The sequence below is a fragment of the Lacerta agilis genome, chromosome 2, assembly GCF_009819535.1.
Source record: "Lacerta agilis isolate rLacAgi1 chromosome 2, rLacAgi1.pri, whole genome shotgun sequence".
NCBI lineage: Eukaryota > Metazoa > Chordata > Lepidosauria > Squamata > Lacertidae > Lacerta > Lacerta agilis.
In genome coordinates this window covers 38,866,911-39,124,350 of record NC_046313.1, presented here as the reverse complement: position 1 = coordinate 39,124,350, position 257,440 = coordinate 38,866,911, and the positions used below count along the sequence as shown (strand labels likewise).

Sequence of the window (257,440 nt, the reverse complement as noted above, 5' to 3'; positions counted from 1 at the left end):
GATGCGGCGCTATGACACATAGAATATATCAGCCTTTCAGACAAAAGCAAGCCCTTGGTTTACCACCAGTTCCGAAAAAGATGCTAAATACACAATGGAAAAGGCGACGGGGACCAGTTTCTTCTCTACAAAACCTCCAGTGGAAACCTCACCCGCAGAATAAGCTAGGCCCTTTCTTTTCCCAGCTCGGTCAGTATTCTTTCAGCAGACCGGAAAGGAAGATTATAGAAGAGGGAGCCTTTGTTCACCTACTGGAGCAGAGGAATTGGATCGTAAACTCTCATCTCCGATTCACAGCGCCTATGGCCACATGGGCAAGCTGCCTTTAAGGTGGAAGCACATCGGAAAGAACCCTATCTATTTTATACTTGGTATTTCTCATGTATATATATGATATATATGGGTGGGGGAAGAGAAGGCTCGACTTTTAAGCAGGTCAATCGTTTAGCACTCCTTTTCTTCCACATATTCTGAAACAGGGGGTCAATGTTACCTACAAAAACACGGGCACACCTAAGCATAGCCTTAGTTAAATGTAAAGGTAAGGTAAAGGACCCCTGGATGGTTAAGTCCAGTCAAAGGCGATTATGGGCTGTGATGCTCACCTCGCTTTCAGGCCGAGAGAGCTGGCGTTTGTCCACAGACAGCTTTCTGGGTCATGTGGCTAGCATGACTAAACCACTTCTGGTGTGATAGGACACCATAACTGAGTGCCAGAGTGCATTGAAATGCCATTTACCTTCCCACTGCAGCGGTAACTACTTGTACTGGTATGCTTTCAAATTGCTGGGTTGGCAGAAGCTGCGACGGATCAATGGGAGCTTACCCCATCGCACGGATTCAAGTACCCTCAGACAACACAGCTCATCTTACAGAAGTGGCCATTTAGTAGCAGGAGAAGATCACAAGGTTGCCTATGAACTGTGTTAAAAGTATTGCTAGCTTTAGAAGAGAAATGGGATGACCTTCTGCGTAATTCAAGAAAGGTGGCATCTGGGCTGCTTTCCAAACTACAGCTACAGCAGTCAGCAGCTATTTCTTATGCAAAGGAAAGTGGCAGCTTACAACAAAACCCACAAGTTACTTCGGCATTTAGAACATTTGGGCTGCTTTCCTACATCCAGTTACTTGAGAGTAAGCTGGAGTAGTGGTTAGTGTGTTAACAGTGCTATTTTTCTATATGTAAAAAAGAGGTGCTTGAACTCACAACAAACGCCTCCCTTGTTTCTCTTATAATAGCAATAGCGCCCACCTGAGAGTTACTGGAACTGAGTTATGGCTGGGGGGAAAAGCCCCGAGTGTCAGTCAAATTAGGACCAGGTTCCAAGTCCCAACCTGGCCAAAAAAATGTGTGCAGCAGTAGCAGTCACACCAAACTGAATGACATTTGACCAGTCACTGTCTTGACCCAACTATCTCACAGGGCTGTTGGAAAGATGAAATGGGGAAGAAAAAAACATTGAGCTCCTTGGAGGAAAGGAGGGATCTAAATGCAATAAATAAGGCCCATTAATTTATTTGTACCCGAGCGTACAAATAAAAGAGGACTGTCATGTGTACTCAGAAACAGTGGTGGTGGTGGATTAGAGATAGGAATTCATGTTAATGAGGTAGGTTACCTGTAATACTGGAATAGAACACTAATGCACCTATCATAGGAACTTTGGGAGCTGCCATATACTGAAGCAGATCATTAGTCCATCTAATTCAGTAATGTTTATGTTCACTGTGTGCTCTCCCACTTACAAATGCCGCTATATAATGGGGAAAACGTTACCTAATCAAAGTTAGGCAGATAAGTTATGTAGGCTTTTTGTGTGTGATTTACAGTAGTTGTAACTTCCCTCACATATACAAAAGTTAACTTCTAGTGAAGTCCATAAATTGAAGCTTAGCATATACAGTACATGTCATAGGACCACAAAGAGATACAGTAATCACCTTTATAACTAAACAGTCTGCAGGAAATGAGAGAACCTGGTCTGGAGCTGTGAGACAGCTTTATCCACAAGATTCTACAATAAATTAACAGATAAATGCTAATCATAGCCTATGTTCAGACAAATTTTCAAATATGTAAAGAACACGATTGAACAATTATTCTGCTCCCCTCTCTCCAGCCAGCACCTAGCTCTAATCAAACAGGTTTGTCATGCTCCGTTACTTTGTGGTGACAAAAGCAGACCCTAGGAAAGCCAAGTATGATTTGCAATATACTGTACTATACAAAAAACATGCCGATGAGTGGTCCATCACAAAGGAGTAAAAGGAGTGTTCTGCTCTCAAGGAAAGAGAGGGGAACAAGTAATGGTTCATCCCAGGCATGCCAATCATGTATATGCACAGGCAAGCTTAGTCTCAGTAGAGTATCAGCTGTTTTGGCAGGGACCTGTTTTAACCTATATAACTTGCTAAATTTGAATCCCCGTGACAGGGTAAGCTCCCGTTGCTCGGTCCCAGTTCCTGCCCACCTAGCAGTTCAAAATTACATCAAAGTGCAAGTAGATAAATAGGTACCGCTCCAGCGGGAAGGTAAACAGCGTTTCCGTGCGCTGCTCTGGTTCGCCAGAAGCGGCTTAGTCATGCTGGCCACATGACCCGGAAGCTGTACGCTGGCTCCCTTAGCCAGTAACACAAGAGATGAGTGCCGCAACCCCAGAGTCGGACACGATTGGACCTAATGGTCAGGGGTCCCTTTACCTTTAACCTGCTAACTATGAGAATGTCCACTGTTCAATTGCAAAGATGATTTTGGTATAAATGCAAAAGCTGCCCTCATGGAGGTAGAATATGGGGTGGGAATTACTACTCCTTAATGTGAATTGGGAATTAACCGATTACTACTGCTCTGAACTATGGCTGCAGCTACTTAAGGGAGGATCGCTCACTCTATCTCAGCCTGATTGTCATGTATTAATTGGTAATTCCTTCATGCAACTTTCTATTGTTACCATTTTATTCAGTGATAAACCATTAAAGTGCTTATTGGGGAAAAAACAATTTGTGGTGAAATATAAGAATGGGAAGTTGCATGAATTAAAAATAATGGTATCAATATTCATATAGGAAGCTTCCTTATACCAGGTCAAACTATTTGTCCATGTAGTACTGTGCTGCCTCCTCCGATTTGCAGCAGCCCTCCAGAGCCTTGACTGAGACAGAACCATTTAACTGGAAATACCAGGGATTGAATCTGGGCTGTTGTGTGTGCAAAAACATGTGCTCTGCCACCAAGTGTCAATGCAAAGATAACTTCTAAGTAGTATCAAGTCAAAATAGTGAGATATTCAGTTGAATGTGTCATATTCTCTTTTAAAGCCATCCATGGTGATGATCACCACTCCATCTTGTGGGAGCAAGTTCCATAGTTATTTGTGCTGTGTGAAGCAGTACTTTTATTTTTGTCTGTACTGAATCTTCCACTATTATAACTTCATAAGGATGACCTTCTCCACACCATGCATAATCTTATACACCTAAATTATACCCCAGCTTTTCTCTAAACTAAAAAGCCCTGAATGCTGTAACCTTTCCTTTTAAGGACTTGGTTAATTTTGGTTGTCCTTTTCTGAACTTTTCCCAGCTCTATAATATCTTGAAATGAGGAAACCAGAACTGTATGCAGTACTCAAAGTGTGGTTGCAGTTTTATTTCCAACTCATTTCCTAACGATCCCTGGTATGGAACCTTTGGTATCGGCCACAAGCCCGACTACGTCACTGCTCATCCTGGCTCTAGATTATCAATGAATGCTTTTGATATAGAAACTAGAATTAATATTTATTCCTCTCTTTCAACCACACAGCAGAGATAATTTATTTCCCTTGTATAGCAGCTCTGGCATTAGCGAGTGTGGGATGTGTGTGTCCTAGACAGCAGTCAGTCGACTGTTCTTCTAACATGAGCAATAATGTGACCACATTGTTAGACAGCACATGTTTTGGAGCCAACTAAATGTAAGATACTAGTTTTCAGTTTCAGAAGTTTATTTAACTGCTAAGACAAAAGACGGGGGTTGTTGTTTTCTTTAAAAATAGTGCTCCATTCCACTCTTAAAGCTTTATACTATGAGCACCAATCCTAACACTCACAAATCTGCTTTTATTTTGCTGGTCTTGGTACTGCTTCAATACTCGCATGGCAGTATTTGGCAATTCACTCCATGAATGATACATTTGTGATTTTTATTATGAGGATAAGAGATTCAGTGGTGGTATAACTTTTCTCCTTTAGGCTATGCCTCTGTACCAGCATAATGAACAAGCTGCAGCTTGCTAGCCAGAAAATCTGAAATACTGCTCAGTAGAAATGACAACCCCAGTGTGACACACAATCATCTTGGTGCTTAAAAACAAGTTACAGATGCCTATTTTCATGCAATATTGCAAACTGGATAAAGGAAGTAACAGTTTTCAAGGCAGCAAGTCATTTCTTTATGAACTCAAATGAGCAAACATTTTCACAAGCAAGAACACACACACACACACACTTAACTAATCTACTCCTTCATAAAGAAGAGAGGGCAAATTTCATTTCCAAATTAAGCTATATTCCTTCAATACTGAAAAATTAACAGCTGGGAGGAGCTGAACGATTAACAACTTTGTTTTTTTCAAATAGTGTTGTTCATTCTACAATGAATATGTCACCAAATCTTTCTTGGGGAATATACAGCCTTCTGCACGCCCTCCAACCTAAAAGTGAATTAGACTTCCCATTCTCCATACAAAATGAAGCACAAGACTGCTTCCATAACAGAATAGATGAATTCCTTTCTTCAAATCAGTAACAAAATTGGCAGCACTCTAGAAATGCATACAGGTACTGCACTGACATAAGACCCCCCCCCCCCCCCGGGTGTATTGGGGGGGGGATTATACAGCTAAGCCAGACAAAATCATCTTCATACAATCAATTTATACAATCATTTATATGGTCATTCCTATGGCAGCTCTGCATTTGCTACAATAACTGGTTCTTCCTTGGTGTCACTATTTTCAGCTGTTGCCATTTCAGTGGAGTTCTCTTCTCCCATCTCCAAATGCTTTTGTTCCTCCACTTGGCTTTCTGCTGCTCTCACTTCAAACCTTCTTTCAGGATGGCCAGACAGTCCTTCTGTTGTTCCTACTGGCTTGATTCTCTCTTTTTCCTGCTCCTCCTCCTCTGCAGATTTATCTTCAGAAAAGATTATAGTAGAGCAAGCTCTCTCATCCCCTTCTGGTTTAGCAGTTTCACTGACTTCAGTGGTTGTGATCTCATCTGTAGCACTCTCTTTTCTCTCTACTTCAGCACTTTCTGTAGCCTTTTCACCTTCTGTCCCCTCTAAGGCTCCAGAGTCATCAACATCTTGGACAATGTTTTCATCTGTAAATGGGTCATCACCCTGACAAAGGGAAGAAGCATATTATTATTGACTCACAAAATTGTCTGAACTTCCCTTAGACAGCCTCATACCTAGAATGCAGAAGTTTTCAACTGAGTGATTGAAATTTGAGCACCCTCACTTCAAAGCACAATAGCCTTTCTTGCCTCAAACTACTTAACAGACTACATTTTTGCTAAATTCTTTCACATGTGCCTGCCAGCACCCTAAAGCCTGTGGTACTATTTGGAAAGCTGACAATGTGTCTGCCTCACAGGAGTAAGATTGGAATGCACGTTGCTGCAGTATATTTACTGTAGCACCAAGAGATGTAATTCTATAACAGAAAAATCCAGTGGAATATTAAATAATTTTCAACACACCTTTTGAGCCTTCTGCTTAGAGGTAGAAACTGTTTTTAGGAATCACACATCACAGCTATGAAGTGCTCAGCTCTCTCACCACACTGTTCAACACTAGCAAGTCTAGATGCTGACATATGGCTATAAACCAATGATGGGTACTCATACTTTTTGTGATCTCATTAAGCAGAACACTCTGTTTGTCCAAGAAACCTAAGGGATGACTGTACTGGGAACCACTCATACAGCAGTCACACCAAACTCATTCAGACGGAGGTCATGGCTTGTCACTGACCATATCAGGGTCAGTCCTCTCTTTTGCTCTTGCTAGGATTTCTGTTCTTTATTAAAGGAAACACCATATGGAAACAGCAGACAAACTAGTGGTGTTCTGCTGATTCTCAAAACCAATGTCTGTCATGTACGGGGGTTAAAACCATTTGCTCCCTCACCCCACCCTGGTTTTGTGGATCACTCGTGGCTGACCTACAACTGATGTACAATGGAAAGGCAGCATGCCAGTGCAGAAATCTAGCCCTTAACCTGATCAAATGCAAGTGACAATTTCTGAACCCCAATACTCATGAGGCACATGAGTTCCAAGTTCTCTTCTAGATTCCTGCTTTTCCATCTATATCCATGCAGTCCCAACCCACAAAAATTGGGCCAGATACAGTACTGCCAAGGATATCTGCAACTAACAACTAAACATTTATATTTTATGACCCAGTTGGAGACTAACTGCCTCCATGAAAGAAGATCCATGCAGGTGAGAGACAAGTAGCGCCATCTTCTTTGACTGAAAATCAGCCAACCAGCTTTATTCACTGATGTTCTGTAGTTTCAGAGCTCTAGGCTCTACCCCACGATTTGGATGTGTCCATTAATCACCAGTTAAAGGGGTGGGGATTCAAAGCCAAAAGCTTCCTCAGGAAGGGCAAGGTGCCAGCATCCTTTAAGGGAGGAAGGAATATGCCAATGTTCAAGAATAATTTCTTGATGCCAACTGCATCACCCTGCCTCCAGCCTTCCTTTCTTGGGGAAGGTGCTGAGAAGATTTTTGATGGGGCAGCTCTGGCATTACCTGGAATCCTCAGATTTCCTTCACCCCTCTCAGCCTGGTTTTGCACCTGGGTATGGTACGGAGACTGTGCTGGGTGGGTCGAAGATCTCCTCCTGCTGATGGACAAAGTTCAGGTGTCCATGCTGATTCTGTTAGACCTGTCGGCAGCCTTTGATACTGTTGATCATGAGGTGTTGCTGAGGCACCTGCGGACCCTAGCAGGGGTAGACGGAGTTGCGCTTGAGTGGTTCCATTTTTTCCTCCGAGAGATCCCAGAGGGTGGCACTGGGCAACTGCTCATCTGCCCCAAGGGCTCTCTCATGCGAGCTACGCAGGGTTTATTCTGTCACCCCTCTTGTTCAACGTGTATGAGAGGCCGCTGGGGGAACACAGCCTCAGTAAATAGGCCATCAGTGTCAACTACAAGCTGATGCGCTCAGCTTAATTTTTTTCACTGGACCCAGAGAACAGAGTCTCAGTTTTTCTAGTGTCTGTCTAGCAGAGACTAGTTAATTGGCAGAAACTCAGTCTGGTTAAGACCAAAGTGTTGCCATAGGGGCAGAGCGGACGTGTAGAGGAAATGAAAACACCTGCTCCCTCATTAGTTATGCTTGCCATGAGAGGGTCCTGTTGAATCTTGAGATACTCCTGGATTCCCAGGTATAGGAGCAGCCAAACTTGTTTCTTTTCATCTTCACCTGGTCAGATGGCTGCAGGTTTTCCTATCAAAAGTGGAACTCCCCAATTACATATGGCCATGTATGCTACATCAGCAAACCCTCAATGGTCACACAGGAGTCTCCACATGACCTGCAAATACTCATCTTCCCATTATTGGCTCATCACACCCCTGCTTTGGAGATAAGTGGCGTCTTTTCCATTCTCAGCAGGGTAAAGGGCTAGTTTGATTTACAGAGCCATAGCAAAATATTTTGGAGAGGCCCTGTCTCACTCATGTCATGCACTGTCCAACAGTTGAGATCAGATCACCTGATGTCAACTTTCTCCCACAAGTGATATTTGGAATAACATTGGGACTAACAAAATTTGCTTTGACTTTGGATGCTGTTCCCAAGTTAATTTTCTTTAACATGAAAACCGAAAACTCATTAGGGAAATCAGCATTATCTTTCTACTCAACAAAGTCCACTGCATGCTGTGAGCAAGAAAAAAATGCTTTTTCTTAACCAACCAGGTAAATTTTCAAGCAGTGCTTAGGTTGGGCACAATGCTCCCCCTCAACACAGCTATATTTTATATTATTGTTAGCATAGGGTAGCCTGAGGATAGCATATATTTTGCTAATTAATCTAGTTGTAAGCAGCTAGAAATTTCTTATATACTGGCCATGTTAACACATCACAGTAAGACATAGTAAATGGTTTGCCATAAAAATGCAGGTCCCTAGTTTAGCATTATGCCTGAACCTGGGATTGTGGTTTGTTTCACTTCAAGCAAATCAATGTGAATCCAAGGTTTGTTCTTGGTTTCCTAAGCATGATTTGTTTGCAGTGAAATAAACCATGATCCTAGGTTTGGACATGATGCTAAACCAGGGACTGCCATTTCTCGCTTCTGCTTGCACTGCTTGGGGAGGAGTGAATGAAACCTGTATATGTATTCATTGTAAGCCTTTAACTACAGTTTAGAGTAATGTGTGAATACAGCCCGTGTCTGCTAGTATGAGTATCCAACACATCTGGGAGGAGTGGGAGTGAATGCTACAGAGGAAGACACTACTCAAGGCTCAGATTATGCATAAGAAAGCAAAGAAATAACTTTGCTTCCCTCCATCTTATGTGAAAAGACACATGCAGCACACTCAGCAATATTACTGTAATGCTCTGTTGAGGCCAAGCTGAAGCTCCTGCGCTCTTGCTCTGTGAAAATGCAGGACTACACAGCAAACATCCGGCTTACTTACCTTGAGGTACTTTTCTAGCATTTTCACAATGTGCTTGCTATTCAGAACACTCTTAGCTACATGGAAACTAGCCTTCTTGAAATGTTCAGCTGCCATCTAGGAAGTGTAGAAACACAAGTGAGTATGATGCCTAAGTACAAAATAAGCATGCTGCAATTCTGGTTATCTTTCTTATTTTACAGCCATCACTTTTGTGCCACTATGCACTCAAGACTTAGTAAAAAAAAAATGCTTAAGAGTAAATATGGTCAGTGAAAAGCTCTTGCCATAGACTTCCTGGTGATGCTTCTGCCTAAGCATTTTCAACCTGCATTATGCTGGAGCTAGGGTTTTGTTCTATATTTGGAGTCTTTCCATAAAATGACAAAAAACCCAGTTCTTCCTCCAGCAGAACTTCTGCTGGATTGCAGTCCCTTCAACAAATGGAATAGCTTCCATGAACAGAGGGGCAACTCTGGATCCAACACACGGTAATCAAAATGATGGAAGTTTATAAAAAAAATGAGCATAGGACAGGAAACTAAAATATGCTTTATATGAACCAGTAGATATATTTGGGTATCTTTACTGCCAAAGGGGGCTTATTTCACTAACAGAAGTGTAACCAAAACTGATATGAGGTTTCTATAGTGCTTTTATCAAACTGTTTATATTTAATAGAGCTTAATTTACTGTACAGTGGTACCGTGCTAGACGAATGCCTTGCTAGACAAAAAACTCGCTAGACGAAAGGCATTCGCTAACGAAAGGGTGACTCGCAAGATGAATTTCCCTATGGCCGCGACTCGCAAAACGAAAACGTTTTGCGGTTGTTGTTTTTTCGTAAAGCTGCGCTTCCTACAACCGTGCTTCGCAAGACGAAATTTCCGCTATACGACAGCACTCGTGGAACGAATTAATTTCATCTTACAAGGCACCACTGTACTGATATTTCATAAGGGAAACTTCAATACATACTGCAAAAGAACAGAAACAGTTTGCACCTTCTCTTTCTACACAATGAAGATACATTGGCTAAATTTTCATTCAGGCTGAAGTAGAAGCCGTTATATCCAAGTTTCAGTTATAACATGGCAAGTTACACATGTGTCTTCAAACTATTCAAGGATTTATCAATTGTAGGTATAATCTATGTAGCCTATGTATTCCTCTATTCTGCCTATCACTGTTCCTAGCCCTATCACAGACTTAAGTCTTTCAGGGACTTTACTCATACTCCATAAAGTTTTCCTCTTTTGTAGCTACAGGTGTCATATTATGGTCTCTTAAACTGGAATAATCATGCATATTATTGGCACTTTTTAAAAGTAGTGTGCACATAAACGAATACTGTACTTTGCTGAAACCTCACAAAAGTGGTCTGGTAGTTTCCATTTTCGGAAAAAGAGATACAGAGACACTCATGCCCTTGAGCTAAGAGCCATGACTCACCCAGAAGGCATACAAATCACCTGCACTTGCTTTTCCTATATAGTGAAATAACTCTTAGGTTGAGTCCCAGACATAGGAGAAAAAAGGGAAAGAGACTTTATGGTGACAATCAGGCAATGCCTTGCCCCACCCTCCAGCCATAAGAGCCTTCAGAATGGAGTTGCTCCCACAGGCATTACGTTTATGTGTCCTTTAGTGAACTGAATAGAGTGGAAGATTATGAGTCATGGAGGTGGTGAGGGTGTGTATGAATTAATCAGTCCTAAGATTATTTTTAATTGCTATTTTGCTAATGTTGCTAATATTGTTTTATAGATTATGAATGTTGTGAATCCTATAATATGCTTTTTGTTGTAATTGTGCTGTTTAGCTTATTTTTTGAGTTGTTTTGTTAAGTGTTTTATGGATTTTAAATGTTTTATTGATGCTTTGTAATTGTTTTACTGATGATTTGTTCATTATTCTATATGCTTTATGTTGCTATTGTGATTTTCCATTATGTTATTGTTATTTACTGTTCGTAAGCTGCTTTGCAATTTTTGTGAATGAAAAGCTGCACAGAAATATATTCTAATCTATACTATACTATCATTTATTAGCAACCAAAAAGCAGGTTAGTAATGCCTTCATAAATAAGTTTTCAATTGTAATTGAGAAGCAAATCCCAGATTTGAAAAAAGTCTCAGGTATGGAATAGCAATCAATCTAAGAATTTCTAAGTCTGCATTACTAAACACACTAGCGAGTAAGCCCCATGCAATTTGTGGGACTTCCTGCTAAGCAAGCACACATGGACAGCTTTCTAAATCATTGCACTTCATTAATCAATCATATAGAAAATACGAATACTGCTTACTCTGCGATTCCTGTTGTGATCAACAGACCTCAGGTGTCTCTGGAGAAGATGATGTTGTGCAGGAATTAGCATATCACAAGCCATACAATGAGCTGCATCTATCTTTTTGAAAAAGTGCTCCTGGCCAATTCCTGAAATGGTACAAACACAAATTAGATAAACACAACTGAACATAAACTATTAAAATGGTGTAGCATGTTATTTCTCAAGCAGTTGTTTTGACACCATTCCCACCAATTGGCTACATTAATCATTTTAAGCATACAAACGAAGAAACAGTTGGTCACAGAAACTAGAAGAGAATTCAAAGGCCAATGCAGGAAACTCACTACAGCAATAATGGTCATGCCATTAAAAAAAAACCCAGCAAAACTCCTCACAAGCATTAGTTCATCTGTCCCTATAACATCCTAGGGCAAAATGATCCAAACATAGGGGTAATTATTACAACAATAGATATAACCTTGTTTTTTTGTCAAAACATCTCTGCTCTTAATAACTGGGTACTCTTTTTCCTCACAGAAACAGTTAACGGCCTGCCTACTCCATCAGAAGGTGGTAGACTCGCCTTCATTGGAGATTTTTAAGCAGAGTTTGTATGGCCATTTGTCATGGATGCTTTAGTTGAGATTTTTGCACTGTACTTTCTAGGTGGTGGGTTGAGAATTCTTAATAGTGTTCCACTTACCTTTGAAAGGATCTGGTTTTTGTTTTGTACCATCCTTCTCTGTTAGCTCTTGCCGGCGCTTCCCAATTTTCTTATTTCTGTTCACTATATATTTCTGGGGATTGTAAGGGAGAAAATATGTGTAATCCGATAAGTCACCGTCTCCAAAACTGAGTAAAAAGTCCAGCTAGAGATGACATTGCAAGTATACACTAATCACTCATATTAGTGATCTCTGATCACTATGTAGTTCGCTGGATTAATGCTTCTTAACATTTCTGTTTCAATCTTTCCTTCACACTTTCAGGTGGGACTCATAAACTGAAAGCCCTAATGACCAACCAGTTAGACACTGCTATCTAGAAACATGCTGCATGTAACAAATTACTTGACAGTAACTTGACAAAAAACCTAGTTTAAGAAAAACTTACAAGAATAAGCGCTAGCAATCCTTTGGGCATTAATCCCCATTACTGGATAGCAGAAGCAGTTCAGTTACCCAATAGTTGTTTTAATTCACAACTTAAAATCCCAAATAAGCATACCTGCAGGAATTCTACAGTCTTGTCAGGCAGTTTGGTCCCAATGTATTGCAGGACCTCCTTGTGAAATTTGCTCTGTAGATGCTTCTCCATTTCTTCATCATCAAAGCTTCGGAATTTACATACAGAGCAAGCAAACTGGATTCTAAAGGAAAGTATTGAATTTGATTTTTAGTACACATTATTTATGAAATTCAATACATGAAAAATAAACACCATAAACTCAACTATTGTCCTAACACAACCTAAAAATATTTCTGTTTACCAGATTTCTTTGCTGTGTCAATCTAGGGTTGCAGTGTTTGTTTATTATAGCAAACTATGCACAACTTTGCTACAATCTATTTTCGTCTGGAGTTTACTAATATTTTGAAATTATCTTATAATAGCAATATCACAACATTAACAATGTAAGTTTTCATGACACAACACAAGAATCCTGTAATTCTTAGGTTCTATCAACAGGAGTTTCCATACACTAAGAAAGCATCTCTCCTGAAGAGCAGTCCATTTAAACCATGTTTTATAAAACAGGCATAAGACACGAAACCTTCTGGACCTCCTTCACACCCCTGCTTGACTCATGTAATCCACCCACCATTCTTCTCCCTCTACCCATGCCTCCAGGCCACACACACATGGAAAAGAGAAAAATGGGGGAAATTTGCCTTGACAAAACTACTCTAGGCAATAAGGTTTTAAAGTTTCTCAAACTGAAGCGCCATCCTTAGAAACCACACACACACACAAACACAATTATGGAAATACTGAAATGCAATATTAGTTGATATAACCAATTAACCTTCCAGAAGAGTATTTGCCTGTATTACAGAATTACATACTTTTGTGTATATTATTAGAAAGTAGGATTGGCCAGGCAGTACACAAGGCAGTGTATATTTGCATTTCTTAGTGCAGAAAGTACTGATCTGATGTGTAGAGATCTTTCCTATTCTACTTAATTCAAGAGGGTCTCTGTGTGAAAGAAACAAGCAGAAGGTTCAGGTTGTTTGGGTTATTCCTTCAGAGAAGCTGAGTACAGCTGGCTTAAACTGGTTCTGTTATCTCTTTCAGTCAAGGTCATACTCTAGACAGTTGGGTTGATCTACCAAACATTGTGGGCTGTGCCCAAAATGGCAGTGAGAAGGGGGGAAATCACCAAAAAATTGAGAGAATATTCTGCTGGAAGAGTTCAAAATTCCTCCTCCCAAAATAAAGTAATTTCCCTGCCCCTATGCTGTGAGGGAGAACTTGTTGTCTGAGCACTCTGGGACTTCCATATACTGTACACTGCCTGGGAGTTTTTTTCCCCTTGAGACAGATGGATACTAGCAGCAGCAGCAGCAGCAGCCTCAAAGGAAATAAGTTATTCTATGGACAATAGGTTTTTTTTTGGAAGGGAGGCAGAAGGAAAAAATGTGTTGAGCAAGCCTACTTAATCTGGAAACAACCAAAAGATATTATCAGCCTTGTAGACACGTATGGGATGCAAGATGAAGTATTTACATTTTGATAAGTACAGAATTTTGGAAGTGGGTAAAGGAGGACAGAGGAGTCACATAAAACACTGGCATGGGCAAGTCCTATAGAAACTCAGCTGGCTACCATTAAGCAATCATTATTTTAATTAAATTATTAATTTCTACACTACCTTTTCAACTAGTTAGCCCAAAACAGTTCACAATGATTATTTTCAAATTTTTACTATTTGTACATTTTATTAGCAATTTAAAAGACAATGTGTGGAACTAAATTTTACATAGCAAGAGCCATTTGTTTTCCTTGAGCTGGGAAGCAAACTTGCAGGGTTGCAGCAAAACAAAACAAAAAACTTTTGTAGATTGGTAGTAGAAATAAAATAAAGAGACAGCCCAAGAAACTTTAGTGACTATTCCTGAAGAAACATCAGAATGTTCTCAATTACTGCAGCCATATTTCGAAAGGCTAAATATAATGTGGGTTTGATTTTATGTATGAAGCAGGAATTTAAGTTAAAATGAATTTTAAGCCAAAGACGTTTAAAGATGTAAGAGTTCTAATCTGTTCAGTTACCTGTCCATAGCACGATCACGCATTCGATCCCTCTGCCTCTGCTTATCTTTTCTTTGTTTTGACTCTTCATCATCATCATCATCAATGCCATCACCAGATGCTACAGAAAGTTAAATTTAAGGCAGTTCTTTAAGAACGTTCATCTGCATTACAATGTCATGGGATGAAAATATTGTACCTTCTAATCCCTTCTTTCCTTGACTTGCTTTTCTAAGGGTCAATTAAGGATCTACCATGTGAAGGCAATAAAAAAGCACTTACCTCTATCAGTGTTACATATGGCAAGTGTAATTCACAAATATTATTTTCATTATTCATTAAATTGCACTTTTTCAACACAGCGATAGCCTCCCCCATGATATACAACATAGGCATGAGGGGCTATTCTCATAAGAAATACTGCCACAGTGTAACTGCTTTCTATTAGTCTTCACGCTTATGTCAGTCCTCTGAATGGTTCTTAGCTAGTGCAGTGGAAGAAGGTGGAGTGGGGAGCAGTCAAGCTCATATCCCTAGTCAACTCTGAAGTTCACTGGGTCGCCTTGGGCAAGTAAATCTCAATCACAGGTTAAATGGACGCTAACATTTCTCTCTGAGCTTCTTAGGAAGACAAGAGATACATAATAAATATGTTGTAATAAACAAACAGTAATAGAAGCTGAAAATTGAAACAATGTAGTCTCAAAAATAGTAATGTATGTTTCAACAACACAACACACACTACAACTATAAGAAATACATTGAGATGTGCTGAAACATCTGGGTATACCTATACATTTTACTAATATCTTTCTTTATGTTTCTATCAAGCTGAACAAATGGCCCAGGGAATGGAAACTGGTTACTGGACAATGAACAAACAGCAAAATGGCATGTGAAATTCAGTGTTAAGTGCAAAGTGATGCACAGTGAATTTTAAAAAGGGTATCTTCACAAGAGGAAGTCAAAATTGTCTGTGACTATCCAAGACAGATCCTGGAGTTCTTGTGGAAAGTTCCTGGAAGAATCAACTCAATGAGCTGCAGCAATGCAAAGCGTAAACTATATCAAATTATTATGGAAGTACTGAATATAGTAAGAATCAAGAGTATTATTCAAGTGTGCAACAAGGCCATATTTAAAGGAATGTTTTGACTCATCTCAAAAACGGTATCAAAACTGCAGAAGGCAAAGAAATGAGCATCTGTGATCACAGAGTTGAATCCCCTACGAGGTTGGTGGAAGCTAAAGAGTTAAAGGTTTTTAGCAAATAAAAGGAATTAAAGTTCAGACGGCTGGCAGTTTGTGAATGTGCTGTCTACAGAGTCCCTGTCTCTGTCATGGATGTATTAGCTGAGATTCCTGCATTGTAGCGGGTTGGACAAGATGACCCTTGGGGGTCCCTTTCAACTCTAAGATTATATGAGAGGTGGTTTCAGCCACTTTGCTGCTGCTGCATTGCACAGGGCTAAGCCATGGTCCAGCTTAGAATGTTGTCCACACACGGCCTTGTGGTTTGTCTTGCTCCATATGAAACACAAACTGTAATCAATATTTGTTCTTAGGTTTATACCTTGCAAACCACAAGCCCAGGTTCAGATGATACACTAGGGCAAACTATAGCTTAGCTCAAGGCAGCACAACAGAAGACCAAGTGAGGAGTCCAGCAGCCATGCTCTCTTCTTCTGGAGCCCTCACTCATCCATACTAAGTGACAAAAACAAGCTCATAATATGTAGGTAATTCTAGAGCTTGGGGTTGAATTGTAGATTTTAGAGTATAGTATTTATTTAGCCAATTAATATATTATGGAATTCACTGTCACATGATGCAGTGATAACTATCAGCTTTTGTTGTTGTTCAGTCGTGTCCGACTCTTCGTGACCCCATGGACCAGAGCACACCAGGCACCCCTATCCTCCACTGCCTCCCGCAGTTTGGCCAACCTCATGCCAGTCGCTTCGAGAACACTGTCCAACCATCTCATCCTCTGTCGTCCCTTTCTCCTAGTGCCCCCCCCCCATCTTTCCTAACATCAGTGTCTTTTCCAGGGAGTCTTCTCTTCTCATGAGGTGGCCAAAGTACTATCAGATTTAGATGGCTTTAAAACAGGAATTATCACTAATTTGTTGAATATTGTCAAGAAAACTAAAAGAAAAAAAATAAAGCTGAGGATCTCAGATATATTTTCAGTTTTCAGAGACACCTGGCCAGTCACTGCTTCTAAGGAAAATACATGAATGCTACAATACTATCTCCCCTAAGGCGTTAATATTGATGTTACAAGTTTTTGAGTTCAAATTAATTTTAGCCGGTTGCATCTACAGTGGCACCTTGGGTCACGAACTTAATTCGTTCCGGAAGTCTGTTCTTAACCCGAAGCATTCTTAACCCGAGGTGCACATTCCCTACATAGGCATCCCGCAGCCCCAGAAGAGGAACTGCATTCGTATTCCGGGGCAAAGTTTTCAACCCAGGACACCTACTTCCGGGTTTGTGAAGTTCAGAACCCGAAGCATTCGTAAGCAGGAATGTTTGTAACCTGAGGTACCACTGTAATGGCCTCCATAGAAGATTAGAATGGAATTCCTACCCACTCCACAATCCCTCATGTGCCCCCATAATCTGTTCTAGAGCATGAGTTTCCACTCAGATTAAACCAAGTGGAAAGTGAATATAGATCTGCCAAATGAATTAAACCCTACCTTTCCTTTTTAGATCTTCATTGCTTCTCTCATGCTCCTTTAAAAAAGGGGAGAGAGGGATTACACAAAGTAATTCATTCTACATTGTTGCACTGGCAAAGAAATGACTTGACGAAGGACCAAATAAGAAAACATATAACCCAATGGTGGTACATCCACACCATGCTCCTACACAGGGTACCCCGGCAACACCCCAAAACTTCCCCACATGACATCTCCATTGCGTACGTGCTCATCCTCCATTCTAAAATCAACAAAGACGCTTTCTTTTTTGCATGTGCTGGTACTTCCTGCACAACGGTCGCTGTTGGCATCCTAACCGTAGAAATTATGACTAATGACAACGGCGTAATGTCCTGGCACCTGTCCACCCATACTAATTTCAAAGCCTCATTAACCCTTTGAAATACTGCTTTCTGCTCTGTGGTTAAAGTAATTGGCTCTGCTGGCTCCCTTTTGGATTTTAAAGCCTCAAACAGGGAGTGATCATCCTTGTGGGCAGCCCCACATATGGGTGGAGCCAACTGATAGAGCCTAAAACTTGCTGTAGTTGCACATAAGACATGTTATCTTCTACCCTAATTTGCTGTATCTGTGGATGAGAATATGTTTGCAACAATTTATGGCCCAAATATAGAAATGGCTCTCACAATTGAACCTTCTCGGGAGCAATTTGTAAACCAAATCTAACCAAATCATTGGAAAGTTCTTCCAGCCATTCAGGTGCAATTCTTGGCGTGGCCACCAGGATGTCATCCATATAATGCGCTAAATAAACCTCTGGATGACGTTTTTCTGAATGGTTTTAAAGCCTGCGCCATAAAATGTTGGCATATCGTGCGACTGTTAGCCATGCCTTGTGGCAAAACCGTCCATTCATAGCGTTCTGTGGGCTCAATATTGTTCATAACTGGGATAGTAAAGGCAAAAAAGTGCCTGTCCTTTTTGCACACCGGAATGGTGAAGAAACAATCCTTTAAATCTATTATCATTACCTGAAAATCACGAGGAATCATATTTGGATTAGGGAGACCACATTGCAGCACACCCATTGGATGCAATATTGCATTAATTGCCCTAAGATCGTGTAAAAGCCTCCATTTGCCTGACCGCTTCCGGATCACAAAAACTGGCGTATTGAATGGACTAGTGGAAGGCTGAATATGACCAGCAGCTAACTGCTCTTTCACCAACTCTTTGAGAATTGTTTTTCCTGGGTAAGTGGCCATTATTCCACCTAGATTGGATCAGTGGAACGCCACACCAATGATAAAGCAGTGGGTTTAGAATGGCCCATGACTTTTCTCTAACCATCAGTAATCAATTTTGCCCGAAACTGCCTCATCAAGTCCCTCCCCCATAAATTAACATGAATGGGAAGGATCACTGGCTTTAACTGTGCGGTGCGGCTCCCGTCAGGAGCTGTTACCGTAAGCCATCTGGTACTGCGGCGAGCTGCTTGAGCTCCTCCAACACCCCACACTGAAGATGATTCTGTGGTGGGCCAATCTGAAGGCCAATGGTCAGCAGAAATCACCGAAGCATCCGCTCCGGAGTCGAGCACTCCCTCAAAGGATCTGCCATTTAATAAATATGTGCGTTTTGGTTTTGTTTCTCTAATTATCTCTATCACTGCCAAAATGCTAGGGTGCAAGGAGCGGGAAGAGTCAGTAGACCCAAAGCTTCCTTTCCCCCGCACCACTGTTTCTCCCCCCGCCGGGAGCACATAGGGAATAATAATGAGCTGCGCAAATGACTCTCCTTGCTTTAAAGTCATTGGCATATTTGTTTCAAATTGGATCATGATGATCCCTTCATAGTCTGCATCAACCACCCCTGGGATCACAAAGATCCCTTTTGCCCCAGCAGAGGATCGAGGGAGAACCAACCCTACAGTGTTTTCCGGCAGGGGTCCTTTTAACTAAGATGGCATGAGGACAACAACCCCCGGAAAAGAAATGAACTTGTCTTCCTGATTAATTAAATCTATTCCTGCGCTACCTCGGGTGGCTGCTTTTGCCTGGGCAATGTCAGTGGCAGCAATCGTTCCTGGGCTTGCTGCTTGCCCGCTATTTAGTTTCCCCGAAAAGTTCCTGAACTGCGACATTGATTTGCCCAATGGAAACCTTTTCTACATCTGGGGCAGACCGTTCTCAGCTTGAATGCCTGTCCTCCCCCTGCTCCACTATTTCTATAAGCTCCCCCTCCCAGGAGCCCACACTCAGATCGAAAATGTCCTCCACGGCCACAATTGTAGCAATTGCCTGGTTTGCTAAGACCACCCTTGCGCAAAGCCGCTGCCAATGTTTCCATTTGAAAAACATTTGTGCCGATATCCGAGCACGCTCTCAACATGTCTGCTAGCTGATAATCTCCGCACGCTACCACAGACTGCAGCGCACGGCGACAATCGGCATTGGCTTGCTCAAAGGCTAATTTTCTCATCAACTCCCCACTAGCCTCAAGATTGTCTACCTGGCGGTAAATGGCTTCCTGCAACCTATCCACAAAATCTGCAAATGATTCTGATGAACTCTGTTTAATAGAGGCGAAAGACTTAGAAGGTTTGCCTGACGCAGGGACTCTCCAAAGGGCTTTAAGCACACATCGGGAAATGACTGGATATGCGACATCTGGAATGTTAGCAGCTTGCTGTGCCATGGTGGCAAAATTTCCTGAGCCATAAAGCTGATCTGGGACATAAAGCCCTCCTGAATTATTGTCTGCTTGTATGGCCTCTCTCTGGTACTCAGAATCCCATATTACATATTGAGCTGGAGTGAGAAGCATCCTGAATAGATCCTTCCAATCTTGCGGCACCAAATTATAAGAGGTGCTCACGCTTTTGAGCAACCCCTGGGTGAATGAAGAGCGCAAGCCTGTTTCCACTATACTTTTTCTCATTTCTCTTAAAACCTGGTAGGGCAACAGCGCCCACTGATATTGTGCTTGGCCCTGGGCATCTATGACCTGCACAGCTGGGAAAGCCTGCAGCCCTGCCTCCAACTCCTCACTGGTCAATGTTCCTTTTAACTGTTCCTTTCTGAATCCCATTCTTACAGCTCCCATCGCCCCCTTTAAGGATAATGAAGCAGCAGATGAATTGGCTTCCTTGGGTTCTGGCAATGCCATTACCTTCTGAGCTGGTGGCAGGGAGGGGTGGAAGCCCCCTCATCCGGGAGCGGAGAATTGGATGGAGATGATGCCTTGATTCCTGAAATCTCCATCTTCTCTATTGTGTCCCTGCACTTCTTCCATAACGAAAGGCACGTTATGGGAACCCTCGGCAGGGACAATTGTTTCCCAATTTTTTCCCAATCCTGCAATTCTAGAGAACCTGTCTCTGTATACCAAGGGCATTGGATCCTGATTTCCTCAATTAACTGTTCTAGCTCATCTATGCTAGCTCCTGCCTGACCAAAAATCTCAAGGACTTCCTTCAGTTCTTCTGCATGAACTTTCTGCTGAGCCGTTACTTCTGACCCCATACTCATGAGAGCGCATACGCTGTGGATCCTAGGCTATTCCAGCCTCGTGTGGGTATGAGTGAATCATGTCGGGGTCACCAGATGTTGCACCGGCGAAGAAATGACATGACGACAGGATGGTATCAACAGGAAGGCAACCCCGAGCCACACCCGAGGGCTCCCTTTTATTAGCAATCTCACACACTGGTTAATGATTAGTCCCACAGGAACAACTTCAAGGACCAAATAAGAAAACATATAACCCAATGGTGGTACATCCACACCATATAAGGACATACTCCTACACAGGGTACCCCGGCAACACCCCAAAACTTCCCCACATGACATCTCCATTGCGTACGTGCTCATCCTCCATGCCTCTCTCTCATGCACCCCTCCCGTGCTCATCTTGTGACTTTCCAGTACTTTCCCACCACTCCTTTGTTTTGCTGTCCCTCTGACCTGTGTCTCCCATCCTGACGTTCCAGGGTCAGCGTGGTTTGCCAACGCTGTAATTCTAACCTTGGCGGAATCAACGTGGTTTGGCAGCGCCAATCCGGCCATATTCCCTACACTACATCTCTTAAAAGTTCAATGTAAAATATGCTGCATTACAATGTCAGTAATCCAAAACATTCATCACTTTAAACGATCACTTTTGAAAATCCAGGTACTTTTGAAAGTTACTTACACCTTTATCTCTTTCATCTCCTGATTTGTCCTCTCCTTCACCATTATCTGTCAATATACAAGACACCATTCAACTACTGTGAAAAGTTCATTTCATTTTACAGTCTAAACATAGCACTCTTCTGGGATCATTTAAAGTGGAAGTCTGGTTCCCATAAGCTGAGAAATTTACTTGCTAGCATATATTTCCCAAGGGACTCAGGTGGCGCTGTGGGTTAAACCACAGAGTCTAGGGCTTGCTGATCAGAAGGTTGGCGGTTCGAATCCCTGCGACAGGGTGAGTTCCTGTTGCTCGGTCCCAGCTCCTGCCAACCTAGCAGTTCGAAAGCATGTCAAAGTGCAAGTAGATAAATAGGGACTAGTCCGGCGGGAAGGTAAACCGCGTTTCCGTGCGCTGCTCTGGTTTGCCAGAAGCGGCTTAGTCATGCTGGCCACATGACCCGGAACCTGGCTGTGGACAAACGCCGGCTCCCTCAGCCTATAAAGCGAGATGAGCGCCGCAATCCCAGAGTCGGACATGACTGGACCTGACGGTCAGGGGTCCCTTTACCTTTATATATTTCCCAATTCTTCTCCATCTTACTACTCAGATGCAGGTCATTTATTTATTTGGTGAACTGTAACGGTGCTGTAAAGTTCTGTATTTTATAGTAGCACATCAAAGAAGTAGGATTTATAATGACATATTTAATAAATGATTAGAAGACAAATAGGTTGGTACCAAAGCAAAGGATGAGAAAATAGGATACTAGTCCCTAGTGTAACAAAATCAAAACATTACCATTGTCAGAGTCAACTCTTTCACTTTCTGTCTTTGTCTGTTTGCTGCTTGGTTCATCTCCACTTTGGGGATGTTTCCGTTTGCGTAATCCACTTTCAAAATCCGAATGCCCACCGAAACGACCACGGAATGGTCTCCTCTTTGGCTAGAAAGAAAAAAAGAGCAATACATGCTTGGCCAGTTTGTGAGCACTTGCCAGGAACCCCAGAATGCATTAGTTTCCTGCTATAAATGTCCTCTTTCACAAAAATACATTTCATGCATTCTCCTCAGTAAAGAATATAGCCCAACCCATGCAGCCAAGGAACACCCTTATTTTGCTACCTCACAAGCAGACATTTTTTCAAACAGTTCATTTCAGTTCCAATAAAACAAAAACATCACTATGAAAAATAAAAATAAATGGTGTTATTATTAAACATCCTACATAAAAATAAGACCATCTTCTCTTGTTGTTAATCACTGAACCAATCTGATGATTTACAACTACTGAAACAGCTATAAATGTAAGAGTTACTAAGGTTAGTGTGCTGAACTTACTCTGCCACGTGATCTGTTGAAGCCATAGGGCATGTTCCCAGGGAACCTTCCCATTCCCATTCCTTGCATTCCCATCATGCCGTAATCATAATCCCCATAGTTGTCATAGTCTCCGTAGTCTCCATAATCACCATAATCTGGGACGAGTGCTTGGGAAAATAGTGATGGAAGCCGGTTGGGTCCAGGCCCTTCCATATTCCTTCCACCCATGTAATTCATCTCATTCCATTGTGCAGACATCCGTTCTGTACTTGATGGCATGAAGTGGTCACGATTGAAAGTGTTTGGGTGCCCTCGATTCTGGGCCCTCCCTCTGGCAAAGCCATAGTTGTTTCCTCTGTTGCGGGGCTGATCTCTGCGGTCACCAACATCACCATAGCGGCTTCCAAAAGAATCATTCCGATCTGATCTGACTTCATTATAGTCATAGCTGGTTTTGTACAGGTCACGATCAGGCACTGATGCTCTAGGGTCATAGGACTCATAAGACTCAAATCTGAAAGAGCTGTATTACAAGGAAAGAATTCAGTGAGTAGATAGAGGACTTGACAGGTAGTCCAAACAGACTTGGCACAGATAAAAATTTTCATGCTGGAGGCCCTCTGAAAGTTTATTTGCTTCTCTACCAAGAAGGGGCAATAGATTAGTGGTGGACTACATGCTTTGCATGCAGAAGTTCCAAAGTTTGGCATCTCCAGGTAAAAAAAAAGCAAGTAATAGGACTGAGAATGACTTTTACCAAAGAGCCAGGAGAGCTGCTCCTGTTCAGAAAAGACAACACTGAACTAGATAGATCAATGATCTGACTCTGCATAAAACAGCTTTATATGTTCACTGTATTGGAATAAGGAGCAATTCATTCTACAACAAAAGCAGAAGGAAACAACCTATATTTGTTAGACAGCCAGGCACCCTTAAAAATTATGAAAGTCATATAACATGCATTTTCTACGTGGTTTCAAGGCACTATTATGAAAAGCCTGTTTGAAAATCTCTTGTGGCACAAATCTGATAGCTGATGCCTCAACAAGAGAAGGCAGCAGACCTTCGCTTCAACAGGTTGCCTTCTCTTGCATGAAAGCTTTGTCATCAGAAACTACAGCATTTAACTGTACCAATGTTAAGCTTCCATATACATATCAAGTAATGAATATTGTTCTACCAGTTCTTGTTTTTAACGAATTAAAGTTCAATTAAGAACTAGAAATATGTTTTTCAGAGATGAAGAGAATCTTTAGTTTACCTTCCCTGATCTTCCATGCCTTCCCCAGGACCACCACTGCCTTCCTTTGACAGCGTATCCAGACGCTGGTTTATTTTTGCTACAATGGAGTCAGAGTTTTCTGTGCCCACTGCCCCAGTACGGTAATTTAAAACTGGCATACGAGAGCCCATCTCAGCACTCATTGTCATGTCGGTAGTTTTAGAAGTGTCCCAGGTAGTTGCAGCAACACTGGCAGCATCATAGTTGTATGGATCAGATGTAGTAGAGCTGCTGGTTTGGGCACTGTAATAATCATAGCCTTCATAGCCTGGAAAAAAGGAAAGACAATAGTACAGTAAAAAGGGGGGCTCTGAGTTTCAAGTGTCAACTATCACCAAAGCCAACACTCATACACACTTGAAAAACAGCTGCCAGATACAAACATTAATAGGCCACCACTGTCCACTGCCACAAGACCAATGAAGAGTTATTGCTTTAGTTATGTGCCCACTCTGGTTAGATCAATTCAAGAGGTGGAGATTTTAGGTGTGTTGTTTTTATCATTTTTCTTTTATAAAAGCAAATTTAATCCACCCCATGTTCCTTGAAAGAAGAGCAGTATAAAAATTAAAAACACTACATGGCCTATATCACACATTGTTTTGTATACTACAAGTTGAATCCTGCAGCAAAATTCTGCAGATTATTTCTGTGTGTATGTATTTCACCTGAGTTTGTGGCTGATGAAGCTGTTTGTTCAGGACTGAAGGGGTTAATTCTCATCAGGACAGAAACCATGCCCATGACTGCCTAAAGTTCTGATTTCCTCAGAAGAGGTCAAGGCCCCCTCACTGTCACCCTTCTGTAGCTCCCCGCCACTGCCCCACCATGGACTCTCACTTTCTCCTCTTGTAACTTTCTGCCTCCTGTTCTCCCTTCAGCTTTGCTTCATTTGTCAATTAGCAGCTATATTTAAATCTTGGATTTCTCCAATGATTTCTATGAGAGGCTCTCATTTCCAACCCTGGGTCTAATTAAGAATAATTTTCCAATGTGTGGATAGGTTATTCCCCGGTTTACAATGAAATGGTTCTTTGTGTTGTTTTTGTATCTATATATCTATTCCTCCACCTCTCTCTCTCCATCCACTGGATGTAGAAGGGAAAGAAGGGGACTGGGAAAAAGTATAAATATAATGCTCAGCTTCCACTCTCCCCAATTCCTATTAAACTTCCCTTCTCTCTCGATCAGCCTCTCTTGCATTCCTGCCAGTTTTGAAGCCTCCCTTCATCAGCCACTTCCATTCCCTCTTCCTCCAATCCCCACCACCAACTTTTAAGATTCTGTAACTACTAAGCATGCTCAGCCTTCACTGGGCCTTTTCAGGGATCCACCCAGAGAGTTTTGATTTTTTAAACATGTCTGTGCTTTTGCAAACCTCTGGGTTCCCCTAAGCATGCTGATACTCAATGGCCCTTTTTTGGCTACAAAGTTTTTGGAACTCTGGAGCCAAGTTTGGCTTTAGGAGTGATGCAAATTCAAATACTAACTTATATAATGCCTCTAAATGTTCCAGTTATTCTTGTTTATTTTGAGAAAATTGGCAAAATACCTAAGAGAGTACTGCAAATAAAACACATACCTTGCCAACTTGCTGGATTTGTTGAATAGCCACCTTTTAAAGAGACAAAAGTTTACTTTTACATTAAACACATCAATCAAAGCAATGTTAACACAACACAGATTAAGTTCTTTCAGCTGATGTTCACAAGGCAAGCAATTTAAAACAATTTTCAATGAATTAGTTCTTTGCCAGCAAGACAATAAAACACAAGTGATGTGCTAAAGAGTTAAGTACAGATATATAGGCAATATCCACCATCATTCCAGAGGACTTCCCCTTCCTCTCCTCTACCCACAGCTACTCACACACCTCAATCTACTCTAGAACCACCCAACCCTCTGGAGCAGATTTCAGAAGTGCATGGGGGCTGCAGAGGGGGAGGAAAGGGGAAATTAGTGGCACAAATAGCTAAAACCATTGGACATCTATATATATATAAATGTTCCCATTGTGTGCGCGCCAGAGACTTCCTTGCTCCGTAAGCGCTGGACCAAATCGCATGAAATTAGGACACAGCGTACCATGACCATCAAGGAAGGATCTGGCATAATAATTCTTTTTTAAAAAACAACCACACCTGATATACCTAAAATAAAGAATAAACGCCAAAAAATTGTCACACACATTAGACATCACCAGCAAAACATCGCCCTCTAGTGACGGCTATACTGGTACTGCAGCTACAAAAGCTAAACATTGGCACCACTATTAGATGTCACAAGCGAAACATCGCCCTCTAGTGACGGCTATACTGGTACTGTAGCTAATACAGCTTCCCCCAGCAGAGCTCTGTCGGCCATTTGCAAGATCGCAAACCAGTAACTGAAAAGGGGGGGGCGGAGCGAAAAGAGGGAAACTGAAAAGGGGGCCCCCGAAAAGAGGGTAATTGAAAACGGGGAGGGCCCCCGAAAATAGCATAATTGAAAACGGGGGTGCCGCCGCAAAGAGGGTAATTGAAAAGGGAGGGCCAAAAAGAGGGTGATTGAAAATGGGGGGGGGGCAGAGAAGGGGCAGGCGGAAGTTGAACAGAGGAACTTCTTCAATTTCACAAAATCATTGAAGGGGGGGATAGAAAAGGGGGTAATTGAAAACGGGGGCGAAGAGGGTAATTGAAAAGGGGGGAGGGGGGCAGACGGAAGTTGAACAGGGGAACTTCTTCAGTTTCACTAAATCAGCCGCAGCAATGTGTGGCTGGGCCAGCTAGTCACCTATACAAAATAAAACGGCCTCAGCCCAGTATACCTGAAGGATCGTCTCCACCCCCATTGTTCTGCCTGGACACTGAGGTCTAGTGCCGAAGGCCTTCTGGCGGTTCCCTCACTGTGAGAAGCAAAGCTACAGGGAACCAGGCAGAGGGCCTTCTTGGTAGTGGCGCCCGGCCTGTGGAACGCCCTTCCATCAGATGTCAAAGAGATAAACTGTTAGAGATTGTAAATTGCCTACGTGCAGAAATGCAGCTGTTATCTCCAAGCAATTAAGCAATTAGCTAGTTGGCAGAAAGCCCAGATCTGCTCTCTCTCAGACCCTTAGCAACGACCTGTGATTGGTCAGTGAGTTCCTGATAAGGTGAGCTCAGTGTGAGTGCTTAGTGCGTTAGTGTGTGGTCAGTATAGAGAGAGAGAGAGAGAGAGACAGAGAGGAAAAGATTTTATGTTTCGTTTCTTTTATTTTGTAAAGTCTGTAAATAGTAACTTTATGGATACTAGTTGCTTCAACCAATAAATACTGTATATAGTTATCCAGTGAGTTGCTGAGTTCCTGCGTTGAGCTGTCTAGTCAATTACACAACCGCCAGAAGCTTCCAGAAAAGTCTGCGTCTAACTCTGCGGTGTCCAGGAATACGTTATACTCCTGACACTAAATCTTAAGATAAACAACTACCTGACATTTAGGAAACATCTGAAGCCAGCCCTGTTTAGGGGAGTTTTTAATGTGTGACATTTTAATGTATTTTAATCTTTTTTGGAAGCCGCCCAGAGTGGCTGGGGAAACCCAGCCGGATGGGCAGGGTACAAATAAATAATAATAATAATAATAATAATAATAATAATAATAATCCTCTCAATATATTGTCCCTAAAGTAGAAGTTCAAGGCTGCTCAGGACCTTTAAAAAAATATTATTTGTGACCCATGCTTAAGATAAGCATATTTATTTATAAACAAACTTATGCTCAACATTCTTAAGGTTATATTCTATTTCTTTTCTAAACTTTTTATTTTAGGAGATCATGACTTACCTTGAGTACTGGTGGCCTCAGTAGCCCAGGAACTATAACCTGAAAGAAAAATATTGACTCATTGACTCACAGAAACACACATTAACTTCTCCCCTCCCAGACTCTCTTAACTACTTTCACATACAGCAGCTGTAATTTGAGTGAAAATGTGACTACTCAAACATGCCAATTTACAGTAATTAGTGGTTTGCTGTAAAAGCACCAATCTCATCCATTTTGCCTGCCTTCTCCAGCACACAAGGGAAACAAACTATGATCAGTAAACCATAGACAAACTGTGGGTGAAGACAGTGGCTTGTTTGGAGAAAAACAAACCACAGCTCCCAGTTCAGACATACCGCTAAGCTAGGGGTTTTGTTTCACATTTAAAGATGACAAAATTATCATATTCACAGTAAATCACCCGTAATCTTCAGACCCTGCCCGTTCCACATTCTGCAGATGATACCAGACTGTATGCACACCCTGTTGAATCCAACAAAATTAGGAAAGGAACTAAAATTAAAACTACCACCCCACAATGCTGTTTTATACAAATCTATGGTATGACTGCCTTTGGAATAGTGTACAGTTCTGGTTGCCTCATCTCAAAAACGATATTGTAGATTTGGAAAAGGTTCAGAAAAGGCAACCAAAATGATTAAAGGGATGAAGTGAAAGTTTGCAACGTTAGGAACATTTGGGAAATTTTAGTTTAGGGAAACAATGATTAAGAGTTGACATGATACAAGCTTATAAAATTACATATGGCATGAAGAAAGGGGATAGAGAAAAGTTTTTCTTCCTCTTTCGTAACTTTAGAACTCATGGGCATCCAATGAAGCTGAATGTTGCAAGATATTATCAGATTAATGAATTGTATAAGTGGGATAAGAAGTATGGCTTTCAGTCAGAGAAATCCAAGTTGGAAACGGAATTGATAGATCCAAAGACTAAAAATCTATCCAGAATGTATAATTTATTGCTTGAGTGGCATACAAAAGATGAAATGGTAAAAACTGTAATGATTGATTGGGCAAAGGATGTAGGGCACAACATCATGTTAGAGGATTGGGAAAATTAGGGAAAACAGGTATAAAATTTTCAGCATGTATAGTTTGAGAAATGATGTATAGGTGGTATTTAACACCGGTTAAGTTGGCAAAAATGTATCATGGACAATGTAACAAATGCTGGAAGTGTAAGTAAGTAGAAGGGACATTTTTTTATATGTGGTGGATGTGCCTGAAAGTAAAAGACTTCTGGGAGAAGATATATAATGAATTGAAAAAGGTGTTGAAAAACACATTTAGTAAAAAACCAAAAGCCTTTTTACTGGGTATTTTAAACCACGAAATCCCAAGAGAAGATAGAATAGTCTTTATGTATGCCACAACAGCAGAAAGAATCTTATTAGCAAAAAACTGGAAGACAGAAGAAATACCAACGGTAGAAGAATGGCAGGTGAAATTGATGGACTATATGGAGCTTGCTGAACTGACCGGGAAATTCCGAGACCAGAGGGACGACGCAGTGGAGAAAGATTGGAACAAATTTAAAGTTTATTTAAAGAATTATGCTAATATTAGTATTTAAAATAAGCAGGAAGATTAAATAGGCAGCAGATATAGAAGTTAGAGAAGATGAAGTAATAGATGAAGTAATGTTAAGGTTATTAAATAGAGAAGATGATTTGTGTATTAATATGAGAATATAAAAAGGTAAAAAAAGGTGATTCTTAAGGAACGCAGATGGGGAGGACGTGAGGAAGTCAATATACAATGTCATAAAAGGTTAGATAGATTTAAATAAGTGTTTTTATTAATTTTTTCTTGTGTATTTTGTTGTAATGTTTTCATTGTTTATGTATTGTTAAAAAACTAATACATTTTTGGAAAAAGAAGAAGAAGCTGGATGTTGCAAGATTCAGGACAGACAAAAAGAAGTACTTCTTCACATAGTTAAAACGATGGAAGGCACTTCCACGGGAAAGAAGACATGGCTGCGAACTTGGATGGCTTAAAAACAACGAGATAAACTCATGGAAGATAAGCCTATTGACAGTGAGTGACTAGCTACAGTTGCACAGGCCTTTTAACAGGCGGACGCTTCCCCTGGCAACGAATGCACAGCAGGAAAAGGATTCACTTGCTACCTACAGGGGTGGCAGAGCCGTTAAAGACACAGGAGCCCTGCCAGGGAGGGGGAAGAGGTTGGCAACTCTTAATAGAGATGTGGAAACGACTTCTCCTCTATATGGACCAAGCGCTAAGCCCAGGAAGCTGCGGGTGTCTGGAGGAGGGGGCAGGCCGCCTACAAAAACAAAACCCCCACCCCGGGGGGAGGAGGGGAAGAGGCGGCACCCCGCGCAGAAGAACGGGGTGCAGGAACCGCGAGCTGGAGCAGAGGAAAGGGGCCGCCTCGACGCCATTTTGTGTCGTCTTCGGAAATAGGGCCTAGTCCCGCCTTCCTCGCAGACCATGGAGATTAGAAAGAGGCGCTCCATTCGCCAGGCCAATCTCAGAGAGGGGCAGCGCCGATGGCCAATCAACGCCGCTCGTGTATCGCGGAGGTGGTTGAGAGCCACCAGGCCTAGTCAGTGCGAAAAGCCACCACGGTGAGGTAAACAGCCCTATCCCGAGCGAAGCCTAACCCGCGCTTGCCGGGTTTCCCGGTTCCTTCCCCCGCCCCTGCAGCGCCAGCTCTCACCATAGCCCTGATCCATGGCTTCCCTCTCCGTCAACCTGCGACTACGCAGAGTAACCCTCACTGCGCGGGCGTTGGCGCCCACCGCGGATTGGCTCCTCTTCCGGACTTCTGAGTTTTTATTGGTTGCGAGCTCAAAGTCCTGCCCATTCGTTTTTCCCGTCAGCGGCTCCTACTCCCGCCTCCCTGCGTGAAATCCCTTCCCATTGGCCTGGCCTCTTATGGCTCATTCAAGAGAATTTTCCGGTTCCTGCTTAAATTGATGTGAGGCGACGGCGGTAGGAAACGACGTGGTGTATTATGAGCCTATATGAAGTGGCCGCGGGGAGATGATCTCATTTCTTGCGGTGCTGTGAAATGAACTCTTCGCTCACACACAAATAAGAAAGCAGCTGCAAGAGGGTGACTTATTTCCCCACCACCTAGCAGACACCTGTGCTTTTAAATGCATATTGCAGATGAAAAATGACATAGATGCGAGTTACACTCCTGTCCCTTTAGCAGGCAATGATTTTTTTGTTGCAAAATCCGTTTGGTATCGTGCTTTGAAAATGCTCTCTAAATTAGGACAACACTCCTTAAAAGACTGGTTGGTAATTTTAACTCCTACAGCCTTTCGCTGTCGTGGAATTAGGTAGGCACCTGCTGAATTTCTCGAAGTTATTTTCCAGATGGGTAGGCATGTTTTTCTGTTGTGGTGAAACAGTCTTATGGCACCTTAAATACGAATTAATGTAATACAGCATAAGCTTCTATAGGTCACCATCCATATAGGAATAGGAATACAGTGGTACCTCGACTTATGAAGATAATCCGTTCTGAAGGCGCCCTTGTAAGTCGAAATCTTCCTAAGTCGAAGGCGCTATCTCAGAAAGGCAAAAAAAATTGCAAGTCGAAAAAACCGCATTGAAAACCTCGTAAGTCAAGGTATCATGTTACCGCTTTCCCTTCATAACTCAAAAATTTCGGAAGCAGCAGCCATTTTTTTTTGCTTCCGGGACTGATTCGGAAGTCAAAAAATACGTAAGTCGAGTCGCTCGTAAGTTGAGGTACCACTGTAATTTATTATTGGCCAAGTATATTTTCCAACATACTTGGAATTTGTTTCGGCTACATTGCAATGTAAACATACAGACACTGTTCCTCTCACAATACAAAGAAGCAAAGAAACCCCACCCATAATTTACCTCCCCATCAGCTATACAACTACTAATTTAACAATTTAATGGCACAAGGAAAAAAAATATTCTTGTGCCTGGCCGATTTTGTATATGAAGTCCTGTAGTGACGTCCAGATGGAAGTAAATCAAGCAGATGATGACCGGGATGTAAAGGATCTGCTACAATTCTCTTTGCTCTCTTCCTAACTCAGGTAGTATAAATTGTCTCTATTGAAGGCAAGCTAACACCAATTACCCTTTCTGCAATTCTTACAGCTCGTTGGAGCCTTTTCTTGACTCTCTTGGAGGCTGTACCGTACCAAGCTGTTATAGAATTACAGAGAACAGTTTCAATGATGCCTCTGTAGAATTGGATCAACACTTCCTGGGGCAATTTAAATTTCCTTAGTTGACACAGGAAATACAGCCTCTAGTGCAGTGTTTTTCAACCTTTTTTGGGCAAAGGCACACTTGTTTCATGAAAAAAATCACGAGGCACACCACCATTAGAAAATGTTAAAAAAATTAACTCTGTGCCTATATTGACTATATATAAAGTAATTTTCCCACGGCACACCAGGCAACATCTCGCGGCACACTAGTGTGCCGCGGAACAGTGGTTGAAAAACACTGCTCTAGTGGACCTTTTAAATAATACTATTGATGTTGCTTGATCAATTTAAGTTATAAGAAATTATAGAGCCCAGGAACTTAAAGGACTACTACTACTACAACCATGTTACCAGAATGGAAAGTGGTGGCAGAACGGAAGAGTGCCTTCTGAAATCAATTTCCATTTCTATATGGAAGTATAAATACATGTTTTATAGTATTTTAATAATGGTAGATTCTCTATTTCCCCTGACAAGTTACTGTGGGTAAAGGGCATAACTATTTCAAAGCACTGCAATGGAAAGGAGCCTTGGATCTAACCTTTTATTTGGAATTATATTAATTTATATGGCAGTTCCTCTACCCCTGGCCTACCCATTTCTGACAGAATGGGAAAAGAGGTCTGCATGGAACTTTATTTTTTAAATAGCTGTACTTTGCTGAAGTGTTTTACAAGGATGCAGAGACCCTCTCTCAATCTTCTTTCCTGTTTTGGAAACAGAGGAAGATAGGTTATATGTCATGTCCTGCCCAGTATCATCTAGTGACAGCAAATTTTCAGGATTTCGGACAGGAATCTTTCCTCAGTACCACTTGAAAAAGGCAGGTGTTTATACTGGGGTCTTCTGCATGCAAAACATGTGCTCTAGCACAGCCATTCTTTCATTTCCAACAGAGAAACTATCCATAATGCAGCTGTTACAGGCACAAAGATTGTAAACCTGCTGTTGCTCTATTTCGTAACCTTGAGACACACTGAACAGTACGGGCCTTGACTGCTAAACCTTTCCATCACCACTTAATAATGACCTGATGGTGAGCTTGTGCTGGAGTATTTGTGTTCTATCCAAGTTCTACACAGAGTAGATCCCCAGTAATTTATGTCCCTAAATTAATCTTGCCCATTAATTTTAGTGGGACTGCACAGAACATCACTAACATGGGATGCAATCCTAACAGTTTAACTCATTTGTGACGTAACAGCATCAGTACTTACAGAATTTGGTACAATGCAGATCTGATAGCACAGCATAGCTAGAGTGAAAACCTACTGGTTGAAGAAACACAATTCCCCCAACTATACAGAGAAAAAGCATCATACGTTTGTGATATCCTTGATAATCATAGTGGTTCAACATTTAATCCTGGGTTTTTCCACCCACACTCGAGTGTACTTTGTGAAAATCAGTACATTCATCCTCAGTGATGAGCATGATAAGGGAACAAATGAACAACCATTTATTTGTTATTTGTAACAGCAGAAATAAAGAAGAGATAAGTACATTGTTCAGTTATGATGTCCAGTTTTGGAGCTCCCCACTTCTCCCTGTAAAGCAGGCATGGTGAGCCTTTTTCAGACAGTGGACCACATTCTAGGAGCAGGTGGGGCCATAGGCAAAAGTGACTGAAGCGAGGAATATGACTCTTAACCTTTGTCCCCATGTTTGTACAATCCATGATGGCTAGGTATGCTCTTTTGTACAAAACATATTTTGTGATTTGTTCCCTATAGCAAATAAAATTGATAGAAGCTACACTCGGCAGTACTGGAGGCTGTATATGGAAGTAGGTTAGACAGCTGCTATGGACCTTGCTCATCTCCTTTGGAACAGTAGCTGAAGAAATTTCAGTTAAAATGAATGAGGACCTAGAAATTTAGCTGTGAGCATGCACAAGCCAATTGCTCCAAAATGAACATGGCACTTCAGACACAAGTTGATCTCTAGATGAGAACTAAATTCTATGAAAATAAATAGCAAAATCTATGATACAGGGAAACACTAAATGGAGTCTAGCTTTTCCCGCAGTTTACCAAGTACACATGTTCAGTGAAAGCGATCACTGCTTTCAAGATTCAGCAGCAGCTTTACAAAATTCAACACACATGGCAAAGCTGCAATTATAACAAATGTTCTGGCTATTTTTTTTAATCACTGTCGGGCAACCACAACTTGATTTAGTTTAGTTTTATATAGACAGAACATTATAATTCATGACAAAGGATAACGAATTCTAAAACCGAAGTACAAAATTGACATTTGGTACAGCAACACAGTCAATAACATTCAAGCAGGAGGCTACTTTGTACATATTTGAAGAGAAAGAAACAGACATGTACATATATCATGAACAATACTAAAGAGAAATGGGTGCCAGGCCCAGACTAAAAGGCTTTTAAGAATTGCATAGATGGGGTAATTTCACCAGGTAATTTTCCACCTCTGTTGCAGTGGAAGAAGCTGTACATGGTGGAATTTTCCCTGCTGTGAAATTCTTAAATGTCAGAAATATTTTTCCATTTTTTCTGAGAAGAATCAGGAGTATGGTATAGGTGAGGAAATGGTATTCATCCCCTAATGAGAATTAATGTTATGGCATCTTCCTTAATTCACTGTCTAGTCGCACCTAGAATTTATGGTAAAATCTGATAGTGGAGCTAACTTTTGAGTAGATAGCAAAGTTCAATAGGACTTACTTGGACAAGTGTGTATAGGATTGGAGCTTTAGCTGCCCCCTTACATTTCCAAGGACCAATCTATCCTCCTTTTCACTAGTAAATAGCAGTAATGGAGTGCAATGAATGAATGAAGTTTAATAAGGGATTCAGATAACCTTTAATAATTTTACAATCTAAGGGTCTTCCTCAGATCTTCAATCGCAACAAAGCCTCCTCTAGATGAAGCACTTAGCACCAGAATTGCTGCTGCCAGCACTTCCTCTACTACCCTTCTAGGATAGCACTTGATAGCCCAGCTATTCCCACAAAATCTTAATAACAGTGGAACCTCTAGAGATGCCCCTCAGACTCCAGCTTAACAGGCTTTGAATTAAGTTAAACCATAAAAGCCTCCAATTAAGGGTCAAATATGGCAGAGACATTTTAGGATCCAGATCCCCTTCTATTCTTGTTTTTACTGATTAACTGCTAAATTTGAGATTTGCTGTTTAACCTTTCCTTCTGTGTCGTTTCACCTAAAGCTGCAACTTGTTTTGCAGCGAGTGGGTGTGTGAAGAATAGACATGTTCAATATCATACCTAATTTGACCCTATGCCATCCACACCTCACGCCTGTCAGTTTTCTCCCGATATGTCCCCACCCCTGCTTTAGAGTTGTGAGACAAACATGGGAACCCCATATCAACCTCACAGTGGGTAGCTCCATGCTGAGACTGCAACTATAAACATCTACCCCAAAATAGGTCCCATTGCACTTACAGAGACTTATGGCAGGTTTCCACTAAGTTGTTGCATGCACAGATGAGGTCTACTGGTGCAACAGGACATTCTCCTGCCACATCCCCCGCAAATCTGCTCTGGAAGGTTGGGAGGAACCAAAGAACAGGTTTAGGGGGAGGTGTGTGTAGGGAAGATACTTTTTGTGTGAGCAGACCTTGTTCTGTGCATGCATATCCCACTTAGCACTACACTGAATTCCAACCCTTTCCATGTTTATGTGTGGGCTGTTAGTGCAATAATGAAGATGGAATGCATACGGGGCTACTGAGGTTTTTAGAAGTATATATAAGCTTTAAAATGAATACCACTCCTATTGGGTTTAACCGATAAAAAGATCGCTACAAAGTAAATTGGTACCACAGTTTGGCGCAGCCCACCCATGAGTATCCTTTGCTAACAGCTGTTGCAGAAATTTCCTTAACTTACACAGCAGACACTTCATTTCAAGATGCCAGCTCAGATATGTAGAAAAGAGTTTAGTTCTATAATTTCAGTACACCCAATGTTAATTTAATTCATTATCAGGAACATCTAAGACTTGATAAGGTACAAAACATGGCATTCTGTTCTAAACACTTGAGTCGTTACACATTCCTAAAGAAAAGCTGTACTCTGAAGCTGCCTTCAACATTTCTATTTCTGTTGATTAAATGTAATGACGTTTGCAATTTACTCGCAATATTTATTTCCATATAGCTCCAGATGCTAGGTGTTTCAAAGGCTTAAGGTAGCAGGAGTGGTGTACAGCAGCAAGGCCTGCATCCTGTGGTGCGACAATTACTTCACTCACCCTTTTCCTTTGATGTAGCAGGAAAGCAGAAACAAAGGATCATAAAACCTTGTCCAGTCCACTACTTGATTTTCACTGTAGGAAGTACACATGTACTTGAAGAGAAACACATGATAATAATTGAACAAGAGCAGTAGTAGTTGTAGGAGCAGAACTATTGCTTCATGGGGCAGAGTGTAACCAAAATAAACCTTGGGTTGTAGTAAAAAAGCACATACGTATCCACACACACACACACACACACACACACATAATGAAGCAGTAGTGCATTGCTGAGATTGTAGGATGATTTAGAATGAGACAACTGCCAAGAACTGCATTGAAGGGAATATTTAATGTTTCTGTAACACTCTTCATCTTTCATATGGGCTACCATAGCCTTCATTTACAGAATAGCAATCTAAGGCAAGCAGCATAAATGATGTCCCCTAAACAACATCAGGACAAAACTCAAAAGGAGCAATGCTGAATTGCCTTTTATGAATGTGCTGGGATGCATTTATCCCTTTTTGAGGCTTCCTCCACATGCTTCATGTGGCTGCTTCTTCCAAAAACCCACATGTACAGGTAATCCTAATATTATCTCAATCCACCAGAAGAATACATCCTTAAATAAAAGCACTGGAAAAACTATTGTGCTGACCCCCAAGTATTACTTCTGCATATTAAAAGTAAAAAGGTAGAGTAGAAGAATGCTACAGTTGCATGGAAGTTACTCCAATCGTGCAGAATTTAAAACCCAGAATTCTGCTACTGACATATCCAGACACGGCTGGCTAGGGAACAAAAACATCTTCAACTATATACAAAGTTAAAGGGGGGGGGGAGAGAAAATTAGAGGACAATTAACTCCCCCCAAAGTTGTAAGCCAATTAACACAATTTGGTTTTGAGTTATTTACTCAAAAGGGGGGTATTTTCCTAGTATAAAGCCACCTAAAAATTGTACTGCACAAAACCTAGCTAATACAATGAAGATTTGGTTAAAAAAAGCTATTTCCAAAAACACTTTACAGATAAAGGCTTTCAAGTGCTGTAACTAGGTGAAAATGTAGTCAATGAGAAACAAAGCTGCGTGCCATGTAGTGTCACAAATACAGTTATGGTTTAAAAAGTTTTAATGCAGAGTCTCAAAATGCTTCAACCTTCTGTGCAACTTCACTCATCAGGTGGTTCCATATCCTCTGAAGGTATGAATCCTTTTCTTTCTTCTTTTTCTTTGTCTTCTTCTTCATTATATTTTTGCTCCTGCTCAGCAGCAAATGATTCCTGGGATGTGTTCAAATTCTGCTCTTCCATTTGTCCTGATGGTGGTTCTTGATCATCATTTCCTTTTTTTTCTGCAGTACCTTCTTCAACTACGTCTTCCTCAGCCAGATTGTCTCCACCTTTGGTTTCTTCTTCAACCTTGTTTTCTTCACCTTCAGCTGCTCCCTCCTCCATATTTCCACTTGTTCCTGCCTCACCTTCCTCATGTTCCTCTTTCTCTTCAGGATCATCTGTGAAGGGATTCTCCCCCTGCAAAACAAATCAGAACCACCTGACACCCAGCATTAAACATCACACACTTTAAGGAACTGAGCAGTCTACAATATATAGCTGGGTAAGCAAGTTTCTGTTGTTGAGTGGGGACATCACATAAAAATAATTTTAAGGCCTTGACTATTGCACTAATTTATTTTTGGTATGCTTTAAACTACAGAACCTGAAGAAAATCAAATACAAAAGTAACAAGAAAGCAGGACACTTTCATTCCTTTTCTTTCACTAGTAGATATAATCAAGTCTGATACAAGTGAAAGATCCCTGATCAGTTTTGGGTGGACTATGGCATTTCAACCAACAAGTGTCTCAATGTTTCTGAAAACAAGAATTGTTCTCCATTATACAAGCAAACTCATTTATTTTAACCTCCAGGATGTGACAGAAATTTAAAAAGTCATCTCACTCCGATGGGTGCGTGCATATCAATTTATAAAGAGTTAAACAGTATCTTGCAATTTACACAGCAATTATTGTTCATTTTGCAAAAGTTGTTAAAATTCTCCAGAGAGTAGTCTAGATGTGCCCAGTGTACGGTTCACAGACTGACTGTGGTCTCCTCCCTTTTATTTGCAGCTACTTGGGGAAATTCCACATCCCACCATTTGTGGCCCTTTCCCACATCTTTACATATAACGCCTACTGAAACCCTTCCAAATTGGACTGGAAATGAGAGAATGCCTATATAACACTTCCTCTTCCTGGATTCAGAGATGTCTTTCAAGCCTGCTGCAGAGTACTAAGCATGCTGCATGTTCCACCTGCATCTGTGGACCCTACACTAGGGTGGATTTCCTGGGGCTATTGCTGCCACTCTCAATAAAGTATTTTGAGGGGGTACACAATAGGAAAGAAAGCAAAACCGGAGAGAGATAATTTTTAAAGTGTATACAAAAACTGGGTGCAAACAGAATAAAACATTGTAAAATGCAGAGAACTGCATAGTAAGAAAACATAGGGAAGTTAAGAAGTTGGAGGTGCAGACATGTACAGATGGGGAAATGGAAAAGGAATAGGAATGGGTACAGTCGTCTGCAGAAAAAAGTTAAGACTTAGAAATTGAGAGTGACCTTATAGTAAGGCACAGAGAAGAGAGGGTGCACTATGAAGCACACAGAGAAAATGGAGGTTAGTGGAAAACACATTAAAACTCAGTTAATATTAGAAAATAAAAGCTTTCCCATTGTTAACATAGTAAAATGGTTCTTTTTAAGTTAGAAAAAAAGTTGTATCCAACGTGTGTGAGTGGAACAGACTTCACCTTATACACTTCTTCCCTGAAGCCCTCTATGCACTCTCAAAATTTACCCTGGAGGGATAGGGTACCCCTCTGGAGCAGATTTCAGGAATGCATGGTGGCTGCAGGTAGAAGAAAATAAGTTATATCGTGCAAGCATCAAGTTCACTCATGCCACTTTGGATTCTGCCCATAACCCCTCTGTGGGCCATTCTTATGTGTATATGTTTTACCTTCAAATATCGCTCCAATTTCTTGCTGATAAGTTTATTGTTAAGAATACTTCTTGCAACTACTAATGATGATTTTTTTGACTGTTCCATCATAGCCTAGAATACAAAATACATAAATAAATGGTCTGCACAAAATGTATCTACATTTCATTATTATTTATAACAAGACAGAACTTCCAAAATACAGTAACTTTTCACACATTCTCATCAGGAACTATTTAATGTGGGAAGGAGACTCACAAACCTCTTCCTACTTCCCAAGCAAAATTGATTTTGAGAGGTCAAATTTGGTGTGCAAGGCAGATCCTGAGAAGGATCAGGCCTGTGGAGCCAAAAAGGTTCCCCACTCTAGACTTAGACTGTGGAAGCAGAGAATGAAAAAAACCCCTGCTTTCTCACCTGTCAATCCACTGGACCCCACCCCCCTGTTAATTCTGAACCTTAATATCCAACCAAACATCTAAGGGCAAATTTATATTTGGCAGTGTAAGTCTGTTTGTGGCATGTGCACCCCACCTCTCCCAGTAAACACTGGGTAACACAAAAGAAAGAGACATGTACTGATCTGCAGCGATTGATTCCCCAACCTATGTCCATTGTATGAAGCAAGATATACACACCTCTTTCATAAGTTAATGTTTAACAAAGCAGATCAAAAATCTACATAATTTTTTTTATTGGCCAATGCACTTTAAAAGTTCTTTAGCTTAAGGGTACTGAATTTCAGTGAACAAATTATCGGTTTGCAACTCAAAGACTTCTTAACAAATTTAATGGGAGCAGGTTTTTGGTGTGTGTGTGTGTGTGTGTTTTTAACAAAACCAAGCAGGAGCTACATTTGCAGCCAAAGAACTGCTTGGAAATAATGGGATGCCATTAGTGGCTATATTACTGCTAGGAGACTAGCTATACTAAGTTGATATATATATTTAAAATAGATACTAGTCTCTTAAGCATGCTCTTTGAAGTATTTTTACGTTCAAATAAGCATTAAAGCCCCTAAATTATTCAACTGCTTTAGTATTCATCTGCTTTTGCCATTATAAAGTTGAATGATGTAGGGATTGTTCAAGCTTCTCCAATGCATTTTTGTGGTGAACAGTTAATTCAACAAATCCACTTACTCTGCGGTTGTGGTTATGATCAAGGGACTTCAGATGTTTCTGGATTATTCCATACTGCATCGGAATGAAGAGGTCACAAGCAACACAGTGAGCAGCCTCCACCTTTTTTACAAAATGTTCCATACCAATGTCTGAGAAAAGTTAAAGAAGTCATAATATTACAGACTGTAGTATGTGTATGGAAGACCTATGGCCATCTGCTGTGGGAACACAAACTCCCATCAGCCCCAGCCACCATGTCAACTGTGAAGGATGATGAGCACTGTAGTTCAGCAACCAGTGTTAGAAACCGAGATATGAAAGCTAGGAGTTAAATGGCACCTTAAACCCAGGTTATGGGTGCTGCAACTGAGTGTCTAAGGTGTGCTTCTTAATAAGAAAACAAAGCTGGAAATGAATAAATTGCAGCTAAAATCTTATGTTCATTTTTCACATGGTCTAGTCCTCTTCTGAAGACTGGAAAAAACAAAGCCATACTTCCCCTGCCCACCCCCCTAATATTCTTATGAGGGTCCCTTCTCCAGTCTTCAGAGAGTGGTTGGAAGTGGAGAGGCAGAAAAAGGTTCTCCTTTCCTTCCAGCAGTGGCAGTTTTAATCTGAAATCTTAGGCGCAAGTACTGTACCCAGAGCTCAAAAACTGCTCGCTTTTACGAAATTCTCTGTCGCAAAATGTGCCTGAACAATGGGAGTTGCGAACACTGTCAGCAACGTCTGGAGGGCCATAGGATTCCTATAGGAAACCTTTGATAGCAGGAAAAAAATATAGGAGGGTGAAATAACAGACTTCCATTCCTCAGGGGCAGTGGGGGAAATTCTCTCTAAAAAAAGTACCTATCCTCCCATACTGTACACACAATGACTGTTTTGCACACATAAACACACACACCCCGAATGTACCAAAGCGGGGGGGGGGGGGCATTCAATATCCCAATATCCATCTCAGCTAATAGCAAAGTTAATTTAGGGACATCTTTCTCTCACACAGAACATTACGGAATTGCTTCCTATCCTCTATCCAAATTTTCTGAATGAAAACTGGGTATTTTTACCCAAGAAAACAACAATATGTATTGCTTTTTATCTGAATTTTAAGACACCTACCCTGGGTAAGATCTTGGTCTTTGTAGATCTGTTGTATAACTGCATTAATATCTTCAATTGCTTTACGACGTTCTTCTGTCTTCTTTGTTTTATTAGCAACATACTCCTGCATTGCAGAAAAGCTTATGAATACTCAATAGTGCATAATACCATACTGGCCTGGCCCAATGCACAACATGCTAGGATTACTATACAATCAAAGCTATGCCTTCCTTTCCTTTCCCCCATCTCTCTCAAAAGCAAGAACTGAGGTAATGGTGTGGATGTGTTGTGTACTGAAAAATGCAAGAGCAGCACAGATGAACTGAGAGATATAGATGTTGGCTGGTGTTTTCTACTCTGATAGTCATCCAAAAGTACATTTTTTGCCCCACTTGAAATAATTAAAAGTCAAACGACAAGGAGGGATTGGGGAAAATGAAACCAAGTGCCACATCTAGCTTTGCATGTTAATATTTGAAGGAAAATGGAAGGCTCAAAGAAAAAAAAAGGCCTACCTGGAGGAAGTCAGCTGTTTGCTGTGGCAGCTTGGTTCCAACAAATGCAAAATGTTCCTTGTGGAATTTGCTCTCCAAATGGTTGGTCATCTCATCCTCATAGAAAGTGCGATACTTGCACAACGAACATACAAACTGAATCCTGTTAAGACATATCAAATAAAGAAAAATCTTTTTATCTGCACAGCAGTAATTTGAAAACTTTCAGTTTCCTTTATGTAGGCAATCTGATATAGTTTACTATAGCAAAGAACTACAATACACTAGGTGCGCTTGAATAGGCAACACTGCTGTCTTATTCCCAACTGAACTTTTTATAGACCATGTATCCTGAAACTGTTTTTGGTGAATATGTGGGACCATCAGCCCCCCAACTTCTTGTTCTAACCCTACCAGCAATCCCCAAGACTGCACAGAACTTCAGTACAGCTGTGATGTAGAGCACTGGAAGGGCATTGGCTTATTATTATTATTATTATTATTATTATTATTATTATTATTATTATTATTATTATTATCTAAACAGAGAATTGCTTGTTTTTAAATAATACCTTTGATAAACTTTTGAAAGTACAACATGAAACATCAACCTCCAACAACTTGTTGGACATTAGAATAGCCTGCTGGATCAGGTCAGTGGCCCATCTGGTGCAGCATCCTGTTCTCACAGTGGCCAACCAGATGCCTGTGAGAAACCAGCAAGTAGGATTCAAGCACAAGAGCAATCTCCCCTCCTGTGGTTTCCAGCAACTGGTATTTGGAAGCTTTACTGCCTCCCAACTGTGGCTAGGAGTTATCACTCGCCCTCTCCTCCATGAAAGTGCCCAGTCCTCTTTTAAAGCCATCCATGTTGGTGGCCATCACTGCCTCCCAGGGGAGCAAGTTGAAGTTATTTTACATATGTTACTATAGGGAAGGAACTAATATATAGTGAAGGAATTTCCTTGACACACAAGAACACATAGCATTAGCCCAAAGTCACTCAAGCTCCAAGCACACCCCAAAGTCTTCTGGAGGAGGCTTACCTTTCCACCATCCGATCACGATACCTCTTTTTTTGCCTCTCCTGAGTTTTCTTACCAGCTTGCAATTTGCGCTTGATTTGACTGATCTCTTCTTGAATGGTCATAGCTCCTACATGAATAAGATCAGTTTATTTTAAAAGGATACCTACTCATGGACCCTACTGAACGCCTGGTAAGATTGGGCTCCAGGTTCCTAGTCTACCTTCCATGAAGAGGCCATACTATAACTTATATGTACACAGCTTGAATAGTTTAAAAAAAAAATTAAATTGCCTGTAAATTTTCTAAATGAATACATAAAATAATTCACAGACAAAGTGCTAGTTTCCTGGAGTTTAATCAGAGTTGGAAGCACAATTACAACTTAAAATGTTAAGACAATAATTGTTGGGAGACATAACTGTGGGATACACAAAACCAACTGTTCAGTGATGATTTGTATAAGAAGAAAAACATTTAGTTTGTCTCACAGGTTAATTGTAAAGTACTACATATTAAATAGGAATCTGCCTGGTCGTTGGATAAAGGATAAAGTGTGAGTTATAGTGATGAACTCTGAGCTTGATGCCACACAGTATAATTCTCTTCAGGTTATTCCAGGTATGTGTTACTGTTTATATTTTTTATTTATTTATTACATTTGTATACTGCCCTATACCCATAGATCTCAGTGCTGCCCACAAAACAGAATTACAGTATCAACAACACAAAATATATAATAAAAAATAAGAACAGAAACAAACCAGCAACCCCTCCTCCTATATTGTTATGAGTTTGTGGGGTTCCTGGACCCCCCCCCCTTCTAACTCCTGGGTGCCAAACACTGGATTTAGCAAAGAGCTGTAGTACAGGCCAAACCAGTTTCAAGTTCAGGAAAACACCTCAGAGAAGAGCCATCAAGGAAAACAAAAGGAAGGTAATGGACGATTAACAAAGCAAATACTCTGTGCTGGAAGACTAATGGGTGTAAGCCTCTCCTTCAAGTCACAGCTAGCTTGCAGGACAAAGGCCAGGGTTGGAAGGAGAGTAGTGGTATAGGATTGCAGCTGTGAATGATGTGAGGGAAAAGGTGGCAGTCTGTTAAGGGCAGCAAGCTGGAGCAGGGCGACAGAGGGCCATGGCTGATTTCTGCTGGCATCTAAGACTGTGGGATAAAGCAAGTACATCTTGGAGTGTAATGCTATGAGCCTACATCATAGGCTCAGGTTGTATACATATGTAAATAAACCATACATCAAAGAAACCACAGTCTTTGCTGTGCCTCATTTCCAAGGGAAACACAAATGCTGTGTTTGCACCACTCAGAGATTGGGATGATGTGTAACAATATGCAGCATAGCCAACGGCCAGATTTTTATTGCTTCTGGAAGCAATTATTTTTGAATAATTTCACTGTCTGGAAGTGATCTGCTGTGCATGCTGAAGGCATAGCCACATTGGTACTGGAAACTAGTTCAAAACAGTTATAGCCTACCTCCACAAATAGTCTAGGGAATTGCTAGAATTAACATTATCACAATGTAGAACTCTTCTACCTGAATACTTTGATCATTGTAAATTTAACTAATTGTGTAGTACTCAAGATACATGTATTATTAGGGAATACTTGCTAGGTTAGTTCTGAACCAACATGTAAAAACTGAAACTTGGAATTTATCAATGGTTTATAAAATGGCTCTAATACAATAATGCGTATCTCCTGCAATATTCCACACATCTTTTTAAAAAAATCTTTATTGCATTTTTAAAAATTACGAAGAAAGCATATATTAACATTACATCCAAATCATCAAAACTAAAAAGAAAAAATACAAAACAAGGAAAATAAAAGGAAAATAAGAAATAAAAAGGGAAAAAAGAAATTAATCAGTACACCAAATTATTCAAACGATACAAACAGTGATTTGATTGTTCTATACACCAAGTTCCCAGAAAGAAATTGCACAATATTCCACACATCTTGTCACAAAAATAACAATCACCAGAAGTACCCTAATGCATGTACATTTGAACTTACCTTTCTCAGAGTCTCCTTTTCTTTCCTCATCTTCACCTCCTTCTCCCTCTCCCTCCTAAAATGTAATTAAAGACACTGAAGCATAGAGCTGCACTTGCTTACAGGCAAGGTCACAACACATGTAGAAATAACCTTTACATCAAGTAATCAGGAGTGCTGCTAGCAACAAGATTATTTGGGGCTTAGACAAAAACAGCCACTGTTCATAACCACAGTACAAAACTACCATTTACCGTATTTTTCAGTCCATAAGACGCTCAGGACCATAAGACACACCTATTTTTGAAATGGGGGAAACCAGAAAAAAATATTTTTTTCTGGTTTTCCTCCTCTAAAAGGCTGGGAGGGAAAGTGGAGGAGGCAGCAGCGGCAGAGGGACTGGGAGAGGCACATGCTATGGGCCTCCCCCGCCTCGCTGACACCAGCGAAAGTGGGGCGGAGAAAGGGGAAGCCCGGTAGCGATGCTGTAAGGCTTCCTGTCCCCCCCCCCCACTTTCGCTGGTGTCGGGGAAGGTTTAAAGATTTAAAGATAGCTGGGGAGAAGGAGTGAACACTCCGGTTCACCCCTCGTCCCCAGCTCCCTTCAGAGCGGCTCATCCCCACTTGTTTTAAAGGGAGCCAGGGAGAAGGGGTGAGCATTCAACCTAACCCTAACCCTTTTGGGATCGGCGTGCGGGCGCGGAGTGGTGGAGGAAGCAGCTGGGATACTGCCGCTTCCTCCACCACCCCAGGGTCGGCGCGGAGGAGGAACTTCTGGATCCTCCCTGCAGCCTCCGTTCGCAGAAACAACCCTGTTTCTGCGAACGGAGGTGCAGGGAGGATCCAGCAACATCTCCGCTGCTTTCCACCACCTCCCGCCGAATGCGACGAGGGGTGGGGGGAGGCAGCGGATGGGGAGGATCCAGCGACATCTCCGCTGCCTTCCCTCACCTCTCGCCGAATGTGGCGAGGGGTGGGGGGAGGCAGCGGGGAGCGAAGCGGATGTTGCTGGATCCACCCTGCAGCCTCCGTTCGCAAAAACAGGCTTTGTTTTTGCGAACGGAGGTGTGGGGAGGATCCAGCAACATCTCCGCTGCCTCCCGCCGAATGCGGCGGGGGGAGGCAGCAGGAGCAAAGCCTTCGCTCCATAAGATGCACCAGCATTTCCCTTCCTTTTTAGGAGGGGGAAAGTGTGTCTTATGGAGCGAAAAATACAGTACTAGAAACACCAATATAGTAGGCTGTGATTTTAAGTATCCTTTAAATTCTCTTCAACAATGAGCAATGAAAAAACCCTTAGCTGCATCAGAATTTATTTGTTTAACAATTTCATGTTCTAAGAAACCTCTCAAAATCATAAGATCTGCAATTACAATTTGAAAATTGACACTAACTCTACATTTGAATAGTTTGGACTGAAATAGGATTCTGCTCAGTTCTGCACTGATCAAACTAGAACTCTATGCTCAAACTCTAAGCTAGAGGTAAGGAACCTTTGGCTCTTCTACCATTGTTGCACTTTAAATCCCATCAGCCCCAGGGCACATGGCTAATGGTCAGAGATTATATAAATTGTAGTCCACCAATATCTGGAGGGCCACTGCTGTTCTATGCCTTCTTAAGTTCTTAGCCATACACAAACATAGCTAAAAGGTGGGGAATTGTGTCAGCTGGCCTAAACCCCTTTTGCTGCATCCATCCTATCACTACATCTGCCTGACACCAGTGCAAGGAATGCCATATTACAATAGGGGGCCTTATGCATGTAGGCCAGATCTGATCTCTCACATTTGGGTAACACAATTTACACAAATCAGACCTACATATACAGTGGTACCTCAGGTTACTTACGCTTCAGGTTACATACTCCGCTAACCCAGAAATAACGCTTCAGGTTAAGAACTTTGCTTCAGGATAAGAACAGAAATTCTGCTCTGGCGGCGCAGCGGCAGCATGAGGTCCCATTAGCTAAAGTGGTGCTTCAGGTTAAGAACAGTTTCAGGTTAAGAACGGACCTCCAGAACGAATTAAGTTCTTAACCTGAGGTACCAATGTATTGAGCTGCATGCACATAAAACCCAACTTTAACATGGTATCCAATGCACTAACATCAGATGGGAGCAGAGTCGGCTGGCACAATCCCAATCACCTACAATGAATAGCCAGCAATGCAATCCGAGGGCTCACACCCTATTTGCACACTAACACTTTCTGTCCATCCTATATCCTATATGTGAGCACAACATAATAGATTATGTTAGTAATTATTTGGAAGCAGATGTATTTTGTAATAGATCTATACGTTAAATCTTCAATAAATAACTGAAAAAACACAATTATGTCTTCTCAGTGTCAGACCTGACACAAAGCAAAGTGAATGAGTTACCCCAGTCTGCGTATCATGAGAATCATTAAAGGAGAGCCAATTATCAACAATTTAAATTATTATACTACTTATTGTAATGAGGCTGGGGAATGAGCTTGTGTTCACCTCAGGCACCAGTGCCTTGAGTCAGCTTTGTTCTTTAAACATTCATTCATCACCTAGTCACACTAGCCTCTGGTCTCTGTTCTCTGAACAGAAAAAAAGAACTGTACATGGTCTCTCCCTAAACAGAAAGGCAAGCATGGCAGGACATCATTTGTAACTCTTGTTCCTATCATATATGTATAAAACACTGGGATTATAAGTCTTTGTAGCAAGACTAAATTCAGACTCACATTTTTAGAACCCTTCTCAGCAGCTTCTCCTTCAGGGCCCTCTTCTGAAAAGAACCAACGTATCAAGTAACTATGCAGACTATAAAATGACTGTTAACAGTGCAACCCTATATATGACTTCTCAAAAGCAATTTCTACTGAGTTCAATTATATTTGCTCCCAGGTAAGTGGGTATAGGGTTGTAAGCCTGAAAAATTTCACAAAAGGTTTTAATGAACATTAATAAAAAACAGTATACATGGCATCGGACACTAATACAGATTTCTAGAATATCTGGACTCTTGCCAGATCGCTTGTGTGGGGGCAGAGGTACCTTTTTCCAACTCTGGTGGGAATGCCCACTGGTTTCAAAATTTTGGACTGACATTTATAGGGAGATTCCAATATATGTAAAAGTGTTATTGTAATGGCCCCACCAGGTTTCTCAGTTAAATCTGTAGGATGGCTGCTTCTGTAATTCATGCTCAAAAGACCTGTTAACATGGACGCTGGGGCTACAATCAGAATCTTAACACAAAGGTGAAAAACTCCTTTTGATAGAAATGTATGAGGACAAACAGCAATTTCAGAGATTACCCACTATTTAAAGGTCTCTAATGACCCAGGTGGTGCTGTGGGTTAAACCACAGAGTCTAGGGCTTGCTGATCAGGAGGTCGGCGGTTCGAATCCCTGCAACGGGTGAGCTCCCGTTGCTCAGTCCCAGCTCCTGCCAACCTAGCAGTTCGAAAGCACGTCAAAGTGCAAGTAGATAAATAGGGACCACTCCGGCGGGAAGGTAAACGGCGTTTCCGTGCGCTGCTCTGGTTCGCCAGAAGCGGCTTAGTCATGCTGGCCACATGACCCGGAAGCTGTCTGCGGACAAACGCCAGCTCCCTCGGCCTATAGAGCGAGATGAGCGCTGCAACCCCCGAGTCGGACACGACTGGACCTTTACCTAATGGCTCAGAAGACCCTGAAAATTATATGCTATATGGAAGGACTTTATTTCTTATACTCTTAGTACTGGTGCACAAAGTTGTCTGCCTGCACTGTTGAGGGAAATCTGGTTGTCTTGATGCACCCTTTTCCTGAACAACCAAAGTATGATGTGAAGCTTACTTTTATATTATATTCCTGTAATCATGGGTTTCTTACAGTTTAAATAAAGTTTGTAATTTTTTTATGTTTCAATATTGGCAAACTAAGGTGCAATGAAAAGAAGGCAAGGCAGGAGGCTTCAGTGACTTGCTCTTACCATTATCAGAGTCAGAGTTGTCAGAGCCATCAGTTTTTGCTGCCTTACTGTCAGGCTCATCAGAACTGTTAGCCTGTTTTCGTTTATTAGCAGTAGGCTCATTCTTTATTCTTTTTTTCTATGAATTGAAAGAAAAGACTGTTTTTACTCACATGCAAAGTCTAAGAGTTCTCTTATCACCAACGAAGAAATGTTCATTCATTCACATTTTAAGTTCTCTACTCAAGAAAACTCATTTCAATAGGTACAGACATGCACACCTAAGATCTGACGAAATGGAGAAATGAATCCCAGGTCACACTTCCTAGATATGACTAAAATGGTGCTAAGGCAGCATACTGAGGACAATGAGATTCCTAAAGAACAGCTTAAAATAAAGATTTGCCAAGCAGATGTAAGAGACAGAGAAGAAAAATGTTTCCTAAAATAAAACAGTTTAAATTACAAAACAGACTCCTTTGCACTCAGTTCTAGGCAGTTCTCTTGCTGGGCAATGTCCCTTAAAATGGGGCAGAAAACAGGTGGGAGAAGATGACATAGGTACTTACTTTAAAATCTGCATCCCACATTTTCCAGTTTCTCCTCATTCGTTGTTTCATGCCGCCTCCTCCAAAGCGCATGTTGCCAGAGAAACTTCGCATTCCCTGGAACATGTTGTATTCAGGGAATAGTTTGTGGGAGAAAAGGGATGGGGGCCTATTGGGGCCATGGCCCCGTCCTCCCATTGGCACTGGCGGTTCATTCCACTGTCCGCCCATGCGCCCAGAATATGCAGAAGCCATGGGTCTGTTATTTCGCCTGTCTCTGGCCCAGTTCTGACCCCGGTGGCCAAAGTTGTCACGTGCTCTGTTGTGGTACTGCTCCCTGCGGTTCCCATAGGAGTTGTCATAGTGGCCTTCATAGGCATTGTCGGTGTCATGTTCAGCTTCACTGTAATCATAGCCGGATCTGTACAGATCACGGTCGTTTAGTGAAGGCCTTGAGTCGTAGGACTCATATGTATCATACCTGCAAGAATTGCACAGCAAGCAAGGAATCTAATCAGTAGCATATAGAGCACCACGTTAAAGTGTCTGCCAAAAATGGCAGTAAAACAGGTCACATTAAAGGAAACAACCTCTCATAATTGTTCTAGAGTCAAGGTAATAACAAAGCTCAACTGAGGTTTTAACTCAGTATGAGAGTTATTCCCTTGGACATTATAGCAGTGGGGAAGGACATAGAGAGGGTAATCAACATAAGGCTACATAGAATTCTTGTTCTGTTTAGCCTCAGTCAATCATAGAAAGAGCATAGCACTCTGATCAGATTGACAAACATATCTTCAATTTGGGGGAGTCATACAAATTCTTCATTTTTTCCTTCTACTGGTTTTACACTCCAATCACTTCAGGTGTTCGGCTGTGCAAAACAAATGAAGTCACTGGATGCAAGGTCAGTTCCCACAAATTATTAGCATTTTGGAAAATAAAGTGGTTTTAGTAAGAAGAAAAGAAAGCAGAAATCATCTATATACTAAGAGATGCTTATACATGACATTTTGCCTGCAGGAAAGCTCAGTGCAGACAAAATATGTGAGTACACCTTACAATTCTATGCTCACTATAATGAGTGGCTGAGACAAACAAGTTGACTTGTTTATATAAAGCAGAGCTTTGAACCAGCACAATTTCACAAGAATGTTCCATAAGCTGCAGAAGAACTTTAAATTTAAGCTACATACTATGCATGTAAAACAGTACAGAGGCTCTGAGACAAAGATGCAGTTGAATGCCAAAATCCACATTATTCCTGACAGCATGTTGTTTCGATTGCTATGGCAGACCAAAACAAAGTCATGTTGCACTTAATAAACCAGTACTGGACACAAGTGCAAAAATCAACAGTCAAGCTTTGTATCAAGGATCTGAAAGCAAGGACATGGAAAGGAAACAATGGCTGAGGAGGAGACTTTAAAAACTAACTCTGAACAGAAAGTGTCACTCTAAAAGCTATCAGGGTAAGCTAAAATATTCCATCTATCAACCCAAAGCTCTTGTGCCAATTTATAACATAGTACTACTCACTGTTGTAGCTGAGCCTTCTATGAAATTGTTTTCCAAAATATAAATCTTAAATCTATTTCAGTTTCCTGCTATTTAGTCTCTGATGCTCACCTGGGCTCTCAAGTAAGAATTAACAGTGCTGGGTTAATATTCACCTAGTATGATAGAACTGAAAATAGGGAGATGCATCACACTGGCTTCCAAATGTGCACAGGGTTGCAACTTCAGCAGAGCCTGACAACCTAAGTCAGTATCTGCAAAGGGGAGGTTAAACTTTTATACTTAAAACTCTTCCAGCACATGAAACCTGTAGTTTAAACACATAAATACTATTTGGCAAAACTATCTACAACAATTACCTTTCTTAGGCAAGAGACAGGGTGGATTTGATTTAAATCATGATTTAAATCAGTTTGATTTAAATCAAATCCACCCTGGCAAGAGATGCTGTTTTAATGAGTGCAAATAGAGAGCATACACTACCAAAACCACATTTGATACTATGTAATCCCTTAAGGATTTCTGTAAATCTCCTGCATCTTCTATTTTTATGAAAATGTCATAAATTAAAAACTGACACAACATCAGTAAGATAAATATTAAGGAGCAGTGAAGGTATTTTAAAATAAAAAAACATTAACATGCTCTATGATACTGTAAGCTACTTTTAGAACCTGGTAAACAAACAGTGAGAGATTTTACTTTCTTGGGCTCCATGATCACTGCAGATGGTGACAGCAGTCACGAAATTAAAAGACGCCTGCTTCTTGGGAGGAAAGCAATGACAAACCTAGACAGCATCTTAAAAAGCAGAGACATCACCTTGCCAACAAAGGTCCGTATAGTTAAAGCTATGGTTTCCCCAGTAGTAATGTATGGAAGTGAGAGCTGGACCATAAAGAAGACTGATCGCCGAAGAATTGATGCTTTTGAATTATGGTGCTGGAGGAGACTCTTGAGAGTCCCATGGACTGCAAAAAGATCAAACTTATCCATTCTTAAAGAAATCAGCCCTGAGTGCTCCCTGGAAGGACAGATCCTGAAGTTGAGGCTCCAGTATTTTGGCCACCTCATGAGAAGAGAAGACTCCCTAGAAAAGACCCTGATGTTGGGAAAGATGGAGGGCACAAAGAGAAGGGGACAACAGAGGCATGAGTTTGGCCAAACTGCGGGAGGCAGTGGAGGATAGGGGTGCCTGGCGTGCTCTGGTCCATGGGGTCACGAAGAGTCGGACACGACTGAACGACTTAACAACAACAACAAACAAACGGTGACATCACACAGAAAAGCAATACAGAATGCTATGCATAATTTACCCATTACAGTTAAAGTACTATGCTTTGATTCCACTAAGCTGCATGAATGTACACAAAACAGGTTATAATACAGTGGCCCCTTGACACCTTATCCAGAGGGAATGACACATACAATTTATTTAGACATAGTTCATTCACCTGACCTCTAGAAATGCACCCATGAAACAGGACTTTCAACCAATAAAACCCTAAATATAGCCACTCTAGTGAAGTGCACTAACTGTCTGGGAATCAATGTCTCTAAAACTGTGAAAATCTAAGGTATAAATGTGAAGCAAATACTTCTGACATCTTTTTATACCATATATCCAGCTTAACAGCAATAAGCACTAGTTACTTCAACAATCCAAAGTGAACTTCCTTATGTATGAACAATAACCTAAGCAATTTATTAATGACTTCTAGGGATGAGAAATGTACTGAGAAAAGATTCTACAGAATTTTCTATTTACCCAGTACTTATTTTCTGTTTCAGTTGGCTGGAGCAAAATCTTAAGAGAAACTTAAGTTATGGTAACCAGCTAAACACATATCCCATTAATGTTGATGGTACCTGACATACACTCTGTGAAAATAGTGACCTATCCAAAACCATATGAGGTTGCTAAAGCCTGCCATTCTTTCAGAATATTTCATAAAAATTAATTTATCAACTGTTACAGTATTAACAAACTTTCCTCACTAAAAGATGTGTGCAAGCACCTTACTTTCAAAGCTAAAGCAGAGGAAGTACAACTTGGCTAATTCTGTCTCCTCCCCACTCCCAGCTCTGTAAGCAACAGCAAAGATATGAAGCAAAGAGCAATACTACCAGTCAGAGAACAGCTCTTAGGCAACAGCACATTAGATCAACATGTCTTTCAGAAACTGCCCTGATCTATAACTATTACTGAACCTTTTCACCTTTGTCTCTACACTCACCTGTCTCCACCTGAGCCATAATGTCCTCCTTGCATCGTGTCAGTTTCTAGATGAGACACATCTAAGCGCTTGTTAAATTTTGTTATTACATCAGCACTGGTGCCAGTGGGTGCGTTATAGTTCATGTCTGTATCTGAATTAGGCATTTCCCAAGAGTTTGAAGTGGCCATACCATACCCATAATTGCCAGAGTTATCCTGACTGTATCCATATCCATAATTATAGTCCTCGTAACCTGAAATGAGAAGCAGTCACTGAATTTTTTTGGTAAGCATAGATTGCCATACATAAACATCTAATGCAAGATTATCACCATCAAGAATGCTCCTCTTCAGGATACAGCTGTGTCTAAAATGTCTGGACAAACGTTTTCTGTAACTCCTACCAAATATTAAACTTCTTACCTATGGAAAAAGTATATAGCAAATTTCCTGCTAGTCAATCTTCATTTTTATCTCATCTGCAAAAGGGCTCAGCTGCTACATCATTGGTATTACCTCCAACTATAGCACCATTAACAATACCTTCAGGTGTATCCTGATTGCTAGAGGGGCCCAAGGTGGCAGCCTCCATGTACAGCACATCTTACCTTGGACAATGATCCACCTCTCTTTAGGACTGGGGTGGGGGGCAGTTTTCAGGAGAGACACTCAGCACCTACCCCAGGATCTACAATTATCCATTTACATAAGAAATCAGCTGAATTTGTGGATAGCCAATAAAATATTCTCAAATCACTTAAAAAATTCTAGCAAGTGGCACAACAGTGTCAATACAAAGAGAACCTAATTGCAAGACACCATATTTCATCTTCACACAATACTGTAAAAGACACAAATTTAGAACTAAAACTCATTAAGGGTGGAAATGAAAATTCATCACATCCAGTAAAATAAAGTTATTCAAGCTAACAGTAGTGACCACTTATAATTTATTTCATTTATGAATTGCTTCCCATCAGTCATCCCAAAGCCATTTACAATAGTAATTGGACTGCAGAATACAATGAAGAACTGGACCCCCAGCATGCCTTCCATGATTTATATGCTCCATTGTTACTGTCTGGATATCCAAACTTCATAATCTGAAACTAACACTGCATCCTATACACCAGGGATATCCAACAGGTCAATCACAATCTAGTAGATCCCCCGGAATATTTGGTAGATTGCGGTTGATCGCTGGGTCCCTTTCCTTAGCATTGGTAAAACAGAATCTGGCCCGCCCCCTTGCGCCGCCCCCCATTGTTGCAGAATGGAAGACAGAGTTTACTCAGTGAGGCTGTTTGCTTCCCCAGTGATTCCTTAAAAATGGGCAACAACTTTGCCCTGAACCCCCTAAAAAAAGAGAGTTCCTAAAAAAGCTAAGCAACTTAAAAAAGGGGCTTCTTTAAAAAAAAAAAAAGCTCAAGAACTTTGACGTGAACCAAAAAAAAGGGGGGAGGGGGTAGATCACTGCCAGTTTTTAATTCTGTGAGTAGATCACAGTCTCTTGGGAGTTGGCCACCCCTGCTATACACGTTTACTGGAAATCATCCCATTCTGTTCCAAGGGGTTGAATTCCTGCTGTTTATACAATTATAGCTTAACAGTGTGATCCTAAATATGGTTATTTGGAAGTAATCCCATTTAATTTAATGGGGCATACTCCCCTCAAACTGTATATAGCATTGCAGCTGAAGTGTCTAAATTTCCATGAAAGTTCATGATGCTTTGTTATTCTTTGAACATTTGGAAAAGAGCTAGCAAGCAAGCGGAATTTGGCTATAATGCTATGCACATTTCTTTTGATAAAGTCTCAATGATGTAACTGGGCTATTTCTGAGTTAACATGAATATGATTGTTAGCACGTGGGAGGTGGAAGGAGATAAATTAATGCCCAAATTAAACATACAGATGATCAAATATCAGCCATAAGTAAGAATCTGCAGTAGTCTCACTGACAGGGCCAGCAAGTGTAACATAAACTCTGACTTAAGGATATTGATGGATAAAAGGAGCATGAGTGCCAGAAAATATTAAAAGGAGGAAATACACCAAAACTGTGAAAACCGTTACATTTCAACATTAGTTCTGAATTTACATTTTGATTTAACTGTTATGCGTATTGGCAGTCAATTAAGATTTTATGGTACTTGCCTCTATTTGTGCCAGAGTTCCAGTTTCCATAACCTAGAAAGAAGATACCCCAGAGGTAAAAAATCATGTTAGTTATAAGGTTATTGTCAATCTATCCAAAGTACTATTTAAAATACTAAGCAGACCTGGCATGAATATTCATTGAATGACAGTTAAATCACAATAATTTTTTTAAACAAAAATTGACCTAACTTAATTTCATTTGACAGTTTGTAATTGACATTTTTTGATCTGTGGACAGATGGAATGTGCTATCTCAACTGCCCATGGTCTAACCTGCAGTCTACAATATTATTTTGTAGAACCCTCTCATCTGGTGTGTATTCTTGTTGCTAATAACGATAGTCTAACCTTGAGTTACACAGACTTGAACAACTATGGCAAGCACTGCCACTGAAAGGAAATCCCAGGCTATGTTTATAGACAGCAGTTGAGGGGGGGAGGTAGGAAAGGGTGGTATGGTATGTTGAGATAGCAGAATCCTAAGAATCCAGCACTTCTCAAGGTTCAAGAAGCATCCAAACAAAGTATGTATACCTTAGCAATATAGAGCAAAAACACTACAAAGCTATTGAGACCTATCAGCCTGCAACATATTGTGAATGTATCCCACCAGTAATGTATGGCATCTAATTTTTCAATTTAAAGTCTATTAAATTAAAAAACTATCAATTAATAAAAGGTTGTTTAAGCCATTTCAAATGCACATTTTTCATCACTCAGCCTCCTGTCAACATTGCCCTCAGTATTCCAACTTTATCTAAAAGTTTCTCTTTCATTTCTGTCATGAATCTCTTACACATTCTACAGCACACATATACTCATGTGCATGAAAATTCTCAAACTGGCACACAACACAAGGATAATTGTTTTTAATTACTTTATTGTAGTCTGATAAAATTAAGGCTCAGACAGAACTAGAGATGTGAAGGCCCAGAAAAAACCTGGAAAAAATCGGAAAAACCCGGTTTCCCCCCATTTTTTTCCTGAAGTCTTTTTTGTTTTTTTTCTGAAAAATTGAAAAAAATTGAAAAAATAAAAAATAGATCATAGAATGTTTTATTTAAACATGATGCATAAAATATTTTAAGATAAGGGGTTCAATTATTTTATAAATCATTTCTAAAAAATATGTATGGTATCAGATTATTCTAATTTCTGTGAGGACAAGCAAGTCCTAGGTTACAAACTGAACTCTCCAATGCAAGAACAAGATACATTTCTTCCTTTAGGAGGTACTGTTGTCACCAGAAAAGAAAAAGGTTTCAGTTTTGTTTTTGCATGCATGTGGTATGCATTGGTTCTGTTCCTCTTCACTAGGCCTCAAAGCACTGGAAGAAAATATAGAGCAACAAAAAGGGCCTGAAAGTATATACAGAAGCAGAGACTGAAACTGATACTGATCATTACAGCTCAGAAAATGATTCGGATTAAATTTCATACCCATTCACTGAAACTTAGTCCCACTTCCTTCTTCAGTTCTTTTTATGAGAATGTTTTTTTAAATACTGTGGAGAGTATAAACTAGTAAACAGTTCAGGAGATTGTTGCTCCATTTGTTACAAATACAAATAAATATTATTTTAAAAGTAAATTCTGTTTGTAATAATTGTTTGGATACACTATATTTTTAATAGACAAGTTGTGATAATTTTATGCCCATTAAAATTGTCCATAGTTATACGTTTCTAAAGTAACAGAATGACTTTCAATCTGGAAAAGAAAAAAGTGCTAATGTAGCATTTTTTTCAATTTTTCCAAAAATTTCTGTCCCCCCCCCCGAAAAAAACTGGGGAAAAACAGTTTTTTTCCAAGCTTCAAAATTTCCAGAAATTTTACATCTCTAGACAGAACTACTTACTTAGCATTCATAAGGACATTGCTGAAAAGATATATCAATACCCCCTTCAGACCTTCTTCACCTGCCCAAATGGTGGGGACTACTACACAGACAAAAATAGGCTCAATGATACAGGCATGAATCAATCCTGTTTAAATCAATACAATAAGGATTACAAGTTCAACTGCATCCAGTGAAATCTCCATTTCAAAGCACTCTGACCAGAAGTAAATAAGAAAAGGATTATTGCTAATTTACATTATTACTAATTTACATTAGCCTGGAATATTAGGGAGTGAGTAATCATTTTCAGGCCAGTATATATGTAATGCACTGCACAACTATAGTTTAGAGATCTAGAGTAGGCCACAGGATCACATGCTCCTTGTCTCTCCCATCTCACACATCATCCCTTCTCTACCCTAATTTATTTTGTGTAACTGTTACTAAGGGAGCGCCTAAGCATTATTTCCTTGGAACATCCATTAGCATAATCACTAACAATCACATAACAGTGAACCATGGTAAAAGCGGATAATAGGGAATTCCCACAGAAGGTGTGAAGGAGCACATAAACAGACACCCTCTTCTCCATAAACCAAGACTATAAATGACAATGCATTGACCTTAAAGCAGCAATAACTACTACTTAGGTACTAATTCAGAACTCTGCCTCTTAACTCCAACGCCACCCTTCTAAAATGAATCAAAGTCCACAAGGAGCAAAGAGCTACAACGGCTAGCTGTAAAGCATGTATCACTGCTACAGTCTCCTATAAAGAGGCTGAACTAGTACCAGAACAGTAGCACACAGTCCATTTACTAAAGATGAAAAATACACCAATTCTGAACAACTGGATTTGTATAATCAATCAAAAATATATTTACTGAAAGATGAATTAGACCTTAAGGGACCTGCACTTCTCCAGAAGACATAGCAATATTGTGAGGTACAAGAACTTTTGTAACCGTTTAGCTGACACAGAATACAACTTCTATAGTACATCAGAATCAGTACAAGTAACTTGTACAGCCACTACAAACTGCCACTAACAGTGCAATTATGCATATCTCAGAAGTAAACCTATTGAGTTCAATGGACTTTACTTGATGTATGTATGTGACTGTGGCTCAGCATTTTAGCCCACAATCTTAATTTTTTCATGTAAGGGGATGACTGCTTTTACTCAGGAGCACTCTGTTCACAGTGAGAAGCACACTACATATGCTTTCACCCATTTGGATTCCTGGTGTTCAATTCCTGGTTCAAAGTACCGTAAGCCCTGCACCTTGCTCACTAATAAAAATTTCCATTTAACTATCATAACCCATTTGTAATCAAAACAGGAGTGATTAACTCCTCAGATAATCATCAAATTAGGCATATCATTAAAATCTAAAGTATCTTTATTTCAGAACCAAGATAATGTGCCAAAACTTCACAGAAATATAGTATTACAGTATTTCCAGTACTGCTGCTTCACTAGCACAGTAGACTTCTGCTTGCACACCAGAACTTTGCCCTCCTCTCCCCTGCAATACCCCCACCCTCAAAATCTCCTCCAGAGGATACTCAGTAGATTTTGAAGATGTGGAGGGAGAGGAAGTCACATTGTGCAAGTAGAACTCCAGATATGCAGCTGAACAGAACCCATCCTTCTCACATTCCAGTATCAAGTCCCTACTCTAACATTTGAAGCCAAAAATATGACTAATTGAGGTTAGTTAGAAAAATATTGACCAGGGAAATGTTGGTCTCCCAGATTGAGAGGCTGGGAGGAGAAAGGAAAGATCTCAGGTGAGAACTGGGAGAAGCTACTTTAAGAGAGAACTCCATACTCTATTTTTTCCTTTACCTTTAATAAAAGTATTAACGACTGAGAAAAATATTGACCATGGTACATGCTGAGGGAATGAATACCACATGCATGACTGTCACATATGGGACTTAGCAAGTGATCCATGGAAGATTTTGTATCACTTCAAAGTGCACCAAATCTGTCCAAAAGTCAGCAAACTAAAAAATTCCTTCCAGTAGCACCTTAGAGACCAACTAAGTTTGTTCTTGGTATGAGCTTTCGTGTGCATGCACACTTCTTCCTACCTACCTGTAGTCAGCAAACTGTTTGGGTTTGCTTTTTTAAGTTTTCAGACAAAAATCAGTCAGGTTTGTCTTCAGTATGCACTAACATGCACTGGGGCACACAAGTGCCAGACTATTTTAATTGCGTATAATTCCATATGTAGCTGGGCAACCATACTGATAATGAAGAGACTACCTTATATTTTATGAAATAGATTTGGTTCCACACTTACATAACCAAAGGGCTAGAAAGGCAAATGTTGACACCGCAAATTCAGATAACCGTATAACATCGCGCATGCATAAAACTAAACGAATAGCGGGGAGCTAGGATTCAAGGGGACATGCCACGATCGCGTTTTTATTTTATTTTATTTAGAAAGCAACTCCTCTTTGGCAAATAGCCTTTCTAAATCCCAAACAGTGTTAGTTGGTGGTTCAGCAAGGGGGAAACAATGGCAGTTATTCCAAGGGAAGCCATAACCGATCGGACACGGGGGAAGGTCCCCCCCCCTTTTTTTTCTTCCTGCGCCACCTTCTCACACCCACTCCTATTATAACCGCTCACAGATACCAAGCAGTGGGGTGCGCGTGTGCAGAGACGCAAAGATTCATCCCTCCTTCCTTCCCTCCCACCCCGATTCTGAGGCGGCGGGCGCAGAGGAGCAATGCTGACATTCACCTTTCCCCGATACCCTCCGCACATTCGCACAACGAGGGGCGGGCAGCTGAGGAGGGAGGCGCACCCTGCGCGCACAGCCTGAAACCGTCCAAGAACCTCCCCGCCCCCCACGCGCCATTTCTTTATTTGGCGGGAGCAACGGAAAACGACCCCTGACAAACACCTCAGCAACCCCCCGCAGGGAACGGGGGTCACCACAGCGTTGCCAGAAGAGAAGGGAAAGGCAGCGCTGCTGACCCCACCCCCCCGAGATGTTGACATAGGGCCGGGCCCTGCGCTCCCTTTGGCCCACTCGCGGTGGGTGGGAGGAACCCGTCCCCCGACCCTCACGCCCGACAGGCGGCCGCCCTCTCTCCCCCCTCCCCCGAAGCTCACCTGAATAGCTCATGATGGCGGTGGCGGCTGTACAACAAAACCACACTCCTCACACCCGTTACCTCCTGCGCCAGACGGCAACGGCAGCTTACTGGCCCCGCCTCCCGACACTGTTGGCCGCGCTCGCTCACCTAGCTGGTCAGCCATTGGCGGTTACGGCAGTTAGTCCCGCCCCCCTCGCACGCTATTGGGAACAGAGGCCTGGAGCCCTTGTATTTCATTAGAGGCGGGAGGCATCGATCAGAACCACTTCGGTTAACCTATAAGGCAATTGTGGATGCCAATCATGTTCTGTCAGCGAATAACAGCACCGGCTAGAGATTTCCAAGAGGTCATTGGGTCTAAGCGGTTATCACTCATGAGGAGCGGTGCAACGGCGGGCACTAATTTGTACTCATTGTCCCCAAATATGCAGCGCGTCCGCTTTCTCTTGTTGCGCACCTTTCAGGAGGCGGGACCAACCAGCTTTTCCTATTGGTCAGAAAGAGAGAAGCTTAGTTCGTCTCTATCTCGCGGGGGAGTGGGGTAGACTGAAGGCGGCGGAATAATCAACGAGATAAACTGGAAGGAATTCAACTTCTTCCGAATCTGACGGGCTACGGAAGCTCAGGAGGCACAACGACTACCATTTTACAGCGCCTTGTTATGAACAGAGTCTCCCCTCCCCACGTCTTCAAGCTGCGGCATCAGAATTTAAATACCGAGGGGGAAGGACAGCTCGAGTGTCAGTTGCCTGAACTGCTATGGCGATGTGTCCCTTATGAGGGGGACAGAGCAAAGGGGGGCACAACACCATGGTGTAGCCTGCTTCCCCAAATTTAAAGTTTGATGTAGCAATTGAGCGCCTCTCGGTGAAAAACATCAGTGTACAGTCGAGCACACAAACTGTTTCTTCTAAATAGAAAGAAAGATCAGGTCAGATTTCTCTCTCACCCACACACAAACTTAATAATAATGATTTGACAGCCCGCCAATGCAACTGGTGAAGCCAGTGCAACCACCTGCTTCGTATCAAACTGGACCTGACATACACTAACAGGGGATGTGAAGGCAGGGCTAAAGTTGCTGAAAAGGTGGTAAAAACACAGAGCTATGCAAACCAATGCCCCGCAGCGTGGAAGCTGGTACTTCTTCATTGAAGAGGTTCAGAATACCAAACACCTTGAATATAGACAATGCTTAGGCAGTTTCTTCCATGAAGGATGGTATCAGAGGTTAGGTAAAAGTCCTCTTGCCACCATCCCATTACACTTTTAAGTTATGGTTGCTGCAATGCAGTATTCTTTTCTAGAAGAGAAACAATTTGAAAAGAGATTCTGGTTTGAACAGGATTCAAACGGAAAGTGAGTTGCCTGATGTGGTGAGCAGCAAGCTGCCAGATCACAGTTGTTTCTCACCTCAGCCATGAATTCACTCCTTGGCTCTTGCTTCACCTCAGAGCTACTGTTGTAATATATGAATATCAGCCTATGTTGCAAGATTACCACATTACTGAAACCAAGCATTTTGAACACTTAACACCTTTGTTAATGTATAGCTATATATATTACACCATGTCTGATTATTCTTAATTAGAACCAACACGTAGTCAATCAGTACTGTACTTTATCTTGAACATAAGCCCTTGGCAAAGTGTCTACCTTTTAATTTTCAGAGAAATATGAAGAACAGAGAGATGGACTCCTCTATGATTCTAACCCATAAATATTTGATAATTAAAATATTTGCATAAAAGCTGGATTTCCAATTGCTAATAAACATCTAAAGCTAAAATGCTATGGACTTAGCTACACCAGAGAGGGTTCCTTTTTGCCACCGTATTTGAAAATGGTGATTTTGAAAATGTTTGGTGCTTCATAGCTAGTACTGGAACCATCTCAGCTTCTTGGATTAGACATTCAAAATATAGTTACTAGGTTTGCTTCATAAACTCAAAAATTGGACACCAGAAGGTCAGAATAGAGGAACTGACAAAAATTTAAACTAAAAAGTGGATAACTATTTGACGGCGCAATTTGATTTATGAATGTTGCCACAGGCAAAAATATATTGTTATTCTGCTTACAGTCACTTGTTATTAAAAAAGGACAAATTGAATAGATGATAGATTTTTACCAATGTCTGTCATTCACACCAGCTTGCACATACAGAATAACACTGAGAGCAAGAATCAAACATCTACCACATGATGCTAATACTCATAGCAAAGACACTTTTGTAGGCACTATTAAGCAGCCCTGGATAAGTAACAGACTCTAGATCATGACTTTCCAAGAATCCATTAGTTGGCATGGCATGATTTGAGCTGTTGGATGACCTGCTTATTATCCTAAACTTCTGAGTATGCTCTAGGCTTGAGCCATAGTATGAAGCAATCTCTCAGATACTGGTATTTTGTTTCTAAATGAAATCCTGCTTTACTTACATTATCAGTCTACTGGTGGCTTCCTCTAAGGGCAGATTTCCTGACTTTAATCCTTTCGGCCTAGACTCGTGATAATTTTTTCACATTACTAGATTGGCACCACTGCTGGAACACAATTCTAATCATGCATGCTAGCACCTATACCTTGTATCTTAGTAGGCTCTGCCAATTGCAACTCTTTTCTACAAAACCCAACTTCATCATCTTCTGTACAGCCAAGTATCAATAGTGAACTAACAAATTCATGCATAGCCTTAAATTTTTTGAAACTATTTCATTCACTGAACCTTTATATTGTCCTTGGTGTGCTGAATAAATAGTAATTCCTAAAGCTTAAAAACAAATTGGCCCATTTTTAAGCTGTTGCAAGATCTCCTGCCTCCTGGCTCCATTAGTATGAACATATGTTTTTGTTTCGTCTTTCTCCTGCAAGGTCTCAGAGCTGCTGCAAATGCCATAATGGCCTGACTCCAGTGGAGTAGACCAAGCAAGTCATTCCTTGTCCCTTGGTTTATGTTCATCTTTTATTCCATTAATGTAGATTATGGCAGAAATTTGTACAGTATTGTGTCTATGAGCCTCTAGGAATTCAGCCTACAAGGAATTTTTCTCCCAGGTGAAGTACTCTACTGTTCAAGGAGTCTGGCATCCTTGATGAAATTTCCTGCACCCAAAGAAGAACAGAGCCTCTTGAGTATGTGGGTCCCTTTAGTGTTGAAGAGGGCTTAAACTAAGGGCTCACTGAAGATCTTTATCTCCATCAGGACATTTGGGAAGGGATATTCTCAGATTTCTAATAAAGTACAAGCCTTCTCTGCCCCCACACCTGTAAGTAGTGCAGACTCAGCCTTTTCAGAAAAAAATGTGGTCCTGAACTGTCTCACAGAAAATTCCATATTTCCCTGTGATCTCCCTTCTCAACTATTTAAATCTGCATAATTCATGGGCTTTGCCCCTTTAAGATAAGGCATTCAAGAGATTTATTCCCATCTACAGATAATTTGATAAAAGTTTGAATGCAATGCCTCTTGGAACAAACATAATAAAGGGCAGCTTGTATAATAATTACAAAAAAACCACCCTCTAACAGGAATAAGATCTTTTCCTACTGGAACATCAAACTTTATTAGTGAGGCAGGCCCTTTCAAAGGAACACGTAGTTTGCTCAACTCCAAAAAAAGAATACCAAGAGTACTGGCAAAAGGGAGGAATCAACTGGAAAGATTCCAAAGTTGCAAATGCAACCCAATTAAATAAATGTAAACTAATTGGCTATACAAGTTTTACTTGATTAAATCAATTAATGAAAATTTGCATATTTGTAAAAACAATATTCCTGAAGCAAAAGGCATGCTTTGTTTTAAAGATGATGCACACATGCATGATATCAAGCATCTTAAAAGAAGCATTCTTTCTGGTCATAAGGGAGAATGCTTCTTATAAAATGGTGCTTGCTGCCTGCAGCGCTAAGCAAATTATTAAAAGTATCACTTTTCCCCTCATAGTCTGCTAACCAACTGTTTAAACTGATTATATTGTGCTTTGGGCAGTGAAATCTCTGGCATTAATTGGTTGGGTTAATGTGGTAGCATACAATTCCAGTTGTTCAAGGAACCAAACAGCTTGCATTGCTACTTCTGTGAGAAAGAGGATTATTGTCAGTCTGGAGGAGAGTAGAACCTCTCTTGGGGATGGTGGTAGCAGAAGTCCCAAGATACAAGGAATCTGAGGAACAGGGAGGCCTGAGGCTACAATGCTGAAGGTAAGGCTCAGAGTTGGGAAGCGAATGACAATGAAGAACTTGAAGGAAGGCTAAGTGACTTGAGATGAGACATGAACTTAACACACAAAGGGTCCAATCACAGAGGGAACTCTGAATAAATTTCACAATGTTTAAGATCAGGAGTTGTATGCAGGAAGGACGGTATCTCAGATCAGGAGGGGGTGGAGGAAACAGGTGTACTATGCAGCCTGGTCAGGAGACAAGATGGCTAATGGAAGCAGTCACTAGACTACCTTAGAGGCGAATCTGTCTGTTGGGGTGACTAAGGTCACTGCAGCACTCTGTCCTGACGATCCTAAGGGGTTAAGGGAGAGCTGGATTATACATATTGATTTGAACCAAGCAGCCAATTATTTAAGCTAGAGGCTTTCAGTTGCCTTTAATGCACTTAGAAGTAAAAGCCACTGTACAAAGAAAAGCACAGGTGTAATGCTTCCCTGGTAGTTAATAGACTGGGGGAACATGGATAGTATCTGGCAGATGGAAGCTGCCAAGCAGCATTTCCCTGCTACCACTATAATGGAATACTTTTCAATCAGATATGATGCTAAGGAAGAACACATATTGGATGGGAGAGAGAATAGAAACAAGGCAGAATCAACCATGCATGCATCCTTCATGGCCTTTGATTAAAAGAAAGCAATAGGGATGGTTGCATGCCAGACACACTTCTCCTTCCACTTTTCAGGACAGTCAGAATGAAGCTGGCTGGAAAGCTATGGTGCTATTGCTACCCCTTAATTTAAAGTAGTGACAGGTGTAATAACAGCCTCCACACACAGTTTTGGGAAGGCAGCTCTTAGCACAGGGAGTTATGTAATGTTTGGAACTATATTGTCATACTAGTCCCTGCTCTGGAAACTGGCCCAGTTATATATGGTGAGGAATTGCTCACCAATGCATCATTCTGTGCTGCAAGATTTCCACATACCTTTATACTGAATACCTGGACTGAAATCAAGGTTTAAACCCCTGCTTTGGTCTAAGAGGAACCCAGTGCAACATATGGTGTGCTGGGACATTCTTCTGTATTATAGGTCCTGAATAAAAAAAGCTTAGAGTTGTGACTTTGGTTTCATAACATGACTGCTGCACAGCCTGCTATGGGAGACCAAAGCATATAAAAAGAAATTGTTTTAAAAACCAGAAACAAAGGAAGAAGTTGCACATGGCAGAATAGGTGCCTGCAACAGTGATGACACACTTTGATACAAGGATTTCAGTATATGTTCTACGTAAGTCCTGTATGGGTTGGGGCTCAGACTGTATTGCCAGAGATGAGGTGAGATGTGGTAAATACATTCAACATAGGGAAAATTGCTTATCTTTCACCAATACACTTTTAAAGTACACCTTACCAAGACAGTGAATCTGCTAGTTTGTTTATCCTGGGGTGATAGAGCCTAAGGTTTCTCCAGGAAACAGCTTCCACATCCACTGGCAGCTCTTGGGACACCTCTCAATAGAAACCACAACACATTCTCCACCTTCCACGTAAGTATATAACCAGAAAAGCACAACACTCAGGATTCTCCTTTTGTTTCCAGAACAGGTTTAATCTAATATACATATTCCTAGGTACAGTAATAACCAGAATATGCCCATTGAAAAAGTTAAAAGGTAATTTGCCTCCAGACTCTGCTCAGCCTGGGATCCAAATAAAAATGAATGCTTGTTATTTCTACACAAAACTAGAGTTTAAAAAGTTGAGGTTCTATGAAGAGAGACGAGGACAGCAACAGTGAGAAATAACAGGAAAGCAGAAATTCCAGTAGGACCTACTGTTGCTGGTTTGGGAACTGCACCAAGTGCTTGCTAAAAAGGAGAAACAGAGGCCCTCCACCCGCAAGAAGTCCAAACTCTTCAGGTACCCTTGGAAAGGACTTGCTTGTCCAGAAGGACATGTCATCCCTGATTTCAGGCAGAGGTTATCTATGTGACATCATTACCCATTCTTCAGTCCAAGGCTAAAGATAGGAAAAATCAATATTCCTTTGCCAAAATCTCATTGCCATAACGTGGCAGAGCTGAATTCCCTACAGGGTCCCACATAAAACAGATGGGGATAACCAAGTGACATTGGGAAGTTATGGAACGGGGAAATGTATATGGGTCAAAGAGTCCATGATCTTCCCTTCAATGCAGGTGGGACTGAGACCCTCCATTACACAGTTAGGGAACGTGAACATGCACAACAGGATCCAACGTCTACAGAAACTAAAGACTTGTCACCTAAGGAGTCAAACATACATTAACTCTAGAGTCACATACAGAATCAACAGCTTTCCCCACAGAACAAAGTGCTCTGTGTCTACCCTCCCATCTTGCTTGTGTCTGACCTCAAACAAACCCTCATGTTCACAACTTTCACTAGAACCTCATATTCACAATTCTCACCATCACATCTCTCACAGCCTGAACTGCAACAGAGCAAGTCCATGTTTCCTCCCTGTAACAAGTGTGTGTCTTTGGAGAAACCTGCATTCACTGGAAGGACAAGGAAATTTCCGTTTTACTTTTGTGCAGATAAAAGTGAGCTCCAGTTTGGAATACCACTTCCATCAATAAGGAGCATCTCCATTAAAAACAGCATCGTTAATTTAGTGCTCAAACTCGGGGACTGTTCCCGTGAACTCTCCACCCCACCCAAAATCCAAGTTAAGTCTACAGGCAGGCAAAGCTGTGGAGCACGGGGTGTGTGTGTGTCAAATACTGCTTTCACCCCCATTCTGATAACCATTAATCTTGTTCATTTGGAAAGGTAAGAGAGAAACCCTGGAATGCTGGTGCTTCCTAAGAGCTTTGCTACTGGGCCTCGGCTACAGGTGGTGCCGCAGGCACATCGGTCCCACTTCGCAAAGCATCGGCCTTGGAGAAGTTAGTCTCCAAGATGTGGCGCTGGAGGTGCCGCACCCACTCCTCTTGGATGGAGAGGGGGCCCTGGAACTCCACTTCGCAGAACCTGCACAAAGAGAACACAAAAGTCTATTTGAACCAAGCTGAAGATTTGCTCATCTCAAAGCGTATAGGGAAACCCTCTAAAAGTAGAATGTGGGAAAGGGGTGTGTGGGAACTGAGGTTGCCTGCCCATCTCATGCCCTGCCTCCAAGAGGCCTGGTACAAGAAGATTGTTGCCTATAATAGGTTTAAGAGCAAACTGCCCACACTATAAAGCCATTCAAATTTCACTGCAGAAAAGAGGATTAGCAAAATGGAACAATGGCACAAACCTGCACTTCAGCGTGTAGATGTTGCCCACAAACTTCACCAAAGAGGTCTGTGGTGGCCTAGGAACCAAGGAGGGCACAGGTCTCACTCTGGGAGGTGGCTGGCGGACCTCTTCAACCTTCTGCTGCAGATCAGCAATCTCCTCTTCTCGAGGTGGAGGAGCCTCAACAGGCTTGGCCTGCCTCCGTTCAAACTCTAGTGAACAGGGGGGGAATTTGTTTCGGAAAGGATGCTGGGATATAGCAAACAGCACTGGCTGTGATGTATTTGGAATGAAAAAGGAACTTTGTGAAAACATTTTTTATGAAGAAAAGAAAGGTGGGGCAGGAGAAAGTCTAGAAGTCATGCGGGAGAGTGGGGAAGCTACAGGAATAGCATGTCATGCTGAGCATCTCGCCATGACTAAGATCTTTACAGTGGTACCTCGCAAGACGAATGCCTTGCGCAACGAAAAACTCACTAGACGAAAGGGTTTTTCGATTTTTTAGGTGATTCGCATGACAAATTTTTCTATGGCCGTGACTCGCAAAATGAAAACATTCGTCTTGCACAGTACCACTGTAAGAAGAAGCGCAGTGGCGGCGGGAACCTGAAATGGAGTGGTTCCTCCTCCTTGTCTTCGCCGCGGCTCTCGGAGAAGCAGGGCACAGCTCCGCTGCCCTTCCCTCCCTCCCTCCGGCTCCCCCTTCCCGGTCAGGACGCGACGGTCAGGACGTGGCAGCCCCTTTCCCGCCCTGCCGCCTGAAGGGAGGAGCAGGGCAAAGCTGGGAGTCGCTGCTGCTGCTGCTGCTGCCGGCAACAGGCAGCATCCCCGACTTAATGCCCATAGGAACGCATTAATTAAATTTCAATGCATTCCTATGGGAAACCCTGCTTCGCAAGACAAAATTTTCACAAAACGAAACGACTCATGGAACGAATTAATTTCGTCTTGCGAGGCACCACTGTACATGCCTGTCTGCTGAGGAATTTCTCCGAAGCCCTTAGCTGAAGCTACCCAAAGCATTGGGGCCAATGAATAATTTGGGAACACTGAGAAATTTGATTGGTGCCTTAACATTCACTGCCACCACTCCTACCCCCCAGGAAGATACAGCCGCCTCCTCAAGGCCTCCCAACTGCCCAGAAAGCCTTGTACCCAGATGGGTCCTGTGTTGAAAATCTGGGAGAAATGACTCACTGTTTATGTTATGCTGCTGATGCTCCTCCATCTTTACCAGCGACAGAGGTGACGTGACTGCAGGTCGATCACCACCATTACCGCCACTGCCACTGCCACTGCCACTGCCACTGCCACCATCCACAGCTTTGCTAGGCTCACTGGGCACTATCTCCCCACCGAGGCTTCTGTTCGCCAGTGGAGGGCTGCCTGCCTGCAGGCTCAGGGGAGCCCTCTTCCCGGAAGCATTGTTGTCGCGCATGTGAGATGCATTGCGGAACTTTTTGGTGAAGGGCCGCCCACCTTGGATGTAGCTGCGATAGGCTCCAGCTTTCTGGGGACGGTGCTTGATCCACTCACTCAAAGTCTCGATTGGGGAGCCGTTCACACACCATTCAGTCACTCCAAACTGCCTGAGGTGCGCACGAGCATGGCTGGCCAGTGCCTTGCGGTTCTCAAAGTAGAGGCCACACAGTTCACAGCAGGCTTCGGTGGCTGGGAGCAGAAATGGCAGGGAGCTAGACTGAGCAAAACCTTCAGTAAAGGACTTAAGCAGTAACAGTTCATGAATGGAGCTCCAGGACTTATTTGCTCCATGGCACTACTCTTATTTCCCGACAAAGGATCCTCATGGATCTATACCAACAGCCCAAAAAGCCCACTTTGAAACTCCTAAGCACTGCCATCACCTGTAGCCCATAAGTCAAGTAAACCAAACCCCAGAATCCTTTGCCCATAAATAGGCAAGTTGCATACCTTTGCTCACTTTGGCCCTATGGCTGAAGACATGAAAGTTTACACCATTTACTGATTTGCCCAATGTTTGAATCCCCAAAGATAATGAAATAACTCTCTACCAGCCAGAGGATGCATAAAGGCTAGCTGATACCAGGGAAGGAGAAGAGGCAACGTACTATACCAGGGTTGTTGGCTAACTCTAAGCCCACTACATGTTTAAAAAACCCTACCTATGAGGTAGGTATTTGCATCAAAAGGTATTTCTAAAGGCTGTAGTGGAATACCTTTTATATGAGGTCCATATGTACACTGTTGCATCTACCCTCTCACCCCCAACAAGCCTGAAAGCAACTCAATTTCACAAGGGAAGGCCCTGAAATAGAATACGAAGGTTTATAAGGATCCCAACCTTATCCCCTCCCCCATTCTGGGGTTGCACTTACATGTATGAGTGGGCTTGTCATGCACATGCTTGGCTTTGAATGGCAATTCCGTCTGGATGTAGGTTTTCTGCTTCACTTCACTGTGGCCGCTCAGCCGCTCATCTGGCAGTGGGCGCTTAGTGGAGAGTGGTGCCAAGAAGCCCTCTGGTGACTTGAGTGGTGATAGACTAACCTCCCGACCAAGGTGTGGTTTCCCAGTCCTCCCGCCCAGCGGGGACAAGGCCATGGGCTGCAGCATTTTCCCAGGGGATTTAGGATCAGCTCCATCCTCCCCCATGGGCTGTGGAAGCTCAATGCTCATTGTGTTTGGCTCTTTCTTTATCAAGCACGGCTTGTTCTTTTTCTTTATGATTTCTCGTAGGGTGTCGATGGGGGAGCCATTGACTGACCATTCAGTTACTCCCATCTGGCGCAAGTGAGATCTGGCATGGCTGGAGAGCCCCTTCCGGTTCTCAAAAAACTCACCACAAAACTCACACCGAATATCCCGTACGGGGTCAGCACGAGAGGCTGCAAAAGACAAATCAAAATGCACAGAGAATGCTTTACACTCAAAGGCAAGTAATTAGCAACCAGTCATGCACCTCTCACAACCTTCTTATTTATTTCTGCAGTGCTTTTCAGAACACAAACACACACACACAAAATGAACTACTTATCTCACTTATATCTGATAAGCCATCCATTTAATTTAAAGGCTGAACAGGTTCCAGGTCTGGGTCCTCTGCGCCTGAAGCTAGCATGCTTCTCAACACTCTGTTAGGTCTAGAGTGTCTGCATATTTGGAGACAGGAGTACCTGAATATTTGCATTTATTTTGCCAATCAGGAAACACAGAAAGTTTCTCACTGTACTAAGGCACCAATCACTAATAACAACCTTACAAGGAATCTATACAACATGGTCACAAGCTCTCAGAATCTCCAGCATAAAGCTGATGCTACCCGAGATCTTGATTACTAGGCAGCAGCACCTTGTTTACAGAGAAAAAAATATCATGTACAGTAGCCCTAATTCCCAATTCTTCACTTTCACACCCATTCCAACATGCATTTTTGCCTATCACCAAAAGCTTATGCATACAGCCCCTGTTGCTAACACTTACAGAGATTGAGTGGGGACATCTCCTCTCGTGGTGACCAAGCTCTATCAGATAGATGTGAATCATTATGAAGTCCCCCAGACATCATTTCCCGCTTGATTTCCATACGCAGCTGATCTTGTTTCAGTTTCTTGTGCAAAGAGGGAGAAGAAAGCCCAGGGAAGATTTTTCTAGCAGTTGGGGGAGAAGAGGTAGGAGAGTGCCCCAAAGGGCTCCCTGGCTGTTGTGCCTTCTTAGGCATGGGAGGCACATGGCTCTCCCCTGGACCGCGTGACTCCAGGGAGCCTCCAAGAACAGACGGAGCAAGTGATTTCTGACCCTGTGCTGGGGAGTTGGAGGTACTGGTCCGAGGCTGAGCTCGCCTTTTTAGGATTTCTCGGAGGGTGTCGATGGGAGAGCCATTCACATACCACTCAGTTACCCCCATCTGACGGAGGTGCGACCTGGCATGGCTGGAGAGCCCTTTCCGGTTCTCAAAATATTCACCGCAGAACTCACACCTGATATCCCGCACAGGTTCTGCTCCAGAGGCTGGGGAGAAAGAGAGGAGAGGAGAGACAGGCCATTACAGAGGCTGAAAAAAGGATTGGGCAGGGAGCAGGATGTGACGTGGACACCAACTAGGTTATTCCCTTACAAGGCAGTATGAAGCAGGCACATAGCACAAGGATTTCACACAAGACAAAGCTGATACCTTAACAAGATTGGCCAAATAAAAAAAATAAAAAATAAACCACCAACAATTCCTGTGAAGCATGAAAGCTGGGGTAGGATGTGGTCGGAGCAGGGGACACTGGATACATGACAGGAGACAGTGAAGAGCAGGTGCTGCCAAATTATAAAAAAATGCTGAGAATGGCTGGTCCTGTGTCATGAGATTAGCGAGGAGGTATACCAGAAGCTGTGTGCTTTCCTTCGCACCCTGATCAAGCTTTCAAAGGAAGATGATCATGTGTGTGCAAGGAATCGGGCATGAAAGCCAGTTTCTTCTCCATGATCCCACTGTCTCCTTTAAAACGAAGGGCCACCCGTCTGGATGAAAGTACATTTGCTGTACAGCTGAATAGGAAATCCCACAATGAGAAATGCGGAATTCCTTTTCCTGTCCCATGTTTCCAATGCCTTAATTCTCCCTGTCAGGAAGTTCAGAGAAGACTCTTTTCCCAATGTGTGTCTGGGGAAGAACCACCAAGTGCTCTGTATTTGCCACTGTAAGCTTGAGCCATGCAGTCTCCTTTAGGTAATGCAAGACAGCTAGTGCAAAGGGGTGAAACACACCATCCAATATGGGGTGCCCATGGCTATTTAACAGCTTTAAAGCCAGCAGTATGCAGATCACACTTTGACTGGTCTCATCTACTCTCCCTGCACTGAGGGAGGGAAATAGCTGGAATCCCACCACCTTGAGGCAGTTGTCACCTCCATCTCTGAAATGGGTCGAAGTGCCACTTTAAAGCCTTGGTAAAATTGTAAATGGCAGAAGCAATCTTCTTCCTTGCTCTGTAACTGCTAAGACATTAAATGCCATGGAGAAGCACTTTGCTGACACTAAACAAAGCCAATGAGTGCTGTAAAAACTGCAGCAGTCAATTTCAAACCAATGGCCATAAAAGGGCTCAGGCTATGTAAGATTGCATACTCTTCCCTTCAAACTGTTTAATTATTTCCCCTTCCATCTGCAGCAGATCAGATTGAATCCACACTTTTCTTGTGATACTCTTAATTGAAGAGCAACCATATAGCCTTCTCCTATCTGGGACAGAGAGATGCCATCCATTTGGAGCAAGATATAACCGTGGAGAAAATACCCGGACAGGGAAGAGTTAACTTCAGCACACGCACAGGCCAGCTGGGAAAGCTGCATCATACATTTCAGAAAAAGCTTTGCAAGAAAAGCATGTGGGCCAAAATGCTTGCTTCCCCAACCCTTCGCTGCTTATTGGACATGGTGGCAGGAAATGGCAAGGGGCCTGGATTTCTAAGCGTACAGCTCCATGTCACATAAACAAGACTAGGAAGGGGGAGAGGAAGAGGAGGGGACAGGAGCCAGTGCTGATAGAACCTACAGAGATTGAGTGGAGCCATCTCAGCATCTGCTGCCCAGTACGCACTGGAAGAAAGACCCTGTTTCCTTTGCAGGCTGGCCGCAGCTGACAGCCTGTGACCATGTGGCTTCAACTTCTTGGATGGTGGAGGGGAGTGAGGTGAGAGTACAGATGGCTGTTTGCCCAAAGGCCTTGGTGCGTGTGCTTGTTTCATGCCTGTGGCAGGCGCTGCTGTAGCTGTGCTCTTTGGGCTGGGTCCATCAGAGCTCCCAGTCTCCCCTAATGTTTCTCTCTCGCTATGGAGGAGAGAGGGAGGGCGGCCTTTGAAGTCTTCGCTTTTGATGAGATCATTTAAAACATCAATAGGAGATCCTTTAGCATCTGGATCGCTCACTCCCAGGTGTCTCAGGTGGGCTCTAGCGTGACTCGACAGCCCTTTTCTGGTTTCAAACCAGGCACCACATAACTGGCAGTCAATTTCTCTGCCCGAGTCACTATCTACAGCTGCGGAAAAAAGAACACATTGATCACAATAGATACGGTACGATCACACAACTGATGTGTCTCAAGTACCCGTTACAACCTGAAAAGGACCTTGTTCCTTTTTTTTGTTCTAAAGGCCCCATTCTTACTCCAGAAATGGTAAAGTGGTTTCCTAGTAGGATTTAGCAAGCAGCCCTAAAGGAAACCAAGTTATTCACCTGTACCCACTGATGCTGGCTTGACAGTTAAGCAGAAATTCTCTCAGAAGACTTGCATTTAACCAGATTTCCTTTTAGTGGCCCAGGTCAAGTTTTCAAACTCTTTCCTGAAAACAAGATGCTCAAGTCTTTTCCATCTCAGCTTAAACCATCAGGCATTTCAGACACCAGTAACTTTTGAAAACGGCAATGTCAAAAACTGCAGAGTGTCAGACAGCCCTAGTCCCAGACTGAGCAAAGCTTCAGCCTGCCAGCTGGGTTCATACTGGAAAAGCAAATGTGGCAAACAGAAAGAGTGACTTAAAAAAATTAAACCGTCAATTTAAGAGGTCCAAAGCATCTGGATTTTTGCCTAGCATTTCAATCCTTCAGACTGAAGCATCTTAATGCAAATGGTCATCCCCAACAATGGCACAATGTTAAATACAACACTTTCCAAACTATAATTGTTTCTCATGCCTGTAAGGTCCATGAGGCTTCTTTGATCTGCTATTAAGCTTTGGGTTTGATTTCAAAATAAAGATGGACAACAGTGACGTTTTCAGTGCTATGACTCTTACATAGTCCAGCAGCATGTGGTATAAGCCATTAGGAAGAAATGGGTTGAACCCAGAATTGACAGCTGTTATTACTCAATGAGGGCAGAACTGCCACTTTAAGAGTTTATTTTAGTTCATGCAGATTTATGCCAATTCCCATCACAAGCAAATTCCAATTCCCAGGAATGTTCAAAGAAGTCATGTAAGCTATCTAGAAAATTGCAAAGTTTGTTGGTTATAAACTTCCTCTTTCATATACAACTGAACAGATGAAACAGCCAAGGCAGAGCCTAAAAGCAAAGGTTCTCACAGCAATTTCTAAAATATGAAGTGCAGGTAAAATATCAATGCCCGGGGCAAAGAGTTATGTTTAAGAATGGATTACACCTCAAAATGGGAATGGGAAGCAGCTATATAAATGGTTTTGACTTTCTCAGCAACTGTTTTTCAATTGTATGCTTGAGGAAGAATCGCAACGTATCTAAGGAATCCAGTGCTCAACTGACACCACAATATTATGTTAAGAATCTGCGGCCCATGACAATGCAGTTAGAGAAGAAGGCAAACTGGACTTGGAAAAGGGACTTTTAAATTGAAGGTTCCCAGATGAAAGAAGCAGGAACTCAGTTGTGAGGTGGACAGGTCAGGATGTCATCCAACACTTCCTTACAACTGATGCTGCAGACTTTTGTTGCTGCTGGGTCAATAGAAGATACCACAATACACACCTTGTGCACTGTTAGCTTTCCCCATCCCCAGATAGGATTGGCCTTGGTACCTTGAGCCAAGCCCACCAGAAAATTCCCCTCTTTATGATTCTCCTTACCTCTGCCTCAACACACCAAGTGAGAACTCACTACTCCCTCACCAGCAACAGCTGCAAAACAGCTTTTAAAAAGGACTGAAATGGCAGAAGCAGTGCTGATTTTCTGATTTCCCTCCAATGCAAGAGAACACTGTACAAGACTGAAGCAGGGATACTGGGTGGCTTGTGCCATTTCTGCCAGCTTTAATAGAAAACACTGTTGAAGAGACCTAGCCTTGAATATTATAGCCCAAAAGAAGCACAGATTATGTTAGTCTCCAAGCTCCAACATCAGCTGCAAGTCCACAAGCCTTACTATAGGCCCTGAGAAGAAGGGCAAACAGATAGTGTACAACAGGGGAAGCAATGGCTCAGATGCAGCAGAAATTGCTTTTAATTACGTACTGAGAGCACTAAATTTCTCACTCTTTATTCTGAAAGATTGCTAAGAATTTTGGTTTTAAATGAACAGCTATGCACAAGATCTCGGAGGGTGTCTCAGTCTTTTCTTCTGATAAGAAGAGTTTCACTCAGGGCTTTGGAAAGAAACATAGTCTCTATAGTTGCTCTCCCTTCAAGAGATAAACACCCCTACTTTCACCAGTGACTTTAAAAATCTCCAGGCACAAATCAAAAGGACACATGGGAAGGCTTTGTGGCCCATCCAATGAATAAAATAAATATGACTGACCCTCTTGGAGATGGGTTTCGGAGAAGAGCCAGTTGAGTAAACTTCCACTTTTGGGAAAAGAGATTTACTGAAAAGGTGCCTAGGAATAATAATTTTTTAAAAAAAACTCCTGCTCACACAGCTCAGAGAAGGGAAGAAACCCTTCTGGACAACACCAAAGGATCACAGTGAAAGTTCATCAATTGTTCTAGAAATAGGAAGGGACCCTTTTGCAGGAGATCAAACTTATGCAATAAGTCCTTTATGCCCTTATTTATTGTGGTGTATGCAAGATGCCGTATGTGTGAATGCAGCAAGCAGCCTGTGAAGAGCCAATAGATGTAAAATGTGCCTTGGGGTGGGTAGCCCTACACTGGTTCACGCTCAAGGTAATGTGAAACACAAGAGCTCCCTGCAGCAGCAAACTGCAAGCCAGCTCTCCTGTTCACAAGCAGCATCAGCATCAAACAGACTCACTTAGATTTAAGGGGCCTTCTTCCTCCGGTTGTGACCACTGTGCTTTAGGAGAACTCTGCAGAGGGCTCAGCGGTAGCTTGGGGCTTTTGTCTTCGGGGGTCTTTGGCAGAGGAGAACCAGGCAGAGCAGGTGTCACTTTCTTGAGTATGGGAGATCCTGGCTGGGCAACATTCTTGGGGGTGAAACCTGGAGGGCATTTGATTGCTTTGTTTATAGGTGCCTCTTGCGGCCGTTCCGTAGCTTTGTTGAGAGGCAGCAGTGTTGGCTGTGAGGACCCTGCAGTCCCTTCTTTGGGAGAAGCAGATTTTTTGCTAAGACTTGGAGAGATGGGGCCACTGTCCACTTTGCCCTTCTGCTTCATCAGTTCATAGAGTAAGTCGATGGGGGCTCCACTGCTCTCAGACTCAGCCACACCGAGCTGACGTAAGTGAGAACGGGCATGGCTGGACAGGCCCTTGCGGGTCTCGAAGCAGACGCCACAGACCTCACATGTTGTGAGGTTTGGTGCTGGAAAGAGGAGAGTGACTTATTGAGACAAGGTTAAGCTTAACCCCACACTGCCTTTGCTACCAGTCAGTAGAGCACAAGCGCACACATTATCTTGATTTGGACCCTGCTCCATAAACAAGCCAGATATCATCAGTTTAGCATTGGACTGGCTAAATAGACTGGCTCTTTCAGTCTATTTTGCAACAGATGACTTCACTAAGCTTTAGTAAAAAATGGTGCTTGATGGTCAAATTCCTTCTGCGAAAATCAGCATCACAAACTACTAGTCCGCCCTGCAACCATCACTTTGACCTGTGTTCTCACACAAAATTGGTGATATGCGCCTTATGCTAAGTTGATGAAAGCCACACTATAAATACCCCCTTTAGTTTCCTTGTTCACAAAAATTATAATTCTTACTTTCAGTAACATTTCAAGTATCATGGCCTGATTCTCCTACCCAAATATAGTAAAAAACAATGAAGTCTATTCCATCAGACTGCAGCAGAGGTAAATATAGGAGGGACATTTGATTGTCTGCTGAGAGACCAGCTTTATCAGACCCGTCTTCTCCCTGAATTGTTTCCATCCCAGCTGGTCATTATAAGAACTACAATGTAACCTTAAGAACTGATGCCTGAATTTCCTCATTTTCTTCTTCCTTCCTCATTCATTTTTCCTTTGGTATTGTGTCTTTTATAGTGTAAGCTGTGAGCCTTTTCAGCCACAGAGTGGGGTAAAAATGCTTTAAATAATATTTATACCAAGTGGCTACTTGTGATCATTTTAAAGCTGAAATCAGAAATATTTATTTCTTCATGGTTTCAAGCACATTACAATATTAACTCAGAAAGTTAGAATCCCTCACAGCATATATTCTACATTTCCTTTAAAATGAAGAAAAACCTCAAAATGGCTATTTGGCTATACACTGTAACAAGCAATAGGAAAAATACCCCAACCCTCAAATCAATAATGGTACATAATGTTGGTAGATCATATTTGCACATGGGTTCATTAATTAGCTATTTGGTAAGCTATTTGGGTGGCGCTGTGGGTTAAACCACAGAGCCTAGGGCTTGCCAATCAGAAGGTCGGTGGTTCGAATCCCCGCGACGGGGTTTGCTCCCATTGTTCGGTCCTTGCTCCTGCCAACTTAGCAGTTTGAAAGCACGTCAAAGTGCAAGTAGATAAATAGGTACCACTTGGCGGGAAGGTAAATGGCGTTTCCGTGCGCTGCTCTGGTTCACCAGAAGCGGCTTAGTCATGCTGGCCACATGACCTGGAAGCCAGTGGCATAGGAAGGGCAGGGCGTAGGGGGCGCTCCGCCCCGGGTTCCAGCGGAGGGGGGTGACACTTGGCGGCCCCTCCCACCACTCCCCGCCACCCCATCCGTGCTGCTCCACGAGCCGCCGGTCACCGCAGGAGCAGCAGCGCTGGGCAGGATGCACTGCGCATGACTGGAAATTCTGGGCATGCACAGTGCATCCGAGTTGGCGCCGCTGCTCCCACAGCGACCGAGCGAACTGCCAAGTAAGCAGCGGCTCGTGGGGCTGCCCTGTCTGTAAAGCAGCACAGACGGGGCAGCCCACAAGCCACCACCCGTCGGCCCGCCTGGTCATTGTGGAAGCAGCAGCGCAGGGCTGGACTGCGCATGCGCATTTTTGCACATGCGCAGCCCATCCCAATGTGCAACGTGACGTTGCGCCGCCCTGCCCCCCAGGGGGTGCCTCCGCACACCGCCCCGGGCGGCATGGAGACTTCCTCCGCCACTGCTGGAAGCTATACACCGGCTCCCTCCTCCAATAAAGTGAGATGAGCACCGCAACCCCAGAGTTGTCCACGACTGGACCTAATGGTCAGGGGTCCCTTTACCTTTACATTTTTAAGCTGATTGCTCCTCTTCACAATATACTTTTACATAAAGCCAAAAATTGGAAAATACTGTATACTGTATTAACCACATATTGAAAAAGAAACATTTTATTAAGCCCTCAGTATTTAACACAAATATTGCAATCTTTTGAAATACACTGAATTCTTTTTGCTATATTTTCATGTGAACAATACATTTGTTAGTCATGAAACCTTTCAAATTATTTCACCAAGAGACAGTGTAAATTATAAGCAGTGACACCACTCTATAAAACAAGTGATAAGCAAAGGGTTCAGATCTGCATTAAAGCCAGCTAATGAGACTGTCACCATCACATACACCATAGACAAGGATCAGCAGCAACCTCAACAGAAGACAGACTCACTTTTGGAATCCTGGGAATCTGCCTTATTGCTAGAAGGTTCAGGAGACAGTGAGCTTCCTATTCTGTTAGGAATATGGTCTAATGACCCAGCCAGAGAACTTTTCTTCTGGAGGGGTGGTGACCCCATCTCTGCAGTGGCCATCTCTTCTTCTTCCTCAGAAGCCATAACTACCAAAATATAAAAGAGAATATGGGGTTTGAGCTGGTAAATTAATAATGCAAAGAGATTAAGCACCATACAAGCTACATTTGCCTCATAGTGCCAGTTAAGAAAAGCAAAATACGATTAATTCCTGCAAATGATTAAGTCTTGCAGAGTTCAATGAGACTTTTTTTCCAGATTAAGTGTGTCTAGGATTACAATTTAACTAATTCACTAAAAAACGAACTAACACAAATAGCCTTTAATGGTTTTACCATTTTAAGGCATGATTATAATAAACAAGTCTGTCTTGCTAGATAAGAAGACAGAAAACATTGGTTACTCGCTGTCTGTTGGATGAGCTAAGCAAATTCCTTAGATTAATATAATAACAATAGTCACACCAGCTAAACCACCAATTAGTTATTTTCTAGTTACAGGGTTTTTCAGTTGCAGGAAAAAGCACTACACTGAGTGGCATTTACAGTAGTTATACACACAAGAACCCAGCACAGATGCAAGGGGAAATTGTAATGATGAAGAAACCAGTAATTACAAACAAAAGAGAATGGGTATAAATATTTTAAATACAGGGGGGAAATTTTTTGCCAGAGCAAGACAGTGACATAACATTATTTAAAACTGTTTCTGACAAGGAGTCAAGTGTAAACTATTTCTTATGATCCAACAACAGATAAAGTACTGTGAAAAGAACTACAGTAGCATTTCAAAAAGTAATTTAGCCCAAAACAGACAATGAGAATTTCTAAAAGTTCAATCCTAAACACCCTTACCCTGGGAATAGCTATTTTTACAGAGAATCAGCATGGGATTGTGGTGTCCAAATAAAACTGCAGAGGCTCTGATTCAAATTCCCACTCAGCCATGAAGCTTATTCAGTGATCTTGGGCCAGTCACTCAGCCTGGCCTACCTAAACTACCCTTATAAAGTGGGGAGAGAAAGAACCATGTATGCCATCCTGAGCTCCTTGGAAGAATGGCAGAATATAATTGTAATACTACATGTAAATATAAATAAATAACTTACTTCTGAATAGACACACATAGGTTCATACTGCAAAAAAAGATAGGGATGGGGAAGATGAGCAGAATAGGGAATCTTCTCTTAAGTAAGACTGATCCCAACTGTTGTTTTCTGGACAAATTCACTATAATTCATACAATTTTTTTTGATTCTTCAAAATTATTTTAATATACAAGAAAGTAGGCAATCGAAAACGCAGTTAAAGCAGAATTACTGTATTCTATTGTTTATATTACTAGACTAGAAGTCAGCAATTCCAACCTTCAAAGTACTGGATAGTCAAAACAGACATGGAATAACTTACTGCATTAAAAAATAAATAATTTCCAACCTATGTTTTAGGTATGTGTATTTCTCATAGTGCAATACTGTACAACCAATTCTTGGTGTCTCGCTTTGGGCTTTAGACAAGAGTCAGTAACATTTTTTCCAGGATTTTCAAAACTCACTTTAATCATATGTATCCACAAGGGAGGTTAGAAAGTCAAAAGAAACGAGAGCCGTGCCTCATGTGGATTATTCCCGTTCTTGCAGCGGACAAAATATGCTTTATTTTTTATTTTTTTAAAAAAGTCTCACTTTCGATTGCCAGCTGCTGTCAGAGGGCGCGGAACAGACGTGACAGGCGCTGGCCAGTGGCTTCGGGTGCTGCAGAGGCTAAACGGGAGGCGGCCGGAAGGATGCTGACCAGCGGGGAAGGCACGGCCGAGATACCCGGGCGCCCCGTTGGCGGGGAAGGAGGAGAGCCGCGGGCTACCAGGCCTTGACAGGAAAGCTACCACGGACTCGGCTCGGAGAAACAAGGCGCTGCCTCCTGCCAGCCACCCAACCCGACCTCACGCCACCCCCAGAAAAGGACATACGCCGCGATCACTGAAGGCGCAGACCGGGCTGTCCCGGAGGTGGCGGGTGAGGGGGGGGGCGAAGAAGGAAAAGCGGGTCTCCAGCCTGACACCCCCTAATCGGCCTTCCTGCCTGACGGGCATGTCTTCCTCCTCGCCTTCCGGGGACTTACCGGCCTCAGGCGGAGGACCCGCGCTCGCTTCATCTTCTCGGGGTCGCGGCGCCGCCACCGCTTTTGTCGCTTTGGGCTGCGAGGGGGTGGAGGCCGCCATCTTGGGTCCGGCACATGCGGGGCGGCAGCCAGGCGGGGCTGCGGAGCGCCGAGACTCCAACTGAGAGCGATCAGGTGGAGTAGTCGAGCGCCGAGTCAACCCAAGAGAAGCCGGCCCAGCCGAACCAAGAGGAATCCACAGGCCCAGAGAGATGCAGCAAAAAGCACGAAGAGATCAGGGTACGGGTCCAGGCAAAACTACTCCACCATCGAACGACAGATTAAGGGAAAGGGAGCAAGGATGGAAGCCGCGCGCTTAAGGCTCCAGCAGACGAGAGCAGTAGAGCACCTAACTAACTCTCCTGGCCACAGCTAGGACGCAGAAGGCAGAAAGGGAAAGGCGGCCAGTTCGCTAGCGGGCAGGTGGGAAGAACAGAAAATCACTCTGTGGCCAGAACGCCTTCAGAATAATACTGCTGAAAGAGAGATAAAGAGCTTCACAGCAGACAAGCAACGTGAGGTGTATAAAAACACTCTGCATATTTAAGGAACAGTTTTAAAAACATTTTTTCTATTTCATCATCTGCAAAACCACTTACTTGAATGGCCACAGTTTTCTAGCCCAAAACTACAAAATGTCTCAAGTGCACTGAAGTGGTGGAGGATATAGCTGTCACAGTTGCAACCTCAATCTATATACTAGTTAAACAGCAATTGCTCCTGTGTAGGTAGCAAAGCAAGATAATGGATGAATCGAGATACAACATATTTTAAAAACTACAACAGATACATAAATAAATGGTAATTTATTAAAAGCCCCCCTTTATCTCAAGGCTGAGAAAACAGGGTTTCCTTCAGATCCACTTATAAGGATCAACTGCCTAAAGAAGACTGTCTTCCCTTAAACCCCAATCAGATTTGGCACTTTGGACACTTCCTTGCATTGCAGTTAGGCTTTTTTCAGCTCCAAACCCATTTGTAATGGAGGGGCCAGCCGGTCATAGATACAAGGAAAGGTGACAGTTTAATAGAAGACAGTAAATTCCATCATGGTTTTTTATTCCTTGCTTCAGTTGCACCTCTTCTAATAAACATATCTTCCTTTCTGTTATGAAGATGAAGAAAGATGAACCATCTCAAAAAGAATAAATATGCACTAAAGTGTGCTTAAAATCCAACATCCTCTCCATCAGTTCAGGATGAGCAAAGCTGTTTTTGAGCCATAAGAGAAGGGAGAGAAACATTTCAATCAGAATACAGATTGAGGTTGAATCCTGACAAGACAGAAGTACTGTTCTTGGGGGACAGGAGGAGGGCAGGTGTGGAGGATTCCCTGGTCCTGAATGGGGTAGCTGTGCCCCTGAAGGACCAGGTGCGCAGCCTGGGAGTCATTTTGGACTCACAGCTGTCCATGGAAGCGCAGGTTAATTCTGTATCCAGGGCAGCTGTCTACCAGCTCCACCTGGTACGCAGGCTGAGACCCTACCTGCCCGCGGACTGTCTCACCAAAGTGGTGCATGCTCTGGTTATCTCCCGCTTGGACTACTGCAATGCGCTCTATGTGGGGCTGCCTTTGAAGGTGACCCGGAAACTGCAATTAATCCAAAATGCGGCAGCTAGACTGGTGACTGGGAGTGGCCGCCGAGACCACATAACACCGGTCCTGAGAGATCTGCATTGGCTCCCAGTACGTTTCCGAGCACAATTCAAAGTGTTGGTGCTGACCTTTAAAGCCCTAAACGGCCTCGGTCCTGTATACCTGAAGGAGCGTCTCCACCCCCATCATTCAGCCCGGACACTGAGATCCAGCGCCGAGGGCCTTCTGTCTGTTCCCTCACTGCGAGAAGCAAAACTACAGGGAACCAGGCAGAGGGCCTTCTCGGTAGTGGCGCCCGCCCTGTGGAACGCCCTCCCATCACAGGTCAGGGAAATAAACAACTACCTGACATTCAGAAAAAACCTGAAGGCAGCCCTTTTTAGGGAAGTTTTTAATGTTTGATATTGTTGTATTTGGTTTCTGTTGGAAGCCGCCCAGAGTGGCTGGGGAAATCCATCCAGATGGGCGGGGTACAAATAATAAATATTATTATTATTATTATTATTATTCTGAAAGTGAAATGCAATGCAAATATCTCTTTTGTTGCAATCATAATATCACTTATCTGGGTGTAAGCCCTATTTCACACTTCTCTAAATTTCCTATTCCTGTATTTAAATTTTCATTTCTCCATAACTGTATTCATATATTTTTCATCTCCACCAAATATATGCCCACTAATGTGAGTTGGGGGTTGAACTCAGCACTCAGCAAATGCCTTGGGACTGAAAAAAGGAACTACCTTTCAGCAGGCAAATAATGCATTTTCTTCACCAGCACTAGGTGAATAAAAAAGTGGCAACTGATTTTAATAAAACTGTTAGGAAGGGGTCCTATTTCCTTCTATAATGGCATTCGCTTTAATCAGCTGTAGAATGGACAGAAAATCCTTCATGGGCCAGGCTGGGCTCATATACCATATATGTTTTAACAGTACTGGTCCAACATTGTATTCTGTAGTTTTCTCAGCACTGTTACAACATTTTTACTGAAGTATGAGAATTGTTGATTCACTTCCTGTTTCCAAAGAAAGGGATTTTATCCACTGTTCAGTAGTAACAACTCAAGAGTTCCAGTAAATATATTATCTCATTGTGAGAATTGACCCCCCCCCCAAAAAAGGGGGGGGTAAATTTTAATTGGCTTTGGTTAGGTCTATCTGTGCTTCATACATTAGATGAAATTATCTAAGACCAGAATGCTACAGTTTAGGGTCAGCATTAAGAATAGGAAGTCCAGATGATAAAATAAAAAATGACCAAGATGCCACTCAAAACAAGGTCCATGCCTCTTTGGAATCTACAGACTTTGCATGAGTTAAGAGACCCAGCCATCTACCAGTATGTATGCAGATTTAAGGGATATCTGAAATACATGCCTCAAAATATATCCATGAAGGGTTTAGGCCACCGGGGGCTAGGGAGTAAGAAAACATGGCAGTTAAGTTTCATTCACCTTCCAATGGTCGGTAAAAAAATGCAGAGATAGAGAAAAAGTGACACAATGCTGGTCTGTGTTTTTTGCCACACACAGAGGAGGGAAAGAATGGTTAAAATCACAAATTCCTTTTCTTTGCTAAAGTTACAAAATGAATTTGAACCTATGAACAATTAGCTTCCAAAAAGAAGTGTCTTAATGTTGAACCTTCACAGTGTCTATATTTGAAAACCTTCGCTATCTACAAACAAACAAACAAAAACCACAACAAGAAACCACTTCTTAAGAAGAGGAACATTGTTCCCCATGTTTCTAGGGGTTATACACTCTGGGCATGTATTAGGAATCAAATTCAAATTCAAATTCAAATTTATTGCGGCTATAAGCCCATAAAATTAGGAATCCAATGAACACTTTATCCCAAGATTTATAATGAATTGGTTAATCCAAATGGGAGATTTCCCCAGACCTCCAAATTACATAAAAGCCTGCCAGTAATCTAATCAACCAACGCTACTTGCTTAAATAATAATAAAAATTATCTTGTTCTTTGTGATGTTGCTTGGCTTAGTACGGCCTTGAAAATACAGAGATGTCTGTATTTTATGAATACAGATAAATTAGAGCATAAAGTTCAGTGAAGTCCTACTCATAACATTTTAAATCAAAAGGCATTTGCATTAAGATAAAGAATTATTTGTAAAGGATGAGCTATAATTTTCTAATTGCAGACTAGCACTGGTTGCAAACTAGATTTCCATTTTGCCTACATAAAACCCAACTGTTCAACATATTACTGAAAACTGAGCTGAACAAGAGAACAAATTCCTAGTATTTTTCATGAGAAGCAAAACATTCTAGAGTTGCTTTCTTCACTAACATCAGACTCCATCTTCCTAGTCACTTTAGTCTCATTGTATTTCCACATTTTACATAATAAAGTAATCATGTAACTGCTATCTGAAAATGCTGCCATTTTTCTCTGTAGTCAGGTTAGGCTAAACTACTTTCTATATTGGCTGTCAGTATGCAGCAGAGTTGCTTGGTGTCTCATAATTCTATGTTACATCATTCTTGTTCTTAGAGGATCATCTTCCACAACTGCCTATAGTAGTCAAAGCAGAAGCACCAGAAGGTTTTATAAAGATACCGGTATGTCCTCAGATGACCATGTTCCTGACTGGCAGCTTTTATTTCTGATTACAGCTTCACTCTGAGGGAGGAACCAGCTATTACAGGAGACAGAGCTGCAGCCACTTCTCATTTGGCCTTCCCTCCTAATGCTATGCATTCCAATTTACATCATCCTCGATTAGCATAGCCTAGAGTCAGGGATTAGGGGAGTTATAGTCCAGCAATATCTGAAGGGCCACACATCTTTGACCTACACAGATCTGAGAACCCCCTGGCCTTTGTTAGGCACCCAATACCTGTTCCTTCCATGATGTACAAATGCAACCACTTTTTGAGATGAAGACTTGCAAGTGCTTCCATCAAGGGACAATAGTAGAAGTTGTTGGAGGTTTTACTTTTTCTTTTTATATCATGGTGATCTTGGCACCAATGAATTCTGCAATCCTTCTTCCACAAATCAGGAAAAGGTTATGAAGCCATCTAGTAATTTTTTGGTCCATATTCCCTACCTTGTTTTCAGTACCCTTTTCTCTTACTAGAATTTAAAGCTGAATAATGCCAATTTAGCTGTTTTATTTCATTTCTGAATGCATCCAGAACAACAAGGCATCAAAGATTTTGTTCATGTCACTGCTAACCTTAATGCATTTGACTAGCAACAGAAATCCATGAATGTTTGGTTTCCCATAACACGTCATGATACTTTTCTACAGTCAGCTTTCCATTACAGTCTCCACCATAATTTCCTATAGGCTGTATTGCTGTCCTCAGTACTGCAAGAATGTTAAGTAAATTGATAGGTAAATTAATAGGTATGTGCATGCTGATGACACCATATGCAGTTTCTGAAAGTTGTTTGTGTGTTTAGGCTGATTTTCCAGCTACATGATGTCTCCACTTTGCAAAGCCAACTGCTGATTTTTCACAGTTCTTAGTATAGATTAACTCATAAGAATTAGAAATGCACATCAGCCCTGAGTGCTCACTAGAAGGACAGATCCTGAAGTTGAGGCTCCAGTACTTTGGCCACCTCATAAGAGAAGACTCCCTAGAAAAGACCCTGATGTTGGGAAAAATGGAGGGCACAAGGAGAAGGGGACGACAGAGGATGAGATGGTTGGACAGTGTTCTCGAATTGACTAACATGAGTTTGGCCAAACTGCGAGAGGCAGTGAAGGATAGGCGTGCCTGGCGTGCTCTGGTCCATGGGGTCACGAAGAGTCGGACATGAGTGAACGACTGAACAACAACAACAACAACAACATTCCCATCCGTTGCTTTTTATCAGTAGATAAAAACATTTATTTGCAGAAACGTCCATCTGGCAGCTTATATATAATGAATGATATATTGAGGGCTAGTAAACATGTTAATTGATTATTTATTGCATTTATACCCTGTCCCTTTTCTAAAGGGTGACTTACTTATGGCTTCCAAGCAGTCTCTCATCCAGGCAGCTCACAGGGCAAAAACTGCTTGACTGTGGATAGGCATTATGTGCCTGCAGACTATTCCTGGAGCCAAACATATAACTTTTCTTCATCTAACAGTGTAGCAATGCCTGCAAAATTCCTTTTGAATCTGCCATTTAGCATTCCTTGCATTTGCTAAATGCCATTCCACAGACAGGAGGACTTGTATAACACCAAGGCCACTGTGTGGCAATGCACACTCACACCTTTTTCTTTAGGCTTCAGTAAACAGCATTGACAAGATGGGATTTGGGATCAGAAATACATTCCAAGTCCTATAGAAGAAACTATGCAGAAATCTATTTTCTACCTTAGTTAGTATTACAGATCACAAATATGTCACTTGCTAAATACCATGCATCTACAGTGTAACAGTATCCATCAGTTCTTCAAACCAATGAACAAAGTTCAGACTACTGGCCGAGAATGGTTTAATGCTGCTGGTAATATAATGGTTAAAGAATACAAAATAATAGGAATGGGATAGAGATTGAAAGTAATTATGCCCTTGTAGAACTGTGTATGTGAAGCAGTTTATCGTTTAAGTAACATCCGTGACAACTTTGCTATAGTCTCTTTCTGCCCCGTGAAAGTTTTTCCAGTGAGAAAACCTCAGAACCATGCCCAGAGTAGACAAGCTGTACAGACAAAAATCTAATAGTAAAAACCTAAGTTTTCACAGTTAGAAATGGGGGTAGCCCAAGTCAGAATAGGCTGGCCTGAAATGTAGCCGAATGGCAAGGATAACATGATGTATTTTTTCTATTTGTTTTAGATTTAGATCAGATTTTGAGGCAAACTTCATATTATGACTGCAGAAAATAACTGAACACTTCTACTACAGATGGGACTTTTGATCTACTTTTGATCTGCAGTCTACTTTTTCATCAGGGGTGCAAAACCTGAGCACCCAGTTATCATTGGCTGCTTAAAAAAAATTGGTCTGGTGATTTGCTTAGGAGGTCAGGAAGAAAAATGTTACCCAACTCATATGCATTCCTATGTGGTCCTGGTTAACACATCCACTTCCCATAGAATCAATCCTCTCTCTTAACAAACTATAATTATTTGTTCTCTCTTCTATTCCCCCCCCTTTTATACAGTCTTCTTTGACTCAATCTTTTTCTGCTCTGTTCCTCTTTCATCTTCACTTCCACTCAATATTTTTCTCATTCCCACCCACACACCAGTTTTAGGCTTTGGCACTTTTGTTTCCTTCTCTTTGCTCCCACACTTTGTCTTTTATTGAGATATGTGTGTACATTCCTTTATCTCAAAAAGCCTTCCCTGAAGTAGGACTTAGACCAGCTTATGACTTCTGGGAAGACTTCCACTGCATGACATCTCAATTAGACACTCAACACATTAATGGAAGGAAAGATGGACATCAGAATCTATCCTCCCCCTGGAACTTCCAGATGTCTTCCTCTCCATGGGCTCCTAGGAAATGTCTGAATCCTGTGTTTTGCCTCTGCTTATCACTATAGTTCATAATAATCACCATCACTTCCTTCAGGTTGTTCTGTAAAGGTTATCACCAGGCAGGGTAAAGGAGGTAGCATGCTTACTAATATTAGTACTGTTTCTAGGATGCATGTAAAATTCTGAAACTGCTTACCATCTCTGAAGGGCTGCATGGGCTCATCTCCCCAGGAAGGAGGGAACGGGGAGAAAGGTGATTGTGAAATGCTGCATTCAGATATGGGGGTCGTGCTTTTGCAGGGCCCAAACCCAAGCATCTCTCTCTCCTGATTTGGCGATGAAGGATCGGCCCCTAGTGCAGACTGAAGCATAGGGTATTCTGATGAATTGGCTAGTAGCTCCTTCAAAATGTTAATTGGTGAGATGGTGAGCTCCCAGTTAGTGATTCCAAAATCCCTCAGGTGAGCTCTGGCATGGCTGGATAATCCTGCACGTGTGTCAAAGCCAGCCCCACAGAATTCACATCTCATTAAACTGAAAGTACTTGGATCAAAGTTTGCAACTGTGAAAGAAGGGATAATAATCAATGTCATATTAAAACATAAAGAACAGGCAATCAATGCTTTCAAAGAACCCCCATTAGATCACATGATTAAAAACAAACAAACCCAAACTATGAAAACTAGACATTGCAAAGATGCTATAACATCTATTGTTGAGAGGGAAAATATGGGAACATACATACCCATCTTCAAGGAATGAAAAATATTAGAAAAATTGAAAAAATTATAAATTGAATACATACTACCTTTTTTCTTCTTCTTTTGGAAGGAAAATTTTTGCTCAATAGCTTTCACTTCTTCTGCAGAGATGAAGTGACGGACATTGTAGCTCACACCCACCCTGTTCAGGTGGCCCCGCACGTGATTGGCTAGGCCAATCCCATTGTGGAACCTGTCAGGACAGTACGGGCATTTCCTCTCCTCATTCTTCAGCATCAATGAATCTGCATCCAGAAGATCATCCAGTTCTAAAGAGCTTTCTAAAGAGGAATCTAATAGGAAGACACCTAAGGGAAGGGATTCATCCATTCCAAACTCTTGGGAAGGAGGCAACATCTTTTTCTTGAGAATCTTCATCTTGGGCCGCTTCATCTTTCTGGGATAAATATTAATCTCATCAACAAGAACAATGGGGACCATGTGACGTAACTGATGCTGCTGCCCCGCTGATGCTATTGAATAATCTGTTGCCTTCAAAGTGCCCCTGAAATTCCTTTTGAGGTCCAAAGCAGATTGAGGAATAGCAACAGGCCTAAAATATCTATTCTCTGCTAACTCTATTTCTGTTGCTAAAGGGAATTCTTCTTCCATACTCCTAATATCGCTTATGGGTAACCATTTGTGCTGGAGTTCCTCCAGCCCACCTGGGTGGCTTTTGGCATTCTCTCTCTCAGTCTCAAGTGGCGGTGCTGTGCTTTTATTCCTTATTTGTTTCAGGGCATGCGGAGAATAAGCTTTCGCTGAGGTAAGAGTAGACATCCCCAAGATCTTATGTGAAGAGCTATAGGGAGCTCGTTTCCTAGCCCGAAACCCAGGCATTGGGATTTCTTTTTTATTAGTGCCATTGCTTTTATTAAGTCTCTGGTGGCCCACTGTGAAGCCATGAAGGGATTCATAGTGGGGCGTGGTTTCACAGTGGGACTGGGGAAAATGTCTGCCTGCTTTGCTCAAATAATCAGTTTCTGAAAATCGGCCTGACCTGCTAGGGCTGTAGGCATCCCTACTAGTTCCAGGCTGGTTTACATCTGCTTCAAAAGACTCCGTGTTCCAGGACAAGTGGGAATGAGCATATTTCATGTGTTCTTTTAAAATGTTTTCATTTGGGGCTGGAAAGCTGCAAAGCATGCAAGTGCTAAGACCTTTGTTGCTACTGTGTGCATGCGCCACCTGAGGTACATGATCATTTGGCCTGAAATGTCTACTATATATGTTGTGCATGGAGCTGTCCCGTGGATCACTACCACTGGAACTGCCAAACAAGTTCACATTCTTCAAACTTTGATCTTTCCTCTCCTTGACATGCATCTTTGCATGTTGGACAAACACCTTAGAGGAGTTGGTTCCAAACACACACTTTGGGCACTGTAGCCTGGCATCACGGCCTTCATCTGGGAATTCATTGAGCTTTTGAATTTCCTCAATGATTTTTTCTCTGGACTCCTGATGGAGTCTCCTGTGCTGCTCTAGGGAACCAATGTCCCCAAAAGCCCATCCACATTCACTACAGGTCAACTGACACTGACCTCCAATGCCCTCTCTGCCTTGATCCAGCCCTAGTCCCCTGTTATGCTGAAGCATATGGTCCATCAAATGTTCCTTCATCTTAAAATAGATGCTGCATTCAATGCATGTGTACACAGCTGGGTCCTCTTCCTGCGATGCGCCATCTTTCCCCTGCTCCTCCACCAGGGTGTTGCACATATAGGGTCTTGTGTCATCATAGGTGCTGCAGGAAGGAGATTCCACAGACCTCAGAGGAACACGTTCCGAAGCATCTCCAGCATTAGCAGTCCAAGTATGTTTGCGGACAGAAAGGTCTGTGGCTGTCTGATGCCCCGACACCTGTAATTCCCACTCAGCAGTGTTCGCAGAACTTACTTCGGCTAAATCAGAGTCCATTGCCTGCCCCTTCCTGGGGGAGAGTGCACTCTCAACGGTCCTTGCTTTACTTGCGTGAGGATTTTGCATTTTTCTAAATACTGGCAGAGCTAACAAAGAAGCTTCTCGTGCAGACTGTCCCCTAACGGCCAGGTTTGTTGCTACATCTGTTGGCATATTTACATTTCTGTAGGGAGGCCTTAGCCCCTCATTGTGCTCAGAAAGCCAGTCAAGCCTCCGAAGGGCCTTCTTTCCTAACCCTTGCCTTTTGTCTAAGTGCTCTTTGCTGAAGGCTTCTAGCTGCTTTGGTTCATTGCTATGGTGTCTTTCATCCCCACTAACAGTCTGTGCTCCAGGAGGGGGTGGTGAAGTTTCCACTGCTGCTTTGCCAGGGTCTAACGACTCAAGCTCCCCTTCTAGATCATCCATATTCCTTTGCACAGTTTTTATAATGTTAGCTTCCATTGCAGAAGTGGGTTCCTTTGGATAAGAATTATTTTTCCGTGCTGCTTCCTTGGAGCTTGCTGAATCCTTCAAACCAGGGAGTCTTTCTAAAGTGCTTTCTTCTTTGGAGACACTACCCATTGTCTCCCGTGTAGAGCAATCCCACAAGGCAGTCGTGCTTCTTTGATCTGCTGAGCCCCTAGATTTTGCTCTGTAACAGCCTTTCCTGGATTTTAAACGGTCTTCTGCCTTGGTGCTGAAAAGAACAGTCAACAAAAATCAGCTAAAGGATATGTATTGAATTGTTGCTCTAAAAAGATATATGCATTTATAATCATGAACTATTTATTGACTCTTAAGTCACAGCTGAGATCATGCATTCTACACAGCCCTCCCTTTGCTGCTGCATGGAAAACTGGTGTGCATGCAACATTTCAAATGCCTGTATACATACATCTCTCTGTGCACTTCCATCACTCAAACAACAACATTCTCAGATGAATCATTCCTCTTCGCAAAAGGCAGCACAACACCTCAAAGCCCTACTCCATCAGCTCAACCTGCTGGGGGCTACTGCCATTTGGATCCCCTTCTCTTAGCACTTTCACCTCAGTAGCTATTCTATCTGGCTGCTATGTAACCAGAAAGTTTTTGTATTAAAATTGGCTTTATCTGAATTCTCTCCTTTTTCCCTCATACTACAGTATGTCTTTCTCTTTTCATAGTATGGCCTTTAGATTTTAAACCGGAAGGCAGAGACTGTGACAATTTTAATTTTTTGTACCTCTCAGAGCCAATTTTAGTCACTTTATCAGCATAAAGAGACGGGACTTCGTATATCTTTCTAACTAGATAATGCTATCTAAAGTTTACATTGTCCCTTCATAACCAGCCCATTTTCTACTATTGTTCAATTGTCCAAAAGAAACCTTTCGTTTTCAGCACTGGCAACAGCCTTAATTCTGCTAAGCGACTCTGTAGTACTTGCCATCGAGTTATGAGCCATATTCATTAGCAGTGTTTTTTGTTGCTGTTGTTTTTTACCATTTACCTCATTAAAGAGATCTAAAACTTGCCATGATTGTTCTGGAGCAAAGTCACAGGGCCAAACTACAAGTTATGTTAAACATGCTTGTCACTTCCCGGTTTCTTTCTTTCTTTTTTTAGAAAAAGCAGCTGTACAGCAGGTTTGTTTTCTAACTCTCTTTTCTCCATGCCTTTTCTGACAAAAAACAAAAACAAAAAACCTTTTCTCCCCATCTGCTATTGGCTGCCCAAAAGCACTATTTGCAGTAAACACTACTTTTGAGGTGCTTCACAGTCCAGATCCAGATTAAAGCCTCACACTTCTACATTTTCGGGGGGGGGGAGAGAAAATGCCCAGCGCTAACCATTATTTTAAAAATGTTTGTTAATGTAACATGCCGCTTGGATCTGAAGCTGTCCCACCTCCTAGCCATTGTTCCATCATCATTTTACTTTTTGTACTTTCAATTTACACCACTGAATCTCTGTACTCATTAATTTTAGACTCCTTGCGCCTTTTGGGTGCTAACTTCTTTCAGTAGAAGCTATGTTTGGATTGTTTTCTCTCTGGGCTAAAGTAAAAACAGACTTGTCTGAAATGAACTATACACTTCATCGGAATTCCATAATGCAAGTACTTTCAACATCTTCCTTGGCCAAGGTCATCCCAGATGGCAGGGAAAGAAAACAAGAGCACTTAATGGAGCCAACATATCCTCTGCCAAGCCCATAGAACAATGAAGAGTAGAGAAATCTGATAATGAATGGTTGAAGCTTCATGCAACATAAAGGCCTAGGGACTGAGCTCACACTGCAATCTTATGTGCCTTTGCTAGGCAACAAGTCTCACTGATTTATCGGATTTTATTTTCAAGTTTGTTTGTTTCTTATGTTTATAACCAACTGCTCATTGCTCAGCGTTGAATAGTCCTGGGATCAATAATCAAGTGGCAGGTATATGTTCTGTCAATTGATCCAATGACCTGAACAGCAAGCTTCTCTGACTTGACTATGACCCACTTCAAAACGAGAACCCAGGGAAATTTTCCAGGAAGGATTACATGAGTGAAGGCACACATGTTATATTGAATGGTATTATACTAAGCTTGATGTTGCAATACAAATGAAAGACCTTGGGAACTGGCCCACAGAGATTAAAAATGCCAAACCCTGTAATTCTTCCTCTAGCAATTTCAACACTTACCAGGCTTCCTTCTTGCGAGTTGTGTTTGAGACAACAGCAGAAGGATTGGGCTCATCTGCAAGAGAGAAAAGGTAGCATCATATGCCTGACTTGTGCAGCATACCGGGGCTTCAAGTGTACTTTACCAAACATGTAATGTTATAGCTATAAAGCTTTCCAAGCAGCTAAACCCACCCAGTTTGTGTCCCTTCCTCAGGGCGGGTTTGGATTAGTATGGGATTTCTAACCCACACTGTTTAATCCCAAGCACCAACAATTTGATATATAATCATTCTAGCAGTTAAGCAGTTTAAAATGAAACAAGATAGATGTAAAATAAAGCATGTCCAAGAATCCATCTTATAACTAGTAAAACAAACAAACAAACAAACAAACACCCATTCTAGTGCCTTAGTATCAAAATACAAATTTGCTTCCTCTGCAAAGTGATATAATTTCAATTGAAGCAAAAGGGAGTCTCTTCCCACCCCCACCTCACACAAACTGCTGGTGCAGATGGCCAGATCCGAATCAATATCATAGCTGGGGACAAACAATTAAAGTCACCCTACCCACCAACCAACCAACCACCTCTACTACCTCTTGAGCCAGACTGGACCACCACACTGAAAATTTGTGTTTCCACATTGGAAAGTTGGCTTTCTTTTGTGCAGAAAACAGGAGTGGGTGTGCGAGACACACAGCCCTGCTTACACCTGGTAACACATGGAGGGTGTGCTAAAGCACACATTATGATCGTATATCTTGACCTGCTAGGTCTGCAATGAATGCTTCAAACTTTGCCCCCACTCAGGCACTTCCAGTTCTGTGTGGAATGCAGGCTCGATCCATCCCAATATTCTGTTACGTTGGCAAAAGGAAGCAGCCACCAATATCTGTCCAAAGCTTCCACTGAACCCTTTCTTTTGTTAGAATCCATGAACAGCTCTAGGACCCAATTCTATACCAAAGTGCACTGTAGTCTGGCTTGATTCTACAAAATTCCCAACAAGATGGTCTGCAGTGGGAAACTGTGTGTTCCTGAAGCCACAGTGCATAGGATAGCGCTTTATACCAAGTCAGATCATTGGTCTGTTTAGCCTATTATTGTCTACACTAACTGGCAGCAGCTCTCTTGGATTTCAGGCAGGAGTCTCTTCCAGCCTTACTTGGAAGGTGCCAGGGACTGAACCTGGAAACTTCACTGTGTAAATCAGATGCTCTACTGTCCTTTCCTTGCCAGAACCTGACTGCTTGTAAAATGGCTTAAGGAGAGGAACTACAGAAGTCATATACTAACTAAAGGTGGTTTAAACACGATTCAAGAACCTAACTTGGCATGTATATTTCATACCCATTTTGTCCCCAAATGGTGGATCACCAGGGTTTTCACTAACTTTCAACTGATGATAAGAATTTAACAATACCTGGATGTTATTCAAATAAAATGGAGATGATACTGCAAACAGAACCAATTTCATAAATGCAGAACTCAGGAGCACTAGGGTTATAACACTAAGGCCCAAACTGCACATTATGTTGAATATGTGTTTCACATTTAATGGGCAGGGGTTTGTTTTGTTTTTCAACAAATAGCATCAGCTGGGGGGCATTGCTGTACTGGGATCACAGATGGGGAGTTTAACCCTTTCTACCCCTACTGTAATTCTAAAAAAAGTTGCTCTCTGACGCTGTTATTTATTTTGACAGGGAAAAAGTGCTGGGGAGAATAAGAGTTGGAGTTTGGCCATACCTCAGCAGAGGATTTGCTGAGGCAATTTCTACAGTTTTGTGTGTACTGGCAGGTGGAAGGAATGGTGGCATCTTGCTGACATACATTGCTGCAAATAAAAATATTGTTAATATGTGGCTCTAAAGGGAAGAGGGGCATATGGCAAAATGCCAGAGCTGACAGGGTCAACTAAGTGCTACTGGAGAGCACAGGACAGGACAGGAGTATCAGGTTGAAACTGAAAAAGCCTGAATCTGCACCGTCCATTTTTGTGACTGAGTCTTTGTACATTCCTTTCCGCCCCTGAATGTCTTCATGGATTGGAAATGCAATGGCACCCCAGTTATATTAGGCATTGTTTATATTTGTAGTGCAATGAACATGAAACAGGGTGTTATGTATTGAAGTTCTCACCCTAGGCCACTAGGGTGTGTGTATATAGTTCATTCTGCTGCAGTTTTCACTCAGGTCCGCACATGCAAATGAAGGATTGAAAAGGGACGTTCAGGGATTGGGTAACTACAGAAAGTTGTTACTGTTGCATTGTAGCTGAGTTCTATTTAAGCAGGCTGCTGAGCCCTTCAGCTCACTTCTGTTCCAGCCCGAGAATAAACAAGAGCTGCTTGGAAATCACTGTGTCGTCTGCTGTGTCCACCTACTACCTAACACAGAAGAAAATAAAACAGCAGGTTTTGTAGGCAAGCTTCACAATTCAATGTGATTTTCACTTGCAATGATCCTAGGAAGGAAAAGTTGCCCCTGCCAATCCAGGCTGAAGACAGATATAGCATTTTATCAGTGTGAGCTTGCCTTCAGGCCAGCTTCTCAGCTTCCCTGGTATACACACATAACACATAACAGCAAGTCAAACAGAAAGTTCAACCTTGCCAGTTATGCTTCATGTGGGCTATTCACTTAAAAAAAAAAGCTGCACATACAGATCTCTATGTTTAACCTTCTCATAAAACAGAGAGCAAATATAATATAATAATAATAATAATAATAATAATAATAATAATAATAATAATAGCAAAACTATTCTGAGAATTGGGAAGGAGGTGTGTACAAGGCAATCAGTGGCATCCAGAGATGAATCTTCCACACTTAAACGGAAATACTTTGAAAAACTGCAGAATGGAACACTTTTCCAAAACCTGTCCCAGGAGAAACGGTTATGTTTGGACTGAACAGACCGAGTGCTCTCCCACTAGTCTGAGGACATACAAAGAGCTCTTTTGGACCAGATTAAAAGCCTATCTAGTTCAGCATTCTCTTCTCACTGTGGCCAACCAGATATCCATGGGAAACCCACAAGCAGGACATGCGTGCAACAAATGAGCATATAATACATTTATCTTCACTATCAGGCTTTGATTCAAGATGTACAGCCATGCCGTAACTTGGATGGAAGTGTATATTTTCCAAACAGCCTTTGCTTCAATACATCCATGAAAGAGAATGAAAGACTCTATTATACACCATCTTCAAGCCAAGACGTGGAGTATCTCCAGATTTCTGTTACAAAGCTGATGGAAATCCAGGCCAAGAGAGATAACACCTCTGGAGTTTTAGAGCACTGCCTGTCTTCACATTTTTAGAGTGTTTTGCAAGACAGCAAAAAATAATAATAATGAAATTATTATGTTGGTGGACAAACAGCAGGGTCCTGTTTGTTCAGGGGAAAAAGATACCAAGTAGGCTAGTTTTACTTGCAAGGGAGGAAAGAAGCTGGAGAGAATTGCAATCTTTATAAAGGGACAAAGAAAGGTAAATTTTGAAGTATTAAAAATATGGAGCTGTTCAGGAAAAAGCAGTAGAAGTACAGATAAAGAAAGAAGGACAATGACAGAGGTGGATCTTAGGAATTCTTTTGTGCACGAGAGCTCTAGCATTTCTATTTTTAGAAACCATCTCCTTTAGAGGAAAAACAGAACGATTTATCTTCTTACTGATGAGCACAAAACTGTACTCGGTGCTGCAAGACCTCATTTCTTGGAAACAGCAAGAGATGAGGGAATTTAATGTCTTGATCTTAGGAGGCGAACATTTTAACCTCTCTGGTAATCCAAAATAAACTTTGCTTCTGAATATTCAAGAATGGGAGTCGTGGGTTTTTAGAGAAATCACACACACACACACACACACACACACACAGCAGGCAAAGCATCCCCATAATCTAAACAATACAATCTGATGTCTTTTTTCAATGAAAGAATATATATAGCAATCTAGTTTTTAAAATGATGCAGAAGTGCTACTTATCTGCCATATTATCTGCCATTATATTGGAGTATGCTTTACTGTTTTTTTGTGAACCGAGTTACAGCTACAGTCCTCCAACTGACCTCTCCTCTAGTCTGCTCTGATGCTTAGCACAAGCCACCCTGCCAGGCCCACATCAGGTTCATAGTCTTGAGCTTCATAAGATCCAGAGCTGTGCTGCTTAAGAAAATAATGGTAATCCTCTTATTATTTCCAAAAGACACTAAAGCATCAAACAATTCCAAGTTTGCCTTCCTCTAACCAAGAAAAAGAGCCTGCACTGCTTTGGACTTTGTCTGATCAGCTCACACTATATCGACCTATATTCATTTCATGTGCTTCCTAGCACCCAGGGAAAAAAAACTGGTTCACATTCTCCATTTTCACAAAGGAGCTGGAAATTACCACAATCTTACAAACCTGATAATGCAACATTTTCATCAAAACCTTATTCTCGATGGCCAGTAGTTGCTTTGACTCCCATCAAATTGTACACTTATTTCATAACCATAAAATCTGATGTGGTTTAAGAGTACACGAATGTTGCTGTGATGCACTTTTCAAGCCTATCATTTTCTTTAAACGTGTATTATGATTGATCCTATTAGAAATATATATTGTTTAAACCCTTTACTCCTTTTAAGTATACGTAGCTGATTTAATATCTTCCTTCAGATTTCTCACATACATTTTGCAAACACAAGAAGCACATTTCCTCACTTTAGACACACAGCTCTATCTCCATTATAGCTACTCTGACTAGTGGGGTGGGGGGTAGGGGTGAGGGTATTTCTCTGATTTACACTTCATTCATCCTCCTAGTAAGGGTGGCACTGTGGTCTAAACCACAGAGCCTAGGGCTTGCCGATCGGAAGGTCGGCGGTTTGAATCCCCGCAACAGGTTGAGCTCCCGTTGTTCAGTCCCAGCTCCTGCTAACCTAGCCGTTCGAAAGCACCTCAAAGTGCAAGTAGATAAATAGGTACCGCTCTGGTGGGAAGGTAAATGGCGTTTCTGTGAGCTGCTCTGGTTCACCAGAAGCGGCTTAGTCATGCTGGCCACATGACCCAGAAGCTGTCTACGGACAAACATTGGCTCTCTCAGCCAGTAAAGCGAGGTGAGTGCCACAACCCCAGAGTCGTCTGCTACTGGACCTAACAGTCAGGGGTCCCTTTACCTTTACATCCTCCTAGTGGTGCAGCAATAAAACTGCTAGCACATTTATAAAGCTAAGCAGGATCCAGTAAGGTTTCAAACTGGCGGGCAACCATGTGTTGAGATTTCTGCATTTCAGGGGGTTGGACTAAATGACCCTAGAGTCCCTTTCCAACTCCACAATTCTACAATTTTATGATTCTTAGGCATATTACTTGAAAATAAAATTACTAAAGCCAACTTTAATACTGATACATGAAGGATCGGGATTGAGGTCTATGGAAAACACATTGGACATGAATTACCATTATTATTACATGAAGATACATGAGTGCCTTGATCATAAAAAAATAAAAAAAATATTTGGATAACATATGCTAAGTGCATAAAATGTAAAACACTGGCTAAATGCTCAAAAGAATTGGCATATTACCTTACTGTCCTTCTTCCATAATATATATTTTATTATTTTAAAAGGTTTAGAAACTGTTCACATTATAAAATATCAGAACGGATAGCAACAGAGAGATCTCATCCAAGCCTAACAGGGACTTTGGGAAATTACTTCAGAAGATCAAAATAGATGACATCAACAATTTTGTGTGTTTGAATACAGGACAGGCCCAATGGCATGGAAAGAGGGGGGTGGGTGGGAGAATCTGGTTTTAAAAGCAATGAAGTGGGGGGAATGAATGAACACTGCTGAATCCTCACCCCACCAAAACACAGAGCTCACCACCCTGCACTGCCCTTTGGGAACTTTTCTCCCAGCAGAATTTCCAGTATTAGAAGTTGCCCTCGCTAAGAGAAAAGCGTTTGAGGAGAGAAGCCACAGCTCCTTCAGACATTTGCTGCTGCTCATTTTAAGACTGGACCCCCTGTTTCTATGTTCCAGGTTTAAACATACAGAACGGCTGCTGTCACATCTAGTTCAGCCTAATCTATCATTTGCTGGGCATATCAGCAAGATCTTCTTTAAGGGAATCAGCTGCTGCACCATATCATTTGTTGCTGTTAGTAATAACAAAATGCCTCTATAGCGGCTGCATTCTTTCTTTTCCTTTTTACGTATAAAAATAGAGGAGACGATAGATTAAGGACTCAGTGTGGTCATTTGGCATCTGCTCTTTCCCCCCAAGGTTTTATAAATTCTGCAGGACATTTTTTTCCTGCAATGGCTTTCCTCAAGTGCAATCTGACAATATGCCATTCATTCCAAGAGATTTAGCCTTAATAAAAAAAAAACCTTTCCCGTAAATCACAAGGAAAAGTCAAGTATTACACTGCAAGTAAAACAATTTTATTAGTTATCAGGCAAAAAAGGTGTCATGACTTCAAATGTGATAAATACTATATTTATATAGCCAGCAACAGCACAAGCAATTATAGATAACCTAGAAAACTAGTCTCAAAAATGGGGTCATAGAAATGGGGTACACTTCAAATGTGTAATACTGGACATGTCTCCAGCACAAACACATTTTTAACAAATGTTGCAGAAAGAAAGAAAGAAAGGGCAGTTCACAAACCCATGTATGTAATTTGACATTCACTAACTCAGTTTATTTGTGTAAAAGAAAAAAAGAGCCACGTTTAGGCAACAGAAAAGCTCTGTAATGGATTCAGTGAAATATTTCTGGTCTGTGGGGCCCTGTGTACAGCCCCTTTGGGGAACTCTATTCACCTAAATACATGTGACTGTGTCCAAAAATACGATAGAGCTAAATGCAAAAAAAGAGAGTTAATTAGTAACATGGGTTATCTTTTCCTGCGTCCAGATCGTCTGGTGCGCTGTTTTTTAAAACTAAACAAAACAAGAAGATCTGGTGTAAAGGTATAAAGACAAGGCTCTTGGCAATTGGCTTACTAAAAAGGAATATGAGCAGTTAATGTTCTATCCAATCAAAGCATGGCACATTGGACCAGGGAGACTTAATTCAGAATTATGAGCCTCAGAAATAAATAGCACGAGCAGGCACAGAATGTATCTGTCTCCCCAATGGGGAATCTCTGCTTGTATTTAACAGGATGATTCCACAACAGTAACTTCAGCCTGGAATATAAACTCATTGGGTTTTATCCAATGCTAGTACTATTCAGAGTAGACACCATGAAATTAATGAACATGACTAACTTAGGTCCATTAATTCCAACGAGCCTACTCTGAGTAGGATCCGTCATTGGATGGGGGGGGGGGTCACACTACTTGATGATGTTTCACTCAGCAGTGAATATGAGCACTAACCATCCCTAACTTAAGGGGCAAGCAGTTGACATCACTTCTGATTTATCCAGACGACCAATCAAAGCATGCTTCCAGCTACATTTCAGTTGGGCGGTTGCACTATTCCTAATTCAAAGGTAATTTCTAACCCACTACTTTAAGGGGCTTACAATTATAAACAGTAAACAACTAAATGGAAAACAAAAAACAAAAAACCGAAACACAATAAAATACAACAAGGGTTTCAGCCTTACAGGCAGGGACAAGACTATGGATGTTATACCAAAGCTTAAGACAAGGGAAGTATGATATTTCTACAATTATTAAAATGTATGTTTATGTCTGTGGTTACTTCCTGTAAACTGCTGTAAACACAAGCCTTTTATCTAAATGTAAATGAACCTTAGAGAGGTAATTAGGGTGCAATGGACAGATAAACTGTGCAGAGCTGTGACTCCCCTTCCATGCCACTGCAAGGGGCAAAAGTCCTTGCAAACCCCAGATATACACAACTGCCATGCAACCAACTGATGCTGTAGTGCTCTGAACAGCTCCTGGCTAGGCAATAAGATGGCATGGGCTTATGGCCATCTGACTGGAAGCCATAGCTATTGATTCCACCAGTCACTGCAATTTTGCCAGCGGTTACAACAGGTATCTGTGCTTCACAGTGTCCCGACCTCAAGTAAACTCAGGATTTGACAGAACGGAGGAAATTAAACACAAGCATATCAATGGCACACTACAGCTCAGAGTGGCTGAGTTGCAGATCTGGTCCCTGGGTACTTTGAATGCCAAAATAACTTTGATATGAAACTCAAGAACTTCCTCAAGGCCCTTCCTAAAGCCTTTGTGCAATATGTTTACAAGCCTTCTTGCAAATACATAATAAAACAAAAATAATGCAGACATGGAGAAAGAAGAGTTAGTATCTGTCATTCTAAACATCACAAATACTACGACCCAACAGAGGCCTGCAGCATTTGCACAGCGACAGTGCAATCATGCTAGGAATTAATGTTCTATCTGAAGGGAGGCTTTGCAAAATATTGTGTTTCAAGCGCTGGGATAATATGACATTCCATGATGGAAAAACACAGGCTTAAGGGAAGAGATGTGGACCTGTGTGCAATCAATAAACAACAACAATGTGCATTTATTATGGAATAAGTTGCTTGTGAATAAAAGTTCTGACTTTGGTGTTTGGCTGGAGCCGCACCAATTACTTTTTTGCTGAAAGAAACCAGCTTGATGTGGCACTGCTGTGGTGTTCTTTGGAGAACATCAGATCACATAACTGGAAATCTAATGAAGCAATCTAACTTCCATTTAATTAAGGGCTTATTTAATCCACTAACAAGTGAATGTATCATTTGTTTGTTTGTTTTTCAATGTTTTCTAACATTTCTTACCCATCCTTCACCATAGGTTCACGGGAGGTGGGGTAGAGGTAGAACAATATTTGTTACAATTACAAAAACAAGTAAACCCATTCCAGCCAGAACAGAACAATATAAATTCAGCAAAAGTGGTGTGTCCCACAAAACAAAATATTTTAAATGTCAAAGCCCAGGGTAAAGAGGTGCAGTGAAAGCCACATATAATTCTGTGGGAAGGGAGTGCCACAGTTTAGGGGGTGCCACAGAAAAGCCCACTCCTAGGCCATATTTTCTGCACTTCTAAGAGTGACTGAACTCCCATGAGAGCCCCTTAAAGGGTCTGTAGGGCTGGAAGGGGTGGGGTTGCCATATTTCAAAAAGTGAAAATCTGAACGTTTGGGAAAGAAAATCCAAATTGCAGGGTTTTTCTGGGGGTAACGGCGATGGTGAAGGCACTGTATTTCTGGCCAAATAAGAATATTTAGCATTTGCATGAAGTATTTATTCTCTGAGCGTATCCGGCGATCTTCAGGCCAGACTCTATTTTGCAAAGGTGATAAAAGGAGACACATATCCAAATAATCATTCAAAATGTGCTCTAGCTACATTTTGCCATTTGCTGAGACATTGACATCATTTATAGGCCAAGCGAAATAGATGGAGGAGATTGACTAGGGGAGGAATAGGCTTACAGCAGGGCAAGTAGCCTTGCCAAGGTTGGGCAGGATTGGGATTTGTTTTTAAATTGCAGGCTGTGTACTTCAGCCCTAGAAGTGGGGAACACTCAGACATAACAAAAATCTACAAAGTCAGGAGAAAATCTTCAACAAAAAGGCGACACAAGCACTTTTACAAAGCAAAATGAAACTAAAAGTGTATACAAAATAGTGAGGGGAGGCATTAGATGAACTTGTGCTACATTCATTTGTAAAGTCAAGGTCACAATCTAACAGCTGTCTACAATTCTTGTTCAATGGCAGTTTACACATCACTAGTTGTCTGGTGGGGGTAGAAAGAAAAAGATTGAATTTTCCCAACGAAGAAAATGCAATACCGGGAAAATATAATTTCCCCACAGAAGTGCTCTTTGAGGGAAGACATCTGGATACTACACAACAACTAATGTAAGAAACCACTTTCAATTCGCCTCCAAAAACTGGATAAGCCTTGAGATTTGAAGATTTAACAGGTCACAACATCTCTGGAATGTGCATGTCTGGAATTACAGAAGAAACCTATCGGTATTTGCCTGGTGTTATAGGTCAGAAGGCATTCTGAGTTAGCGTCTCCTGAAAGTGTTGGCCTTCAAAAATACCGGTGAGAACAAGATGATATTTCTTCTCTCTGCCGAATTAACCTTTTTCTATTAGTAGAGCTAAAATTTGGTCAAGATAATTGTTCTAAATGTCATGAAATGCATGCAAAAAAAGCTATTACCAAAAGCTCATCCAGTAGTGTAGTTGCCTCACCATAAGGATTTTTTAAGATATACGTCTTGTAGAAAATCAGAAATGTTTGTATTAATCAGAAATGTGCCGGATATATGCAACTAAAAGCTTTTAAAAGGGATGAGGAGATTGAGCATGACTTGCAGTGATTTTGATGGTATCTTGGCTATCTCTGAGTGCAGATCCAGGTCATTGAGCCTGAGCTTTCACAGCTACGGCCCAATAGATATGTTCTATACTTATGATAATATTTTATTCTCTTGCTAACTATGCTGTTTTACATGCACATTTTATACTTTACTTCCTTTAGTAATGTTTTATTTTGATTTTTTTTGTTATCTTTGCTGTGTTAGATGTGCATTCTGTAGTTGACCTCCTTTGCAATGTTTTATTTTGAAATCTTTAAGATAATATTTTAGTTTTCTGTTAATTGTGTTGCCTTGAATGTATACTTTGATGTTTTAATGTGTTGTTAGCCGCTTTGAGATTTTTTTCCATAAAAATATAAAGTGGTATAAACATGAAACGAATAAACATGAAATGAATAGAAAACATCCTGTCACTCACTGACAAGTGACAGTCAAAGAACTCACACTCCCAGCTCTGTTTCTGCCAAAGTCATAAATCAGATTGGTACATAAGCAAGGCACTGGTTACAAGGTTTAGTAGGTGCAAGGAAATTATAGCGACATGGTTAAGCACCAGCTAAGACTTCGATCCAACAAGCAATGTGTCCCTTGCATCTTCCTTTTGAACAGCAAGGTGAGCACAGTTCTTCACACAGCAAACAGCTGCACTCCTGGGACAGGGTAAGTAAACGGGCTCTTGGATTCCTATGAGTGGGTTGGGCCTTCAAAGCTTGTCTGCGCTGGCATCTCCATGGAGGCAGGAAAGGAGTTGGCACCAGCACCGCATCTGACTTATTCTCAGTCACTTCCATGGAAGTGTCAGTGGAAGCTCTTCACTGACAGGAGGTGGCACCAAAGGCAGCTCCACAATAGGAGAAGTCTGACGAGAGGCATCAGATACCACAGGGGAGGAACACTTCCTTGTCAACTCACTTGATATCTCCTCTGGATCCAGATGCTTACTCTTTGGATCACGGGCCCCTTCCTTGTATTACGACAATTTTGCTTTCTCCAACCTGCTGGGACCCTCCCCGGGTCATCAAGCTCCAACTCCCCAAACTCCTTCCATTCTTTCATAGGATTGAACCATCCCCTCCATAACATCTCAGTGGAGCTCATTAAACACAAACTGTTAAAACACAGTTATGAGTGCTGCTGCATGCATTATAAATACACAACGCTATTGCAATCATGCAGTCATTCTTACTGAACTACGATTCCAGCTTGATGGGTCTACTGTTCATCTTCTCTCACTGATCACAAACTTGGCCGACACAGAAACCATTAGGTCTTGGAACACTGCACTAATCAATTGCAAGCTTAAATGCTTTATCATCTTTTGGTGGGGCTCCCAACCATTCATAATCAAGGCACGTCAAAACCACAAGTCCATTTCCAGGAGCTTCTGTGGTGTGCTTATGAGACATTGCTATGACCCCAATGAAAACACCACCACCGCAATAGTGCCAGACATGGGGTACTGTAAGTGTGTGGGCAAACCGAACAATCAGATGCACAAATAATTAGTAACATCACTTCTATCCACTGTCTCAGCCCACAGATCTCAAACTCCCTCACTGTTGGTTTTACAAAGCCTGTAAGATTTCAGAAATGGATCTGAATATGTGGCCTAAATGTTAGGGGGCAGTTGCTTCACATTCTGGACCCCTGGGAATGCTTGCTTCAACATTCATTGGTCACCAACTTCAAGTGAACATTTTGGTGATTTTTGGCATCCAGAGCTCTCTCTATTTCCTGCTGCTCCGCAGTCAAAGAGCACATCCTTTGTCAGATTTAAAACTTAAGCATAACAAACTCAGAAACATAATGGCAAGTTCCTCACAGAAGGAAGCTACAGATACAGCCGCTCAGAAGAGAAAGCAGTGAGTTTATGAAAGAGACCTTTGTGCGCTGACAGTCAGAGTCTTTAAGAGGCTGGCAGATCTGAAGCAGACTCAGTGTGACATCAGGATAAAAGCAAAAAAAGTTCTTTCAGGCAGCAGAACACATATTATAAGACCACTCTTTTCACTTCAGCAAGCTAACCTGAATACCTCCCTCACCATCAGACGGCAACTGAGACTCTTCTACTTTCACCTACTCCCACCGAGATTGTGTTTTGGAGGAGCAGATTTGCCACCAGTTTCTACAAGTCATTTCCTATGTTATTTGGGGGAAAATGTGCAATCCAACCCTGGATCAGTATTGTTCACATTTGTCTGCCAACATAATAACAACTGTTTTAAATGACTCCCAAAGCTTTTACAAAATGAGCTTGGAGGGAGCCATCTCACGGCATCTTGTACTTTCCAAGTATTTGTCTGAAATTAACTGGAGCAGAGGTGGCCACTCAACTGAATGACCATTTGAGTCTATAGAAAGGTAAAGCTGAGCCAAAATCTTTACTCTCAATCAACCAAGGGTGGAGGTGGTCAGAGGATATCAAATTCTACAGTAAATAGAACACAAATATTGCAGCCAGGATAAGTCAAGTAAATCAAGCACAAGTCCATTATTGCAGACAATATTTTGGGGTTTAAACACAACTAAAAATTATGGCAGGTAGTGGCATAGCTGTCAAGTTCTCCCTTATTTTAAGGGAAATTCCATTATGCCAAATAGGCTTCCTCATGAGAAAAGGTAAAACTTGACAGCTATGGGTAGTGGTGCTACACCAGGAGAAGGGGGAAAACATTTTATTTTAGTATTTGCATCCTGCTTTTTCAAGGCAAAATGCCTTCACAACGTGGCTTGCCAATAAATGCATATGGCATCAACCACAATAGATAGGATGAGATTTCATTTTAAAAGATATGGGGATAGAGAAGAACCGCAGCTACAACTATATTTTCTGAGTCAATTAAACAAGCTGACCACACCTTTTCAAGCTAGTTATAAGGCTAGTCTAAGGATGAATATTGTCTGCCATCTTTATAAAACAACCTCTTAATTACAAACTCTCATTGACTACAACTATGCAGTAGAAATCTCCAGTCTGCCTAAACTGGCATAAGGGAACTTCATAATGCTGCTTCCAGACAGGGACATAATATTCCATGGGTCATGGAATATCACAAATTGATTATTGGCAATATTTAAAAATAAATAAATGTTGGATTTATTCAGAAAGGGTAAATCCGATTTACATGGGTGAGAAAAAATATGGGCTGGCATTTTGTTATCAATGACATCATAACAAATTCCTTCTGAAGCTGAAGGGGCTTTCAATAGATTTTTTTTTTAAAAAAATGTATTTATATACTGCTTAATTGCCAGAGTTTGTAGTATGGCATGGATGCCTGCTGTTCAAAGAAGATATGGGGAAACAAAAATGCCACTGAGCACATCCCTAGAGTAGTTCTTTGGATCCCAACCTATGCAAACTGAACAAATTTGTATTTATTTTCTTGCTTTGGGTTTTATTCTGACACTGGTATATCTGGTGAGAGACATGCAGCTATATATAGCAGAGTCATTCTGTGTCCACAGGAAGTGCTGTTTAATCTCTCTCTGGCTCCAGAGATTTCAGACATTGCTCACACACATTTTTGAGCCTATCTTTGCAGTCTTAAGGGCTAGAAACTTGTATGAAAGGAAAAAAATGACAACATGAATATGCAATATGCTAGCTTGTGTGTTCAATGTAAAAACCCTATCTTTCTGTGCTGCTGCAGCATCACAATACTGCCCACCCCCTTTAAAAAAAAAACCCCACGTAGACTTGGCATCAGATACCATCTGTATGCCTCTTAAAGAAGCCAGATTTTCATTTTGCAATCCACAGTTTGAAACAGACGGGAACCTAAGCTGGAAACTGGCTGATAATTATGAAAGTCATTTGGAAATTACTATGTTCCCCCTCTCAAAGTCCTAAATTTTCTTATAACTAATGCATGTGCAATATTCCTTTCTGACATGTAGATTAGTTTTCACGAGGCCACTTGGGATTTGTCATACACTGGCTAGGCAACTATGGAGCGCTCTCTTTCCTTCCTTGCAAGTTGCGTGTGATGCCACTTTGTCCCTTGATTAACTGTTGCTCCATGTTTGTAAGCATGGGGCAGAGGCAGGAAGATGGGGCAGTGGTTGGAGCACTGGCATAGGCAGCAACACTTTTACTTGGGAGATGAGTGGTGAATGCTGTTCAGAAGGAGACACCTCTTTTCCCCACTGGCCGCCTTCATTTCCCACCCAATTTTGCAAGTGGAGCCAGATCCAGGTCAGCGATTTTGCAAGTTTTCTGGCAGAAGTGGAAATCGCAGGGGCAGGACCGGTTGATGTGGAGACTCAGAAGAGAGTGAGGTCTGTGCTATGGTGGGGCAGGGGCAGAAGCTCACTCCAGTGACCAAATAATAAGTGGTTGTGTCAAAGTTAGAGTATGCTTGTCTTAAGTTAAATGAGAGCCTCTGCAAGAAACAAGCTTGTGTGAGACACACAAGTTAAATGAGGAGGGGGATTAGTGACTGACTACTTAGTCCTGTTGAATGTAACCATCCAGAAAAGTGTAGGATTAGGATTTTTAAAATCACTACATTCCCTGTCCCCGACACAACAGCTAGGCTTGTGATGTGTTTTTATAAATGTTTACATGATGCATACAGCCCAAGGGAGGACATGTGAGCTATTTTATCTGGAAAATTCCTAGCTAAATTGATTGCTTGTGTAAAGACATCAGAGCCACAGTATTACACAGAAAATTATATAGCCATTTTTAAGAGTTTCTAAATTTTGAGAATCAATGCACCACCCGCCGACCTTTTTGAGTGCTTCATTCAAGAAACAGAGACTACAATCATATTATATAGATGCATATTCTTGTAAATTTATTAATTTAGGGGCAAGGCATTTTGCCAGAGAAGCTACCCAGTTCCCAAAAATATTTGCTGGTTTTAATATACTAGTGAGAGAACAAGATCAGGTTTTTCTACACCCTCTCAACAAAAGCTTAGAAACTCCTACTGAAAGCAGGCTACAATTCTACAGAATTACTTCACCCAGAGATGGTGGTAATAAAGACACTGAGAGAATAGGGGACAAAATGACCAGGCCTATTACTGAAGAGAAAAGGGGAAAATAAATAGGCTTGCCATACATCTGGAAAATTCCGGACATGCCTGGAAATCGGATGCCCAAAATGGCGTCCAAGGCAATTTTTTTGGTTTTTTTCTGGGGTTTCTTTGCGGGGCACAAGGCGAGGGCTCCAGTTGCCCATGGTGCCGCTGCTGTTGGCACTGCCCGCTGCCTCCCTTGTTTGGCCATGCGTGGCTACCCTGTCGGGGAACTGATTCTCTGAGGCGTGGTGGTGCACTAGGTGGCAGTGGCGCAGTGTCCTGAGCACAGTGGGCTCCACCATTTACATCTCTGAGCCTGCGCGCCCGGCCACAAGGTGTGAGCGCTCGTCCCAACAACTCCCACTGTCTCCTGCAGGTAAAAGGGAGGCAACATAGGCTCATGTGCAAGTGAAGCAATGGCCAGACGTGCCCAAAGAGGGAAGTGGGAAGGCAGGGAATCCAGGGCGGGTATTGGGGGGTGTCCAGATTTTTACTTTTTGAAATATGGCAAGCCTAAAAATAAAAGGTAACGAAACTAAAGGCTGAACACTACACACCTTTGTGCGACCCAACTCAGTGCATATGCTGTCACCTGTATGGAGTGCTGAAATTTCTTACCTTACTCCAAAGCCGTAGCAGTTAACCCCACAGCATTGCCCAGCAGGTTTACTGAGCAGTCAAAGCAAAGCAATAATGACCAGGCAAACCTGCTTCTTGCAGGCCACCAAACACTCAGTAGTTAAGCTGCCTTATTTTGCCAGTGACCATTCCCTTCCTAGAACTGTTCTTCTGGAGGGTTCACATCATACTTGCTATTTTGTTTAAGCACACCTGTTCCTTGAACACAACTGGCCTACTATTTTCTTCTCCAATGCCCAACTCATCTAACGTGTTCAGATTAATTCTTATCTGTCATAACTGAGATACCATCCATGACAAATATCTGTCATAACTGAAATACCAGGACGGCAGTCAGTGGTGTAGTGGAGCAAGGACAAAAACACTGCCACTTATGTCACAGCAGGGATGACAATATCATCTCCTGGGGCACTATCTGCCAATCCTCTGCATGCCAAATAAATACACTCTAGTCTTCTCAGAAACTAAGAAACTAAGCATAGAAAGAGGTGGGTTGTATTAGCACAAACATCTAAGGGTTAAGCTGCCATGTTTATTTTGGAAAATTCCAAAATCCCTTTATTATGGCCAACTGGTAGGTCATAAGATAGCAAGGAACCTTCTGAGTCCAGCAGAAATTGCCATAAGACTGGAGAGTGGTTACGAGTAAAAAGCTAGCTTGGAATTGACGTCAGCATCGGTTATAGGGATTGTCGTGGAGGGATTGCATTTACCACAACACCACTGATAGCAGTACTGACTATCATCAGGACCTTGACAATGTTTATCCCTGAAAGGAACCTATGAACATGGCAATCTCCTACAAACAAATGCCAGTGGTGCAACACAGCAGGTTGTTGAGAAAAGAGCAGGTCACAGCACCAGCCATGTACAAGCTAGTTAATATTAGTTAATAGCACAAGAAGATGATATAAAACTGAAGTGTCAAAAACAGAATGTCTTGTGCAAGGGTGACCCACTCCTAACCCACAGGACTGACTGCACCCCCCCCCCCCAAAAAAAGAAATCCACTCCCAAGAGCAAACCACAGCACAGGCAAAAAAATTGAAATAGATACAGTGCTGAGGTAAGGCTGTTGTTTCATGCTATACATATTTCTCTGTCCTCCTTCATGACTAAGAGAAACAAAACAAGCTAGGTGACCAAGGATAAGCCAACACAACCAAATTTGTGAATTTCATACAAGTTGTAGGATTCAGCTTTCCTTGACATACAATACAAGGAACATTTGAGCAGAGTTTTGATTTTCTTTTAAGCACTTCAGACGTACAGATGGGTACCCAGCCTCCAACGAACTCAATGATTCACAAAACAGCAGGCGCAGTGGATGTCAAGGCGTTATGCTGCTCATCAGTAACAACATTCAGTGAATGCCTCTGACACATTCCGCACTGTGGTCACAACAGCAATTCATGGCACTCTCTGGGGGGAAATGCTGTGTTTACAGAGTCACGTTTACTTACTGTACAGTATGTTTGTTCTTCGTAAGTAAGTGCTTCAAATGTCTAAGTTCTTTTAAAAAATGAACTCTGCAGTCGGAATGAGAGCAGATCCTCCTGCATTCCTGTGGAACTACAGAAGTGTTCGATGTCACCTCAGCGTATTCCTATGTTGCGCACGTGTCTCATAAACAAAGAACACCACAAACTGCAGCAGAGGAAAATGGCAAATCAGCCATTTGTAGCAGAGGGGAAAGTGGCAAAGCTCAGTGGCAGAGCAGGAAGCATTGCACCTGTTGCAGCCTTCTCATAGTCTCAATTACATACACGGGATAAGGACAATGTCTGTTGTATGTACTTCTTTTAAACATTTGTCTTTCACATTTTTCCTTGGAATGTACCACTGCACAATGCTACAGGCTAATACCTTAAATAGGCATAAAGAGGACTATCAGTTAAAACATGCATGCCCAAACGGCTAAACAGCAAAACAGCCATTTATACTTGCACAGTTGGCATATGAAGTCAAAGGATACTATTAGCGTCATAGCTTTGACAAACCTATGATATAAATACTTCATAGTATTAGTCTGCATAAAACAGTTATTGGGCTAGGGCTTTCTACCATGCACCACTTAAATTCAGACCCCTGTCTGTGGTGCTGAACTCACAAGTTGCAACTAGGCTGCTGAACTCTTGAGATCCATTTTGATCGTCTTCCTATATGTCACAAGCAAACAAACTACAGGCCACTTCACACACTGCACTGAAGGAAGTGCACAGTCTTCTACTTGGATGCAATTAGCCACAGCAACAAAACCATCTTGCAGTGGCTTCAGACGATTCTCTAGGCTGATATTTCTTCACTTTCATCTCAGAGGCCTGCCTAGCCTCTGCTGTTTATCTACTTTGAAAGAAACAAATGCATAAAAGTTGTTTTGCTTCTTTTTCTTTTTTTAAGAAAGTGCCTGTCATCACAATGCACTGGACTTACCAGTCACTTTACAGGCTTCCAAATCAGCATCTTGCTGTTGATGAGTAAATGGTGTCAAAAAGCTGGGCTCCTCTTTACGGTTACACATCTCATCCGTCACTTTTCCATCTCTACTCATCACTTCTAGTTTCTCTGAAGAACCAAGGAGAGTCTCCTTGAGAACAATCCCCCCTTCCTTTGACGCCCTCAACAAAGCCACACTTTCCAGAGATGTTTTTGCATCTTTAATAAAGGCAGTTATTCTTTCTTCACCTTGAGGGCACTCAAGGGCAGCAAAATCCTCTTTTTTTGACACCAGGGACATTGGCGCAGTATTTTCTCCATCATCCTTGTGCTCTTTCTGCTGTTCTGATAAAGTAGTGGGAATAGCTTTCTCCATTCCTTGTGGATTTCACCGTGTCAATTTGACAAACCAAACATCAAGGCTTTGGGTGGATTTGCATCAATTACTGCCAGACAACCTATAATAAAAAAGTGACAAAATGTTCAAAAGACTGAATTTCACACAAGCCCTTTTCAGACATTTTGGTTAAGATGCAGTGCACTTAACAGCTTCTGAATTTATATAACAAATGCTTTAAAAATTGTAGCTAAGGCCTAAAAACAGCTCAAATTTCTGGTGTGAAGCACAGCAATTCCTATTTTAACAGACTAGCATGCTACAAGAAAATGAAAAATATGAAAAATGGAAAACATATTAACCTCAACTTCACTGTAGAACAGAGGGTGGCCAACCTGTAGCATGTGAAACAGGTAGTAGAAGGTTGTAGCATGAACAGACTGGACAGGAAGGCTGGCAGGTCTGGCCATGACCCAGTAACAAGTCTGAATCAGTCCTGCAGTGCCAGCTCAGTCCCTGACTCAGCAGACTAGAAGCCACTATAACCTTTGTAAGGGATTGCAAACTTGTGGGCCTCCAAATATGGTTTGTCTACAGGTCTCCTCATTTCTGACCACTAGCCGTGATGGCTGGGGGTGATGGAGCCTGAGCATCATATGGAAGCCTACAGGTTTCTCACACCAATTCTAAGCGGTATTATATAATGCTTTGGGCTTTCTCTTTATTTGGCAACAGTGGCTCTTTATTTGCCATGTTCTACCTCCACTGCCAAGAGGCAGTATGCTTTGAATGTCAGTTGTTGTGAACCACCGGTGGGGAGAGTGCTTCTGAACTCAGATCCTGAGTCTAAACTTCCCAGAATAGGCCCCTGTGGTTTGGCCAGACCCCTATTTGTTTCAGAGATCCCAATTAATTCTCAGCACAGAAACCACCTTTCTTCTAGAACTGGCTGTGTATATATTATCTCTCACACACATCCACTACATGCTCTTGTCACTGGGCCCCTCTTACTAGTCCTATTATCTCTTCAACTACCCTACACCCTGACCGGATAAACTAGCTGCCAGTGAGACACAAATTATTTTTGTCCAAATTTATCAGTTCCATTGTCATTCTACATTAAAACTGACTGGGGAGAACACATGCCATGAACATACCACTTCCTCTCTATAAAACTTTTAATTTCAAAATCATTATTTTGCACTCCGGATTACCTAACAACTTTCCTCAGCAATTAATATGAAATATACTACCACATACACACAATCCTCAGGTAAAGGACACATAACAAACAAGACAAACAAGACAATGTCAACGAATCACAGTATTTGGGAATCTACTGTTAACAGCCCAGTCCATTTCATGTTTATATGGGACCCATCAGCTCAAATCCCTAAGTGTCCCTTCCATGCACAGAAGGCTTTTGATCTAGGGTGGATTCTGCTGGCAGTAGGAAGAGTATATGTCTGTCTGTCTGTCTGTATCTTTCCCACTCCCCCAGCAGCCCCTCTCCTTTTCCTTCAGGTAGTTCCCCAAACCTTCAGTGAAGGGCACTAGGTGCTGCAGGGGGAAATCAGCAAAGGTTACCTCTCATCCACCTGCAAGACAGTCTCATGAGCAGAACCCTAATCACAGGGTGATCCTACCAGCAGAAGGGAACTCCTCCGTATTCAAGCCATTGGGTTCACTGCAACTTACTTACAGGTAAATGGGCCTCAGGCTAAAAGCCTATACTCACTTATCTAGGAGCAAGCTCCCTTGAAACGGGATTTGTACTTCTAAGAAGACATTGGTTTTCACATACGTACATGTGCATACAGTGGCAGCTAAGAATTCTATACAGACTTTTTTCTCTCAGGCTTCCCAATACTTAGAGATGGTCCTCCCCCCAAAAAAAATTACACTTAATGAAACTGTGAAATAACTTTAGGTTAAAATTCAAGCCAGAAAGTTAGCAATGGAAAGAAAGTGACCACAGTATGTTTCGAAAGCTTAAACCCCAAATCAGAAAGAACTAACTAATTACAAAACAAAATGAATCCATCAGTCAGAGATCTATCTTCATTTAAGAATATTTTAACAGAGCAGACATAAGAGGCACTTAATGTTGCCTGGTCCACGGCCATCATGTTATTATCTTATTGGCTACTTCTATCAAGCCCAGATTTGTTCTCTTTATACTGTACTAGCTAGAATCTAGAACCAAGATGCAGAATGTCCATTTGGAACCTCAAGAAGTACTGTACCTTAGCAGTGAGCACTGAAAAGTGTGCACAGACCAGTGCAAGCAACAGAGCAACAAATGTAGTTACCACTAGGAGGAGATAGATGCCCAAAAGTGGTGATAAGTGAGGCTATGGCAATCTAAGTAAACACATGTGGCTGGTGCATGAGAGGTGCAAGATAAAATACAGGGAACAACAGCTTTAGAAAGTCTTTTTCCTCAAGGTGACAAACTTGTTGCACCTTTCTTCCATATAGGCTGTTCCTGGATGACACATTCACCAGGCGAGCCACAACAATCCCCCTGAAACATGTCTTCCCAATCTGTCACACTGTGGCATGTGCCAGGAGTGACCTTGTCAATCCAATATTAGTTCACAAAGATGCTGCAGTAGAAGAACAACAATAACATTAGGTCTATATACACAAACGCTTTGCCTGGCATCATCATCATAATCATGAGAGGCAATTTGGTTCTCAAACTGCCTGTCCTATTAGGTTCTTTTGGTTTTGAGGCTGAAGAACTAAACAGGCCATGCCACCAACAAGCTACCTCTGATAACTATCATTGCACATAAAATACTGGCCAAGGTAGACTGATGCACTGCCAGAATTCCTTCTGTTGTGCACCTTTGCCAGGAGAAAGCAGAGCAAATTACTCAAGGTAGAAATTATTTTGGCAGTTACTGAGTAATTAAATTTTCTAAAGTGGCAGTTATTAAAAGCATAGTTCAGGCACTCAAAATTGTCATAGAAGCATTTTATAGGGTTAAGTTCAGAAATATACGGTAATACAGAAACTTCATCATTTGCCACATACTGTAGAAAAACACAGACATAAAAAATGAAAAAGAATGGCAGTAGTTCCACAGAAAGGTTTCCCACAGCAATACAAGTTCACAATTTTAAGATTATTATTGTCTGGATCCACCAAAACGTGCTGGAGCAGTACAATTATCAAAACCATTTAAATGAAACTAAACTGCAATAGCATGTAAGTTTACTCTGAAGTAAGACCCATTATATTTTTTTCTCAGGTTAGAGTGCACAAGATTGCAGCCTAAGAATGATATTTCTGTTTCTAGGGCCCAAACTGTCTGTGTGTGTGTGTGTGTGTGTGTGTAAAACTTCCTGGTTAGCAGACCACAATTGTCATGTCTTGTTGAATGCCTTTATGTACCACTTTCTGTCACAAGTGACCTCTAGACAGTTTAATTTAGTGATAAGATACTTTGTTGGTACAGTATATAGAAGCAATGCAACTTCAAAGAGAAAAATCAATCTGATGAAGAATTTGAGAAAATTATTTAAGTAATACTATCCATGTACAAGGTTCTTTACAGACATTACTCTGGAGAGATATGCCTCAACCCCAGAGAAGTTACAATCTGAATTTTCCCATTGTGGCTTAGGCAAGGTGAGCAGAGAGAGACTATTAACAGATCCAAGAAGAGTTTTCAAAGAATCTTTTCAGGAGCTGTGGTCTCTCCCCTCCGAAAGTATGATGATTTACACAAAGAAGTGCTCCTTCGGGTAGTGAAAAGCGGGATATCAAATCCAAACTCTTCTTCTTCTTCTTCTTTGGGCTCTCTTTCTCTGGCACCATACATAGGGCAATGTTCACAGAAACCCTTCCACATATATTACTTTTCTGAAGAGGCTAAATAACCTGCCTATATTGTTCTCCTTCATGGATCACTGCCTTGTTGTGGCGAAGGGGCTTGAATAACTCAGAGAAGCTATGAGCTATGCCATGCAGGGCCACCCAAGATGCACAGGTCATAGTGGAGAGTACGACAAGGCTGTATATTGTCTCCCTGCTTATTTAACTTATATGCAGAATTCATAATGCGAAAGGCTGGACTGGATGAATCCCAAACTGGAATTAAGATTGCTGGAAGAAATATCAACAACCTCAGATATGCTGATGGCACAAACCTTGATGGCAGAAAGTGAGGAGGAATTAAAGAACCTTTTAATGGGGGTGAAAGAGGAGAGCGCAAAATATGGTCTGAAGCTCAACATCAAAAAAACTAAGATCATGGCCACTGGTCCCATCACCTCCTGGCAAATAGAAGGGGAAGAAATGGAGGCAGTGAGAGATTTTACTTTCTTGTGTTCCATGATCACTGCAGATGGCGACAGCAGTCACGAAATTAGAAGACGCCTGCTTCTTGGGAGAAAAGCAATGAAAAACCTAGACAGCATCTTAAAAAGCAGAGACATCACCTTACCGACAAAGGTCCATATAGTTAAAGCTATGGTTTTCCCAGTAGTTATGTATGGAAGTGAGAGCTGGACCATAAAGAAGGCTGACCAATGAAGAATTGATGCTTTTGAATTATGGTGCTGGAGGAGACTCTTGAGAGTCCCGTGGACTGCAATAAGATCAAACTTAACCATTCTTAAGGAAATCAGCCCCGAGTGTTCACTGGAAGGACTGATCCTGAAGCTGAGGCTCCAATACTTTGGCCACCTCATGAGAAGAGAAGACTCCTTGGAAAAGACCCTGATGTTGGGAAAGATGGAGGGCACAAGGAGAAGGGGACAACAGAAGACAAGATGGTTGGACAGTGTTCTCGAAGCTACCAACATGAGTCTGACCAAACTGTGGGAGGCAGTGGAAGACAGGAGTGCCTGGCATTTCTCTGGTCCATGGGTTCACGAAGAATTGGACACGACTAAACAACTAAACAACAACAACAAATATCGTTCTATACCTTGCTGCATGCTGCATTTCAGCTCAGAAATTCATCTTCAAAACGTAAGGAGAGTCTGCTGAATCAGGCCAATGGCCCACCTAGTCCAGCATCCTATTCTCACAGTGGCCAACTGGATGCCGTTGGAAATGCACAAGCAGGATTCAAGCACAAAAGCATCCTCCCCTCCTGTGGTTTCCATCTTCATCATAAACCAGTTAACAGGGCTACTATTAAAGTAAAATGTTATTGTTTTAATAACTCGGTCACAATGAAAAGCCATGCATTCAGTCTTTCAGCTGCCTTCAAATACACAAGGCATAGCTAATCAACAACTGCCTGAACATGCAAGCAGACTGAGTTCTAAATTTAATAAAAACAAGCCTTTTCTTTTAAAAGAAGTTAATTCCACAGGTTCAGTATCAAATGCATGCATACATATGAGCCTTCAACTATTACTTAGCAGGTCTTCCCATTACATACATTTCTGCAGTAACACATCATGGAGGAACCAATAAGCAACTGTTAAGAGGCCTAGGGAATACTAGCAGGCAAAAGAACCCCCCTTTCCCATCACCAGTCAAGCAATCTGCCACCCACGAGAGGCAAAGAGCAACTCCCCAGGGTGTGCAATCAAATAGTAAACTCTGCTTCTACCTGTCCCCACCAATTTACTTATCTTTTAAGATTTCTATACTGCTTTTCAGTTTATTTCCCCCACAAGTAAGTTTATAGCAATAAAAATCCCCATATACTAAAAACAATTAGTGTCAAAACTATCCAACAGAAATAACAATATACATACCAGACAAACCTCTTTGGCAGAGAACTCCATAAGTGGAGGGCCTTCCCCAACCAAGAGAGACTTCTCTCCAGTTACCACTCACCTCATCTCACATTATTCCTAAAAGACTCCCAACAGCTTACTTGTTTTCCTGCCTGCGTCTCTAAGAAACATGAAAGCTAGGAGCAGAGCAAAGGAATCTGATAGCTTTAGTAAACTCTAAGCCCTAGCTGGACTTTTCATCTCTTATTTGACCTAAATCTGTAACTTCTAGAAAGGCAAACTGTTACATGCCTGCAGCAAGGGAGATTTGGAGTCACTCTTCACTATCAGTCTATTGTGAGTAATTAAAAAGGCACCACTGACAAACCTTTACATATAGGATGCCCTGTAAGTGCCTGTTTTAGTTCTTTTTAAGAGTTTTCATTCCTTTAGGATTACAGCAGTCCTCATACACTGGCCTGATTTGCACATCACACTAAACTAAACCATGGCTTAGCTCAACATAGCAGCAGGAAGACTGGAAGAACAGCAAAGCAGTCACATTATCTTCTCTGGAAGCCCACACACCTACAAGTCATGTTTTGGCTTAGTGTGACATGTAAACCAGGCCATTGTGTCTTTTAGCTGAGCATTATATGGGTATCATAGAATCACAGAATTGGAAGGAATCATGAGGATCATCTAGTCCAACCCCCTTTTGTCCAATGTGGGACTCAAACCTCTGACACTGAGATTAAGAGTTTCTTGTTCTACCGACTTGAGTTATCACAGCTACAAGTATTAATTGGTTAATTGAACTAATCAATGGCAATGAATATTCATCAGAGACTGGTCAGATGAAGTGGACTCTAGTCCACAAAAGCTTATGCTATAATAGATGTTAGTCTTTTAAATCGCCACAAGATTATTCATTGATTTTGCTGCCACAAATTAACATGACCATACCCCTGAAACTCATCTAAAACTACATAGGCAAACACATGTAATGGTTCAAAGAGTTCATCCTGAATGTTATAACTTTTCCAAATTCCAAATTCCAACAGGCAGCACTGAACCTTTCTTCAGGCCATGTTCAGTAAAGTAATCCTTTTGCTGCAGATTATTAAGTCTCATTTTACTGCTTTCGCCAGGTGATTAAGGGAGGTATACATTTGGTCTCACTCCAAATCCCAACACCAATGGTGCCAAAAACCAACAATACATACTACATCCCTCAAAAATATTCATTTTGCAGTTCTTCTATCCCCGTCACTAAGCATTGCTTTCACTCTCACTGTACACAGGTTAAGATGCATCCAAGTACTCTCAACAGTTCTGGCACTACCTGTTCTATTTCACCTTCAGCATCCCACTACTTTCTTTCCAATGGACAGTGCCAGCTGAAAATATGGAAACTAAGGTCTGCAAATGACATAATCACTTAACACTGGAAGACATCCGGGTATGGTAAAGACAAATGCAATATAATAATTTAAGGAGAAAATGCCTCACCCCATATTAACTTCAAAACATTTTAAAGTGCACCAATATTGTTCAAGGCTTCATATTTCACAGCCTGATAGAAATAATGCTTACTCAGCACAGTCACAATAATTTCTATTGGTCTTTCTTCCAAGTAAGTAGGTTTAGGGTAATAGTCTTAAGCACTGTCCTAACAGATTCTTTGATTTGCTGCAGCAGCAAACCTTTGGCAAATTGCCCAAGTGAGAGCATGCACCAAATAAATTGCCACTATCAATGGATAGGAAACTTACGGTACTTCTTAGTAGACATGTATAGGATTGTGTTGCAAGTACCACAGAGTGCAATAGGGCTCACTCTCTCAGGTAATCAAGTACAGCAACTTAAAGAGGGGGAGAAGAGGCAGGAATGTGACACAAAGTAGACCTATCAAAGACAAGCTATGTCTGTGAGTCCTCATCCTAATGGGTGCAGCAGTTTGTGTATTGCACTAGTTCAAGCTCATCCATTTCTCACAAGTATAACTTCATGTAACAGCGCATGACAACACAGAGGAACTGTGCCAAGGAGAAAACTGTGGCTTATTTACAATGAAGCCCCCAAACTCTTGGATCTTTGGGTCAAAAGCAAATGGCAGGTGTCCTCGCTTGTCCCACCCACCTTGAGGCTGATTTGCTCTCCTCCCAGAGGAGACACTGACTTACCGGCTTGCTGAGGAACCTCGGGAGTCATTCATGCCCCCACCCTAAGCACCACCACCCCCCCACTCACCCAAGCAGAGGGTGTGTGTCCCTTCATGAGCATCCCGCTCAGTCTCATCACCTGATGCCAGGTCCGGATGCCCATCACTCCACGCACACCTGTGACCCGCCTGCCGCTCGGAAGTCCTTTGACGGACACCTTCCCCCTTTCCCGGCACCTGTCCGGCTTCCCGGGCGCCTCCCCTCAGTCACCTGCAACCCCCTCGGATGTGCCTCTCCGCCCAAGCCTCCTCGAGACAGGGCACCTGCCACCTTCCACCTGCCCCATTCGGACACCCCACCACTTGACCTCCCCACTCCTCTCCGCTCCAGGGGTGAAGAGCAGCCGGAGCTCCCGCCCGGCTCGTGGCCTACCTGTCACTTACCTCCCTGACAGCAAGGCTCATTCACGGGCGCTCCTTCCCTCCTCCTCCTCCCTCTTCCCTGTCACTTGCCCTCCTCCTAGGCACCGCCTCCTCGTCCCCTCCTGGCTCCATCCCCTCCGGTCAGGTCCTCCTTTCTCAGCCTCGCCGGGACGCACTCACCATTTTGCGCGCAGTGGTGCCGCCACCCCGCGCTGGGTGCTCAGGGCTGGGTGGGCTTTCTCGTTCCCCCTCGGCAGCCCCGCTGCACCCTCCTCTTCTGCCCTCCACCCGGCTCCGGCCTCTTCAGCAGCAGCAGCCGAGGCCGCCGCGCCGGGGACATGGCTCCTTTAAATCCTCCTCCTCTCTCTTTCAGCCTCCCCCCCCCCCCGCGCCACCACTCCCCGCTCCGTCCCACCAACTCCCTCCCCTTCTCTACCCGGCCAGCCCGCTGCCTGCGCCGCTCCCCCCTCCCCTCTCCTCTTTCCGAGTCGCGACCGCAGAGCGTCTGTAGCAACGCGACAGCAGCGGCGCCATGTTGGGAGAGGCAAAACGAACTCTGCCCCCCCCGCCTCGTCTCTCGCTCCGGGATGACGTCATGGGGCCGCCGGGGCCAGGGCCTCAGGCAACTATATTGCGCGCGCAGGGGCAGGGTGGGGTGGGGTGTCTGAAAAGCTAACGGGCCGGGGCACTGGGGCAGCTGTGGTGACTCAACTTGCCCAGGGTCAAAGCTAATACCCTCCGAGCTGTGGCAACGTGGCTTCTCTCTTGGTTGCCACCTGTCCCGGCCCGGAAAAGAAAACCAGGGGCGGCGGGGGACGTTATGTCCAAAAGCCCGTGGCAAGGGGGGGGGCAGTGGGCAGGTGTATTGGCGCTTCTTGCCAGGAGTTACGCCTAAGGAGACCGGCTGGGGCAGTCGCCCTGGGAGGGAAGGAAGGAAGGAGGGAAACCTGCATGGCTGCTTTCTCGTTTCACCGGCCAGCGGCTCCTGTCACACGACGTCCAGAAGCGCTAGCCTCGAATACACTTACTTTTGACTTGGTCACGCATGGCGGGAAGGAGGAGCGCCCCCTATCGGAGTCCTATTGCTAACCCCTCAGCGTCCCGAAATCAAAGCGAAAGGGCGCTAGAAGAACCCATACATACAAGTTCTTCAAGCCTTTGATATGAGTGGGGTTTAGCTGGGTGGCAAACCTAAAAGCGAGCGATCCGGCCGCATAAGGCGTCCAAGTACCCAGGGCGAGTGGATGTTTCGCCACGCAGGCGAACGTCCGTGTTCCGAAGTGAAGGCGGGACAGCTCACCCCACCCTTGTAAACGCCAATCAACAATACTGATAATGAAAACGTATTTACTCTCCACGACCAGAGGAACTAGACGTTCATTGTTTGAAGCTGTGCATTAACGCCGCCCTCGTAATTTTGCATATATATTTTTGTTTCACTTTGCTTTCATTTAATCCAGAAATAATTGAAAGAGTTGACTGCCAAGTATGCATGCCTGCAGGCTTCACACAGGCACTGTGAGATCAGGATGCTGGAATAAATGGGCATTTGGCCTGATCCAGCAGCTGCTTATGTAATTATAAGATTACAACTTTAGTATTAACAGAACAAAAGCAAGCCTGGCCAGATGAAAATCCTGCACATCCAAGAGACTGATTCCTATACAGTAATAAAATTACCAGGCCTTATTCCAGTCAGCAGATCTCCCCTCTGTACAGTTCTCCCACATTATTACACCAGCCAGCATTTTCCGAACATCTAGCCCATGATTCCAGTCTCCTGTTTCTTCTCTCTATGATCCTCATGAAACACACGCTGCAATACTATTTAGGCTTACTCAGAAGTAAGTCCCACTGAATTCTTTGAGAAGCTACAATCCTATACCCACTGAACTTTTTGTGACTTCTCTCCTGGAAAATGTCTCCAATATTTGGACTGGAAAGAAGGCATCAGGAAAAAGGGGGTGGGGGAGAGACCCAAATTGCCCTTAGACAGTATCACAAGCCATTAAAAGAAAAGAATACTGGCAAAGTGTAACGGTGAAGGACCCCTGGACAGTTAAGTCCAGTCAAAGTAAGGTTACCAGACGTCCCCGCTTCCCAGGGACAGTCCCCGGATTTACAAATCAGTCCCCATACAAAATCCATTGAAGTTGAACAGTGTCCCCGGATTCATTGAAAAAAATCTGGTAACCTTAAAGGCAACTGGGGTGCGGCACACATTTTGCTTCAAGCCAAGGGAACCAGCATTTGTTCACAGACAGCTTTCCATGTCATGTAGCCAGCATGACTAAACCGCTTCTGGTGCAACGGAACACTGTGGTGCATGGAAACGCTTTTACTTTCCTGCCAAAGCGATACCTATTTATCTACTTGCACTGGTGTGCTTTTGAACTGCTAGGTTGGCAGAAGCAGGGACAGAGCAACAGGAACTCACCCCGTCACATTCATTTGAACCACTGACCTTTCAGCCAGCAAGCCCAAGATGCTCAGTGGGTACTGGCAAAGTAAACTGATATTCACACCATGTAAGTAACCTTGCTTCCCAGGCTGCTGTGCTTAAAAAGACCTTATAGATGCTTGAGACCTTAGAAGAGCATATACTTGTCAGAAATAATATATTATTATTTATTATATCTCTATACTGCCCTTCAGACAAAGATCACAAGGTGGTTCACAATATAGGTCAAAACCAGCCTTTGAATTGGGCCTGGAAACTAATTGTCACCCAGTGCAGCTGGGCCAGGATTGGTGCAATATGCTCAAACCTCTTACCCCGGCATTTCCATGTATAACAGTGCTATAGTACAGTGCTTTGGTTCAGTTAAAAGTAATGTGCAAGGGAAAATATGTATGACTGCACAGCCAGCAACAAAATCAACAAGTTTGCTGATGACACTACTGTGGTGGGGCTCATTTCAGGAGGGGATGAGTCCGTCTATCTGGACGAGGTGGAGCGGTTCTGTGTTTGGTGTGGAGAAAATAATTTGGCTCTCAATACTGCCAAGACCAAGGAACAGGTGGTGGATTACTGGGGGGGGGGGGAGAGGCGGATATTCAGCCCCTGTATATCGGCGGGGACCAGGTGGAGAAGGTGGCTGTATTCAAGTTTTTGGGAGTGACTATTGAGCAGCACCAAATCTAGGTCAGCCGACTCTTCGTGACCCCATGGACCAGAGCACGCCAGGCATGCCTGTCTTTCACTGCCTCCCACAGTTTGGTCAGACGCATGTTGGTAGCCTCGAGAACACCCTCCAACCATCTCGTCTTCTGTTGTCCCCTTCTCCTTGTGCCCTCCATCTTTCCCAGCACCAGGGTCTTTTCCAGGGAGTCTTCTCTTCTCATGAGGTGGCCAAAGTATTGGAGCCTCAGCTTCAGGATCAGTCCTTCCAGTGAGCACTCAGGGCTGATTTCCTTCAGAATGGATAGGTTTGATCTTCTTGCAGTCCATGGGACTCTCAAGAGTCTCCTCCAGCACCATAATTCAAAAGCATCAATTATTCGGCTGTAAATAGTTTATTGTATTTTATAGTATTTATATAATTTGTAATAAACCTAAAATAGCTTTATTCTACCCATTTTGTGACAATGAAATGTAAGTCTTTTGACGTCATGTGCTCAACCCACCACTTGGGGGCCACATGCAGCCCTTGGGGGCCTTCAAGTGTGTCTTGCATAGGTGACCAAGCAGCCTCTACTGCTGAGTTTTGCTATCTCTCTGCCATAATTGGGCTTCTATATATATAAGATTTTCCCTAGCCTGCCAAGCAGCTGTTTGGCAGGCTGGGGATAGTGCAGTTCTGATGGATAATATGATGCACAAGGCAGGGAGGGGGGAGGGGGCTGTCCACCACTGAGATGTGCCTTTGTGCTGCTGTGTGTGGTCATTTGGGGCAACGAAGTTGTACACTACTGATACATGTAACCATATACATTTAAATATTAACAAATATTCAAAGAGATTCAAATAAAGCAAGTACACTTAAAAAAATCATTTATTGCATAGCATTCTGTAGAGGTAAATTAGGGCCCATAACCATCAAAAAAAGGAAGTGGGTAATTACTGGAGAAAATCAGTTTATATTCACAAGATGAAAGGAAATGGCCAAATGTGTGGTTGGTTGGTAGGCAGCAGTTAAACATTCATAATCTGAGAACTGTTTCTTCATGTACACAGAAAAACAGACTCTGCTCCAGCTATAGCCAGTCATGACTAACGACCTTTGAAAGCAAGAGAAAGAAAAATCACAACCCCTTTGCTTTTCATGTGACTTAGACCACATGCATGTCTACTCAGAAATACTGTAAGTACCACTGAATTTAATTGCGTATCCCATGGAAAGTGTGTGTATAGGGTTGCAGCTCAACATTACCTGAAGTGAAGCTAATAAATCTGATGAGAGTAATTAATCTTTAGTTTTAAAATTTGCTTGCACTCAAATTTATAGCATGATATTTTAAAACAAATCTGATTTAAATCAACAACATTTTAATCATTGGGTTTCATTTACCCTGATTTATTGTGTGTTCTCGGCACTCAACATTTCTGCTTTTACCTTGTCCCACCCCTTCTTTCTCTATATTCTCCCATAACTGCAACTGCCTGAGCACTCACTCAGCCTCAGCCTCCCTCCTGCCTGAAACCTCCACTTCAGAAACAGTGTTATTGCATGTATTTTGAAGCATAACCTTATTATTGTGCAACTGACAATGATGTAATAATCTACAACCTGCTCTTTTTTGGTGATGTTCTTTTAGTAATGGTTATTAAAATTAATGTTTCTTTTTACATTATCCACTCCTCTGGTCTTGCATTGCATACTCCTTCTGAAGCTCTTCCAGTATGAACATAATCTTACACGCAGTGCAAGATTCCAGGGGCATCAGCGCTCTTACCAGGGTCTGTTTTTCCTTTTGGATAATAAGGCACATTGCCTTCATCATTAGGGAACATTCATGTTCTTTTCCTCATCTCCTTCCAACATCCAGTGATCTGAACTCAGAACCTCTAGATGCAGACTGCCTGCTAGCAAAGGCAAATGGATCCCTACATTTTACACACGATGACTATAATAGATATATTTATTTAATATATGGCTGGTGGACAAACACCAGGACACAATTTTTCTAAGAAAGGATGGTGTGTGATCTAAAGCTGCTGCCTGGGTGTATTGTACAGATCTTGGCATCTTGTCAAAGCTAGAGTCTGTCAGTAATTATCTGATAAGTATACTTCCCTACACCTCATTAAACATCTTTGTCTGCTGACCAAATGGATCAAATGAGCTTCTTGAGGACAGCTCTCATGCACTAATCCATTAATTTTGACTTGCATAGTGCAAGTGGTGCGGTATGCGGTTGTTATATAACTTATATCCAACACAGCAAACAATAATCTTTAGCCTTTCCCTCCACGTGTCATATAAAATGTTATAGCTCCATGAAAGCTCTTTGTAAGAAATTGTTGCAGAAAGAGAAGTGATCTTTAATCACTGGAGCTTGAACTTTTCAAGAACATAAACTGCAGTTAACGGCTTGTTGGGTGGAAAAGATGTACATTCAATACATTGTGCATTTAATCAAATAAATCAAGTTTCTCTAAACAATGTAAGGTAATGTTTTTTAAAAAATTAACTTTACATTTAAGTTTTCTATTTTTTCTATTATGTTTCATTAAGTTTCAATATTTTTAACATATACAATCAAAACACAATTTCGTCTTTTCTCTTATTTTTATTGACTTCCCACCCCATTTTCTATGGAGTTGTTGCTTCTCCCCTTCTGCTCCTCCACATCTTCTGTCTATTAAATCATAACCACAATATTATAATCTAATCACTTCTGTTGCTCGTAGCTCAAATCCTGCTCGTGAGTTCATCATACAGTCAGTCGTACCTTGGAAGTCAAACGGAATATGTTCTAGAAGTCCGTTCGACTTCCAAAACGTTCGGAAACCAAAGTGCAGCTTCTGATTGGCTGCAGGAAGCTCCTGCAGCCAACCAGAAGCCACGGAAGCCCCGTCAGACGTTCGGCATCCAAAAATAGTTCGCAAACCAGAACAGTCACTTCCGGGTTTGCGGTGTTCAGGAGCCAAAACGTTAGATAACTAAGCTGTTCAAAAACCAAGGTACAACTGTACTATATTTCATTAAATAGTCCGAAAAAGGCATTCTTCCATAAAATACTTGTCATTAGATTTTCTTTAAGTTTTCTAATGTATAAGACGCATAGTCATTATCTTTTAGAATCCTTAAAATGCAGTATTACTTTTTACTTAGATGTAATGTGTAAATGTTTGGTAAACATAACCAACTAATTACTTATTCATTAAAAGGCATATGGTTAACTGGCTAAGACTGCAATTCTATATCTACTTATTTGGTAGTAAGCTCCATTGAAACTAAGTTAGATTTATATTTGAGTAGATATGTATAATATTGCACTGTAGGGTGTGATAGTTCTGACTGGTAGTTTACATTCAGATTTCAAAAATACTTTAGCAAGTAGTAATACTCTCGAGCTGAAATTGACCCTTCCCATAATATTTTCTTGTGTTAACATTTTAAACAATAACATTTATATTCTGTACTTAGATTTGAATTATTTAATTTTAGATCATGAGCATGTGGCAGGAACCATGGGTATTTTATTTACATATAGCACCTAATACATTTTCGTTGGTTTCATAAATAATGCATTATTATGGAGATTTAAAAACTTTATCGTTAATGCTATCAAGCTCCAGATATGTAACTTTTTAATATGCCATTTCTCCCTCAAACGTCACCCTCTGTCATCTCTATTTAAATAGCTCCTAAGGTACACAAAGGGTCTTTGTGCCACTTTTTAAAAAGGCTATCACACTGGAAATAGCTTGAAAACAGTGATTCACGGGCATGTACCTTTCCAACATATTCTGCAGTGAAGACTGATGCAAAGCCCTAACAACCTATATTTTAGATATATCTATCCAGTGGTTTAAATTTTGATCTTTACTACATTTCTCAATATAATTGGTACATACGCGTCCCACAAATACGGACTTCTCCTTCAGGACTTTCAGAAAGTCAATTTATGTATTACGTAGGTGCACATTTGCTTAATACTAGGTCCTGGTGAACTCGGTGGGAATTATTTCTGAGTAAACATGCATAGGGAGTGGGCTGGCTGATTCTGCAACACATGCATCTTCTGTCTCACCTTTCTAGAGCATTTGGAATTAGGACATAAGGAGAGCACAGCTACCTGTTAGCCTAATTAGAGAGAGGAATTGGCATTAGGGACAAAGCCTCACACTACTCATACATATAAGTTCATTAATGAGGCTCTTGAAATTCCACAGTGCTACTTCTTCCTTATCTGTACATTAAATAGACACTTAATGAAATCAAGGGGCTGAACATATTGCCCCTGCAATCCTATATAAGCTTGAAAACTTTGCCCTGGTAATCAACTTATTGATACCATACAGACTGACTATATCTTTATTGTTTTTTAAAGTACCGGTAATGTTTTGATCTAGAAAAAAATAGGCATTCAAAAATATGAAAACTACTAAGGGAGAAAGCATAGCTGTAGTATTATCTCATTTGCAGCAATATGAGTAGCACAGAACCAAAGGAAGAAGACTGATAAAGTTTTCAGCATCTGTCCATTCTGTTTAATTACAGCCCAGTCCTATATTTTCTGCTGCGTGATCAAAAAGCTGATAAACAGCCATAGGATGCTGACTTGGAGAGGTGCAAGTGCTGGTGCAGCAACAACAGCTCTTTGCAGGTGTAAACACAGTTATGCTGCCACCAAGTGGCTGCCCAAAGGGCTTTACACTTACATATCCTATCCTGAAACGGAAATACAGTACTGTGTGGCTGTTTTGTTTTCAGTTTTCATATCCTAATCCTACAATGCCAGCTTCAATGTCACCTCAGGGTTTGATGGTATCTGCAGAATTGAGACTGTTTTTCATGGCCAATTGTTCTGATTTACCTTAGTTATCTTAATTAATTAATACCTTAATTGTTTTCACACAATTATGGGGCAAATCCACAGATAAGAGAGTCAAAGGACACTGATCAGGGAAAGTTCCCTTGCCATCTCAAGGTTACTGATGGTATAAAGAGATCTCATGTGAAGCACCAGTATAACAGGGGAGCAATGTACCCCTTTCTAGTCCAATATGCTCATAGGCACTACATATTTAGCAAGCTAAGTGATCCATCAGCTGGTAGATCATAGTGGTAGAGTGAATTGTAATGGTACTGTAAATTTAAAATACATTATCTAGTGCCTAACTCTGCTGTGATGGACTGTGTGCTCTTGATATGGGACACTTGAAATAGCTGTGGTAAGCCAAGTAAGGCCATTGGTCCATCTAGCACAGTATTGTTGACATTGACAGGCAGGGATTCTCAAACTGGATGGATAGGAGGTTGCCTGCACTTGACGGGGTTACACTCCCTTTGAAGGAACAGCTATGTAGCTTGGGGGTCCTCCTGGATCCTTTGCTATCGCATGAGACACAGGTGGCCTCAGTTGCATGGACTACATTCCATCAGCTTTGGCTGGTGGCCTTACTGCGCCTCTATTAGGACATGGATAGCCTAACTTCTGTTGTCTATGCTCTGGTAACCTCTAGGTTAGATTACTGCAACACATTATATGTAGGGCTGCCTCTGAAGGTGGTTCGGAAACTTCAGCTGGTGCAGAATTCAGTAGCCAGATTGCTCACTGGGCAAGACAGTTTGGGCATATTACACCAATCCTGGCCCAACTGCACTGGCTACCAATTAGCTTCCAGGCCCCTTCTTTGTGTGTCTCCTCTGTGAAAAATCTGGAGGGCGGCAACACAAGAACGGGCCTTTTCAGTGGTGGCTCCACACTTGTGGAATGCTGTCCCATGTAGACTTGCCCAGCACCTTTGTTACATATCTTTAGGCACTAGGCAAAAACCTTCCTCTTCTCCCAGGTCTTTGGCTAATTAAACAATCTGCACATCACTTTAAGTCTGTTTGCCACACTTTGATAGTGTAATCTCCTCCGACACTACATGAGCCTTTTAACTGGAGATGCCAATGATGCAGCCCAAGATTTTTCTGCATACAAAGCATGCCAGAGCTGTGGTCCTTTACCAATCCATGCTGAGATAGAATGTGCATGTGATCATTTTGTATATGTTTATATAAACTGTTGGAGCTCTGCTTAATTCATAATATGAACATAGCAAAAAGTTCACTTGAAATACTTGCTAGATGTAGTTATTCTTTCACCGACTGTTCAAGGATCTGCTCTAATCATCAAAGGTATTTCCTATTGAGGATTATATTTGTGCTTTCTGAACTCTAAACTAGCACAATTTTAAAAAATAATGTGCACCCTCTGGCAGGCAGTTCTGCCTGAGAATTGGGGTCTACGTTCTCTGGTGATGTATTTCACCAGCAGTGCCACTTCAACACTGGCAGAAAGCTGAGCAACTTCAAGACTGGTGATAACTCTTAAAAGATCAGGCCCCTGAAACAAGAGCATGCAGTTATTCAATTTCTGACATTTTAAAAACTAGGCAAACAATGTACATTTTATTTAAATAAATGTAATTGTAGAGCAGAGTGGTGAACTGTTAAAAGGCTATACAAATAATGGCTGCCACCATTACATTTCAGTTTTGACATTGCAGCACACTATTATTCTACCAATTCACAGAAGCCCAGATTTTATTAAAGGAAATTACAAGCCACTCCTATTCAGGTCAAAGGCAGATTGGGATGGAGACGACTCCTGCTAATATAGAGAGCAGAACAGTCACAATGATCAAATCTCAAACACAAAATGCTGCAGTTTCTCTTCCACTTATGTGCTCCCAGACTTGTCTGCTACTTATGCAAAACAGAAAAAAGCAGTGATTCCCATTAACCATTTAAACAGCATTCATTGAATATAACTGCTATGTAAACTGGGTTTTCAGATTGCGCTGGTGGTTGTGTTTATTTCAGAACAAATAAGGATATTCCTGAGGTCATTGTAGTAATGTGTGTCAACCGTTATTCTTCACATATGTATTAGAAACAAAAAATGAGGCACGGTTTGTATTTAATTTTTTAAAGAAATGTTTGCTTAGTAGAGCACATACAGCAATCTCCACATTAATAATAGGGGCGGCACATGAAACGACTTCAACAATTATTTTAAATTGCCTGGATTTCAAGTCGAGGCTTTTCCTTAACCTGCCCTTGGCTCAGTTGTATCATGCAAAGTCTTGCCTTTGAAACTCAAAACGGCCCAATCTAGTCCCTGAACCGGCATTTCATTGATTTAATAGCCCTATGTTCCAGTACCAATTGTTCTGCCTGCCCCACCCCCAAGGCCCTCTTCTGTATTTACAAACACACTCTGCCTAGGTCACTGCCCAGACACTGAGGATGATGTCATCTCAAAAGCACATGTCTTGCTGCAGCATCGAGGTTTGTTAATTCCTCCCAGAAGAGGGCTGTGTAAAGTGCAGATTGAACAGGAAGCAACTGAAGGGGCTTCCTGAAAGCGAAGTAGCTTACTTGTGTATATTATTCAGGGCGCCAAGACTATATAATTTAGTTAATCGGAGATTATTGCACGGCGTGTTACAACCTCCATAAGCAGCTTGACGCCCAGAGCATTGTGGGTAGCATGGTTTGTAAACCAACTGCAGACATTTGTGTTGAACAAAATAACAGGCAAGGATTTTTTCAGACTACTGGACTGGAATTTGCCCAACATAGATAACTGTGAAATGAAGGATGTGACAGAGAACGTACATATAACAATCTGTAATGTATTTTATTAATAAACCAGTTGTACATTATGTGAATTAATAAGAGATTCTACAGTTCATATAGAGACATACAAAATGATCACATGCCCATTCTATTTCAGTCTGGGTTGGTCAAGGATCACAACTCGGTGGCAGAGGACACGCTTTGGGTGCAGAAAATCCTGGGCTGCATCACTGGCATTTCCAGTTAAAGGATCATGTAGTGAAGGCAACTGGAATGCCTTTGCCCAAGACTCTGAAGGACTGCTGCCAGTCCTTATTGGACTAGACAGAGAAGTAGTTTGACTTAGTATAAAGTCTCATATGCTCTATTTTCCCTGCTCCTGCCCCCAACAATATTTTGGTGTCTCCAGGCTGTCACTATTTTGTGGGAAGGATATAAGGCTACACCAGAAACTTAAAGGTAAAGGGACCCCTGCCCTGACCATTAGGTCCAGTCGTGTCCGACTTTGGGGTTGTGGCGCTCATCTCGCTTTACTGGCCGAGGGAGCTGGCATACAGCTTCCGGGTCATGTGGCCATCATGACAAAGCCGCTTCTGGCGAACCAGAGCAGCGCAGGGAAATGCCGTTTACCTTCCCGCCAGAGCGGTACCTATTTATCTACTTGCACTTTTGACATGCTTTTGAACTGCTAGGTGGGCAGGAGCTGGGACCGAGCAACGGGAGCTCACTCCATCGCGGGGATTGGAACTGCCGACCCTCTGATCAGCAAACCCTAGTCTCTGTGGTTTAACCCACAGCGCCACCCGCGTCCCTTACCAAAAACTTACGTTTGTGCAATTAAATTAAAGTGCTTTGTCACCCTACTGCAACAAATAAACTTTAAAAACCACACAGAGAGAGGCTTTTTGCATTTAGGAAAGTGACTGGGAAATGCACCATAAAGTGTGGGATGAATGAATGATTACTGTACCGAGAAGATGAATAAGTACCTCACAAGCAAATCAGGATGAATACTGCATTATATAACTGCCTTGCAAACAAATTAAAAGGAATGTCCAATAAAGTCCAGACATAGTCTATCCTTCATGTAAACTTAGTGGAATCAAATCAGGATGAAGCCCTTTGAATCCCATTATTGCCAAACATGGCCCATGTTTGATAAAGAGCCCCATTTTAAAACATATTTTGAGACTAATCTCTTGCACATACAAATGGTTTAAGCTGTGGTTCCTCCTTTCTTGGAACATAAAAACAGAGCAGGTAGGTTTCTCCCTGGGTGTGAGCTTGTCTAATATAATGTCATATCCCAGCACTCACTGCAACCTAAATCCTGCAAATGTAATCTTTAGCTCATACAACAACTTATAATTGTGCAATGGCAGCACCAAAACAGATTGTTTTGTGAGGCTTTTAAAATCTGAATGGCTTTAAAAAAAAATACTAGCATTATTCAGAATATTTCAGACTGGTCTTTGTGACTGAGCGGGAGCACTTTATGAGCTCCAGTTCAGTTTGCAGAAATCATGGGACACTTCAGACACCTTGATGAAACTCTAAAATCAGGTGAACTGAGTCACAGCATCTCTAGACTCTGATTTAACAAAACAGTTGCACTAGTGGGAGCCAATGTAAGGAGTCCTGCTAACACAAAAGGACTTTTTATTTTATTTTTATTTCCTGATGTGCTCCACCCCAAATCAGCTGCAGAGGATCAGGAGAACCCCCAGAACAGTGTGCATGGGGATGGAAGATTATTTGGTCGGAGAAGTAGAAATGTTTGCTTGTACTGTATATTAGAATACACAAGAGCTGTATAATTTTCTTTTTAGTTTGAGCTAAACCCACAAATAAACATACTTTCCATTATACTACAGGAGATAGGTGTTGGGAATTCAGTAATATGACTTGGAATTGTTTTTAATATTTAGGGAAGGTTCAACACTACAGTATTCCTTTTCATTGGCCTTGCAAGTAAAGGCATTCTGAATTCAGTAAGTTCAATTGATTTCAATTATAAGGAAGTGTGCCTAGGATTGCAACATCACACTGCTGCCCTGGAAATACTCAGAATGAGATCTCCTGCCTAGGACCTATGGAATTCAACAGGGTATATTGTATCCGAATCCTATGTAGTCATAGGTTGCAATATTAAACTTGCTTGCCTGGGGATGTCCCATTGAGACTAACTTCTGAATCAACATGTATATGATTGCATTGCTAGGATTGTGTTACCTATTGTGTTCCACTAATGCATTCTGTAGACCCAGTCAGGTTGGAGAGCTATTAAAATGCAGAATGTTCATTTATGAGTTGTACAATAAAATCAAGAACCACAGCTACATTCTTGAAGATAGATTCTTTTATTTTTGCAAACAACAACAACCACCCAGTATTTTGGTTTAGGGTTCATATCAAAAACTAAGCGTTAAACTAAAAATAATTAAAATAACCTTTAAAATAACCCATTGCAAAATATTAAAATTGTAGAAGCAAATTTAGTTCAAAAGGCATTTTTATTTGCTGAATAAAATATTGACAGAAAATGTGCTACACTTGGGCAACCTGCAGAGAGAAAGTGTTTGAATCAGTGAGAAAATTATTTAAAAGTTCGGTATTCATGGTATATAGAACATTACAAGTTTGATACTAAAGTGGCAGTTAGGTATATAAGGAACACAACTCATCACCAAAGTGCTAGTCTTAAATTTTAACATTCAAAAGTATCTGAAGAAGTGTGCATGCACACGAAAGCTCATACCAAGAACAAACTTAGTTGGTCTCTAAGGTGCTACTGGAAGGAATTTTTTATTTTTTATTTTGTTTTAACATTCAAAAGGTTTAGGAGTGGATCAGGATAGCTCAAGTACCATTACCACTTGCATGCATATGCTGTTGTTAAGACCCTTATCAAAACCTCTCTCTCTCTCATTCTCGCTGTGGTCTAAAGCACAGACCCTAGGGCTTGTCGATCAGAAGGTTGGCGGTTTGAATCAGTCCCAGCTCCTGCCCGCCTAGCAGTTCGAAAGCACGTCAAAGTGCAAGTAGATAAATAGTACCGCTCTGGTTCGCCAGAAGCGGCTTAGTCATGCTGCCCACATGACCCAGAAACTGTCTGCAGACAAATGCCGGCTCCCTCGGCCTATAGAGTGAGATGAGCGCCACAACTCCAGAGTCGTCCGCGACTGGACCTAACAGTCAGCGGTACCTTTAACTTTACCTTTAGGGTCACATTAGCTTGAACTTCGGACCTATTTGCATGACAATCATGCGTTCCACTACAGCTAGTCTGAAATAGAATTGATCTCTAGTAGGTTGAAAAGGAAGAACGGTCATATGTAAGTAGTCAGTATAGATTGAGACACAAATACCGTAATCTGTTTGGTTATTTGCCTCCAGTGAGAACTATCAGAATGGAAATGGAGCTGAGGGTGACATGCAAATGCTGCCCTTATCTTTCCCACAATAATAATAATCAGTGGATGGGAGAGAGAAATGACACTGTGTGTAGGCATCCTGTTAGTCAGGGTAGTGTATATGAAGTTGAGTGCTACAAAAATATAAATATATATGAATGGGACTTTTCCCCTTGAGTAAGAAAACAGTGAAAGTTGCCTCCTTTGCTTATTTCAGATTTGCATGCTTATGTATGTACAGTACTGAAGATTATATGAGTTGCCTCTGGAATTTATGTATCTGTTTACAAGCGTAAGATATTATTCACTCTTTTTGGATAGCAGTTCCTGGAGCAAGGAGAAATAGGCATCTGATTCCCCACTGCCCGCTCCAAGCAATTAAAATATATACAGTGTGCATATATATATATATATATAATCCAGTCCGCGTTTTTCTACCACCTGCCTGGCTGTCTTGTCTGTTCTGAGGCACAATCTACCTTGCTGCCTTGCGCTCGGTCCCGGCGCCAGTTGCGATTGGCATGTGCGGAATAGCTCCATGGGCGTGCAGCGCGCCCATTGGCCGATCCGGCCGCCCGTCCGGCGGACGCGGGGGGCTGCGTGGAAGTGTGCGTTGCACGGTAGCACTCCGCTGCTGTGTCTGTCGGTGTCTGGGGCCGGCCCGGCGGGCGGCGTGTGGGGGGAGGCGGGGGGCGCGCACGCGCGCGCAGGGTGGGGGGGAATTGACGGAGGGGGGCCCCCCTTCGGTCCCGCGCGCTGTCTCGGCCAAGATGGCGGCGGGGACGGCAGCGGCGGCCGTGGCCCGGCTGGAGGGCCGCGAGTTCGAATACCTCATGAAGAAGCGCTCGGTGACCATCGGCCGCAACTCCTCGCAAGGGTCGGTGGACGTAAGCATGGGCCACTCCAGCTTCATCTCCAGGAGGCACCTCGAGATTTTCACGGCCCCGCCCGCCCAGGCCGCCGCCAACAGCACTGCCGGCCCCGCCGCCGCCACTGCCGATGGGACCGGGCCCCAGCCCGATGGTGCTGCTGCCGCCGCCGCCCCTGCCGCCCCTGTACCGTCTGGCGGCGGGGGCGATTTCTATTTGCGCTGCCTCGGCAAGAACGGCGTCTTCGTGGACGGGGTGTTCCAGCGCCGGGGGGCGCCGCCGCTGCAGCTGCCCCGAGTGTAAGTGCGGAGCGGAGGGAGGGACTACCGGGCGGTGCGTGTGAAGTGGACGGGTGGAAGGAACATACGCTCCGGCGGCACTGTGACCTTTTCTTTTCTTTTCTTCTCTCTCGCTTTCTCTCTCTCTCCCTCTCTCCCCCCCTTTCCCCCGTCCCCGGTGTGTCAGTCAGGGGGGCGTGAGAGAGGCGGGTTCAGGCCTCCCCGCCAGGCGCTCCGGAGGAAAGGGAGGGACGGCACCACGCCTTAAGGCTCTTTCTGGCCGCGGCACCCGGGCAAGGAGGCTTGAAGGGTGTCTGCAGCAAAGGAGCAGCACCAGCACCTGAGCCCGGTTTCTTTTCTGCCAGGCTGGCGTGGGCATCGCGCGTGGTCGCTCGCCTGGTTTCCTAGCGCTTTCTGAAGCCGTAATGATTTATATATACCCCAGCCCCCCCCCTCCACGACCACCACCAGCAGCAGCAGCAGGCGGTGTATTTATTTGGATGTAACTCGTCTTGGTTCGAGGCTTAAGTCGTAAAGGCTGCACAGCCCTCGACAAAATAACCCCTTTGCCCGCAACGTTGATCGGGGCGAGAGCCTCCTTTCAAGCCATGCACATCTGTCATCTTATCGATTTGTATTTCCCCCGATGCTACAGGAGGCTCCGTGTCTTCCAAGGGAAAACGAAGCACTACAGACCTCCATTCCATGCTCTGAACAAGAATGCCTCATGATACAATAGCCTTGTGGCTAAAATGTCACGCTGGGGTTTAAAAATAATAATAATTCAGAAAGTGTGGTATGGTTTGAAATGATATCGATTAGGAAATATTAATGGAACACCCGTTTTGAAACACAGTAGTTTTCAGAGGTATTTACCGGTAAATAATACTGGTTGTTAACCAGTTTTCTAAATAAAAAAGCCCCAACAACACTTGTTTTAAGTCAGCCTTTTTTAGGCACTTCAATACTTTTTACCATTGCTTAGTTATGTTTCTGTGTATAATGCTGTATTGTCAATACAGTTAAATGACTTGTTTGACCTCTGTCAACTGTGACTTCCATTCATACTGTTGGCAACGATACAGAAAAGCAAAGCAAATACTGTAGTCTGCTTTGCCTTGTTATTTTGTTGAAACTGAAAGGAATCTGTTAGGAAGGCACAAATACATTGTTTTTAACCATGGTTGTGCTTCATGTACTTAATATACTGTAATGTAAAAGAAAAATCAGTTTTATATTGAGTGATGGGAGCAGGTAACTTTTAATTTTAAAATCTGAAATGATACTTTCTCCTCCAATCCACACGTGGTAATTTGTCACTGTGAATCTGAATATTCATTTGTGAGGAAAATTCTCTTAAGCATTTCATTTGTGAATTTGGTCTGTTCATTGTGATGATTATGAGAGAATACTTTATTTAATTTTGTAGCTTAATGGGTTGTGATAGTTTTCAGAAGCCCTTACAAATCTAGGAATATAGGAAGTCAGGCAACACGTGGTTAAGACTGCTCTGTGATTACATCTGTTATTGTTGTCATGATTCCCTTCAGTGCATTATATGCACAAATAGCAATTCCCCCCCAAAAAATGTTGGGAAAGTTCAAAGTCATTAAATGGTTAAATCACCATCAAGAAAAAAAAATTCTGTTTAAAATGTTAATTTCAGGATGTAGCTAGCTGTGTTAGTGACATGTCACAGCATTCCAACCTGTGGTGTAACATAGTACATCACCTACACTGAGATGCCATTTGCAAAAGAAATTTTGAAATAATATGCAAATGTTAAGATTGATGCCGTTTTAAGCAGCACACTGATAATGCCATATTTATGTGAAATAACTAGTTATTAATTTATAATGTGGAATTATGTGGAATTTACAGCTGTTTTTTGTCAACAGTTTATTTGAGATTTTCCTCTTTCTTTTTTTACAACTCCCTCCACCCCAATAAATTTGATTCCAAATGTATTTAATTGGATACAAGCCTTGGTGATTTCAGTCAAAATTTCAAATAGATGGACTTAGAATTAAAATCAAGGTCTGGTCCAGTAACCTGGTGTGTGATTAGTTATGTTCATCTTGAACAGCTCAGCCTGAGTGCAATTTCATTGTTGATCCTTTCATCATTTTAAGCAGTTTTCTAGCATCTTTCTGTTACTCATAGTGGATTGAGGGCAATAGGCAAAACAATAAAACATTGAAAGTCTCTTATGTTGTACTGGACAGTCTTGTAGAATATTGTAAATAATAAGGGATCTTAATCTTGTTTAACTTCAGAATGAGTGCTTAGGTAATATTGAGATCTGCTTACCAAGGGACCTGGAGTGAAATTCCACCCCACTGAAGTCAGTTAGGAGCTTTGCCAGGGTTTCATCATTGGTGTTTACTTAGACTTTGAAAAAGCCTGTTTAGCTATGAGTAGTTAGTCCAGCTTTCATTTAGGCTCAACAGCTTTTAATGTCTTTATATCTTGATGTTGAAAAAGAGTGTGCGGAAGCTTACAAATATTGGTGGTTTGATCAAAACTTATTTTCATTTCAGTAGGAAACTTAAGCTCATGTTTCAGCTTGTAGAGTCAAATCCTTTTATAATGTGAAGGCATATAAAGAAACCTTGAATTCTGTTGCCAAGAAATAAGGTTTTTACAAAGTTGTATGACATAGATCTTGATTAAATCTAATAATCATTGGTTTAAAAACTATGAAAATTGAGCTTGAATAGCTTAGCTGTGCAAGAGTTCCAAATTATGTTTTGTATCTTGCTTCTTACCATGTTTACTTAGAAATAACTCATGGATTTTAATTCTCATTACTTCTAGTCATACAGCTCTAGTCATACAGTCATACAGTAACTTGTGCACAGTGCAAAGCAATTTTTTGCATTAGTGTACTACACACTTGAAGTTTCTTTGTAGACAAGCAATCCTGCTTTGAGATTCAGTTTAAAGTGACACATTGTACATTTATTGTGAATTAGGGAGCTTTAAGTTAGCTTGTATATTTTTCATATAAGTTACATATCTGAAATTCACATTAACCTTCTGTGTTACAGTCCATATATAGTCTTTTATTTTTTGTTGTTCCACCAACCCTCCTTTTTTCTTGGGAGTTTTTGCTCTGACACGCAGAGATTTGACCTTAATTAATATTATGGTTGTCCCACACCCTAAAGAATGTATAGAAAAAACCTATTTTGTGATGTATTGATTAGCAGCCTAATAAGGGTATTGCCCTACTGTGGTTCTTGGAATTTTTCTTATGGGCTAATTCAGTTGCTTTTACTCTTTATAGTAAAAAGACTTATTTTCAAATGTGTATTCTACCAATGAGTTGCCTGGAATTGTTCCCTCTGCCAGAATACTAGCAGAAATTGATAATGGAGATAGTTAGCTACGAGTTACATGTATCCTTATCGTGGTTACATAGCAGGTTTTGTTTATCTTAAACAGAGAATTTTGACTCAGACTGTAACTGTAGTTGTTTTAGTTGTGTTTTGAGGAAGCAGTTTGTATACTGGCAAATCCCTAATCTGGCAAATCCTAATTGCAAATTCAGGTGTGTTTTTTCCTCCTGTTTGGATACCTTAGAAACCCAGTATTGGCCACTTAAAATAATTTATAAAATTTCCTCAAATTAATTTTTCATAGCAGTTATGTCAGCTTAGAAAGAATAAAATTGACAACACAGCTTGGGATGTCTTCATTCTAGGTTTTGAAACTATAGTTTAAACCTTAGAAAGGTGGAAGCCTTCTTTCAATCCATATACATATATAAAATGTGTAAGTACTGAGAAGTAAGGTAAGCACCGGTAGTTGTTGACTGCCCAGCAAAGGTTAAGGTGGAGGTCTTGCAATTACCGGTATATACACATTGATCACTTTTCTTTTTATAAATGAATTGTTTAAAGTTGTGTCCTTTGTTGCTCAAGTGGCCAACCTGTGGCTCAAATAGCAGACATCTGCACACCTGGACAGGAGCAGAAAGATTGCAAGTGTGATTATGCCATATGCACTCCTGCCAGCTTCCTCTTTGCAACAGTTTCTCTGTAGTTTAGAGGCAAAATTACCGGTATGTTAGAGGACTGCATATATTCATTAGTGTGTAGTAGAGTAGCACTCTCTTATACTGTACTGTGAGCTGGACTTTTAGACACACTTGCCCCAAAGGTTGGCCACAACTGCTTTGAGCATTAGTAATAAAAACATGAATGATTGATATCTATTGACTGCTGTAGAATTTTTGTCAGTTGCCTGTTGCTGTCCAGATGTCATAGGCCTACTATTCTAGAGGCTTCCCTAGTGCTTCAGAGTGGATTGGTCAAAGTCAGACTATATATACTGTTATGTGTTGTCTTCTAGTAGAAATAAGGAACTGGTGTTCCATGTTTCAGTCTCTAAAATATTGTGTGCTTATACATGTCTTCAAAATAAACATACATTTCTGAAATAAAAGAATGTCAGTGATTGCTTCTTGGTTTTGATGGTATTTATTTGAAGTCTCAGTGATGTGATGTGTCTTATCTTTAGGAGTAGTTATCACTTTAAATACATGCAAATGTATATATACATTTAAGCAGTAAGTACAAATAGCAAATAATATCTTCACAATAAGGAGTCTTTAAAGCAAAATAATATTTAGAAATGCTTAGCTTAAGATGTACCTGTTTCAGATGAAGAGTCTCTACCCTGCTTTGTTTAATCCAGTTCTTTGCTGTAGACAACTTGTGATTTAGCCCTTACTAGCATGTCTGTTCAATATTGTATGTAAACAAACTGAACAGAGTGGGTTTATGAATTATTAGCTTCCAAATTCTATTCATGGAGAAAAGGAATAGGCACAATTGCCAGTGAATCACTAATAAATCTTACTGTGGCAGATTTTTAAAATTTGGTTCCTTCTGAGATAAAATTTGTTTTAGTTCAACATAGGTAGTATGAACAGAGAATTCTAATCTTGTGATACAGTAAGCCATAGAACCTCTAGGAGGGATTGCTTAAGAAATTGAAGAAAGGTTCAATTTACTACTTGTCTTAGGGTCAAACCACCTGTTAAATAGGAAATCCATGTCTGATTTATTAAATGTTTTTTAAAATGGAATGAAGCTGCAGGGAGCTTCTAATTTACCCCCAACACCTGTTGGATAAACAACAGTGATGGGTTTGGGAGTGGGTATTGTTAGGAGAAAATTACGTGGGGAAGATTTAAACACCCCCTTTGAAAGAACACACATGCTACTCTATACAAACTGAACTTACAACTACATTTTAGTTAAAAAAGAAAAATCAATCGTAAATATCCAGTATAAATGTGTAGCTTGACTCTTAACATACAATGTAGGATTCCCAAAGAGTAGTAATACAGGAGAACAGAAACCTTTATCATGCTGAAAACAGAAACAGCTGGTGATAGCCTCTTGCTCTTGAACATTAGACACTTACAGAAGGCAAGTGATCTGATCTAAACCCATTAGTGAATACTCTGTTTAAAACACTAGGCATCAGTTTTTGTTCCCAAGACAGGTGTAGAACAGCATTGGTGTTCAACTGCTATAAACAAGATCAAAAACTTGTAACAGACTATGAATCCCATGGAATAACTTCTGTTGTGCATCAACTAAAATGTAGTTACTAAATAGTAAAAAAACCCAATGCTTTTACTATTTGACATCTGGCACAATTCATAGGAGATGCTTGCTGGTTAATACATTGCCATTGCATGTACTGTATTCTACAAACTGCAGTAACTGACTTCTGTGCCATTTCATATGCCACTTACATTCTAAGCATATGAAGAATAGATGTGACTTCAAGGGTGTGCTATAATCAACCTGAGTCCAGTGGATTTCAGTTCAAGAGTATTTTCCTAATGGTAACTGAACAAGTTTATTTTAAACAGTTTTAAACAGTTCCTCAGAAGAAACTGCTTTAGTTGTTCTGAGGTAAAGCTCTTCTGACTTAAAATGCATTGGGCATCATTGTGCACCTTGAGGTCTTTTCTTCTCTTGGTTTCCTGTTCTGGTGCCTCTCTCTCTTCCTTCCTTTTGGTTTATTTAGTTTTTCATTCACAGCATAGTTTAAACCTCTGTTTACTTTCTTTCTTTTTTACACAATATATCAATATGTTATTGGGATCCAGCAGACTCATTTTCAGCTTCTAGCTATAAACAAATATTATGAGCCTCTAATTTTAAAAGAAATATGGTAAATTGGGACCCCAGAATATTAATTTAAATTCCTTATTGTGCTATCAGAGAGCCCTGGAGGAGAAAACAAAAGAGGTGCATTGGTGAAGCACTAAGTTCTAACAGGAGAGAAAATAAAACAGAAAACAAAAGATGCCTAGTTGAAATATTACATAGTAAATACTGTAATGGAAGGTACCCAGTGTATCCCAGTAGCCTAACAGAGTCCTACCCGCTCAAAAAATATTATAAATAAGAAACCAGGGTTGCACTATAAGAGTGTTAACTAAGTCATAATGAAGCCAGCATGGATTGTAAAGTGGTTCAGGTTTTGCTAAGATGTTTTGCAAATATTTCAAACTGCTGCTGGGGTTCACATCAACTCCATTAACATTCGAGGGTGCTGGATAAACTACAGATGACCACCTTACTTAATCTGTTGTGGGTAATGACCGAGGCTACTAATGCTGGATCCATAAAACAAAATTGGGGTAACAAAAGCAGCAACAGGAAGTGTTACTAAAAGGAGGAACTTGGATTTTTGTTGATGCTTGTAGCTGGATCCTGAAAATTATAGCAGAGGTTACAAGATGACAGCCTTCACTGTAGCTCTGCCCATTGCACTATGTCACATAGCTTGAGCAGAAATTTTCTGTTAAATACAATAAATAGCTTTGGCGACTATAGTCCCACTTAGTTTTGCAGAAACTTTCATGGATATGTTTGTGTTGTTTCTGGTAAACAGAAACTCTGTAAACAGAGCTTGTAAACAAACATGAGTGACAATATAGTGGCAGCATACTTCTTTTCTCTTTCCATCAAATTAATTTTTATCTCCAGTTACTCTTTAGATTGGTGGGGATACACCTGTTGACTTTAGTTTTGCTGGCTTGCCTCTCCTCACAGTGACTTGCAGCATTGTATGGGAGGGGCAGACATTGACATTCACGTAATAATCTGTGGATGACACACAGACTGCATAGTGAATGAAGAGATGATAATAATTAAGCTATTTTTGTAGTCATTGTAGTTTCCCCCCAAATAAGAAAATAGTGATTCTGGTTTTGGGGTGATTTTGAAAAGAGAAGCTGTTGAATCTTCAACTTATCTCAACATTCCTTATACAGTGGTGCCCCGCTAGACGAATGCCTCGCTAGACGAAAAAGTCTATGGGGAAGGCTGCCCCGCTAGACGAAAAAGTCTATGGGGCTGCCTCGCAAGACGAAAAATTTTCGTCTTTTTTTTTTCTTTTTTCGTTTTGCGGAGCGCGGCTGTCATTGCCGCTCCCCAAGACGAAAAACCCGCTAGACGAAAATTTTCGCAGAACGAATTATTTTCGTCTAGCGGGGCACCACTGTACAGTCCAGGGTTTTTATTTATAGAGAGCATGCTATCAACTCTGTGAATACTATAACAAAAATGTAGACACAACTTCTGTTTCCCTGTTTGCATTTATATATCACCAAACTTCCATGCAGGCACTGACCTGCTTAGCTTCAGCTAGGTACTGGCCTCACATGCCTTCAGACCATACTTCGGGGACTTCTCCCTAAAGTGTGTGCTTCTGTATGTCTTGTAAGCTATAGTTTCAGTTGTATGAAAGCAACAACATTCTGATGATCACATACTGAATTTTGCAAATTCAAAGAGCAGTTTGCTTTGCGGAATGCAAGTCTGTTTAAGCTTGTTTCAATAATCCAAGAAACTATGTAGCATGATCCTCATCATCTTGATTCAGAAATAAAGTCCCACTGAGTTCAATGAAGCCACAATTACATTTCTTTCCTCCAGAAAAACTCTTATATTTATGTAAGACTGTCAGTTTGGAAATTTGGGATACAATGTTATGGTGTTTCCATTTCTATCTGAACAACTAGTTCTAGAAAGTGGTGCTGTGGTGCTACAACTTGGTTCAATGACATTTATGTTATAGGGTCCTGCAGGGTTCCATCTTGTCCCACATGCTGTTTTATATATTAAGTGCCATCAATAAGTGGGTGAAACCCAGCACTACTTTCATTTTCAGCTGATTCAAGGAAGGCAATGTAAGTACCAGATCAGCATCTGGGTTTGATTATAGACTGAATGAGAGTCAGTAAATAATCTCGGAGGAATTCAATGTTGTTTGCCAAATGGAACAATCCCCCCATTTGTTTTTCTTCTGACCCCCCAAGAGCTGGTTTTGGGGTCTTGCAAAGGGTGGAGAGGGGAGGAAGCCTTATTGCTTTACTGGTACTCATTGTGCTGGCTGAAACTATCACAACTAATAAGGTCCTACCAACAGCACAACTAATAAGGTGCTGTTGGTAGGTGATTCATTTGTCCAGTTTAGTGATGTAGAAACTGTTCTGGGTGAACTTGCCCTTCTTCTGAAAGAGCAGGTTTGTGTTCTGGAGGTGGTCCTCCATCCAGCTTTGTACCTGGAGAGGCAGGGGCACAGAGTGCCTTACACAAGTTTGAATTCTTCCTGTACAGAGGGAATCTAGCTCAGTTAACTATGCATGGCAACCTCCTGGTTAGACTATCACAATGCATTATACATATCATTGACTTTGAAGAGAATTCAGAAACTGCTGTTAGAGAAGAAGAAAAAACTGCTATGAGAGTGCTAACTGAAAACCAGGTGTTGGCGCTGAAACCTTGTTGATGCTGGTTCCCTGTCCTTACTGGACATGAGTCAAAGTACTGGTGCTTACCTTTATTCAATATGAGCATGCTCATGCCTTAAGGTCATCATCAGATGTCCTTTTTGGGGTAGTCCTACTGTCACTGATAAAGTAGGTGGCAACTGGGGAATGGGGTTTCTTTTGTGCCCTGTTTAATGAATCACACCTCAGGGAAGCTTGACTTGTGCCTATTTTCAATTGGAGCAAACGCCCTTTTGTTTTCCTAAGTGTTTAAATATCATCTTAATTTTGTTTATTTACATACTGTGTGTGGATTTTTATGGTGCTATCACTGGTTGTTTGCTTTTATTAGTTTATTAGGCTTTGTTTGAACCCAAACAAATTTTGGTTAATCTTAACTATAATCTCTTGGAACTGAACCCTACATAAGATGTCCATCTGTATTTCTTAACAGAATGTAGATGGTGTCACTGATTTTTTTTCTTTAAAAAAAATAACAATTGATTTCCTCATTTGTTTCAACAAGTTGTCATTAAGATAAATGTAAGCACTGTTTACTTGAAATTTTGATGGTTTTTTGCTAAGTAATTTTACATTCTCTACTAGGATTCTCATGTTAAACCTTGGATAGTTCTCCAGTAAGTACCTTGTACCTCTCTAACATAAATAAGTTAGATACATACAACCCCCTTTTCTGGTGCCGCCTAAAGCTTGGCTCATTGACTGTAATCTAAAGCTTGGTTAACATTAACCGTAAGTGCTTAGATTCTTACACACTGATCCTTTGTATAGAGAGCAGTTTGTAGTACTTAATATAAGTCTTTGTAGCATCTTACAGTGGTCAGCAAACTTTTTCAGCAGGGAGCTGGTCCACTGTCCCTCAGGCCTTGTGGGGGGCCGGACTATATTTTGAAAATGAAAATGAACGAATTCCTATGCCCCACAAATAACCCAGAGATTCATTTTAAATAAAAGCACACATTCTACTCATGTAAAAACACCAGGCAGGCTCCACAAATAAGCCAGAGATGCATTTTAAATAAAAGGGCACATTCTACTCATGTAAAAACACGTTGATTCCCAGACCGTCTGCAGGCTGGATTTAGAAGGCAATTGGGCCATATCCAGCCCCCAGGCCTTAGTTTGCTTACCCATGATTTTAGAGGTACAAAGCTGCCATTTCAGCAAGGTAGGACTTTATCCTTTGCCAGCCACACTTCCAGTCAGCTGCATTCTGCCATTGCCACACTAGTAGCACACCTGCTGGTGTGGAGGTCTAGCAGGGAAGGAAGCAGGTTCTTGTGCTTCGGTTGATATTATCTGCCTCATAAAGCAGTGATTCTCCCAATGTGGGCTTGGCCTGGAAAAGATGTCAAGACATGGGTGGATTTTTATGTTTGATGTTTTATTGTGTTTTTATATTGGATGGTATTATTATTATTACTAGGAGAGGTTTTAGAGGATTCTCCCTGGATTTGTGAGGATGGCTGCTTCCCCTCTGACTGCTTTGATGACCTGCTTTCTTCTAATGGTGTTCTCCTATATATGGTTTTAGGACAGAGAAAGCCAGTGTGGTGCCTTCCAGATACTGTAGACTACAATAGTCATAATCTCTTACCATTTGTGCTATGTAGCTGTGGCTGATGGGAGTTGGAGTCCAAAACTTTTGGAGGGCACCATATTGCCTGCTCCCATTTTAGGAAGTACAGTGGTACCTCGACTTACGAATTACTTGACATACAAATTTTTCGACTTAGGAATGAAAAAAGTACCCGCATGCCTACGAATTTTTCGACATCCAAAGGACATCCGTTGGCGGTTTTAGATGGGGTTTACTCGACTTACGAATTTTTCTGAATTTTTTGTTTCCAATGCATTCCTATGGGAAAATCGCTTTTTTTGACTTACAAATTTTTCGACCTACGAATGTGCATTCGGAACGGATTAAATTCGTAAGTCGAGGTACCACTGTATCAGATATGGCTTGCTATCTTTTCTAATGCTAGTAATCAATTAGTGCCGCAGTCTACAGATTTTTGTGAACACCAGCAAGTTGCATGTACATGACTGTATGCAAGTATCTCTGTACACCCAGCTATGGAACAGACTTAATATTGCTGGATTTGGTGTGGGGGTAGAATACAGAATAAACTCACGAGGGTGGCATAAGCTCAAGGTTTGGGAGACACTGGCATAGGACTTGAGAGGCTATTGAAAATGAGTGGTTAGTCTGCTCTTATTGTCAGACATTAATCAGATTTCAGTGGGGCAAGTTTTAAGTACAGAATGTCAAAGTAGCAAATCTGTAGGAATATGTCCAAAATGATGTGCTTAGAAAACTGTTGAAAAGTAGATGCTCTTAATGGTTAATCTGAAGAATGCTTAGGTGCACGGCTTCATAGGTTGTAAAGTTTAAGGGATATGCTGATCTTGTTGGACCATACTGGGCTTGTCTAGGAGATTGTGGAACTAAAAGGTTACAGATTAATTAGACTGTAACCTGTGCTGTATATTGCTGAAAACAACACTGCTTTGTTGTTATGTTGGCTACTGCAGCAGCTTGCATCATTCATAGATTTCTCCTTCAGAAGTAAGAGTGCATAAAATGTATGATTCCATGAATTGAACAGTGTGTTTGTTTGATTTAATATATCTCATTTTGTAGTAAGAAAAGGCTCTCAAAATGGCTTGCATAAGATTTGCACAATATAGTCACATTATAGAATCACAGTATTTTGAAGTATAGTCCATGTTTTTAATTTTATTGTTCCCTTCAGAAGCTACAATAAACATGTCTAAATAAAACATTGGGCTAGATGGAATTAGCATCAAGAGTTAGAACAGATGAGCCTACCAGCCTGTGTCCTTGGCTTCTTATGTTCCCATTTTACACATGCATTGGAAGTTGGATGGGGAAAATTATGTTTGGTCTGCATTTCACAGTGAACCAGCTTATTTCATCATTCTTGCACTGATACATGAATCAGAACATTGCATAGTTCGCCATATTTTGCAGTGCAGTTTTGGTTTAGAAAAATGCACACAAAATGCATATTGTCTAAATGCATTTTAGTGCAGTTTTCTTTTTTTAAAAAAAAGAATGGATTTAAGATTGAATACATATGAAAGCGATACTGACTGGAAAAAGACTGATCAATCCCTAATTGAAAGGTGCACAAGGCAGGCATCCAAAACTAAGCAGGTCTGGATCTGGTTGATGCCTGGATGGGAGACCATCTGAAATCTGATGTGTTCATTATTTTTTAATTATTATTTATTTCATTTGTGAACCCTTCCCATCTCACATCCCAAAGCAATTTACAATACAATAAAAACATATGGAGCAATTGCTTGTATAAAACACACCAGAACAGTTACATGTATAAAACTTTTATAATAAAAGCAATTAAAACCTTATATATATAAACAGTTTAAAGCACCAGCAGATACATAAAAAAAACAATTTACATCCAATACAGGCAGAACCTGGCAGCAGCAGAAGCTGGGAGAGAGACATGCTGGATTTCTGCTAGAATCCAAGCCTGTGACTATGGGAGAAACAAAAAAATTGGGGTGTTGTTAATGCTGTAAGCCTCTCCAGCTTATGTTCAAAGTTGTATATATGAGTAAATAAACCAAATACCCTAAAGACACCACAGTCTCTGCTGTCTCTTATTTCCACGAAACCAAACCTTGAGTGCATGGAACTCTGGCCTAGAATCTCTCATTGCTTGAAAATTAGGGTAGTGCAGGGGTCAGCAAACTTTTTCAGCAGGGGACTGGTCCACTGTCCCTCAGACCTTGTGGGGGGCCAGAGTATATTTTTTTGGGGGGGGGGAATGAACGAATTCCTCTGCCCCAAAAATAACCCAGAGATGCATTTTAAATAAAAGCACACATTCTACTCATGTAAAAACACCAGGCAGGCCCCACAAATAATCCAGAGATGCATTTTAAATAAAAGGACACATTCTACTCATGTAAAAACATGGACCATCCGCAGACCAGATTTAGAAGGCGATTGGGCTGGATCCGGGCCTTAGTTTGCCTACCCTATGGGTAGTGTATAACAGTATTTTCTTCTTCTTGGTTTTAATGTATCTATAGTGGTACCTTGGGTTAAGAACTTAATTCATTCTGGAGGTCCATTCTTAACCTGAAACTGTTCTTAACCTGAGGTACCACTTTAGCTAATGAGGCCTCCTGATGCTGCTGCGCCGCCGCCACACAATTTCTATTCTCATCCTGAAGCAAAGTTCTTAACCCAAGGTACCACTGTATATGGGTTTTTGCTTGGTTGGTTGTAAGTTGCTTTGAGTTGCCTTTGGCAAGAAATAGTGGCTAATTACTTTTTTTTTAAATAGAAAAAATACAGATACCAAAAGGAAAAGAGTCTTTTTGAAAAAGGAATGCCTTGTATGTATGTCATACATGGAAAAAAGGTGGGATATAAATAATGTACTCTCCAAATCACAGTAAACACAGCCACATTATCTCAGTATACAGTCATACCTCTGGTTGCGTCTGCTGTGGGTTGCGTTTTATGCGGGTTGCGAATGCAGCAAACCCAGAAGTGTTTACTTCTAGGTTTCGCCATGCGCGCAGAAGCACTCCGCGTGGTCTGCGCATGCGCAGAAGCGTTTTGCACAGTTCGTGCATGCACAGAAGCGCAATATCGACGCTCGGGATGCGGACTTTTTGGGGTGCGAATGGCACCCTGGAACGGATCATGTCCGCAACCCGAGGTACCACTGTATAGCCTTAATTTTGTGTTCACGTGAAGATGCTAAGTTGTATACACCCTTCATACTCCTAAAAACATCTGGCTTGTTGTCCTCTTTTTGGTATTATTAGAACTTTTCTGACAGAAAAAAAGTGTTTATCCAAAAATTTAGTCAAAACTTACAAGTGGCTGCTTGAAATATATGGTGTTGATTGGTGTGATGTGGCCTAAATGTTACTACACCAAAGAGACACCTACTGTACCTGCTTGCATATGAATGAAAAGTTGGGTAAGTGTCTAATAGAAGGGCACAGATTTTTGTTTGTTGACCTTCTCACATGGAAACATAGATACTTACAGTGGTTATAGAATAGAAAATCCTTTTGTGCTTACAATATGAATTAATTTAACAGCAGGAAATAATAATAAACAGAAAGGGGAAAAGTTGCCTTGATTTTGAAGCAACTGTTCTATTACTTCAAAGTGGCATAAGTTGTTTAAGATGCTGAAACAGCCATTTATAAATCTGAAGCAAGTGTAGACATGCAGTCTTCTTCCAGACAAATTATATTCATTCATGTTCTTAAGGTTGAAGATGAAATTTAGAGACCACACAACCAGCCTGTGTTTAGCTTTTGTGTTGAAAGATGCCAAATACTTAAAAGTGCAGCGTTTCCATAGGCAGAGTTTCTTTTGTACTCGCAGACGATGGAGCCTCAAATTCCAGAGGCATTACATGGGTAGTTTTAATGAATTAGTGTCTGGTTTTCCTGCAGTTGATGTGACAAGCAGCTTTATAAGCTGCTTCCCATCGATCCCTGCTTCCCAGCTCTTTTGTGTCTTCTGCTTGGAGGAAAACGATGAAGAGCTTGGTTTCTACAGTAACTACTGCCTGCAGGCAGATTTCTTTCAGGGTTCCTTTCAGTCTGTGCAAGGATGCTGTGTTTGGTTTCTTTAGAGCTCTTTTCTTTGGTAGCCTTGGAGGTTTAAATTTTATATGGTTTAATGTTGCAAAGTATGGTAGGATTTGTAATTGCAAGTGAAGTATGTTTTCCAGAAGTGGCTTAAATTGGTGTTAGTTGCTGTTGGCCTGAAATTATTTTTATTGCTGGTAGAAAAATTGGTATAAGCTAAACTTGTAGGGTGTCACGCTTGTAAAAATACATACAGTGTAGGGAGGAAATTTGGTCCTGTTTATGGAGGAATTGGTTGTCAATATTTTCAGTCTAAATAAGAACTCTGTTGGATCACCCCAACTCTCCATCTAGTCCAGCATTCTGCTTCCAGAGGCCAGATGTTTCTAGGAAGCTCACAATTAGGGCTTCAGTTAGGGCTACCATTTCCTGCTGCCTATCCTCAACATCTGGTATAGTGCCTCTGAACCTGAATCCATTTGCTTGTCATAGAATTGTAGAGTTGGAAGTGACCCTAAGGGTCATCTAGCCCAACCCCCTGCAATGCAGGAATCTCAACACACGGTCCCCCATCCCACTTGAAACCATTCCCAACCCTGCTGGCTTTGCAAATGTGCTAGCAGCATTATTGCTGCACCAGTAGGAAAATATAGCTAATATCTTTTTACAGTATAGACTTCACTTCCACGATTTTGTCTAATTCCCTTTTAAAGCCATCTAACACAGTATTACTATTGCCATAGTAAAGCACTGTCATCCATCTTGAACCTACCCTAATTCACTGAGTGACCCAGAGTTCTAATAATATGAGAAGGAGGTTTTTTGGGGGGGTCGGGTATGCTTTTCATTGTTTGTTACCTTAATAGGTGTTCCAATCACTGGGTTGTTTTGGTTTCTGATTTCTGTACCTTTGTAACTGTGTAATATATGTTGGAGTTATCCTTTGAAATATTCAGATAAGAAAGCTATTTTGTGTGAATGTCTATGTATTTATATTACAGTGGTACCTCAGGTTACATACTTAATTGGTTCCGGGTTGCCGTTCGTAACCCGAAAAGTACGTAACCCTAAAATCACGCTTTGCGCATGCGTGAACTGCGCAGAACGCTTCTGTGCATGTGCAGATTGCGAGCACGCCGAAAAACACTTCCAGGTTACCGGAGTATGTAACCTGAAAATACATAAGCCAAAGCGGATGTAACCTGAGGTACAACTGTATTGACTAATGTGGATGATGATTGATTACAGTTTTAACAAACTAGGCCTATGTCCCTGAAAGAGCAGATTTCAAAATGTATCAGGAATAAAGAACACAGTATTTCTATACAGTTATTTCTTCCTCCACCCCCATGCCATTCAACTGTTTGAAGCAGCCCCTGGTTGTCAGAGTTATCTCAACTGAACAAGTTGGTTGGAATCCTGCCATACTGTAGGATCACAACTTGCGCACATCTAACTTGCACAATCACAGTTTTATGCGCTTGGCAGCTGGCCAGCTGATATCACACAAATTAAATGCGTGCGAGGTGGAGAGTTTAAAAGCTGTTTGCTTGCTGAGTTTTCCTGCGTGGAAAGAGCTTTTAATTTCTCAACCTTGAACTCTGGGAAACTCTTGTGTGGGCTATGGATGCTTTTGTGATATCTCACACTGGCTCTGGCAGGTAAGATTTTTCATGTAGAGGTGGTTCTAGGGGGTTGTTCTGACTAGACGTGATTTCAGTTTTACACACTAACCCCTCCACCCAGAACATAACATACACACCCCAAGATGCTATGTACTATATTTTGAAAATTTCTGCAGAAACTAAAGAAAAGGGCAGTACAGTAACCCCCCAAAAATGAGTTATTGAGGTTTTTAATGTATGCCCTTTTTTGAAGTATGGATTGTTTCCTAACCAATTTTAGGTCAGTGTGTGGGATTAAGGCTTTTGATTAAAACCTAGCTTTTCATGATACAGTACTATGCTATTTCTGTGAATGCCAGTTTTGGTCTTTGTATGTGTGTTCTCTGTGTTAAGACCTTTTAAAAATGGAAAATAGTAATTGCTCATTTTATAACCTGAAATAACACTTTACAATTAACACTTTATTACAGTAAAGTAATACTGATGAAATTATGCAAATAAAAATTTATACTCTTCCAGTTAATAAGTGCATTTTGTTTTTATTTTGCAGATGTACATTCAGGTTTCCCAGCACAAACATCAAGATAACATTTACAGCTTTATCCAATGAAAAAAGAGAAAAACAGGAGTCCCCGCAGTCCCCAGTGAAACCTGTGCAACCCCAGATCTCTCCCCTAACAATAAACATTCCAGACAACATGGCTCACCTGATCAGCCCTCTCCCTTCTCCTACAGGAACCATCAGGTATTTAGACATTGTGATAATGCATGCACAATTAATATAGGACCACATAATTTAATACGAAGTAATACATCACTTGAAGTTTTCATTTGTGCAATAAAACTTGGAGCTCAGCTCAACCTGGGAATAAATTGTAGACTTGCACGTTCTCTTCAGCCACCTAATTGTGCTGGTCTTACTTGAATTTACAGTACTGTGGATCGCTCAAGACCAAACTAGAGGTGATGGTTACAGACATATTTTTCATTGTGGGTTTGCCCCAATTATATACTGTATAAAGTTGGTGAGAGAGGATGCCCTTTGCTTACCTTGATAGTATGCCTATGGGGCAAGACAGCACCATGGAAAGCTCCAAGTGAGCAAACTAACCACAAAAGCTAGGATTGAAATAAATCCTTTTATGTCTCCAGATCAGCTTCCAAAGCACTGTCACTTCCTTAAGGTGTAGAAGACCTTAAAGCGGCAGGACTCTTAGCTTGAAGCCCAGCATTCTTCCTTCTCCACTCATAACACTTTTCTCTGGGCTAACTGCCTATGGTGATGGGCCAAAATGGTGATTCGGGTTCCTGTCATGAAGGGAGTTACTTCCTTGGGTGGGTTCAGGCTTTTGAGTTTCAGGCTCTGGAGGATCCAAGCCAAGTATTTCTGGTTCAAGAGTGCCAGATCTAAACCACTGTGGCCTGGGTCAGTCTCCAGCACATTTACTTTTGGTGCTGCTAGTTTGATGGATTAGGAAGACGCTAACAAGAGTGTGGGTCCTGCCAGATGGTTCAATTTTAAGAGGAAGAGAGGCATGCTGATGAGTGGTGCTGAATACCTTCCATGATCACATAACTTCCTGCAGCTACTACCCTCCAGTGCTTTTTCTCCCAGCCAGGCTTGCTTCTGCTACTGGAGCCTGGCTGAGAGAACAATTGGAATGGTTGAGAGCAGGAAGTTTTAACGTTGGATGTAGAAGGAAGGTTCTGCAGTTCCCACTCACATGCCCTCTTTGCTCCTAAACTACATGATTGGGGCAAATCTGCATTTAAAAGGAGAGGTCTGCTGCTGTTGTGTCTAGTTTGGCTTTCAATATGTGAGATTTAGAAATTGTCAGACTTGGAACATTTTGTGAACCATTGATTCATACCTGCTGGGATTCCTGGGAACATTAGATTGAGTTTAAGAACCATGATAAATGTTGGCTATGTGGTAAGCTAATAGCTGGTTTTATATGGGTGGTGGGCATGCTCAAAGACACTTAACAACATGGGCCATCTCTCTAATAAGCCATCTTTATTTATTTTGTTTGAAGCTTACAAGTATTTTGTTGAGTTGTATTGATACAGGTAATTCAGTTAATTAAAATGTGGGAAAATTAATCTCACATTTTTTTATAGCAGCTATCCCCCCCCTCCAATAAGTGCTCTCTCTCTAGTAGGGAATGGTTGACTAAGATCTGAAAAATTGCTGAGATGAAAAATCTTAACAGCACAAATGCAAAGATGGGGGGGGGGGAGGCCAAAGGTGTTTGTGTTTATATAATGGTCAGCCAACACCTTCACAAACAGGTGTTTCTGTTGTGTTGACTATCTTAATTTCTGTGAATTCAGTTAAGCAATTGCATGAGCCAAAAGACACAACTGAACGTCTCCTTCTTCCCTGTACCCCCAAATCTACTCTGGAGATTTGAGGGGAAGCACATGGGGAATGGAAATTCCACTGTGTCATTCTGTTTAAGCAGTGACTTAGTTGGATGCAATGCAATGCTGTGTTTTATGGTAACACTTTCAAAAAGAAAATACTAAAATCAAAAGTATTAGATTAAGAAAAGTATTAGTTCCAGCTTGCATGTCCTTCTTGTTTTTGTTCTGTGGGACACTGTTCTCAGTGTGTCTGACACTCAGTGCCTTCTCCAACTGGAGGTTGGGTTGGGATGTAGGAAAATGTCCGCCACATCCCTGCCCTGGGTAGATTTTGAGACCCTAGAGTAGGAGAAGGGGGTGAGATGGCAGAGGACTCTGGTTCCTTGCAAGAGCTAAAAGTGATTACTTATGTGGTCTTGATCGTTTGTGAGCATTCACTTAGAACACTTGCAAAGAATTGATCTCTTTTGGGGAGAAAAGTTGGGTATGCAGACATCTTTAATTAACTAAATCATTTTTACCAAGGATGCAAAGGCAATTTGGATGTCATTTGCAAACTAGTTTAAGCAGCTAGAATGTGCAGAGTACATTTAAGAATATTTAAGTTGGTTTTGCACCAACAAAGGTGGCAAAACTGTGAATTGAGCTGAGACTTTGGAATCATGATTTGTGTGTAGTAGTATGTTCAGTGAAAAATGTCTGTGGTTGATTTTAACACAGACTGCAGTGTCTACATAACAAGTAATGAATGAAAATGCTTCTGTAGATCTATTACAGTTGTCTTTGTGTTGCCTAGAGTATGTGGGTTGTATCCAATGAAGTCATTGAGCTTAAAGAATCACCCCTGTTCATGCAGTAGAATTTCCCCTCCCTTTCCTTTCCCCATGTGCTCCTGTGGCAGCATTCTGTGCACATGCTTGACTTTTGTGTGTGTTTCCAACTCTCCTTCTTACCGCAATCTCTCATCACTCCCCCCCCCCCCAGCTACTCCTGAAGGTCGTGGGGAGCTGGAGTGGCAGTGAAGTTCTGTAGCTAAAATGAGAATTACACAGTGTGGTTGCTTACAGGCACGCTGGAGTTTTATTTTAAATTACCTTTTTGTGCATGTGTTATTTTTGGGAAATTATAATACATTACACATTTGATTCCAGTTGCTTTGTCAAAATAAAGCATGTCGAGCAGCTTCTGAGGCACATAAATATAAAATCACATTGGTTGATTCTTGGTATCAAAACAAACATTCATCCATGCAAATTCTTTCCTATCAGAACAAAACATAAACAACATATCTCAAGAGAAGCAATTGTGACCATATAATTTTTCTCAAGGGAGAACTGACTAGAACTTCTGTGTGTTACCCTGCACATTTATATGTACAAGGTAAAAGGAAGACCCAGAGATGCAAATATTTTCCATGGAACTTTTCTCCCAACAGTGATACCAAACTTCTGTGTTTAAAGACTCAAAATGCATTAATTATGAGAGATCAAGGGTAAATCAGGCTTTTAAGATTCCTCCTTACAACATCTTCACAGTATTGATTGGAGCTGCATAAATTAGTGACTCCAACTATACTACCAGATAAGATCTGTATTAAAAACTAAGCTAAATTGGCTAAGGTAAGTTCAAATTGGCTGACTAAAATGTGCCCTTTTTAAAGGGGCAGCACATGTAAAAATAATAATTGTATATAAGTACTTTAAAGAAAAAAAACCCACCTATACATGGCAGGCACCATCTTAGAAAAAGCATTCATTTTCTTTGTTTAACACAAAAATAATTAATATTCTAAGACATTGTCTGCTATGACATGCACATGCATCATCAAATGGCTTTTTGTTCTCTTCAAAACTATTTGTTGTCATGGACAAATTTAATCAATTTAAAATTGCATGCTGTTAATTTCCTTTTAATTGGGTGGAGGCCCTATTGAGAATCTGTAGGCAAGGGTCAAAATATATGTGAATCCCTGCTCCTTTTGCACACAGGGACTTTTAAGCTTTCCACTCCATTTAAGTGTCAGCCTCCACCCAGAAAACCCCATCCAAAGGCTGAAGATCCTTTGGAGCAGAATCTCATGAGGGACTGTTGTCAACGTAGATACAGTCGTTCCTCCTGCACATGAGAGGAAGCATGTAGATAGTGTATTTGGATCTCACCATAGTGTTTGCTGAAAATTAAATGGAAGATGGAACCATTATGTAGGCTTGTTCTCCATCTAATATCTGGGCTGGCAATACAATAGTTGACTGTTGTCTGGATAGTGATCCTGTTCAGGGGTGGGTATGTCTTTGTCATGCAGGTGCTTTTCTAAAGCTGATTTGTTTATCAGTTGTACATTTTAGAAGCTACATAGTCAACATTTTGAATGCTTTTAAAAAATAAGTTCATTCTGAAAACTTCTACAAATAAAGTTGATAGGTATTCAGTTTGAAATGCTGAAATAGGCAATAAGCCAGTACTATTGTGGGCATGCAGCAAAACAGACTTCTTAACAACAGTAGCTCTGTTGTAAGTTGGTTCCCTTTTCTCCACAGGTTGATCTTTAATCTCTGTTGTATTATCCAGTCTAACAAAGATTTTTGGTATTGTTCATTGTGAATAATAAAGAAATTATATGTTGTCTTATATCATCCTTTTTTGAAATCTTTTTGATTGGTTTATTGCCCTTCTCACTATAGCCCACTATATCCTGAAGAGGATTTAGATCATTGTAGCATTTCTTTTGTAACGTGTGCATTACTGGTGTGTCCTCAGCTACCTCAAATCTAATCTACTGAAGATAGGGAAATGCACCTAAAACAATTCTTTGCATTCCTAAGGTTACCATCCTGAATGTAGTTCCTCATTTGATCTGACTGTAGTCACTGGACACATGTGAGAGATTTGCGTACGTGTACAGATATCTATTCCAAACTAATATGTGACAGTTGGCAACTATATGAAACCACTTCCATATTTAACAAGCAATCCTGGCATCTAGCAAGATTGCCAGATTGCAGCCTGGAGACTGTCTTTTTACAGTCTTGCAGCCATGCAGGAGGATGCAGCTGTGGCATTAAAAGCCAGAATTTGGACCACTTTACAGCTAAAATAATAATTACCTCCCTCCCTCAACCTGTCAAGCCTCCCATATGCTGTTGGAAGATGTTGCTTGAAGACCTCGTAGCTTCCAAGTTGAGACGAAGGCTGGCTGCTCTTCATACTTGCTAGAGGGCAGCACCACACTTTTTGAAAAACTAGGTAGAATCAAACATTTCTTGACCTTAAGAGGGTTTGTTTTCTCTATATTGAGAGCATGTGAGACTTCTGCCAAGATGTTAACATTTTCCTAATCTAATAGTAACAGGAAAGGAAAGCCGCCTTCTTCTCATATGTCACTCACTACTGCCTTCATTGGTGAGTGACCCCTCCCTTCTCCCCTCAAAAAGAGCATTCAGATTTGTGCTGTAACCACTGTTTACATGGAGCATTTTCATCAAGGCACAAGTGAATTGGCAATTTTAGCCTCCATATCTTTTTCCAAGCACTATGTCCTATAAGAGAAACTGGATTTGACAGTGTGATCTTTTCACCCATGCTTTGTCAAGGCTCTTTGTCTCACCACATTGAATTCTGTACTCCATGTGTTTCAACTGAGCAGTTTCTTCTGCAGCTGTACTTGTCCTACCTGTGCAGTTCTACATTTTGAGATGGAACACTGTACAACTGTGCCTGCCATACCCTTGTTTAAGGCTTGTCCATCCATTTTCATATATACTGCTGTAGACACAAGTAAAGCACTAGACTCTGATGAACAGTTTTCTAAAAATGTTTACATGTAAGTTCAATTCCGTTAGAGAAACATCACATTCATAAAATAGCTGATTTATGTTATCTTTATGAAAGAGATCCCAGTGATCCTTTCCCCCATAACTACTAAAGTTCACAATGCTGAGAGACTTATAAGGGTTATTGTGGAAATGATTGCAGGTTCTTAATTGCATGATTTATTTTGTAACCAGGGGTGTTTGATATTTTTAATTTGGGGGTGGATATACTCTGTAATGGATGTACTCTTCCTATTCTACAGTGCTGCAAATTCCTGCCCATCTAGCCCTCGTGGTGCAGGTTCTTCAGGGTACAAAATGGGCCGTGTAATACCATCTGACCTACATCTAGTGGCTGACAATTCACAGTCAGAAAATGACAAAGAAGCATCTGGTGGAGATAGCCCAAAGGTAAGTTTGATTTGAATCAATATTGTAACATTGATTCTTGAGTTCTGTGTTACACTAATGGAAATGTATTGGTTGGAAAAAGCAAAAGTAGCAATAACAACTATATGTGGTTTAGTAATTTGAAATAGAAAACAACATGTATCCTGTATATCTGTGCTATTTTTAGTTTGGATGCTACAGAATGCTAAGAAAGTATCATAAAGCTAGAAGATTATACTTTCACAATTGTCTTTTTTGTTCTCACGTGATTTTCTAAAATATCTTTCAAATTATATTCATTCTGTGTGTTGGAATATTGAAAATGCTAAAGCCTATAAAAGTTAGTTTCAAAAAGAAAAGGCATCAAATATGCAACCACAGAGTCAGAGATGCCCTTGTAGACCATGTAGTCCAACTCTCTGCTTGATGCAAGAAATCCAGAGCTAGAACACCCTCAACAGATGGCTGTCTAGCTTTTGCTTGGAGACCTTCAGTGAAGAAAAGCCCACTACCCCTCCTAGATCTGCCTACTTGGAGCAATAGAGAGCAAGTCTTTGTCCTCTTCTGTGTGACAGCCATTCAGGTATTTGAATGAGTGCTATCTTGTTACCCCTCAGTCCTCTCTTTTCCAGTCTAAACATGCCAAGTTCTTTCAACCTTTCTTTATAATAATAGGACTTGTTTTCCAAAGCAGCAGCTGTATTTGTTGCCTTCCTCTGAATGCATTCCAGTATGTCTATATATCATGGGAAGTCTGTGTTCTGAGCACTTCTGTACTGGATCATTCATTCATTCATTCATATTTTGTTTGTTTTAAAAACATCTCAGTACACCAAAGTAATGTTGTTTAAAGTTGTGGGTGCTGTATTGACAAGCTTGAGTGTGTGCACACTAATGGAATTTTGATGTCTGGAAACCATCCTATGAGGAATGCTTGAAAGAGCTGGATCTGTTTATCCAAGAAAAGAGAAGATAGCATTTTTCAATATTTGAAGGACTGTCATGCAGAAGATGGAGCAGACCTGTTCTCTGTTGCTCTAGAGGGTACTACTGCAAACAATCCATGGAAACTGCAGGGAAGTACCGCATTTGTCACTCCATAAGACGCACCTGAACATAAGACACACCTAGTTTTTAGAGGAGGAAAGGGGGGAAAGCCCCATTTTTTTGAGGATCATCTCAGAGTTGTGCAGCTTCTTTTGCAAAGGGGAAAGCCCTGTTTTTTGAGGATCAGCTCAAAGTTGTGCAGCTTCTTTTGCAAAGGGAAAAGCCCTGTTTTTTTGAGGATCAGCTCAAAGTTGTGCAGCTTCTTTTGCAGAGGGAAAAGCCTCGTTTGGCGGGGGAATCAGCTCACAGTTGTGCAGCTTCTTTTGCAAAGAGGAAAAGCCCCATTTTTATGGGGTTCAACTCACAGTTCTGCAGCTTCTTTAGGAAAGGAAAGGGAGCCATTTCTACAGTTTCCAGACAGATAATCTAATCAGCCAGTCACATGTCGCTGGGGAAATAAACAGCCTCCGTCTGCAGAGCATTCAACAATGGAGGCCTGGGCAAGGGGGCGGGGCTGGAAAGGGAGCCAGTTATCAACCACACATTGCAAGTTCTCTGTCTTTCCCTCCCCCCTCCCAGGCAGTCTCCTTTATTGCTAGCATCCCTTATCTCTCTCCCGATTGCTTGCTGATCAGCTGTTCATCAGCTTCCTTTCAACACCCCCTCCTCTCTTTGTAAAAAAACAAACACAAAAAACACGATCTGCTTTTGGTCCCTGGGCAGTTCGGCTCCAGGGACTACACATTCGCTCCATAAGACGCACAGACATTTCCCCTTACTTTTTAGGAGGAAAAAAGTGTGTCTTATGGAGCGAAAAATACGGTAGATTGCAACTAAACATTGCAGAAACTTTCTACTATCTGAAACTATCTGATCATGGAATAGAACTGTCTGAAGAGGGCTTTTATTTGCAGGAGGTTTTTAAGCAGAGACTTGATGGTCAGCGGTCAGCTGTCAGCTATGCTATAATGTAGTTTTATCCTATGTTGAGTGGGGAGGTGACTCCCAAGGTATCTTCCAGTTTTGTGATTAATATGGATATGGTGTTCCACTTGAGGTTGAATAATAATAGTGCAGAATAATATGGAATGATTACTTTCCATGACTTGGAAACTATGGAAACTATTAATGCAGCATATATTCACATTAGCCTTTTTTGTATCACACTGTTGACTCAAGTTCCACTTGTGATCAACATCAGTCCCAACTCTCAAACGCATAATATCTCCCAATGAAAATCTATTCCAGAATTGTTTGATATTTTGAAGCTTTATTGTAATGCACAACTGATGTATTTCTTACGTTACTGAATGGTTAAGCTGCTGTAGAAAACTTTTTACTGTATTTATTTTCATCTTCTTTTATAGGATGACTCAAAGCCACCTTATTCCTATGCACAACTAATAGTACAAGCAATTACGATGGCACCTGATAAGCAACTTACACTAAATGGAATTTATACGCACATAACTAAAAACTATCCTTACTACAGGACAGCAGACAAGGGCTGGCAGGTAAACATAACTAGTATTGTTTTAAGTAAAATAAACTGAAAAAGACTTAGTTTAATTCCTACTTCAGCTACAGACTTCACAGCCCCCCTTCCACCCTGGTTATATGTTTAACTTTGTGAAATAGGTTTTTAGAGCTTTGAAAATGACTAGCTGTTTCGGTAACCTAAAATGGTACACTGCTTCTTTCAGTAAAACTAACCCTTTCCCCACGACCCTTTTCCACATAGAAAGGTTAGTAATGGATGTATTTTGGGGGAGATGAGGGTTTTTAAAAAGTGTAATTGAGAAATGAGAAATCCCTACATGTCTGGTAGGGGAATGTTATTTATTCATTTATTTCATAAAATTTATACATCGCTTGATTGTAAAAACCATCAAAGCAGTTTAAGTAGGAGTCACAAATTCTGTGCCAACTTCTCCAAATGCTATTTCCAGAAACCCCCAAACTGGATTACTTATCCTCTTCATCTAATAAAACCAACTTGAACATGTGCTTTAGTTTTTATAATGTAGTCTGTTGGCAGCTATTGTAAGGTTGCAGAACTTGGGATATTCCAGTATAGATTGGAGAGATGCAGGGGATGGGAGAGGAAAAGAGGCAGTAATTTTTAAGGAGGAGGAAAAAAGAGGACATGGAATGGGAGAGAAACAGTGAAGATTGAGGAGAATTCTTTATTACCAAAATCCTTGGCCATCCTCATGTATTTGTTCACATTGATGCCAGCATATGTTGCCTGAATATTTCCAAGCTTTTTAAAAGGGAAATTCATGTTTGGGTTATTAAGAAACTAGAAGGCATTGTTCAGTACATCCTAGGAGTGTAATGTGAAGAGCTTGAAAGATCAAGTCAGGGAAGGCCACCAGAATGTCAAATGACTTTTCAGCATGTAAAATTTAAAACTGCTGTACTAAGCAAAATTTGAAGTATTTCAGGCGACAGAAGGTAAAAATGCAGTTGAAGCACCAAAGAAAAGGCGAGACCATGTGTTAAAGAGGGAGAAACTGCAAGACCTGAAAACCTAATAAATATGTGGGGCTATATAGTGATCGTTCCACCACTGAAAAAGTTGGTTATGATGAAAGGGTGACTGCTGTCAAATGAGTATGTGGTGACTGGAGACTAGTTTCACAAGGAGCGGAAACCTTTGCATTAGGCCATATTCCTGCTTGATACTGAAGAGATGGATGATTTCTATATATTTTTTATATTCCATAGAATTCAATTCGTCACAATCTCTCTCTGAATCGTTATTTCATCAAAGTACCACGTTCCCAGGAAGAACCAGGCAAAGGCTCCTTCTGGAGGATAGACCCTGCCTCTGAAAGCAAATTAATAGAGCAGGCTTTTAGGAAAAGGCGGCCGAGAGGAGTACCTTGCTTTAGAACCCCTCTGGGACCTCTCTCTTCTAGGTAAGGAATCAAAGTTGGGGATTTAAAAATACACTTTCAGAGGCTTCACCTTAAGTGTGACTCGTTCTGCTGGGCATAGGGTAACTGCAGTCCTAAGTGATAGCAATGTTGTTAGAGCTAGATGTATAACAATTTTAAAAGACTTTTCCTAAATAGAGAAGGGGTGTTGGGTGTCATTGACTGCACTAAAGAGCCATTAAAATTTCTTCTTGGGGAGACTTGGTTGGTTTTGCTTCATACTAAGGATCTGTTGCCATTCTGGGGGCTTGAAATCCCCCCCTCCAAAGTTTAGGCTGGCTAGTAATGTTGTTCCTTCTTAGTTGTAGCCCTTTTGAGTGCATTGCATTTCTCAGTTACCTCAAAACAATAGCTGTGGAGGGCTAGATTCACACAGTGCAGGTAATGTAGTGTCACAAGAATCAACTTTTGCACATTTAATGTTGTCAGTTTGCATTATTAACATAACACCTGCCAAGCTGCCCTCTTGCTCCACAGTTGCTGCTCAGGGATAATGCCCAGCAAGGGCACACTCTTCTTTCCCTTCAACCTGTTCACTCTTCTGTAGTAGCTAGCTAGCTAGCTAGCTAGCTAGCAAACAAGCAAGCAGCTCTACATGGCTTTTGATTGCATTTTTTTTTTTTTACCATTGGCTTGCCCCATGGCTTGGGCCTTCTGGAGAAGTATCCATATACTTTTTGGACCTAACCCACTCTGCTTAAATCTGGGTGTGTATAATACATTATATAGTATTTTAAATGGGTGACACCCAGCCATGCTCCCCCAATTGTGCAATGAATTCTGCTTGTGCAATGGGACTTCATTCACCCCCCAGAAAATCTTCCCTTGTTCTACAGGGATTGTATTGGTGGTGCAGGGGGCAGAAACTTAAGCACAGATTTTGAAAGTTTTCCTTAAGAGCTTCATGTGTTCCATCATTTAACTAAAATTCATAGTGGCTAGGCATGCATTTCTGAATAGAACATGAACAATTAGTAATTTCCTAATAGGGAGAATACTCTGATGCTGCTTAACCCAAGATGGAAATCACAGAAATATAAATTTTTAACTGTTCCATTCATTCTTTAGATGTTGTCTAAAAATGATGTATCTAAAAACATTTAAAGCAGAGAAGTAGGGAAATCCAAGAATGTATATGACGGAATAACAAAGATCAAGGTATTTGAGTTAGGGAATTCCATACCTTTTGATTTTCTAGGGTGCCCGTGTGCCTGTCATTGTATGCTTTGGTGCCCACACAGGGGCTTCAGCACATTGAACCTCAAAATTGAGGCATGCTGAATAACTCATTCATTTTTGTTGACATTTGTTTCAATGCCCCCCACATCCTACTCCTTGTTCTGTGCTACTATGGCAACCATAGTCTGCTTTTGAATTACCTCTGCAAAAGTCTGTGAAGTCAGGAATTTGTAGTACTTCTCAGTCAAAGAGCTCCTCCTTGTGGAAAGTATATGTATTAAATGGTTTTTGAGGCTGACTACTCATCGTAGCTGTCATTTCTCAATCTGAAAGTGGCTGCTTTTGTTCTTCATTTGCAGAAGTGCCCCAGCTTCCCCTAATCACTCTGGAGTGTTATCTGCTCACTCGAGTGGTGTGCAGACCCCAGAGAGCCTGTCAAGGGAAGGGTCACCTGTCCCAATGGAACCTGAGCCGAGTACTATCCAGCCAAAATTAGCAGTAATACAAGAAGCACGATTTGCACAGAGTGCCCCAGGTGAAATATTCATATAGTCTTCATGTATTTAATATGCATATTAAAATTTTTCCAAACTAATGGAAAGTATAATGTAGGCTTCATTTCAAAAGCCAAGTTAGTTTGTAGAAAATAGATTATTATGAATGAAAATTAAAAATATACGCTATGCTTTGTCAAGGGCTAATAGAACCTCCTTTTTCAAATACTTTAAGATTTATGAGTTGGGGTTGAAATGGAATTGTCATGCTGAAATTATGACAATTGAAGGTGCTGGGTAGGGTTGATGGAAGTTGGGAGTCCAACAACTTCTGGATTTCCTCAACGCTGTGTTAGGAGGTATCCAAAGGGGAAAGCAAACCAAATAGTTTGTTTAATCGGAGCACAGAGATTACATTGGTGACCTCCTGCAAAATTTGCTCAGCCAGTGAACTACGGATCTACAACACTTCCATTTTTTTGTTTTTATTTTAAAATGTAGTTATGTTAACTATTGGTGTTGCCGGTAGTTGCAACCCTCTCCTTGTGGCACAACAACATTTTTTTTTACTTGTTATGCCTGCTAAAAACAGTGTCATAGTAATACCGAACTAACTGGATTTACTCTTAGGATAGCTGAAGAAACTGTTGAAGGAAGGAGTAGGCTTTTTAAAAAATTCAAGTACCGGTAAATAATATGTTCATAGACTTTTGGAAAATGAATGATTTAACTAATTTTCCCCCTCCCCCCCTTTTTTTTGATAGGATCACCCTTATCTAGCCAGCCTGTTTTAATTACTGTACAGAGGCAGCTACCACAAACTATGAAACCTGTCACATACACTGTTGCAACTCCTGTGACAACATCAACATCCCAGCAGCCTGTAGTACAGACAGTTCATGTTGTTCATCAGATCCCAGCTGTGTCTGTCACAAATGTGACTGGATTAGCACCAGCAAATACTTTCACTGTAGCTGGACAAGCCGTGGTCACACAGGCAGCAATGGTGGCCCAACCTAAGGGAGAACCTCAAGAGAATGGAGACCACAATGAAACGAAAGGTGAGGATTTGGTTCCGGTTCCCCTTGGAAGTAATACAGTCCAAATATTTTTTTTGTATTTGTTGCGAGTAGAGAAAACAACTACATAATACTGATTTCTCTTAAGAAGTGCTAATTTTGATGCTTTAACCATGAATTATTCAGTGCTTTCAAACTTTTATTCTAACAGATTTTTATTTTTATTCCCACCGCCAGTTAAAGTGGAGCCTATACCTGCCGTTAGCCATACAACCATAGGAGCTGCTAGTCGGATTATTCAGACATCTCAGACGGCACCTTTACAGACGGTTACTCTAGTGCAACAGACACCTCTAGGTCAACACCAGCTACCAATAAAAACTGTAACTCAGAATGGAACACATATAGTACCCATCACCACAGCAATTCAAGGTCAGGCCAACACTGGTAAGCATTTGGGGTGATGTATTTAGTGTCACAAATTTTCTTTTGTCATAGTGATGTCCAGAATCTGTGGATTCTTGATTCACAAAATTGTTACAGATTTGTGCTTAATTCTTTAGCTTATTTTGAGGTAACTACTACCTTGGAAAATTAAGAAGTTTTTGTTTTAGTCTACATCCTTTCCCTTTCACGTTAAGTTAGGAACTGATGTATGATACAAAGAACTCTGTAACTGTGCTGTGCATTTGTATTTCTGGAGGAATAGCTCCCCATCCCAGATAGCAGTCTGCTTTTAAAATCAAAAGGATGTTTCTGTTGAAAGTTAGGGAAATCTGTTGTGGGGTGGGGGAACCACCACTAGTTATGCTCGAGGCTTTGGACATGCCTAAAGTAACTCTTTTGATCCCAGCATTGGTTGGTTCATGGTTTAATTAAGCTTTAGATACCTGATTAGCTTGGTGTTGTTTTATTTAGTTCTCTCCCCCCACATGCTGCCCTGAACCTTGAAAATGCAGTTCTTTACAATGTATTATAGTTATTTACTCATGCTTTTTTCTTGGTCGTTTCACAATCCTTTGGGACCATCTGCTCCCGGTAGAATATAGACTGCTATCCTATTCACACTTTCTGGCAGTAAGTTCCCTTTATCACAATAATGTTTTTCTTCCTCTTTAGCCATAAGGTCAGCCGCTGTAGATGTTTTCACCCATGCAAGAACATCCTAGGGTCATTCTCAAATGTGGGCCGCATCAAGCTTTCATATAATACTAAAGTCATTTGTGGAATTGGGCTTCCTCTTGCCTTGCCTGCGTTTAATGTCTCTCCATTTATTTATTTTTACAGCTGCTGCAAGTCCCCTACACATGTTAGCAACCCATGCATCTGCATCAGCTTCTCTTCCAACAAAACGTCAGAATGGAGACCAGTCTGATCAGCAAGAGTTGAAACGTATCAAAACGGAGGATGGAGAGAGCATAGTCATAGCTGTGAATGTTGAAACTCCACCTGTGGCAGTGAGTGAACAAGGCAGCCAGAATTAGGAACTTAAGAGGAATATTTCTTTTTAGAATGATGCTCCGTGGTGCCAAAAGGAGACATTGAAACACCTAAAATATTGAACATGTTCTCACATGGTGGGGAAAGGGGCCCTGTGACTTCAACTTTCAGCACTGAGAAAAAAAACACAGGTGGCCTTAGAACTCCTTAATTTAAAAATCGAAACCAAACTGTCCAACATCTTGTTCCAGAGGCTGTGACCCCTTTCCCCCACTCCTCCTTGCCGTTCTGAAGTGACTCTTTATAGATAAGGAGAGATACAAAAGTTGGAAGTCTGCAACTTTAAAAAGCTCTATTGGATTGATTACTTTAAGGATTGAGTATCTCAGTATATCAAAGCATGATAAGTACTTCATGTGACTGGATTTCAAACGATTGTATATTCCTCAAAGGGAACAGAGGCAAGGAGCCATTTCCTACATCTTGGCAGCTAGCCTTTCATAATGACCTACCCAATGCAGTTGTTGGTAGATATGCAGTATTTTGTTGTTCACATGTGGAATTAGAAATTTTTGATGTGTACTTTCATTTTATTTTCAAAATAATGGGGTCTTTGACATTTCAAATCACTCCATTTCTACTCCAGAAACTTTGGAATCACACAGTACTTTTCATGTGAAATTTTGTTTGGTAAAACTGAATGTAGGGTTTTTTAACCAATGGAATGATTTAATTTTGTCCTGTTAAAGTTCAGATAAAGCTACTTTGTTACATCTGCAAATTTTCATATTTTAGCAGTTGCCTGATAAAATTTAATCAGATTTTATTACCTTGTGTAGTGATCAAATGCTTCTTTGGGCTTGCATGTTACTGATTAGAAATACAGTGTAAATGAGCCGTTAACTGACGTTAAAGAACTGCTATGATGAATTTGACCAGAGCTGCACTTATCTGTTTCTCTTTCTTGCTACCTTTTGCTGTTTGTTACTTTGTGTTGACTTTGATTGTCCCTGGCTTATTTTTCCAGTCTAAAGTAAAACAAGAGTCTTGCTTAATATTGTGTATGTTTAAAATGGCAGACTGTTCTTCATTTAGAAAAGAGAAAATTCTTTATCACAAGTCCTTTTAAAAAGAAAAAAAAATAACTTGTCAGAGGTATATCCAATTATTTTTCAGCATAAGCGCCCACCAGTAGAAATTAATCTGATGAGTTTATCTTTAACTTTTGATGTCCTGCACAGACCTTCTGGGGTCTGCATTAAGAGTAGCTGTTGAGGTTTTCTAACAGTGGCTACCATACTATAATAAATGTGGTTTTTTTAAAGTGTGTGTTCTGCAGTTGAACATTTTAAAGGATACTTCTCAGAGTTGTGATTGTAGAATCCACCTTACATTTCAGAACTGAACTAAAAGCTAAGACTGTTTTTTGTCTTTCATTCACATGCTGTCTTGTCCCTTCATATTAAGGTGAGTTAAAGGTAAAGAACGGCTTGAACCTTTGATTTGCCCTTTTTTGGCAATACCATTATTTATATATATTTTTTCATTTTGAGAAGAATCTGTATTTTCATGATGGACTGAAATGGCTTGGAATGGCTTATATTTAGTCAGTTTTTGAAAACTGTTTATCTGAAGACCAAATATGAGAAATCTGTACCAAGTATCATGTTAACCCACACAGTAGAGCTGTCACAGTGTCAATCTGGATAATACATATTAAAAGATTATGAAAAAATGCTGTACACTAGCTGGATTTATAACAGCCACTATGAGCTGGGTAAAGCAAAAGAATTTATGTAACTGCAGCATTCTACTTTTTGTGCTGTGGTCACTTAATTTAGAAATAATTAAACTGAATTATTGGCAAAACATTTGGTTATAAACCTACTATTTCATGAGTATTAGGCAAACTGCTGCAAGTTTTTGAATAAAAAAATCTGGTGAAATTCTTAAGTCAGTCAAAATTTATTCACACTTGGAAGTTTTCTTATGCACCTAATGTAGTCAGTGTAGGACACAGAATCTTGGAGCAAGATTTACATCACCATCCTATGCACATCTGTCAGAATGCCATGGTTCCAGGTAAGGGCACATAGAATGATAGCCTTCAATACAGTGGACGCTCAGGTTGCAAACATGATCCGTGCAGGAGGCGCGTCCGTAACCCGCAATGCCGCGTCTGCACATGCGTGAAGCGCTGAACCCGAAAGTAACCTGTTCCGTTACTTCCTGGTTCAGCGCGGTGCGCAACCCGAAAACACATAACCTGAAGTGGCCGTAACCCGAGGTATGACTGTATAAGATTATTTAAACTTACCTGCTGTTGACCTACCCCTTCTTCCATGGGCAGGGTACTCTAGAAATGCTTGCATTTGCATTCCATAAACTTGATTAAGTAATGCTATGCTATTTGAGCACTGGGGAAAGCTTAGATATAACTTAAAAGTGACAAAATCCCAATGGCCAGGGCTCAAACAGTGAAACAGGAGGGCATGAGTAGGATAGGCACTGGAAGTAATAACAAAGTATTACCAAAGACAGAAATTCTTCCCTACTCCATCTGCCAGTGGTGTTTTACCTTTGTCTTCCCTTGTTATATGTAATACGTGAAGCTTTTACTTCAGTTGCCTTTGTAAACAAGTAATTGCACAAAAATACTAGAATTTCATTGAAATGTATATTATGGCTTTCTGACATTGCAGCTGTCTCCTTGTGTGACTGCTACTTGAGACCGGTGCTAATGTCATTTGCTGAAGAAAATGTCATACAAGTCCATTTTAGGTTTCTGAAGACACTTGGACCAAGTGGGCAATTGCCTGGATGAAATAATTAATACAAAATCAGACTATTCCCCCCACCCCACCCCTGGAGCAATTTGAGTCACGTGAGCAAATGCCTACTAGCCATATCAACATCTGGGTTTATGTATTTCCCCAGTGATGCTGCACAGAAAAGGAACTCTGGGTAATTTCTGAGCAGCATGGCACAGCCTCTTACCATATTGATGTTGCAGTTGTAGTTAACCAATGTACCTGTTGTTGTTGTTGTTGTTGTTGTTGTTGTTGTTGTTCAGTCGTTCAGTCGTGTCTGACTCTTCATGACCCCATGGACCACAGCACGCCAGGCACCCCTATCTTTCACTGCCTCCCGCAGTTTGGCCAAACTCATGCCAGTCACTTCGAGAACACTGTCCAACCATCTCATCCTCTGTCGTCCGCTTCTCCTTGTGCCCTCCATCTTTCCCAACATCAGGGTCTTTTCCAGGGAGTCTTCCTAGTGTTTGGTTAATACTACCATTACTACAGTTACTAAAAGTTGTTTCTGCACTGAACAGTGCCTATTTTTCATCAGAATTTGACTTTCCTTTACGCATGAATTATTGTGATTTTAGCTAGTGTTTTCCCATGGCCAAGGCTCAGGTGCATAGAAACGGCATATGCATTTAACTATTAATGGCTGTTCTAGATTGTACTTGTGTTTGTAAGTAGTCTATTTCTTTCAAAACCAGTCAGACAAGCCCCTACTGGAGAGGATCGTTAATCCAATCTTATTTCATGTGCTGTGGGAAGAAACCTCTCAACTCATTTTAACAGTGGCAGGAGAAAGTTTATCTGTCAAGTGGGAATATGGCATTGGTGAGAAAGGAGACATGCATGCACACAAATGTTAACACTTAAGTTTCTTTTCCTGAACATTCATAGGATGGTGGAGCGAAAGTGTATTACATTATAAGCTTTCAAACGAGTCTACTTCGGTAGATATATTATCCTAGGGTTGGCAGAGGTAGGCATGTATGTGTATATACACACACACTATCCTTATAGACAATATGCATAACAGTGAGGGTCATGGAAGATGAAATACAGAAGACTCAGCATTTGTTAAGTCTTAAATGTGTGTGAAGTAAATGTGTTAAAATTGACAAACTAGTGTTAATAATAACAGAGATTTTTTTTTATGTTACCTTACTTCAACCTGTGGAACTGAACTTCCTGTTTATTTTGCTTCAGCATACCTATCCTGCTTGAAATATTCTGCAAACATTACTTCTTTACCTGAGTTTTATGAGATTTGGCAAGAGTCTTGCAGTGATGGATTTCAGCAAAGAAACAACACTTTCAAATTGTTTTTTTTTCTTATTAGCCTGTTTTTTTAAAGATAACATCACTGTTTAAAAACACTATGATAAAAGGATACCCCTAGAACAAAAGGTAATGATAAGAATTGGAAGTTGGTGTCAAATAATTTGGCCAAAAGCATAGATAGGAAAGAGAAAACTACCTTATACAGACTGTTTGTCCACCTAGACTCAACAAACATGTTTCCTTTCACTGGTCCACTAATTAAAAATCTCAGCAACATTGTTGGATACAATCTATTAGTGCCATAGATGACATGCATCCTACTCCTAATTGACCTTGAGCTATTTAGGCAATTTAAATAAAACAAAGGACCCATATACAGAACTTCAGTTGCCATGAAATGAATACAGCAAATTAAGTCACTTTAATTAAAGAAAATTACAAAAGGTGTGCAAAACAATTTCCATGATTAAATACACATTTAAAAGCAACATGCAAACTGACATCTGAATATAGGTTTTAGTTAAATGACAAATTCCAATACTTTTCAACTTGAACCAAGACTTCAATTAATTTTGAAGTATGCATGAAATCAAGGAAGCTAATAATTGAAGTTGTGTTTTAAGGGGATGATATTGGTAACTTCAAATTATGTGTCCAAATACCTCATTTCCCAAAATATAGTGTTGTGATTGAAGTACTACTTAGTGTTCAGAGAGACAGCGGCTTAGTTTGTTCTGAACACATAATAAGCTTGCTGTATGATAGGATTTCTAACAGGCTATAAGGTGGGAAAGCCACAGCCCTCCAGCTGTTTGACTACACCTCTCATCATCCTTGGCCATGCTGCCTAGCACTGATGAGTGAAGTCCAGTAACATCTGGAGGGTCACTATTTCCCCCTTCTTGTTGTTCAATATACTACCCTCTTGGTCATTACAGATTATCTTGTACTTGTAGAACTTCCCCAGCACAACCCAAGTGCAAATACCAATGGATCAAGAACTGAAGTGTCTGGAATGGTTATTTCCAATATCTAAGCTGTTTGCTGTCACTTTCCCAACATCTCAACATTGTCCTATGCCACTTCCTGCCCTGCAGAATGGTTATTTAGGCCAACAGTACTTTAATGATGTTTGCTATGGATTTCTTTTGGCACCTCTGACAAATGACAAACAAGTTAATATCTATTTATAACAGCATGAAAACAAGGACCTTGAGCATTCTATCTATGTCAGAGCAAGTGCAACTAAGAGCCAACTTGCTATAATATTCCTTTCTGTGTATTAGAAGATAGGAAGAAAAGGACATGTACAAAGGCAGAAACTCCTGGTATAGATTTCCTGCCACCTCCTTAAGCTCGGTACTAGAACTCAAATCTGTATGTACTTTTGACATGTCCCATTCACTGTTTAAACCTTAGTAATCTCCTGCCCCTTCACTCTTACGGAGTGGCAGGCACTAAGCTTCACAGTGTACTTACAGAGAGAAACCCAATAGGCACAGGCTATGGAAACATTTTTTAAAAATAAAAAATAAAAAAAATTGAAGGAACAACAGCAGCCAAAACTTAACATTTAAAACCAGCTGTTGACAGTTAACGTAGTAGTCCTCTGTCTTGCTCTGTCCATACTGGTTTGGGCTTCTTAAAGTCATCTGTCCCATCTTAAGCAGCACAGTTGACTGAAGGAAGTAAGAGGCCATCTCTTCAGGAAAGGGAGAATAAGCAGGACGGGGTTCCAGATATCCTTCCCCCCCACCTACAAATTTCCATCAGTTCAGTCAAAGTTTGTCATCAGTCATTTCTAGGAACTGAGCATAGACATCCCTGGAGCATTCCCCTTTTTGATTGAATAAAAATTTGTAGTAGCTGCCATCTGCACAGATCGCTGCAAGAGAAAGATACTGTTTTCAGTTTGGCAACGGAAGTCAACTGCTTACACATTGTGTTTCACTGCACAGCTTTTGCTTGTGAGAGCAGCAAGAGACGCCACATTACCTGCAGGCTAAGAAATGTTCTCCTATAAGAGCTGTGTTATATACGCCAATCAGTTCTAGCGCCTGGCTTGCCCCATCCCAGATAGTTCTTGATGAATCATTAAGCTGCCCTCCGTGAGATCTCAAGCAACAATATTGAGCGTTCAACATTCCTTGCAATCTAAACATTTTTACAATCTTAGGCTGCTATCATATGCACATTTAATCTGGAGTTAAAACCCATTTATATAAATGGCACTCCCATCAAGGACAGGGGGAGATTGCTCTAAAAAGTTTGATGAGCACAGCTGCTTAAATTCATAGGCTGTGTTTGGGATATGCACGGTTGAGAGGCCTTGTTTGATTTTTGGTGCAACTCGAGATTCTTACCTAGGACAGAATTCGGCTCTGTTCCAAAGGCACAGATGCAGGGGGAGCCTGAGGGAACCTGAAATTTGGAAAAACTCCATTTGGAACTGAAGTATTTGGGCAGGAAGCTGGCAGATGCTAAGCTGAAAAAGAAAGAAAGCTCTCTTCAGAATCATCTCAACCCAGTAGTGCAGGCACTGAAGCAAACTGGCTCCTAGCAGCATGTATTAAGGTTCACAATTATTTTAATGATTATTTTAATTATTTATTTTAGCTACTGATACATTCTTCCTGTATGAAGTTATCTAATCATTTTTGCCTAGAGATCATCACACTGGCCCCAGCTGCTTACCTCGACTGCTTGTTCCTCTTAGGATCCTCCGCAGCAAAAATGTGCACTGTGGCATGATCACTTGACACACAAATGAGAGAAGCATCTTGGTTGAAGTTAATGCTAAAGGAGAAGTCAGAAACAAGTCTGCTTATATCACCACTGTCATGGAATGTTACTTTTTAAAGAAATGCCTGTGTGAGTATACTGCATCTTTTCAAACACTATAAGCCAACCTCTTTCCCAAGTATCTTAGAAACTCTTAACTCTAGGTTTTTGGGAGGTTATCTAAAGCAATGTCACCTTGCAACAACATATCCAGTGAGATGCTAACCTTTTATCAGCAGGTGTTGATGCAGAGTGAAGCAGCATCAGCAACTGAAGTGGTAGAAAGTGAAAGAGCATTCACCCCAGAAGTATACCACATAGACGGGAGGGAGGGAAATATATTCACACCTTTAAAAAGCATTAACTCCTCCATAATACATGTAGCTGAAGAAAAGGGCACACAGATATTGGTGAGGCATAATTACTTCTTAATTAGTATCTTAGTTCCTCCATAAACCAACACAGTTGCAGGATGAATGCTACTTTAATTCTGAGTTTTCATTCTGAGTTTCTCGTTCCCTCAACTTTTTAAAGCTAAGCAGACTATAGAAAAGTTCATGTTTGAACTGATGCTTTATTGTATATCTCATACACTGTAGCTCTCAGACTTAACCCCCACTCCCATTTTTGTGTTTAATGCACAACTCTCAATTGGATTAAATTCCTCTTGAACTGTACTGCTGTTCATTTCTCTACCTCTGTGGTGTCACATTTCCCCCAAATAATTTTCAGATACCAAGCCTAATGTTTAGATTTGTCTGATGTGCTACACATAACACTGAACTGGCTAATGTGAAAAGCCAGCTGACAGTATCAGCTGTATAATTAACAGGTTACAGATGGAAGAAAATTATTCACACACAGGAAGTTCATGTCTCTTAACTGGAAAACTGGGGAGTAGTTTTAAAGCATGAAACCCCCATTTGTACAACGGCCACTCCATCTCGCTGATGATCCAAGGCAAAGCATGATTCCTCCAATCCCCCCAACACATTAACAAAACAATAAATCTTACCAGTAAATATTGGCAGCCTGAGACCCTCTGCGCAGTTCCTGGATTAAATGCCCAGATGATGTATCAAATATTCTTATTAGGGTCCCCTTGAAAAGCAATAGCACACATTAAAGATGTGAGGGGAGCCTTTCAAAGAAACACAAGTTCTTCCCAGAACACAACATTAGGATACAGCTGTTCACTTCCCAGATGATGGCTCTGTCATTTTTTCACCACCCTACACTATTGTAGCTGCACATCTTTGCCCTTCCCATATGGAATTATTTTTGTTACCTGGTGCTATCCTTCCCACATATTTGGAAATCCTCTCAGGTTTATCTGGATGAATATATCCAAGATCAATGCCACTAAAGCCAGTATTTTGACAGAAAAATTGAGAAAGTCTACATGAACTGGATTTATACTGTATACAGTGGTCCCCTGGGTTATGTACGTGATCCGTTCTGGGTCGCGGTACGTAACGCACGCGTGCGTATCATGAACGCATGGGAAAAAAAACCTGGAAGCGCGATTTGAGCGCTTCTGCGCATGCATGAAGTGCGCAGAACGCTTCTGCACATCCGGGGGTTATGCGTGCTCCGGAAACACTTCTGGGTTGTGGGCGTTCGCAACTCCAACGCCCGCAACACGGGGTGTGCGTAACCCGGGGTATGACTGTACTGTCTGAACCTAGTATATAACACATTTATTACATATTTTGGAAGATTCTGGCATGCAATAGTGAGGCAGCAGGATGAAAGGTTTGACTGAGGAACGAATAGCCAGGGAACTTATTTGAAGCAATGCAGGTTACAGGCTGCCAAAGAATGTATAGTTGATCTCTTAACCAATATTTGCAATAACAGCATGCGTATTTTCAAACGTAATCACTACGGCCACAAAGGTCACCAACTTTTTGTATAAACTTTAAAGCCAAGACTTTCATAAATTCAACTTCTGTGTTAGATATAGTCTTCCCAGTAGGCTTAACAGTAAATTAAAGACTATACAATGCACCTATTAAAATGCCAGACTCTCAAGATGACACAATTCAAGGTTCATTCTAAACCATTCTAAACCATTAAGGACTCTTGTGTTGTTTTCTAGCCAACTGTGGAGTAAAATCATTGACTTACTTTTTCTGATGCTGTAGCAATTCTTGTTCCCTGTAGGTTAAGAGCTATGCAACTCAAGACCCCTTCATGAGCTGGTATATCTACAGGAGGTTTCTCTGTATTTGCCAGGTCCACTATCTGCACATGTCCAGTATGTGTTCCAGGGAATGCAAGTAGGGAATTATTACTGTTTGGGCACAGGACACAAAGACCTGAAATACAATTTAGAATAGGCATTTTTACTACCATCTCTGTCCTCCCCACCTTCCTTCTGAAAATAAGTTTTGAGAGTACTTGGAACACTCAAAAAAGCAAGCTAGGAAGCTTCATGTTACCACTTAGCCATGAGTGTCAATGTCTGTATAAGCAAAAGGCAGGATTTACTGTCAATGGAAACCCTGCATTAGGGCTTCCGTTTGCACAATGGGGCTTTCCCCTCTTCTCCTGCTTCCATGGCCCACAAAATTGGCTCAGGGTGATTGGAAGAACCCCCAGAGCAGCACACAGGAGGAGGAGGAGAGGGGAAACTGTTTTGTCGGAAAAGCTGCAATGCTCGCAGTGATGTAATGTTCATCATAGCATACCGTTGACTCCCACCCAAAATTGACAATTAGCCCTGAAATTCCATATTCCAACAATGCATTTTCCAACAATGTTTTTTTCTTTTTTCCAAATCCAACATGAAAACTATGGGGAGATGGGAGGACAAATGGTTTCATAAGCTTTTCCACTGCACTTAATGGGGATGACAAGGATGGTATGGCTCAGCATCACATGACTTGCAAAGCATGAGAAAGGTCCAAATAGTTTTTTATATAGTTAAGTCCTAGGGTGTGCAAAATAGACAGCATCAGTTATCATTAGGAGTACAATAACAAACAGAAGAACAACAGCACATGATCTTTCTTTGTTCCTCTTACACTTTATGTAGTGGATAACACTTACCTTTAGGATTGTAGCAGGTTTCAAAGACATGCAACTGGTGAGGGTTGTGCGTGAATGTGAAAACCTTAATCATAGAGTCCAGAACTACCACGATTCTGAAAGAAAGAAGGCAAGGGCACACCAATTAGCATCATGTCCAGCTAAACTGGTCCAACTCCAAACTGGACAAACTAGAAGAAGCTCTCCATACAACAGAGTGTGACCAGACTCACCTATCTCTTCGCAGCTTAACTGCTTTGACTTCTGTGGAAAATTCTATTTCGATAACGGTCTTCTTTTTCAGATCATCCCAGATCATCACTGCAGAAATGGAAATGGCCTTATTAGTCTTAAAATAATACCTGGCAATCTTATAAAGTGCTTCCAGGGATGCTACATGAGGTCTACTGCATCCCAGACTACCCAGTTTGCACTGGTTCACTTGGCAAAAAAACAAAAACAAAAACAAAAACCATGCCCCAAGTTCAGATCTTCAAAATTAGACATTGTACAGTTAGCATTAAGTTACAATTGGTTTGGGGCAGGAGAAAATAGAAGCATCAACTACATCCAAACATGTCTTATATGATGGCATTCTGAAGCTTAGTCTACCCTCTTCTTCACCCTCCCCACCTGCTACTGCCAATAGCTTTTTATTCCTATTTATGCGGGAGTGCAGTATCATGGCTGCTTATCAAAATCTGTTTATCCTTTGACCATCTGGAAAAACACAAATTATCCTGAATACAGGGTAACAATAGGTCACAGATTGCTCTAGCTAGCACCTGGCATTAAAAGGAATGATTCGCCACTGCACAACTCGAGAAGGGTGCCAGCTAAGTCCACATTTATTCAAATTTAAAACTACCCAGGAAGTCTACGATAAAATCTGCTTGAACACCAGTTACATTAAAGCTGCTTGGAAATGTTTAGTGCTGAACTCAGCCCTAAGCTATTGCTTACTTACTGCTCAATACTTTACCTTTATTAGGTGGGTATTTGGGTTTTTTTCCTCCACCAACCAAAGCTAAATAATTGCAGCGAAACAACATTTCAACATGGCCAACACCTCCTTCTAGAAATTCTGGAGAGGGAAAAGGGACATTTTTAATTAAACACTCAAAGCAAAGAAAAGTTTATTAATACTGGAACGTCTTTGTGTATCAAGAGGATTCTCTCCAAAGACTCCAAGTTAAAATGCAGCTGAGGTCAGTCCTCTTTTACTTTTTATTCCTGGAGTGCCTCATTTCAAGACAATGCTTCATCATCATCAGAAAAGCCTGCTCAGAGCCTTCTTCTGACTATACATTATGGACACAGCAATATTCTACTGGATCAAAGTTTTAGAAAACTGTACTCAAATTCCGGCAAGTGAAATCTCTGTTCTACGCACAGTTACTTGAGGGTAAAGGGTTGCACAGCATGTGGTTTAAGATGGAAAAAATGGCACAGCAGAACAACTATGTATATTGAGGAAGAATCTCACCTTGTTTCTCCTTCTCTTTGAGTGGATCTGCATTAAACACTCTAAATCCATTTTCCATCCCACAAGCAAAGCACCCTAAAAAAGAAGAGGATTACTACATCAGGAATCAATGGGCAAAGGACCATAGCTCAGTAGTAGCACATGCTCTGTGTACAGAAGTCCCAGGCATCTCCCATTAAGAAGATCAGGTAAGACTCTTCCCTGCCAGAGATGCTCTTATTCACAACAGGCAATACAGGAATCTAACTGCAAGTAGATCCAATGCATTACAGTGGTTAAATTGTGCCCATGGCAGTAGAATGGATTTGTGAACATTTCAGAAAAGCAACTGGCACTAAAAGCTATAAAGACGCCTGGAACCTGATGTATTTTCTTAGCTATTTAGGATCAAACTTGCACAGCAGTTTGTAGGGATTAGGGAGTCCTTATTCTGCCAAGTGTAATTTGTTTTTTAAAAGGCTGGCCCGCAACAGGCTTAAATTGAGAGCTCTGTCAACCACACATTTCCTGTTTCTTGTAGTTGATGCCGGTTATTGAGAAAAATGTATCTTCCCTTTTCCCCCCTTCTGTTCCTCTACCTCAGCATTTATAGTAACTGCATATTATTTTTCCCATTTATTTGCTTACCAAGAAACACAATCAAATACATCAACCTTCATATTTTCCCTTTCAGCCAGCTCAAAACTTTATTCACTATAAGGACGAGAATGAACCTTGAATTTATGAGCCTCCACATAAAACGCCCGTTCTTGTGCTGCCACCTTTCAGACCTCTCGTGGTGGAGGCACCCAAAGAAGGGTCTTGTGTGATGATCGCAGGAACCAAATAATTTCATGTGGGGAGAGGTGGTCCTTGAGATATTGCAGTCCTGATCTGTTTAACGCTTTATAAGTCAAAACCAGCACATCTGAATTTGTTGCTAAGATGAAAGCTGGAATTCCAATAACTCTACTAGACTATAAACAAGCACCCTAGGAAACTGCATCCTGTAGGTTTCAGCTCCTGGTGTAGCCCATACAACCCACATGCTATAAAGTTTCTGGTGCAAATAGAATGAACATTTTACTAGCTTATGCATTCTATGAAAGTCCACTGAAGTGACGTCTCAGATAACTGCCATAAAATATTCTCAAGGTAAAGAATAGCTAAGCATAAGCTTTTCTGGGGTGAAGTTTACTACAAGGAAGTTGATCCTTAACTTGTGTTACTCTAGTGAGTCATAGCCTATTTTCTAGGCAGAAAAAAAAGAACACTAGCTAGGATGTCTATTTTTGCTAAGTCATTCACTAGGGGCCACATCAATTTGGGATGCCTCACACACTGTATTTAGGGGAACACATGAAATGTTAAATGTGCACCTAAACAAGTGTAATTTTTCTTAGAAAAACAACTATGAAATGAACAAGAGCACAATAAACATAGGACACTCCTCAATTTGCAAGCACATGATCGGTGTAGTCACTCAATTTGAACTAGCTTCCCTAATAAATTAAAATGACAAACTATTTGTCATTGCTACTAATTAGGGATAATTGTAAGAACATAAGAACTGCCTGCTGGATCAAGCCAATGCTCCATCCAGTCCATTGTCCTGTACTTCAGCGGCCACCCTGATGCCTGCGCAAAACTCAAAAGCAGGACCCGAGCACAAGAACACTCTTCCCTCTTGTGCTTTCCAGCAACTGGTATTCAGAAACATTACTGCCTCCAACTGGGGAGACAGTTATCATGACTATTGATAGCCTTATCCTCCATGAATTTGTCCAGTCCTCTTTTAAAGCCATCCAAAAGTTGGTGGACATCACTGCCTCCTCTTGAAGTGAGTTCCACATATTAACAATGTACTGTGTGAAGAAGTACTTTCTCTCATTTGTTCTGAATCTTCCAACATTCAGCTTCATTAGAGGTCCACCAGTTCTAGTGTTATGAGTGTGTGTGTGTGTGTGTGTTTGGGGGGACTTTTTTGTCCATTCTCTCCATGCCATGCATAATTTTATAGACTTTTATGTCACCTCTGATTCTCCTTTTATCTAAACTAAGAAGCCCCAAACACTGCAACCTTCCATTGAAGATCCATTCCCCTTATCATTTTGGTTGTACTTTTCTGAACCTTTCCCAACTGTACAATATCCTTCTTTGAGGTGAGCTGACCAGAACTGTACTACACAATATTCCAAATGTGGTTGCAACACATATTTGTATGTCATTGTGACATTGGCAGTTTTATTTTCAGTTCCTTTTCTAATGCCCCCTAGCATGGAATTTGGCTTTTTTTCACAATTGCTGCACACTGTGCTGACATCCACTATTACCCCAAGTCTCATTCCTGGTCAGTCACCACTAGTTCAAAGCCCATGAGTGTATATGTAAAATTATTATTCCTAGTGCTAACCATTCATTTACAATGAGTTGCATTTGCCATTTTACCAATCATTCATTCAGTTTTGGAAAGGTCCTTTTGGAGCTCTTCACAATCTCTTTTCATTTTAAAGACCCTGAACAATTCAGTTTCATCATTAAATGTGGGCACCTCACTGCTCACCCCTTCCTAACTCTTGATCATTTGTGAACAAGTTATAAAGCGCAAATACCAATACCAATTCTTGGGAGACTCCATTTTGTGTTCCTTTTTGTTCTCTTCATTTGGACAAGACTTCCTTTTGTTAAAGGAAGCCTTCTTGCCTCTAACGGCTTCTTTGACTCTGCACATTACCAAACTGGCATCCTCTTGGCCCTCATGATACTTTTTGCCATCTATGGTGTACACGCCAGCTGAGTTTCTAATACTGCGTTTTTAAACAAGTTCCAGCAATTTGGAGTGATCCAACCCACTTGACTTTGTCTTTCAACTTCCTTTTTACCAAGCTTTGGGGAAGTTTCCTGTTTTGAAATCAAAGCACATTTAATTTAATTGTGCTATGGTCACTGCTCCCAATTGGCATGACAACAATTACATTTGCATCAGGTCCTGGGCACCACTCAAGATTAACCTCAGGGTTGCTGACTTTCTAGTTGGTTCCATGACCAAAGGAACAGTCACTTAGGGTATCTAGAAATTTTGCTTCTTTACTGTGATTGTGAGATACCGTAGGTCATAATGTTGCAAAACTTTCTCCTATGTGCCCTTTACTGTTCAGGACATTAAATTCTGTGTGCAAATTCATATGCCCAAGAAAGCAGCTACCGCTGAAAGAGCTGCAATTTAATGAAAATTCAAGAAAGGCAATCTGAGGAGTAGAATGATTCAGTTCACAACTGGGCCAAAACACACATCTTAGCCCTAAGTCCAGCTTTGGCGCCTGTTTGTGGGAACTGTTGAATTATGCATCAGTTGCAGTGGAAATGGCATTGAGTAGGAGGGCAAGCCTGACACACATGCCCAACAAGGAGCTCAATATACGCAGGTTTTTAAAGAGAAAGACTAAAGGAGAACAGGATGAGGCAATGTACAAGGGGTAAAGCATCTGGGCTGGGCCAAGCACTGTTGTATTAGGACAAAACAAGGCTCCGCGTGGAAGTCTGAGAAGGCAAGGAGGAGAATGGAAGCAACTGCCTCCCCTGTCTTGGTGTCTCAGTGCAGAGGCCGATCCTCCCCGCGCATTTTGCAAAACATCAGACACCGACTGCGCCCCATAAACACCCAAGCGCACTAATCAGAGGCCGGAAAACGGAAAGGGGAGAGACGAGGCCAAAGGGGGAAGTATTGGCACCCATCAACGTTAACAGAGAGCGCCAAGCAACACAAACTTAAGGGACAAAGGCAACCTGCTGGGGGGAAAGAGATGTGTCTGAGCCCGGAGAAGGCAGCCCCCTCTCTTTGCCCCAAGAAGGGAAGGCAAAGACCTCCTCCTCGCCCGCACTTTTTTGTGCTCAGGCATCCGTCTAGACTGGCCGCGGGTTCGAGACCTGCGCCTCCCCCTCCTCGGAAGGCCTGGAATTATTTGGGAGGGGGCGAAAAACTCAACTTTCGCCTCTCCCAACCTCATCCCATTATGGACGCTGAACACGGGGGAGGAAAGGAAACCCGCCAAGCCCGAACGCCTCCCCCGCGGGAGGACAGGCGGACCCCTGACTCCCCCACCCCCCGGCGCCCCGCGAGGGTCTTTACCGTGGTCCTGGTTGAAGCCGGCGAACAGCAACCCATTCCCGTGCGGGTTGGCTGGGAGAAGGTTCATGGCGCCGGACTCCGGGGAAGGCCGCAGCCGCGGAGGGGAGGGGGGGGGGTCCTTCACACCATCGGGGGAGGGTCACTGGCCTGAGGGGGCGGCAGCGCCACGATTCCTTCCGGACTAGACAGGCGCCGCGCCGAGCACCGAGCGCGTCCAATGAGCCCTCCCAGGCTGACCAGAGGAGAGCTGAACTGTCGAACGCCGGCCGCTGCTGCTACCGCCTTCGCCTTCCTCGGCTTCGCTCTTTCCATTCCCCAGCCTGCTACGTACGCACCCCCCTCTTTCCGAGCGCAGAGCGCGTCGCTCAAGGCAGGCCGTCCGGCGGAGTGCCAAGCTAACGATCAGCAGCCCGGCTCTCACCTGGCTGGCGCCACCGGGAAAGGTGGGCGACGGGGAAAGCCCTTCTCGTGGCCGCCGTACTGCGCTCTCTTCTCGCGCCTCTCACGGTGTCTATTGCGTGTCGCCTTCGCTACCCTTGCAAGAGAGGTAAGGGGTTCTAAATGCGGTTACGAAGAGGCAAAAGACCCGCTGGACGTGGGGCAACTCAGCCCCCAGTAAAGTCACCGCCATTCCAGGGGTTGCAGACGTGCTTCTTACTCTCTTGGGAGCCCCCAAAAAATTTAAAGGGGAAAAAACGATGTACATTTCCAAAATATAAGATAATTGCATTTTACTACAACAATTACTTTGATAAAATACATATTTTGTTATGTGCAAATGGCTTTAGATACCTATTAGGTCCATAAATTACCATATAGCATATATTCAACACAAAAAACAGTGACAATTTGTTGATAAAGGACAGCTGGACATAGAAAGGGTCCCATTACCATCAGTAGCTTATGGCCTCATCAAACTTAAATCTGGCCCTGTTCTTACCCCACAGTTAGTCTTTCCTTCAGGAATGAGACATGACAGAGGCTGTCATGTTCGTTTTGATATATGGTTTATTTACACATCTATACAACCTGAAGCTGAGCCTAATTCTGGAGAAAGGTGACAGCAGCAGCCCCATAAAACTTGCCAGCTTACTCCATAGTAAGCAGTATCAGCCGCCTTTCTTTGTGGCCTCTTTCGCTCTGCAGGGCACATCCCAACTGACTGTTCCTTTCAGTTTCCTGGGTACATGGCTCTTAACTCTTAAAACAGTAATGATGTCTTTTAAACCAAAGCCTCAGTTGAGAGAGGGATGAAGCCCACACATTTGCAAATGAGGCTTACCCTTTCGCCCTTTTGTGTGGCCTAAATGGCTTGTCCCCAGGCGCTCACCTCACAAGGAAATTACCTCAGTTAATTAGCTTTTACATTTGTTGATTCTCCAGAGTTAGCCATGGCTGGCACCCACTTAGCACACAGGGTCTGCTGCCTTCATTAAGCTTCTCACATGTTTCCATAATTTCAGGAACTTTGAAGTGTGTCTGCAGAACCTAATACTCATTTTTAAGACACAAGGGTCTGTCATGCCATTTTGCTTCATAATTTACTTTCTAGGAGGGCTAAAGGCTGGATTTGTTTTGTTTTTTAAATTTAAAAAGGCAAGAGAAGAAAAGCTCTGAGTACCTTTGCCTGGGAGTGCCAATTAAGACATTCAGTCTTGAATTGGGGGTGAGCAATGAGGTCAACAACTTTGCTGATGACAGCAAATTGTGTAGGCTGGTAAAAACAAAAAGGGATTGTTAGGAACTCTCAACCATCTCTTCAGACCGGATAGACATTAAAATGGTGAATGTAATTTAGTGTAAGCAAGTGTAAAATGATGTACTGTACCTGTATATCAGAGGGGGAAAAGTTTTTTTCTCACATACACTGAACTGGTGGTGATTGAGCAGGAAATATATTTGGGGTTGTGGTGGATGGCTCAGTAAAAGTTTAAATCTTGTGTGTTGTACTTGAAATTCTGCTCCTCTCAAAGATGATACTGTAGAGCTGGGAAAGATGCAGAAAAGAGCAACCAATAAGATCAAGGGGCTGGAACAACTCCTTACTTCACTTGGGGCTTTTCAGTTTACAAAAAGGGTGAATAAAATTATATATAGTATGGAGAAAGTGGATCTGGGTAGGTTTTTATCCCCCTCTCATGCTAAAACTCAGGATCATTCAATGAATCTGAAACTTAGAAGATTCAGGACAGAGAAAAGGAAATACTTCTTCACCTGTTGTTGTTCAGTCATTCAGTCGTGTCCGACTCTTCATGACCCCATGGACCAGAGCAGGCCAGGCACCCCTATCCTCCATTGCCTCCCGCAGTTTGGACAAACTCATGCTAGTCGCTTCGAGAACACTGTCCAACCATCTCATCCTCTGTTGTCCCCTTCTCCTTGTGCCCTCCATCTTTCCCAACATCAGGGTGTTTTCCAGGGAGTCTTCTCTTCTCATGAGGTGGCCAAAGTACTGGAGCCTCAACTTCAGGATCTGCCCTTCCAGTGAGCACTCAGGGCTGATTTATTTAAGGATGGATAAGTTTGATCTTTTTGCAGTCCATGAGACTCTCAAGAGTCTCCTCCAGCACCATAATTCAAAAGCATCAATTCTTCGGCGATCAGTCTTCTTCACCTAGCAAACAGTTAAAACTATGGAATTAGCTACTGTATGATGTAGTAATGGCCACCAACTTGGATGGCGTTAAGAGTTAACTTGGCCTTATTCTCCATAATTTTTCTATCAATGTAATGGCCTTTTTTGCCTCCAGTATCATAAGGTGGTATGCCTTTGAATACTAATTGCTGAGGAGCACAAGTGGAGAAGAGTACTGTTGTGCTAATGTCCTGCTTGTGGACTTCCCAGAGGCTTCTCATTGATCACTGTGAGAACAGGTGGGCCTTTGGTCTGGTCCAGCACCTTATGTTCCTATAGTGGATTTCAACAATAAAATAAGATTCATAGGCAGGTGATACTGCTCTTGCAGTAGTAGCTCTGAAACAACAAGTGTTATTGATGATGTCATGTGGCTTCTGGTTGTTCACCTGGAAGATGGTGGTGGCAGCCAAGGGGTAACAGAGGGTAGATGTTCTTAAGAGAACTCTGCCCAGTAAAGGAAAAACAGAGTAAAAAAATAAAAAAATACACCATCAGAAATGTTTTCAATTCAAATCAAACTGAACAATATAAAATAAAAAGCAAAACCATATTAACATAAGTTGAAAACAGAACAGCACGCCAATGGGGAAAATACCCCCCGTTTACTTAAAAACCAACTATCAGCTAATAAATAATAATAATAATAATAATTTTATTATTTGCCCCCACCCATCTGACTAGGTTGCCTCAACCATTCTGAGGCATTCATTACATTCAATGTAATAATAATAATAATAATAATAATAATAATAATAATAATAATAATAATAATAATTTGTACCCCGCCCATCTGGCTGGATTTCCCCAGCCACTCTGGGCGGCTTCCAACAAAAATCAGATACAAAAATATTACACATTAAAAACTTCCCTGAAAAGGGCTGCCTTCAGGTATTTTCTGAATGTCAGGTTGTTATTTATCTCCTTGACCTGTGATGGGAGGGCGTTCCACAGGGCGGCCGCCACTACCAAGAAGGCCCTCTGCCTGGTTCCCTGTAGCTTTGCTTCTCGCAGTGAGGGAACCGCCAGAAGGCCCTCGGCACTGGATCTCAGTGTCCGGGCTGAATGATGGGGGTGGAGACGCTCCTTCAGGTATACAGGACCGAGGCCGTTTAGGGCTTTAAAGGTCAGCACCAACACTTTGAATTGTGCTCGGAAACGTACTGGGAGCCAATGTAGATCTCTTATGTGGTCCCGGCGGCCACTCCCAGTCACCAGTCTAGCTGCCGCATTCTGGATGAATTGCAGTTTCCGGGTCACCTTCAAAGGTAGCCCCACATAGAGCGCATTGCAGTAGTCCAAGTGGGAGATAACCAGAGCATGCACCACTCTGGTGAGACAGTCTGTGGGCAGGTAGGGTCTCAGCCTGCGTACCAGATGGAGCTGGTAGACAGCTGCCCTGGACACAGAATTAACCTGCGCCTCCATGGACAGCTGTGAGTCCAAAATGACTCCCAGGCTGCGCACCTGGTCCTTCAGGGGCACAGTTACCCCATTCAGGACCAGGGAATCCTCCACACCTGCCCTCCTCCTGTCCCCCATAAACAGTACTTCTGTCTTGTCAGGATTCAACCTCAATCTGTTAGCCGCCATCCATCCTCCAACCGCCTCCAGACACTCACACAGGACGTTCACGGCCTTCACTGGTTCTGATTTGAAAGAGAGGTAGAGCTGGGTATCATCCGCATACTGATGAACACCCAGCCCAAACCCCCTGATGATCTCTCCCAGCGGCTTCATATAGGTATTAAAAAGCATGGGGGAGAGGACAGAACCCTGAGGCACCCCACAAGTGAGAGCCCAGGGTTCTGAACACTCATCCCCCACCACCACTTTTTGAACACGGCCCAGGAGGAAGGAGCGGAACCACTGCATAACAGTGCCTCCAGCTCCCAACCCCCCTAGCCGGTCCAGAAGGATGTTATGGTTGATGGTGTCAAAGGCCGCTGAGAGATCCAGCAGAACTAGGAAACAGCTCTCACCTTTGTCCCTAGCCCACCAGAGATCATCGACCAGCACAACCAAGCCAGTTTCAGTCCCATGATGTAAGCATCTTCCTGGCTTCACAGACAAAACTGGTAGGAGATTACCCTTTAACCAAGTCATGAACAAATTATAAATGAAAACCATTACCTCAATAGAGTATTTAACTAGGAAAAACCACTCCAGCACTTTTTAGAGCTTTTAAAAAGTGTTTTATTTTTAAATAGCGTCCTTTCCCCGATAAAGCAGCTTTTCAAATCACATTTTTCTTACTGCTGTGTGGCAAATACATCTGATGTCTCTGGCTTTTTTTGCAATATAACTGATCACCAGAATATCCATTACAAAAATGTAGATTTACCAGAAAAATAAGCATATAAACCACAGATTAATCCCTAAACAACATAGCAAAACTTTTATCAAATATTTTATACATGGATGGGAGAAAATCTTGTGAATATTGCATTTACACACTGGTAGCTCAAAGTAGTGCTTTAAAATCACTGAGGAAACAGTACAAAACCATTTTCGGATGCTCTACTGCAACATCACAAATAATTGATTCACTACAGAATTTGTAGCTTTTACAATGTAGGGCCTATACAATACATTGTGGTTTAAAAAACTGCCTGCATCTACAGACTGACACTGATTCCTATTTAACTGCAAATAAAATGTAGTGATTAAACAATATTTGAGCAATTAAAACAACTCACTTCTGAGATTTAGTGTCATTGAAAGCTGAGTAGTGTGATAAATTATTCCCTTTATAAAACACAAAGTCTTCATGCACATCAAAAAATTGATATATAAAAAATGCGACAGCAAAGTTTCACATCCCTTTGTTTGCACAGAGTGCATCACACATCTGGAAGCAGCATTATTTAAAACAAATGACTCTAAAATAGCAAAAAAAAAAGTTCTGTTTCTGTAATGCAATACTGTACATACAACAGACCTGCCTATGAGTCCTTGTGTTAAAGGCTCTGGCCCAAACCTTTCCAAGCCGAGGCTTAGGAGATTTTACAGCTATTTCTGGTGCAGTGTTTCGGAGGGCTCTGGAGTGGACGGATAATTTTGACTTTCTTCAGACTATTTCTTTTGTTGTTGTTGCTGGCAGTGAGAGAGTAGGAACGTCCGTGCATCATCCGAGCATTAAGTCCATTGGCCATAGAGAACGATTTGAGATGGCTTCTTAAGGCAACAGGGAGTGGAAGTTTGTCCACAAGGTGCACTGGGGTGCATGAAACTATGGCGCGGCAACAAAGATCTTGCAAACTCAAGACTTAAAACAAGAAGCAAAAACATGAATTAAGATTAGTCATAACATGATTCAAAATACTGTAGCCACAAGGTGACAGAGTGCACAACTTTGACTTCACTGTATTTTTCAGAGCTCTTGATATCTGTTTCTTTTCACTGCTTAAGTTCCTTCCTAATTCTACCTTGAATCCCCATAACTATGGCTTGCCTCCATGAATAAAGGTGATGTTGCAAGGATTTAACAAGGGGAAAATGGGGAAGAAGAAAATCAAAAAAATAGTAACAACACATAACCCTCCCCCTGAAAAGAAAAACAGCCAAATAAATAAATACAATTAAAGCAATACTACAACCTCCAACTCTAGATGGCAGCAGAATTCCAGGGGCTCACTGAAGTAAGTTTTAGGTAAACAGTACTTCATTGTTTGAACATCCACTTTAGTCACCTCCCTTTCTCTAACAACCCATGTATAGCTTGCAGGTACTTATTCAAATTATCTAGGGGTAGAAATTCTCCTTCCTTCCACCTCTCCACCTTAGAGAAGGAGAGATATCAATTTATAAAAAGCCTTTCCAACATATCCTTCACACCTGAGATAATATGAAGCACCAGTTTCCTTTGTGCATCTGATGAAGTGAAAGATTATGCCATAATAAATTTGTTCAAGACTCTCTTCTTTTTCCTGCAAGAGACTAGCATGACTAACTCTCTGGAAATTGTAAATGTTAACCATGGCCAGTACTAGTACAGATGTAATGCTAAGTGTGGTTAAAGCAGAAAGGGGAAATGAGTGGGGAGGAAGGGTGCTCCCAAGTTTGGCGCTCAGTTGTCATACTGTTTGCAGCAGGGTGGCTAATCTACAACTTGCATACTGCTCCTCCCCCATTAGTTTTTTTTAACATTGTCCCCCTGCACGACCAATGTATATTTATGCTGCATGCATGCATGCATGAATGTACACACACACACAGCACTCTCATACACACACACACACCTCACTCACCACATCTGCAAGCACGCAACATTCTCTCATGCAAACACATACACAACACTCTCTCATTCTCTCCTTGAGTGGGGCAAAAGCCTTCCTATTCCTTTTCAATTCTCACTGCCTGTTCTTTTTAAAGATTAGCTCCTCATCTTGTGCTCAGCGCCACAGCACTGATATGAGGAGATAAAAGCTTCATGGGGCTAGTAGACCACTTCCTGTGGCTTGCTGGCCCAGAGCTGGCTCATGAGTTAGACACCGGTGCAATAAAGCAAATGATTTTGTGTTACTTACCTTTGTTTGGCCTCCACAGCCGGTCCATTCCATGTCTCATTAACACAATCCTTGCAAGTTCCGTAAAGGACTCTGTGATGTTGAAATTACAGAGTGGGCTTACTTCAAAGAATGTCATGCCTAATCTTTCAGCATAGGCCTGTGCCTGCTCAGTAGATACTTGTCGTTTGAAGGCCAGATGCAGGCGGTTGCCAACAAGGATTTTGGGTACACCAGGGGCATGCTAAGTAAAGATAGAAAGCAAAATGTTACCTTAGAAGTCTCTAACCCTCATCTTCAACAAAATACTGATTATTAACAACAACAAGTCAACAACAACAACTCTTGAATTCCCTTTGTCCATAGTGCTGTGCTGTGGGTGGATTCCATCAAGAAAACCCAAAACAAGAAAATATAATAACCAAACAGAATCAGCATGTGGTAAAAAAAATGTATTGCTTTGCCAAATATAAGTTGCAGAATTTTTTTTTAATAATTGTTTTTTAAACCCTTCAACATAGAATTACGGGTATGCAAAAGTTTCAAGAATAAACTTTCTGGTCAGTCACATCAAATGTGTCTGATAGAGTTACCACAACCAACTGAAGATGAAAATCATTCACCAAGGCAACTACAGCAGTCCCAGTTTGAAAAGCAAGCCAGAAGTCAGACTGCTATTGATCAAGGTAGAATGAGCACCAGGAATGTTTGGAATCGTCTGACAGGCCACCTGCTGCATGTTATAAGAGGGAGATCTGGAACTGGACAAGAGTTTGTGTCACCCAAGTCCAAATATAGTGTTTGAAAAAGGGAATGACTTCAAGGCAAACAGGATATAAGCAATTTTATCTGCAAAATGTCTCACATGTCACAGCAAACTGTCAATTACTTCCCTCAATGGTCAAGACACGCAGTTAGGTATCCATTTGCCACCCACAGCAACTCTAAGGTGACACAGTCTTTTGATGGCAGAAAAGAAAGCTCCCTGCTACTGCAAACTCTTTCAAATGGGCTTTGCCTTTAGGCCATCTTCAAGTGGATTTGACATGAGTTTTCAGCCACCCACATTCTAGTCATCTCATTCAGTCGTCATGTAGTTCAATCATTTTCTTAGGCATTATATGAAACATTCAGAGATGTGTCTTACCTCATCTATTTCCTTTATCCATCGATCAATGCCATCAAATGACCAGCGATTTGTAATATCATATACCAATATCACGCCCTGAGTGAATAAAGATTAGATCAGCCTGACACATAGATAAGGTACACAGCACACTGTACAATTTTGTGTAACCACTCTTTTATTTAACCAGGAAAAAGAGGAGCAGACTGAGAACTTAACAAATCTGAACATTTCTCTAAAATAATTTATTTCTGGTGACTCAAAGGATGCTCCCTTTATTCAGCAGCAACAAATTGTATAACAATTTTTGAAAGCAAGTAGTACAATAAGTAAGCATAGTTAGAATCATAGAATCATAGGGTTGGAAGAGACCACAAGGGCCATCCAGTCCAACCCCCTGCCAAGCAGGAAACACCATCAAAGCATTCCTGACAGATGGCTGTCAAGCCTCTGCTTAAAGACCTCCAAAGAAGTAGACTCCACCACACTCCTTGGCAGCAAATTCCACTGCCGAACAGTTCCCCCACTCCCACCCCTTATTGTAGCTCTTTTCTTTTCAGTTAATTTTCTACAGTGACATATTTTAGAGATGGCAGAATTGTGATTACCTGGGCCCCTCTGGAATAGGAACGAAATATGGTGCAGAATCTGCCTTGCCCAGATGTGTCCCTGTGGAAGGAAAAAGACAGTTAAAAATACATAGTCCTTTCCATTCTGAAGAACAGTGTTCTTGTTGAATTCTTATCTGATCTTTCTGTTTTGCTCTCTTTATTAGTATTCTACCCTTTGCCTTAGGGGGGAAAGCAGTCCAGGTTAGGTATGTTAGGTACATGAGGCTGAAAGACAGAGACTGGTCGAAGGTCACCCAGTGAGCTTCATGGATAAGTGGGAATTTGAACCCTGGTCTTCCAGGTCTGAGTCTACCCTAACCACTAGACCACATGGGCTTCATGCATTTCAGCAGGATCGTCCACTGAATCTACATGGGTGATTATGTATACCGTACTCCTATAATATATTCACCAATCATTTAATATTACTTAGGCTCCTTGCACATATACAGAGAAACCCATTAATTTCACAGTTGCTCTCTTGTCCTCAACTATAGCTTTTTAGTACAAAAGGCTGGTGGGTAGTATGACCTGTTCTTAATTGTTATAAGAATTAAATATTTGTAGTCAACTTTACACTAAATATGGCATTGCATTCAAGCACTACTACGTCCACCATGAACTGTTTTCAAAGTACAATGGCATAATCCAAACAGAGAACATAATGCAAAGTTACCAGAGCTGCAGCTTTATTCGACGCCCATCCAGGAGTATTGTTGTCGTCTTGTAATCAATACCTGGGAATGGGAGGAGGTAAGGCAGAATTTTAAAATACTAAAAGCATGCCTATTTTTTTCACTCTACAAAGCGACCAAGCGAGAAATGCCTATCTTAAATCACTTTAATAGTACCAACCCATTTTTGGTTTTTTTAATAGTCCAATATATGGGGAAGGGCCAGTGGAAAAAAACACCCACTTTGCATGCAGAAGCTGCTAGGGACAGCCATGCCACCACCACCACCCCATTTTTTAAATAGGCTCCACATTTTTAGGGCAATGGGTGGTGGGTAGTATAGCATGTGCACTTTGTTATTAATATTATCCATGAGGGCTTTAGTCAGACTGCTTTTGCAGTGTTCATTGTGCAGGCTTCAAACTATATGTGAAAAAACCTTTCAGAGGAGACAGAGAGAAATATTACATGTATGCACTGCACTTGATTATTTCTAGGGCTTATCAGAATTGTCCAAAGAATTGCGTACCTCAGCTGCCTATTGGCTTGTGCCAATGACATCTCTGAATTAAGCAGTCAACTCCCACTTCCAATTTTTAAAGCAGTTTTGCAACTGTAGGTGAGGAATGCATATGTAGTTCTTTTACTAACAACAACAAAATAGTGCCAGGCTACCCACCACTACCCTAGCTACACAATATGCTACTGTTTCAGTATCACCTTATTTCTTCTTTTCTTTTTTTAAATTCACTGCTCTAGTAGGTGAGGCTAATATCTTATGGGTTTTTTAATTTTATTTTAGGAAACAACTTTTCTTCTTCTTCCCTGTAGCAATTTCCCCCCCTCCCCCCTGATTCTGAACAAGATGACTACTCATTTTTATTCTGTCTGTATGCTTATTTAGCTACTGAGTCAGAATTGTAGACATAGGGCCTCTATAGCAGTAGAGTGGCCCTTTTTTCCTCCTGAAAAGGTCAGGAAACAGAGAGGGATTATTAAGGGCTCATATGAGACACTCAAGTAAACTCTTGGGGCGGGCTGGGGTAATAATTGCATATTTAAAACTCATAGATTTTGATACACAATCACTCAAAATGTAAGCTTTTAATTTACCTGCTTGTTAAAATGTTTATAATTTATAGTACTTTGACTATCACATTTTAAAAACTACCTGCCCAATGCTGAAGGACAAAATCTGGTATCATGACTTCATGAAGACCCCAGAGACTACATAAAAGCATCTTCAGATTTGTATATTTTTTACCACTGTAAATCATTAAAATCAATAAAATACAAAAGCCAAGACTTCCATTTTTCTTACTTCATTGTAATAGCTTACGGTATATAATTTTCTTTCCATATCACATTCTGATATTTATACATGATAAATGGCTTTGTGCTTGGTTTCGCCTATTCTCACATTATATAAATGTATCTCTCTCCAAACAGGCACAAATCCTCTGCAAAAAGTATCTAAGGTTCTGGGTAGATACTCTTTAAAAGAAGAGAAAATGTTGTTTGCTCATTTATATTTAACCTTGCTCCAAGCAGGCTGCATTTAATTAAGTCTCTTAGTATGGATTAACAGTGCCTACGCAAGGGGCTAATCTGCATTAATTTATCTACATTAAATTAACACGTTGCATAAAACTACCATGTTTTCTGTTGGACACAGAGAGCTACAGGGCTTGGGTAGGAAGAAAGATGATAGTGGCTTTCTTCAAGGCAGACAATAGTTCCATATTCACATTTTTTTCATTTTGGCAGGAGTAGCATTTAGTGAGGAAACTAAAGAGCACTGCAGCAGCTTTTTTCCATGCTAAGTAATCAGCATAGCCCTCCCCTAGTTGAAATTTTGGCATTGTTTCAGCCTGTGTTTAAGAAGCTAATCAAGTAATATCTGATTTTATTTCAATATCCATGGTAACAGATCCTCCATCCCTTGTTTTATAACAATCTAACCGTTTTACAGGTATCAGGCAAACATGCAGGTTATTAACTGAAACTATTTGGCTTACACTTAAGCATCAGAAACCAACTGTGTGGAAACATATCAGTTAATATCATTAAATGTCAAGAAATTAAATGTGATTGTTTTGGCAAGTTTATTTTACTCTGCCAAGCATCCAACCACAATCTGATTATTTTCAGGAACCATGGAGGGCAGTTCTTAATTCTGATAACCTGTTTCTACTACAGTTATGTATGTCTATCAGATTTAAAGTGTATAATTGCACAACCATTGGTAAGCCTGTAGCATGCATAGTTAAAAAAGAACAACATTTATTTCTGGTATCATACCCCGAATTAGTAGGGTTTAGTAGCCTAGTCCTTTCAGCTGTCAGTCACACCTCATGGTACTAGTTGCATGAAGGAATGGAATGAAGGAATCAGTCCCTGGGACATTTTTTTAAAAACAAGCATGCAAAATGCCGTGCTAAGCCTGAGGGACGATGGGGATTGTTGTGATAATATGTCTGCCACGTCTCCTTGCTTGGCCTGTTCTTTGCAACTGACCAGAGAATTCCGCACAGTGCCAGATCCTTCCTCTCTGCTCCCTTGGCCCACGCCCTCAGCCTCCCTGTTCCAGCATAAATATTTATATTTGCAAAAGGGGTGGGACCTCTGGTTCACATGAGTTCTGTGCAAATCAAAAAAGTTATAGGATCTCTACTAAAGCAACAGGACACAAGTTGGTTTCAGTGTTAAAATATGTGCACACAAACTGATTATGTTGGCTCAGCTTAAATATATTTTGAGGACTGTATCAGTTAAAGGAAGACAACATGTGAAGGGAGAGCAGCTAGACAACAGCGTTCTGAACTAGCAAGGAATGACATTATACAAGGATCTTGAGATTTAACATTCACTAGTTTGACCAAAGTACTACATACTTGTTCTGCCTGCCCTAATAGAACATCGTTAAATTTCAGCTTCTCTTCAAGATAGTATTGTTTAATCATTCACATGCACTATGAAATGCTGTGGGTTTTTGCCTTTTATGATCCGATTTTAAACAGTTTAGACTATGATCAAAAGTACACAAATACCATTGTCTTAAAAGTTTTAGTTCCCTGGAAACAAGTCTAAATGATTTCAGTAAATCTGAGTACCAAATAAGTAACTTAATAATAAAATGGAGGGAGTAGGAGGTATATTACAATCAGAAGAAGAGAGAGGTAATGAGGAATGAATAACAGAAATGTTACTTATGTTGGTTGTTCTTCATCACCTCCTTTTTCTTCCTGTTCCTATTCCTCCTACTCCTTCAATTTTATTGTATCTCTTTAGGCAGTATACACACTATACTTTTATAGTGCATTTTAAGCGCATTCTTTTCCTCAAAGTATTCTGAGTGCTGAAGTTTGCTATGGGTTGCTGTAAAATATAACTCTTTGGAGGTTAAACTACAGTACCCAGAATTCTTTGAGGGAGGGGAATGTGCTTTAAAGGTATAGTGTGGACACTGTCTTCTTCATTTTCGAACATTTGATGCTGTTTCTATTCTTTCTTCACTTAAATGTACTGCTTCTCCTCTTGATCCAATTCCCTCTCACATTTTAGTAAATACTGATTTGTTTTTCTCTTACTTATACCTTTCTTCAAGCATTGTTTCTTCTTGCTTTGAATATGCTAGTTTCCAACAGTCATAAAAATGTCCACATATATTCCCCCCACGACTTTGGGAAGCTAGCATTTTTAAAGCAAGATGAGACAACGCCTGAAGAAAACAAAAGAGGTAAATTGTGTGTGGTGGTGAGGGCCCAATAATTACTAAAATGGATTTAGATCGGGGGGCTTAACTGCTCCTCTTAATCTTATCTAAATGTGACAGTTTTCTTTCATCTAATTTTTTATGGTTCTTTTCAGCTGGTTTTTGACTCAAACATTCTAGTGAGACTGCTCTGTGGAAAATCTAAAGTGGTATTATGTGTTAAAATATGCCAGCTTTCTCTGTATGTTCTTTCATCAGCTTTGGGTACAGGTGATCATTCTCTGCTTCTTTTAAAGTTATTTGGGACTGGACAGTACTATCCTCTCCTGCTTTCACTCCTGTGTCATAAAAGCTTCTTTGAAGTCTTCCTCAATTATTATTCTAAGCCCTCTTCTCTTCACTCTTTATATGCTTTCTCTTAGCAATCCAATTTATTCTTGTGGCTTGCAATGTGCCACTGTTATACAAATGATTTCAAGCTCTATTATTTGGTCCTTCCCTCCCCTTTACAATACTTTATTTCAAATTGTCTGTATCTGCCTGGATGTCACTGTGCAAAAAATACTTTGCTTTCTCTTCCAAAGTTCCAATTGGCACCAACCTTCAGTCTTTTCTACAGTTGAAGAGTTTTGGTGTTATCTTTGATATCTTTCTATTTCGGCTCACATGTCTACCTAAGATCTGCCAATTCTATTTCTATAAGATTTCTAAATTTGTTCTTTATATCAGTTAACATTCTTGTTCAGACCTACAGCCTACCTGTCTTGTTCACTGATCTTCCTGTTTCTCAATTTAAACATATTATTTCTGTTTTCTCTTTTCTTCTTTCTTTCTTTCTTTCTTTCTTTCTTTCTTTCTTTCATTCATTATTCTTCAGTCATTTTATACCTCTCTATATATTTCCCTTCACAGGCTTCATGAAGGTTAAACTTCTTGAAGGTTAAGAAAAGAAATTTAAACTTCACATAAAATAATACAGGAAGGAATACTGATAAAAAGGGGCAAGAATCTGAATAGATATGAAGGTTACATCTGTTCATGTTTTTGCCCCTTTTTCTATCTGTTGCTTTCCATTTTTCTCTTTGGTCCCTCTGTTAATAAAGCACTGATATTTTTAATTAAATCTCTACTATATGGTTATATTTCTTATCCCCATGCTTGCTTTATTATGTCTAGGACTATTTTTCCCTTTACATTTTTGACCAGCCCCTTCGTCTCATGAAGAAACAGTTTTTAAAACTTCTGTCTTGGTGTGCTATTTGGATTTTTTTGTTTGTTTCTTCCTTACTCCTAAAGTTCATTATTGTAGTCTTTTAACGCTTTCCTTTCAGATAGTGCAGCTCCACTTCCCTTCCCTTTTGTTTCTTCATAGCTTCTGAACCTACAAACAGGGACTTATTTCTGTACAATGGCCTAGGAGCAGATGTTAATAATTTTATAATTAAAAAATTACAAAGTATGTTTACTTTTGATAATTATGACTCTAAGTGCCATCAGAAAGGGGAGGAAGAACCAGACTTTTCAACAGTTGTTTTGAATAGACACAAAACTTTTAATTTTAAAAACAAGAGAGTTACTGAGGTATAAAATTACCACAAGCCAACCACTGAGGTTTTCAGTAATGTAAGTGCCATTCTTTGAAATATGTTAACAGACATGCTTTGAGGATGGAGCTTCCTTCAAATATTTTGCACAGATTTTACAGACTAAACTCTGTTGTTTTATTCTCTTCCTTCCCTGAGCTCATAAGCCATTAGTCATTATCTCGTTTTAAGCATGATTCATTCCACCTATTCCAAAATTCTGCCACATTTGGCAATTATGCCTAGGATGAGACAATTTGCATCTGTAATAGATTGCAACACCCAACGCAGCACAACAAATAAGGAGGAAGTAGGTGTTTGATTCGTGCTGTAACTAGCAAAATCATTTTTAAAATTAAGAATAGCATGCCCATGCCTGTGCTCAGCTGCCAGAAAGAAGCTCACTTTTACTGTGACAGTAAATCACTAGTTATCAGGCTCTGTACCCCTTGTATGAGGGGAACATGTGTTTCCAGAAATCATCTCCCTTTGCAGGCACTGCCAGTCAATTTGGACAGTACTGAAACAGATGGACTCAGTATAAGGCAGCTCCCTCCATTACTATGCCCAGTGCTTTCTCTTAAAACCTTGGAATCCTGGGAATTCATAATGGCTACCAGGCAAAGACAGCAATTTCCCTGCTTTGACCAAGCCAGGATTACTACCTTGGCATACCAGGATAATTTATATTTTATACAAAGTTTATATACCATGATGGCTGTGATTCTGGCATTGCAGGGGATTGGACTAGATGACCCATGCGGTCCCTTCCAACTCCACAATTCTCTGATTCTATGATCATCATAAAGTAGCTTTTAAGGTGTAGGACAGAATCCTGCTTTCTGCACAGTGTGGTAAAGGATACCTGTCTAAGGTGACAGGTTGTGAGATCATGTCCCATTGCAGGAAGAGGAGCCTTTCACAGCCTGAAGATCACATTCCCTCATGGGTCCCCTGTGGGGGCTGCACCCCATTGGTGGGTGGAGCCAGGTGTAAAAGTAGGCACAGCAATGGATGTGGATTCTTACATTTCTCCAGTAGTTTACTTTCTGTCCATGCAAACGTCAGCTGGTGCAAAACGCAGCAGCCTAGATTGCATCTAGGGTTTCCCTTTCAGAACTCCACATTCTCTCCCAGTTTGTTTCTTAGCACAATTCGAAGTAGTAGTTACTGCCTATAAAGCTCCCAGCACTAGGATGCCTGCCTGATTCATGACTTATCTATTTGCATTTCAGTGTGCTACAAAACCTTGTTTGTTTTGCCATGTCTTTCAGTTTGGTTTTGTCTCTCCCCACTTCCCCACATATTTTAACGTATGGCTTCTAGCTTTTAGTTTAGTTCTAAGTTTAGTCTTTATTACCGGTATTTTATGGATGGTATATGGTTTTAATCAATGCACAGGGTCCCCATGAAAAGCCAGAAGACAATATATTTATATTTATTAAAATATTTATAACAAATAAACCACAATGGGAGTTACTTTTGAATAGACGTGTACCAGATTGCATTGTCAGTCTTCTAATTACAAAAGACCTGTGTGAACTCATTGCACATAAAAGGAGAATATGCTTTCTGTGAGGAGTGTATTTTACTTCTTAACTCTCCCATACATTACTCAACAGTTAAACCTGAAAAACCTGCCAATGCAGTCTAACACTTGATGACAATGCACTGTGTTTACTAGGCCCGATAACGGTCAAAAAATTACCACATAACTTAGGTTCAAAAAAGCAAGTCACCCACAAAGGAACTGTGGTAATTAGGGAAGAACAGTATTATGGGCCTAAGTGATGTCTGACCATTTTGTTTTGTTTCTAACCCACAGACCAAGGACATTTGTGACATGTGCCCCAACAACAGTTTAGCCTTTGCGTGATACTGCTTCACATTCTTTTCCAATGCCTTTAGTGCAATAGTCTGCATAATAAATAGGAAAAATAGCTGTTACACCTCCTGTCCTCTTAAAAAAAAACTAGACGTGTGTACCTGGGAAGGGATAAGCAGAGTCTTTAGATATTTTTTTAAAAAACCAACCAATATTTAAAGTGGATTTGTATGCTTTAAAGATAAAGATTTCCCTCTTTAGCCCTCACATCAATTCTAATGAGGAAAACCAGGAACAGATGAAGGAGCTCAGCGGAGAAAGGAGAGGGTGTAAGTGAACTTGTGGCATGTTCCTGACTCTCCAAACCATTACAAATATAGCATTTGAACTGAGCCATTGTGAATCAGATCGTCTCTTGAACACTCTCTACTCCCTAATACACTGTTCCCGATACAGAAATAACTAAGATGAACCTTTCTACTGGGCGGTGTATGATGTACATATTTGCTGTCCTTGTTGAACTTGTACAGAAAGGCAGCACATTTCTTAAAGTGTTTTGTCTTCTTCAGACATCTCCACCCTGACCCTACCACTGCCCCATGCCTTCAAGGCTTCTGGCACCCAATAGGAATGGGTACACGCAGAAAATAATTACCAGCTTTGCCCCAAGTAGTTATAATTATTTTTATTTAATGGCACAGGCAGCATTTACCCCTTAAGCATAAAGCAAATGAAAAAAAGTTTCGCTTTGAAAGGAGATTGAAATTATCAGCAAAATTGTGTGCACAAAGTTGTATCATCTTTTTTCCTGGGATATGTCCTGAGCATTGCTAGTATAGCACCTTCAGCAGAGTAAATGATTAGTGTTTAATTTCTATGGGTTCATTTTCCCATTTATCAACAGACATAAGGAAAGCTAGATCCGTTCACAACTAAAGTCTATTGCAGTTGGCAACCTGAATGTCTACCTTTTCAGCTACCAGCAGATTTGGTACCAATTGGCAGATCAGCTTGATGGGAAGGACTCTATTTCAAATGGCAGGCTGAATCTACTCACAAGAATCTCATGAGCTGAAACTATTAGCTGAATATTTGCAAATAGCTACAATAAGAATATGCTGTGAAGAATGACCAAAAAGTGAATCCCCATCTCTCCTGGGAAGAGGCAGGATGGTGTTCACATACCATGATGCTGTAATTCCATGCTTATTTACAAAGAAGTTAGTCCCAATAATTATATTTGAATAATGTTTAGAACTGGACTGCATGGGTGCAATCCTGCTGCTATTGAAGTCAGTGACAAGTCTGCCATTGGATGGTGCAGCCATCGTCAGAAATGAACTCATTAAATTTTTGATGTGGAATCATATTCTAAGGAGTTTTTATTTTGGTTTGCGTTAAATCAAATTAAAGATATGCATAGGTTCAGGTTTTCAGCTGCATCTGACATGGTCTGAGCCTCTCATTTGTCAGGTTCAATGAAGGAATGAACTATAAATAAATGTTCCAGTGTTAATGCCAAAAATACTCATCCTATCCATATCAGTTCTTCAGAAACACTTGGTAGTGCTATTATAATCTTGTGCTATACTTATTCTCGTCTTTTCCTTTTTTAACAACATAATTCAGACCCTTATCCACCTTTACTGCTTTTAGGCAGATGTCCAGATGTCTTGCACTGTTCTAAATATTTTGCATATCAGCCGGCTAAAAAGATTCATCATCTTGATTAAGATACATGTGGTGAATTCTTCACTGTCTGTTTGTTAGGGTAATACCATACAGAGCCTATGCTTAACCTCCTGTGAGAGCCAGCTCTACCATTAGGCAGAGACAGTTGCCTTAGACAGCTATGGGGTGTCATGAAAGGGTAGTAAATCTAAAGTTATTTAATTTGTCATATTTTTACTGCTGAGAAGGGGAGAAACACTTGTGGGATTTTCTGCCTCGTGCAAAATAAATTGACTACCTTTGAGTACTACACACCTTGAATTGGCAGTGGGTGAGTTGGAAGCATTTGCTCTTCCACCTCAGACAGAAAAGTGGGCCAGCCAGTCACCATGTTTACAGCTACAAGAAGAAAGATATATGCTACATTGGGGCATTGTACATTGTTTTCCTTGGTCTTTACTCTAGAAACAAGCACCTGATGGAAGAAACGATCACATGACCATTTCCCTGTCAGGTGCTGATAAAGTAAAGTATGTTTCTCAGTGTCCACCACGGAAACCAAGCGAGCTACCAGTGGAGGAAGAAATAGCCTTCTGGATGCTGAGAAAGGAAGGTGCATGGCTGTAAGGTGAGTGTAAGGTAGAGTTTAAAAGGGAGGTTCATGGCAGATGTGTGTGAATGGGGTGTCCCCAGCCACTTTTGGCTTCAGACCTATCCACTCAGAGTTGGAGCCAGCTGCTCTGGCACCCGGAGCGGCGCACATATGTCCCAGGGGGGCGCAGCCCGCAGTGAGCGTCCCAGGAGAGGCGGCATGCCGATTCCACCCCCCCCTGTCAATGACACCCAGGGCAGATCGCACCCCCACCCCCACCCCCTTCCTCTCCCACTGTATCTACTGCCAGTAAGCAGGCAGCTTGAGACCACTTTTGCCTGAGGAAATGTGGTCCTCAACTTTTTAAAAAAAGTTCCCCACTCTGCTACATATGGTCATATAGTTTATACTTTTAAAACAGCAGACAGCTACCTGCAAGAACTCATAAAGTGATTACTTTTTCAAAAAATGAAAATCTCCACCAATACTCAGCATTCCCGATGGTCACTCTAAGCAAACTGAAAGAAGTACAAGATCTGTATAGCAAACCTTTCCAGTCTCTATTTAACAAGAGGCATTTTTTGTAACTTCTCAAAGCAGTCGTACAGCACAAGGGTGCTGGTCTGGCACAGAACACAAACCCCAAATACAAACTTACACCATTCCTCTTCTTCAACGACATATACACAGCAAAATGTTAATCTCCTCCACTTAGTGTGCATCCTTTAATTTGCTGTGAATGTGAGCATCACTGTCATGATTTCAAGAAAACAAAGTGGAGGCAGCAGCTCACTTTAGCACTAGGATTAAATTGTATGTGCTTTGGTTCTTCTTGGGTTGTGGTCTCCTCTGCCTGTAGCTCTGCTGGGTCTACAGAACACTTAGTTTCACCAAGCTAGTCTGACCATGGCCATTACATCTACATGACAACATTAACTTTACTGACTCATAAGGAAATTTTACAGTGCATTTGGGCTCACACCTTGTAATTCAGTTGACAGGAATGGGCAACCTTCTAACGTTAAGGGAGGTGTGTGAAACCTGATTATTTGCAGTAACCTAAAGGTGGATCGTAGGGAAGCATAATCAAAGCAGATGAGGACAACACGTCAGCCGGTTGCCGATGGGCTTTCCTGCCATTGCAGTTTCTAAAGAAGGCTGCCAGAGAGCTCAAGGCAGCTGGGAAGGCAGATGCCCTGTCATGGAAGCCCTATAACTGCCAAGGTGTGGGAGGTGTCTGCGGTGACTCAGTAATCGCGAAAGGCAGCCCTGCACAAACACTACCTTCCTCCGTGCAGTCTACAGGTGTAAGAAAAGAGCTACCTGCCGCCCAATAACCGAGGCTAGCCTAGAGCTTGGCCGCTGGTACAACCCCTGCAGGCCCCCCCGTTGCTGCTTACCCATATTGTACCCGTAAGGCGACTCGGTGGCTCCATCCTCCAGGCTGGCTAGTATCTCTCCTTTGCCCACGTCGCTGTCGCCCACCAGCAGGAATTTCAACAAGAAGTCATAAGCTTTCACAGGGCTGCCCACGTGGTTCATCCTCTTTCACCCTGCTCCCCGCTCTCCTCTCCCTTCGGCCTCACAGAAGTCCCTGCGGGGAGTCAGTTCCCGGCGCCCATGAGAGGCACCCAACGAACAGCTGTGGCGGCACCGAGAGCGTCGCGGGCGGCGGCGAGCAGCAGCAGCGGCGGGGGCAGCAGCACAGGCGCAAAGGCATGGTCGAAGAAGCCGCCCCGCGGAGCGCGTCGCCGGGGGCAGCAGCAGAGATCGCGGCGGGAGCTCGCAGCAGGTTCGGGTGGGTTGCCGCCAGGAGGAGGGGGTCGCCTCACGGTGCCAGCAGTGGGAGGCAAGAGGCGGTGGGGGCCGCAAGGCTCCCGCACAACCGTGACAGCGGAGGAGGACTTTTCAACGGCGCCATCCGCGGCCACGCACCGACGAGGTCAGCATGCGTGGAGCTGGGCTCGCGCAGCCGACGACTAAGAGAACCGAAGGCGGCCGCTCCCGTCCAACCTGCCTGTCTGTTCGCGCTCAGTCGCAGCTAAAGAGAAGAAGGGGAGAGCCCGTCACGACCGACGAGGAGAGGGTGCGCCGGACGGCCACAGGGGAAATAGGATCTGTGCTTCCCGAGGAAGGCAACGGGGGACCCTCTCGGCTGCCGTCGCCACAACTCTTCGCCGCTGCTCGACCCCCTCGAGAGGCGCCGTTGCCGTCGCTGCTGCTGCTGCTGCCGCCGCCGCCTCCGCCTCCCTACCGACCGAGTTCGCTCCCAGCGCAACACCCAGTGACAGCCTCTCCAACCAACACCTACCCTCCTGTGTCCATGGGGGCGCGGCTTCCGAGGCCACGCCCTCTGCCGCTGCCATTGGAAAAGAAGGGCCCCACCCCCACTCTCCTTTTCCCCCATTGGTACGGCTGGGCTTCGGAACGCTACCCCTCCGAAGGCATTGGCGGACGCGTACCCGCCCCCTCAGGCACCAACAATTCAGTTGCTGGGGTATTTCTTTCGCGGTATTGGCTGGCGCGCCCGCCCGTCACTGTGGCGCTGGGCGCTGCGCGGCTGTGTTTACACATCGGAGGATGAGGCATGTGCTGCTGTGCAGTTACGCGTGAGCGCGCTTTAGCGCTCTCCGGTTGGAGTCCAGCCCCCAGCCCACGTTTGTCGAACTGGGGATTACAAAATAGAGAAAATTGTGGCCTCTGGATAAAGGTGACGACTGATGGAACTGCAGCGTACAGAATGAAATGTCAGAGCAGGGTTCAGAGGCAGCAGAATATATGATTCTGCTAACAAACTATTCTAGAATGGCATTCATAAGGACAAATGTAGAATCAGATCAACCATGACTTAAATTCTGCCTCCAACAGTGGCAAATCATATATGCCCTTCGCCTGGCAGGATTGCTGGGTGGATTTACACCTCACAAGTTTAAAGTTTAAAGGAAGCAGCTGTTATTTATTGGTACCCTGTTATTGTGCACATGCCATACATACATAGTTACATGGATAACACAAATAGCAACCTGCTTCCAAGGTGCTTAAACCTAAAACAGAAAGTATGGAAACTGAGGACTGAGAGAGAGAAATGTTTGGGCAAATGTTGCATGTACTTAAAACTGGGTTGCAGTTGGGAATGTATATTAAAAGGATAAATCAAAGGCCATATGGAAGATGAGATCTAAGAAAGATTAGAAGGAATGGACAACTGGCATATATATTCACCCTATGTTGTGGGGGCAACAAGGAATAATGGGCATGTAATTGAAATAAGAACGAAACCTTTGGTTGGATGATATTGGTAGGGTTGGAGAAGCAGAGGTCATAGGTGGAGATTTAAGGAGAAGCCAGGGTCAAGTGATGGGTAGCTTTTAAAGTTAAGAACAGGATGCACATAGCAGATAAGTATGAGAAGTCAAAAGTGGTTTGAAGAGGATGTTTTATAGCAATAGAGATGAATACATTTGGAAGTCGAATTTTGGATAGAGGTAAGAATTGAAGAATGAAAGAGGAAGGCTAGAGAAGAGAAGCTGGCAATAGTAAGGACATGAAATAATCTAGCATGAACCAGAGGGGACCAAAGAGAATGGGTGTGTATTTATAAAAGAGAAGCAGCAAGACTTGGCAATGGGACAAATGTTAAGAGCAAAGGAAAATAAAAAAATAACCTATGAAGTCTAGGCTGTGTCCCTTATCAGTAAGGTAAATAGTGCTGTCAACAAGCATGAGGGACTGAGGAGAAGAAGATTTGGAAAGAAAGATCCATATCCATGCAGATAGGAATAACATGAAGGCACAGGTTACAAACTATTATTTTTGTTATTGTCGTGCTTTTTCGTTTCACAAGACTATCTTTTCTCAGAAATTAGCTGAGTGAGAGTCACTGATCTTTAACATCTCATTGGTCGGAATAATGATTTATACATTACTAAAGGGTATGTCACGAAGAGCTGGACACGGCTAAACGACTAAACAACAACAAAGGGTATGTCACTGTACAATTTAGAAAGGAGATGGGGGATTTTATGTTTGAATGTTCTCTGTGCACAGGAAACTAGCAGGTTTGGGAGATGGATTTTAAAAATGCTTGCATCCTTCCTGAGCTAACCTTCAACCTACCCAGAGACACACTTTAGCATAAACATGCACACAGAGTGCTGCTTCCAGCAGAAAAAGATAAGAGATATTTTCCATTTATACATCTAAACCTAGAAAATGAAAGGCAGCACATACCAATTACCTTCTCTTTTCTGGTAGATATTGTAAGCCAGTACACAGCTGCTGTCCTTTTTTATTTTGGTATGTATATATTAACTGATGACTCACCAAATAATTCCAGCCTAGGAAGCCAGCTGCTCAACAGAAATAAACCTTAATTAACCAGAAAGTTGACCACTAGGGATGTCCCTGGAATGTCACTGTGTCCTAGAAAGACATCCTCATTAGGGTGGAAAAAAGACAGGGTTGGACTGTATTCCAAATATTAGTCTGAAGCTCAACACAGCAATGAATAGTGCTGTGTATGTGTGTATTTAAGTGTAAGGCAGAGGGGTTAGAATGATGGGCTTAATAGGGTTGCCATATTTAAAGAAGTAAAAATCCTGACACCCCCCAGACACTCCAGGACAAACCACCACCTTCCATACCCCACATACCACTACATCACTACATCCTGGTAATGTCTGGGGAATACCAGAGTATAGCAGCCTAAGGCTTGACAAATACCCCCCACCCTACTAGCAGGCAGCACAGCATCTCTTAACTCACTGACAAGCCAATGGGTACACAACAGGATCTAGGAGGGCTACCTGTGCAACTGTACTCAATCACCATTTTGTTTCAAATTTGGCCTACAACTCCATTTTCCCAATTGGCCTGCAACTCCATTTCCCCCAAACCAGCTCCTAGAGTCCAAGGTCCCTTGGCCTCCCCTCAATAAAATATTTGAGCCCCACCCCCGCTGATGGTCATTGCTATGCATTTGGTGTGCATGTGCTGCAACTTGTGATCCATTATGCAGGGCAAGGTTTACCTGCCTCTCCCCAAATATTTTATTCAAGTTGGTGGCACCCCTGAGTCCAATTAATGGTGGGTTTGACTGAGGCACACATACATATGACTTTCCAATTAAAATAAAAAGTATACACATGCGCTTTATTGTTCTACATATTTATCCAGTACAAGTGCGGAGCTAAATGCTGCACACCTCAAATAGCAACCAAGCCACTCCTTTAAAATACCATCTCCCCACACGACACGCGTGAACCAGAAGAAAAGGGGAGGAAAAGGTAACTGCTCCCGTTTCCCTCAAAGGCAGTGACCCGCCCTTTCGCAGGCACCGCCCTGCTAAGAGGCGGCTCTCTTCCCCGGCTGGCGCTTACTGCCATCCCGCCATTTCAGCAGGCGGCGAAGAGCACGGAGGCCTCTGGAGAGGGCGGGACCTGCGGCTCCGAGGGCGGGGCGAGTCTTAGCGGCTGGCCTCTTTCTCCCCGGGGCTCTGCGGCGGGATGGAGGAGGCTCTGCGGCGGGAGCTGGGCACTTCGGCGCTCCGGCCTACGGGCCACTCGGGGGGCGGCTGCATTAGCCACGGCGAGAGTTTCCACACCGACCACGGGCGCGTCTTCGTGAAAAGCAACTCCCGCGCAGAGGTGGGGGGAAAGAACCGGAGGGGGAAAGCACCGGCGGGTAGTACTCCCGGTGGGGAAGGCGGGTGTGGGTGATGGGGAGTGAAGTGCAAAGTGTCGAATAAAAGCCGTGCTGCAAGAAGGAGAATTGTTGTTTACTCCCCTTTGCTGAATAGCACTCCCATGTTGTTGTTGTTTTTTTCCGCAAAGTGGCCTGACATTGGCTCAAATGCACAGAGCGAGCTCGTAACCCGTCACAGTGACGCGACGACGAGGCTATGTTAATAGTTTACTTCTCCTGCCCTGCAGGCAGCTGTTTAAAAGCAATGGGGCTGCGGCAGAAAGAAAGAAAGTGCCTGCGGACGAGCCAGAGTTGTGATGTCCCTGGCTGCGTGTTCGTTGGCGGACTTGCTAAAGTCGGAGCTGGAGAGGGGCTTTATCACCATCCATTTCGCCACTGCAGCGAAGTGGAGGTTTACTTTTGAGAAAGTGTCTAACACAGGCACCCCCCAAACTCGGCCCTCCAGATGTTTTGGGACTACAATTCCCATCGTCCCTGGACACTGGTCCTGTTAGCTAGGGATGATGGGAGTTGTAGTCCCAAAACAGCTGGAGGGCCGAGTTTGTGGATGTCTGGTCTAACAGGACATCTTGGCAGGGCTTTAATCTGAGCCAGGGCCTTGAAGGTAAAGGGACCCATTAGGTCCAGTTGCGGATGACTCTGGGGTTGCGGCGCTCATCTCGCGTTACTGGCCGGCGTACAGCTTCCGGGTCATGTGGCCAGCATGACTAAGCCGTTTCTGGCGAACCAGTACCTATTTATCTACTTGCACTTTGATGTGCTTTCGGACTGCTATGTGTGCAGGAGCTGGGACCGAACAATGGGAGCTCACCCCGTGACCCGGGTTCGCATCTCCGCTCCTCCACATGCAGCTGCTGGGTGACCTTGGGCTAGTCACACTTCTTTGAAGTTTCTCAGCCCCACTCACCTCAGAGTGTGGGCTGAATGATGGGGGTGGAGACGATCTTTCAGGTATACAGGAGCAAGGCCGTATATGGCTTTAAAGGTCAGCACCAACACTTTGAATTGTGCTTGGAAACGTACTGGGAGCCAATGCAGATCTCTCAGGACTGGTATTATGTGGTTCCGGCGGCCACTCCCAGTCACCAGTCTAGCTGCCGCATTCTGGATTAATTGCAGTTTCTGGGTCACCTTCAAGGGTAGCTCCACATAGAGCGCATTGCAGTAGTCCAAGCGGGAGATAACCAGAGCATGCACCATTCTGACGAGACAGTTCACGGGCAGGTAGGGTCTCAGCCTGCGTACCAGATGTTGCTGGTAGACAGCCGCCCTCGTCACAGAATTAACCTGCGCTTCCATGGACAGCTGTGAGTCCAAAATGACTCCCAGGCTACGCACCTGGTCCTTCAGGGGCACAGTTAGGCCGTTCAGGACCAGGGAGTCCCCCACCCCCGCCCACCCCCTGTCCCCCAAAAACAGTACTTCTGTATTTTCAGGATTCAACCTCAATCTCAGGATAGGTAACAGGATTTGTGCTAGGCATTCTTTATATGCCGACTTTCCTGTTAGAAAATGGCCACTTGCGAGGTGTGATTAGCAGAGGTTTTGATAGCTAGTGTTAAGGAAGGAATGAGCAGACATGGCTTGGCAGTTTGCTAAATAATAGCTGCTGTGTTGTGAATTGTTCTCTGATTCAGTGCTGAAAGGGCGGATGTGCCCAGAAAGGGGGAAATGTGCTGTGTACGCAGGCTCCTAATATTATTATTTTTCTTTTAAATCTGACATATGCTGGAAAGTTTTGTATGTGAAATTGTTTACAGAAGTCCCCACCCCCTATTTTAACTGACAGGCAAGGAGAATGTTTGATGGAGAAATGGCAAGTTTAACAGCTATCCTGCAAACCAAGACAGTGAAAGTTCCTAAACCTATAAAAGTTATTGATCTGCCGGCTGGTGGTACTCTGTTTGTGATGGAGCATTTGGATATGAGGGGTTTGAACAGGTAATCTCTGTCTCAATTTCTTGCTGCGATTTACTTGCATATTCAAGGAGGAAAATCAGTATCCTGTAAACCACCTTGAAGAAAACAAGTTAATACATATTAATCAGATTTACTATTCATTTATGCAATGATGTGAACTAAAGTTGGGTAACATTTTGGCCCATTAGTGTTTTATGAAGACTTCTAAAGAGGAGAAAGAGGACCCAAGGGTTTATTCAAAAATATTAAATTTATTATTGCTTTGCTTCAGTCTGAGCTGCAGCCAGCATGCTGCCATGTATTCTAAATTAGGGTTGGGGTATCTCCTTCAGACTGACGGCTGCATTCCATTGTACTCAACCTTCCAGAGGTTGAATGCCAGTGGTGACCAGGGACAGAAGCAAAAGTGGGTAGAACCATGGATATGACGTTCAGGTTTGTGGTGTAGGCTATGTGCTAGCCATGCAAAACTCATTTCTCACCCATCCATTTTTCCAGGTGGACAAGGGGACTTATCACAGTTCAAGGACTTTGCAGCCAGGCAAAAGCACATTAGAGTGTGGAGCAGGCCCCATGATGGTTGTGAACTGGGAAGGGGCATGACAAGAGAGAATCCAAATAGGGCCAAACAGAAAAGCCTGGAGAGCTGCATTCTGATCTAAATAATGAAGCTACAGTGTATAACTTTGTCTGGGATAGGGGGTAAATTGTTGTTTAGTTGTTTAGTTGTGTCCGACTCTTCGTGACCCCATGGAGCACGCCAGGCACTCCTGTCTTCCACTGCCTCAGCTCTGAATCTACTTGTACTTGTCCTCCGCTCTTCCTCAGTAGCATGTTGGACGCCTTCCGACCTGAGGGGCTCATCTTCCAGCGTCATAACTTTTATATGCCTGTTGTCTTTGTCCATGGAGTTTTCTTGGCAGGGATACTGGAGTGGCTTGCCAGTTCTTGCTCCAGGTGGATCACATTTAGTCAAAACTCTCCACTATGATCTGGTCATCTTGGGTGGCCCTGCACGGCATAGCTCATAGCTTCTCTTGAGTTATTCAAGCCCCTTCGCCACGACAAGGCAGTGATCCATGAAGGAGGAGGGTAAATTACCCTGATCTTACTGAACTTCCTTTATAAACTTTGATACAGACATTTTGCAAGTTACTTTGTTTGCTCTTTAATATATTTGGTGAGATTTCAATGTTAATATATTAATTATTAATTAATTATGTATGCATTTACTTGTGTATAGGACCTCATTGACTTTGAATGCATAGATTTACGGTCATCGTGTGCCAAAGTGTGCCGTTATAATTTTCTAGGGAACTTTCCCAATAGGTGATTCTGCTGGAATGCTGGTAACAGCTTGATAGTCTTTTAATCTTTTATTTTGGAATGGAAACTCGGAGTTGATGCAACAAATCAATTTTTATTGTAATCAAACAAATCAGTTTGGTTAGAAATTTTTCAGTTTGGATATAGAAGCCATATTACTTCAAAGACACACACTTAAAGCCAAATTGCCCCTAAATCCTCCAGATCAGCTTGTTGTCACAGGACATCTCACTGGACCAAAATTCCTCCTCTATTGCTGGCTGAGTTTCCAACAGGTCAAAAGTTTATGCTGATTGATGCAACGCATACTTCTTCTTTCAAGAACTCCAAACCTGTTTTCATAGTCACTTGCCCAAAGTCCAAGGTAACTTAATAGGCCACTGTATGGTAAACAACCCCATATTTGGGCTTCCATCACGTGCAACAGGCTTAGTGTTATAAGGGATCATGGTGTCTTGAATGCATGCAGTGAATGTGTTGAGGTGCTGGATGAGACAACCTTCTTTCTGTCCTTTAGAGATAGGTACCTCTTAAATTGGGGTTGGGTAAAACATGTGCCCTCCCAGATGTTGTTTCATGGTGAAACCATCAAATTTTTGTTTCTTTGCAAAAGTATTTTATTTTTTTAACCACCAGAAATGCAGAAAAACTTGGAACACAGTTGGCTGATCTTCATCTTCACAATCAAAAACTTGGGGAGAAGCTGAAGAAAGATGCAAACACTGTTGGTAAAGTACCCAGCTGTCCATGACTTGCCAATGCCCCCAGCTGTTTTGCTCTAACTCTATAGCATAACCCCTAGAAACTCTTCATTGCATGCATAAAGGGGTACTAAAATGGCAACAAGCTGGGGCAAGTCAGCCCTCCCTGAAAATTGCTCCCCATGAAGTTGTTACAGCAAGCGTCACACGTTTAAACAACAGAAATTGGTGCTGCGTACCCTTGAGAAAAAAGCACTGGACAGCTGCATTTGGCCTCCAGGCTTGAGGTTTCTCACCCATGATTCAGATCCAGTGGTAGCAACTGCATACTTCTCAGAATCTTACTTAATTTGTTGTAGCTGAAAACTGAAAACATAGAAACTTAGTAAGAGCTATGTGTTTTCTAGGTTTTTAAGATTTGGTGGAGCAACCTTTATGGTTCTCATGCTAGTGACAGCTGAGACCTGCGGGTATAGGGTGGTATATAAATTAAATTATTATTATTATTATTATTATTATTTATTATTTAATGCAAGCAATTCTATTTAGAACAGAGGTTTTTAAATGATAGCATAATAAAGTTTCCTATTTTTAGAAAGTTATTCTGTTCAGAACAGACAGTCACCACTTCTCTCTGTTTTAATAGGTAAAGGTGAAGAACAAACTGGGGTTCAGTTTGTGGAAAAATTTGGGTTCCACACTGTTACATGTTGTGGCTATCTTCCACAGGTATGATCTGGACTAATGGCTCTTCCACACTGAGGAAATCTTTTAGTTTTTTGTTCACTTCTAATTTTCCTTTAATTGGGAAAGTCTGAATATGTTTGAATAGAAGGACTTTTAAATATTAATTCAGAGAACTGTAACTAGGTATGAAGATTCCAGGGCTACTGTCATAACTTTTGGTATTAGTAACCAATCTTCACCTTTCAGCTAACACAACAGCAGATGTTGGTGTTACAGCTGCACCAGTGAATGCCCCTGAAAACAACTGCTGTGCCTTATGCAACGTCAAGAGTTTGTGTTAGCAGTAAGCTAATAGCTAATTAGCACAACAAGAGTCTTCTTTTTATATATAAAAGTGTATAATTTCATATTTTTGTAAAGTCTTTAATAGTCTGAAAGTCTCATCTACAAACCATTTAAACCGGTTTAAGCACCAGAGAAGTAAATAGGTCTAGATGAGCCTCCATACAAATGGTATGGCTTAATTGGTTTATGAATTGCTTGTCTTATTTCCATTTTTCATCCAAGGGCCTTCTTCAAGGCATCTTCTCATAGAGGCAAACTGGCTGAATTTTTGACTACTTGCTTGTTTAGGTGAATGACTGGCAACAGGATTGGGTGACTTTCTTTGCCAGGCAACGAATTCAACCTCAGATGGACATGATTGAGAAGAACTCTGGAGACAGGGAAGCAAGAGAACTTTGGGCAAAACTCCAGGTAACGATGTCCCATGGGGACCATAGAGGGAATTGTCACATTCGTAGAAGTGGGGTTGTTTTCAAATTTGTGTAGAGTTTCTGTAATACCTACACTGTCTGCAAATGTCACGATCCCCTTCTCCTCAGAACCTAAAAAACTAGTGGAAAAGAGTCTTTTCACCCATCTCTCTCTGAGGTCTCTACTAATTGTGGAAGAACAATACCGTAGCAGCGCTGAAGAGACCTCATGTGGAAAGGACCAAATAATATTTGTGGGGAGAGGAGGAGCTATTTGAATATACAATAGTACATTTTAAAATCAATTAAAGACTAAAATAAGCATTCTCTTCATTGAAATAAACACTGATATCATGTGGCTATATAATGTAAGAAGGAATGTTTGAGAATTTTTAAAAATTTAAATTCAAAATGCTTAAAAATCTTCCTTAAACCTTTTGATAAAGTAGTACCTCAGATATCTGGTTAAAATGCTAACAAGACTCTGGAAAATCCTGTTACTGTATATACTTGAGTATAAGCCTAGTTTTTCAGCACATTTTTTGTGCTGAAAAAGCTGCCCTTGGCTTATACTCGAGTGAGGCAGGCGGTGGGGGCAGCGAGAAAGCCCTTTCTCTCCGCTCGTGCTGCTGCCGCCCGCTCACCCCAGTCAACCATTCCTTAAGAAGCATACAAGAACGGCGGTTCTTTACTCTCCCGAGGCAGCTTGTTCCATTCCTGAACTCCTCACATAAATGCAAACTTTAGACCCCAGAAGGCAGAAAGCCTATCAGTTAAGGAAGTATTAAAACCCCACAGGTGCACACTTTCCCTGGCTCCTGCTTAAACAGGACAGGATCCCAGCCTTCTCTGTATAACACAAGGGAACATTGTGCTGTGGGTTAAACCACAGAGCCCTAGGGCTTGCTGATCAGAAGAATGGCGGTTCGAAACCCTGCGACGGGGTGAGCTCCACAGCGGCAAAGGAGCTGCTTCTTCCTCCTCCACAGCAGCAAAGGTGAACCGGCTTATACTCAAGTCAATAAGCTTTCCCAGGTTTTTGTAGGAAAATTAGGTGCCTCGGCTTATATTCGGGTCGGCTTATACTCGAGTATATAGGTACTTCATTTTTGAATGTGATGTGCCCTCTACTGTTCATGTTACTTTAATTCGAGTCCTATGCACCTAGGTTGTCCAGACCCGTTGAAATTAGGTTTGTCTCTTTTTCTCTACACAGTATTGGGATTTGATGTGTCTACTGCTTAAAGCCACAAATTAGAACACCCCGCCCCCTTACACTTAACTTTAGCAATTCCTGCTTTCTTTTTCAGCTGAAGATGCCCAGTTTGTTTGGCGATATGGAAATAGTTCCTGCTCTTCTACATGGGGATCTGTGGGGAGGAAATGTAGCTGAAGATGACTCTGGGCCAGTTATCTTTGACCCTGCAGCTTTCTATGGTCACTCTGAGTATGAGTTAGCAATTGCTGGGATGTTTGGTGGCTTCAGTGGTTCATTTTATTCTGCCTACCACAGCAAAATCCCCAAAGCACCAGGGTTTGATAAACGACTCAAGCTGTACCAGCTGTTTCACTATATGAATCATTGGAATCATTTTGGAGGAGGGTACAGAGGTTCATCTATCAATATAATGAGGAATTTGGTCAACTGAATTCCTACCTGTAGGTTTTATTTCCCTGTTTTGGAAAATATATACACACCATGGGATTTCAACTGTGCTAATGTGTATATGCTGTAATAGAACCTGAGCTTGCACACTCTTTCCACAGCTAAAGGCCAAGTCATCCTGTGCCCTAGGTTTGGTGTCCTATTCTTGCAGTTTATCAGAGAGCTGCCCAAGGAGGTAACAAACCTTTGATTTGCATGAAAGAGGTTTTGTTTTGAGGTAGTCCCATAGATCTAGGGGGAAATTCCTGCTGTTCAAATAGTTTGGAATAAAATTTTAATGCCAAAGAGAGAGAGAAATCCAAGCAGGGCATTAGAACAGGTAAACAATCTGCTAGCTATGTTCATACATATACATTCAAAGAAAAAATAACATTCTTAGTGAATGGAAATAATTTTTTTCTTTTTCCTCCTACTTAGCTTTCAATCTAGTATTTTGTGAGAGATACCAAAAGAATATAGCAGCCATGTTCTAAATAGAACTGGAATTGGAAATAGATTTGGAAGCATATATTTAGTCTCTGGGGACTTCATTCCACATGGGAAGATAAAGGGTTGCAGTATAGGTGGCTTCAATAGTTTTTTATTCCAGTTAGCATTGCAAGTATGTCTTAGTACATCTGTAGCAATTGGACTGAACATTTTGTATGGACCACAGTTTATGGTAACCTGCTTCCATGCCGTTAAGTTTCATCTATCAGCCTCCAGCTAGAGTCCATTGCTAGCCAGCATGATCTTGCCTCCCTGAATAATCTGCTGACTTGTAATGTGTTTCCAGTCCCTGGTGAACTAGCTGGTAATTTATAGGCATATGTGGCTGTCTCAGGCTGTGTGTCTTATGGCAGCTTGCTAGGCTCTATGCCTTTTAATTCATTAAGAGTTTCCTATACTCCTCCTGACAATTGATAAAATGAAGTGAAATGCCTTCTGGCAGATAGTAATGCAGCAAAAATGCATTCTCATTAAAGTGTTTCCCCTTACCCAATGGTTTGGGAATGCGACACACACTTTGAGGAAGGCATCATAACACTTAGACTGTTCTCCATTTTAGGACCACATTTTTGTGTAGGATTGCCAACTCCTTTTCCAACAGGGCTCTCATGATTTAAGTATAAAATGACAGGCAAAACGATGGTGCGTCTTTCCTCAGTGCAGCATCTTCCTGCTGGGAAAAGTTTGCTTGTTGGTGTTTTACGTGTCATACAGTTGTTAAGGCACGAGAATCTAGCCACACAAAAACATGGCAACCCTAATTCTAACCAAAATGCTGTTGCAGCACATCCTCCTCAAAGTAATATTGCAGTAAAATTCTGTCTTACATGATTCAGTTTTTTCACCAGCCGGGCATGACTTTCCATGCCTAACTGATATTAAAGAGTTCAATTCTAGCATTAATTCTCTGTCCAGGTGGCAGCTGCCCTCATGTTGGTTGTGTGATGCAGGGTTAAATTGGAAGCGGAGGAAGAGGCATATGTAAAAGTAGCATGCATAAGTTACTTTATTCTAGTATTCTTCTTGTTTGGTGGTTTGGACTGGTACACGTTCACTGCAGGTATTGTCACAGATCCTTTCTGGTTTGTGGCTGGTACTCATGCTGAATCCGTGTGCCTGGATTCTTACTGGAAGTTCCTTAAAATTGCATTTGGAAAATAGATTCCCTCTTGTGGCCATTATGCATGTCAGTTTCTTGTTCTCCTTATGTAATTATTCAGTTACATCATTCTGTGAACTCTGCAAACTGATCTAGAGCTCATACAATTTGTCTAATAATAATGGGATTAGGATGGAATTATACATATGAACAAACACTATGCCTAATATCACCAGGTAGGTGAGAGAGGCATGATTCCCAAAATGCATGTTCATGTCAAACACTGAATGCTCTCTTTTGGCTTAAACTTAACATTCCACTACAGTGTTTCCTGTTATTTTTGAATTGGTTTTACACTAAAAACAAACACGATATGAACTTCTTTATTAATTTTAGCAGTGTGCATGTACTTTTACTTTTAGTAATAGTATCAGTGGCTGTTCTGGGTTTAAAGCAAAGCATTGCTCATGAGTGTAACTGGTAATATTTCTGGGTTGTGTTAAATAAAATATTTTCCGGACTGATTAAGTTTTCTCTGGATTTTTATTTATTTTCTATCTGCAATGGTAAAAACAAAATATTATGACCTCCAAATATTTGCATTGTGCAAACATTGTGAATCTGCCTTCACAAATATGCAATGCATACTGTATTGTTTCATCAATAAAGTTAATCAATATTTCTGCAATTGGCTTGTTAAGCCACAAAGTAATTCATTGCCACATTGTAGGTTTCTTATTTCTGCTATGTCTTTTAAAAACCCAGCTTCCCCTGACCCATTTGCTGGTCTTTGCTGCTTCTTTCTGTCCCAAGCCTTTTTGGAAGAAGCTTCCTGTATCTGTCTAGGTTCTCTATATGTGGCTTGGATTACAAACAATGATACCTTCCCTTCAAAACCTTTCAAGCACCTCTGCTTGTAAATATTGTGAAACAATTAAGAACCAATAGAAAATAAAAGACCTGCAAATTTTGAAAAACAGTTTCTGCTTGTACAGTGTTAACCAAGATGGCAGAGTCATGTAACAGTAAAACAATAGCACTGGATTTATCTTTGATAATCTTTACAGATTTGGCTTTTCCTCCACCACCTGTCTTTTTCCTTTTCTGATTTCGGAGATGCATGACAATAGCTTATTATCCAATACACACACAGGTACTACTACTTTCAGTGTATGAAATGCTGGTTCCTAAATACCTGTTAGTGCAGTGAGTTTTAAGTTGCTTTGACTGCTTTCAAGGGACTAGACCAGGGTACAGTAGTTGATGTGGTGCTTTCTGGATGTTATTTGACTCTGCTCCATCAGTGCAAAAGAGCTTAGCAAATTGTTAGGAACGGTTGATGGGAGGTAGTGAAGCATTTGAAGGGCAAGACATTGGCTAAACCTGGACTAGACTGAAATATTTCACAAGCAGATGCCATTGAATTTTGAAGTGTGTCAGTTATGTGGAACAGGGCTTCTGTGCTGTTATTAAAAGTGTTAGAGCATCTGCAGCAGCCCAACCATAGCCTTCATCTGCCCCAGCTCCAACAAAACATGTATCTCCCGTATCTGTCTCTACAGGTACAGGAGGCCCTATAAACCTTCCAACAATTTGACTTTAATCTGCAAATGCACAACTGTTGTCTCCTGAGACAGATGGATGCTCTCCGCCCCAAGTGTGCTTCCCACTTTGAGCTATGACTAAATGGGCAGCTGTTCCCAAATGAGTTATCAGTATCTTGCTATGTAAATTGGGAGTTATCCCCATGAATAAGGTCTGTATAGAGATCTTTTGTACTGGTGAGAGTGCTGAGTTTGGAAATCAATAAATAACGAAATTCGTTTACACAAACACTCCCACATGGGATAGTAATGACCACGTTTCACATTGCAAACCCACCAGAAAGGGGTTTAGCTATATTGGGGTTGTATTGTTTTCCACACCTTTTCTGTAACCAAGGCCGAAACTCAAAAACAAAATACAACTATTTACGAAGCAGATTTTTACATTAGGAAATAAGAGCTTCAGTATTTCCCAGTTGTGAATAAACTTTTTTTAAACAACTAAAGTTTATTGAAATATCTCCAGTAAAAAGAAAGAATCCCCCCCACACACACACATAGCTCGAAGAATCCATAGTATCACAGGTGCTTTTTACAATGCTGCTACATGTAGAGGAATGTGATGCTGCATTTCGGCTAGGTCAGGGGCTGAGGAAGCAGTAGCCATTGAGAAGCTGTTGGACTCCTATCCTGCTGGAGCCCAACTTAACAGCCCCTGCAGGCAGTACAGCTGGTGGCTGGTGGTGGTGGTGTGAACTGTAGTCCAGCCTCATTGGGAGGGCCACAGGATAACAAAGGATACCAAGATTCTTAAGCAAAAGTTCTCATCGTTTCCACAGTCCCTCTTTTTCTATTTGGTATGGGATTTGTAATGAAATCTCACACTGGGGGGGGGGGGACATCGGGGAGGCTAGATCCCTGAAAGGAAAGGACCATCACTGCCTCGCCACTTTCCCTCTCCAATCACCCTTCGAGTTCCAGCAGTCTCTGACGCGTCTCCAGCACAATCTTCTCCATCATCTCTGGCTTGAGAAGATCCTTGATCTCATGAGAAAGTGAGGCCTCGTAGCAGTAGAGGATGCTGGTGTCATAGAGCATCTGTTTCTGCGCTGCCAGAGCCACAACGCAGTTCCGGAGTCGCGAAATCACTTCACGGTCAGGCAAGGGCACTGGCTCCAGGTCGGTGACGAATCCCCCAGCCTCCTCATTCTTCTGTTTGGGTGTTGGGTAGATCCAGATGAACCCATTGTTGCCAAGGATAACGGAAGCCCCACAAGTCAAGTCATGGAAATGGGTCTTCTGCCGCTTCACGAGGGAAGGGGACACCTGGACGAGCACACCTTGGCCAAGCTTTCCGTATTTCAGACTCCGTGTGTGCAGCGATACAGCCCCATCAGAGAACACAGCTTGGACTTCTGCACTGATAAGGTCCCCTTCCTGCAGGTAATCTCGCATTGCCAGTTCATCCTCTGCTGATCTCCGCCTCAGCTCCCCTCCTGGAAGATTCATGGATGAAAGGAGCAAGACAGAATCCAGCCTGGAATTGGTCTCGACTTTCCACCGTTTCTGCTGAACCTCTGTGATTCGTCCAACCACAATATCACCAACTTCGCCATTGTATCTCGTTTTCAAAGCTTTCACACAGACCAGCTTGTTCACCCTGTCCACAACACCAGCCACAGAGGCAACGAGCTTCTCTTCTCCCAGGTATGTTCCGTGGCCTCTCATGTATCCTGGGTCGGTGGTGATGGTGTCCCCCGGGGCCACCAGGTCCTTGTCCCATTCACCCGCCCCGCGGGAGAAGCTTTGAACCAGGCGAGGGCGGGGAACCGGGAGCCGCACTTCCACGGATGTCGCCAGGGCCGGTGCTGCTGCTGCAGTTTCCGCCATCTTGACTGCTGGCACGCAGCCGCGCGATTTCCCCTGAAGAAACTTTTTCCTTCGTAAAGTGGAAGACAAAATAAGGATAAAAAACTTATTTATGTGAAGTAGGAAATGTCCCACTCATACGGAGAGAAAATGATTAGACTGCTACAGTTTCCGGCTCTATACCAAACACACCATTGGCCATAATTCTCAATGCGCGCAGGATGCGATGCGCACCCCGGAAGAGCGGAAATAGTTAAAATGCAGACCGGAAACGCAACAAGGATCGCGGTATTGCGCCAGCGACTAGGAGAAAAATCCAATCCTCTCGATGGTTTCTTGTCTGTCAAGATACTGTATCCGAAGTCTCTATGGCCAAGGCTCCGTCACATGAAACGAGGAAATCGGGTTACAGTTAGTTTCCTACTGGCCGGGCTGCCTCACATGGTGCAAGGTGCTCTTTCTGGCTATTGGCTGCTGGGAGTTAGAACGACGCTCGCGAACGGGGGCCCAAGACGAGATTGGCCCGCCAGCGGCCAAGTGGGCGGGGAGTCGGGGCAGCGTGCGCTCGGCGGCGGAGTGGAGCGGAGCGAGCAGTTAGTTGGCTGCGTCTTCCGAGCAGCGGCCGAGCGCGGTGGCTGGATGTGGAGGGGTCTCCTGCGGGTGACGGTCAGAGCCATGTCCGGTGGCGGCGCCTTCCGTCGCCAGCGCCCGCCGAAGGACTCGCTGCGGCACCTGCGCTCGCGAGAAAAGCGCCAGGGAGCCACGGGGCCCTTCCAGCCCTCAGGACCCAGGACCGTCTTCTTGCAAGTGGCGGCGGCCGGGACGCGGGATGCGGGAGCCGCGCTCTATGTGTTCTCCGAGTATAACCGGTAAGTGGTGTCCCGAGGCCTTGAGCCTCCCCTAAATAAAGCGCCTCCTTCCCTTCGTCCCGGTTTTTATTTCTCCCTGGCCGAATGGAAGAAGAGCGGCGCTTCTTTTCGCTCAACGCGGTTGTTCTTTCCAGCGCAGCTTCCTCCTTAAATGACGTTACCTTTCCTTCCGATTTCGGCCTTATTACCTGGGCTGGCCCCCACCCCATCGCCCTCTGCATTAGGACTGATCACGCCCAGTTGCATAGCGGTGGAGCAGGCAAGATGGCCAGGGCACACCCAGCCCTCCCCTAGGAGCGCCCCTCCAGTCTGCCGCATATGATGCGTGCCAGGGGTAGACGCACCCCGTTCACGAGGCTTTGCTGGATACAAGGTACAATCAGGCCATCTTGTCGGCTGGCCCTTTAATTAGCCTGAGTGTGGTGACAGCTCATGCTGTGGGGGAGCAGTAGCCTCCCCTTTTTGTTTGCTCTCAGCTCCCCCTGCTACCATGCAGCCTGGGTCCTCTAAACTGATCTGCTGCCTCCAGTGCTGCCTCATCATCACCATGGTTAGATTCAGCTGCCAATCAGTTGGCTACTGTACTTGAACTGGGGAGGGAGAGCTGTCTCATACTTCACCTCTTGGGCCATTCTTGGATGTTTTAGATTTGTTGTTTTCATAAATCTGAAAATTCCTTAAACTAAAATATTACATTCCAGGTATCTTTTTAATTGTGGGGAAGGAGTGCAGCGCCTTATGCAAGAACACAAGTAAGTATAATAATTGGGATTGAGGTTGGGTGCACAGGTGGCCAAAATCCTAGCAGGCAAATTATTCTAATTCTTGTCTTCGCCATAGGTTAAAAGTGGCTCGCTTAGACAATATCTTCATCACCAGAATGAACTGGGCAAATGTTGGTGGCTTGTCAGGTGAGTTTAACTAGGCAATATATACTGTGTTTTAATTTGGCTGTTTTGAGCTCTTTAGTAGAAGGATAATGCTGATGTTATCAATGGTTAGGCTGCAAGTAGTTCTGAAAAGTAAACTAGTAAAGTAGTGCTGTAGTAGAAGTAGGAAGACTTACATGAGTTTCAAAACATTCAAGGGTCTTTTGCAATTTCATACTGAAAACAAGCTCTTGCTCTCTCTTCCAGGAATGATTCTTACCTTAAAAGAAACAGGGGTTCCAAAGTGTGTGCTTTCTGGGCCGCCACAGCTGGTGAGTGATGCTGTTCCTACAGTGCTTGCCTGTGAGACCCTTCATCCCTTAATGCCATTACAGTATTCTTGGATAAACTGTTTGAACTAATGCACCCCTGTGATCACCTGGTTGTCAGGGGTGATGGTGGGCTCAAACACATCCCACCTGAGAGCTGTGCTCTGCGACAGGGAACAACAAGGTTTGTAAGAGCCCTGAGCTTGTATAATAGTGCAATCCTGTATATGTTGACTCAGAAGTAGGTCCCACTGTGTTCAGTGTGACTTTTCCCCAAATACATCTGTACAGGATTGCAGCTTTAAGATTTTGTGGTACTATATGTTCTGTCAGGAGGGCAAACTTGAGAACTTAAAACTTATTCCTTACTTTCAGGAAATATGGTTTCCTTCCTAATACCTGCAACTTGAACTAAGTTGATTCTAGTCCGAGTTTTGCCATCTGCCCTTCTCCACTTGTATAAGTTACATTCCTTGAACTGCGAAAAGCTGTGTGTGTGGTATGGGGTGCATATGGTTAAATAGGAAACATAAGAGTAATCCATGCTATTGTCTTGCTAGAAAAAACCTGTGCAATGCTGTAATTTTGACATTCTCTCTCTCCCTCCCTCCTCTTCACTCCCTTCTACCCCCCCCCCATATATTCCAGCAAAACTACTTGGAGGCAATCAAAGTATTTTCTGGTCCATTAAAAGGAATAGACATAGGTAGGTACTGCAGGTTTGTGTGTGTGTGTGTGTGTGCGCGCTTAAAATACATAATTGATGCAGTCTGATTGGACGGAAGACTTGTCTAGCTGCTCCACATCTTTGCTGTTGTCTTTGATGCTGAATTCCCCTGCAGCAACTTCCTTCATGTTGTTGACATCACCATCTTCTTCAGAGGCATCTAGCAAGGAGCCAGCTGAAGTCTGAGGATAAGATTTGTGTTTCATAGATTTTGATTTGGGCATATTTTATCCAACTTTGAAATAATCTTACTTATGTTCTCTTATTTGTAGAAAGAATGTGCACTAACAGTATCATCCCACTGAATAGTATTTTGTCTTGTTACTAGCTGTACGGCCCCATTCCGATCCGGAATATCGGGATGAGACAATGACGGTCTATCAGGTTCCCCTGGTAGGTGAGTACAGTGCCATAATTTTAACAGTAAAGAAGGGATGAACATGAGCTGAGAACAGCCTTGGGGCTCTGGTTTGGGTTATGTGGGATTTTGCTTTGCACTTTTCATTTCATTCTATAACTTTCCTTTCCTGCTGCTTAATGGCTTCCATAACACACGGAGTGCTGTATGACTTATTTCATTCATCCCACACTTCCTTGCAAAGGGTAGACATGACTGAGACAGATCTACCCAGGCCACACAGAATGCTGAGGGGGTTTCAGTGTAGTACTAAGGAGATTGCTCTGACAGCGCAAACATTTCTTTTTGCCTAATGCAATTATCTCCTTCACCAATGTGCTGTTCTGGGGGTTCTCCCAGCACCCCTGAGCCAGTTCTTTTTTGGAGACAGAAAGGTGGGGGAAGCCCCTTTTGCACTAGCAGAAGTCCTTGTGCAGGCACTGCTAACAGGACCAGTTAGTTGAATCTGCACCGTTGTGTCTTAACAGGGAGTATTTACTCCCTAATTGTAAAGACTGGCCCACAAAAATGTCCTCTAGCAGTTAATTCTTTGCCTTACGTAGGTCCTGTCCTGTATTCTACCCTTGTCTTTTTCCTATAATATCCCCATTGAAATGGTGTCTTGCCAAATGGGTAGTTGTGGTGAGAATCTAGATACTTTGGGAGCATCAGTGGGACTATTTCTGGATGGTAGCAGTGAGCTTTGGCTGATGATACTTTGCAGCAGTTAACAAGTTGAGTACTAGTTTTCCACATAAAGATATTCAGAGTGATACATGAAAACAGTTGAATATGTACTTATTTCCAGTTTAAATAGTGTCCCCAAGGTAGAAGGGTGTGTGTGTGCATGTGCACTAATTTTACCCCTCTCCCCATTTTATTTTCTGGGACAGGCAAAAAGCCAGACGTTGAGCAAAGGCTACATCCAAGGCCTGAGTCACCAGCTGGTGAGGCTGAACAAAAGCACCTTGCAGGACGGGGATCTCCCTCAGTGGAGCAGCAGTCTGTGCAGGGTGGCAGGAGTAAAGAATCCCCTGAGAAAATGAGTGAGGAAGCCTTGCTTTTCATTGATTCCAATAATGTGTTAGGACCCACCAGTTAGTTACAGATATATTGAAGGAGGGCTGCCTGGAAATTAGTAGCACTAAGTCCAGCACTAAGTTTAATCTGCATGGTAGCAGAGGGTAAAGCAAAATATTGTTTCTGGTATAACGAATATTAAATTAGGTTAAGGTGTTTCTCTCTGGAGTTTAATTATTTATTTGATTTTATTATTCCTGTTTTGAGCCAGAAGGATCCTTGGGGAGCTTTACATCAAATAGTACACTGCAACAACCTTTTTCATTCTGAAGTCCTCCAGATGTTTTGGGCTACAAGTGCTATTATCCCTGACCACTGGCCGTGCTGGCTGGGATGACAGGAGTTGTAGTCCATAACCTGGCACCAGATTGGAGAAGAGTGGACAACATTGATGTTGTGTCTGCTCCCTCCAACAGAAATGGAAAAGCCTGGGGCAGCAGCTGGGCCTTGGGTTCTCCAAGGGCGGGTAGATAGCTGGGCTTTTCAGTATTGGGGACCATGTCAGCTGAATATCATGGGGTCATAGGAACATAGGACACTGCCTTGTACTGACAATGGTCCATCTACCTCGCTACTATCTACACTTGACTGTAGGTAGATAGATAGGTAGTCTCCCCCAGTTCTATTTGGAGATGCAGGGGACCTTCTGAACTTGGGACCTTCTGCAAGCAAAGCAGTTGCTGTACCACTGAGCTATGGCCCATTGTCAAGGCATGCTAGCATGTTAATTTTGGCAGAGAATTTACATTCATAATTTTAAAATTGTGCAAACTACTTGAATCTTAAATACAGGGTTTCTTTTCTTGCATTTAAGATAGTAGCTGGCGCATCGGTCAGAGGGACCCATCACTTGTTGTCGCATTCATTTGTAAGGTAAGAGCTGCCTTGAATAATGTGTCTCCATGGCTATTTTACATCTGGCTTCTATGTACAGCATGGGAGGCTAACCTTTTGTGGTACTGTTGTTTGGCTAACCCTTCGAGGGCCACATGCCAGCAGTGTGGTCAAAGTATCTTAAGCACACACACTCACACGCAAACGCTGGCTGCACATAGAACACATATGCAGCCCACACTTGTATGTACAGAACACTCTTACTACCAATGCCTTCAGTCACATGTGCACATATGTGCAAGCACACACACTGTCTTTACTCCCCATGCCAGCGCTAGGTAGAAAGAGTAATCTCTCCTCTGAGTTTGGTGTCAGATTGGGATAGAAAGCCCTCTGTTTGCCCCGCAAAGGTGCCTTTTCTTCCTCTGGCAGTGTGCCGTCACAAGAAGCACTTATTCCCGCTCCCTGAACATTAGGACCTTATTTCAAATGGGGGAAGATTTAAGGGAGGGGTGGCATTCCAGGTTCATCACCTTTGTACAGAATGATGCTTCCCAGGAACTTGGGACTTTCTGGATAAAGACTTCATGTCACAGCTTTAATAGCTCAGAAGTGGAGAACAGTTGGGGCTGAATACTAGCCTGGTTCTTTGCTATTAGGAGGGGGTCTATCTGAGTAAGTAGTCATCTGCTTTTCTCACTTATGGGAAATTGAGGAATGTTTAAGATTGCAGGCTTAAGCACAGTTCTTAATAGATATTCTTACGATTGTATTGTATCAGGATTTATTATATGTGTGTGAGAGACCCCCCCCCCCACACAACATATATATATGATTGGCTTCCTTGGAAATGTTTCACATTGACTAGTGATAATTTTGACAGTGAAATGCCTAAAAGTTGTGGTTATTAAAACACATGCAGCACAAGTCTATGCTTGCCTGCTTGGAAGCAAGCCCCACTGTGGTCAGTGGTGTTACTCCCTAGTAAGTGTCTTTAGGATTACAGCTACAGGTTGCTTTCTTATGAAGCTGGCTGCCTATTGGTGGATTCAGTATTTTTTGATACACCTCACTCCAGATGTCGACTTCATTTCAAATGAGACTTTCCACCCCTCCAGTTTCTGCCTGGAGGCATGTCAGACAAGTCTCTTTCTCATTCCCTTGTATTTTAATATCAATTTGTAGGTAGATGTCTTTGAGGGAGTTTTCTGATGTAACAACTTGTGACCAAATGTGCTTTGTTTAACTTCAGCTCCATCCAAAGAAAGGGAACTTCTTGGTGCTGAAAGCAAAGGAGCTTGGCTTACCTGTGTAAGTACAGAAGGGTTTCTAGTGAGTCCCCCCTCCCCATATTAATCCGTCTGATTAAGTTGACTAACTTTTTATAATTTATTTTTAGGGGCACTGCAGCAATTGCTCCCATCATAGCAGCCGTGAAAGATGGAGAGAACATCACATTTGAAGGCAGAGAGGTATGTCTCTTAGGACAAATTCTTTCACCTGTGTGGTCTGACCCTGCTTCTTGTTGTGAGTCACTGCCTTTTGGATGTAACTGAACAGGGTTTGTACTTGTTGTTTGGCTGAAGGGAGCACAGCCTAAAACATTCTGTCTTTTATCACTGGTGATCTCTGATTAGTACACAAAGCTACGCTGGTTATGGGTATATTCATTTGTTCTTTTAATGCTGGAAAAGGCATGAAATGGCTTCACAAATTAGAGGTGGAGGGAAGCACTGGATCTTTTCACCATTGTGGATCCAAGTGACTAACTTTTTGAGGCCAAGACTTCCTGTGAAGTATTTGCATAGATGACAAGAATTGCTTCATGCCAGTCTTCCCTTGACTCTTTAGGTGTAGCTTTCAAATTGTCAGCTTGGGACACCAAATACATAGTCCTTGAATTTTGTGTTGTTCGTACATATTAAATAGTGTATACTGAGATGTATGATTGTTCCAGATCTTGGCTGAAGAAATTTGCACACCTACAGACCCAGGAGCAGTTTTCATAATAGTGGAGTGTCCTCATGAAGGTTTTATAGATGCAGTCTGTGAAAATGAGACACTGCGAAGGTATGGTTAAGAATGTGCATGTCTACCTTCATATTCAGTATGTGGGGCAGGGTGTGTGCCTTCCTGTGCAGTTGACATTTCCTGCCAACAATGTATTGGAGCTTCTGTGTGACTTGCAAGAGATCTAGCAAGAAGAAATTTTTGTGTGTAGGACAGAAAGATGCAGTGCACATGAACAAAATAGTGGGCAACTGGCTAGAAACCAACGCACTGTGGGAACTGGCAATGTAGAACTGCTAGGAGATCACTAGTGCTGTTCTAGATAGCCAGTGGTCCTGCCCAGATGGACTTGTAAGAGTGGAGGAGCCTAGGCACACTGTTCTGAGGTGTCTGAAGGATATTTCCGTGTGAGCATCGCTCTTCTGCTCTGACACTGTGGCCGCCAATAATAGCTCTTCAACTAAGGGCTTACTGCACTTCACACAGATGCCTGCGGCTTCCATGGCTCCTTCTGTGTTCTGGGTTTGGCCATCTTGGAAGTGTTATGAAAGTATTCTACTGTCTGACCAGAAGTAGTTGATCCACTTTGAAGAAGCTTGTCAAAGGCTTCCACTGGGCTTGTGTCAAGTATTCACTTTGCTCTCCATGTTGCTGATCCTAGAGGAAACGTTGCAGCTGATGCTTTCTATTGGTGCCTCTTGAATTACTTGAATTCCCAGTTTTGTGTGTGCACACTTTAAAGTTATTCTGCCTTCTGGGCTGCTACCCAGCCATCTGGCCCACCAATGTGTTTGGAGATGATTGCGTGCAGTCATGTGCATACAGTTGTCTGTAGAGTGGGATGGTAATCTCATATTGACATTAGATCTCTCTGCTTGCGTTCTGAAGTCATACACGGGAAAACAGAAGAGCAAAACAGTAACTCCCATCTTCCCAAATAACACTGGCGTGATACGGCACTAACAATGCAGCCATTCCCAGAAACCCTGTCATAAGGGCCTACTGCCAGCAATATTTACCTGATGATGCACCTGCTTGGCCATTGTGAGAACAGGATGCTGAACTAGAGGATCCTTTTACCTGATACAGCAGGTCTGCTCTTTATAAGAAGTTATCATCTGCCTTGGGAGCCCATTCCTCCCTCCCTGGAGCTTCACCTCCACCCCCTGCTCTGTGAGCTCCATGTGAGTTGGTTGATCTGTCCCTACATGCTAGAACCACTGCTTTTAACTGTTTGTTTTGTTTGCAGGTATCAAGAAGGAAAACAGGAGACTCCTGTGGCTTTAGTTGTTCATATAACTCCAGAACATATTCTGAAGGACAGCCGGTATAAGCAGTGGCTAGAAAGGTATGTGTTGGCTGGAATTATATACTGTCTGTAGCCCTGTTGAGATGTTCCCATGGGTACTGAACATATGGGGCAGCCCCACTTCCTAGATGCTGGTGCACATGCCAGCCACATTCTTCTCAGCTGGCACATGACTGGGCTTAGATTGTGGAAGATAAGCTGCTTTCTAAGTCCAAGGGACCATTTAGCTCATGGTTTTAAAGTCACTACAGTATATCAGTTTTCAAGGTTCCCTGCTTAAATTTACTCTTCTTACAAATCTTATCTGGATAAAAATTCTGTGAATTAGCTGCAACTCCTGTCTGCAAGCAAAGCCTGTCGTATTCTTAGGCACTCCTTTCCTCTGTTTGCTTTTTTTCTTGCTGATGTGATTTGTGCTGTTCTGTGTGTATTCAGTAACACAACTTGTAGGGAAATAAAATTAAAAAATTATGTGGGAGGCAAGATAAACAAACCCCGTCCTTGTATCCTGAGAAACAGGCCAAGTATCCTAGCAGGGCTAAACCTAGGGAAACAGTGTTCAGACTGGGAACACAGTAAGGAGCTAGACCTGACAAGGTGAATACATTGCAAGTAATGTGAACTGTGTTAGTGTGCAGAACATTGAGGGACTCTACCAAGAAGGCACAATTCTAGTCAAAACGGCCCTCCTCATTTACAAATTCTAATAGTAACCTCAAGTTTAAACCCTCTAGAGCCGTGTGTTTGGTTTTCCTTATCCCACCAGATTTGGAGCCAGTACTCAGCACCTGATACTCAACGAGAATTGCCGTTCGGTGCACCAACTCCGTAGCCACAAGATTCAGACCCAGCTCAACCTCATCCACCCAGAGATCTTCCCACTGCTTACCTGCTACAATAGCAAGGTGAAGTTTCTGCTTGATTTCAGACTGTGAAAGCAAGGGGTGTGCCTTTCTTTTGCATAACTGTTTTGGTAGCACAGTTTTTGATATTTTCCTGTCTGCCCAGCAGGAAGAAGAGGCCACGTTCGATGTACCTGTCACACGCGGAGAGTGCCTCCTCAGGTACCAGCTGAGGCCCAAACCAGAATGGCAGAGGTTGGTGAGCGCTTTAGAACTTGTCCTTGGATAGGGACATAAGGCCTTCAAAATTACTTTCAGATACAGTGGTACCTCAGTTTACGAACTTAATCCTTTCCTGAAGTCCGTTCTTAAACTGAGGCATGCTTTCCCTTAATGAGGCCTCCTGCCCTTCCACCGTTCGGCTTCCGTTCATAGACTGAGGTAAAGTTCACAAACTGGAACACTAGTTCATAAACAGGACTGTTCGTAAACCAAGATACCACTGTAATTATTTTATGTACACTGCTGAGTTGTTGTTTTAAATAATCCTGTAGTTTATCTCCCCCCCCCCGCCAAAAAAAATTAAATACTAAAATAACAATCCTGCCTTTCTTCACTTCTGTAGAAGTAGATACTATGAGAGGCATGGAGCTACTGCCTTTCCATTTTCTTTTTCTGCCCTATTCCAAATAAGGTCTAGTTAATTTTAATATTAAAGTCAATAAAAAAAAAGTTTTGACATGGTGTATGACATAACACTATTGTGCAGGGAGTTACCCTGTCCTTCCCAAATCTTTGACTTCTAGGGGTGGAATGGTTTGTTGGTCTAATACTCTAATGTCACATATTAAACCAAAGCAGGAGTAGCCAATGTGGTGCCAGATGGTGAGGACTCCAATTCCCATCAGCTCCAGCCAGCATGACCAACAGAAGCTGATGGGAGTTGTAGTACACAATCCATGGGTTCCCCCCTGGTGTGAGGAAAGAGGTTAGAGACAAGTGGCAGCTCCATGTTGTCTAATGTCTATTTCTGCCCCCAGTGCTGCTACTTGTTAACTCAGCAGTGGTTTCAGTAGCAATGGGGAATGAAGCTTTGTGATGTAGGCTGGTTGCAATGAGGGATACATGGAGCATTGAAGGGCAGGCAGATTGCAAAGGGCTCCTTTGGCTTAAGCTGATGCTCGTCTGGTGAGTGGACTTCCAAGCGATTTGGTCCAGAGCACCTGGGGTTTGCAGGTGGAAGATAAAAATGCTTTCTTGGTGCTGGTAATTTTTACTGAGTGGAAGGAGCAATCAGGATGCTTGGGAGAGGCAATTAGGTACTTTGATTTGGCAATTAGTAGCTGTTGTTTTTCTCTTTCCCCCTCCCCTGCTCCACTTTTGACTTTCTGTTCTTTCAGGGAGGCTGTTCTTGCTTGTAATCCAGCTGAGTTTGTAGCTGAAGCCTTGGAGCTCCCTCACTTCCAGGATTGTGTGCAGAAGTGCAAAGAGAGCTTACCAACCTCATCAGGTGAATAAGTTGCCTGTGCTTGGAAAGGGCTAATGAGATAGCTTGGGGGAGGGTGATTTTGTTGTTTGTTGTTTAGTCATTTAGTCGTGTCCAACTCTTCGTGACCCCATGGACCAGAGCACGCCAGGCACTCCTGTCTTCCACTGCCTCTCGCAATTTGGTCAGACTCATGTTGGTAGCTTCGAGAACACTATCCAACCATCTCATCCTCTGTCGTCCCCTTCTCCTTGTGCCCTCAATCTTTCCCAACATCAGGGTGTTTTCCAGGGAGTCTTCATGAGGTGGCCAAAGTACTGGAGCCTCAGCTTCAGGATCTGTCCTTCCAGTGAGCACTCAGGGCTGATTTCCTTGATACAACCTTCTTTTTCCTGATGTGTTTTGGAGGCTAAAGGCAGCAACAAATAATAACTATTTAAAGACAATGTCTGAAAAGTTGGCCATTGTCTTTGAAGGAATGTTAGCCATAATAGTACTACTTCCTTGATTTTGTGTAATGTTTACATCCCTTGAGAACATCTGCAATAAGGAATGTTTTCTTCCTGTCTCCCACCTGGTCCCCTTTCTTAGTTTTCCTTTCTGATCCTGTCTGTTGAGTTGTGCTTGTAAAGGTCCACTGCTTAGTTAGCAGCAAATGACCACATGCAGCAGTCAGGGGACTGCTAGATTGTGTGTCTGAGTGGAATTTCATTTTGTCTAATTACAGCCTGTCGTAAGCCATTTTGTGAAGCATTTGAATGAAAAGGCGAAGGATAAAACTACGGAATTAATAATTGAGGAAGTTTGGGGGATACAGTGCTTGGTTGTACCGCAACAGGCATTTGCCAGCAAACAGTGTAACTTTGCTTAAGGTGTAGTGTGTGGTGTGCCGGGCTGCAGCTAGTGGGGTGTAAGAGTGGACACCTCCACTTCTCACTGTTTGCTATGCAGCATATCAGTTGCCATTATGTTTTTAGGGCTGTGTTTTGCAGTTGAAAGAGAAAGCTTAATGGGAAAGTTTAAAAACATATTAAAAATCACACCGTTTATTCACTAGAAAGTTATTTCACTTGATCTGAAAACGGCCAGAATCCAGTCCTTCTAACACTGTTGGTGTTTAACTTCTTCCTTCCAGGGGCTGTGCTTTGTTTTCCAGGTGAAGTAGAGATAGAAACCCAACCAGATGGGTGGGGTATAAATAAAATTATTGTGACAGTACAGGAGTCTGCAGGATTCATGTTCTTTTCTGTCTGTTTCTAGGAACCACTGGCTCCTACCCAGAAGTTGTTTTCTTAGGAACAGGCTCTGCAATCCCAATGAAAATCAGAAACGTTAGCTCTACACTAATAAACCTTAGGTAAGTACAAACACAGGAGTGTCCTGTGGGGGCAGGTTCTCTTATAAGGAATCATTGACAAATAACATCCAGTGTCAAGTGGTGAGGGCTTTTTAACCTTTTAGCCATCAAGCAGTACCCAGCAATCACACCTATAGGCTTACCACCGCATTCCTTCTCTGAAGTTAACCTCAGTCTTTTCACTCAAGTGATGATGCTTTCAGCAGATGGCTCCCTAGTATGTGATGAGCAATTGCTTCTTCTAAGAGTAGCACATGCTGCTTGTTGAATTTTGAGCAAGCTGCACGTGTGAAACTTTATTATATTAATTAAAAACCCTGCCTTTCTGTGTCAAATTGAAATGCTCAAGCGGCTTCCATCACAAACCTTAAAAAAAAGGAGAAGCTGGAAAGATGGAACAAAGACAGATGCATGAGAGAGGCATAAAGTCAGGCCTGGCCATGCCAAAGGCCTGCTGAAACAAAGTCTTGAGTTGACAATGGAAAAGCCATGAGGAAGGAGTGGGCCAGATAGATGTGCCAAGGGCAGCCTAGGCACAACAATGAAGAAAGCCCTTTTGTGCTTTTGTGCTAATCGGATGGTGCCAGACCATGCAGCAGCATCTCCTCACTTGATATCTTGGCTCAGTGGTTCCCATGTGGTCCATGTAACCCACCCAGGGGGTCTGTGGCACTGCTCACATAAGAACTACCATAGAGATAACAAAATTTTCAGAAGTAGTGGGTCCATGGCTTGGCTTCTGAAAAACAGGGGGCATGCAGTACTTATCTAATTGGGAACCCTGTCTTTGCCCTTTTCCCTGAAGTTGTATCATGGGATGCTGTATCCTGTCAGCATCATAAGCTTTTGCTGGCGTTTGTTTCCTTGGATGCTGGACAGATATCTCAATATGCTGACACTAGTAGATGTGGTACAAACCTGCACTTGCTCTCTTGGTAGCCCTACCCAGTCTATGCTTCTGGATTGTGGTGAAGGAACATTTGGCCAGCTTTGCCGTCATTATGGAGATGAAATTGACCGAATCCTGTGTAACATTGCAGCTGTGTTTGTGTCTCATATACATGCTGACCATCATACAGTGAGTATTGTATAGGGATGGGCACTATAGCATTCTTTTCCCACACTATATGTTAATGTCCTAATTTCAAGTGTCTAGTTTTTACCATATGTCGTCCTCTGCACCTTCGTTTTTTCTATCAACCTTAAAAAAGGTGGCTTGGTGTAGCTAATTCTTTCTTGGTGACAAGCTATTATGAAGTTACGATGATACTGTGTGGCTGAGCAGCTAACCAAATTTGTTGACATCTTTGAAATGTTACAGTGACCTTTTTTCTTTCCATAAAATAAATGTTTGAAAGCAAATCCTTGTCTTGATGTGTAGTAAGTTAGAACAATTTGTAGTGGTAAGTGCACTTCAATTATATTTATATTTATTTATTTTAAAAATCTAACCTGACATTTAACATTGTGCAAAGCTACTTTGTCTTTCCTGTGCACAGTCTCCACATATTTGGAAGTACATTACACAGCAACATTCCTTTTATTTTTCAAGCAGTAGTCCCCCCCCCCTGCTTTTAAAGCAAATAGATTGGTGTAGTACAGTCATACCTCTAGTTGGGTTAGGTTCATGTTGTGGATTTTTGGGTTGCGAACATGGCAAACCCATGTGCGCATACGCAGGAGCGCTCTATTGCGTCATGCGCAGAAGTGGCGCTCTACTTACGGAGTTTTCGGGGTGAGAACAGCACCCTGGAATGGATTGCAACCGTAAGCAGAGGTACCACTGCATTTCAGTTTTTGTTTAGGGTTGCTTATGGACAAGTGTACAGCCAGGTGTCTTATTTACAATGGGCCTCTCTCCTCTCTCCTAGGGCTTGTTGAATATATTGTTGCAGAGACATCGGGCGTTTGTAAGTATGTCAGCCTTAAAGCTAGAGCTCAACTTTGTGAGGGTGTCGTGGCAGGTGGCAGCACTGACTGACACATAACAGAGTCAGTCCTTGCCTTGCATCTGATCTGATGCATGGTTCCTATTTACTTAGCCTTGCAACATCTCTGACCTTTGCTTCTCTCTTACCTCAGATGACCCTGGGTCAGCCCTACAGCCCGCTGTTGCTGGTTGCGCCCACATTGATCATGACATGGCTGCACCAGTACCATGACCATTGCCAAGAAATCTTGGGGCACATCAAGTGAGTAGATACACCAGGTGTCTTGCTTTGCTGTGGAACACTGCAGGCCCCTCAGATGCACTGCATCTACTATCAGATGCAGCTGGTGACATGCTTTCCCCCAATGTGTGGTGTGCAGCTGCAGAAATGTGTTCTTTGTGGGGGTTTTTTTTGGGGGGTGCTGTCTTCTGCTATGTCTCACAGTCCTACCTCTGAAGGAGTCTGTTTTTAAGCTCTCTTAAAGTGGGAAATGTTTTTAGATAGCAGTCAAGTCTGGGTTGAAGTATCTGATTTCATCCAAACCTTCAAGACTGTCATAGTTGCTAGTTTAATAGCAAATGCTCGTGTCCATTTTGAAGGATCTAATGCTGGTCCAGATTGTCTAGCAATTCATGCTCACTTATAGGCTAAGATGTATTTACTTCAATCCATATTAATGCATGCTTCCCAACTTTTCTTACCCATGAGGGTGAAAATGATGACTTCTTTGCAAGCTTATTGAGATGGGATATCCTTGGTGTTTCTGCCCCACTAGCAAGTGGCCTTAAAGCTTGGATTTATTTATTTTTTAAGTCTGATCACTTGCTCTGTTTCTCTCTTGTATTGGCCAATAAGAACCATATATTACATATTCCAGAGAGCACTGCAAACTCTGTGATGAGTGATTTTTGTCCATAGCACAGGAGTGGGAAGGCCACAAGGCCAGTTCCCCAAAGTAATGCCTACCTGTCAGTCAGATAATTGTTCACACTGTTGATCCCTGAAGAAAGCCAGATTGAACCCCCCCCCCGTCCCTGCCCATCATCTGATTCCAGTCATCACCACCTTCACAAAATCTGGGAGCAAGTGGCAAATAGGGGATTATGAAGGCAGATTAGGGAGTGTACTATTTCAAGATGTTAATTGCTACCCCTTGACTGCACTAGGTGGTACTGCTGTTCTTATTCTTTTGGTAATTCTGGGGTGGAGGGAAAAATCTTGGCATAATCATATTGTGTCTTTCACCCCCTTGCAGCTTGATTCCTGCACGGTTCTTAATAGAAGATTCTGATGTATTTAAACCTAAAGCAAAGGCTTTCATTAGCTTGCTTATGGAGAAATATGACTTTGCAAAGGTAAGGCAGGTTCGAGGTGGGATGGGGGTAGAAAGGAAGTGCCTGTGGGAGTGTAGAGACCGCAAGAGTTAAATTGTTTAGCTAAATTGTCTTTGCTTAGAAACAGCCAGCTTGAAAGAAACAAGGCCACAATTTATGTGATTGAATAGGGATTAAAGATAAAACAGCCTGGGGAATGCAACAAATAATGCTGTAGAAGCTACAAAGAGAATTGCAGATTAAGCGCTACTGAATAGTTGATGCTGTAAAATTAGGGTAGCAACAAAGTGGACAAATTGCACGTGTCAAAAGGTGTCGGCTGCTAATTGGTTAGTGTTGCTAAATGATGCTTTACACAACTGTGTTAAACTAACATAATGAAGGGGTGGGTTTGATGATTTTTACATCGTTGTATCTATGCTTGTATTGCGTTTGAATCCTTGTAGTGACTTCCGCATTGGGGCTGCTACTTTGTACATACAAGTAAATGTGATTGATTACTTTGCCTTGTCTTATTGACCTCCAGTGAGGGAACCAAGCTCTTTCCCCTACAGGGGAATCCTAGTGACCAGCATGTTGTGCTTTTCAGTTTCAGACATGTGAGGTCCGGCACTGTAAGAATGCCTTTGCTTGTTCCATGGTTCACAAATCTGGGTGGAAAATAGTGTATTCTGGTGACACTATGCCATGTGATGCATTAGTCGAAATGGGTAAGTGTGTGGTTTTTTTTTTTTTTTTGGTCAATGGTCCTAGATTATCTGACAATTATTTGGGAATGCTGTGTGGAGAGCCAAATGTCTCTTTGTTTAATTATTTTCTTTCTCCCCCTTCCCCCTAAAATGTGACAAATCATTTTTACAGGGAAAAATGCTTCTCTGTTGATACATGAAGCTACACTGGAAGATGGGTTAGAAGAGGAAGCTATAGAAAAGACGCACAGGTAAATTATAGAAGGGGGAGTGGTATTGGCATTTTCTTATAGTGTGGTATAAATGAAATGAAAAGGCAGTACTTCCTTGAATCGAGTAGTAATGGGAAATGTGTAGAGGAACCTTGTGTTCCTCTAGTAGTTATGTAAGATTGGTGCAGATAACAACTGGCTGTTTCTGCCTTCGGCATTTTTGTGGGTCAGGCTTTATTTAGGTCTGGGCCTATATTGTTTTTTATCTTTAATGTTTAAAAAAGGGTGAATGATAGGGTTATGTACTTTGAAATAATATAGCTTTCTACTGGGAAAGTAAATAATTGCAGTGAAAAGTTACAGCCTTTCCCAATCTCTATCAGAATTAGCTTGGGCATTTTGGCAGGATGTCCACAGATTGAAGCCAAACAATATGAAATGACAGTCTGTTCCAGAGCATAACTCAGGAGGGAAGCTATGGATTACTAAGATCCAAACTCACTTCATTTCATGTTGACATGGGTGTTTCTGCTTGCTTTATATACAGTCAAACCTCGGGTTGTGCTCGCTGCGGTTGTGTTAGCTGCTGGATACGAACCCGCCGAACCTGGAAGTACCAGAACAGGTTACTTCTGGGTTTCGGCGCATGCGCAGAAGTGCGGAATTACATCATGTGCATGCGCAGACGTGGCACTGCGTGATACGAACATTTCGGGTTGCGGCCATGCCTCTGTCACAGATTACGTCTGCAACAGAGTGTCCACTGTAATAGCAACTGAAATAATTAAACTGCATAGGAAGCTTTGGCTCAGAAAATATTGTTCCTGCAATGTTATAATATGTTTTCCACTCCTCTTAGTATTTCCTTTTATGCTGGGTATTGGCTATTATGATACCTGAGGGGAGCCTTTTGCAATTCATATTGTATAGTCCTTTGTTTTACTGTTCTTCCTTTCTGTAGTACTACCTCCCAAGCAATTGGAGTTGGGATGAAGATGAATGCAGACTTCATCATGCTTAATCACTTCAGCCAGCGCTATGCCAAAATCCCTCTCTTCAGTGAGGATTTCAGTGAGAAAGTTGGAATTGCATTCGATCACATGCAGGTGAGTGAAGAACTTGAACTTTGAGGTATAAGAGAGCTCCACATTTTCTTGTAATTTGAGGAAAAAATTTCCTCCCTTGAAAATGTTTACTAAATCAGGCTTTTAGCATCTGCAAAGAGGGCGGACCATACAGAACAAGAGCAAATGGGATCAGAGATGCTTGTTTCACCTTCCTTTATCAAACCCACATTGGGCTGGCTCCTAACATTCCCTAGTCATACGTCAGCTTTTCTTGGGTCGTCTTTGCTGGGAATCCCAACTTACTTACATTGGAAAAGTATGTTGGGGCTCCTGAGATTTTCACTGAACCTTCCTTTCACGTGCCCTACACAGGTCAAGGGGAGTTGAAGATTGGGAAAAGGAACTCAATTTTGTTCACAACCAAGAGAATGCTATGCACATATCTCACTATTACAATAGTTTATAACAGGGACAGAAAATCTGGAGCCCACCAGATGTTTGTTGGACTCCAGTTCCCATTTGCCCCAGCCAGCATGGCCAATAATCCAGGATGATGGGAGTTGTAGTCCAACAACAGCTGGAGGGCCACAGGTTAGCTATTCCTGGTTTATTATTTGCTGTGGGTGAGTGGGAGATACAGTGGTACCTCTAGTTATGAACTTAATTTGTTCTGAAGGTCCGTTCTTAACCTGAAACTTTCTTAACTAGAGGCGTGCCTTCTCTAATAGGGCCTCTTGCTGCCGCTGTGCCGCCAGCACACAATTTCCGTTCTCATCCTGGGGCAAAGTTTTCAACTTGAGGTAACTCTTTCAGGTTAGCAGAGTTTGTAACCTGAAGTGTTTGTAACCTGAGGTGTTTGTAATTTGAGGTACCACTGTACTACATTATTCCTGCTGCTCTAATACTCTCCTTCGTCACCAGGTGCGTTTTGGCGATTTTGCTGCTATTCCAAAACTGATCCTGCCGCTGAAAGCCTTGTTTGCAGATGAGATTGGGGAGATGGAAGAGCGGAGGGAGAAGCGGGAGCTGCGTCTTCTCCAAGAGGCGATTAAAGCTTCTGAGGCCCGGACTGTTGTTGAGAACAAGGCACCAGCCAAAATGAAATTGGAACACACCGAGGATTCTCACAGAGCGCCAAACAAAAAACAAAAAACTCTCAGCTGAGCACAGCACCAGACAGCTGCCTTTGTGCCTTTCTGACAGGGAGAGTGACTTATGCTTGACATGTGGTATGCACAGCATGGAAGATTCTGGAAGGCAGCTGCACACTTGAGCTTAGCCACACTTGGTTGGCCTCTGGTAAATTGCCTGTGCTACTTCTTCAGGTGCAATTACTGCTGGACACATGACTAGCATAGCTGGCAAAATGTGCTTCCTGGCTACAATGTGCAGATCTAAGTCTAATGGCTTGTCTGATTGTTTGCTAGAAATATTTTATTTTTCCTTTTTTGTAAACTTTGAGGCAGATAGCAGCAAATGACAGGGCTCCTAACTTTTGGTCCATGGAGCTTCATTCAGATAATCTGTGGTGTGTCTCTAAAAATGCAGTAAAAAAAAATGCATCATCTAGCACAGTGCGTTACAATTGCTACAGCAGGCAGAAAAATCACTAAGTGGTTCACCAAGACCCTCAGCAATTTTCAAGTGGTCTGTGGAAGCAGGGGAGTTTGGCAACCACTGATTTAGACCAAGGGAAATCAGGATATTTTAACAAATGGGGATAGGACCTCTGGAATAAGGGGTGATTCTCTCTATTTTGCAACTTCCTAAATATTTATATTTTTAGTGGGGAAATACTTCACTATGGAAGAGGATGTGATGTGATGTGTTGTAGCTATGCATGCTTGCAGAAGTAATACCAAGATACCTAGGATACATCTTGCAGAACTCACCACCACTTTGGTATTTGCAGCATTGATGCTGTAGGTCATTCTTCCTTGTATTTTTTTAAATTAAGGGAACCAGTAAATCATATTTACTAATTACATTTGTGTGTGTGTGTGTGCACGTTGTCCTGGATGACAAGGTTTTGGAAGCAGAACTATTGTAACTTAACAAACTTGCCTTTTTGATTTGTTTTGGAGTAAACATGTCAGAAGAAAAGCTCTGGTGGGTTAGACCAAAAGCCCATATTGTCCAGCATCCAAATCCACATATGACATAAGAGCAATAGCCATCTCCCACTCAACGTTCACCTGTAACTGGTATACAGAGACATGCTGGTGCTGATCCTGGAAATTTTGTAATTCCCTTTACAAATCTGTTGGTGGTCACCACCACATCTTGCAGGTGCAACTGCATTGTGTGAAGAATTGCTTCCTTCTGTCTGTCCTGAATCTCCCACCGTGCAGCTTCAGTTGATGATTGCTGGTTCTAGGATTATTACGGAGAAACATATTTCTATCCACTCTTCCACACTCTGCATAATTTTGTACCCCTTTACCATGTCCTCCCTTACTTTACCCCCCCCCCCAACCTTCCTTCACAGGACAGATCTCTGGTTGCTCTTGCTCTTTACTGCATCTTTCCAATCTGTACAATATTCCTTTTTTTAAGCATTAAATTTTTACTAAAGGTGCTTGTCCAAAATACAGTAACAAGCTCCAACATGCTATGCACATCATAATGGGTACAATACATGGGTGACATAGCAAAAGCTGTAAAAGAGGAAAACGCAAATTGAGATACAAAGAGCATATACACAGTAAGCGGATGCATTTGTTAGCAGGTAGTTCCTTAAACTCATCAATAGTGATAATTTTATTATTTGTACCCTGACTGGGTTTCTCCAGCCACTCTGGGTGACTTCCACCATATATATATATAAACATAATAAAACATACAGGGCCCCCTTCAGACATCTTCTAAAAGCTGTGTAGTTATTTATTCCTCTATCAATCCTGCTCACATCACCCAGCTTTTCCATTACAGCAGTATCCACACTTTGCACTACCAACCCTGCAGAGAAGGAAGTGTTGTGACACCAGTGTCTTGCTACCTCTAGCCTGCCTGCTAAGAGAAATAAAATCAAATATTTATGAACAAGATTGCTCAATGTCTCAGGCCAAATTGAGCTAAAGAACAGATTTGAAATTCATGAAACTCTATGAGAGGATCATCACCAAGCTGGGCTTTTATTTGGTCCTTTGTCAACAGGACTCCCATCATTTAAAAGGTGTTTTCAGCTGATGAAGACCTTTTAATGCCCAAGTTTTAAAATATACCGTTACTGTCTTGAAAGGAAGAGTACCGGTAACTTAAAAATGTCAGTAGCAGAGATTGAGAAGACACCCAGTGTGAAGGCCATTTTGTCCCTGTTTTTGAAGTGGTTGCATAAAATGGGTTGGGAAGAGTTTTCCGTTTCATTGGTGCTATTTTCAAGAAAGGGAGAGCTCCGTAATACTCCTGATCTGTTTCCATTTCCATGGAGCGCCAGTAAATTTCATGGTCCTCTCATTGTGTGAATCATTTTGCTAAACTGGCAGGCATGGTAATAGCACTGGAAGTTAGGAACCCGTAAACCTCCAACCTACTGAACCTGGATACCTTTTGCCCTCATTGATGAAATCATCCAACATCTTTTGCCATTTACCAAAGATATTTCCATCAAGCCAAGCTGGTAGAACTTGAAGAAGTATGTGAGGTTATGCTTTCCCCACTGATGCATGTCCTCCTTTAGCCATAATAATGGGTTATAGCTGCTGTCCTTTAGGCTGTTCAGATGTCAGTTGGGTATTATAACTTTTTTTGAGAGAGAGAGAGAGAAAGAAAGAAAAAGGAAGAAGGAAGGTGAAAAAGGGTTGATAACACACACGCAGATTCCCTTTCTAAAGAAGAGAAAGACTTGTTGCTTTCAGTAGGCTAGACTTCATGGTTTTAATTCTCAAAATTATCGCCGGCGAGTAGTGTATATTACTTAATAGCAGTGCTTTGGAAAGGAAGCGAGAAGGCGGAGCAAGACTTTGGTGCCTGTTCTTAAAATGCATTCAAGATAAAACGGCTGAAACGTAGCCTCGCATGTGCTGCAGACGCTTCGGAACCGAGTCCAGGGGGCTCAAATGACTAAATCCGTCGCCAGCTGCAGCACATTCGCGCTTTCCCTCGCGTCGCCGTGTTTTTATCAGAAGAAGAGGAGGGCGGAGCGCCAAGTCCCCTCGCTCCTCCGCCGGCCTCTCAGGAGGCGGCGGCGGAGCGGCGTCCTCCGTCCCCAAAGCAACAGCGGCTCCGCCCCGCAAACAGTGGTCGGAGGAAGTGTCGGCGGCCAGCATGGGTGGCGAGGAGCCCGAGCCAGACTTCGAGAGCGCCCCCGAGACAGACCCCCGGGCTCGGCTGCTGGGGGCGCGCGTGGCGAGCAGCCTGCGCGTGGAGCCCGAGCGCTGGGAGCGTTGCGCGGGGAGCCCCGAAGCGCGGCCGCTCCTGCGCGCTTTCCTCGACGGCGACCCAGCCAAGCGGCTGCTGCTCGTCACGCCGGGCGCAGGGGGCCAGTTGGCGCTGGCCGACCGGCTGGCTCTGGCGCCCGGCACCGGTCGCTCTGGCAAGGGGGTCTTCCTGCTGCGCCTCACCCCCGGGCCGCTGCGCTCCCCGCCGGCTCCCGGGCACCTGCTCTATGGGGACCTGTGCTCCGCGCCCCTAGAGCACCTCGCGGCCCTCGTGGAGGAGGTAGGGCTGCTCAAAGGGGCCGGGCGCTCTGGGGAGGGCTGAATTCGGGTCAGAGGTCTGGCATAAGGGGGTGGGCATTTTCCCCACACCTTCTAGCTGTAGCAGCAGCTGCATACTAGTTGTATTTCCAGCAGGTGAGTAGTTTCTCTTGCTGACCCCCCCCTTCATTTTTGGTCTGCCAAGAAGCTGCTAAACTTAGGACCCTGACAGAAAAAGGGGGGACAGGCGAGAAGGCATTGCCTCCTTTTAGTGCCAAGACCCTGGGTAGCAGCAGTGTTTTTTTTCAATAAAAAATTAGGGGTACTCTCATTTTGACTCAACATAATCACCATTTTATAGTTCACATCGGGAAAAATAAATAGAGTAAATGGACAAAAGTACAAAGATTCACAAAATGTTTAGGGGTATGCGTCCCCCCAGAAAAAAGCACTGGGTAGCAGCATGTAATAAGAAGAGGGGTGTCCCTCTGAACAGGAGGGGGTTATATAACTCGGGGCCCTCAGGAAGGTCCCCAGTTTGGTCCCCAGCACCCTCTGTTAACAGGGTTTTAGGGAACCTTTCTAGGAAACAAGCCTCTACCCTTGCATTGGATTGGATGACCCTTGAGGTACAATTCTACAAATGTACAATTCTACAATCTCTGGAGAGCTGTTGCCTGTGGAAGTTCACATTTTGGAGCTACCCGGATGACTGGGCTCAGGTTTGCTGTTAAGGTAGCTTTGTATGTTTATGCTACTGGTGCCTTCAACTTTTTGTAATAAGCGTTTTCATCATAATTTTCATCAGAGTGATGAACATTCATAACCCTCTTTTTATTACTGGTTTGCAAAGGGAGGGGGCAGTGCCAGGTGGGTGAACAGCTAGCCAAAAAAGCACCTGGTTCCTTTTCTATCCCAGTCATGGTGAGTATTGGAGTTTCCCTTGCTGTCAGGTCCAGTATAATTTGAATTTCCTACTCCCATGTTAGCTCACTGGCCATCTGTTCTCCAACCACTTCAGCTCCTGGGCTTGGACAGATGTTTGAAACTCATGCAATATAGGGTTCATCTTCACAAATTCTTCATAGAGAGAACTACACAGTGCCTTGTGTGGGGAAGAGAGAGAAACAATCATATAAACATACTCTTTAAGTTGAAGGTAAAAAAGAATCTGAATTAGTCTCTGTATATTAGCCCTGTGAGGGGACTCAGAGGAGGAAATTGTCATTATTATTTATAAATTTGTCTAATGTTTAGTACCAACACAACTAAATTAGGAGTTTACACAGTATACCAACCAGTTATGCAAATATTAAAATATAAACACCCGTAATTAAAATACAAAATAGAACAATCGCATTACAACAGCGCAGTATTGAAAAACTGGAGACCACAGGTCACCGTTGATAAACATGGTGTGTTTACCTTTGGAAAGAACTGCCTTTATTGATGGCAGTAATGTGGTGACTGACAGTACAATAGTAATGAAATAATAATAATAAACCTAGCCTACACTTAAGAGGAGGTGATCCACTTTTATTCAGAAAGTTGCTGAGGAACAAGAATGCAAAACCCAAACCCACAAAATGAGGAAATACAAAATGAAGGCATAGCACCCATTCAAATTTGTTTGTGAAAGGGAGAGGCCGTAACTAGGCATGGATCCCTAGAACCTCCAGTTAAATGATCTCTGCTCCCAGGTAATGGGAACGGCTTCTCCCTGGGCCTGGAGAACTACTACTAGTCTGAGTGGCGTAGATGTGCCAGTGTGGTCTGACTCGGTGCAAGACAGATTCTCCTGTCTGTAAGTGTACAAAGAGTTTGTTGCTCTGCCACTGGAACGATAGAAACAAATGGTAGTCTGAAAAATCCAGCCATTTTTAAAATAAAAAAATGATCCCTTTATGTATGTTTGCAACAGGTTGGGAGTATGCCTTGGGAGTCCTTTGTAGGAATGACACATACCTGCTTCTCACCATTGTTTTGTGTGTGTTTTGTTAGGTTATTTGTAAAAACATAGTTACAGCTCCTGTTACCTTAAAGAAAATGACCTTGAATAAAGGAAAGAGGTGAGAGATGTAGGAAACAAATTAAATGAAAGTAGATTAACTCCTAGCTCACCAGACCTCTTTCCTTGCAATGACTCACAGTGATGATCAAAACAAAATAAAATAAAAAATTCCTTCCAGTAGCACCTTAGAGACCAACTAAGTTTGTTCTTGGTATGAGCTTCCGTGTGCATGCACACTTCTTCAGGTAAAGCTCAAGAACAAACTTAGTTGGTCTCTAAGGTGCTACTGGAAGGAATTTTTTTATTTTCTTTTGTTTTGACTATGGCAGACCAACACGGCTACCTACCTGTCACATTGATGATCTGAGCTTCAGAGGTTTGAAGTGTTTTTCTAGGCTCTCCAAATTGATCTATTTTCTTTAGTTCAGGAAACATCAGAGCAACCGTCTCTCAAGGATTCAGGAATTAATATGGGACTTATAAAACTTACAAGCAAAACTTTTAGGTCCTGTTGCGATTGATGTAACCTGGCAAACCAGGGGCTCTGAAATTTTCCTCAACCTAATATGTCTTCTAGGTAGTGGTGCCACTCTTGGGGAACCAGAAAAACCATCCCAGCTGGCCCCATGTGGTGTCACAGGATATCGTCCACCACATCTGCAACCTGAAAAGTAGTGTTTTTGTAGTTGTTGGACAAATTAAAGGCAAGACTTTGCTGCCTCTCCCTACTGACCCTGAAAGAGACGCATATATAGATTCTGACAATGAGAAAAAGTAAGTAGCAATGTTGTAGCTATTGACATGAATGGTCATTTTTAATGTACTCAGTGACTACAGTATTGCTTTTATTCTAGGCTTTGTGTTATAAAGCAACAACTGAGTTTTCATTAACAGCTGGTCTTTTTGCTGCGACTTAGCATAGCCTCCCCCTCTGCCCCCAATTTAAACCACTGTATTTTGTTTTGTGCTTTGTGTTGGGTTGTTGTTTTTACTAGTTAGAATGAACTTCTTTTTTGGTAAACAATGTTTGTCTTCAGTGCAATTTTGGACATTATGATTGTGTCTCTTCATTGCCAGTATACCAGGTGCCAGCTAGTCTCTTACTAAAACTTTAGTTTCTGTCATTTTTGCTTGATCTTTTGTTCAAAGCACTGTAGTATATATCTCCACCATTCCATATTAAGGCTTTGATATTTATTGCTGGTAATAATGTGGTGTTGTATCAGTTGTACTGAGGTGCTTTATGTAAAGGTTTTCACATAATAGAAAGAAGTGTGGAAATGTATGGCACACTTGGCACACCGGGAACAGAAATAATGTGGGTCAATAAAGTGAACCATAGATTATACCGTGATAAGCGTCCAGTTGCTTCATTGCAAGATAGAACTTCGTGTTTTTTTGTTTTTTAGATCTGCCTTTTTGTCTACCACTGTCAGATGGAAAGTAAAACTAATCTGCTGATATGTTTGCTTTCTGTAGCACTGAACTCGTGGATAAATCTATTGTCCATGCAATTGAATCAGCTGTTATTGAATGGACCCACCAGATCCAGGGAGTTCTAAAGAGAGAGTCTTCAGAACCACTTTTGCAAGGTCAAGATCCCAGTCCAAAGGTGGAGCTGGATTTTTGGAAAAGCAGGTACATTTGTAGCTTCATTCTGCATTGAAGACGTAAGCAGAGCAGCGAGAGCTGCTTCTATAAGAGCGCAATTGCAGAACTATTTGGTTTGAGCTGGACTCTAGTTGATGTGGAAACACCCACTGCTGTTGACGTCACTTGTACAACTGTTCACTTTCTGATTAGCACGATAAGTAAATTTCTGCCCTGGAAACTGTTTTGCCTAGGAATATCTTAAAAACTGGCAAATGCATAACCTGGATTTGCTGTAAGGGGGAGTATGTTGCCTGGAAATGTGTCTTTGCCCACTGCCTCACCATTTTGTTTTCCCTGTAGATTTGAAGATCTGCAGTGCATTTACAGCCAGCTGAAAGCCAGAAGGGTTTTGACCATGATGGAGCTTCTTGACAGAGTGCAGAGCACCTACTTTCCAGCATTCAGGTCAATTTTCAGAGATGTAGAAGCAGGTGAGATTTTGAAAATTTGTACTATAATGTTTATTCACAGATCACTAACCTCTCCTGGTTGGCCTACGTGGAGATAAATTTCTTCAGTTCTTGTTGAAATAGTGGATGTGACAGGGTGAAGGTTCAGTCATTTATAAGGTCGCTTAGAGCTTTTGAAGGACTTTGAAGAATGGCAGAAATTTCCCAGGAGGAGGGAGCTGCCATAAGACATAATATTTCTCTGTCATACTTGTAATTTTCAGTTTTTGCCCTGTGGTGTGTAAAATGAGTTTAATGTGCACTGTAATTCAGAAATCTTGAAAGTAAACCAAAATTGTTTCCACAAAAGTGTATTTAAGATCTCCTAAGTAATGTATGGCACCTTTCCCTAGCATCTCTCCTGTGAAACTTTTCTTTTTCTTTCAAAATCACAGCTTTGGTTGAGGCCCATGATATAAATGTGCACCTAAAGCCCCTAGAGCACCCTCTGGAGGAAATAGAAAATGTGGAATTCAACGAGTTGAAGCCGTTACTAAACCGAGTGCTTCATGTGGTGTGCTTAATCTGGGCCACGTCCAAATATTACAGCACACCTGCAAGGATAATTGTGCTGCTTCAGGAAATCTGCAGTCTCCTCATTCAGCAGGTAGGCCATGTAGTGGGTTTTTTTACCCCTTGCAAAATGGAGAAAATAATATACTGCTGTTCCACGCAGACACAGTATGAGGGCTCCAGTAATGCTTTGGGGTCTATAGGTTGCAACACTCATTTTGTCACTGTAAAACTTCAGCCCTCAGCGGGCATGTGTACCTCCCACAGTGGTCATTCCAGTGCAGTGGTAAGTGAGAGGAGAGGTACCTTGACAATGAGGAGACTGTGGCATGATGAGAGGACCACATGTTAAACTGCCCTGGATATGCATGGAGCCTTTTTAAGTGCAGCAGCAAAATGGAAATCCGGAGAGATGCCCTGTTTCTCTGCAAATCCCAGCAAGTGCTGGAGGTTCAAATGTAGGAATGCTGCCTTTTCTTTAGAAGGCAGTCCCTTCTGTTTTTCAGACACTTTGGCAGTGTTATGTTTATGTACGAAATGTTATAAAAGAGGCACAGTTCCCTTACTCTTCCCTTTGGCGGATATGTGGATGAGTTATGCCTCCTTCCATTGTGTTGTGTATCAATCCCGATGAACCATTGTCAGTTTTCCAAACGACCAATTTAGGTTAGGATTAGGCCCCTTATGTTGAATACTCTGTCTTTCTGTGCCTGTTTCATTTTCTCTTCCTTTTTTTTAAAAAAACAAGCAAACCATGCCACTGAAACTTCAAGATTTGTTGCCCTTCTCTGTCTACCTAGGCCAGGACTTACCTCAATGGAGAAGATCTGCTTAAAGCAGAAACTGAAGAAAGTCTGGGCAAAGTGCAGACAACTTTTGATATTTTCAACTATTTCAAGCAGACCTTTGAGGAAAGAAGAGACAATCTCAGCACTTACTTTCAGCCAGGCCTAGAGGCAAAGGAGTGGGATTTCCCTTCTGTAATGGTTTTTGCACGATTGGATAATTTTCTAGAGAGGCTCCACGTGGTAAATGTAAGTACCACGGAATATTACAAATGTTGGCGTATATACGGAACAATGTATATAATGTCAGAAATAACTTACTGTAACTCCTCTCGCTCCCTTGACTCTTTGCTTCCAGGGGTTCAGGATTCCTGGTGTCTAGGGGATCTAGCTGGGGAAGACATGGGTTCAACACCCCACTCAGTCATGGAGCTTGCAGGCATGATTGATCAAGCCATTGCTTTTCAGCCTTTTCTGTATTGCAGGGTTGTAAACGGGATAAACCTTATATAGGCTACCCCGAGCTCCTTTGAAGAAAGGTGGGACACAAATGTGGTAAATAAATAATACTACTGTTTAATATGTGGTTGAATTTTTCACCCAAGGAGTTCCTGAATTCCCAGGCAATTTGCCTCACCAATGCAGATTTCTGTCCCAGGAGATCTGCAAAAGCTGTCAGGATTTCTGAGCAAGAGCTGATGGCGATGCTCTTGATGCACAGGCTTCCTCACCCTTCAAGTTACCTTTTTGTTATCTTCTTCCTCATCCTTTAAGGTTACACTGATAAAATGGGGCTAGATACAGATTAAAAGATCCCCAGAGCAGCCCAATGTCGTGTGTATTTATAGGGCATGCCTCCCACACTTAATCAGAATCTGCTTTGTTCTTACAACGGCATCTTGTTCTACAGCTTTTACCCTGGCTGTTGTTGTTTTTAGGCATGACCCAATTTCCCAGGCTCAGATTCTCTTTTTTCAAATATAACATGGATATTGTCCCTTTCCTTGCTCAGGTATTAAGACCTCCCCCAACCCAAAAAATTCACAGTAGTCATGTTCCCAAATAATTGTATTTAACTCTGATCTTTATATATGTGTACAAAACAGACACTTCCAGGGTATAGAGAACTGGGTGTAGAGAGACAATAGTGGTAGGTAGCTCATGACATTTATGGCATAAGGACAGTTAGGATATAACAGTTAGATCCAGAGATGTTCAACAGAAGCCCTTCCACTGATTTTCACCACTTTCTTCTTGCCCCTCCACACACACCCATCCCAAACCTTTATTTAGAGTCCTCTGACTTTTTTTTTGAGGGAAGCGTTGGCACAATGAGGGGTCAAGAAACCCCCATTGCATGAACAGACTTTTGCATACCCACGTGTGAATGAAGCACAATGTTCCATTTGCATGGTTTTAAAACAAGAGAACGTTTCTGTAGGTCTCAACATCGCCAGCTGTTAAGAAGAGTGAAATATATGCTGGACAATATAATTTCAAAAGAAGCAAATGCTGATCTGCTGCCCATCAGATCTGAGAAGTCAATGTGCTGTATAATACGTGGGGAAGCCTTGTCAAATTGCATATAATCTGATGCTAAACCAGCATTCATTCCCCACCCACCCCAATTTAGTTGGTCAGCCAGGTATACTGCTAGAGGTTAGCACAATTGTGTGAGACATACAGGGATATGATGCACTGAATCAGCACATGTGGAATGTGACAGAAAGCCTAATGCTGACCTGTTGCTGACAGATGTGGTATTTGTGGGGTATTCTATATCTCTTTGGCTTTACACGGGCTCCTGCTCCTGAATCTCCCTGTAAAATGTAAAGAAGAATTCCTGGCTCACAGTTTCCTCAGATTATACAACTTTTGCATGTAAGCATTTTGGCTGCAATTTGTTTTCCACTTGTCAGATTTTCCATTAGTTTCAAATGACCACCACACCACGGGATTTAACAGGTTAAGAAGGTTTTTGGTTGGCTGCAATAAAAGCGAGTTTTTCATTCCTTTCCTACCCCAAACTGAAAGACTTCAGAAGCATAATATAGGCGCCTGACACATGCTCCAGTTCCCTTGAAAAATGGCTTCAATTAGATTTTTTTTTTTTTTGGTCTCTTCTTGTCTTAAAGCACAGAATCTCAGTTGAATGCAAAGTAGTATTGATTGGAGGGGAGGCCTGCTGCATTTTTATACACCCCTTTAATTAACCTTGCAGAAAGCACAGCAATAATCAATGCCTCTTTAAAGCCATATTGATATTTTCCAATAAGTCTTGCTAGGAAGTAAGCTAAATGATTGTAGCCTAGGCAGGAGCTGATCTAATGAGAGAAAGGCAAACAGAGATGTTAGCGATTTGTATTTCATTGAGTTTAATGCCCCCACCTGCCCCACATCAGCACTAACTGAACAACAGTCTTAGTCACTTAACTATTTAAAGATATGTATATATAAGTTATATATGTCTTAAGTTTAGGGATGATAATGAAGGTGGTATGGCTAGTGTTGACCTATAACAGTATGAAAAATAAACTATATCTTCTCTTTGTCTCAGGCACCAGCATGAGGCAGTCATGGGTCTAGCCTGGCCTAGTCCACTTGTTGGGAAGCAGTGCCATAATCTGCTGTGGGTAATAACTGTTAATTATCCCAATTTGTAGGACCTTCTGGTGACTGCGTTGGACATAGAGAAATTGGAGAAGCTCGAATTCAGTGGCATAAAAGGGAAATCTCTGAGCCAGCAAGTCCTGAGCATGTATGAAGAGTTCCAAGAGGTTTATAAAGTGTTTTCAGATCGTACATATGACTGCTTGGATGTGGCCAACATGGTAGGTGGTTCTGGATTCCATAATAACTCATCTCATGTTCATGCTGAATGTTTCTACCAAAAGAGGATTTTAGGAGCTTAACACTGAAGAGTCTGGTTTTGGGGGAGAGTTGTTTCCAGAAACTGCTGAATCAACTGTGACATGAATTCATTGGGCTGTTGTCTGGTTCTGTTAGGAATTTGAAGATGATGTGTATGACTTCAAGGAGAAAGTGGAAGATATGGATCGAAGGCTAGGGACTGCTTTTGCCCAGGCTTTTGATGATGCAGCTAGCATAGAGCACGCATTCAAGGTTTGTATTTGTTGTACTAGGACAATGCAGTGTGTAGTGAATGTGCCCTATTTTTCTATACACAAAGCTTTTCTTTTCTTACAAATGCCCTGAAGAGTTGCCAGTTAATGGTATTTTATATTTCAGCCTACCACTTTTAAGATCTTAGTTGCATTCCATTAATCATGTGAATAGGCCCTTGACTTGAATTGGTGACCTTCAGAGCTGTAGAGCTCCATGGGTTCAAATTGCAGTTGCCGAGCATTCAGAAGAGAGAGATTATAAAACCAAGCAATTTTACTTTAATAATAATAAAAAGGAAAAATCCAACAAATAATATATGGCCATGTAAAAAGTTGCATGTATTTTCTACGTTTCTGTGCGCTCTGGCTTCTGTCACGGTGTTCCGTTGTGCCAGAACCGGTTTAGTTATGCTGGCCACATGACCCAGAAAACTGTCTGTGGACAAACGCCGGCTCCCTCGGCCTGAAGAGAGATGAGCACCACAGCCCTTTGACTGAACTTAGCTGTCCAGGGATCCTTTACCTTTACCTTATCTGCATTCACTAAGCACACAATGCTGGCTCGTTTTTTTGTTTCTGGATGCTGCTCCAAAGGCTTCCTTGCAAAAGGAGGGAGAGCCACATTGATTTGGAGGCCTGAAGCCACTTTTAGCCTGGATTTCTTAGTTCCAAGTTGTGATAAAATGATTTGTGGCCACAGTTTTATCTGGTGAAGGAAATTTTCCAGATAGGTTAAAACCTCAAATTGCTAGATCTCAGAGAGCAGGAGTTGCCTCCCTCACTTCTCAATCCTTGTTCCTGCACTGTTCAAGGAAAGGCTAGTAGCATTCATTTTGCTGCTTACCAGTAAGGGGTCGGAGAGTTAGGACTAGTTAAAGGTGGGTGAAGTGGGAGATGCAGAACATTTAGTTAAAAGGAAAAGAACAATAAAAACATAGGGAGATGGGAGGCGGAAGCAGTCTTTGGTAATAATTGTTTGCTGCAAAAAAAATGTGGGGAAAATAATGAATGAGTAATGTTTTTTGGGGAGGGGAAATACATCATTGGAATCATTTTATCAACTGATTTCAACCATGACAATGTGTAAGTGATATCAAACATGGCTTATGATTAAAACCTGTTTCGTACATCCATCAGATAGATTGGTGAACTGCAGTAACTAGGTGGGTCATTGAAGAAATATGTGGGTGTTGAAAAGGATTGCTGGTTTTGTTTGGACCCAGGGCATGTACACAAAATCACAGATATTTCCCATTTCTTTCTGTATGGTAGCTGATAGACATATTTGGGAGTCTATTGGAACGGCCATTGATAGCAGCAGATGCCTATGCTAAATATCATCTTCTCATCACAATGTTCGACAGAGACCTGGACGATGCTAAACTGATCTACCTGAAACATATTCAGGAGGAGTTGGAACTAGGTATTTGTTAGCAACTTCAGAATGGCTTCATGCTCAGTTAACAAGATGCCTTTAGAAAGCAAGGAAGTGCACAATTATTTTAAGCAGCTTTTTATTAAAAAAAACCCTCATAATTGATATTGCAAATCTTTGTTTAAGTAGGACAGACTTCTTAATATTTTCAAAAAATGTAATAAACAAACAAACAAATAAATCAAAGCAAGATTGCTGTGCAAATGACAGTGTATTAGGTCATTTCATTACAATACCTACAAGCCTTTCCAGAACTTGAGAAAGGAGAGCTTCCTGTGCCCCTTAACTCTACAATAATAAACTTTAAAGCATGGGTTGGCAAACTAAGGTCTGCGGGCCGGATCAGGCCCAATTGCCTTACAGATCCGGCTTGCGGACGGTCCGGAAATCACCGCATGGATCACCAGCGCACGTGTTCTTTCTCTCTCCCTTCCTCTCCCTCACATGGCGGCGCCGGTGCCTCCTCCCTCCCTCCTCCTGGCTTCTCCCCGCCCTGCCTAGAGGAGGAAGTGGGCTGGGCTTTGTTGGTGCCAGCAGCAGCAGTGCTCAAGTGGCTGCCATTTTAAGCAGCCCCTCTCTGGAGCCCTTTCGCGTGCCGCTCATCGTCCTGCCGCCGCCAGCCCCTGCCACTCGAAAGACACAGGTAAGCAGCCACCGGGGCTTGTGGTGCTCTTGCATTGTCCCCCCCCCAAAAATAATAGTCCGGCCCCCCACAAGGTCTGAGGGACAGTGGACCGGCCCCCTGCTGAAAAAGTTTGCTGACCCCTGCTTTAAAGCTTCATGGTTGGTGTGTCATTTAGTCCTGTCAGAGAGGCGGAAACAGACATCGGACCTGAGAAGGGGCCACCATATTATCTATCACAAATGCTTTTTTGGGATACTGGCCCAATTGCTCTCTGCTAGTCAACATACTTCGTCACACAGTGCGTAAATAAACAATGGAACTGATGACCATAATCTTAGATAGATTTATAAGACTATTCAACCAATTCATGGATGATAACACCATATCAGTGGCTACTAGCCACAGTGGTTGTGCTTCACCTCCACTGTCGGAGGCAGTATGCCTCTTAAGTTTCTGGGAATCGCAAACGGACAGAGCATTGTTGCACTCGGGTCCTACTTGAATGCTCTCCACAGGCACCTGACTGACCAGTGTGAGAGCAGGATGTTGGTCTAGACGGTTCATTGGCCTGATCCAGCAGATTATTCTTATGTCATGTGACTGTCCACCTCTATTGAAGCTTCTGTATATGGAGTGAAAAAGAGATTTGAATTCCTATTAACCTTTTTCTCTGTACTTGAGTCCTGAGCAGAATGTGAAGGAGCTGAACTGCTAGAGATGGTTTTTGCTGGAGACTGTTCTCTTCTAATCCCATAGGAAGAAAAAAAACCATTGTATGCAAAAACGTGGCATGTTGAAGGCTAAAACCCTTCTTTCTAGTAATCTTTCTTTGTGCAGAGAAGTTTCCCTTCTCCCACACAGTGTGAGAGCATTCAAAAATCGAGTTGCTTTCAGGATGACCTAGTACAACCCAGGAGGGGTATTTTGCATATTTTTTTGGTTGGCTGTTTTACATCAGCGAATCTCTGTTGCTGGGTCCATGCAGTACACTGGTTCATGCTTCTCACTTTGGGATGAATTTGTTTTTCTCAGGTTGTCCTACAGTGCACAGGAATATGCCATTGGTTGCTGGAGGAATTCGTTGGGCTCAAGAATTAAAAGACAGGATCCAGATCCCATTTAGTAATTTCAGGCATGCCACCCACCTGTGAGTATATTCATTTCATTTAAGCCAGGGGTGGGGAACCTCTGATCTGTATGCCTAATTAAGCCTACTAGGCTATTTTTCCTGCTAGGCTATTTCAGCTAAGCTATGCCTACCTTCTGTACACCTGATGTCATACATGATGTCAGCTGTTGGGCAGGTAAAGGTGGACAAAAGGGGCTTTGTAGGCCCTACTAGTCACCAGTGCCTGCAAAGCCCCGTCACAAGCGCCGATAATCAGCTGATGTCATTGTGATATTAGGTGATTGACAGGTGGGCAGCATGGTCTTTAAAACTAGACAATGAATGAAAACGAGGAGCGCTATTCAGGTCTCTGTGAATTACAGAGAAAGGAAGCTGTGCTTTGAGAAACAGGAGAAAAATTGAGAGGTCAGACAGAAAAAATATTTGACAGGAAAGGTGTGTGTGTGTGTGTGTGTGTGTGTATTGGCATTTCGGGGCTTTCAGACTAGAATGTGATATGCACTTTTTAAAAAGCTACTTAAAAACAAGAGAAAGTAATATTGACATGCATGTAATGTCTATTACACCACATAGTCTTAATATTTATTTTGATGTTTCTTTTTTGGCAGTTGCCTAGACTCTGCTGAAGGCAAAAGAATGGTGCAGAAGTATGAAGATCTGATGGAGATGCTAGAAAAGTAAGTCTGTTTGTTTAGGACATGATTTGAGAATATATTAGCCATTATTAAGGCATGCTTTATAGCAGGGGTCAGCAAACTTTTTCAGCAGGGGGCTGGTCCACTATCCCTTGTGGGGGGCTGGACTATATTTGGGGGGGGAAGAAGAAGAAAGAAGAAGAAAGAATTCCTATGCCCCACAAATAATCCAGAGATGCATTTTAAATAAAAGCACACATTTTACTCATGTAAAAACACCAGGCAGGCCCCACAAATAACCCAGATATGCATTTTATATAAAAGGATACATTCTACTCATGTAAAAACACACTGATTCCCAGACCGTCTGCGGGCTGGATTTAGAAGACGAAGTTTGCCTACCATGCTTTATAGCTTTGATGGATTTAGGCAATGCATAGATAATAGTTGCCTTTTATATTAATTTAGTTTAAATTTCTTCCTCTTCCTTGGTTGTGCTGGCTGAGTTTCATATCTTGGAATTACTTTATGTGCAAGTTGATGTTAGCAAAGTAATAAAATTCTGAAGCCTTGTTCTTTCTTGGAGGCTAGGGAGAGCTGTGGCAGTGTGCCTTTTCCCAAAATGCTGCCTACTTGATTGCACAAATGGATGAAACACTGCAATTTGATCTTCACTTTAGCTAGTTATCAAAGCTCCCTCATTTGAGTTCTGTTTACTGTACAGTTAGTGCTGAGCCATTCCATTATATACATGCACATTTATGCATCTTGGGTGTACATAGGAGCTGCACTAACTCAGGACTGGACATATCTAGTAAGTAAAGGAATTTAGTTTCAAATACCTTAAAATCCACAGCTTAACCGTATAGCATTTTTGTGTGTGCCTATGATTCTGAGTTCCAGGAGTTGGGTAGTTCAGAAGTTTGGGATGGGGTTGCATTGCCTCTGAAGAAACAGCTGCGTAGTTCAGGCATATGGCTAGATCCAGCTTTGTCACTGGATGTGATACTCTGTGAACTCTGTGGCGAACTCTGACTATGCCCATTCCTGGACAGGGATAGTTTGGCCATTGCAATTAAGGCATTGGTAATCTCAAGATTGGACTACAGTAATGTATTGAGTTTGGCCAAACTGCGGGAGGCAGTGGAAGACAAGAGTGCCTGGCGTACTCTGGTCCATGGGGTCACGAAGAGTCGGACACGACTGAATGACTGAACAACAACAACAACAATGTATTGTATATGGGGTTTCCCTTGGGACTGGTGCAGAAGGTTGTTGAGTACAGCACACATCTAGACTTTTGCTGAGGGAACCGCACTGGCTACTGATCGCCTACCAGACCATGTTCAGTGCCTTCTTGTTAACACATAAAACCCTGAACAAGATTACCTGAAAGGCCACCTCCCCTTTTATAGATTCTTCAGGGTTGAGATGTTATTTTAGCCGTCTCCTGAAGAATAAGGGTTTCCTTTCCACAGCTTTGCTTGCAGCATAGCTAGGAAATCTTTTCCAGCAAAAAGGGTTCAGAAAGCCACAGTTTACAGAGCCTGACATGGTGGTTGTGGTCTTATGGCAGATACCAAGAGAAGCTTTATAAGGAGTGGTTCCAAACTGTGTCTGAAAAATCGCAGTATAACCTCACTCGACCGATCATCCGAAGGCATTCAGAAAGTAAGCTGATTGCTGTCAATTTTGACCCTCAGGTAAGATGTGAGAGCATTTTATTACTTACTTAATTCATTTATAACCTGTGCTTATATCAAACGGGCAAAAAGCATCCATTAAAAAACATTATTGAAAACATTGGTAAAACATCAATAAAAATGGATTGGTTAAAATGAGAAAAAATAGTATTTCAAAGGCCTATCTAAACAATAGCTTTCAAAAGACATCTGAAAGAAGGCAGGGGCAATTCCTGCTTATCTTCTGCTGGAAGGAAATACCGCATGGCAGGGCCTGCCTCACAAAAGGCTTGATCCCTAGTGGAGACCAACCAAAACTCAGGGGCGCCTGGAACCACAAGTGCCCTGCCAGAGAATGTCAGTGATCAAGGTAGAGCATAAGGCAGGGATAGGCAAACTCGGCCCTCCACATGTTTTGAGACTACAGCTCCCATCATCCCTAGCTAACAGGACCAGTGTTCAGGGATGATGGGAGTTGTAGTCCCAAAACATCTGGAGGGCCGAGTTTGCCAATGCCTGGCATAAGGAGTCAGGTAGCTCAAGTTGTTTAAACCTTTGTGAATCAACAAAGAAAGGGGGAGGGGATTAATGATAAAATACGAAAATATTTTAAGTATTGAAATGGAATTAGGAAAAGTATGTTATACTGAGCAGCAAGTAAGGGAGGGAAGAGAAACATCATGGAAGCGGGGTGGGAAGTCAACTTTTAAATTTGAATTAATTTTATATTCATTTGTTTGTTTTGATTTTTTTTGAAAAGCAGTAAAAATTAATTGGCAAAACAACAAGAAGAACAGGTACCTTGAATCTGGAATTGGCAGCTAGTGCATCTCTCTCAGCAGCAGAATAATGTGTTGCCTGTGTTCTGCTTCTGTGAGCAGTCTGGCCATGCCATTCTGCAGTAGTTGAAGCTTCCAGACCAGATACAAGGGCAGCCCCACCTAAAGTGTGTTACAGTAAATAAGCCTTCGGGTTACCAGTGCTTGGACCACTGTGGTCAGGTTGTCATGGTCTAGGAATGATTGTAGCTGGTGCTGCTCCGGCACCTGGAGCAGCACACATGCTGTGCACCCGGGGGCAGGGCGAACGTCCCACGGGGGCAACATGGCAATGTCACCCCCCTCAGGGATGACACCCGGGGTGGATGACACCCCCCCACCCCCCGCACCCCCTTCCTCTGCCAGTGGCTGGTGCACTAGCTGGAGCAGATAAAAACACACACACACTTTGCCACAAAGGTCACTTGGGCCTCTAGTAAAAGAGATGGGCCAAGGAGTACCCTTGAAAATGTATTTGTTCCTTCGGACAGCGGGGCCACCCGATCCAGGACAGGCAGATGACCTATCTTCCAGTCACAGTTAACCACCCACCCACAAGGCCTCCATCTTTCAAGCTCAGTTTACTGACCCTCATCCAGTCCACCACTGCATCCATGCACTAGTCCAGGACTTGCACGGTCTCTCCTTTAATCAGATGCAATGGAGAAATAGAGCTGGATATCACCAGCATACTGATGACAGCTTGCTGCCAAACTTCAACTGACTGCTCCCTTCGTCTTCGTTATAGATGTGGGGTAGCATTTGGGACAAAAAGTGCCTTGTGGCTCCCCATAGTGGAAACAACAAGGGTCCAAAGAGCACACTCCCATTGCTACTTTCTGGACATGATCTCTCAAGTAGGAACAGAGTCACTACCACACAGTGGCACTGATACCCATTTCACTTAGTAAGTCCAGAAGGTTATTGAATGGTACTGGAAACCATTGAGAGATCGAACAGAAGGAGCATGGTTGTACCCCACCCCCTTATCCTCCATAAATTTATCTAGAAAAGCAAAACCTTCCTTCATGTCCTAGTAACTAAGATATCCCAGTTTTACTCTCATGCTGGTGTATGATATTAAAGGAACAGACTGACTTTAAGAGCTGTGCCAAGATCGTCTCTAATCAACATCAGTTTTCTGTCAGGAAATTTTCTTTCCTCCAGTTTTGAGATTAGAGTAATTCTAGACAAGGAAACAGTGCTATAAAAAAGAAGGAGGAGGAGGAGGAGGAGGAGGAGGAGAACTCTTTAAAAAAGAAATCCAAAGGTTTGTGTGAATGTGTTTTGCAGCTGGTGTCAGTTTTGCGAGAAGTGAGTTACCTTGGGCCAAGCCAGACTGGGAAGATACCAGAGGCAGCAGCTGAAATCTTTTCTTCCAAGGAGTCCTTCCGGAAGCTGGTAGCCAACCTAGACTTGATGGTCACCTGGTACAATAAAATCCTGCTCACAGTCCTGGAGGTGGAATACCCCCTTGTGCAGGACCAGCTGCAGGAGATTGATATTCATTTGAGAGAGGCAGAAGAAACATTGAATTGGAAAACAGAAGGTAAGAAGTACCTCTGGAATAGGTTCCGTGGAATCTGGCAGGGATGAAGGTGTACAGAAAAGCAAATAAATAAAATAATTTGAGGCCCAGATTTCTCTTCCTTCATCTAGGCCATCTTTTGGCCCAAAGTCCTACTGATTCACTCTGGTTTGAATGCTGTAAATTGCAGTCTT

The 257,440-nt window shown here is 42.0% G+C and overlaps 10 protein-coding genes across 28 annotated transcripts; 4 read left to right on the top strand and 6 right to left on the bottom strand.

Annotated features, from left to right (window-relative positions):
* Positions 1–3,968: 3,968 nt before the first annotated feature.
* AKAP8 (A-kinase anchoring protein 8) lies at positions 3,969–30,269 on the bottom strand. 6 transcript variants are annotated; one of them, XR_004425939.1, is made up of 15 exons: positions 30,176–30,269; positions 27,488–27,526; positions 25,268–25,300; positions 23,665–23,953; positions 22,422–22,926; positions 21,882–22,026; positions 21,102–21,148; positions 16,944–16,980; positions 14,260–14,359; positions 12,211–12,352; positions 11,687–11,780; positions 10,999–11,129; positions 8,712–8,807; positions 6,809–7,002; positions 5,265–5,383 (listed from the first exon to the last, which is right to left on the bottom strand). XR_004425939.1 is itself a non-coding variant. In XM_033139616.1 (14 exons), the coding sequence occupies exons 1-14, from the start codon at positions 30,189–30,191 to the stop codon at positions 4,943–4,945; spliced, it is 2,115 nt and encodes a 704-aa protein (XP_032995507.1). In that variant the 5' UTR covers positions 30,192–30,269; the 3' UTR covers positions 3,969–4,942. The 6 variants fall into 6 exon arrangements, 5 of the variants coding, with proteins under 5 accessions (XP_032995507.1, XP_032995508.1, XP_032995509.1 ...); XM_033139616.1 differs by lacking the exon at positions 6,809–7,002 and having other exon boundaries at positions 3,969–5,383; XM_033139617.1 differs by lacking the exon at positions 6,809–7,002 and having other exon boundaries at positions 3,969–5,383; positions 21,897–22,026.
* A 6,018-nt stretch (positions 30,270–36,287) lies between these two features.
* Positions 36,288–60,186, bottom strand: AKAP8L (A-kinase anchoring protein 8 like). Of its 3 annotated transcripts, none has more exons than XM_033139621.1 (13): positions 60,083–60,186; positions 55,103–55,135; positions 52,964–53,198; positions 49,230–49,689; positions 48,682–48,799; positions 47,447–47,490; positions 44,747–44,801; positions 42,730–42,838; positions 41,705–41,846; positions 41,208–41,313; positions 40,107–40,237; positions 38,983–39,078; positions 36,288–37,489 (listed from the first exon to the last, which is right to left on the bottom strand). In XM_033139621.1, exons 1-13 carry the CDS (start codon positions 60,093–60,095, stop codon positions 37,130–37,132), a joined length of 1,902 nt encoding a protein of 633 aa, XP_032995512.1. In that variant the 5' UTR covers positions 60,096–60,186; the 3' UTR covers positions 36,288–37,129. The 3 variants fall into 3 exon arrangements, with proteins under 3 accessions (XP_032995512.1, XP_032995513.1, XP_032995514.1); XM_033139622.1 differs by having other exon boundaries at positions 47,447–47,487; XM_033139623.1 differs by having other exon boundaries at positions 53,141–53,198; positions 60,083–60,185.
* Positions 60,187–65,819: 5,633 nt separating this feature from the next.
* On the bottom strand, positions 65,820–120,728 carry WIZ (WIZ zinc finger). 10 transcript variants are annotated; one of them, XM_033139605.1, is made up of 13 exons: positions 120,649–120,728; positions 112,013–112,473; positions 93,585–93,639; positions 89,056–91,610; positions 88,447–88,812; positions 78,948–79,115; positions 76,198–76,704; positions 73,027–73,509; positions 70,964–71,491; positions 69,859–70,368; positions 68,699–69,172; positions 67,521–67,713; positions 65,820–67,252 (listed from the first exon to the last, which is right to left on the bottom strand). In XM_033139605.1, exons 2-13 carry the CDS (start codon positions 112,389–112,391, stop codon positions 67,096–67,098), a joined length of 6,375 nt encoding a protein of 2,124 aa, XP_032995496.1. In that variant the 5' UTR covers positions 112,392–112,473; positions 120,649–120,728; the 3' UTR covers positions 65,820–67,095. The 10 variants fall into 10 exon arrangements, with proteins under 10 accessions (XP_032995496.1, XP_032995498.1, XP_032995506.1 ...); XM_033139607.1 differs by having other exon boundaries at positions 89,059–91,610; XM_033139615.1 differs by having other exon boundaries at positions 90,556–91,610.
* A 14,812-nt stretch (positions 120,729–135,540) lies between these two features.
* Positions 135,541–168,633, top strand: FOXK2 (forkhead box K2). 2 transcript variants are annotated; one of them, XM_033139603.1, is made up of 9 exons: positions 135,541–135,953; positions 152,551–152,745; positions 158,440–158,587; positions 160,981–161,127; positions 162,344–162,537; positions 164,094–164,269; positions 164,993–165,289; positions 165,485–165,679; positions 166,535–168,633. In XM_033139603.1, exons 1-9 carry the CDS (start codon positions 135,556–135,558, stop codon positions 166,729–166,731), a joined length of 1,947 nt encoding a protein of 648 aa, XP_032995494.1. In that variant the 5' UTR covers positions 135,541–135,555; the 3' UTR covers positions 166,732–168,633. The 2 variants fall into 2 exon arrangements, with proteins under 2 accessions (XP_032995494.1, XP_032995493.1); XM_033139602.1 differs by having other exon boundaries at positions 165,485–165,694.
* A 2,537-nt stretch (positions 168,634–171,170) lies between these two features.
* Positions 171,171–182,400, bottom strand: WDR45B (WD repeat domain 45B). Its single transcript, XM_033139600.1, has 10 exons — positions 182,181–182,400; positions 178,073–178,147; positions 177,569–177,670; positions 176,820–176,907; positions 176,608–176,702; positions 175,684–175,874; positions 174,569–174,654; positions 173,467–173,568; positions 173,136–173,257; positions 171,171–172,657 (listed from the first exon to the last, which is right to left on the bottom strand). Exons 1-10 carry the CDS (start codon positions 182,245–182,247, stop codon positions 172,551–172,553), a joined length of 1,035 nt encoding a protein of 344 aa, XP_032995491.1. The 5' UTR covers positions 182,248–182,400; the 3' UTR covers positions 171,171–172,550.
* Positions 182,401–186,994: 4,594 nt separating this feature from the next.
* RAB40B (RAB40B, member RAS oncogene family) lies at positions 186,995–203,358 on the bottom strand. The gene is made up of 6 exons (XM_033139601.1): positions 202,521–203,358; positions 191,737–191,797; positions 191,058–191,118; positions 190,471–190,548; positions 189,345–189,567; positions 186,995–188,083 (listed from the first exon to the last, which is right to left on the bottom strand). Exons 1-6 carry the CDS (start codon positions 202,660–202,662, stop codon positions 187,812–187,814), a joined length of 837 nt encoding a protein of 278 aa, XP_032995492.1. The 5' UTR covers positions 202,663–203,358; the 3' UTR covers positions 186,995–187,811.
* A 3,226-nt stretch (positions 203,359–206,584) lies between these two features.
* Positions 206,585–215,990, top strand: FN3KRP (fructosamine 3 kinase related protein). The gene is made up of 6 exons (XM_033139599.1): positions 206,585–206,765; positions 208,613–208,764; positions 210,706–210,797; positions 211,417–211,499; positions 212,091–212,213; positions 213,523–215,990. Exons 1-6 carry the CDS (start codon positions 206,625–206,627, stop codon positions 213,859–213,861), a joined length of 930 nt encoding a protein of 309 aa, XP_032995490.1. The 5' UTR covers positions 206,585–206,624; the 3' UTR covers positions 213,862–215,990.
* Positions 215,991–217,596: 1,606 nt separating this feature from the next.
* Positions 217,597–219,070, bottom strand: LOC117041164 (exosome complex component RRP4-like). Its single transcript, XM_033139598.1, has one exon. The coding sequence runs from the start codon at positions 218,898–218,900 to the stop codon at positions 217,974–217,976; it is 927 nt and encodes a 308-aa protein (XP_032995489.1). The 5' UTR covers positions 218,901–219,070; the 3' UTR covers positions 217,597–217,973.
* Positions 219,071–219,305: 235 nt separating this feature from the next.
* Positions 219,306–238,206, top strand: ELAC2 (elaC ribonuclease Z 2). 2 transcript variants are annotated; one of them, XM_033139595.1, is made up of 24 exons: positions 219,306–219,748; positions 220,450–220,500; positions 220,589–220,659; positions 220,885–220,949; positions 221,595–221,652; positions 222,002–222,070; positions 222,964–223,116; positions 223,965–224,023; positions 225,237–225,295; positions 225,384–225,456; positions 225,942–226,054; positions 227,244–227,342; positions 228,070–228,208; positions 228,312–228,400; positions 229,546–229,655; positions 230,892–230,988; positions 231,928–232,066; positions 232,860–232,898; positions 233,071–233,180; positions 234,175–234,274; positions 234,843–234,963; positions 235,115–235,193; positions 236,116–236,260; positions 237,143–238,206. In XM_033139595.1, the coding sequence occupies exons 1-24, from the start codon at positions 219,321–219,323 to the stop codon at positions 237,383–237,385; spliced, it is 2,709 nt and encodes a 902-aa protein (XP_032995486.1). In that variant the 5' UTR covers positions 219,306–219,320; the 3' UTR covers positions 237,386–238,206. The 2 variants fall into 2 exon arrangements, with proteins under 2 accessions (XP_032995486.1, XP_032995487.1); XM_033139596.1 differs by having other exon boundaries at positions 228,315–228,400; positions 237,143–237,385.
* A 2,281-nt stretch (positions 238,207–240,487) lies between these two features.
* LOC117039229 (dynein heavy chain 9, axonemal-like) lies at positions 240,488–257,144 on the top strand. The gene is made up of 12 exons (XM_033136323.1): positions 240,488–240,880; positions 243,447–243,643; positions 244,349–244,507; positions 244,823–244,953; positions 245,367–245,578; positions 246,285–246,518; positions 248,933–249,100; positions 249,276–249,392; positions 250,667–250,817; positions 252,487–252,601; positions 253,192–253,260; positions 257,012–257,144. The coding sequence occupies exons 1-12, from the start codon at positions 240,488–240,490 to the stop codon at positions 257,034–257,036; spliced, it is 1,971 nt and encodes a 656-aa protein (XP_032992214.1). The 3' UTR covers positions 257,037–257,144.
* Positions 257,145–257,440: the final 296 nt, after the last annotated feature.

Excerpts from the sequence above, each read along its gene's own strand:
- AKAP8 (XM_033139616.1), bottom strand. Across the intron at positions 21,149-21,881 it reads AAGAGTTGACTCTGACAATG|ATAATGGTGAAGGAGAGGAC; the intron begins GTAATGTTTTGA and ends GTATATTGACAG. Across the intron at positions 11,130-11,686 it reads AAAACCAGATCCTTTCAAAG|GAATTGGCCAGGAGCACTTT; the intron begins GTAAGTGGAACA and ends GTACCATTTCAG.
- AKAP8L (XM_033139621.1), bottom strand. Across the intron at positions 40,238-41,207 it reads AGACCAAGATCTTACCCAGG|ACATTGGTATGGAACATTTT; the intron begins GTAGGTGTCTTA and ends AACTTTTCTCAG. Across the intron at positions 37,490-38,982 it reads AATTGGAGCGATATTTGAAG|GGGGAGAATCCCTTCACAGA; the intron begins GTAAAACATATA and ends TTTGTTTTGCAG.
- WIZ (XM_033139605.1), bottom strand. The coding sequence starts at position 112,391 with ATGGAGAAAGCTATTCCCACTACTTTATCAGAACAGCAGAAAGAGCAC. Across the intron at positions 71,492-73,026 it reads GATGGCTCCACTCAATCTCT|CCTCTGGAGCAGAACCTGTG; the intron begins GTAGGTTCTATC and ends CTTTCTCCCCAG. Across the intron at positions 67,714-68,698 it reads TCAGCAGCATAACATAAACA|AGTTTGAACGGAGGCAGGCC; the intron begins GTGAGTCATTTC and ends CCTGTTCACTAG.
- FOXK2 (XM_033139602.1), top strand. The coding sequence starts at position 135,556 with ATGGCGGCGGGGACGGCAGCGGCGGCCGTGGCCCGGCTGGAGGGCCGC. Across the intron at positions 135,954-152,550 it reads CCGCTGCAGCTGCCCCGAGT|ATGTACATTCAGGTTTCCCA; the intron begins GTAAGTGCGGAG and ends TTTATTTTGCAG. Across the intron at positions 164,270-164,992 it reads ATTTGCACAGAGTGCCCCAG|GATCACCCTTATCTAGCCAG; the intron begins GTGAAATATTCA and ends TTTTTTTGATAG.
- WDR45B (XM_033139600.1), bottom strand. The coding sequence starts at position 182,247 with ATGAACCTTCTCCCAGCCAACCCGCACGGGAATGGGTTGCTGTTCGCC. Across the intron at positions 177,671-178,072 it reads CAAAGAGAAGGAGAAACAAG|AATTTCTAGAAGGAGGTGTT; the intron begins GTGAGATTCTTC and ends TTCCCTCTCCAG. Across the intron at positions 172,658-173,135 it reads AGAGCCGAATTCTGTCCTAG|CGATCTGTGCAGATGGCAGC; the intron begins GTAAGAATCTCG and ends TTTCTCTTGCAG.
- RAB40B (XM_033139601.1), bottom strand. The coding sequence starts at position 202,662 with ATGAACCACGTGGGCAGCCCTGTGAAAGCTTATGACTTCTTGTTGAAA. Across the intron at positions 191,798-202,520 it reads GCCTTACGGGTACAATATGG|GTATTGATTACAAGACGACA; the intron begins GTAAGCAGCAAC and ends TCCCATTCCCAG. Across the intron at positions 189,568-190,470 it reads GGATAAAGGAAATAGATGAG|CATGCCCCTGGTGTACCCAA; the intron begins GTAAGACACATC and ends ATCTTTACTTAG.
- FN3KRP (XM_033139599.1), top strand. The coding sequence starts at position 206,625 with ATGGAGGAGGCTCTGCGGCGGGAGCTGGGCACTTCGGCGCTCCGGCCT. Across the intron at positions 206,766-208,612 it reads AAAGCAACTCCCGCGCAGAG|GCAAGGAGAATGTTTGATGG; the intron begins GTGGGGGGAAAG and ends TTTAACTGACAG. Across the intron at positions 211,500-212,090 it reads GTTGTGGCTATCTTCCACAG|GTGAATGACTGGCAACAGGA; the intron begins GTATGATCTGGA and ends TTGCTTGTTTAG.
- LOC117041164 (XM_033139598.1), bottom strand. The coding sequence starts at position 218,900 with ATGGCGGAAACTGCAGCAGCAGCACCGGCCCTGGCGACATCCGTGGAA.
- ELAC2 (XM_033139595.1), top strand. The coding sequence starts at position 219,321 with ATGGTGCAAGGTGCTCTTTCTGGCTATTGGCTGCTGGGAGTTAGAACG. Across the intron at positions 221,653-222,001 it reads ATTAAAAGGAATAGACATAG|CTGTACGGCCCCATTCCGAT; the intron begins GTAGGTACTGCA and ends TCTTGTTACTAG. Across the intron at positions 228,401-229,545 it reads CCCAAACCAGAATGGCAGAG|GGAGGCTGTTCTTGCTTGTA; the intron begins GTTGGTGAGCGC and ends CTGTTCTTTCAG.
- LOC117039229 (XM_033136323.1), top strand. The coding sequence starts at position 240,488 with ATGGGTGGCGAGGAGCCCGAGCCAGACTTCGAGAGCGCCCCCGAGACA. Across the intron at positions 240,881-243,446 it reads TCGCGGCCCTCGTGGAGGAG|GTAGTGGTGCCACTCTTGGG; the intron begins GTAGGGCTGCTC and ends TATGTCTTCTAG. Across the intron at positions 249,101-249,275 it reads GCTTGGATGTGGCCAACATG|GAATTTGAAGATGATGTGTA; the intron begins GTAGGTGGTTCT and ends TGGTTCTGTTAG.